The sequence below is a fragment of the Mesoplodon mirus genome (genome assembly GCF_964341445.2).
Source record: "Mesoplodon mirus genome assembly, chromosome: 19".
Taxonomy (NCBI): domain Eukaryota; kingdom Metazoa; phylum Chordata; class Mammalia; order Artiodactyla; family Ziphiidae; genus Mesoplodon; species Mesoplodon mirus.
This window is the reverse complement of record NC_138995.1, coordinates 61,564,077-61,844,612: the sequence shown is the minus strand read 5'-3', so window position 1 is coordinate 61,844,612 and position 280,536 is coordinate 61,564,077. Positions and strand designations below refer to the sequence as shown.

General features: G+C 50.8%; 14 protein-coding genes, 1 long non-coding RNA gene and 3 pseudogenes across 36 annotated transcripts; 10 read left to right on the top strand and 8 right to left on the bottom strand.

Moving 5' to 3' along the window:
- Positions 1–2,254: 2,254 nt before the first annotated feature.
- On the top strand, positions 2,255–13,696 carry LENG8 (leukocyte receptor cluster member 8). The gene is made up of 16 exons (XM_082607633.1): positions 2,255–2,369; positions 4,030–4,122; positions 4,740–4,914; positions 5,243–5,344; positions 6,057–6,167; positions 6,879–7,131; positions 7,369–7,510; positions 7,737–7,925; positions 8,308–8,586; positions 8,669–8,809; positions 8,950–9,235; positions 9,794–9,895; positions 9,976–10,044; positions 10,126–10,255; positions 10,335–10,542; positions 12,431–13,696. Exons 2-16 carry the CDS (start codon positions 4,085–4,087, stop codon positions 12,591–12,593), a joined length of 2,388 nt encoding a protein of 795 aa, XP_082463759.1. The 5' UTR covers positions 2,255–2,369; positions 4,030–4,084; the 3' UTR covers positions 12,594–13,696.
- A 1,772-nt stretch (positions 13,697–15,468) lies between these two features.
- Positions 15,469–21,807, bottom strand: CDC42EP5 (CDC42 effector protein 5). Of its 2 annotated transcripts, none has more exons than XM_082607635.1 (4): positions 21,518–21,807; positions 20,793–20,952; positions 16,454–16,978; positions 15,469–16,196 (listed from the first exon to the last, which is right to left on the bottom strand). In XM_082607635.1, the coding sequence occupies exon 3, from the start codon at positions 16,976–16,978 to the stop codon at positions 16,517–16,519; it is 462 nt and encodes a 153-aa protein (XP_082463761.1). In that variant the 5' UTR covers positions 20,793–20,952; positions 21,518–21,807; the 3' UTR covers positions 15,469–16,196; positions 16,454–16,516. The 2 variants fall into 2 exon arrangements, with proteins under 2 accessions (XP_082463761.1, XP_082463760.1); XM_082607634.1 differs by having other exon boundaries at positions 20,793–20,935; positions 21,518–21,801.
- Positions 21,808–31,950: 10,143 nt separating this feature from the next.
- LOC309794826 (leukocyte-associated immunoglobulin-like receptor 1) lies at positions 31,951–36,132 on the top strand (annotated as a pseudogene). The gene is made up of 7 exons: positions 31,951–32,281; positions 34,011–34,079; positions 34,813–34,923; positions 35,019–35,036; positions 35,145–35,182; positions 35,386–35,469; positions 35,999–36,132. The product of its transcript is annotated as a leukocyte-associated immunoglobulin-like receptor 1 (transcript).
- A 19,395-nt stretch (positions 36,133–55,527) lies between these two features.
- On the top strand, positions 55,528–73,254 carry LOC309794600 (leukocyte immunoglobulin-like receptor subfamily A member 6; the record flags this gene model as incomplete). Of its 10 annotated transcripts, none has more annotated exons than XM_082606282.1 (13): positions 55,528–55,566; positions 55,726–55,761; positions 55,943–56,227; positions 56,375–56,677; positions 56,904–57,200; positions 57,462–57,764; positions 58,430–58,480; positions 59,189–59,305; positions 59,651–59,693; positions 59,778–59,815; positions 60,036–60,088; positions 60,873–60,914; positions 61,108–62,033. In XM_082606282.1, 13 exons carry the CDS (start codon positions 55,533–55,535, stop codon positions 61,249–61,251), a joined length of 1,746 nt encoding a protein of 581 aa, XP_082462408.1. In that variant the 3' UTR covers positions 61,252–62,033. The 10 variants fall into 10 exon arrangements, with proteins under 10 accessions (XP_082462408.1, XP_082462407.1, XP_082462409.1 ...); XM_082606281.1 differs by having other exon boundaries at positions 60,870–60,914; XM_082606283.1 differs by lacking the exon at positions 60,873–60,914.
- Positions 73,255–83,418: 10,164 nt separating this feature from the next.
- LOC309794825 (leukocyte immunoglobulin-like receptor subfamily B member 2) lies at positions 83,419–91,646 on the top strand (annotated as a pseudogene). The gene is made up of 10 exons: positions 83,419–83,469; positions 84,835–85,128; positions 87,024–87,305; positions 87,517–87,797; positions 88,111–88,114; positions 88,266–88,409; positions 89,840–89,956; positions 90,456–90,490; positions 90,863–90,970; positions 91,503–91,646. The product of its transcript is annotated as a leukocyte immunoglobulin-like receptor subfamily B member 2 (transcript).
- A 901-nt stretch (positions 91,647–92,547) lies between these two features.
- On the bottom strand, positions 92,548–99,483 carry RPS9 (ribosomal protein S9). Of its 2 annotated transcripts, none has more exons than XM_082606210.1 (4): positions 99,333–99,482; positions 98,994–99,116; positions 93,863–94,049; positions 92,548–92,795 (listed from the first exon to the last, which is right to left on the bottom strand). In XM_082606210.1, the coding sequence occupies exons 1-4, from the start codon at positions 99,427–99,429 to the stop codon at positions 92,618–92,620; spliced, it is 585 nt and encodes a 194-aa protein (XP_082462336.1). In that variant the 5' UTR covers positions 99,430–99,482; the 3' UTR covers positions 92,548–92,617. The 2 variants fall into 2 exon arrangements, with proteins under 2 accessions (XP_082462336.1, XP_082462337.1); XM_082606211.1 differs by lacking the exon at positions 92,548–92,795 and adding an exon at positions 92,807–93,774 and having other exon boundaries at positions 99,333–99,483.
- A 7,308-nt stretch (positions 99,484–106,791) lies between these two features.
- On the bottom strand, positions 106,792–112,925 carry TSEN34 (tRNA splicing endonuclease subunit 34). Of its 3 annotated transcripts, none has more exons than XM_082607514.1 (5): positions 112,860–112,925; positions 111,715–111,961; positions 111,239–111,488; positions 110,835–111,092; positions 106,792–107,282 (listed from the first exon to the last, which is right to left on the bottom strand). In XM_082607514.1, exons 2-5 carry the CDS (start codon positions 111,955–111,957, stop codon positions 107,095–107,097), a joined length of 939 nt encoding a protein of 312 aa, XP_082463640.1. In that variant the 5' UTR covers positions 111,958–111,961; positions 112,860–112,925; the 3' UTR covers positions 106,792–107,094. The 3 variants fall into 3 exon arrangements, with proteins under 3 accessions (XP_082463640.1, XP_082463639.1, XP_082463638.1); XM_082607513.1 differs by having other exon boundaries at positions 112,799–112,884; XM_082607512.1 differs by lacking the exon at positions 112,860–112,925 and having other exon boundaries at positions 111,245–111,488.
- A 665-nt stretch (positions 112,926–113,590) lies between these two features.
- MBOAT7 (membrane bound acylglycerophosphatidylinositol O-acyltransferase MBOAT7) lies at positions 113,591–125,102 on the top strand. Its single transcript, XM_082607511.1, has 8 exons — positions 113,591–113,867; positions 114,560–114,638; positions 114,740–114,869; positions 115,475–115,601; positions 117,505–117,664; positions 118,972–119,332; positions 121,107–121,283; positions 124,576–125,102. Exons 2-8 carry the CDS (start codon positions 114,563–114,565, stop codon positions 124,961–124,963), a joined length of 1,419 nt encoding a protein of 472 aa, XP_082463637.1. The 5' UTR covers positions 113,591–113,867; positions 114,560–114,562; the 3' UTR covers positions 124,964–125,102.
- Positions 125,103–125,745: 643 nt separating this feature from the next.
- TMC4 (transmembrane channel like 4) lies at positions 125,746–139,906 on the top strand. 2 transcript variants are annotated; one of them, XM_082607509.1, is made up of 15 exons: positions 125,746–125,936; positions 126,431–126,644; positions 128,575–128,723; positions 128,931–129,163; positions 129,302–129,423; positions 135,927–136,074; positions 136,602–136,769; positions 137,002–137,165; positions 137,428–137,554; positions 137,829–137,926; positions 138,254–138,437; positions 138,809–138,939; positions 139,043–139,198; positions 139,437–139,515; positions 139,622–139,906. In XM_082607509.1, the coding sequence occupies exons 1-15, from the start codon at positions 125,873–125,875 to the stop codon at positions 139,688–139,690; spliced, it is 2,106 nt and encodes a 701-aa protein (XP_082463635.1). In that variant the 5' UTR covers positions 125,746–125,872; the 3' UTR covers positions 139,691–139,906. The 2 variants fall into 2 exon arrangements, with proteins under 2 accessions (XP_082463635.1, XP_082463636.1); XM_082607510.1 differs by lacking the exons at positions 138,809–138,939; positions 139,043–139,198.
- Positions 129,484–134,524, bottom strand: LOC309795287 (large ribosomal subunit protein uL22-like; annotated as a pseudogene). The gene is made up of 2 exons: positions 130,629–134,524; positions 129,484–130,515 (listed from the first exon to the last, which is right to left on the bottom strand). The product of its transcript is annotated as a large ribosomal subunit protein uL22-like (transcript).
- Positions 139,907–140,134: 228 nt separating the features above from the next.
- Positions 140,135–143,455, top strand: LENG1 (leukocyte receptor cluster member 1). The gene is given in 5 exon segments (XM_082607515.1): positions 140,135–140,419; positions 141,389–141,571; positions 142,231–142,490; positions 143,161–143,356; positions 143,358–143,455. Coding segments are annotated over 5 exon segments (834 nt in total). The 5' UTR covers positions 140,135–140,287; the 3' UTR covers positions 143,421–143,455.
- CNOT3 (CCR4-NOT transcription complex subunit 3) lies at positions 143,413–160,511 on the bottom strand. The gene is given in 18 exon segments (XM_082607508.1): positions 143,413–143,789; positions 145,165–145,290; positions 145,971–146,103; positions 146,303–146,501; positions 146,592–146,691; positions 148,561–148,759; positions 149,661–149,856; positions 149,859–150,192; positions 151,561–151,617; positions 152,092–152,225; positions 152,317–152,536; positions 153,728–153,823; positions 153,918–154,046; positions 154,259–154,348; positions 154,463–154,537; positions 154,788–154,855; positions 154,972–155,046; positions 160,251–160,511. Coding segments are annotated over 17 exon segments (2,280 nt in total). The 5' UTR covers positions 154,997–155,046; positions 160,251–160,511; the 3' UTR covers positions 143,413–143,690.
- Positions 160,512–164,058: 3,547 nt separating this feature from the next.
- On the bottom strand, positions 164,059–181,435 carry PRPF31 (pre-mRNA processing factor 31). The gene is made up of 14 exons (XM_082605744.1): positions 181,374–181,435; positions 178,262–178,446; positions 178,113–178,173; positions 174,977–175,060; positions 174,275–174,372; positions 173,574–173,680; positions 172,701–172,870; positions 170,300–170,457; positions 168,395–168,484; positions 166,700–166,827; positions 166,540–166,612; positions 165,786–165,914; positions 165,588–165,686; positions 164,059–164,467 (listed from the first exon to the last, which is right to left on the bottom strand). The coding sequence occupies exons 2-14, from the start codon at positions 178,436–178,438 to the stop codon at positions 164,342–164,344; spliced, it is 1,500 nt and encodes a 499-aa protein (XP_082461870.1). The 5' UTR covers positions 178,439–178,446; positions 181,374–181,435; the 3' UTR covers positions 164,059–164,341.
- Positions 181,436–181,531: 96 nt separating this feature from the next.
- On the top strand, positions 181,532–188,264 carry TFPT (TCF3 fusion partner). 3 transcript variants are annotated; one of them, XM_082606111.1, is made up of 6 exons: positions 181,532–181,950; positions 182,449–182,707; positions 185,775–185,845; positions 187,356–187,425; positions 187,510–187,728; positions 188,100–188,264. In XM_082606111.1, exons 1-6 carry the CDS (start codon positions 181,928–181,930, stop codon positions 188,217–188,219), a joined length of 762 nt encoding a protein of 253 aa, XP_082462237.1. In that variant the 5' UTR covers positions 181,532–181,927; the 3' UTR covers positions 188,220–188,264. The 3 variants fall into 3 exon arrangements, with proteins under 3 accessions (XP_082462237.1, XP_082462238.1, XP_082462239.1); XM_082606112.1 differs by having other exon boundaries at positions 182,074–182,707; XM_082606113.1 differs by having other exon boundaries at positions 181,532–182,155.
- Positions 188,265–188,319: 55 nt separating this feature from the next.
- NDUFA3 (NADH:ubiquinone oxidoreductase subunit A3) lies at positions 188,320–191,474 on the bottom strand. The gene is made up of 4 exons (XM_082606114.1): positions 191,364–191,474; positions 191,070–191,144; positions 188,974–189,051; positions 188,320–188,475 (listed from the first exon to the last, which is right to left on the bottom strand). Exons 1-4 carry the CDS (start codon positions 191,371–191,373, stop codon positions 188,384–188,386), a joined length of 255 nt encoding a protein of 84 aa, XP_082462240.1. The 5' UTR covers positions 191,374–191,474; the 3' UTR covers positions 188,320–188,383.
- An 844-nt stretch (positions 191,475–192,318) lies between these two features.
- On the top strand, positions 192,319–197,209 carry OSCAR (osteoclast associated Ig-like receptor; the record flags this gene model as incomplete). The annotated part of the gene is made up of 4 exons (XM_082607127.1): positions 192,319–192,355; positions 195,019–195,318; positions 196,179–196,460; positions 196,827–197,209. 4 exons carry the CDS (start codon positions 192,319–192,321, stop codon positions 196,961–196,963), a joined length of 756 nt encoding a protein of 251 aa, XP_082463253.1. The 3' UTR covers positions 196,964–197,209.
- An 8,418-nt stretch (positions 197,210–205,627) lies between these two features.
- LOC309794709 lies at positions 205,628–220,211 on the bottom strand. 2 transcript variants are annotated; one of them, XR_014292180.1, is made up of 5 exons: positions 220,002–220,211; positions 207,154–207,249; positions 206,701–206,817; positions 206,507–206,583; positions 205,628–206,186 (listed from the first exon to the last, which is right to left on the bottom strand). It is a non-coding gene; the product is annotated as an uncharacterized lncRNA (long non-coding RNA). The 2 variants fall into 2 exon arrangements; XR_014292181.1 differs by having other exon boundaries at positions 205,628–206,126.
- A 10,527-nt stretch (positions 220,212–230,738) lies between these two features.
- Positions 230,739–249,818, top strand: VSTM1 (V-set and transmembrane domain containing 1). Of its 2 annotated transcripts, XR_014292194.1 has the most exons (9): positions 230,739–230,873; positions 237,760–237,795; positions 241,834–241,881; positions 247,523–247,615; positions 247,714–247,741; positions 247,901–247,938; positions 248,046–248,077; positions 249,037–249,223; positions 249,636–249,664. XR_014292194.1 is itself a non-coding variant. In XM_082606771.1 (8 exons), exons 1-8 carry the CDS (start codon positions 230,840–230,842, stop codon positions 249,151–249,153), a joined length of 426 nt encoding a protein of 141 aa, XP_082462897.1. In that variant the 5' UTR covers positions 230,739–230,839; the 3' UTR covers positions 249,154–249,818. The 2 variants fall into 2 exon arrangements, 1 of the variants encoding a protein (XP_082462897.1); XM_082606771.1 differs by having other exon boundaries at positions 249,037–249,818.
- The last annotated feature ends 30,718 nt before the right edge of the window (positions 249,819–280,536 follow it).

Sequence of the window (280,536 nt, the reverse complement as noted above, 5' to 3'; positions counted from 1 at the left end):
TCTCTACAGAAACACTGATGGGGTTACTTCCAAGTGCTGGGCAGGGTACTGAGGGTACCGTGTCCTCTGTGGAATACACACCATGTTCCCTCTTGAAAGTCTGAAAAATCCTGAATCCCCAAACACGTAAACAGCCCCAAGGGTTTCAGGTCAGGGCTTGTTGGCCCAGAGTGCCGGAAGTCAGGTGTCCAGCGGGGGCCACCGTAGGGGGTAGCTCCATGCTTGCTAATCATTTCCATCTCGTACACCGAAAGGAATGTTCAAGGAAGCCTTCGATGTGTGGGCCTGAAGCTGGGAGAGAGAAATGGATCACAGTTTCCAGAGAGGGACATGGGGGGCCACCCTCATGGGCTCACTAATTCTCATGACTGGGTGAGCTGTCTGGCTCTGGGGTTGGCCCATCTGCACTTCTAGCCGCTTTGCTCTCAAATACTGCCCTCTAGTGACTCTGAGTCTGTGTCCGGAAGCTGGTGCTCCCTGAAGTGTAGGATGCTCACAAAGTACCCTGAGATTCAGGCTGCCTGATTTCCTGCCAAGGGGCCTGGGAGTGATCTTTAATCAGGAAGCCCTAACCAAGAAACAAAAGACCATTTTGGCCTAACCTTTACAAAAGGGAAATCTATTTTCATTTTTAAATGACACATATGAGGACTTCCACATCTGAACAAGATGGAGTAACAGGGACTGGATTTGCTGTCCTTCCTCAAATGACCAAAATGCCAGACAGAATATGTGAAACGACGGTGCTCAAGACTTGACATCAGGCAAAGAGGGAGGAGGGAGAGTGATCCCTGAGAATTGGAAAACACCTAGGTGACCCACAGCCTATGAGTTTCTGACCACAGGGCAGGGGACCTCCCTAAGGCCCCACCCCAAAGTGCTCTAAAAAATGAAGTCTATTTTTTAAAAATGCTCAAACCAAAAGAAGGCAGAAAAAGAGGAAAAGGGGAACAAAGAAAGATGGGACAAACGGAAGCCAAACAGCAAGACGATAGATTTCAGTGTAACCTTACCAGCGATCACATCACAATAGTTATAAACACCTCTTTTAAAAGGCAGAGGTTGTACGCTTGGGTAAAAAACAAAGATCGAACTATACGCTATGTAAAATAAGCACACCTTAAATATAAGGGCTAAAAGTAAAGGGACGCTAAACGCAATGGGGTACCCTGGATTGGGCTCTGGCACATGAAGGAGAAAGGCACGTAAAGGGGAAAGTGGTGAAATTCAAATACGGTCTGCAGTTAACAGTAGTGTGCCAGTGCTGGTGTCTTAGTTTTAACAAACATACTACAGCATTGGGGGAAACTGGGTGTAAGGGAGGCAGGACTTTGAATTATCTTTGAAACATTTTTGTAAGCCGAAAATTACTCTAAAACAAAAAGTTTAATTAAAAAAAAAGTAAAAGGATGGAAAAAAAGATGAACTGTGCTAACAGTAACAAAATTACACGCAGTTATCAACAAAAGTTTTTAATAACAGAAAATGGGAAGGAAATCGCTGCATCTTAAATACCACCTGCTATAACTACAGTGACCGGCGCGTGAACTGGACTGGATAATTTTCTCAATCAGAGCCCTGGGTGGAAACAGCTGGCATACTCAAAAGATTAGTTGCAAGGAGTTCAAAGAAGGGCCTTTTTATCTTGGGATGGTCCCAATTCCTCAGCCGGACATCGATGGCCTTTCAGGATCTGCTACCTGCCCACCTCCACAGATCTATCTCTTGACGCCTGGACCCCGCACACTTCTGTTCTACCACAGCCACCTGACCCCCGCCGTCTCCCCAAGGTACGCTCGTTTCCCGCCTCTGTGTGTTAGCACACGCCATTCCCTCTGCCAGGTACGCCATTCCAGTTTTATTTACTAGGGAAGCTCCCCTTTCCGGCTGGAGGCTGTTCTCGTGTTCTCTTGCCTTCTTTGGGTCCATCATTCTCTTCCCTCGTCTTGCACGTCATTACACGATGGGTAGTCTTAGAACTCTCATGACACTAATTTGTGTCTAGGAACAGTAATGGCTACCACCAACTGAACCAAAACAAGGATGCGTGGAAGGGCGCGGAACCTGCGAACTATGCCGCGCGTGTCCCCTCGGGGCCACCGTCCCCACCCCGGCTTCCGGCTTGCATTAAGAACGCCCACCGCGTGGTTGCGTAGGCGGAAGGGGGGGGCTCAAATCACGCTCGTGGCGTCTATTGGCTGCCTGGGGACGAGGGAGGCGGGGCGAGGCCTTCGCGTGACGTCAAGACGCCACGATCCGGGCGTCGAAGCCCAAGGAAGACAAGAGCCAGCCGGGTGGGGAGCAGTCCTGCGGCCGTGTTGCCATCATTTGGAGCCGCAGCTGACGAGTCCTGGGGGCATACGGACGAGGTGGGTGTACCGAGCGGCGGCGGGCGGGCGGGCGGGCGGGCAGGCCGGCCGAGGCGGCGTTTCCTTTCGGCCTTACGCCCCGCTGGCCCCGAGGCCTCGGCAGCGGTCGCACCAACGGACGCCGCGCGCGAGCGACGACAGGGTGTGGAGGAGCCCGGGCCACTGGGCCTGCGCACGAGTGGTGGGGAGTGCGGCTGCGCACCCTCGCGCCTGCGCCGTCGGTCTCTGCTCCCCACCCGCGCGCTCGGAATTCTTGGGCCCAGAGCACCCCTTTCTTCAACCCCCATTGACCCGGCAGTTCCTTCGGGAGGACCGCGTGCCCCTGGCGACGGGCGGCTGTTGCGCTGTCTTCTTCCCCCCACCCGGGGACGTGGTGCGCACGCGCGGCTTGGCCGGGGCGGTGGCTCCGGGGCCAGTGGCGAGGATCCGGGCGAGCTCTTCCTCCACCCGGAGCCCTCATGTGCCTTCCCCGAGCCTGCGGGACGGCCAGGTGCCCCCTTGCCTCCGGTTCTCGCCCCAGCCCAGAAACCTCTCTCCAGGCGCCCCCAGACCTTCCTTACCCCACTTTTCTTCCTGTCCCGGGGCTCCCCCCACTATCCCCACTCGTGACCCCCCTACCTCCCTGCCCCCCACCCTTCCGCCCAATTCCGTTCGGTCTCTTCTTTATGGCTTGTTTTTTTTAGGCTTTTTCCCAGTTCCAGACTCCTGTTCTTACATCTCCATTTCTTGTAGGATTTTCGGGTTCTCCAGCGGGACTCGCCTTTGAGCACCCCCATAGTTCTCAATTCCTCCCTCAAGTCTAGGCCCCGCAGTTCTTGCCCCCAGGACATTCCTTCATGTTCTGGCCGTTCTCTCCTCTCCACCCCACTCCAAGTCCCTAAAGGTGTTTTGGACCTCTTTGGGCGTCCCCAAAGCTTTCTCTCCGGACCCCCAACCAAGGGGCTCGCCTCTTCTCTTCTCCCAGGTCTGCTCGTGCTTCTAGGAACCTCCCATGTACGGTTTTCTCTATCCTTAGGGGGCCTTCCTGAACTCAGTCTTCTAAGAGCTTTCTCAGAACTCACTTCTTCACTCCCGGGGTTCCTCTCTTCCTGCTCCCGGAGTAACTTCCAGAAATCCGCTTGTCCTCCCAGGCTTCTGCATTCTCCAGTGTTCCGTTTTTTCAAGGCTTCCTCAAACGCTTCCCTCTTTACAGACTTTCTCTCATGGGTTTTTCCAGGTCTTTCAGCCTGGAGGTTCATTTAGCCCTTGTTTGTTAGAGCTTCTTTTCAGAAGCCGTCTTTCTCCTTGCTCCTTGCCTGAGGTCCCCCACCCTGCCCTCTGACCCTGTCCCTGTTGTGGGGTTTCCCTCGAACCCTTCCCTTTCTTCACATGGGCTTCCGATCCTTCTCCTTCTCTCTGGCAAACTCATTTGCACTTAACTGTTTTCAAGTCCTTTGTTTTCCACCTAGAGCCCTGCAGAGGGGCCAGGGTCTTTCCCTCAGGCTGTAGCCCTTTAATTCCACACCCAGAATTCTCTTGAGATTGTTTACCCCTTGGCTCTTTCTTTCTCAGACTCCCTTTTCTGTCTGGCTTCTCGTGAGCCCATTTGCTTCTCTTCTCTATTTGTTGACATGTTTCTTGCTCCTTCTGGAGTCTCCCTAATTCGTTCTTTTTCTTGCAGACAGTGAAAAAGCAGTCTGGCTCCCGAGGTCCACCCCGTACACCCCAGGGTCCAGATGGCGGCCAACGTGGGTGATCAGCGTAGCACGGATTGGTTAGTGAGGCTAGAGGGACGGGTCGGAGGGGAGGGCAAGAGGAAGCAAGACCCAGTGTTGTCTTCCGGATGGGCCCTCCCACAGCATGGGGGGCCACGATGCCACAGCCCCTGGGGTAGGGATGGGCCTGAGGCGCTCCTCTGAGCGTTCACCTTCCACAGTGCGGTGCTTGTTTCACAGAAGTGGGGTGATTCGTTCCGTGGACTGTGATTAAGAGGCAGCCTCCAACACTTAATACTCATTTATTTTTTTAATTCCTCGTTTTTTCCAAAACAGTGTGATGACTTTCTGACTGAGGTGGTATCAGACAGAATTTGTGGTTTCATAAAGCATTTAGATCTGCTAGGCATCAGGTCTTGTTTTAAGTCTTGTGGTTACCGGTAATCCTTCTGTTTGATTTTTAACATCTGTACGTAGCAGGCATCTGGAAAGTACCTTAGGGAGGTCCTGGCATCTGTTGCTCACTGAAGACTGTGAAGCAGAAACTGGCTGTCAAAAGTGTGTCACAGATTAGAAAATTGAGGCTCCGGGATTCAAGCCCCGCTGTTTGCCTGCTTCCATCCTGCCCACCGTCTGCAGTGGGAGAGTGGGCTGACTCGATGTCCCCTTTCTGCAGGTCCTCTCAGTACAGCATGGTGGCCGGGGCAGGCAGAGAGAGTGGCATGGAGACCCCCATGCACGAGAACCCCGAGTGGGAGAAGGCCCGCCAGGCCCTGGCCAGCATCAGCAAAGCAGGAGCTGCTGGCAGCTCTGCCAAGGCCAGCAGCGGCGGGCCCGTGGCCAGTGCACAGGTGAGCGGCGTCCCCTGAGCGGGCGCGGGGCACACGCACACGCTTGGCGTCCCCTCGTATCACCAGGGCAGGGTGCTCTGAAGCAGTCCTGGGAGCCCTCGAGTAGGGGAAGCAAGGTCTGTCTCCCTGAGTCTAGGGCACTACGCGGTGGCTGGGAATCCAGCCTGGGCAGGAGGGGTGCTCGTGTCCGGCCGTAGAGGCGGCGGCTCTGTGTGCAGGGATGCGGACCGCCTCCGTCCCTTGGCGGTTCACCAGCAGTGCACAGCCGTGCCGGGGCGGGGCCCGGGCTCCTGCTTCCGGCACTGACGGCACGTGGCCCCGCCCCCAGTACGCGTCCCCGGCGGCGGCCTCGGCTCTGCAGCAGCAGCAGTACTACCAGTGGTACCAGCAGTACAGCTACGCCTACCCGTACGGCTACTACTACCCTGCGGTGAGTGCAGGCGCGGGCGGGCGGGGGCGGGGCCCAGGGGCAGTGGGCGGGGCGGGGGCGGGGCCCAGGGGCAGTGGGCGGGGCGGGAGGGGGCGGGGCCACAGCAGCCGCAGCCGCTGGAAGAGCCTCCCTGGGCCCGCGCCCCACGAGGTAAACGCCCAGCTCCCGCCCTGTGCCCACGTTGCCACAGAGACTCCTCCCCCTCCGCACACGCCAAGTCCACGCCCGCTCCCGCCTCAGCCCCTTGCCTGTGTCCTCGCCTAGCAGAGGGCTGCCCGAGAGCGCCTTCAGGCGCGCGTCCCGGGACGGGCTTTACTTAGGGTGCCCTTCCCACCGCTCACCCCGCCGCTCGGCTTCTCTGCGTGGCTTTTCCTCTTCGCTTTCTGCTGGCTGTGTTGGGTGTCTACTGTGGCGTGTCTTTCGAGTGCAAAGTTCGTTTTGTCTTTACTTTTCATCGTATTGTGGTGTTCAGATGGGTTGGTACTCAGTACATAGTTGCTGGAGAGAGAGGACTGTGGGAGGCATGGAGGTGATCATTTTATTTGGTAATTTTTCAGCCTCAGGGAGTTGGGCGCTTTTATGCGGTGGAGAGAGGGAGGGTGAGAGGTCAGTGAAGGACCGCGAACCGAGCAGCTGGGGGAGAGGCGCGGGTCCAGGCCTCCAGGGGAGGAGTCGGCCCGCCGCTCACTCTCCCCCGCTGTGCCCTCGCCAGAGCATGTACCAGAGCTATGGGTCCCCCTCGCAGTACGGGATGGCCGGCTCCTACGGCTCAGCCGCACCGCAGCAGCCATCCGCAGCGCAGCACCAAGGGGCTCTGAACCAGGTAACGCCCTAGCCCGCCCCGGCTCACGTCCACGCACGGGGTGTGGTGCGCCAGCGGTGGGGACACCTGCGTTATTTCAGCTGCTCCTGCCCAGCAGTTCCTGATCTGAGAGCGAGAAGGCGAAGCTTAGTTTTTGAAACCAGGGTGGGTTTAGGGCTCGGGCACGGCCAGGGGCTGAGGCGTGCGGTGACGGTGGGAGCACTTCGTGGCGTGGCAGCCTTCTCCTGTGCTTCCCCCTCAGCACGTGCCCACACGCATACAGTGTCTCTCTCACACGCACGCACACACACTCTAGCCTTGCACTTCACGTGCAGCTGGGAGGCGCGGTGGAGCTCGTGCCTGGGACGTTGGCAGACCTGGGTGTGAATCCCAGCTCCCTGGTGGCGAAACTACAAGTCACGCTCTCTGCGCCTCAGGCGGTGCCGTCCGGTGGCGGGGCCTGGCGGGGGCGGGGAAGGATCGCGGCTTTATCGCGGGGCTCCCGTGAGCGTGTGCCACGCGTGTGTCTTGACCGCCGGGGCGGGGGTGCCGTCGGGGGCCGCCGCCGCTCAGCACGGGGAGAGTAGCGTAGGGGAGAGTAGCGTAGAGCCGTGCCTGAGCTGCTGGGCTGTGGGGGGGCGGGCGGCGAGGCAGGGGAGCGTCCGGCCGCGGAGTTGAGAGCTGACGTGGCCGAGGACCCCGCTCCCTCCTCAGCGGCCGCTCCGCCCACAGCCCCCGGTCCCGGGTATGGACGAAGGCCTGTCGTACCAGGCGCCCCCTCAGCAGCTGCCAGCGGCCCAGCCCCCTCAGCCTTCCAACCCCCCGCGGGGGGCTCACCCTTTGAGCAACGGCCCGCAGCCCGGGACAGCCCCTGCCACGCAGCACAGCCAGGCAGGATCCGCCTCGGGCCAGGCTTACGGGCAGCACGGCTACAGCGAGCCCGCCAAGCCCAAGAAGGGCCAGCAGCTGTGGAACCGCATGAAGCGTGAGTGGCCTTGGGCCGTGGAGGGAAGGGGGCCTCACGGGACTCCTGGCGCGAGGCACGTGGGGTGCTCGGCCCTTGCCTCCGGTCTCTGGATCTCCTGGGGCGGTGCGTGGGGGCCCCTCGGAACGCGCGCTCTTCTCTGGAGCTCACGGCTCCTGCCCCGGTGGTGGGGGTGGTGGCGGGGCCGCCCACGTGGGCCTGGGGGGGGCCTCACCCCAGCTTTCGCTGCCCTCACAGCGGCCCCTGGGACTGGTGGGCTCAAGTTCAACATTCAGAAACGGCCTTTCGCTGTCACAAGCCAGAGCTTTGGCTCCACCACGGAGGGCCAGCACGGCAGCTTCGGTCCCCAGCCCAACCCCGAGAAGGCCCAGAACCACAGGTGACAGCCACCCCCTTGCCTGGCCCCAGCCCCTGGGCACGGTGCTCGGCATCTGCGTGCGGCCCGCTGGCACGGCCTGCTCCTTAGAAAGCAGAGAGCGTCCCCCGCCACGGGCTCGCCCTGAGCGCCCGCCCGCCCGCCCAGGAGGGGTGGTGAGGACAGTCCTGGCTGGGTCGTGGGGTGCCGCTCCCCAACCGAGCGTCTGCACCCGCCCTCCCTCCGCCAGGGGCAGCCTGTCCGGGAAGCCCGACGACTGGCCGCAGGACATGAAGGAGTACGTGGAGCGCTGCTTCACCGCCTGCGAGTCGGAGGAGGACAAGGACCGGACGGAGAAGCTGCTCAAGGAGGTGCTGCAGGCGAGGCTCCAGGACGGCTCGGCCTACACCATCGACTGGAGCCGGGAGCCCCTGCCTGGGTGCGTGGGGCCGGGGGGCGCTCGGGAGGTGCCTGGTGCTGCAGTTGGAGACCTGCCTTCCTAGGTGCCCGGGGCCCCGAAGAGAAGGAGCGAGAGGATGGGGTCCTGGGGGCGGGAGGCTGCCAGGGTGGGGCCGAGGCCCAGGAGCTGCCGGGGTTGGAGTGCCGGGGGTGAGAGCGTGGAGGCGGGAGGTGTGCTCCTCAGCGGCTGCCCGCAGCCTCTAGACACAAAACCTTGGGATTGCCTCCCACCTGAGCGTCGTGTTAGTCGAGTTGCCTGGGTAAGTGCCCTTCCTTCTGAGATGGTGTGTCCAGGGACGGGTGGCAGGCGTTGGGGATGTCGGGGCGCCGGGTGGTGATGCCCTCCCCTGCTATATCCCCAGGCTGACTCGGGAGCCTGTGGCTGAGAGCCCCAAGAAGAAGCGGTGGGAGGCCCCTAGCAGCCTCCACCCTCCCCGGGGGGCAGGCTCAGCGACCAGGGGCGGGGGTGCCCAGTCCCAGCGAGGGACGCCCGGGGCTGGGGGTGCTGGCCGAGCCCGGGGCGGCAGCTTCGCCAAGTTCGGCAACCGCAATGTCTTCATGAAGGACCACAGCTCCTCCTCCAGCACCGACTCGCGCTCCCGCTCCTCCTCCCGCTCCCCGACCCGCCACTTCCGCCGCAGGTGCGAAGCCGCCGGGGGGCAGGGCTGGGGGGGGCGGGGGGAGGAGCCGTTTCAGGCCTCACCTTCGTGCTCCTCCGCGCAGTGACTCGCACTCGGATTCCGACAGCTCCTACTCAGGGAATGAGTGTCACCCTGTGGGTCGCAGGAACCCACCCCCCAAGGGCCGGGGAGGCCGGGGGGCCCACATGGACCGGGGCCGAGGCAGGGCGCAGCGTGGGAAGAGGTGAGGCTTTGGGGGGCTGGGGAGGAGGGGCCGGTTTGGGGGCTCCTGGGAGGGAGAGGGCTGTGTCTGGACAGCGCTGGAGAGGCAGGGGGTGGCGCCACGCCTGCCCCCTCAAGGCCCCCTCCTCCCTCCCTCCCCAGGCACGACCTAGCCCCCACCAAGCGCAGCCGCAAGAAGATGGCGGCCCTGGAGTGTGAGGATCCCGAGCGCGAGCTGAAGAAGCAGAAGCGGGCGGCGCGCTTCCAGCACGGACATTCCCGCCGCCTGCGCCTGGAGCCCCTGGTGCTGCAGATGGGCAGCCTGGAGAGCGGCGGGGCCGACCCCGACTGGCATGAGCTGCAAATCGTGGGCACCTGCCCTGACATCACCAAGCACTACTTGCGTCTCACCTGCGCCCCCGACCCGTCCACCGTGCGCCCCGTGGCGGTAAGTGCCCCCTGGTGGCGAGGGCAGGTCCTCCCTGCGAGGGTGGCAGAGGCAACATGGGAGGAGGCGGTGGGGTGGGCAGGGGTCTGGCTCGGGGAAGACCCTGGCCTGCCTGTGCACGGGGGGCCTGTGGCTGACCGGGCCCTGGAGGCCTGAGGCACCGAGAGGTGAACTGGACCCAGAGCTTGTGCTTCGGAGCCGAGTCCAGGGCCTGTGGCCTCATCGGAAGGCTGGGCCGGCCTCCGAGCCTCCGTCTCCTGCTTAGGAGACCAGGAGAAGGAAGCCGGTGTCCCCGGCCAGTGCCTGTGAGACACTGGGACATCCATGTCCCGACATCCCCTGAGGCCCGAGCTGGGAGCGGGGCTGATGTGTCCTCCCGGGGCGCTGACGCGGGAGACTGTGCGCGCTCTTACCGGTTTAGGTTCTCCTCCCTGTAATGTCGGGATCGAGCCCCTGCTTTAAGACCCCCGAGTTGGTGGAACCGTGGCAGGTTTTAGCACATCCTTCCTTGCTCGCCCTGCTCAGGTCACGCTGAGCCACAATTCACCTCCTTCCCAGGTTTTGAAGAAGTCGCTGTGCATGGTCAAGTCCCACTGGAAGGAGAAGCAGGACTACGCCTTCGCCTGCGAGCAGATGAAGTCCATCCGGCAGGACCTGACGGTGAGGCGGGGGCCGGGGAGGGGGCCGCACTGCTGGGTCCCACCCTGCTCCGGTGTGACATCCACTCTTCCGCTGCCCAGGTGCAAGGTGTGCGCACCGAGTTCACGGTCGAGGTGTACGAGACCCACGCCCGCATCGCCTTGGAGAAGGTGAGGGGCTGACGGGATTCCCTCGGCTTCCCCCCCACCCCCCGCCCGGCCTCACTCTGCCCCTCCCTGCGTGCCCCCCAGGGTGACCACGAAGAGTTCAACCAGTGCCAGACGCAGCTGAAGTCCCTGTACGCTGAGAACCTGCCCGGCAACGTGGGCGAGTTCACTGCCTACCGCATCCTCTACTACATCTTCACCAAGAACTCAGGAGGTGAGGTGCAGCCCGCAGAGCGGGGCAGCCACGGGCCCCCCGGTCCCGGCCCTGCTCACCTCCTCGTCTCCGGCCGCAGACATCACCACGGAGCTGGCGTACCTGACGCGGGAGCTGAAGGCGGACTCTTGTGTGGCCCACGCCTTGGCGCTCAGGGCAGCCTGGGCCCTGGGCAACTACCACCGCTTCTTCCGGCTGTACTCGCATGCGCCCTGCATGTCTGGCTACCTCGTGGACAAGTTTGCAGACCGGGAGCGCAAGGCTGCCCTCAAGGCAATGATCAAAACGTATGTGAAGCTGAGCTCTCCCCCTGGGCCTCTGCTCTGCGGCCTCAGCGCCGCCTCCCTCCTCCCCTCCGTTCCGCGCTCCGGAGGCACCTTCAGCTCCCCGGTCTCCCTCCTTCGGGTCCTGGTCTTCCCTCCGCTTCTCTCCTCTCCGCACTCGGCCCTCCCCTCTGGTCCCTCCCCCTTCCGCGGAGGGCCCTCCTCCTCCATCGTCCTGTCTCTCACCGCTCTGGGCTCCCCGCCCCTTTGGCCCCTTTGCCTCTCTTTGCCGTCTGCTCGCATCAGCCTGGACCCCACTTTGTCTTCTCCTTGCTCCGGGCTCCCCTTTTTCCACGGCCTCGGCCCACCTTCTTCAGCGCTCCTGTGGCTGAGCTCCCGCTCTGGGGACGCCCAGCAAAGGCGGCCGTGCCCTCGGCAGCCGCGGGCTCAGGGACAAGGCCCTGCCACTTGAGCTGTTCTGAGAGCCCCGGCGTGCTCAGGGACACCAGGTGTGAGGCAGGCTAGGCCGGGACGGGACCCAGAGAGCGCGCCCTGTGCTCACGTTCTCGGTCAGGCGGGAGACGCCCCCAGGCGAAGGCAGGACACTTCTTGTGTTGTCACAACCGGGGGTCCTCCCGGCCTCTGCTGGTGGAGGCCGGGGTGCTGCTCAGCGCCCTGCAGTGCACAGGGCGCCCCCAGCTGGGTCACCTGGCTGCAGTGTCAGTCTTGCTGAGGCTGGGAAGCCCTGGTCAGAGGACGCGGGGCCTTGAGTGCCACGTCAGTTTGTTGGGAGCCGTGGGGGTGGTTTGCAGCTGGGGAGGGACACTTACGCTGCAGGTTAGGAGACTCCGAGGATCCAGTTTGGGTCAGGCCGATATAAGGGCAAGGTGCGGGGCAGGGGCCGCGGGCAGAGAGGAGGGAGCGGGGCAGACAGGCGGCAGGGCCGCGGGACCCGCTCTCTGAGCCAGCAGGGGCGAAGAGGCCGTGTGCCTGAAGGACCCCGGGCTCCCCGGGTGTGTTCTCCGCGCCGCACAGGCTCTTCCTCCTGCAGTTTCCGAGCTTCTGTGCCGCCCCCGGGCTGTAGCGGGCAGGCCGCTGTCTCTTCCTCGGCACTTGCCGTTTCTGCCTCAGCCTGTGTGCGCTTGGCCAGTGGGCGGGCTCTGGCCTGTCGTTGGCCTCACGGTCTTGTGTCCCCCGGCTCCGGAGGGTGGCGCGGCTTCTCGCTGGCTCGGTGGGCCGGGGCCAGCCCCGTGTTGGGCAGCAGGCTCTCCTGTGCCCGCCCCCCCGGACTTCCAGGGCTGTGAGGAAGTGGGGGCTTCAGGCAGGACTGGTTTGAGCTTTTTCTGCCACTTACTTCCTAGGTGACAGTGGCCAAGTGGCTCTGCCGCTGCGCTGTCCTTGGTGTGTATCTGTAAAGGGTAGGGTGACAGCTTCTGGGAGGGAGCTCAGTGAGCTCGCGGGGCGGTACCTAGAAGAGCTGTTTCCCGGCACAGGCCAAGCCTTCTCTTAGTCCTCGGACCCAGCTCAGGGCAAGCGGGAGGGGTGGGGCCGAGTAGCCGCCAGCTGCGCCCCGCGCCCCGCCATGCGTGGCTCTGTGCGCCTGGGCCCTCTCCTGAGGGGCTGCTCAGGCCCCGGCCAGCAGAGGAGCCAGCTGGGCCCTTCCCTCCTGTCCCCTCTCCTCCTGTCCCCCGCACAGGTAAGTGAGGGGGAGGGGGGGCACAGCCGGGGTTGGGGCCCACCCCGCCCCGGGCCCCCCCGAGCCCCTGAGGGGGAGGCTGGGGCTGGGGAGGGGCCGGCAGGTGACGTGCTGAGGAGACCTTTGGGTGCCTGAAAGGGGGGCGCCCACTCCCCGCTCGTGGGGCCCCCCCGCGCCCGCCGCCCGCCTCATCGCGTTCTCCTCTTGTCTCCGTAGCTTCCGCCCTGCGCTGCCAGTCTCCTACCTGCAGGCCGAGCTGGCCTTCGAGGGCGAGGCCGCCTGCCGGGCCTTCCTGGAGCCCCTGGGCCTGGCCTACACGGGCCCGGACAACTCCAGCGTCGACTGCCGCCTCAGCCTGGCGCAGCTGCCGGCCTTCTGAGCACCAGCGCCGCCGGGGGGGGGGGGGCAGGGCTGCAGCCCCCCAGCGCCGCCTCGGCGGGTTTTGTGTTTGAGCCGTGGACTTGGGTTGTAAATTAGTTTGTGGGGAGTGGGCTCCAGGAAGAGCCACCGGCCCGGCCCCCGTTTTCCCACCGGGGAGTCTGTACAGAGAGTTTTCTACATTTTTATTTTGTGTCTCTGAGGGATGGGACTGGGGGGGACAGCGGAGGGTTGGGGGCGTGGTCTGTAGGGTCGTCTGTGTCCACCTTGCCCCTGCACTAATGCTGTCTCAGTGTTTTTTCTCTCTCTCTCTCGAGCTTGTACTCCGGTAGCGACCCGGCACGCTGGCCCATCCCATGCCGGGGGGGCCGGTGGAAGAAGACAGGCCGCTCCGCCCGCGCCCGCCTGCGGCAGGGGCGCCAGCACAGCAGCCCGCTGCCCGCCGCCGCACCAGCCTCACCACAGACTCTTGTTGCCCAGCCCTCTGGGGCCTCAGTGTTTGGGGCGAGGGGAGCCGCGTAGAGACTGTGCCCTGCCCGCGGCCCCCGACCGCAGAAACGCCAACGCCTCGCCACCGCCAGACCCACACTGCCACCCTGCACTGAGGACTCCGGAGGCCATCGCGGGACCTCGACAGCCGGGCCGCCTCGTCTGCAGTTGTATTAAGTTGTCTCCGTGTCCCTTCCTCCCTCCACCCCAATGTTTCTTCTGGTTTTTCCCCCTTTTTCCCTCCCGCCGCCGCCTGCTCCCGCTCTCCCTTGGTTCAGCACAGGTAAAACGGTTACCCTCCCTCCCCGCCTCATGGATCACCAGCTCACGTCATGTTTCCTTCTCTTTTCTTTCTGTGTGTGTTTATTTAAGTTATTTTTCTTCCTCCCCTTTTCTTTTCCGTCCTCCCTCCCTCTTCTGCCATGTAACTGGAGGATGTGCAATGAGTTTGCAAACAGCTGGACTGTCAGGCTGCTTTTTTTCCAGATGTTCCTCCTCTGCCTCCCCTCCCCCTCCTCTCCCCCTCCCCTTTCCTTCCTTCATTCTTTCCTTGGAGCACTGAGCACCATATGAAAGCTTGAGAGAAACCAAAATTAAAGAGAGAGAGAGAACACGCGTGCACGCTTTGTCCTTCTGCCTTGGGCTACATTTCCTCTGGGTGTCTGGGTCCTGGCCTTTATTTCTTTTGGGGTTGAGATACCAGGGGGATCTCTGCCACGGCCTGGTAGGTGCCCCCTGACCTCCCCACGCGGCACAGCCAGAGTTTCCCCAGAGGCTGGCTCCCCAGCTCCTGCCTTGGGCTGAACCCAGGCTTGGGGAGACCGACTTTGGAACCCTGGGGCACCTTGGCCAGGGTGAGGTGGGGGTGTAGCCCCCTGCAGGGCTGCAGCACTCTCAGCCCCTCGGCCTCCAGCCTCTGGCTGAGCACTTGGGCCATGTTCTCCAAAGGGGGTTGGGGGGGTGCACAGAGCACACGGGAGCCCAGGAACACCAGGCGCCTAAACCTCAGCCTCGGAGGAACCTGAAGCCCGGGGTCCGAGAGCACGCCTCTGAGTGCGTCGACTGCAGCCGCCATCTCCCCGGGGCCCGCCAGCCTCAGCAGGGCCACTGTCAGGTGCAGGGCCTGAGCAGGCACCGTGAACGCCGCGCAAGCTGGTGCATCTCGCACCAGTTCTTCTTGGACCTTGGCCACCCCGGCCTGCAGCTCAGCCTCTGTCACCATGAGGGCCACGAAGTGCGTGGGGCGGGGCTGGCGAAGGCCCGCGGCCCCGGCTGCTCCACCGTCCACGGGCCAGACCCCGGGACCCCACTCCACTTCCGTCTCAGAGAGGCCTTCCGAGGGCCTTCCCGGGGCTACCACAGCCGGCAGCTCCCCACCCGGGGGCTCCAGGTCCGCGGCGGCGGCTGGCTTCAGCGCCCTTCTTGGCTGCATCCACGGGGAACCTTGGCCTCCAGGGCCGCCCAACTCCCGCTCCTGGAGCCTCGACAACGTCCCCGCCAACGCCAGGCACCCAGCTTCGGGGCCTCCGCCATCCGGGGCCAAGGCGGCCCGGAGTCCCGTCCAAGCTGGCTGTACGCGCCCAACCGCACCGGTGCCAAGGCGGGTCGCAGCTACGCCGTCCAGTGCGCCTCCGGCCCCGGCCGTGTCCCCACCGCTGAGCGCACCTCCGGCCCCGTACGCGTCCTCGCCGTCACTCTCGTCCCCGGTCCCGGTCCCGTGCACGTCCCCGCCCCTGTCTCCGCCGTCGTGCGCGCCCCCGGTCCCGTGCGCGTCCACGCCGTCGCTCTCACCTCCGGCTCCGTGCACGTGCTCGCCGTCGCTCGCATGCCCGGTCTGGTGCGCGTCCTCGCCGTCGCCCTCCTCTCCGACACCGTGCGCGTCCCCGCCGTCGAGCGCGTCCAGGATGGTGGACCCGCGGCCCGCAGCCAAGCCTGAGCCGAAGACGAGGTCTGTACGCGAGGCGCGGTCCCACACCAGACGGCCGCGGAAGCGGAAGTAGCGCACCCGGTGCTGCGGCACGGCCAGAACGCCCGGCCCGAGCGCCGCCAGAGGCTCGTCCCAGCAGAAGGAAAGGAAGGGCTCCTCGCGCACGCCCAGGAAGCGGTCGACGTAGCCCACGGAGAAGTCGGCCGGGTCGAGGCGCGGGTCCCAGCGGATGCGCTGGATAACGGCCGCAGCAGTGCGCAGCGGCGGCTTCTTGGCTTTGGCCTCTGCTTCGGGCTCGCCTCTAGGCTGCGGCGGGGCCGGCGCCGGCGCCCCGGGGTGGGGCTGGCGGCAGCGGGCACCGAAGCGGCAGCGGCCCTCCAGGAAGAAGCGGCAGGCCGGCGGCGGCGCGGGCTCCGCGCCGGGGGCCCCCACGGGCGGCTCCTGCTCTCCGGCCGCCGCCATGGGAGTGGGGAGCGGCTGGCGCGCTCGCCCCGCTCAGGCCGTTCCGCACCTGTGTCAGTCCTGCCGGCACGGGCGCCAGGCACAGCTGTGACGTCACGGTCGAGGCTCAGGCCCCGCCCCGACCTGGAAAGCACCTCGCGCGTGAGACCGCCCTCCGCGGTGCCCTGGGGGCGCCTGACCCTTGCAGCCAAGCGGTTTTTATCTGTGGCCCCGAGCCCGGCCCCAATAATTTACATATGCGGCCCCGCCCCCGATCCAAATACCTTACAGGTCTTACAGGTGCGGCCCCGCCACTCTTGCTCCTTAGAGAACCTGGCCCCGTCCCTAGTCCAGTGCTTTAACGATACGGCCCCGCGCCCTCTTGGCCCCTGACAAGCCTGGCTCGCACACCCCGCACGCCTAATGATTTGCATGTGCTGTCACGCCCCTCCGGGCCCTCGTTGGGCCGCGACCTCCGCGGGACAACCGGACGCCTGTAGGCTCAGAACGAACTTCGTAGCCCGGATTTGGGACGCAACTGTCGCCCTCGGGATGACACATCTTTGGGGCGTCCCTTTTCTACGGGGACCACGCCTCTTCCCGGCCACTTTTCCTGTGCGGCCGCTGCCGGGGTAAAGGACAGCTCGCCTGGGCTGGGTCCACTGGAGACGCGGAGCTCACGGGGTCACAGCCGTGCCGGGCCCGAGGCCGCGTCCGGCAGGCGGCGGCGGCGGCGCGCAGCCAGCACTGCTGAAAAAACCAGGCTGTGGGAGCGGCCACATCGGGACCCCGCCTCTGGGAGGGGTACCGCCCAGCCACGCCCCTGGCTCTCTTAAAGAGGCCGCATCCCATTACACCAGGCTAATCCTGAGACCTCCACCCACCTGGCTGGGACCGGAACCCCACGTGACACACCTAGCTCTTAAAGGCGCCAGGACCCCATCACGCCTCCCCGTCCCCCCTTCCCACATGCAAAGTGAACAGACAAAACCCGGGGCACAGACCTTGTCGGTTTATGTATAAAGAAGTGGGGCGCTGGACGTTAAGGGCGCAGGGAATGGGGGTGCCTACAGGCCGATGACGTCGTCCAGCTCGAGGTCCGCGTTGGGGAGGCAACGGGCCCTAGGGTGCTGCGCCCCGGGGCCGGGGTCCACGTCGGGCTTGGCGGCGGCGGCGCCCGGGCTTTCCGCGTCCATGACGCCCAGCACTGCGTCCAGCATGGAGGGGCCCAAATCCAGGTGGAAGGACAGCAGCGGGTCGGCGGGCGCTGGCGCGCGGAGAGTGGGCGGCGGGGGCTGCGGCACGGCAGGCGGCGGCGCGGAGCGCGGGGCCCCCGCGGGCGGCGGCCGGGTCTCAGGGGGCGGCCCGCCGCCGTGGCGGCTCAGGAACGAAGTGTCTCCGAAGGCGTCGCCGCCGCGCCCCACGTGCAAAGTGTGCCGGAAGTCGCCGAGCGGCGCGGAGATGGACAGAGCGCCGCGCTCCGGCCGCTTCTTGGGCTGCGCGGGACCCAGCTGCTTCAGGACCGGCATCTGCGGGATAGGGACGGGTTAGCACGGCCTCCCCCGGGAGGACGCTACCGAGGCCTTCCGTGTTCCCAGCCCTGGGCCTAGCACGCCGTTCAGAGGATGCTCTCTATAAGTACAGGATGATGGTGGTGGAATTACTCCCATTTTACAAGTGGGGAAACTGAGGCTCCCAGAGGTCCGAGGTCACAGCTGCTTGATTCAAATCTCAGACTCAAATTTAGGTCTGCCCAGATGTTAATTCCACTAAGAACTAACGTTTGAGCTTTCTATAGGTCAGAGAACAAGCAACATGCTTCACCAAGCCTTTTGGACTGCTTCCCAAACTTGACAGAAACTCCAGCTTAAACACAGGGCCATCCACCCTGAAGACAGGGCGGACGCTGTCCTTTAGGTGCAGCAGACACAGTGCCCAGGGCCCGCCACACTTCTAGAGGCCCGCACACATGTTTAAACGTTTTATTATTATTTTTTTGAACCTCTTGTCCTTTATTGAGACCACTGGTCCCCAGCTCCCACAGGGCAGGGACACAGGCCCAGGTCTTCCTCTCCAGCCCCGCCTTTGGGGCCTGCAGAGCCCACAAAACCCCGGGGAGCGCAGATGAGACCCTCCCCCTCAACACATGGTGTACAGAAGCCCCTTCCCAGACGGGGCTGCCGTGTTTTATTTTAAAACGTCTGGATTATGTTTGTCTTTATACCAACGCAGTCGTAAAATATAATTTTATATATATATATATATATAAAATTATCTCCATGAAAGCTTTGCCTAGAACACACAAAAGTCATCATGTAGGCTGGCCTGAGGATTGTAATTTGGGAGGTTTAGGGTGGGCCTGGGAAATCTATATATTTGCACAGCATTTTATAATTTGAGTTATCTGGTTTTGAAAGAAACACGTAAGTCTTACTTCTTGGAAAACAAGAGTAACAATAATAATCATGCAAATTTTCCTATGTTAAAACATGGCAAGAATGGCATAAATTCCAAACCGGTGGCTCATGAACTGTAAACTGGGTGCCCTACAGCTGCATGATGGCATCAGACTCGACGGTAAATAGATATGCCTGCCAACCTTTGCCCATATCCTGGAACTTGGCTGTTTCTATGGAACTTCTGGGAGGGACTTTGATGACCTTGTACTTTTGTTTTAACAGTCACTGTTATTATAATAATAACAATTAAAAAAAAAAACCTTTCCATTTCAATTGAAGCCCCACCCTTTGCCAACTGTATGAATTGGGATAAATTATGTGATCGCTCTCTGTTTGTTTTCTATCTGGAAAATGGATAAAATAACACTACCTTCCTTGCAGGACACATAGAAATACTCAGTCAAAGAAAACTATATTTTTAACTGTTCCAGCCAATTGACAGTGACAGTGTTGGGGAAGGGCATGTGTTCCCAGACAAAACTGGGGAACAAAAGTTAGATCTAATCCTGCGAAGCAGGCAAAGCAGCCAGCCTTGTCCTTTCAGGGACCAGCACCCTGGGAAAGATCAGTGATAACGTGGAGAAAAATTAAAGCCAAAAGGATTTGAAATAATTATAGATGGATATGTTCTGAGAGCTGCCTTCTCCCCTACCCAAACACACACACACACACACACACACACACACACACACACATACACTTTACAGTTACTTCTCTGGGAAAACCAGTCTTGATTTACCACCTCTGTTGTGTTTCTCAAACTTCCCTGACCTCAACCTAGATGAATAAATATATTTTATTGCAATCTGGCACACAGTCACCATTCCTTCCCCACCGCCCCCCCCCAGCCCCACATAAGGGAAACAAACATTTTGTGAATTGAGACCTACTCTTACACATGCTAGGCACTCAGTTTCAATTCTATTTTATTATTTATTTAATAACTAACTAAATAAATAAATGCCTGCATGATGCATTTACCCTGCACCATGCAGGATCTTGTGGAAGCACGGAGTCTTAACCACTGGACCGCCAGAGAACTCCCTATTATTCTTTTTTAATGCTGACCTCTGCTCATTAATGAATCTCAATCCACAGTTAACAAAACAAAATCCTGTCTCAGAGCTAGCAGGCACCCCTTAGCCCCGGGCAGTGATTCATAGTTCAAAGGAGCAGAACTCAGAAAGCCAACTGCCCAGACTTGGATCTGACTGTGCCCACTGCTGTGTAACTTTGGGCAAATTACTTAACGTTTCTGACCTCACTTCCTCATCTCAAAAATGGAATGACGCTCATATAATAATCCAGTCTCTTTGCAAGAATTGCGGAGATGTTGTCCATGGAAAGTCTTAGCACCGTAGCCAGCGCACAGCAAATGCTCAGTAAATGCTCAGTGGAGTCCTACTTTGGATCATTCTCCCCTGTCCCAGAGAAGGAAATAGATGCTCAGAGATGGTACATGACTTGCCCAAGGTCACAAAGCCAGCTCTGTGGGACTCCAGAGCCCAGAGTTACTGCTTCCACTGCCTGCTGTCCCTTGAACTGGCTCCTCCCTGGACGGCCCTCAGCTATTGCCTCCTCTCCCTGCCCACCCCCTACCTTGCCCCTCGTCCCATCCTCCTATCACCCTGCAAGGTGACATCACTGATTTTCCAGCACTTAGCAACATATTAAGATCTTGGTTTCTGACACCAAACACAACAGGTTTGCCATTGCCTTTCTGTGGGACCCGGAACTAACTTCCTCAGCCTTAAGCCTTAGTTTACTCCTCTGAAAAATGGGAAATCAGAATGCCTGTTTGCAAGGGGCTGTCGTACAGTATACTCATGATGCTGACATTTTATTTCCCGAGCACTTATTCTGGGCCAGGCAGGGGTCTAAGTGCTTCACACAAATGAATGAACTCATTTAATCCTTGGAACAACCCAGTGAGGGGAGACCGTTGTTATTTTGTCCCTTTTACAGACGTGGGTGGCACCTGAGGCACAGAGAGGTGAAGTAACTTGCCCTGGATCACACAGTAGCAAATGTTGGGGGCTGAATTTGGAACCCAGGCAGACGAACTCCGGAGTCAAAGGATGATATGATATTGCTCACAGCCCCCAAAGGATAGGGTGTGCAGACCCATGGAAAAAATAATGTTTTGATATCAAGGCCAGGGATTTCCTACACCCTTGACTGTGTTTGTTTGTTTGCTTTGCTTTTTTCTTTTTCCCATTCTGGATAAGAACAATGAGTTCAAAATTGTTTTTGAAAGCTACCACTTCTCCTCACTAGCTCTGAGACCTCGGGGGCCAGTCACTCCACTTCTCCGAGCCTCGGTGTCCCCCTGAACACAAGGCTCTATCTCCCTTGTTGTGTGCTTGATGCAATGAGGTCATACTCGGAAAAAGGCCGTCACAGGCCCAAGCTCTGTACAGAGGGGCTGTTGTCGTGACAATCTTAAAGCAGGCAGAGAGCAGGAGCCGGGATGGGACCCTGGGACGCGGTGATCGCGCGCCCTCGGCTCAACCGCCTTCCTCCCGCCTCCCCCGCCCCCTCTCCTTCCGGGCCGAGGCTCCAGCTGCAGGGGTGGGGGGCACAGCTGGCTCACCTCTGTCCTCTCTGGGCCCCAGCCCCACCAAGAGGAAATAACAACTCGCCGCAGATCCAGCCCGACTGGTTCTCAGCCCTTTGGGAGAGGCAACAAGGAGGGTGGGACCCAGACGGGGCAGGGGGACCCGCGATTGGGAGCCCCCGACCCCCTCGGGGCTCCAGTGCGCGCTTCCTGAGGCCACGTGGCTGCGGCCCAGGATTTCAGCGGCCGCGGCCGCCGTCCCTTTGGCCGGCTGTCCGGCTTCCCTCCAGACCTGACCGGGGACCCTGGGCCACCACTGCCCCTTACCTCGTGGTCCCCGCTGAACTGGGCAGGCAAACTCTCAGGCTCCGGCTCAAGCTGGGAACCCCGTCTTCTTGGTTCGGAGCTCGCCTCCGCCTCCCAGTCCCAGGCCCGCGCCTTCTTCCTTCTTCCTCCGGGCGGGATCTCACCTGGCAAAGGAAGGGTCCTGCGGAACCTGGAGGGGCATCCCGGACCCAGGCGGCCGGGCGCAGAGTGCCACCTCCTTCTCTCTCAGGTTCCAGGAGTCCTGGCCCCTAGCTCTCTTGATCCTTAGCCTCAGGGGTCCAGGCCCCCAGCCCCTCCCCCCTCGGACCCAGGATCCAGGCCCCCGGCCCCTCCCCCCTCAGACCCAGGAGTCCAGGCCCCCGGCCCCTCCCCCCTCAGACCCAGGATCCAGGCCCCCGGCCCCTCCCCCCTCAGACCCAGGAGTCCAGGCCCCCAGCCCCTCCCCCCTCAGACCCAGGATCCAGGCCCCCGGCCCCTCCCCCCTCAGACCCAGGATCCAGGCCCCCGGCCCCTCCCCCCTCAGACCCAGGAGTCCAGGCCCCCGGCCCCTCCCCCCTCAGACCCAGGAGTCCAGGCCCCCAGCCCCTCCCCTGTCAAACCCAGGGGTCCAGGCCCCCAGCCCCCCCCCTCAGACCCAGGAGTCCAGGCCCCCAGCCCTTCCTCCCTCAGACCCAGGAGTCTGAGCCCCAACCCGGGCAGACCCTGACATGGAGTCCCTTCTTTACCTGCACCGGGATCTGAAGTGTCAGCCCCTCTCGGGGGCCATGGTAGGAGCCCAAAGGGGCACAGAGTCACGCCCAGTCCAGCTCAGTCTGTCTGGGGCAGAGAGGGTTAAGGCGTAGGTCCCTCCCAGCCTTCCTTATCCCCCAAAAGTTTGCCTCTAGGATTTAAAGGACTAGGACGTAGCGGTGGAAAAGCTGAGGCCCCGCCGGGCTGAGTGTGGGCCAGGGGAGGAGGCTGGCACTGGGTGTACGCCCGCCCGAGAACACAGCAGACGGGGCGGGGGATGGATGGATGGACAGGGCGGCCCCCAGCTCGGCCCCTCCCCCTGCCAGCCTGGAATTTCCTGAAACTGGGGAAGTCTGGCTGTGTAGAAGAATAATTTCTTCCAGATTGCAGCTGTTGAGGGAGTATGTGTGGGCCTGAAAGAGAGAGAGAGAAACAGACAAGGTCAGGCAGTGAGACCAGCAGGAGGATGGATGTGACCTCGGAGCAGCTCTCACCCTGCTCTGGAGAGCTCCCTGGATGAATATCCCTGCCTGGAGCTGCTCGTCCACAGAAAGGAGTGCCAGTGCCTAGCGGCGACAGGAAGAGTCAGATGTGGGTGTGAGGAAGATCGGTCAGGGGCCAGTGTGCCAGAGGGCCTGACCTGGGGGAGGTAGAGGCCCCGGGGAGGAGGCTGGCTCAGCTGTGCGCTGGGATGCTGGGGCTGGAGAGGGAGAGAGTTAGTTTCATAGATAACAAGGAGGTGTGGCTTGACCTGAAAAAATCTTGAAGGAGTGGGAGTTTACAGGGCTGGGGACAGGAGGGAGGGTATTCAGAGCAGGCTGGGCCGCCAGGTGGAGCAGCGGGCACTAAAGCACCGGCTGGAGTTTGGTTTGCCTGGAGAGATCAGCTCGAAAGCCACAGGGAGCCTACGCCTTGTCCTTTGTCCTGGGCAGGGTGCTGAGCAGGAAGAACAGGGTCAGATCCAGGTGGTAGAGGGTCCCCTCCACGATCCAGGAGGCGGAAGGAATGGAAGAGGGCTGGGACTCACACCCAAGGCAAAATTGAAGGTGGGGGTAGGAGAGTGGTCACCGGAACCTCGGTAACCAAGACAAATGTTTAAATAACAGAGACAAAAAGTGACAATCCAGGGACTTCCCTGGCGGTCCAGTGGTTAAAACTCTATGCTTCCACTGCAGGGGGCACGGGTTCCACCCCTGGTCTAGGAACTAAGATCCTGCATGCCACGTGGCGTGGCCACAAAATAAATAAACGAGTAAAAGTTTTAATTATTTTCTATTGACGTTAGCTTCACATAACATAAAATGACTCATTTTAAAGTGGTATTTAGGGGACTACCCTGGTGGCACAGTAGTTAAGAATCCCCCTGCCAATGCAGGGGACGCGGGTTCGAGCCCTGGTCCGGGAAGACCCCACATGCCGCGCAGCGTCTAAGCCTGTGTGCCACAACTACTGAGGCCGCGTGCCTAGACCCCGTGCTCCGCAACGAGAAGCCCACGCACCTCAACGAAGAGTGGCCCCTGCTCGCCGCAACTAGAGAAAGCCCGTGCGCAGCAACAAAGACCCAATGCAGCCAAAATTAAATTAATTAATAAAAAATAAAGGAGCATTTAGTACATTCACAATGTTGTGCAACCATCACCTCTATCTAGTCCCAAAACGCTTTCATCATGTCAAAGACAAAAACAAACAAAAACAAAACAAAAAACTCTTGTACCTGTTAAGCTGTCAGCTGGGGGCTGGTCTGCTCCAAGAGGCTGCCTGCATCCTTCTGGTGTTTTCCCCGTGTCTGTCCTCTGGCAACGGCAAGTTGAGCCCCTCTTATGCTTCAGGTGTCCCTGATTTGCAGGCCTGCCCCATCTCCCTCTTCCCTCCAGCCAGAAAAGGTCCTCTGCTTTTAGGGCTCATGTGATTTGGCTGGGCCCACCTGGAAAATACAGGCATCATACATATATCACCATCGGTAATGGCTATGTATTAATATATTACTTGGTAATCCGTACAATACAGAAGTATACATAATTTATGTCAAGGAATTGGAGTTTGCAGTGCTAAGGACTGGCGAGCCTGAATTCCACAAGACAGACTGGAAACTCTCAGGCCAGGAGCTGATGCCTCGGTCTTTGTTTCTGGTTTGGTTTGGTTGTTGTTTTGAGGCCCGCTGCGTAGCATGCAGAACCTTAGTTCCCCAACCAGGGATCAAACCCATGCCCCCTGCATTGGATAGGCAGAGCCTTAACCACTGGACTGCCAGGGAAGTCCCTGACTCTGTGCTCTTTAAGGCAGAATTTCTTCCCCATTTTGCAGTGAAGGCCTTTCAACTGATTGGGTGAGGCCCACCCACATTCTCGAGGGCCATCTCCTTTACCTAGAGTCAGCTGGGTATAGATGTTAGTCACACCTACATAACGCCTCCCCAGCCATACCTGGGTTGGTGTTTGGTTGAACAACCAGGTACTACAGCCTGGCCAAGCAGACAAGTAAAATGAACCGTCACACCAGGATAATCTCCCCGTCTTAAGGTTCCTAATTTTAATCTTGTGTGCAAAGTCCCTTTGCTACATGATACAACATATTCATAGGTTTCAGGGATTCATGCCTGGATATCCTTAGAGGTGCATTCTGTCTACCCCAAGGACCCTCATAGGGCAGATCCCGGGGGATGGTGGCGTGGCCACCAAGCTGGAGAGCCTGGGAGGAGGAGCAGGCATACAAGAGATGCTAGAGACCATGCCTGGAAGAGAAGGAAGCAGGATCAGCTTCATGGGCAAGCGACCTGTGCAGTCACTGGGGTCGCCACGCCTAGAAGGGCCCTCTGCACTTGGTTTCATGGTTTGCTCTATCTTCACATTATTAATCATTTTGAACAAGGGACCCCACATTTTCATTTGCAATGCACCCCACAAATTAGGTAGCTGGTTCTGGACTGAAGTGCGGGAAGAGCAGGGTTCTGGGATGAAGCAGCTGAGAAGGGTGACATTGAGAGATAAGAAAAGGGGGAAGGAACTTGGACCAGGGCCGGGCAGCAGCCAGAGAAAGAGAAGGAGGAGGAGAGAGATGGGCTGCAGAAGCCCTGGAGGACGCACAGGTCCCCTCTCTGCAGTCTCAGTCTGATTAAAAAAAAAAAAAAAGATCCACTGGATTTAATAGCAAGCCAGAGGTGACCGGTGGCCAGAGTGAGAACTGCCCACGGGGGCTGGGCGGGCGTAAGCCAGATTGTGGCTGCGGAGGCGAGGGAGAGAGGAGATGAAAACGTGCAGAGGACTTGGGAGTCCGCGCATCCGCTGTGAAAGGAAGGAGAGCAAGAAAGGCTGGATATCCGGAGGGAGAGGTAGGGGTCGGAGAAGGAGTTTTGTTTCTTTGCTTGGTTTGGATACCTTTGCTGCTATTTTGTTTCTTTTTTGAAAAAGTAATTTTTAGTTACATAAAGGATATCCTCCTTGTAAAGACAGCGAGGAAAATTACCCTAACTAATAAGGTTTTTTGTTTTTGTTTTTTACATAGACATTTTTTTAACATCTTTATTGGAGTATAATTGCTTTACTATGGTGTGTTAGTTTGTGCTTTATAACAGAGTGAATCAGCTATACATATACATATATCCCCATATCCCCTCCCTCTTGCGTCTCCCTCCCACCCTCCCTATCCCACCCCTCTAGGTGGTCACAAAGCACCGAGCTGATCTCCCTGTGCTATGCAGCTGCTTCCCACTAGCTATCTGTTTTACATTTGGTAGTGTGTATATGTCCATGCCACTCTCTCACTCCGTCCCAGCTTACCCTTCCCCCTCCCCGTGTCCTCAAGTCCATTCTCTGGTAGGTCTGTGTCTTTATTCCCCGTCCTGCCCCTACGTTCTTCATGAATATATATTTTTTTAGATTCCACATAAATATGTTTTAGCATACGGTATTTGTTTTTCTCTTTCTGACTTACTTTTGATCACCTTGTCCAATCCAAGCCCCATGAAATTAGTTTGCAGTATACACCTTCCAACTGGGCTGGGCTCTTACAAACACATAGCCCAGCGCTTCTGCACCTCGGAGCTATTGGCATTTGGGGCTGATCATTCTTTGTGGTGGGAGCATCCTGTGCACTGTGGGATGTTGAGCAGCGTTCCAAGGCTCCACCCACTAGATGCCAGTAGCTTCCCCCTCCCCACGATTTAGACGACCAGCATTGCTTCCAAATGGCCCCTGGAGGGGCGATATTGCCCCTGGTTGAGAACAGCTGATCAACATGGTGCTCTAAGAAAACACATATTAAACACACATTTTAAACTCACAAAGGAACTTATACTGGATGGTTTTGGGCTACCACTTTTTTCCCACTTAGCAGTTTCTTTTGGGACTCATTCATTGCTACTACATACAGGCTTAAAAAGGGGGCTTGAGCTTATTTCAGCATTTTGAAGAAAGTCTGTAACAACAGTCATAACAGCTAACATTTATCAAGGGCTCAGAATGTTTAGGAGCTGCTCTCAGCTCTTTCCATACGTAACCTTAATCTTTGCAAGAACTCTATGGGCGAGAGGAGGTTGGTATTAGTATTCCCATTTTACAAATGGAGAAACTGAGGCACAGAGAGGGTTTTTCTGGTTTGTTTGTCTCTTAATGTTTAGGTAACTTAGCTAATGCAGCCCTAAAGTTGCGCAGGCAGGATTTGAACTCAGGCAGGCTGACCCTGACTCAGAAGGAGAGATGGAAGATACAGGAGAGGTAGGTTCTATAAAGGACAGGACCCCCAGGAGCAGGGAAGAAAAGGATCTGTCCAACAGAACTTTCTGGAATGATGGGACTGTCCAGTACAGTAGTCACATGTGGCCGTTGGGCACTTGAGATGTAGCTAGTGGGGCTGAGAAAGTGAAATTTTAATTGTATTTAATTTTCATTGATTCTACATGGAAACAGCCACTGGGGGCCAGTGGTCCAGGTACTGGGTAGCCCATGTCTAGAGCACTTGAGGAGGGTTCAGCCCGGGGCAGCGGGGGCTGCCTCTTGAAGGAGCAGGAGGAAGGACAGAGGGGTGACTGCAGCCTGGGTCAGTGCACAGGTGGGGTGGTGCCTCGGGGGCTCGGCTCCACTGCCTGGATCTGGGTGAGGCAGAGGCAGGGGTGGAGGAGGTGAGGCGTCCGGCTGTGCTGGGAAGGGAGGGGAAGCTGGTTCAGGTCTGAGCCCCAGACGAACTGCAGGACAAGTCTACTGAACACTTGCTGTGTGCGGGCTCTGTTCGAAGCACTCCATCTTATTATCTCATTTAGTCCTCATATCAACCTATGAGGCAGGTGCTGTTATTATGTCCATTGAGCAGATGAGGAAACTGAGTCAGCAGGGCAGGGCCTCTACCAAAGGCCACGGAGAGCAGAGACCATAAGCAGGGTGACCTATGCGTGGAGTTGTGGGAATTTCCCCAGCTGCTCAGGAGTGAGCAGACGATGCTGACCCAGGGTTCGGGTTTTCCCATCAGGAAGTATTTCCAACAACCCAAAGGACTTTGAAAGAGCCTCAGCTAGATGCAGCAGGAGAGGGGAGGAAGCCAGAGAGGGTGGGGACAGACGGGGTGAGAGAGAAGCGAGGGAGGGAGGGAGACAGAGAGACAGAGACGGATGAGTTCCCTGGTGGTTCAGTGGTTAAGACTCCACACTTCCACTCCAGGGGGCGAGGGTTCGATCCTTGGTCAGGGAACTGAGATCCTGCAAGTCATGCAGTGCGGCCAAAAAAAAAAAAAAAGAAAGAAAGAAAAAAGAAGAAGAAGAGCTGGAGACAGGATCTGTGCCAACAGAGGGAGCCCTGGGACTGCAGCCAGTCTGGCCTGAGCTCTGTCTCTGGAGCTCCCTCCTCCTTCCAGCTGAGCTGGCTCCCAATGCATCCCCCCCCCACACCCCCCAATACACACACAGCTTGGAAAGAGTTTTATTTCTTTCCTTGGTTTGGATACATTTGCTGCTAATTTGTTTCTTCTTTTGAAAAGTAATTTTTAGTTACATAAATGATACCTGAATACATCCTCCTTGTAAAGAGAGAAAGGAAAGATTTTTTCTTCTTTTTTTTTCTTTTTTTTTTTTTTTGCCACACCTCACGGCTTGTGGAATCTTCGTCTCCAACCAGGGATTGAATCTGGGCCCTCAGCAGTGAGAGCGCGGAGTCCTAACCACTAGACCTCCAGGGAATTCTGCCCCCCCCAACACCTTGTAAAGAGAGAAAGGAAAATAACCCTAACTAATAAGGTTTTTTTTTTTTTTTTTTTTTTTTTTTTTGCGGTACGCGGGCCTCTCACTGCTGTGGCCTCTCCTGTTGCGGAGCACAGGCTCCGGACGCGCAGGCTCAGCGGCCACGGCTCATGGGCCCAGCCGCTCCACGGCATGTGGAATCTTCCCAGACCGGGGCACGAACCCGTGTCCCCTGCATCGGCAGGCAGACTCTCAACCACTGTGCCACCAGGGAAGCCCACTAATAAGGTTTTAATGACCTCATCCCATCCAAGCCCCATAAAATTAGTTTGCAGTATACACCTTCCAACTGGGCTGGGCTCTTACAAACACATAGACCAGCGGAGCTACTGGCGTTAAGGGCTGGATCATTCTTTGTGGTGGGAGGGTTGGGGGCCATCCTGTGCACTGTGGGATGTTCCCAAGGCCCCACCAACTAGATGCCAGTAGCTCCCCCCTCCCCGTGGTCTGGACAACCAACAATGTTTCCAAATGACCATCTGCAGTTCCCTCCCCCTCTGGTTACAACCCCAGCAGGAAAAGTTCCTGGGATCCTTTGCAGGTTCTGTGAAGGAAAGGAGTATCCTGGCACAACTGGCAAAGTTGAGGAAATAGGGAAGGGCCAGGAGATAATTGCTGCAAACTCCTGGCCAAAGTACCACGAGCCTCGGTCTTCCACCTGAAGGTGGGTCGGGGATTCCTAAGGTCCTTCCTGCCCTTCTGCTAAATGTGGGCAGGCGGGAATGTAGCCAAAGCCTGTGTGCTGGTGTCAGACAGCCTTGGCTTGGAGCTCTTGGCTGTGTGACCCCGGCAAGCCACTTTTCACCTTGTAGCTTTAGTTTCTTCATCCGTGTCAGAGATCCAAGGACCCTCACAGAAATCCTAACAATAATTCATAAAAGCAGCTATCATTACCAAACCCAAGCGGTTTGCCAGGCTGTGTCTAGGCACATGATGATGACGGCAACAGTCATGACAGCTCACAGCCTTGACTGAGTGCTAAGTAAATGCCAGGCATTCTACTCCACACACCTCGTGTATGAACTATTTCGTGTCTCACCAAAGCCCCACAAAGCAGGTCCTGGCATTATCCTCATTTGATAGATGACAAAGTAGAGGCAATCGGGTGACTTAACACTCAGTCACAAAGTTAAAGGCAGAGCTATGATCAAATCTCAGGATGCCTGGCTCAAGATCCTGCGCTCTTAGCCAAACTGCTTGCTTCCTATGAGAAACAGAATAGAATAATCTCTGATCACCTGCTTCCTCTGAAGCAGACACCATTATCATTGCCATTTTCCAGAAAAGCAAAGTGAGCCTCAGAGAGGGAGAATGACATTCCCAGGGACACAGAGCTAGCAAGAGGCAGATCTAGGTTTTGAAACCGGTTTGGTGTGAGCCCAGTCCTCTATCTTTTGGTCATACCCAGTATCTGGTATCCTGAACCTGGTCTGGTAAAGGACAGTTCTGAGGTGGATAGGGGAAAACGAACATTATATGACACGCTGGTCTGCTCCAGTGGCTGTGATGCTGAGTGTGGGACCAACATCCTGGGCTTCTGAGCTTTATCCATATTCAGGATGCACGGATTGTGAAGGGAGTTTGAATCATTGCCAACTACAGCCATCCCCCGTATTTTTCCAATTTACCCTCAAGCTCTGACTGAATATGTCTTACCTGAATCCTGCATGGAGTCTACACAACAGGACCAAAGATGGGGCTCAGCTGATGCCTACTTGACCACTGAGATATCAGAAAATGGGGGAGACTGTGTTGTCTTCCTAGACTCTGACCATGGTGCTGAAACTAGACTCCACAGTCAAATCCCCATCAGCACTGTGGACAGCAGCTGCAGAACCTACCTTCCTGGGGTTGGGTCCTGCTGGTGAAATAGGGAGAGTGTCCAGATACAGGTCCGGGGGTGTTGGGGCCACGCAGAGAAGGAGCCAGAATTGTTTCGGAGGCAGGGAAGCTCAATATGCAGATGAGGATCAGACTGACCACAGAATGACCATCAGGAGAAGACAACTTCCTTTCTACTCTACACTGGGGGAAGTAGACAGACAGCAAAACGGACGCACCCTAGACTTGGCTTGCTCATAAGGTTGTCTTTTATGGATGTGCTACGGGTGTATAGTAGGAGTGCAGTAAGAATGCACTCATGAAACGTCAGGGCTGTGCTGCCTGCTTTACAAACATCATCACCTTTTTCCCTATTGCAGTAAGGTTCACATAACATAGAAGTGACTGTTAACCATTGGAAAGTGTACAATTCCGTGGCATTTGGTGCAGTCACAATCTTGTGTGACCATCACTGCTAACTGGCTCCAAGACACTGTCATCACCCCAATAGGAAACCCTGTACCCCTCAGCCAGGGTTTGTCATAGAAACAAAACCAAAAGGATGCATGTGAATATATATATCTATATCATACCACACACACACACACACACACACAGATTTTATGGAATATCCTCACACGATTATGGAGGCTGGCAAGTCCAAAATCTGAAGGGTGGGCTGCAGGCTGGAGACCTAGGAGAGCTGATGCTGAGGTTCAAGTCCAAAGGCAGTCTGCTGGCAGAATCCCTTCAGGCTCAGGAGAGGTCATTCTTCTGTTCAATTCAGGCCATCAGCTGATTGCATGAGGCCCACCCACATTATGGAGGACAATTTGCTTTACTCAAGATCCAATGATTTAGGGGCTTCCCTGGTGGTGCACTGGTTAAGAATCTGCCTGCCAATGCAGAGGACACGGGTTCAAGCCCTGGTCCGGGAAGATCCCGCATGCCGCGGAGCCACGAAGCCCGTGCACCACAACTACTGAGCCTGCGCTCTAGAGCCCGCGAGCCACAACTACCGAAGCCCACGCGCCTAGAGCCCGTGCTCTGCAACAAGAGAAGCCACCACAATGAGAAGCCCGTGCACCTCAACGAAGAGTAGCCCCCGCTCGCCACACTAGAGAAAGCCAGCGCGAAGCAACGAAGACCCAGCGCAGTCAAAAATAAATAAAATTAATTAACTAAAAATAATTCTTTTAAATCCAGTGATTTAAATGTTAATATCATCCAAAAACACGCTTGCAGAAACATCCAGAATGTCTGACCACATAACTGATCATGGCCCAGCCAAGGTGACACACAAAATTAAACATCACAAATCCTCCCCTTGTCAACTTGACATCTATATGCATGTCCTTAAACCACACTTAACCTCCAGATAAAGACAATAACAACAATGAGTGAGTGACCTCTGCCAGCCCCCTGCCTCTATGGGGGATTTTGCTGAATGTGAGGCCAACTTCCTGTTTCAGGGCTACACACCCGCTCTTCCCCCTGCCCCCAGCCTAGTTGAGACATTTGGGGTTTCCAGAGCCTCAGGAACAGGGAAATGGAAATAAGCTGAGACGAAGGTAAAAATACAGAGAAACCCAGGGATGATTTCTGCACAGGGAACTTACACTGGACACAGGGGTCCTCACCTGCTGGGGAATGTGGGATCAGAGCTGTGCTCCAGCTCCCCCCCAACACACACACGCGCGCGCGCACACACACGCACGCGCACGCACACACACACACACACACACACACTTCCGCGCCGCCACGCTGTATACGACGTCCCTCACCCCACACGATCCCACCTGGGACTAGCAGCGGCCCTTCAGACCCAGCCCAGACCATTCCTACCGACTCCAGACTCCTGCTTTCCCCCTTGTCCCAGGAATGACGCGGTCATTCCCATCCTGTGCCACCCGCCCAGCTCTCTCTGTCCCCCTAGAGTGGCCGTGGGCAGGGAGGGAGCCGCCCCCTGCAGCAGACATGACCGGGGGCCCCCAGTCTGTTCTGATACCTCCCATGTCACGCTGAGCAAGATGTGACCAAGTCTCAGGGTCCTTAAGTCAAGTGGGGAAAATAACTCCGCAGTAACGAGAATTTAGAGGCTCATAGAATGGGCATGAGGGGGTCTTTTGGGGGAGGCTGATGGAAATGTTCTAAAATTGGATTGTGGGACTTCCCTGGTGGTCCAGTGGTCAAGACTGAACGCTTCCAATGCAGGCGGTGTGGGTTTGATCCCTGGTTGGGGAACTAAGATCCCACATGCAGTGCAGCCAAAAAACAAAATTGTATTGTGGTGATGGTTGCACAACTTTGCAAGTTTCAAAAAAAAAAAGTACTGAACTGAGCAACAAAAATGAGTGAATTATGTGATGTGATGATTTTCACATAATGGATGCTGAGATTCTGCTCTTACCCATCCTAGGGACCCTGCCCAGACGCTCCACCAGGGCTGAGCCAGACTCTGTAAGCCCCCAGGGGTGGCCTGTGACCATTGTGTGCAGGGGCCCTGCTGGGGCTGAGGAATTCCGTCTGGAGAGGAAGGAAAATAGGAGTGACTTCAAGAATGAGAATACTGTGTCTCAAATTGGTCCACACCAGACAGAGGCCAGATTCACCATCACCGCTGTGAGTGGAGACACTGCCCAGCATTATCAGTGCCTCTATCGAACAGGTAGTGACTGGTCTGAGCCCAGGGATGCCCTGGAGCCAGTGATGACAGGTGAGGAGGTCTCTGCTCTGCCCTCAGGTTTGCCCCAGGTCCCTGGACCCTGTCCCCAGCTGTGTCCTCCGTCCACAGGCTCCCCTGCCCCCTCCCGACCCCCAAGCCCTCTGGCTCCCTCTTCCCTCTGCACACACATCTCTCTGCCTTCACACCTGGCTCAGGTCCCTGGAGCCTTGTCTCACCGGGACACCACGGTGACCTGGGCACTCAGCCCCAGCATCAGGGTGGGCACAGAGCTGTCCCTGCTGGGCTGGCGGGGAGAGCGCTTCCAGAGACGGGGTGGGGACAGACCCCTTCAAGGGAACCTGTGTCTTTTCCCTCAGGATGGTGTTGACTGTCCTTTCTACTGGGTGAGAATCTGTGGGGCCCCTAGGCCACGTGTCCCCTGTGGTGTGGCCCACCCTCCATCGGGCACGTCACATGGTCCTAGACCCCTGACCAGGGCTGGATGGTGCTTTGGGGAACCTCTGGGATGAGGCCGTCCCTGTCCCTGTGTGCAGTCAGCCCCTAGGATGTCCTGGAGTCAGCGCCCACTGGGGACACTTTGACCCCCTTCACACCCTCCTGGGGCACCTACCCCGCCGTGCTGCTTTGGGGACACAGGACTTCACTTACACAGGACACCTGCTTAAATATGCTGCCAAATGGGACAACCTGGAGAAATGCTAATCTTATTAATACCGAGGAAATATTTTCTTCTCACCTTGTGTGCACCAGACACCCTCCTGCCGTGGGACTGATGCACATGGTGAATGAGGAGAAAGGGTCCCTGGCCTCCCAAACTTTAGCGGGAGAATTCAATAGAATGAATAATAGGGATGTATATAAGTATATATGGGCATATAAAAATATAAACATATAACATACAATGTAAAATTTCAGATCTATAATTTAAGTAAATTAGAACATAGTTACACTATTAAATATATAAGCAATACAATATAATATACATTACTATATTGTTACATGAGTAATGTGTGTTATATATTATGTTATCATGTATTATGTATTACTATAATTTGTATATGTAAATATTAAAATGTGTACCATAATATACATTAAATATGTAGAATTGATATAGTTTTTATGTATAGCATAATTATGTCTAATTTAAATTATTCATATAAATTAAATTATACATATGTAAGTTAAAAACACATAATTTAAAATATATTTATATTTATTATTTAAGCATTAAGCATATTTATATAATATGTAATATACGTTATAGATGTAAACATATTGCTATATATTATTTGTACGTGTATAACATATATGCCATTCTAAACCGTAGTAAATGTCATCAGGGGAAGCTCAGGCAGCAATGGTGTTAAAACGCAGGATGGGGTCGTGGATCCTGGACCAAGGACACAGTGTTGAGGAAAGGATGCTCCAAGAAATGCAATTTTCTATTTTAAAGGATGTTGAGGACTCAACCTCTGGAGCAGTGGGAGGGAGGGGCCGCTGACCAGAAGAGGGGATGAAGGGCTCCGACCTTGTGGGTGTACCAGCCCCCAAGACCTCAGCTGGACCACCTGTAAAATGAGCCACGCTGAGCGCAGCACTTAGGAGATGTAACGGAGGTGACGGACCAAAGGCGCATGCGTGGAGTGCAGCTCGTGGCTGGTGCTGCATCCTCTCACCTGCTAAAGGCTGGGCTTCAGGCAGCTCGAGGACATCGGGTCTTGGCTTCTTCACTCACAGAAGAGCAGTTCCGCCCCATCAGGGATTGCTGCGAAAAGCAGAAGAGATCAGAGATGCGGATTCTTGTGCTTGGGGTGGGAACCCAGAGGAGGTGAGCAGGCAGAGGGTCCCGCTCTCGTTCCTACTGGGTTTCCGTCTCTGTAAAGGTGCACAAAGCGCGGGGGGCAGCGCTGTCCCACACAGCCTCCTGCGGGAAGGAGATGCTGTGTATCTGCGTCATCCCGGGAGGGTGTCATTAGCCAGGGGTAGCGCAGTGGCTAGTGCAGCTGGCGATCTGACTTTTAACTTTAGTTAACCTAAATTTCAATGAAAATTGTCCCGCGTGACTACCGTGGTGGTAACCATCTGCACAGAAAGGTCCATGGGGCTGTTCTAGAGGGAGCAGGTCGGGGTCCGGGGAGGAGACCCCTTTGAGGTGGGGATGGGGGACTCAGAGGCTTCTCTGTCCAGATCAGGCCTCTGACCCAGACCCTCCTCACTCCTCGGAGACACAGACTCGTCCGCAGGACACGAACCGTCCTGATGGGCGAGGGGGACACAGAAGCACCACCCCGGCGCGGGCTCTTTGGGGAAAGGGGGAAAGAAGGGGCTTCGGCGCTGCTCATACTCCAGCTTGACCAGTGCCCTGTGGACAGAGGACCTCAGCGCTCAGACCCGCTTCTGTAAAGTGGGGATGGTGAGTCCCACGTCGCAGGACCACTGGGCACGAGCGATCCGTATGCAAGTGGGAACGCGACAGGCACCCAGCGCGTGGTGGGTGTGCTGCAGGCGCTCGATAAATGCATGCTGCTGGTCATCGGATTCCGGTCTCCCACCTCCCACAGGCCTGCCGACAGAGCATGCTTCTATTCTCATTGGGGTCCCTGTGGCCTTTCTCCTTTGTCTCCTCCTCCTGGGCCTTTGCCTCCTCCATCGTCAGCGCGAGAGAAAACGGGGTAGGTCTCAGGGACAGGGCGGGGTGACCCGGGCAGGCTGTCGGGGGTGTTGGGAAGAAGGCTTCTCTTCTCAATTCACACCCAACTGTCCTCAGGGCCCCCCAGAAGCGAAGGTGCGGAGCAGAGGCCGCAGGAGAGGCGAGGCTCCTGGGAAAGACCCCCAGGCCCCCAATCCCCTGCCCCCAGGCAGCCCTGAGGGCTCACGTGTCCTTTCTCCTCAGGCTCAGCCCGGCTGTGGACGTCCCAGATGGGACACCACGTAAAGACAAGGATGGGGGACAGGTCTGGGAGGGGGGAGGTGAGGATTCAGTGCCATCAGGAAGCAATGTGGTAGGGGGCGCCTGGGAGCATTCTAGGATGTTCCAGGTGGGGTGGGAGACCAAATATGAAGCTATGAGGTCAGGCGTATTTGCCTCCTAAGGTCCACCCCAGAGAACCGACCCCTTGTCCACTCCCTGCCAGATCTGGCCACCGTCGACAGACTTCCTGAGAAGAATGCCGAAGTGGACACCTCACTAAGTGCTTGCATTAGTCACCTCCTGCTGGGTACCAAAGTCCCCCACATTTAGCAGCTTAACAAAATCAGCTCAGTTTCCTGGGCCAGGAATTAGGAATCGGATCAGCTGGGTGGTGGTGGCTCATGGCCTGTCCTGATGTTGCTGTCAAGATGCCAACCAGGGCTGCATTCATCTGAGGCTCAACTGAGGCTGGAAGATCCACTTCCACGATGGCTCAGTCCCCTGGCTGTGGGCAGGAGCCCCATTTCCCCACCACACGGGCTTCCCCATGGCGGCCAGCCTCCCCCAGAGGGAGGGACCCCACAGAGGGAGGAACAGAAGGCACAACGTCTTCTGTGGCCTCCTCACTCAGGTGGCCCTCACTCTGCCATCTTCTATTGGTCACACAGACCAGCCCTGCTTCTCTGTGGGAGGGGACTGCACAGGGGCGATTCAGGAGGTGGGATGTGCAGGGGCACCTGGAGTCTGGCGACCAAAGTCTTCCCCTCCCACAGCCCCTCCCTCACCTCAGCCACCCATACTCACCCTGAGTCTCTCTCCTCAGGCCCCTGCTGCAGGAGGCCCCCAGGAGGTGATATATGCCCAGCTGGACCACCCGGCCCTCACACAGAGGGTGGCCAGAGCTGTGCCCCCACTGTCCACAGAGCCCACAGCCAAGTCCAGCACATATGCAGCCCTTGCCAGAAACTGACCCCAGGCCCACCTGGCCTCTGCACTAAAGACACAGGAGGACACTCTTGCGAAAGCCTGCAGTGGACATTTGGAGGGTTTCCCGGTGGAATCGTCCCTTCCTGAAGTCATCCAGTCAATTCTCCTGCAGGCAAGAGCTGGAGTCCTGAGACCCCCAATCAACTTCTAGGAGATACATTCACCATGCGGCCCCTCCCACAATCAACTAGCTCCTTGGAGAGAATGTGTTAGCACTTGTTTCAGAGACCCAGCTGTGGTCCCTTGGCTGTTTCCAGAGAACCAGCTATAGTGCTTGGCTGTTTCCAGAGACCCAGCTGCAGTCTCTTGGCTGTTTCTAGAGACCCAGCTATGGTCCTACAGTCGCCCAGCTGATTCCAGATATGTCCTGTGAATCCTCCACTGCCCCCAGAGATCTGTTTTGTTTTCTCAGCTGACTGTACAAACCTTCCTAGAGTTCAGTAGTTGATCTTGAATCTGGGCTATACTTATACAGCTTATCGCTGATACCCTGTTTTCTGGATCATGCTTCGCCTTGTTCATCAATATATGTCCTCACAGGCCCAACTGCATCAGTCCTGCGTGTGGCGCTGGGGTACACGGGTTCTAGGTCCCAGTCTCTGCCTCCACAGTCACTCAAAACTTAGTGAGGGAAACGACAAAAAGGGCATCCGTGTTTTCTGATTCCAGTGTGTGTCTCAGGGATGAGAGAGGGAGATGTCTGAGGGGACTTCTGTCTGGGTGAAGGCACAGGCCTGCCCCACCTGATACAGCTCCCATCCCCCCCGCCACGTGCACACCCACGAATGCACACATGCACTGTACAAATGCATATACTTATGCACACACCCACACGCACGGACACATGTGGACTGGTCGAGGGGGTTGATGAGACCACGACTGCAGGGGGAGGGTCCCTCAGGCTTTAGGTGCCCCAGAGGAACATGCAGGTCCCCGTTTCCCACCCCTACTCCAGTTCATCCCCACTGGACGCCATGCATTCTCCAAACACAAGAGGACCCATCAGCTGTAGGACACTGTCCTTGATCTGACCTTCACCCCCTCACCTGGCTAATGCCCTTCAGGTTTGGGGTTGGAGGCTGTTCATCCCAACAAGCTTGCAGTTGCTGCTGTAACGAACCACTCACATAGTGGCACCAAACAACACAACTTATTATCCTACAGTTCAGGAGCTCAGAAGGCTAACATCAGTTAAACGGGGCTAAAATCAGGGGTCAGCAGGGCTGCGTTCCTTCTGAAGGCTCCAGGGCAGAATCCATTCCTTTACCTTTAGCAGCGTCTAAAGGGGGCCGTCTGCATTCCTTGGCTCGGGGCCCCTTCCTCTGCCTTCAAGGAGAACTGGAGGGTTTCCCTGGTGGCACAGTGGTTGAAAGTCTGCCTGCTGATGCAGGGGACACGGGTTCGTGCTCCAGTCCAGGAAGATCCCACATGCTGTGGAGCGGCTGGGCCCGTGAGCCATGGCCGCTGAGCCTGCACGTCCGGAGCCTGTGCTCCGCAACGGGAGAGGCCACAACAGTGAGAGGCCCGTGTACCGCAAAAAAATAATAATAATAAATAAATAAAATTTAAAAAATAATAATAATAAGGAGAACTGTAGCCTCTTCAAATCCTCCCTCTGACCGGCCTCCTCCCTCTTACAAGGACCCTGGTGATTACATTGGGTCCACCTGGAACATCCAAGCTCATTTTCACCACCCCCTCAAGATCCTTAACTCAATCACACCTGCAAAGACCCTTTTTGCACCTAAGGTAACACAGCAGTTGGCTCCAGGGAGTCAGATGTGGACATCTTTGGGTCTGTTATTCTGTCTACCTGAGTGGATGTTGGTCCTCAGCACCACCTCCGCTTGTGGGCTCCTCTGGGCTTGAATGTCTCACTCTGAATTGGAAGTACCTCCTTGCAGGAATGTTTCCTTCTTCCACTAGCTTGTGAAATGATCAATGTTTGAGAGTCTATTTCTTGTGTCCCTAGAACCTCTACGTAAGAGGAGGTCGGGGAGGAAGCAGTGGAGACTGGAAACGCGCCCCACAACTTGTTAACCCCCCCTGCCCCGCCCAGTGCTCAAAGTGACAGGTGGTCCCTGTGTGACAGGACTGTGGCTGATCACCAGCACCGTGGCCTCCCTTCCTGGGCTCTCAGCGAGATGATCTCCCCGGCCTCCCTGCAGTTATGTGTGTCCTGGGATGAAGTTCACAGTGGCATGTGAGCTGGATGGACGGAGCTTCTTCCAGGCCTGGCCCGTGAACCTCCCACACAGGATCCTCACGGCTCTTCCCTTCTGCTGATGGATATGGATGCCCTGGGTGACCCTGGAACCACACGCTGAGTGTGGCACCTGCTTCCCAGGATGACCCTATAGAATAGAGCCTGCTGTACCCCTTGTATTGGTCATATTTCAGGTTTCTCCAAAGTTGATGCTTTAACATGTGTCATACATGCATATGCTAGTGTGAAAATTAATAAAGGGAAACCTAATTTAAAACGGAGCTGGGAAGCCCTAAAGGGGCGCTCTCTCACTCCTACCCTTTGCTGCAGCTTACTTTACATTCCTGGGCAGGAAGAAGCTTGATTTTCAGAAGGATGATTTTCTCCTTGCCCAGCAACAGCCCAGCCAATGAGAAACAGCAACAGCCCAGCTAAGGAAAAGAGCAACAGGCTAGCCAATGAGAAACAGTCACAACTTAGCCAATGAGAAACAGCACCAGCTCAGCCAATGAGAAACAGCAACAACTCAGCCAATGAGAAAACAGCCTCAGCCCAGCCAATGAGGAACAGTCACAACCTAGCCAAGGAGAAACAGCAACAGCCCAGCTAATGAGAAACCACCACCACCCTGACCTTTGGTTTTCTCCAAGGGACTTTCAGTCAAAGCAGCCCCTTCCAGCTTCCTCCTTTTTCTCTAAAAAGTAACATTCCTCTTCCTTGTTCTCTGGACTTGACTGTGGTTTGCCATAGTTTGAATGTCCTGAATCGCAATTCCTCTGCCATTCCTAAATAAACTCATTTTGCCAGTAAAATAACATTTAGTTTTAAGGTTGACACTGGACACACCTTTTCCTAGATGACCCGATAATATGCCTGAGTCACTTGCATTGTCCTCCCACCTCCTCCCTCACTTCCCCCAACCCTGCCCCAGCTCCTGAGCAAGAATCCTCTTCTTGGGGTGCATTTATCAAATACAAACCAGTCAATCCAGAGTCCACACCCGCACCCCCTCCTTTATGGGGATCCACAGTCTGGGTCGCGATCCACCTGCCCTTGTCACGCTAGGGCCAAGCACATGACAACTAGGGACGCCCCCTCCACCCCAGAACCCGCTGAAATCATTAATCCAGCCAATCCCATGCCTGCTTACCCTTTCCTGCCCATTCCTTCTTGTGGAAACCACAGTAAAGGCTCCCATTTCCCCTCACTCCATCTCCTTCTTTCTGTCTCTGGTGCTTCCCTACGTGGCCCTGGTGGGTGGCATGCATGCCCCCTCCTCCTGGGAACTGTGATGAAATATCTTTTCAATGGCAGGCGTCTCCTGATCTGCTCCCTCACATTTTAGAATTAATACACAGTATTTAAAGCACCTCCCTGCTGAGCTGGAATCAGCTTCACCTGTTTCCTGGAAGAGGAACTAATTCCTACCACGTGAATCGTTACACTTTTGGGTCTATTGGCTGTAATAGTTACACAGCTGAAACGCACAGTGAGACGGCCTCCGCCCGGGTAAGGGCTTACCCTGCCTTGGCTGCGCAGAAAGCAGATCTCCATATCTGCCGAAGTTTGCTCTTCATCTTCTGTTCCACGTGCACAATGTCAGTCCACCCAGCGCCCTCTGAATTCCACACCTGGGACACCTCATACCTCTCTCCCTGACCCCGCCCCGCTCCATCACTGACACGTGGGCGGGCCTCACGGACGTGTTACATGAACAGATATAACCAAATATATTCCTTCCTAATGTCAGTTCACACGGACTTAGATCCGTCCACAATTGCCCGCTTGATTACTTAGCCTTGTTGCTGAAGCTACAGGGCTTCTAAACAAGGCCACTCCGGGCTGTCTCAACATGAAACACTTGGGATCTGCACGACCACGTCTCCGGAGCGGGACCAGCTGCGCCGCCAAGGACGTGGGGTCACCGGGAGCCCCTCGCCCGGAGAGCCCCGATCCCGCTGTGAGTGGGACATGTAGGTGGTCACCGCCCTAGTTACAGGGTCTGACCTGCCGTTCCCACTCAGATTAAAACGAAACGTTACTCTGAAGACCCGCTAGGGGCCGCCAGCATCCAGTTTTCAATTTTTGCGTCTTGTATATTTTTTTTGATAGAAACAGAAGAAAACTGCATGCCTGGTACAGGCCTGGTATTTGAAATGTTCTTATATATCTTAAGAATATTTTTAAACTTCAGCCAGCTCTTACAATGGTGCAATGGCAATTTTAGTTCTATGCAAACATTAGCATGTTTAAACTTTGTACAAACCCTCGACAGAATGCCCTATGCCCTATTCTTTTCTTCTTCTTCTTCTTTTCTTTTTTTAAAAGAAACTAGGGACTAAAACATTAGTTAACCTGCCCAAGGTCGGCCAGCTCTGAGTGACGGGGGCTGCAGGCCCATGTGGGCACCTGACTCACTGCTCTGACCTCAGGACCAGCTGCATCTCACCAGCTGGGAGGTTTCTGTCCTGGCTCAGAGGGGGGCCCAGCCTTGCAACTCAGTTTTAATTAGTACTGATCTTTAATTTCCTATTTGTACTCAAGGTTAGTTTCCTCCAGAGATCTGTTTCCTAACTCAGGTCTTCATCATTGTTTCCTTGGTTCCATTCTGGGCTGAATTTCTGTTTCATTCTCTCTCTCTCTCTCTCTCTCTCTCTCTCTCTCTCATTTTCCCACTATTACTGTATTATTCAGGGTTCTCCAGATACATGGAACTGATAGGTTCTGTTACATAGGCTGTGTGGGTATCTGTAAGGGGAGATTTCTCATGTGAACAAGCTCACGGGGTTACGGAGGTGGAGAAGTCCCATGACCTGCCATCTGGAGGTGCAGACCCAGGACAGCGGTGATAGAATTCAGTGTGGGTGTGAAGGCTGAGACCTGGAGGGTGGCTGGTGTAAATCCCAACATCCGGAGGCCCGAGAACTAGGGGCTCTGAGGTCTGAGTGCAGATGCTGGACGTCCCAGCTCAAGAAGAGAAAGGGGATTTACCACCCTTCCCCTTCTTTTCTATTGGGGCCCCCAGGAAATTGGATGGAGCTGCCCACATTGTGAGGGTGGATCTCTTCACTTGGCCACTAAACCGAAGCTAATCTCTTCTAGAATCCCCTTCACGGACACGCCCAGAAATAGTGTTTTACCAGCTCTTGGGGGTCCCTTAGCCCAGGCAGGTTGACACAATTTCACCATCACAGTTAGAATGGTGCATTTCCCCTAAAATCTGGCCTGACTCTGACCCCAGGTAGACAGGTGGACAGGTGGGCACACAGCAAAAAGAAGTGTGGAGAGCTGGCACTCCTGGAGAGGATTCCTCATTATTCTAGCCCCTAGAGCATGGATGGCTGACCAGGTCCAGTGTCTGCTCCACTGAAAAGGATCCCTGTGAGTCCAGGCAGTAAGGCCACAGTGGGGAGCAGACAGGGTTTGGGGGCAATTAAAACAAAAAGAAAAGAAAAGAAAAGCCTTTCCCATCTCGGGTATTGGTGGGAAGAGGAGGAGGACCCAGGGAGAGGACAGGAAACAGGACGTCAGGACTAGTTTCTTCTTCCTGACCCTCGGACCCACCGGACACAGAGCACAAACTCAGGGCCCTGGGCTGTAGGGACTTTCCTGCATGGAAGGATATCCTCTCCTGCTCTGAGGTTCCCAAGTGCCACCTGGAGGATGAGCCACGTGGTGGTGCTGCGTGGCCAGGGAGGGAGGGTCTACCTTGCACTTGGACACCTCCCCCCGCAGGTGTGTCCAGGGGGGCGACCACCAGGGGGTCACAGTGGGTCCTGTCGTGGTGGGAGGAGAGAGCCCCCCCGGACCAGATGGGGCAGAAGCAGATGCTCAGACACTGAAGCCCTGGACAAAGGGGACATTGGGATGACCTGAAGGGTCCCCAAGCCCTTAGGGAGCAGAGTGAGGATGGACCCCCTGCCCACTGGGCCCAGACATCAGCAGGGTCTCCAGCCACCCAGGGAGCAAACCCCACAGACCCAGTCAGCTCCGACCTGGGGCCAGCAGGTACCCAGAGTCATCTCAACAGTGACATCAGACAATTGCTACCTCTACCCTGGACACCATCCTGGGAGGAGTGTGGAGAGGGGGACGCTGAGATGGAATAAATGCCATAGAGGTTGTTGATAATGATTGGGAGGGGCTAAGTATCAAACTCCAGTACTCTGTGTGTGGGTGTGGTGAGTGTGGGTGTGTATGTGTGTGTGGGGGGTGTGTGTGTGTGTGTGTGGTGTGTATGTGTGTGTGTCTTGCCATTAAGTGGGGGCAGCTCCTGAGAGCAGATCACTGATAGACAAAGACTTTTCTTCTGCTGAACTGCTGTGCATCATGATCTTCTACACACACACGCGTGCACACACGTACACACCCATGCACACAAATACATGCACACACATGTACATGTGCTTGCACACATACACACAAATCTAATTCATACCAATGACAGTATGTTCATTTATATGCAGCACTACCTAACTTCTCCACATTTTGATTTCCTAAGGAATGACATACACCATGTAGGGCTTTTAACGGTGCTTTGATAACACAAAGTAGAGTCCTGTCAATCAGAAATCATCAATTCCAAAAAGGTGGTACGTTGTTTCATAATATAATAAAAAAAAGATTAAATGATCAAACCAAATGATTTTTCTGAATTATAGAAAAGATTCAACAACAATATGAAATAGTATAAAACCCCTATTTCAGATGACTGTGCATTTTGTTCTGATGGCATCAAGTACCATCAGCACTCAGTAACAGAACCTCTTCCCCAAACCGGGAGCTTCTTTTTTTTTTTTTGCGGTACGCGGGCCTCTCACTGTTGTGGCCTCTCCCGTTGCGGAGCACAGGCTCCAGACGCGCAGGCTCAGCGGCCATGGCTCACGGGCCCAGCCGCTCCGCGGCATGTGGGATCCTCCCGGACCGGGGCACGAACCCGTGTCCCCTGCATCGGCAGGCAGACTCTCAACCACTGCGCCACCAGGGAAGCCCCGGGAGCTTCTTGATAAAGAGTTACTGATTAGGGGAAGGAGGGATAAATTAGGAGCTTGGGGTTAAAAGATACGCACTACTATATAAAAAATAGATAAACAATAAGGACCTGCTGTATAGCACAGGGAACTATATTCAATATCTTATAATAACCTATAATGGAAAAAATCTGAAAAAGAATATATATATATATATATATATATATAAAAACACACACACATCTGAATCACTTTGCTGTACACCTGAAACTAACACAACATTGTAAATCAACTATACTTCAATTAAAAAAATTGTTAAAGAGTTAGTGATTAATGGTTCGTTTAAATCAAATTATTCAAAATCTGAATAACTCAAATGAAAGATGCCCAGTTTGAATAATAAATTTGACACCACTGTTCTAACAGGGCTTGTTGAATAAGAGACCACGTTGTCTGAACTCTGAGGTCCTGGAGAAGAGAACCAATACTGAAGGTCCAGGGGCAGAACGTGAGTGAGAGTGAGGTTGGGTCGTTCTCTGAATCTGAAACCCAACTGGACAATAGAGTAAAGAAAACGATATTCAGACAAAAAAGAAAAAAAAAAGAGCTAGACAAATGCACACTCTTGTTATTATTTCTCCCAGTGTTTTTTTTTTTTGAGTGTATATATCATTGTTTTCTTTCCCACCAAGAAAAATAACTGAGGCCACTTTTACTGCTTTTTCACTTAAAAATCCGTCCACGGCGCGCTTGCCTGTGTGCTGCTTCCGTGACAGCACTCGTAGGTTTGTGGCAGGTTCCGTGGAGCACTGCCCTCTGTCAGTAACGTCCCCCTGCCCACTCTCCACCAGCCTTCCTACCTGGGGTGACATCATATAAAAATGAGTGACGGGTCTGGTTGGCAGTGAACAGTGCTGCAGAGCTGCTGTGTCTGAGTGTCTGTACAGGCACGAGTTTCAACAGAGAGTGTGTCGCCAGCCTTCTCATCCTGTTTTTTGGGGAAATGAGGGTGGTTGCTTTCACAAAGAAAGAGAAGTGCTTTCCAAAGGAGAGTGACTCTGAGCGCAGAGCCCACATTCCCGGCAGCATGTGGGGCAGGCCCTCCTGCTGCAGCCACACCACCCCCGAATCTGCAGGATGCCTTCCTGGGTTCTGTCTCAGGGCAGAGCCCAGGGCTCTGGACCTTCTGTTTCTTAGAGGCGCTGGTCAGCTGGGCTGGGGGAACTGGGGGTCTGGGCAGATATGGGGGTCTGGGCCAAGAATCATAAACCACATGGACCTCGATGCCCGGAAGGATTTCAGACCCCAAGAACCTGGTTCTCTTCTCCTTGAATGAAAGCGACCACTGGGGCTGGGTGTCCCCGGGGGTTGAATGTAAAGCCTGGGATCAGCCTCAGGTCTGAGCCCTTGGACGGGCTGAGCCCCACCAAGTCCCAGGAGGACATCACAGATGGCGCTGCAGACCCTTCTCCGTCTCTGTTAGACCTCACCTTGCTCACCCCAGGACACGGAGGTCCCTCCCTGAACAATCCAGCTCTGCCTGTGAACCCACCTGGTACCGCGGGCTCAACCAGCCCCTCCCTTGGGCTGTGACCCTGAGAAACCCCAGGTCCTTCCCTCCCTCCGTGTCCTGACCCCCTGATAGGCCTCCTCCTCACAGGGCCGGCCCCTCCCCTGGGTGTCATGACGGTAGGACTCAAAGTACTCAGGAGTGGGAGCCGCAAGGCTGCCCGGGCCCAGTCACAGCGCCCATGTCCTGTGAACCGCATCGGGGTCCAGACCAGGATCCAGCCACCATCCTGGACCCACCTGGTTCTTTGTACACATAACAGTCCAAGAAGCCCCGCCCACCCATGTTGGACAAACACAACTTTCTCTTCAGTGCATTCACACCCGTAGACTAAGAAACATTCAGTTTCGAAATGACCTGAGCCAGCTTGGAGGCAGGGGTGAGAGCGGAGAGCACAGCCTAGGGTCACAGGATACAGAGGGGCACAGAGACAAAGCACTGTACCTGACAGGGTGAAACCTGCTCTCGAGAACATGAGGGAGGCCTGGACTGAGTTTCTCCCAATGAGCCACGTACGTCTCTGCACTTCCCGATGTAACGACATGAAGTTGTCGGGAGAATTTTGTTTCTCCTTTTGCATGTGGGAAACCTGGGTGTGTGGGTGAGGAAACGTGTGCTTTGGGAACGGTCAGCCTGTAGGGACCAGAAGCTGAGCATGTTTCCCCACCGGTATTCTACACTGTGATCTGTTTATCTATGTAACTATGTATCCATGTATTTATCTATGTAGCTGTGTATGTATCTGTGTAGCTATCTATCTAGTGTCTATATATCTACCTATGTAACTATCTATATATCTAAGTATCTATGTATCATCTAGCTATTTATCAATCAACCTGTTTATCTACCTATGCTTCTATCTCTGATGAGTTAATACCATGCTTGTTTCATCTGGACTTGGGTTGAGTCTGGTTATGACACATCTAGCTAGAAACACCTTCCAAAAACCAAGGTCTTTGTGACCCAAATAGAGAAATCTAGAGTTGGGCCTGTGAGCACCCACTTCTCTCCTGTTAGACCAGTGATGTAGGCCCCATTGTGGCCCCTGGGAGCCTGTCCTGCTCACTTCCAGACCTGCCGGGCACTGTTCCCACCCCAGGACAAGTACGGAGAAAATGACAAGAGGCTGGCCATATCTCGATCCCGCCCCCTTCCTGGGCTCAGGCCTCCAGGGACAGAGGGGGCAGGAGATACTGGGTTGGGTCTAGGCCCTGCCTCTGTCCAGCCTCTACTCCAGGACCTGCTAGGCTCCTGGGGTGGGGGTGGGGGACGGTCACCCCTGCAGTCGCTTAGCTCTGTGTCACCTGGGCTGACCTAAGTTGGGAGGGTCAATCTCTGCATTATGTCCCTCCTGTCCCTCTAAGGGAAGGAAAGTCTGTTGTCACAGTGGACCCTGAGATCCTGTTGTGCTTCTCTCCTAGGGTCCCTGCCCAGACCCTCCATCTGGGCCGAGCCAGATTCTGTGATCCCCTGGGGGTGATGGCCTGTGACCAATGTGTGCAGGGGCCCTGCTGGGGTTAAGGTGTTCCACCTGGAGATGGAACAGGATAGAAATCCTTTCACATGAGACAGAGGCCAGATTCCCCATCTCTGTAGTGAGTGGAGGAGACACTGCCCAGCATTTTCACTGCCTCTATTAATAAAGGTCCACCTTGACTGAGCACAGAAACGCCCTGGAGCTGGTGGGCACAGATGAGGAGCTGTCCATGGTGCCTCCTTCCCTCTCCACCTATTCCAATCTATCACGGTGTCTGGAGGATCCTGCAGGCCTACCTCTCTGGATGCACCATGTCTTTCCCCACCTCTGCCCTCCTTGGAGTCCAGGTACCGCCACCTCCCACTGGGCTCCTGTTCCAACAGGTGGAGGGCGTCATCACCAAAAACCCCAAAGTCTTTCCAGCTCCCTCCTCTCCTCCCCCTTCCCTCCCCCCTCCCTTGATCCTCCCTCTCCTCTTATTTCTCTGTAGGAGCCATGTCTTGAGGAGTCCTGGATCCTACTCCGCAGAGGCAAGCAGCAGCAGTATGCTTTCCCTGTCACCTGTTTTCAAGCCCCTGTTTAGGTGCAGAGGGATTTTTACTCTTTGGATACATGCCTCTAATATCTGGCTGGTCCAATACTACTCCAGACATCTGATGGTTTGACCTCGATACTGTCTGGACTGACAGCAGAGTGACTGACAGGGTGTGGTGGTAGTACATCGAATGAGATGCACAGAAGAGAATGGAGATCAGGGGAGCCAACCCATCCTCTGAACACCTGGAGATACCGAGGGCTCTGGAAACACGGTGCGTGTGGTGTGGAAGTGACACAGTGTGAGAAAGATGGACACTGTTTTTATGTGTGCATAAATGAATCCCATTGCTCTCCTACACTCAAGAGATAGTCTAAAAACTTGGGGTATCTTGTTTTTTGAAAGCATGAGAAAGTTCTAGAGCCAATTCTTCCTCATATTGTCTTTTAGGCAATCCTACTGCAATGTCTGCTTGAACATCTGGTCAACCTAACCTATCTCTGGGCATGCAATGAGCACCTTGCAAATGAAGAAAAATAGGTTTAAGTCAGAGAATTTCCCTGTCCAAGTGCCAATAGCTTTCAACTGAAGGAATTTTAAGCACTCTGTGCTCCATTATTAAAAAGTCTACACACAATAAATGCTGGAGAGGGTGTGGAGAAAAGGGATGCCTCCTACACTGTTGGTGGGAATGAAAATTTGTGCAGCCACTATGGAAAACAGTATGGAGGCTTCTTAAAAAACTAAAAACAGAGCTACCGTATGACCCAGCAATCCTACTCCTGGGCATATATCCAGAGGAAACTCTAATTTGAAAAGGTACATGCACCCCAATTTTCACGGCAGCACGATTTACAATATCCAAGACATGGAAGCAACTTAAATGTCCACAGACAGAGGAATGGATAAAGAAGATGTGGCACATGTATACATTGGAATATTACTTAGCCATAAAAAAGAATGAAATAATGCCATTTGCAGCAACATGGATGGACCTAAAGATTATCATATTAAGTGAAGTAAGTCAGAGAAAGACAAATATCATATGCTATCACTTACATGTGGAATCTAAAAAAAATGATACAAATGAACTTACTTACAAAACAGAAATAGACTCACAGACCTAGAAAACAAACTTCTGGTTACCAAAGGGGAAAGTGGGGAAGGATAAATCAGGAGTTTGGGATTAACAGATACACAGTAATATATATATATATATATATATATATATATATATATATATAAAATATACATAAACAACAAGGATCTACTGTATAGCACAGGGAACTATTACTCAATATCTTGTAATAACCTGTAATGGAAAAGAATCTGAAAGAGTATATATATATATATATATATATATATATATATATATATATACACACACACACACACACATATATATATATATATAACTGAATCACTTTGCTGTACACCTGAAACTAACACAACATTGTAAATCAACCATACTTCAATAAAAACAAATAAAATAGTCTGTATAACAGCAAATCCAAGACTAAATGTACTCTTATGCTTTCAAAATGGGAGTAAGATAATCAATCTAGACTTTAGGGTCCCATTGTCCACTGGGTCCAGTTAAACAATGGGAATCAGGCACAGGATTTACTCTATTCTGAGACAAATCTCTTCTCAGCTCCACTCAATTGACAGTCTGAAGAAAGGAAATGAGGATGCTATGTAGAGAGTGGAGAAAGCCAGAGTCTGGAACATGCTCAGAATGACCCAACTGATGGGAGAGTTGACCTACCATAGAGAAGAATCCACATGTTGGAATTCTGGGGTTCCCCTCACATACCAATAAACTCTGCAACTGATCACCCTTAACTAAATCCAATCAGAACGTGAACCTCACCCTGGAGATACAACTTGGGGTTAGAGTTGGGACCATCCTTCCCAGTGTCACAGGACATGTAATTGACAATAAAACATGGGTTCCTATGGATCCCAGAACACCCATGCTCCCAAAGTAAATTGGAGGTTAACCATGCATCCCAGTTAGATAGTGTTTTGTGTATCTCGTAAAGGCTTGATTGTAGAGTGAAACACATTCAGGAATCAATTAGGGTTGAATACACCTGTGATATTTTTATTTCTTCTAATGTGTTAAGATGCACCCATTTGAAGACTTGCCCATGATAGTTTGTAATGTTTCCTTCTCTTTCCTTATAATTCACTTAATTTAGAAAATGCTGGGGCTTCCCTGGTGGCACAGTGGTTGAGAGTCCGCCTGCCGATGCAGGGGACACCGGTTCGTGTCCCGGTCTGGGAAGATCCCGCATGCCGCGGAGCGGCTAGGCCCGTGAGCCATGGCCGCTGAGCCTGTGCGTCCGGAGCCTGTGCTCCGCAATGGGAGAGGGCACAACAGCAAGAGGCCCGCGTACCGCAAAAAAAAAAAAAAAAAAAAAAAAAAGAAAATGCTGATTGATTCTGGGTATTTAGCTAAAATAATTAATTTTAGCTAAAAGCTAAAATAATTTAGCTTTCCCTTACCACCTTCAAATCCAAATTAATAAAATTGGTTATTTCTTTTTTTCTTTTTTTTTGCGGTACGCGGGCCTCTCACTGTTGTGGCCTCTCCCGTCGCGGAGCACAGGCTCCGGACATGCAGGCCCGGCGGCCATGGCTCACGGGCCCAGCCGCTCCACGGCATGCGGGATCCTCCCGTACCGGGGAACGAACCCGTGTCCCCTGCATCGGCAGGCGGACTCTCAACCACTGCGCCACCAGGGAAGCCCGGTTATTTCTTTATTTTTCTTATTGCTTTAAATTGTTCTCCCATAGGACTAATCCTTCTTCCCATTTTAGATTTGTGTAACTGTTTTGTTAATTTAGTTTTTCCTACTACACCAGACCTTCCATGAGGGCAGAGAATACATCTGTTTTGCTCAACTTTATCTCCTCATTTCCTGGGATGGCCATGGGTTGACATGCTTTAATATTTTTTTAGTGAACAGGGATAAGATTTGTGAAAGGTGAATGGATGAATACATGGGTAAAGTCCAAGAAGTCATGGAATGGTTAAGGTGAGTGATCTGAAGCAGTTAGACAAAAGATCATGTCATTGGAAAAAAACAAAAACAAAACACCTCATGGCATTTTCCCATCCTTGAATTACTGTGAGTTACTCTGAAAGCAGGACCTAAGACAGGGATGTAAGTGTGGGTAGTTTATTTGAGAAGCAAGGATGAGGGAGTGGGATAGGGAAAGCTTGAAGGAAAGGAATTCCTGAAATAGGGATGCATTACTGAGGTCCCTGCATGAGGTGATGTGAACAAGACTCCACCAGGATCTCTGAGAGTGTACAGAATACCCTGCAGAACCTTCCTTCCAAAGGAAGAGACACTTGGGAATGTATTCATTCATAGGAATGTACTCCTATTCCCCACTGCTTGGAATTTTCCCCAGGGATGGTTTCAATTCTTCATGGTTTGGGGCTGAAATTGTTTCAGATAAGGTCCTTCCCCCAAATGTGGAGAGCCATGTAGGCATCCTTGAGAAAGGATACTGTCCATGGGATGCTGAGACCTACAGAGCTGTCAACCAGATCGAACATGAAATCAGCAGGTCACCCAGAGGGATATGAAACAGAGGCTAAAAACGTGTGCTTGAAAACCTAAAGTCAATGGATTTAATGCAGTGTCTGTTCACTTGACTCCAGCCCTTCTGAAAGCCTCTGTGTCTTTGCCTTCTGGATCATATGACAATTTTTCTTTCAATCCCTGCTTCCTCTTTTCCCTCCCACCCAATGTGTCAGTTCTGAAGTTAGAAGGTCCTCTCACCCTTTTAAGGAGAACAGAGCTGAACAATGGTTAGTCACCTCCTAGATCAGACCACAACTCTAGGTCATTTCAGGCCACACCCGTTGGAAGTGCTGCACATCTAGCCTTGGACCCCAGCAGTACCTAACACGGCAGCTCTCTAACAAAGGAAACCACAGCCCGGCCACCGAAGGTTGCTGCCTGAGGGAGGGGGAGAAAGAAATGGGCGCTGGTTACAAGCCTGCACCTTTCTACACTGACTCAGGGGTAGCAGAGGCCAGATGAGAGTGGCCTGGAGTGGAGATGGCTGACTAGGATAAAGGGAGAAACATGCAAGAATGTTCTGGAAGGCCAACAGAAAGAAAGGCAATAACCAAAGGGTGTCCTGTCTTAGTTGTCATCTGGTTCCATCAGCTCTTAAGGAAAGTTCTGGAAATCCTGGCCTGGGAAAAAGAATTTATTCCTATTTTTTAAAAATTTATGTATTTATTTTTGGCTGCGTTGGGTTTTCATTGCTGTGTGCAGGCTTTCTCTAGTTGCGTGAGTAGGGGCTGCTCTTGGCTGCGGTGCGCGGGCTCCAGGCACGCAGGCTTCAGTAGTTGTGGCACGTGGCTCAGTAGTTGTGGCATGTGGGCTCAGTAGTAGTGGCACATGGCTCAGTAGTTGTGGCATGTGGGCTCAGTAGTTGTGGTGCACGGGCTTAGTTGCTCCACGGCATGTGGGAATCTTCCCAGACCAGGGCTCGAACCCACGTCCCCTGCATTGGCAGGTGGATTCTTAACCACTGCACCACCAGGGACGTCCTATTCCTATTGTTTTTATGAGGGTTTTACACTTTTAGATTCTTATTTTGTAGTATTATAGGCTTTCCAAATCAGACATATCTTTATAATTCTTGCATCTACACAAACTTTTCATTGTTCTCTAGGTGCTAGGAAACTAGGACAGTTGCCCCCCAAAAAGAGGGTGGAATATTAGAGGACTCAGAATGCACCATTGCCAACTTTTTTTTCACTGAATTTCTGGCAATGCAAGACCCTGCCCTCACATGGATTGTAGTTGTTCTGCTCTGATAGGGATATTGACCAGAAAACAGAGTTGGAGAGGCAGGATGAGCCAGTTCTTGGAAGACTATGAACACCAAGGAGAATACGCATGTGTAGAACTTGGGGAACTGGGCAAACAGAGGATGTGGTGAGGAGGGCTGTGCCATGCAGTGAGAGTGGAGGGTGTAGAAAGGAAGCAGACTGGAAAGCCCTAGAGACTCAATGATAAAAGTCACTCAACCATTAAAAAAATCAAATTAGTAGTCCCTATAAAATTAATTTCTAGGAACTAAGCATTTTCATATACACAAATAAATCCCAACTTCACCCTGAATGTCAACAACAACAAAGGAAAATTCTATGGAATAAATGTAATAAGAAATGTGCAAAACGTAACCCATGCAAATGTATATCTTTCAAACATTTCTGAATGGCGGAAAAATTAGATTTGAACAAATTAAGAAAATCACCTTATCCTTAGACAGAGTGACTCAGCATCACAAACATGTCAGTTCTTCGTAGGCTAATTTATAAATGTACCTCAGTCCTCCAAATACACCAACAAGCTTTTCTTCTTTTTATTTTATATTGGAGTATAGTCGATTAACAACGTTGTGATAGTTTCAGGTGCAAGGCAAAGGGACTCAGCCATACATATACATGTATCCATTCTCCCCCAAACTCCCCTCCCATCCAGGCTGCCATATGACATTGAGCAGGGTTCCCTGTGCTATACAGTAGGTCCTTGTTGGTTATCCATTTTAAATATAGCAGTGTGTACATGTCAATCCCAAACTCCCTGACTATCCCTTCCCTCCATCCTTCCCCCCAGTAACCATAAGTTCATTCTGCAAGTCTGTGAGTCTGTTTCTGTTTTGTTAATACGTTCATTTGTGTCATTTCTTTTTAGATTCCGCATATAAGGGATATCATACGATATTTCACTTTCTCTGTCTGACTTACTTCACTCAGTACGCCAATCTGTAGGTCCATCCATGTTGCTGCAAATGGCATTATTTCATTCTTTTTAATGGCTTAGCAATATTCCACTGTATATATGTACTACGTCACCTTTACCCATTCCTGTCGATGGACATTTAGGTTACTTCCAGGTCTTGGCTATTGTAAACAGTGCTGCAATGAACACTGGGGTGCAAGTATCCTTTTGGACCATGTTTTTCTCAGGGTATATGCCCAGGAGTGGGATTGCTGGATCAGATGGTAGCTCTATTTTTAGCTTTTTAAGGAACCTCTATACTGTTCTCCAGAGTGGCTGTACCAACTTACATTCCCACCAACAGTGCAGGAGGGTTCCCTTCTCTCCACACCCTCTCCAGCATTTATTGTTTGTAGATTTTTTGATGATGGCCATTTTGACTGGTGTGAGGTGATACCTCATTGTAATTTTGATTTGCATTTATCTAATAATTAGCGATGTTGAAAATCTTTTCATGTGCCTCTTGGCACATGTATATCTTCTTTGGAGAAATGTCTATTTAGGCTTCTGCCCATTTTTTGATTGGGTTGTTTGTTTTGATGATACTAAGCCTCATGTGCTGTTTGTAAATTTTGGACACTAATCCCTTGTCAGTCGCATCATCTGCAAATATTTTCTCCCAATCCGTTGGTTGTCTTTTTGTTTTGTTTATGGTTTCCTTTGCTGTGCAAAAGCTTTTGAGTTTAACAAGCTTTTCTTCTTGAACTAGACAAGTTGATACTAAGCTCCATTTGGAAAAATAGAAACGTAAGAATACTTAGGAAAACACAGAAAGAGAAGAGCTATGCGGGTAGTGGGGACGAGCTGAACCAGAAATTAAAACACACCACACAGCCTCTGAGTCGTGAGGAAATAAGAAAGCCTAGATGCGTCTGCTTATTATGACAGAAGAAACACAAGAAGGACTGGCCGTATTTTACAGGCATTTAAAAGTAGTGGGATATTATAAACAATGTGATTTCCATGTGAATGGGTGCATTTGGGAGAAGAGAAGCTTTTGCTATGGCATAGAGTCAGTAGCTGCTAAACTTATAAAGTGAAAATTTAATAAGCAGCATGACATGTACAAACTCTCAAAGTACCTCCCCACAGACCGATGATTAATTACAAAGGGCAAATAACAGCTTTACTCTGGAGAAACCTGGGGCATGCCGAATTTCCTAAGTTAGGAAAGAGCAAATCACCAGAAAGGAGAAACAAGGACAACATGGCTTGAGTGCTATTCCACCCCCAAATGCACAGCTGGCATCTAACCAGGAAGTGGTCTGGGCAAACCTCCTATTCTGTGTGCACCACGCTTCCTTTCTCTGCAGGGCCTCTCCTTCCTCAGGAGCCCTCAGTCACGTGTCTCATCAACCCCCGTATGAGCAAGGCTGTGAAGGAAAGAACCCAGCATCTCCACTCGTGAGCTTGTCTGAATCTCACTGATCCAAACAGGATTCCATGATCTGGGAGCATTTGCAGATGAACACAAACCACTGAAGTGTGGGCGGAGGAAGTACCTTGGGCAGGAACCACTGACCTTCTGACCGTCCAGCTCGAACCCAGCCCCGGGCTCTCGGCACTTGATGGCATATTTGGACCGTGTCCGGGGCGCACATCTGGGGTTTATGACGCGCAGAAACTGTTTTCTGAAAAAGGAGACGTCATCCGTCTTATCTGGGATGCTAACAGAGACTGCTGTGGAGGGAAGTAGCTGCTGTGCTTCCTGTGAAATCTTTAGTGTCGAAACCCTCGCTGGGGGTGACGGGCCCCTGCCCCAGGTATCCTCTTAGTCCGCGTGGCCTCCCAGGCTCTGTCCTCTTGTCCCTCTGCTCAGCCGGGGTGAGCAGGAAAGTCACCGTGATTTCCAAACTCACCACCTGCTCTACCTTACTCTGCACGGAAGGACACTGAGTTCTATTTGTATTATCATCATTTGTAATCTTAGGATGAGCCCTGAATTTCCCTTTAAGATCCCCCCAAGGCTCCTTCTCCGTGGTGGAGATGGGGAGACGGTCCTGGATTACCCGGGGGCGGGGGCCCCTGTTACCACCAAGGTCCTGATGAGAGAAGGAGCGAGGCAGCGGGGCCAGAGCCCAGGCCGATGGGACTCGGAGGCAGAAGCAGGAGAGGGGGCGCGCCTGCGGGCTTGGGAGGTGGGAGGGGATGAGGCAAGGGGCACGGCAGCCTGCAGAGGCTTGAAAACGTGGGGGAATGAAGTCCACCTCAGGGCCTCAGGAGCAACACAGCCTGACAACTTGATTTTAACACAGGGTTTCCATTTGGACTTCTGACCTCCAGAACGTAAAGTCATAAATCTGTGTTGCTTTAACCCATGGACTTGTGGTCGCCACAGCAGGAACAGGAAACATACACACTGAATATCTCTGGGGTTCTTTGGTGGTCGTTGTTCAGTTGTTTCTTTGTTTGCCAATCTGAGCTCTGCAAGCTCAGGGTTTGAATCTGTCATGTCCAAGGATGTACTTCTAAGCCAGGCACATTGCAAATACCCAATAAATACATTGATGCTTGGGTCAAAAAGGACTTCAGGCCACAAAGGCAGCAGCTTATGGGTCAAGTGAGGCCTCAGACGTGCTCAGGTATGTCTGCAGAAGCCCGCTGCCCACTCCAGCCTGAGCCCTGTGGAAATGAGCGCCAGGCTCCTGGGGAGGGGCAGTTCCCCTTCCTGTGGGGCTGCTGACGTGACACCCCGTGACGGGGAGGACCAGCCTCCCAGTGGACACACCCTGTGTGTCTGTCTGTCCTGTGAGCACCGTGGTCTCCTCCATCGGCACCGCCTGGACCACAGGGACGAGACGCCATGACCCCCAGCCTCACGGCCCTGCTCTGCCTTGGTGAGATGGAGGAGGGGGAGGGGAAGCCCTGGCCAGGGAGGGACCCCTGCCCACAGCCAGGCTGCTCCGTCAGGAGAGCCCAGGACTCAGGAGGCTCCCGGGGAGGAGAGGCGCTGCTCAGGGTTCAGGGCAAACCTCTCACAGGGGCCTCTCTTCCAGGGCTGAGTGTGGGCCTAAGGACCCCGGTGCAGCCAGGTGAGTCTGTCCCCAGGTGTCCCAGCTCCCTCCTGCTCATGGGGACAAGGGGCCACCCCCAGGCAATGGGGATGGGGAGCAGCAGTTCTGGGCTGAAGGGGGGGAGTCTGGGAGGTTGGGTGCTGAGAGCTGGGGACCTGGGGGTGAGGATGTCGTGACGCAGCCTCTGATGTCCTTCCAGGCACCCTCCCCAAACCCACCATCTGGGCTGAGCCAGGCTCTGTGATCCCCTGGGGGAGCCCCGTGACCATCTGGTGTCAGGGGACCCCGGGGGCCCAGGTGTTCCGTCTGAATAAACAGGGAAGCTCAGCTTTCTGGGACACACAGAGTCCACTGGAGCCCGAGGACAAGGGCAAGTTCTCCATCCCACACATGACACAGTCCGACGCAGGGAGGTATCACTGTTACTACCTCAGCCCCACTGGCTGGTCAGAGCACAGTGACTCCCTGGAGCTGGTGGTGACAGGTGAGAGGACACTCGGGGGTCCTGGCCACAGGCTCTGCCCTCAGGAAGGGGGTCTGCTCTCAGGGGTGTGTCCCTCTCACAGCCCAGCCCTGGGGGAGGGGAGGGGGGTGTGAGCCCCATTTCACAAGCTCCCTCCTTCTCTCCTAGGGGCCCACAGCAAACCCACCCTCTCAGCCCTGCCGAGCCCTGTGGTGACCTCGGGAGGGACCGTGACCCTCCAGTGTGACTCATGGCAGGGATGGGAAGGGTTCATTCTGACTAAGGAAGGAGAACCCAAGTCCTTCTGGATCCTGGATGCACAGCGACTCCCCGATGGGCAGGCCCGGGCCCTGCTCCCCGTGGGTCGCGTGACCCCCAGCCACAGGTGGACGTTCAGATGCCACGGCCTTTACAGGAACACCCCCCAGGTGTGGTCGGCCCCCAGTGACCCCCTGGAGCTCCTGGTCCCAGGTGAGGAGGTCCCACCCTGGCCTCACACACTTTTTGAGGCACGAGACAGATTATTAGGTGCTTTTCTCCCAGGATTGTCCCAGATGAGAGGGTGGGGTGAGGGGGGAGTGGGGCGCACAGGACAGAGACACAGAGTGTGAGCGACAGTGAGGCCTGGGGACCAGGACGGGAGAAGGGGCTTCATGGGAGGAAGCAGCCCCTACAGCCCAGGCTGGTCGTCCCCCAGGTGTGTCTGGGAAGCCCTCCCTCCTGACCCCGCAGGGCCCTGTTGTAGCCTTTGGACAGAGCCTGACCCTCCAGTGTCGCTCTGACGTCGGCTATGACAGATTCGCTCTGTCCCAGGAGGGGGGACAGGCCCTCCCCCAGCGCCCTGGCCGGCAGCCCCACGCTGGGCTCTCTCAGGCCGACTTCCCCCTGGGCCCGGTGACCAGCACCCACGGGGGCCGGTACAGATGCTACGGTGGACACAACCTCTCCTCCGAGTGGTCGGCCCCCAGTGACCCCCTGGACATCCTGGTGGCAGGTGAGGAGCCAGCGGGTCAGTCAGGGACCCAGACTCTGCACAGGCCCTGCCGGGGGAGCCCCAGGTGGTGATGCTGGGACCAGGCATGAGGGGTCCCCAGGGAGGGAGGGAGAGAGACAGAGAGAGACGAGGGTGGGCAGGGAGAGAGAGAGACTCACAGAAAACAGAGACAGACAGAGATGAGGGGCCTCAGGGAGGCCCTGCTGAGTCGCAGTTCAGAACCAGGGGGCGGGCAGCCCTCACCCCCCTTTTTCTCTCTAGGACGGTTCCCTGACACGCCCTCCCTCTCGGTGCAGCCGGGCCCCGTGGTGGCCTCAGGAGAGAACGTGACCCTGCTGTGTCAGTCAGGGAGCACAAGGGAAACTTTCCTTCTGTCCAAGGAGGGGGCAGCCCAGCCCCCACTGCGTCTTAGATCAAAGTACCGAGGTCGGCGTTTCCAGGCCGAATTCTCCCTGAGTCCTGTGACCTCAGCCCACAGCGGGACCTACAGGTGCTACAGCTCACTCAGCAGTAACCCCTACCTGCTGTCACACGCCAGTGCCCCCCTGGAGCTCGCGGTCTCAGGTGAGGGGCCCCAGCCCTGTCGCCTCTGTGTCCCTGTTGTCAGCTCTGAAGGTGACCCCCTTTCTAGGATAGGAGTGAGGGGTTCCAAAGGAGAGTTAAGGGAGGGTCATCCGGAGGGGGATCCAGCCTGCAGAGGGATGGAGGGAAACAAGGCCCTCCCGTCCCTGCTCCTTCTCAGTCCGGTCACCAGACTTCTCAGATGGGAGGAGGGGGAAAGCCAAGGGCAGCCCCAGAGCAGATACAGCACAAGAGTGTGAGCAGAGGTGGGGGGGCTCCCAGGGAAGCCGCAGTCCCTCACCCAACTACAGGCATTTTCCCAGGATCCTCTGGGGACACCACCACCCACACACAGGGCCCAATTCAAGAGCTGGTGAGCCACTGGGGCCTCTGTCCAGTACGTGGACACCTGGCCCCAGGCCTGTCCCTTGAGGTCCTCAGCTGCTCTAAATCCTGACCCAATCTCAGCACAGCTTGTGTCCCAGGGGTGCTGGGAGTTAGGTAGAGATGCTGGAGTGACCACAGGCTCCAGGGGCTCTGAGGCTGGTGGATGAAGGGTGGGGGTCATGGAGAGGGAATGACCCCTCGGGGCCCATCCTGGGGGAGGAGCGGTGGGCTGACATGGGGAGAAGCAGCCCCCGACCCTCACCTCCTGTCCTGACCCCCAGGAGGCTCTGAAGTTGGGATCCTTCCCCCGACGGAGCCAGGCCCGCAGACGGGTGAGTGAGAGTCTGTGGGAAATGGTGTTGGGTCCAGGGGTGCAGGGCTCAGTTATGCCCTTGGTTCAGGCACCTCTGGAGATGCTCACCTGGACCCCCTTCCCCTGCCTGGGCCTCAGTTTCTCCAAGTGTAAAAGCAGAGAATCGTGGCCCAGAGCTTAAATTTCCTTCAGTTCTGACTTCTGGCTGTGACACCCCAGGAGAGGAGGCCTCACAGGGAGGCCCCTGAGGATGTGACTGTATGGGGGCCGGTCCCCAGTGCCGCAGTGATGGTAGCATTGTACGGGGAGGGAGAGGGAAAGATGAAGAGTCCACCGCACACAACTGGCCCCTCCCCCAGTCCCTGCTGTGGTGGGGGAGGGGAGGGTAACAAGGAAGGACCCTCGGCTCCAGATGAGACCCTCGGACAGGCCCCCCTGCAGATGAGAAGCCCCCAGAGCACAAAGCTGGTGTCCACCTTGGGCGGGGCGCAGCAGGAAGACAGCTCAGGGAGCTCACAGCTCTGGGTTCTAATCCCAGCTCTGCCATGTCCAGGCTGGGTCACCTGGGGTTTGTGAATTCCCTCTCTGTGCCTCAGTTTCCTCGTCTGTAAAATGGGTGGGGCGGGTTAGAGGAGATGAATGCACAGACCCCAGCACGAGCCTGCACACAGTAGGCGCTCAATTGAATGGCATCTTGGGCTCACTCATGACATCACTGGTGCCCCAGGTCTCAAACGGTACCTGAACGTTCTGATCGGGGTCTCGGTGGCCTTCGTCCTGCTGCTCCTCGTCCTCCTCGTCCTCCTCATCCGACACCGGGGTCAGAGCAGACGCAGGAAGTCGGGTGAGCAGGGAACGGGGTGACCCAGGCCCCTGCAGGTGCTGGGCTTAGGGCACCAGCCAAAGGGAAACCAAGAGATGGGCAAGGTCAGCTTAGAAAAAGATGGTCCAGAGTCTGAAACTCAAAAATCTAGAAAGAAAACACGTACTGTCAGCTGCCATGTATAATTTAAGGTATTTTCCTCCTTTTCAACCTCATGAAGTGTTGAAACGTGTACGCGAGTGTGAGTTCAGGTCTCCTTCTTTCCTCCTGAATCCCGTGTGAGGGGCGGGGGTCCCAAGAGTCCCAGGGCCGATCCTCTGTCACCTGCCCCAGCCCAGGGCGAGGCTGATTTGCACCCTCCCGCAGGGGCTGCAGACCCAGAGCCCAAGGACAGAGGCCTGCAGAGCAGGTAACTCCCGCCCCGAAGACCCCCAGGCCCACCCCGCCCGCAGCTCCCCCTCATTCTCCCCTAACACGCCCGCCTCCTCCCCAGCTCCTGCCCAGCCGCCGCCGCCCAGGACCAGGCCCTCTGTGAGCAGAAGCGGACGGGGTGGGGGACACAGGGTTCTGGAGGCAGTGGGGGAGGGGAAGGCTGGGAAGGGGTGGGCTCAGGGGGTGCGGACGGAAACCCCACACTTCCCCCTCACCCCTGGGTCTCAGTGGCCCCTTCTGGGTGCACTGCGGGGGCTCCAGCCCTGAGGGATCTCGGGGAAGCCCGCCCAGCGGTACACACCCTGTTCCGCCCCAGCAGATGCTGCCGTGAAGGACACACAGCCTGAGGAGGGGGTGCAGCTGGACCATCCGGTGAGACCCCTGCTCCTGTCCAGGCCACCAAACACCTTCTTGTTGCCAAACTCAGTCCAATGGACACGTCTCTGTCCTAACATCCCAGCTCCAGCAGCGTCCCACACTGACCTCTCCTTCCGGGCTTCCTGGGTCCTCCTGCTGTGACTCCACCCCTCCTGCTTCCTTGTGACCTCATGGCCCCTCCTTCGGGGTCCCCTTTCCTGGCTCCTCGTCCTCTGTCTGACCTTCTGGCATTGCAGAGAAGCCCCACGTCTCAAGAGGATTTGTGAATAAGTGAATCACCTGAAAGTCCCCAGGCCCCCCTTCCTTCATTCACCCAAAAGTGGTGCACAAGGAGAGCGCATCCCCCCGGCTCCCTGTAGGTTCTGCAGGTGCAGCAGGGAGCTCACCTGGTGGGTGAGAGAGACTCTATGTAAAGAAGCAGGTAGTGTCCTAGAATGCAAGGTCCCGATAAGGAAAGTAAAGCAAGAGAAGGTGACAGAGTGCATGGGGGGGGGCAGCAAGTGCAAAGGTCCTGAGGCAGGGACCTGCTTTTGCAGGAAGATGGCTGTGCGGCTGGAGCCAAATGAGCAAGGGAGATAATGTGTTAATACAGAAATCAGAACCGTAGAAAGAATCCAGAGGCTCCAAGGTGTTAGGAGGTCCCTGGAGTTTCCATCAGGCAAGTGACCTGATCTTAGGTTTTAAAGCATCACTCTGGCAACACAGTGGAAAGCTGATGGGAGGAGATCACAGTGGATCCAGGAAGTCCCCTTTCTGTCTTACTCTCTCCCTCCAGCAGAACAGGCAGGATGCAGACCCCCAGGAGGGGATGTACGCCCAGGTGAACCACTCAAGATCAAGACTAAGGTGGGGGGTGGCCACCTCTCCTTCCTCCCTGTCGGGGAGATTGCTGGACACGAAGGACAGACAAGTGGAAGAGGATGGGCAGAGGGACAGTCAGGTGGGTCCCATCCTGTCTGGGCCCCCAGGCTTCCCCCACCCCAACCACCCTCCCTCCCTCTCCCTCACCACAGGCCGCCGCATCTGAAGCCCCCCAGGATGTGACCTATGCCCAGCTGAACCACTCGACCTTCAGACGGGAGACTGCACCCCCTGCCCCCCAGTCAGGGGAACCCCCAGAAGAGCCCAGCGTGTATGCTGCTCTCGCCATCCGCTAGCCCAGGAAGGACCCAGACCCCACGCTCCAGGGAGGAAGACTGCACGGACCCCGGAAGGCACAGGAGCTGCCTGCCCACAGTGGACACCACCTAACGACCATCAGACAGCCTGGACTCCCAACACAGACCACCAGGAGCCCCTGGGACCCTTCGCAGTCACCTGATTCCACCCTCAAAGATAACTAATATCCTTACATTTGGGAAATAATGCAACAGACTTTTCAAAAATCAATGTGTGAATTGAAAACCAAAATCAAAACAAAAAAAAACAAAACAGAAGTGGGAAAATGTTTTCAATGAGTGATATTGTAAATAATACACATCAAAGATATGAATTGAGAAAATTAAGAATCATGAATGAATATATTAGAAAAGCCTTTAAAAAAATCGATGACCTAACATATAATACCAAGACTTTAGGAAAAAATAGCAAATTATTTCAAATGAAGGTAGAAGGTGGGAATAATAATGACAAGGGTAGCTAATAATGAAGAGAACCAAAAAGTAGAGAAAATCAATTAAGGCAAAAAATAAACTCATTCTTGAAAACATTCATGAATCCTAGCCACCACGGCCGAGGGAAAAAGATAGAAGGCACACATTTCTAAAATCATGAAAGAAATTGCAGACAGCACTATGAATCCTACAAACTTTATAAAAATAGTAACAGAACATTATGAAAAATTTGATACCAACATACAGAAAATGTAGATGGAATGGAAATCTTCAAGTGTACAATTTACTAAATGGATATAAGAATAAATGGAAAATCTATCACCTTATACATTGATTCTGTAATCAAAACTTACCCACGACTGAACTATATAGAACCTAAAAAATTCAAAATGAAAGAAATAGTAGAATGGTGCTTACCGGGGTTGGAGCGAGGGGGAAATGGGAAGATATTGGTCAAAGGGCACAAGCTTCCAGTTATAAGATGAATAAATTCTGGGGATCTAATATACAGCATGGTGGTTATAGCTAATCACACTGTATCCCATTCTTGAGTGATCTGAAGAGAGTAGATCTTAAATGTTCTCACCAGAAAAAGAAATTGCAACTGTGTGATGGGATGCAGACAAATACTATGGTGGTCATCACTTTCCGATGTGTAAGTGTACAGTTCAGGAAGCTTCACTGGTGGTTTCTTCCAAGCACTCATGTACTCATGAAAGACGCACACACAAGCACACACACACACACCCCAAAATTGCACAAACATTTCCTGAGAACAGAAAAAGAAGAAACATACCTCAACACATCAGATCAGGAAAATATTTACACCAAAACCTGACAAGGGAATTATAAATGGGAAAGTCCCAGGAAGATCTTTCACATGAGCTTAGATGGAAATCCCTAAACAAAGTGTACACAAATAAGATTTAGTGATATATTAAAAGGACATTACGTCATGACCATACTTTGGGGTCTTTTTTTTTGAAGGATAGAGTAACTTAAAATTTTAAAAATCTATCACATAATGCAATACTTTAATAGAACAAATAAAAAATAATCATCTCAATAGATGCAGACAAAGCCTTTGATAAAATATACTAACAGTTCCTGGTGAAAATAAAATCGCATCAGAAATAAAAGGGAATTTCCTTTCATTGATGAAGGCATGTTTAACAATCAACACTAGACATCTTTTGTAAAGGTGAGAACCTGAGGTCCTTTCTTCTATGATGGGCAATCATCCAAGTATGTTCCCTATGACCACTTGTATTCACCAGGGCACTGGAGGCACCAACCAAGTAAGTAAAACAAAACAAAGTGAGAAGCTCTGAAGTGGATAAGAATAATATTGTACTATTAAGAGACTGCACAGTTGTGTTTGTAGAAAATCCAAAATAACGTAAAGATGTTCTACTCTAATTAAAAAGGAGTTTTCCAGCATCGCTGCATACATGGTCAATATATAGAATTCAAATGCGTTCAGGACTTCCGGTTCTTGATTGAGATGAAGTAAATGAATGTCTCCCTGTTCCATGACTTTATACCAGTGACCTGATTGTATACTCCTGAATTCCAAGAGCCATAAGATAATATATTTCGGCTGTTTTAATCCACCAAGTTTGTGGTAATTTGTGGTACAGGGAAGCAATACAACCACTTGAATTTTCTTCTGATTAGTGTTTGCATAGTACATTTTTCATCCTTCTACTTTTTTAATGTGGTAAAATATACACACCATGATATTTACCACCATTTAAACATTATTAAAGTGCGAAGTTAGTGGCCTTAAGTACATTTACCATGTTCGGCAATCATGACCACTGTCCATCTTCCAGAACATTTTCATAATCCCAAACAGAAACTCTGTACCCATTAAGCAAGAACTCCCCATGCCCCCTAAGAACCAGCCACCGGTCATCTCCATTCTAATTCCTGCCTTTAGGAATCTGGCTATTCTAGGCTGTTCGTGTAGGTGAAATCATACAAAACGCGACATTTTGTGTCAGCCTTATTTCACTTTGAATAATGTTTCCAACGTTCATTCATATTGTTCATTCTTTTACTTTTAACCTATTTACATGTTATATTAGAAGTGAGTTTCTGGGACTTCCCTGGTGGCGCAGTGGCTGGGAATCCTCCTGCCAATGGAGGGAACACAGGTTCGATCCCTGGTCTGGGAGGATCCCACGTGCAACTAGGCCCGTGTGCCACAACTATTGAGCCCTCACACCACAACTACTAAAGCCAGGGCAACTACAGCCCATGCTCCACAACAAGAGAAGCCACCGCAATAAGAGGCCCACGCACCACAATAAGAAGCCCGCGCACCACAACAGAGAGTAGGCCCCGCTCGCCGCAGCTAGAAAAAGCCCGTGCACAGTGATGAAGACCCAACACGGCCAAAAATAGATAAATAAATAAATTTATTTATTAAAAAAAAAATGAAGTGAGTTTCTTATGGACTTCATAGTGTAGGTGGTGGTTTTTTCTTAAACCGATCTTACAAGCTCTTTTAATTGCTGTGTTTAGCCCATTTACATATAATATTCTTACTGATAAAAGACTGTTACTTGGGTTTGTCGTTTTCTTTTTTTTTAAGTTTTGCCCCCCTCTTTCTTGTTCTTCTACTTACCCTTTCCTGGGATTGAAAAGTATTGTTAGCATACCGTTTTAACTTCTCTGTTGGCGCTGTAACTCCAAGTCTTTGACTGCTGTTGAAGTGGCTGTTCTAGAGATTATCAGGTACACACCTAACTTTACACAGTACAGGCAGAGTTAGTAGTTTACGTGTTCAAGGGAGACGGAGAAACCCTACAAATCTATACGTCTCTTTATTCTTACCCCTCTATGTCGTAGTTGTTGTCTGTGTGATCTCTGCATAGAAGCCCAGGGCTGTGTCGGGGCCTACGGAGCCAGGTCAGGGTGAGTGAGCTCTCCCCAGACCTCCTGCTGCAGCTCCACAACCGCCACCCCCCGTCACCTGAGGGGAGAAGAGCAGGTCTGGGCTGATGGCGCCCAGTCTGGGGACGGCCATGGAGTGACATCTTGGGAAACTGAGGCCATAAGGGCACCCCTGACACTTCAGGTCTGCATCCTTTCAGGACAAATTGAAACCCCACGTGTTCATCTTTGCCTCCTAATTAGATGCAAAGGAGACACTGGAGATGCTCACCTCCAGGTACCAGGACTGGCATGATTAGCTCCAGAGACTCATTCAAGATCAAAGAGATTACTTAAGCATTTCTGCATCTCCTCACCCATACCCTGTCTTTTTTGTTCTCAGGGGTAACTGACATTCTCAGTCCATCACAAAACAAGTCAGACGCCAACAGTGATGACTAGGAGAAATTCTTAATTTGGGGCTGGGCTCCGAGGGTCACAACCTGTTAATGGAATGCAGGTGACCTGAGAGGACATGTAGAGATCCTAGGGTGATTTGGGATCTGCTCTGACCTCTGTGACCTCTTTTTCCACAGTTCCTAGCCTCATACCCACAAGACTACACAGTGGAGAATCTCATCCAGACGGGCATGGCTGGCTCAATCCTGCTGGTCCTCAGGATTCTGCTCTTTCAGGCTCAACACGGCCACGGAGGAACCCAAGATGCAGCCAGGAGGTAAACACAGAGGGAACAAACCCACCATTCGGTGAGTTCGATCCTTGTATGACTAGGAGGTTTGGGAGGAAAATCTGCAGTATGAATTGAGGGAACTGTCTGCTGAGAATTTCAAGGGGGATAAATGCTGGCACGCAGGAAATGCCTGGGTTGTTGCCTGTAGAGACTCTTCTGGAACTAAAGTGTGGTAATTTCCCTCCTTACCATTATTGATTATTCTTGACCACTCCCCTTCTTGTTTTACTCCTGTGGTTTGAGGCCACATCCACACCACAGGTTTGGGTCCACACCACAGGTTTGGGTCCACACCTACAGCCACCTTCCTGCTCTGCCACTTTCCTGTAATACATTTTGCTTTATTTCTAATTTCCACACTCACTGGTGTGTGCTATTGACCTCTATCCCTTCAGCCTAGAACCAGAATATGTTTTAATCAACTGAGTAAATGGGTGAAATTCAGGTCTAGTTTAAAACACATAAATCCCAAACCATTTCCGAAAACCCTCTCTGGACCCCCTCAAGTCTTATTCTCTTCCAAAATCATACACGGAAGAGTTTCTGCCAAAATACCATCAGTTTGAATGAGCACAAGGTGGACTTCCCTGGTGGCGCAGTGGTTAAGAATCCACCTGCCAATGCAGGGGACAGGGGTTCAAGACCTGGTCCAGGAAGATCCCACATGCCATGGAGCAACTAAGCCCATGTGCCACAACTATGGAATCTGTGCTCTAGAGCCCGTGAGCCACAACTACTGAGCCTGCGTGCCACAGCTACTGAAGCCCACGCTCCTAGAGCCTGGGCTCCGCAACAAGAGAAACCACCACAATGAGAAGCCCACGCACCGCAACAAAGAGTAGCCCCCGCTTGCCGCAACTAGAGAGAGCCTGTGCACAGCAATGAAGACCCAACGCAGCCAAAAATAAATAAATAAATAGATTTATGAATGAGCGCAAGGTGTTTGAAGTGACAGCCAGGTGGTGTGCTGGCAAACCAGCTCTAGGAAAACATCACTTTTCCTCAGTGTTCTGATTTGTTTACATTATCTCTTTCTTTGGTAAATACTCCCTTCATGCCCAACTTCAAGATGCCAGTTTGAATGCACTGGATACACAGTTGGGAATAGAATCAACTTTCACAAGTGAGTATGAGCCAACTGTGGCACCTCACAGATGACCCTGAGGTCCTTCTATTCTGTAGGTCATAGTAAGTTCCACCTCAATCTTATGCCACAGTTTCAGTGAAATTGTGATGCCCAAATCCTAGTACATTTCACACTAGAGGTAAATAGAAAACAGGCATAATCAGTTGTGGGAGAAACGCTGAGCCTGACATGAAGGTTTAACATGGGAGATATGAGTCCAAGCAGGTTGGAAACGCCCAAGTCTCTCATATGTATGCATTTCTCCCCTGCTGACCCCTTCACCTTTGCCCCTTAATGATAATTTGGGTGAGTATAGAATTCCTCACTCACAGTTAATTCCTTGACTGTATTTTCCCCATATCTTTTGGCATTTTCTCTCTTCAATGTCCTTCCCTTTGCTGCGAAATAGCAAGACACACTTCATGTATAGACACACGCACCCTAGCAATTGTAAGTTCTCGCTAAATCTCTGTAAAAGACCAACAATTGGCCTTTCATGCTGTCGCAGACATTGTCCTCACTGATTTCATTCTGAAATTCACAATATCCATGGGCCCTTCTCTTTCCATTCCTCATCTACCTTAACTTTCTAATTCCGGTCTCTCTGTACTGCATCCTACACAATCTCCTCAATGTTGTATTCCAAGTTCATGATTGGCTCTTCAGCTGTATCTTCTCCTTGATGGAAAGAATATCTTGAGTGTATTAATGAAAGTATTACGTTTTACCTGTAAAGTGTTTGCCTAATTCATTGCTAAAATCCTATATACTTTTGCAATATAATCCCTTTTGCTGTTTCCAGAATTTATTTTCCTTCTTTAATTTTTCAGATGTGTAAACATGCTTAAATTAAAATGTTTCATATATTCCTAGTATTCTATCTCCTTGGATAGGATAATACAAGTTACTAGCTCTGTAGATAGTCTTCTTAGCACTTTTTCTCATTATTAGGATTTATCTTTTATGTTCATTCCTAATGCTCAGCTCCCAGACACGTGATTTTCTATAGAGAGTTTCTCCCAGGTCTGTCCTGACATTCAGAGCTGAAATGGGTGACTTCTTGCAGTTGCCCTGCCCCACAGCATCCGCTCTCTCAAACTTAGCATCTAACTAGGCATGTACCTGGCAGGGATGACCCCAAGGTGAGCCTCACACTCACAGGTGGGACAGATATCCATGTACAACTATAATGAATTGAACCTGTTTTACAACTGCACAGAGGACACGGCTCAGTGCTGACCTTGGGGCTGGGTCAGTGGGCAGAGATATCCCAGTGCCTGGCCACAAATGAGGTGGAGGGGCAACACCGATTCCAACCTTGACCTGAAGCCCTGACCCCTCCCTGCCTCTGAGGACCTGAGGTCCCTGTCCTTCCACACACAGGTGGAAACCTCTATTCTAATGACCACTTGCTGGACTCAGGCACTGGTAGTCACTAAGCTTTCACTTCTTTTTTTTTTTGTGGTCCCTTCTCTATTTAAGAAACTTTCATTTCTCTTCTCCTATAATAGACCATGCCTACGTATTTCACAAAAAAACATAAGTAGTGGGAATGCCCTGGTGGCGCAGTGGTTAAGAATCCGCCTGCCAATACAGGGGACACGGGTTCGAGCCCTGGTCTAGGGAGATCCCACGTGGTGTGGAGCAACTAAGCCCGTGCGCCACAACTACTGAGCCTGAGCTCTAGAGCCCACGAGCCACAACTACTGAAGCCCGCGTGCCCAGAGCCCGTGCTCTGCAATAAGAGAAGCCACCGCAATGAGAAGCCCATGCACCGCAACGAAGAGTAGCCCCCATTTGCCACAACCAGAGAAAGCCCGCACACAGCAACGAATACCCAATGCAGCCAAAAACAAACAAACAAACAAACAACAAAAACCCCACCATAAGTAGCATTTCTCAGTGTCAGGAGCAGACGGGGGTCGTGAGTGGACACATCGGTCGTCCACCCTGACTGTGGGGTCTGACACCTTGACCCTCTCATGTCTCATCCAGAATGTCTTAATCAGGTTTCAAAATTAACCAATATTGGGTCCCATCCATGTCCTGGCACCACTGAGCCCACAACCTGTCTGGAGTGGGGTTCAAACAACATGCTGCAGGCGAGGAAGCTGAGGCTCAGAGACATAACTTCAGGGCTCAAGGTACACGGGGGAGGATGACGAGGAATACTTAAATCAGCTTTGTCTGCAAAGTCAGAGCACTAACCTACTCTCTGTCCCATAAAAGTGAAGACTGGAGCATATAATAAGGAGACAATGCCCAAGGATCAAGGGCACCGAGGAGGAAGGGACGACTCAGAGGCTTGTTCCCAGGAAGGTGGGGTGGACGCTGTTTCAAGAAAAAGGGAGAGGTCCCTGAAGGGGGCTGAGACAGAGAGCAAACCCACACTCTGGGGCCAGGGGAGCAGGCATGTTTCCTTCCTTATTTCCCTGAACTTCTCCTCTGTGCTCATTGCCACGCTGACCTCCACGGAGCTGTAGGCAGATGTTACATGTGTGTCTCTGCTGATCTGGGCTCTGCGGTGCAGCAGGAACCTGCATCCTCCCTGAAGCATCGCCAGGGCCTGGGTGATCCCTGTCCATGGTGAGGACCCCACAGGGACCCGAGATGGACGGGTTGAGGACGAAGGACACCCAACGGGGAGGCTCTGAGAGGGAAGGACGTGCCCGGGTCACCCTCACCTGGAAGGGGCGTCTCAGGAAGACACCGGTTCTGTCATGGGAATGACAGCCAGGCTCCTGGGGAGGGGCAGTTCCCCTTCCTGTGGGGCTGCTGACGTGACGCCCCGTGACGGGGAGGACCAACCTCCCAGTGGACACACCCTGTGTGTCTGTCTGTCCTGTGAGCACCGTGGTCTCCTCCATCGGCACCGCCTGGACCACAGGGACGAGACGCCATGACCCCCAGCCTCAAGGCCCTGCTCTGCCTTGGTGAGATGGAGGAGGGGGAGGGGAAGCCCTGGCCAGGGAGGGACCCCTGCCCACAGCCAGGCTGCTCTGTCAGGAGAGCCCAGGACTCAGGAGGCTCCCGGGGAGGAGAGGCGCTGCTCAGGGTTCAGGGCAAACCTCTCACAAGGGCCTCTCTTCCAGGGCTGAGTGTGGGCCTGAGGACCCCGGTGCAGCCAGGTGAGTCTGTCCCCAGGTGTCCCAGCTCCCTCCTGCTCATGGGGACAAGGGGCCACCCCCAGGCAATGGGGATGGGGAGCAGCAGTTCTGGGCTGAAGGGGGGGAGTCTGGGAGGTTGGGGGCTGAGAGCTGGGGACCTGGGGGTGAGGATGTCTTGTGACGCAGCCTCTGATGTCCTTCCAGGCGCCCTCCCCAAACCCACCATCTGGGCTGAGCCAGGCTCTGTGATCCCCTGGGGGAGCCCCGTGACCATCTGGTGTCAGGGGACCCCGGGGGCCCAGGAGTTCCGTTTGGATAAAGAGGGAAGCTCAGCTTTCTGGGACGCACAGAGTCCACTGGAGCCCGAGGATAAGGGCAAGTTCTCCATCCCACACATGACACAGTCCTACGCAGGGAGGTATCACTGTTACTACCTCAGCCCCACTGGCTGGTCAGAGCACAGTGACCCCCTGGAGCTGGTGGTGACAGGTGAGAGGACACTCGGGGGTCCCGGCCTCAGGCTCTGCCCTCAGGAAGGGGGTCTGCTCTCAGGGGTGTGTCCCTCTCACAGCCCAGCCCTGGGGGAGGGGAGGGGGGTGTGAGCCCCATTTCACAAGCTCCCTCCTTCTCTCCTAGGGGCCCACAGCAAACCCACCCTCTCAGCCCTGCCGAGCCCTGTGGTGACCTTGGGAGGGAACGTGACCCTCCAGTGTGGCTCATGGCAGGGACTGGACAGGTTCATTCTGACTAGGGAAGGAGAACCCAACTCCTCCTGGACCCTGGATGCACAGCGACGCCCCAATGGGCAGGCCAGGGCCCTGCTCCCCGTGGGTCCCGTGACCCCCAGCCACAGGTGGACATTCAGATGCCACGGCTTTTACAGGAACACCCCCCAGGTGTGGTCGGCCCCCAGTGACCCCCTGGAGCTCCTGGTCCTAGGTGAGGAGGTCCCACCCTGGCCTCATGCACTTTTTGAGGCACGAGACAGATTATTAGATTCTTTTCTCCCAGGATTGTCCCAGATGAGAGGGTGGGTGAGGGGGGAGTGGGGCGCACAGGACAGAGACACAGAGTGTGAGCGACAGTGAGGCCTGGGGACCAGGACGGGAGAAGGGGCTTCATGGGAGGAAGCAGCCCCTACAGCCCAGGCTGGTCGTCCCCCAGGTGTGTCTGGGAAGCCCTCCCTCCTGACCCCGCAGGGCCCTGTCGTGGCCTCTGGACAGAGCCTGACCCTCCAGTGTCGCTCTGACGTCGGCTATGACAGATTCGCTCTGTCCCAGGAGGGGGGACAGGCCCTCCCCCAGCGCCCTGGCCGGCAGCCCCACGCTGGGCTCTCTCAGGCCGACTTCCCCCTGGGCCCGGTGACCAGCACCCACGGGGGCCGGTACAGATGCTACGGTGGACACAACCTCTCCTCCGAGTGGTCGGCCCCCAGTGACCCCCTGGACATCCTGGTGGCAGGTGAGGAGCCAGCGGGTCAGTCAGGGACCCAGACTCTGCACAGGCCCTGCCGGGGGAGCCCCAGGTGGTGATGCTGGGACCAGGCATGAGGGGTCCCCAGGGAGGGAGGGAGAGAGACAGAGAGAGATGAGGGTGGGCAGGGAGAGGGAGAGACTCACAGAAAACAGAGACAGACAGAGATGAGGGGCCTCAGGGAGGCCCTGCTGAGTCGCAGTTCAGAACCAGGGGGCGGGCAGCCCTCACCCCCCTTCCTCTCTCTAGGATGGTTCCCTGACACGCCCTCCCTCTCGGTGCAGCCGGGCCCCGTGGTGGCCTCAGGAGAGAACGTGACCCTGCTGTGTCAGTCAGGGAGCACAAGGGAAACTTTCCTTCTGTCCAAGGAGGGGGCAGCCCAGCCCCCACTGCGTCTTAGATCAAAGTACCGAGGTCGGCGTTTCCAGGCCGAATTCTCCCTGAGTCCTGTGACCTCAGCCCACAGCGGGACCTACAGGTGCTACAGCTCACTCAGCAGTAACCCCTACCTGCTGTCACACGCCAGTGCCCCCCTGGAGCTCGCGGTCTCAGGTGAGGGGCCCTGGCCCTGTCCTTTCTGACTCAGACAGCTCAGGGCTGTGTCCCCTGAGCACTCTGGGCTGAGGCTGAACGCGGGAGGGTCACCCAGAGGGGGCTGTGCCCCTCAGAGGCCCTCCCATCCCCTCCCACACCTTCTCACCTCACCTGGGATCCTGGAGGTGACAGGTGGGCAGTGGGAGGGTCTTGGGGAGGACACAGGGCAGGTGAGGGGGAGAGTTTAGTGAGGTGGGGACTCCGGGGTCAGCCTCATCCTCACCCCCTCCCGGTCCTCATCCCCAGGACCCGCAGGGGGCCCCAGCCCCCTGGTACAGGCCCCAATTCAACAACTGGGGAGTCACTGAGGCCTCTTTGCTCAGGGGGAACACTGGCCACCCCAGGGCAGTTGGAGCCTCTCTCAGAGGATCTAATGTCCCTCAGCTCCTCGGGGACAGGTTTGTCTCCCAAAGGGACTAGAATCCAGCAAAGATGCAGGGGGACCCCAGGGATCCAGGGGCTCTGAGGCTGGGTGGATGAAGGGTGGGGGGAAGAGGAAGATGTTGAGGAAGAGGAAGATGCTGGGGGCGAGCTCTGGGGAGAAGCAGCCCCCGCCCCTCAGCCCCCATCCTGACCCCCAGGAGGCTCGAAGGATCAGCTCCCCACCATTGCAGTCAGGCCCGCAGTGGGGTGAGGGAGGGTCCTCGGGACGTGGTGGTGGGTCCAGGGCGGGCAGGGCTGGGTCACACCTCAGTTACCAACTGAAGCGCCTGTTCAGGTGAAGGGCCCACACTCTGTACTGTGTGAGCTCAGTCAGCTCAGGGTCCTGTCCTCAGGAATGTCTGAGACAGTAAGATAAGAGGGGGCACGGGGGCTCCACAGAGGAGGACCCAGGACCCGGGAGAAGGGCTCGTGTCTCCCCAACTCCTCACTCACACCCTCACCTTATGATTCTCATGAGCAGGTGACACCATCCACCCACCACAAAACAAGTCAGACGCCAGCAGTGATTAGTAAAAGAAATCCTCAGTTATGGGGCTGGGTTCCGAGGGTCTGTCCTGTCGAGGACAGAACAGAAGGAACCAGTTCCCTGGGTGGACATCCAGGGTTCAGGAGTGATTGGGATCTGCTCTGACCTTGTGACCTCTTTGTCCAGAATTCCTACCCTCACACCCCCAACACTACACAGTGGAGAATCTCATCCGGCTGGGCATGGCTGGCTTGATCCTGCTGGGCCTCGGGATTCTGCTCTTTCAGGCTCGACACGGCCACGGAGGAACCCAAGATGCAGCCAGGAGCTGAACACAAGAGGAAACCATGCACCGTCCCGAGTGCTGGAGCCCTGGACATGACCTTACGTGCCCAGGAGGTTCTGGAAGAGAATCTGCAGCACGTGTTGTGTGAACTGTCTGACCAGGGAGAGAGAGACATGGTGTGGGTGCAGGAGAAGGTCTGGGAGCCCCTGTGGAGGACTGGGCCTCGGTTAACCATGCTGCCTTCCCTCCCCACCAGTGATGACTCTCCCTGACTGCCCCGTCCCCTCTCACCCCTGTGACGTGAGGCACACCCCACACGGCAGGTCTGTTTCCACACCTTACACACCTTCATGCTCTGGCCCACTTTCATGTAATACATTTGTTTATTTTTAATTTCCACATTGGCTGCTGTGTGCTACTGACCTCCATCCCTTCACTCAGAAACAGAATGTCGTTAAAGTAACTGAATAAATGGGTGAACTTGGGGTCCTGTTTCGAACAGATAAATCCAAAACTCTTCCCTAAAACTCTCTCTGGACCAGATGACACCTGGTATAGTTTCTCCAGAAACACCATTAGTGTGAAGGAACCACCCTGGCGTTTGAAGTGACAGCCAGCTGCTGTGCTGGTAAACGGGCTTAGGAATTTATCATTTTGTAAAAAGCCCAGATGTGTGGCATTTGTCTCTTTCTTTAGTGTAAATACTCTCTTCGTGGCCAATCTCATGGTACCTGTATGAATGCACTGAAGGCAGAGTGGGGAAGTAATGAGTAGAATTGTCGTTCCCAAAGAACTGAGTCTGATCCAGCTGGAGCACAGCTCAGTGATGACCCCAATACACACAGATGTGTCCTCTATATAAAGCATCATGATTAGATCATTTCCACTTCAGCTTTATGCCCTTGTTTCCGTGAAATTATCATGCCCAAATCCTAGTCCCAGTTCTTTGCATCCTAGTCCATCCCCATGAGAGGCAAAAGAGAAAACAATGGAAATATCAGCTGTGGGAGAAAACACTGAGCACTTTAAATCCCAATACATTATTGGTAGGTGTACTAATTGCCTCAGTCAATTTGGGGAATAAATAAGAATTATCGGTTAAAAGGAAGAGACACACAGCTCTGACCCAGAGTTATATAACTTAGAGGAAAATGTGTACATAACCATGAGTATACATTCAGGAGAACTTTGACAGAGGGGTCGTTCATATTAGACAAAATCATAGAAACAAATCTCACCAAAAATGAATGGATTGTTATACATATGCAACCGAATTTTACATGACAGAAAAATACACAAAGTTAAACTGCTACAATAATACAGATCAATTTTCAAGCATGATAGTCAATAAGTAAAGAAAAACTATAAGAGTATACTTCATTACATCAAATTCAAAAGTAGACAATGTGGGACCCAACTAAACAAAATAAGAATTTAAAGAGGAAAAATAACAATTGATACCAGAGAAATACAAAAAATCATAAAAGAATACTATAAACAATTCTTTGCTAACAAACTGCACCACCTAGAAGAAATGGACACGTTTTAGGAACATACAGCCCACCAAAACTGAATCGAGAAGAAATAGTTAACTTTGAATAGACTGATCACTGTGACTGAAATAGAATCTGGCACTGACATATATACATTACCATAGACATATATACACTACCAAATGTAAAACAGATAGCTAGTAGGAAGCAGCCACATAGCACAGGGAGCTCAACTTTGTGACCACCTAGAGGGGTGGGATAGGGAGGGTGGGAGGGAAACTCAAGAGGGAGGAGATGTGGGGATATATGTATATGTATGGCTGATTCACTTTGTTATACAGCAGAAACTAACACACCATTGTAAAGCAATTATACTCCAATAAAGATGTTAAAAAAAAAACACAAACCTCCCTGCAAACAAACATCCAGGACTGGATGACTTCATGAGAGAGTTCTGCCAAACATAAAAAGAAGATCTTATACTGATCCTTCTCAAACACTTCCAAAATATTGAAGAGGAGGAAACAGTCCCAAAGGCATTGTATGAAGCCACAATCACCCCGATACCCAAAACCAGACAAAGACACTGCCAAAAAAGAAAATTACAGACCAATAGTTCTGATGAATATAGATGCAAAAATGCTTAACAAAATATTAGCAAACCGAATCCAACAACACATAAAAAGAATCATATACCATGATCAACTTGGATTCATGCCAGGGTCACAAGGATGGTTCAACATACACAAATAAATCAGTGTGATACAACGTATCAACAAAAGAAAAGACAAAACCGATTCCACACTAGGAACTCCAGTTGGAAGAGCCAGGTGCGAGGCCTCTTCACGTGGCCCCCTGTGAGCAAGTGAAACCAGACTAAACACAAAGGAAAAAAAAAAAAGCCATCTCAGAGCTGTGACTATTTTTAAGGCTACTGTTTTTCTCTGTGAAACACACTGTCTTTGGGGCAAAACAAGGAAGAAGCTGGTGATTCTCATGTGCAGCACAGAAGGAGAGCCACTGCAGGCCAGCCTCCCCAACTCTGAAGGCACTCCAGCTGTGTGGCTGACAGGGTCTTGATGCTCCAGCCAAGTGTCAGGCCTGAGCCTCTGAGGTGGGAGAGCTGAGTTCAGAGACCACCAGAGACCTCCTGGCCCCGTGAAATATCAATCGGTGAGAGCTCTCCAAGAGATCTCCGTCTCAACGCTAAGACCCAGCTCCACTCAACGACCAGCAAGCTACAGTGCTGGACACCCCATGCCGAACAACTAGCAAGACAGGAACACAATCTCACCTATTAGCAGAGAGGCTGCCTGAAATCATACTAAGCTCACAGACACCCCAAAACACACCACCAGACACAGTCCTGCCCACCAGGAAGACAAGATCCAGCCTCATGCACCAGAACACAGGCACCAGTCCCCTCTACCAGGAAGCCTACGCAACTCACTTACCAACCTTACCCACTGGGGGCAGACACCAAAAACAATGGCAACTATGAACCTTCAGCCTGCAAAAAGGAGACCCCAAACACAGTAAGTTAAGCAAAATGAGAACACAGAGAAATACACAGCAGATGAAAGAGCAAGGTAAAAACCCACCAGACCAAACAAATGAAGAGGAAATAGGCAGTCTACCTGAAAAATAATTCAGAGTAATGACAGTAAAGATGATCCAAAATCTTGGAAATACAATGGAGAAAATAAAAGAAACGTTTAACAAGGATGTAGAAGAACTAAAAAGCAAACAAACAATGATAAACAACACAATAAATGAAATTAAAAATTCTCCAGAAGGAATCAATAGCAGAAAAACTGAGGCAGAAGAATGGATAAGTGACCTGGAAAATAAAATAGTGGAAATAACTACTGCAGAGCAGAATAAAGAAAAAAGAATGAAAAGAATTGAGGACAGTCTCAGAGACCTCTGGGACAACATTAAACGTACCAACATTCAAATTATAGGAATCCCAGAAGAAGAAGCACAAAAGAAAGGGACTGAGAAAATATGTGAAGAGATTATAGTTGAAAACTTCCCTAATATGGGAAAGGAAATAGTCAATCAAGTCCAGGAAGCACAGAGAGTCCCATACAGGATAAATCAAAGGAGAATCATGCCAAGACACGTATTATTCAAACTATCAAAAAATTAAATACAAAGAAAAAATACTAAAAGCAGCAATGGAAAAGCAACAAACAACATACAAGGGAATCCCCATAAGGTTAACAGCTGATCTTTCTGCAGGCCAGAAGGGAGTGGCGGGACATATTTAAAGTGATGAAAGGGAAAAACTTACAACCAAGATTACTCTACCCAGCAAGGATCTCATTCAGATTTCACAGAGAAATCAAAACCTTTACAGACAAGCAAAAGCTGAGAGAATTCAGCACCACCAAACCAGCTTCACAACAAATGCTAAAGGAACTTCTCTAGGCAGGAAACACAAGAGAAGGAAAAGAGCTATAATAACAAACCCAAAACAATTAAGAAAATGGTAATAGGAACATACATATCGAAAATTACTTTAAATGTAAATGGATTAAATGCTCCAACCAAAAGACATAGACTGGCTGAATGGATACAAAAACAAGACCCATATATGCTCTCAACAAGAGACCCACTTCAGACCTAGGGACACATACAGATGAAAGTGAGGGGATGGAAAAAGGTATTCCATATAAATGGAAATCAAAAGAAAGCTGGAGTAGCAATTCTCATATCAGACAAAATAGACTTTAAAACAAAGACTATTATGAGAGACAAAGAAGGACACTACATAATGATCAAGGGATGAATCCAAGAAGAAGATATAGCAATTATAAATATTTATGCACCCAACATAGGAGCACCTCAATACATAAGGCAAATGTTAACAGCCATAAAAGGGGAAAGCGACAATAACACAATAATAGCAGGGGACTTTAACACCCCACTTTCACCAATGGACACATCAACCAAAATGAAAATAAATAAGGAAACACAAGCTTTAAATGATACATTAAATAAGATGGACTTAATTGATATTTATAGGACATTCCATCCAAAAACAACAGAATACACTTTCTTCTCAAGTGCTCATGGAACATTCTCCAGGATAGATCATATCTTGGGTCACAAATCAAGCCCTGGTAAATTTAAGAAAATTGAAATTGTATCAAGTATCTTTTCTGACCACAATGCTATGAGACTAGATATGAATTACAGGAAAAAAACTGTAAAAATATACAAACACATGGAGGCTAAACAATACACTACTAAATAACCAAGAGATCACTGAGGAAATCAAAGAGGAAATCAAAAAACACCTAGAAACAAATGACAATGAAAACAAGATGGCCCATAACCTATGGGATGCGGCAAAAGCAGTTTTAAGAGGGAAATTTATAGCAATACAATCCTACCTCAAGAAACAAGAAAAATCTCAAATAAACAACCTAACCTTACACCTAAAGCAATTAGAAAAAGAACAAAAAACCCCCAAAGTTAGCAGAAGGAAAGAAATCATAAAGATCAGATCAGAAATAAATGAAAAAGGAATGAAGGAAATGATAGCAAAGATCAACAAAACTAAAAGCTGGTTCTTTGGGAAGATAAACAAAATTGATAAACCATTAGCCAGACTCATCAAGAAAAAAAGGGAGAAGACTCAAATCAATAGAATTAGAAATGAAAAAGGAGAAGTAACAACTGACACTGCAGAAATACAAAGGATCATGAGGGATTACTACAAGCAACTATATACCAATAAAATGGACAACCTGAAAGAAATGGACAATTTCTTATAAAAGCACAACCTTCCGAGACTGAACCAGGAAGAAACAGAAAATATAAACAGATCAATCACAAGCACTGAAACTGAAACTGTGATTTAAAATCTTCCAATAAACAAAAGCCCAGGACCAGATGGCTTCACAGGCGAATTCTATCAAACATTTAGAGAAGACCCAACACCTATCCTTCTCAAACTCTTCCAAAATATAGCAGAAGGAGGGACAATCCCAAACTCATTCTATGAGGCCACCATCACCGATACCAAAACCAGACAAAGATGTTACAAAAAAAGAAAACTACAGGCCAATATCATTGATGAACATAGATGCAAAAATCCTCAACAAAGTACTAGCAAACAGAATCCAACAGCACATTTAAAGGATCATTCACCATGATCAAGTGGGGTTTATCCCAGGAATGCAAGGATTCTTTAATATACGCAAATCAATCAATGTGATACACAATATTAACAAATTGAAGGATAAAAACCATATGATAATCTCAATAAATTCAGGAAAAGTTTTTGACAAAATTCAACACCAATTTATGATAAAAACTCTCCAGAAAGTAGGCATAAAGGGAACTTACCTCAACATAAGAAAGGCCATATATGACAAACCCACATTCTCAAGGATGAAAAACTGAAACCATTTCCACTAAGATCAGGAACAAGACAAGGCTGCCCACTCTCACCACATTTATTCAACATAGTTTTGGAAGTTTTAGCCACAGCAATCAGGGACAAAAAAGAAATAAAACAAATCCAAATTGGAAAAGAAGAAGTAAATCTGTCACTGTTTTCAGATGACATGATACTATACATAGAGAATCCTAAAGATGCTACCAGAAAACTATTAGAGCTAATCAATGAATTTGGTAAAGTAGCAGGATACAAAATTAATGCACAGAAATCTCTTGCATTCCTATACACTAATGATGAAACATCTGAAAGAGAAATTAAGGAAACACTCCCATTTACCACTGCAACAAAAAGAATAAAATACCTGAGAGTGAACCTACCTAAAGAGACAAAAGACCTGTATGCAGACAACTATAAGACACTGATGAAAGAGATTAAAGATGATACAAACAGATGGAGAGATATACCATATTCTTGGATTGGAAGAATCAACACTGTGAAAATGACGATACTACCCAAAGCAATCTACAGATTCAATGCAATCCCTATCAAACTACCAATGGCATTTTTCACAGAACTAGAACAAAAAATTCAACAATTTGTATGAAAAACAAAAGATACCGAATAGCCAAAGCAGTCTTGAGAAAGAAAAATGGAGCTGGAGGAATCAGACTCCTTGACTTCAGACTATACTACAAAGCTACAGTAATCAAGACAGTATGGTACCGGCTCAAAACCAGAAATATAGATCAATGGAACAGGATAGAAAGCCCAGAGATAAACTCACACACATATGGTCACCTTATCTTTGATAAAGGAGGCAAGAATATACAATGGAGAAAAGACAGCCTCTTCAATAAGTGGTGCTGGGAAAACTGGACAGCTACACGTAAAAGAATGAAATTAGAACACTTCCTAACACCATACACAAAAATAAACTCAGAATGGATTCAAGTCCTAAATGTAAGGCCAGACACTATAAAACTCTTAGAGGAAAACATAGGCAGAACACTCTATGACATAAATCACAGCAAGATCCTTTTTGATCCACCTCCTAGAGAAATGGAAATAAAAACAAAAATTAACAAATGGGACTTAGTGAAACTTAAAAGCTTTTGCACAGCAAAGGAAACCATAAACAAGATGAAAAGACAACCCTCAGAATGGGAGAAAATACTTGCAAATGAAGCAACTGACAAAGGATTAATCTCCAAAATATATAAGCAGCTCATGCAGCTCAATATCAAAAAAACAAACAACCCAATCCAAAAAAGGGCAGAAGACCTAAATAGACATTTCTCCAAAGAAGATATACACATTGCCAACAAACACAGGAAAGGATGCTCAACATCAGTAATCATTAGAGAAATGTAAATCAAAACTACAATGAGGTATCACCTCACACCAGTCAGAATGGCTATCATCAAAAAATCTACAAACAATAAATGCTGGAGAGGGTGTGGAGAAAAGGGAACCCTCTCGCACTGTTGGTGGGAATGTAAATTGATACAGCCACTATGGAGAACAGTATGGAGGTTCCTTAAAAAACTAAAACTAGAACTACCATATGACCCAGCAATCCCACTACTGGGCATATACCCTGAGAAAACCATAATTCAAAAAGAGTCGTGTACCACAATGTTCATTGCAGCTCTATTTACAATAGCCAGGACATGGAACCAACCTAAATGTCCATCGACAGATGAATGGATAAAGAAGATGTGGCACATATATACAATGAAATATTACTCAGCCATAAAAAGAAACGAAATTGAGTTATTTGTAGCGAGGTGGATGGACCTAGAGTCTGCCATACAGAGTGAAGTAAGTCAGAAAGAGAAAAACAAATACCATATGCTAACACATACATATGGAATCTAAAAAAAAAAAAAAAGAAGGTTCTGAAGAACCTAGGGGCAGGACAGGAATAAAGACGCAGACGTAGAGAATGGACTTGAGGACACGGGGAGGGGGTAGGGTAAGCTGAGACGAAGCGAGAGGATGGCATTGACATATATACACTATCAAATGTAAAATAGATGGCTAGTGGGAAGCAGCCGCATAGCACAGGGAGATCAGCTCATGCTTTGTGACCACATAGAGGGCTGGGATAGGGAGGGCGGGAGGGAGACGCAAGAGGGAGGGGATATGGGGATATATGTATACACACAGCTTATTCACTTTGTTATACAGCAGCAGCTAACACAACAATTTAAAGCAATTATACTCCAGTAAAGATGTTTTTAAAAAACCACATAAAACCACATGATCATCTCAATAGATGCAGAAAAAGCATTTGATCAAATTCAACACCCATTCATGATAAACACTCACCAAAGTGAGTACAAAGGGGACATATCTCAACATAATAAAAGCTATTTATGATAAACCCACAGGCAACATAATACTCAATGGTGAAAAGCTGAAAGCCTTCCAGCTGAATTGTGGAACAAGACAAGGATGCCCACTCTCACCACTCCTGTTCAACATAGTATTGCAAGTCCTAGCCACAGCAATCAGACAAAGAAAACGAAAAAGGTATTCAAATTGGAAGGAAAGAGGTAAAATTGTCTTTGCATGCAGATGGCATGATACTCCATATAGAAAACCCTAAAGACTCCACACAACAACTATTAGAAATGATAAGTGAATTCAGCAAGGTAGCAGAATACAAGATTAACACAGAGACATCTATTGCTTTTCATTACACTGACAGTGAAATATCAGAAAAAATGTAAAAACTCAATCTCTTAAAATTGCATCAAAAATAAAATACCTAGGAGTAAACCTGATGAAGGAGGTGAAAGACATATACTTTGAGAACTATAAAACATTGATAAAGGAAACTGAAAATAATTCAAAGAAATGGAAAGATATCCCATGCTCTTAGATTGGAATAATTGATATAGGTAAACTGGCCACACTACCCAAAGCAATCTACAGATTTAACACAATACCTATCAAATTACCCATGACATTCTTCACAGAACTAGAACAAATAATCCTAAAATTTATATGGAACCACAAAAGACCCAGAATTGCAAAAACAATCCTGAGGAAAAAGAACAAAGCTGGGGGCATAACCCTCCCAGACTTCAGACAATACTACAAAGCTACAGTAATCAAAAGAGAATAATATTGGCACAAAAACAGACCCAAGAATCAGTGGAACAGATGTGAGAGCCCAGAAATAAACCCACACACCTATGGTCAATTTTAGTATTCGACAAAGGAGGCAAGGATATACAATGGAGAAAAGACGGTCTCTTCAATAAGTGGTGCTGGGAAAACCAGACAGCTCCATGCAAAAGAATGAAGTTAGAACATTCTCTAACACCATATACAAAAATAAATTCAAAATCAAGTAAAGACCTAAATGTAAGATCAGATACTATAAAACTCCTAGGGAAAAACATAGGCAGAATACTCTTTGACGTAAATCACAGCAACATTTTTTTTGGATCCATCTCTTTAGAGTAATGGAAATAAAAATATATATATAAACAAATGGGGCCTAATTAAACTTAAAAGCTTTTGCCCAGCAAAGGAGACTGTAAACAAAATGAAAAGACAGCCTACTCACTGAGAGAAGTATCTGCAAATGATGGGACCAACAAGGGATTAATTTCCAAAATATACAAACAGCTCATGGAGCTAAATATCAAAAAAACAAACTACCAAGTTAAAATGGAGAGAAGACCTAAATAGACATTTCTCCAAGAAGACATACAGATGGCCAACAGGTACGTGAAAAGACGGTCTACATCACTAATTATTAGAGAAATGCAAACCAAAACCACAGTGAGGTTATCACCCCTACCGGTCAGAATGGCCATCATCAAAAAGTCTACAAATAATAAATGCTGGAGAGGGTGTGGCGAAAAGGGAACCCTCCTACACTGTTGGTGGGAATATAAACTGGTGCAGCCACTATGGAGAACAGTGTGGAGGTTTCTTTTAAAAACTAAAAATAGGGCTTCCCTGGTGGCACAGTGGTTAAGAATCTGCCTGCCAATGCAGGGGACACGGGTTCGATCCCTGGTCCAGGAAGATCCCACAGGCCGTGAAGCAACTAAGCCCACATGCCACAACTACTGAGCCTGCACTCTAGAGCCCGCGAGCCACAACTACTGAAGCCCGCACGCCTAGAGCCCGAGCTGCGCAACAAGAGAAGCCACCGCAATGAGAAGCCCACGCACTGCAATGAAGAGTAGCGCTGCTCGCCTCAACTAAAGTCCGCAGGGAGCAACGAAGACCCAACGCAGCCATAAATAAATAAATAAATTTATTTTAAAAAAAAAGTTACTGTCTTGGGGGGACAAGAGGTGGGGAGGAGCAGAAACGACTCAGAGGTCTGGATGGAGAGGAATGACCAGAAGGTGCTGCTGTGGATAGAAACAAGGAAGTCAGATAGAGGAAGGGTTTGGGAGAAACAAAACCACGTTCCCAGTGCAGGAGGAGTGCAGGAGGCAGGTGGTGGTTCCTCTGTGTGTCAGTTGACAGGATTAGAAATATCTCCCCGAGCCTCCTTCTCCCCTGGGGTCATCTGTTCTGTGACAGCCCCACCGGCTCTGCTAGACAAGCAAGGCAGACAGTGGAGGAGCCCTCAGTGCTTCACCCGCTTCCACCTCACATACAATGAGCCCATCCAACAGCCCTGGCCTGGAGCCCCGCGAACCCATGACCCTGGTCCAGCACCAGTCAAGCTCGGCAGCAGACTCAGGAGGACTGGTTGGTGCAACCCAGCACCTCCTTCCTGGCTCTTCCACCCCAGGGCCTCACTCCCAGCTGAGGAATTTGATTCTCATGGCCCCAACCTGATCTACTGCAGGACCCTCCCCTAAAAATAATTCTTCCAGGGTCTCCACCTGCCTTCAAGTAAATTCCAAGTATCTCCAGCTGACACTCCCTGAGGCTGATGATCAGAAGGGGCTGACCTCTCAGGACCAGCAAAGCTAACTCCTACCTCAAAGCAAGCTCATCCCAGTTAACCACCTCCCCTCCCCAGACGCACACCTGAGTTCTCACCACACTTGGGTCTTCTCAAGGGGTCATCTTTGAGCCAATTATGAAAACCATAGACCCCTTTCCAAACCACCTAGAAGTCTTCCTGATTCATCCCACTCAACTGCGAATGTATTTTGTGGTAGGGTTTGTGGGAGGGTTACATAAGAAAACCTCATAAACCACTTAGATACTGATCCACTCATCACCTAGTGGTCAAATTGGTGCTGGAGCCGTATCACTGTTTAGTACCAACACAGTCCTCCTACAGTCCAATCCCTACGGAGTGGCGACCATCTCAGCACAGCTGTGTGTTCATACCTCCCTTTCCTGAAAATTACCCTCTTGTCTTAAGGATAAAATCCAGGCACACTTGCAGGGTGCACTAGACCCTGTGTGACCAGGGCCCAGCATCCCCTGAACTCCAGTGCTCAGAACAGCTCCGCCTCTTCCCGGCCCAGGGTGCCGGCCCCTCACCACTCCTGTGCTAACCTCTATCAGCCAGGGTCTCTCCTTCTCCAGAAGGTCCCAGCACTCCCATCACAAGGTTGCTGGGCTTCCACCTGTCACTGTGCCTCACTGTTTTTCTCCTTCTGTACAGCTGAACAAAACTAGACCCAAATTATTTATTGTCTAAATATGTATTGTCTGCTGTCATCATCAGAGCTCCGTGAGTCCAGGGAAAGAATCAGTCACCTTCACCAATGAATCTCATGTCTGGATATAGTAACTGCTCAATAAACGTTGGAAGGAAGGAACAAATTTTGCATTTTCAGCGTCTCGGAAAAGGGAAGGGGCTTCTCCAAGGTCACACAGGTTCTATGAAAAGCAAAATCAGAACTGGAACCAAGCAGTGCGCTGGGCGGTGCCAAGCATGTGTCTCTTGCTTCCCCAGTGTTTGGACTGAACAGACCCAAGGGCGCCCCTTCCTCCAGACTCTGACCACCCTCCAAGCTTTTTTCCAGTCACAACCTTGGAATCACCCACTCAGCTCTCCTCGGCCTCCCGGACCAGCCAACACCATTTTCTGAGCTTAGCTCCTTGTTGCCGACCAAGCATGAGCTCCCAGATTCGTCACAATTACTCCGCCAGGTGGAGGCCACCGTCACCCGCCTGGTAACGGGCATCAGCCGCTCTCCCACACCTACCTGTCTCTGCGCTTCTCTTTCGACCCGACGCAGCAGCTCGCGAGGGCGTGAGACATCGTTTCGCGAACTGACCGAGGAGAAGCCGGAGGGCCCGAGCTCACTGGAAAAGGCAAGAGCAGCGCTGTGGCCGCGCCCTCTTCCAGGACGTGCCGAAGCCGTCCCAGGAGCCGTGGGTAAAGCCCAGGACGCCGTGGAAGCCGCCCGGCTGACGGAGAAGAACCTGCGCCAGGCCCTGTGGGTCCGCAGGCCCTCGGTTCTCCCCGCGCAGACTCCACCTCTGGACTTCCTGGAGCCACTTCCTGGATGAGCAGGTGAAGCTCATCAAGAAGACGGGCGGGCTTCCCTGGTGGCGCAGTGGTTGAGAGTCCGCCTGCCAATGCAGGGGACACGGGTTTGAGCCCTGGTCTGGGAGGATCCCACATGCCGCGGAGCGGCTGGGCCCATGTGCTACAACTACTGAAGCCCGCGCGCCTGGAGCCCGTGCTCTGCAACAAGAGAAGCCACCGCAGTGAGAAGCCAGCGCACCACAACAAAGACACAACACAGCCAAAAATAAATAAATTAAAAAAAAATAAAAAAAAAAATAAAAAATAAAAAAAAAAAGAAGATGGGCGACCGCCTGACCAACCTCCGCAGGCTGCTCGGCCCCCAGGCTGGGCTGGGCGAGTGTCTCTTCCAAAGGCTCAGCCCCAGGCACCACTAGGAGCCCCTGGAGCCCAGCGGCCTGTGAGGAGCCCCTCTGGGGTCAGGGCTTCTGCCTGCAGCCTGTCCCTGCAGCCACTGGGCAGCTTGTTAACCGCCCTGGAGCCCTCTCCGAGCCCTGGGCCAAAGGGAAACAATAAAGCTTTCTGCAGCAAAAAAAAAAAAAAAAAAAGAATCGGAGCCCAAACTGGGCTGCTCCTAGGCCCTGCCCTGCATCCTCCACTTCCTGTCCTGGGACGAGTGTCACTGTCTGTCTTTGGGTTTGGCCCGAGAGGCAGAGTGCGTGGGGTCTGGTGAGACCCAGATGTGGTCTGGAAGGTCCCAGAGCCGGCTGTCTCCTGGGCCCCATCCTGCAGGTAGAGCAGCGTGAGGCCCTGGGGGGGCTATTCCTCTTCCTGAGAGGCTGCTATGAAGGACCCGGTGACGTGTAGCACAGAGCCTGCACCTTGTCACCCGCCGCGTGTCTGTCTGTCCTGCTGGCTCGGTGGACTTTGTAAGACACCAGCACAGCTGGGGGCCACGGGAGGCCCAGCCACGACCCCGACCCTCACTGCCCTTCTCTGCCTCGGTGGGCTTTGGGGAAGGGAGGGGGGAAGGGGCCCCGCTCCTCCCAGGTCTGAAGCTGAGAGACCCCAGGTCTAAGGCGGCTCAGGGGCGGCAGAACCTGGTGGGGGAGGGCGGAAGTGCTCAGCCTCAGGTCTGACCCCAGCACTCAGGGCCCAGACCAGGCCTGGAGCATCTATGTGTTCTGGAGGGCGGGCGCTCACAGGGAACTCTCTTCTAGGGCTGTGCCCAGACCCATGGGACCAGGTCCAGGCAGGTGAGCGCCCCCAAGACCTGCTTCAATCCCACAAGCCCCTGGTCATCTGGGGCGAGCACAGCAGGTCTGGGATGATGGTGACCTGTCTGGAAGGGGTCTGGCGGTGACAGCTGGGGAAACTGAGGGGAGAAAGGCACCCCTGACACTTCAGGTCTGATTCCTTTCCAGGAATCCACCTGAAACCCTCCATCTGGGCTGACCTACGCCCCATGGTCACCAAGGGAAGCCCTGCGACCATCTGGTGTCCGGGGTCTCTGAGGGCTGATGTCTACCGTCTGTATAGAGAGAGGCCCTCTGGACTCTGGGAGGCTGAGGCCCCACAGGACTCCAGTAACAAGGCCAGTTTCCCCTTTCAATCCTCAAGCTCAAGCACTGCAGGGCAGTATCAGTGTGTCTATCGCAGCAGGAAAGACAGGTCAGAGTGGAGTGACCCCCTGCTCCTGGTGGGGACAGGTAGGAGGGAGGACCCGGGTCCCCTCCCACTGCGGCGTCGTCCTTACAGGCAGAGGGAGCAGAGTGTGGGCTCAGGGGGACGGACGTCTCCCCTCGCAGCCCACAGGGGTGAAGGTCCCCCTTTAACCCAGCCCCTTCCCCTCCCTCGGGGTGCGCAGAGCCCCTCCTTCTCAGCCCAGCCACGCCCTGTGGTGGCCTCAGGAGGGAGCGTGTCCCTGGCATGCAGCTCACAGTTTGCAGCGGGCACTTTGCACCTGCTGAAGGAGGGAGGTGCTGACCCGCCCGACACCGGACATCGAGGACCCATGGGAGGGGACAGGCCATGTGCCCTGTGGGCCCCCTCAACTCCTCCCGTGGGGGGACCTGCAGACGCTATGATTCTCCCAGCTCCCTCCACGTGTGGTCACACCCCAGTGACCCTCTGCATCGCCAGGTCACAGGTGAGGGCCCCCAGCCCCATCGTTTCCTGGACCCCTGACCTGAGCCTTGTGCCCAGTGAGCCCTGGGGTGATGGAGGGTCAGGGGCAGTGGCCTCCTGGGGCAGAACCACTGGCGGGAGGCCTGGGAGGGACCAGGGAGAACTCTCACTGCAGCCCCAGTGAGCAATGTGGGGTGTGCGTCCCCCTCGGTGCCACTGTCCCTTCTCTGCAGGCATGTACAGGGAGCCCTCCCTCTCAGCCCAGCCGGACTCACTCGTGCTCTGTGGAGACAGCCTGACCCTCCGGTGTCACTCAAAGGCCGGCTCTGGCAGATTTGCTCTGACCAAGGACGAGGAGGTCACACCTCCCCTGTGTCTTGAGGCCCAGCACAGCCCTGACTTCCCCCTGGGCCATGTGAGCCGCACCCATGGGGGCCAGTACAGATGCTACGGTGGACACAGCCTCTTCTAAGTGTGGTCGGCCGCCAGCGCCCCCCTGCACAGCCTGGTCGTGGTGAGGAGCCCCTGTCCTGCCCCATGTCCTGACTGTGTTCTCAGGGTGCTGGGCCCAGAGTCACCCCTGGTGGTGATGGGGTCCTGGGAGGAGTCCTACAGCAGACATTGAGATAGGGCAGTGGTCCACGGAGAGTGAGTGAGAAAAATGGAGCGGGTGCCAGGAGATAAGAGAGACCCACACAGAGGGGCTGAGAGCAGCTGAGAGGGGGTCACAGATAGGGTCCCTGGAGAGAGGATGGTGGTCCCTCAGCTCAGGGTCAAGGGTGTGTAGGGGGTGGCTCTGTACACATCACGACCTTCCTCGCCCCCAGGAAGGTACGGGAAACCCTCCCTCTCAGCCCAGCCGGGACCTTCAGTGCCCTGGGGAGAGAACACGACCCTGCAGTGTGGCTCTGAGGTCTGGTCCGATCCCCTCCATCTGTCCAAGGAGGGGTCACTCACTCCTCCCCAGCACCTTCGTCTGCAGGACACGGCTCCACCCTTTCAGAACAAGTTCACCTTGAGTCCTGTGACCTCAGCCCACAGTGGGATCTACACGTGCTACAGCTCACTGAGCACCTCCCCCTCCCTGAGGTCACAGCCCAGCGACCCCTGGAGCTCTTGCTCTCAGGTGGGGGACCCCAGCCCTGGCCCTGTGTGTCTTCCTGGTCAGTTCAGGGTCCTGTCCCCAGCTCTAGGCTGGGCTGGGAGTGAGGGGGTCACAGAAGGAGGGGAATCAACAGTAAAGGGATGGACAAAGCCAGAGCAACTCCCTTCCCTGCACCATCCTCATCCTCATCCCTGGGGTCCAGACATGTTGCAGGTGATAGAGAAGACTCGGGGCTGACCAGAAGGGGAAAAGACCAGAGCCCCCCCATCTCCATCCTCCTCTGGTCCCCAATCCTCGTAGCCCCTCACCCTGAGAGAACAACACAAGAGCGGGTGGCTAGCAGAGGCCTCAATCCTCACGGGACCAAGATCACAGGCCCTGGCACAGCTTGTGTCCCAGCAGGGCTGGGAGTCGAGCAGAGATGTGGGGAGACCAAAGGGCTCCCGGGGCTGAGGCTGGTGGATGAAGGGTGGGGGATCATGGAGAGGGAGATGTCAGGGCCCATCCTGGGGCAGGAGCAGTGGGCTGTGTGGGGAGAAGCAGCCCCCCGCCCTCCCCTCCTGTCCGGACCCCCAGGAGGCTCTGAGGATCAGCTTCTCCCCCACACAGAGTCAGGCGTGTAGACGGGTGAGTGAGGGTCTCTGTGAGGAGGTGGTGGTGGGAGGAGCTCAGTCTGGTCTTGGCTCAGCCCACTTCCTGAGTTAATGACCTGAGGAAAGTTCTTTCTTCTCACTGGGATCCACTTCCCCGACTGCAAAGGGCAAGAAGTCTGCTCCGACACTGTGCGTGGGGATGGTGTCTGAGCCCTCCTCCTTAAAGCCAGGGGCTTCAGCCCTCCAAGGAGCAGCCGTGGGGTCAGGGAAAGAACAGGGCTTGGAAGTCACACCGCTCTGCTACTTCCCAAGCTTGGGATCTTGGCTGAGTCATGTTCCTCGCAGAGTCCGAGGCTCACCCTGCGTGGAGGAGCCCTCCTGCTTCCTCCCTCAACGGGGAGCCCTCAGCACAGGCCCTGTTTAGAGCTCAGGAAGGCCAGAGCCTCCCGCCTGCCCCTCCCAGACACACACTCCCTTGTCCACACAGGCCCTGTGGGGGGATGCCAGGCCTCTGCAGAGTGGGGACAGATCTGGGCTGGGCTGGCAGAGGAGTAGGGGTTGGGTTTGAGGGACACGTCTCTGCACTGGTGTTCTGCCTGGAGGCGACAGCATTAAAAAATAATTTTAAAAAAATACGAGGGAGCCCACAGTCCTGGGTTCCAACCCCAGCTCTGCCATGTCCAGACTGGGTCACCTGGGGTTTGTGAATTCCCTCTCTGTGCCTCAGTTTCCTCGTCTGTAAAATGGGTGGGGCGGGTTAGAGGAGATGAATGCACAGACCCCAGCACGAGCCTGCACACAGTAGGCGCTCAACTGAATGGCATCTTAGGCTCACTCATGACATCACTGGTGCCCCAGGTCTCAAACGGTACCTGAACGTTCTGATCGGGGTCTCGGTGGCCTTTGTCCTGCTGCTCCTCGTCCTCCTCGTCCTCCTCGTCCGACACCGGGGTCAGAGCAGACGCAGGAAGTCGGGTGAGCAGGGAACGGGGTGACCCAGGCCCCTGCAGGTGCTGGGCTTAGGGCACCAGCCAAAGGGAAACCTAAGAGACGGGTGAAGTCAGGTTAGAAAACCCCTCCAGCATCTCCGAATGAGAAAATCTAAAAAGAAGAGATTAAATATGAGCGTACACGTATTTTAAAGTATTCTTTTGATTTTTTTAAACTTACGAAATGTTTGAAAACACATGCAAGTTTTATATTTTATGGTTTAGATTTTTCTCTTGACTTCTTTATGGAGGTGGGAGGGGATTATAATCTTATCAGTTCGTAGGCCCTCGCAGATCTTACTGTAACCCTAGAGAAGGGTTCTGGGGTGGGTTGGAGGCCGATTCCCAACTTCCTGCAGTGGCCGCAGCATCAGTGCCCGAGGACAGAGGCCGGCAGAAGAGGCAAGACCTCTCCCAGAGACTCCCACCCCGCCCAGCCTGCGTGCAGCTCCCGCACCGCCCCTCACACTCCTCTCCTCCCCCAGCTCCAGCCCAGCTGCGGACGTCGAGGAGAGCTTGTGTTAGGGGAAGAGGGGCCGTCCTGGGGGCAGGAGACAGGGCCAGACAATGTGGGTGGGCAGTGGACACCAGGCAGTGGTTGGAAAGGGTTCTGGGCTTGGGGATGTGAGAGGTCGAATCTGATCCTGTGTGGCCTTGGCCACGTCGCTGACCCTCTCTGGACATCTGCTGTGAGATGTCAGGGAATCTCGGCAAGAGATGGCACCCCCTTCTTCTGTCCCCACCGGATGCTGTCGTGGAAGACACACAGCCAGAGGACGGCAGGCAGCTGGTCAGGTCAGCTCCCCCAATCCTGACCAGGGCACCCGCACCTCCTTGTTCAGACGTCAAATCCAGCTGACACTGAACGCTGACGCCACTCAACTCCTGGCAGCCTCTCCCTTCTGGAAGCACCTGCCCTGTGGGCCTGCTGCAACCCCACACCTGGTCTCCTCTGACCTTCAAGGTGTTGAATGCTCAGGTGGAGCTGGCAGGGCTGAAGGTTAGGGCTAAGAGTCTGTGCCCCCCACAAAGGAGCTAAGTCCAATCCTGGGGCTGCAGAGAGGCCCAGAGGGGATGCCTTCTCAACTCCAGAGGGTTCTAAAATACTCGCTCAGCCCTCGGCTGTTCCGGGTTGGGTGAACCCCAGCAACGTACCTCGGGCGTTGGTTAACTGGGGTGAGGGTCAGCTCCTGCTCACACTCTGGCGAACCCCAGCTCCTCCCAGGCTGCGGTGGGGTCTGACCGTCCCTCCATGGTGACGGCGCCACACCCAATTCCTACCTCCAGTCCTACCCTCTCCCCTGCACCAAATTTACACAACCAGCCACCAGTCACAGGAATTTCCACTTCCTTCACTTCCCTCCTCCCTGAGGCTCCAAGCTACAGGGACTCAAAGAAGGATAAAGATTCAGAGACCAGCCCTCAGTGTCTCCAGCAGAGCCTTGATGACTAAGACCACCAAGGAGTGCCTCCTTTCCTCCCGGAGCCCCAGGCCCCCCGCAACCAACCTCCCTCCCTCTCCCCCACGCCAGGCTGCCGCATCTGAAGCCCCCCAGGATGTGACCTATGCCCAGCTGAACCACTCGACCCTCAGACGGGAGACTGCACCCCCTGCCCCCCAGTCAGGGGAGTCCCCAGAAGAGCCCAGCGTGTATGCTGCTCTCGCCATCCGCTAGCCCAGGAAGGACCCAGACCCCACGCCCCAGGGACCGGATTTCAGGGACCCCCAGGAGCTGCCCCCATAAATGCTTATACTGAACTCCAGCCAGCCTGGAGTCCTGACACGAACCACCAGGAGCTTGAGACCTCCTGGAAGCCAACTGCTTCCACAACTCCATGGTCATCACAGCTGACTTTATGGTCCCTACCAAGGGTCCTGACCTCAAGGACCCTACAGAACCGCCATCAACACCTTGGGGTGAGGGAGGCCTACCACCCAGCCCAAGTAGGCTGCAAGGACTTCGATTCTTCTGCAGGCTTCAGACTTCGCAGAGAACCCTGAGCCCTCACTGTGAAGCTGGCCACTTACATCACAGCCCCAAATCCCCCAGACCAGGACTAGTGTGCCCTGTGGCTGCAGCTGCTCAGAGGCTGCTCAATTCCAAGTGTTCCTCATTTCCTGAGACCAAGCCCCTTCCTTCCCTGCCTGAGGCAGCTTCTCAAACAGAGAAAAGGGAAGCCTGCCTCCCTTGGGACCAAGAATATCATCAGAAACTCCAAATGCAGGGGGAGGGGCAGGGTTCCCCTGCATCCTCTGCCTGGAAATGACTCCTCGCCCCACATGCAAATGGGGGGCTGAGAATTTCCTTCTGGTTTTGTCTCAAAGAACCTTCCTCATAATACTACTGGTCTCCCTGCTGTGATAAGTTATGTGCAGAGATGTTTGTCAGGACACCGCAGCCCAGCCCTAAGGCGAAAAGGACCACCATCTTGCAGGTGGTCCCAAGCACCTGAACAAAGCAGACCAGGGCCCTCTGTGCATGTGTGGAAACCCGCTGAAGGACGCAGCCTGCACTTCCCACTACAGAAGGCCTGTGTTCAGAGCGCGGAGGAAAGAGGCACACCAATAAACACCAGTTCTGAAACGTTGTTTTATTATCTGACTGGAAAACTAGATGCTCCATCAGCCCAGGCGGGATGGGTGGGCTTAATCCTCCTCCTCGTCGTCGCCAGCGCCAGCCCCGCCCTGGCCCTTCTTGGCGTTCTTCCTCTTCACGCGGCCGGGGCGGCCGCCCCCATATGGAGAACGGAGGGAGAAGTCGATGTGCTTCTGGGAGTCCAGGCGGACAATGAAGGATGGGATGTTCACCACCTGCTTGCGGACCCTGGAGGGGGCGGCAGGTGAAGAGGACGGGGAACAGGACGCTGCTCCCCTCTGCCTGTGCTCTGCAGCTGACAGGGCCGGTGCTACAGAGCTGCACTGACTCTGAAGCAATAACCAGGAAGGGCTCCTGATCTTAAGGAACTGCTGTGTGTTCCGGAGAGCTTTCAGGCATCACCTAATTCACACAAATGCATCCACCTTTACATTCACACCTCACAGAAGGGAGAGAGCAATTCAGAAGTAACCCACAGAGACCAGAGTGAATGAGGTGAGGTGGCAACATACAAACCCAAGACCTGCTTTTCAAATACACAACTGTGCCAGACACTTCAAATATTCTCAACTGTGTGTGTCACACACTGAGCTCTATGAGCAGGTGTAGTTTCATTGTCTTCGAAGCAGCAACCCGAAAGGATAGGGGTTGTTTCATTTCAGACAAGCAACGTGAGAGGCTCCTGCCCATGGGTCACAGGGCTAACGAAAGGCTGCGGCAGAAATCCAGTATGCATGTATCCCAACCACTTACTACACAGCTCAACTGGGCCTCATGAACGGGGCCCAATTTACAAAGGGTAAACTGAGTACTCAGATAAAGACCCTTCTGGCCTCTGGTCTTCACTGTGGCAGCTGCCACCATGAGCATCAGACCTTGGCCTGTGGTGAACTCACCAAATTAAGGCCGACAGGAGAGTGCACTGTGATCAGGGCCTGCAGTGGCTTCACAAGGGCCCACTACACAGCCAAAGCCACCCAAGTCAGTTAGCCCCAGTGACTCCTCTCAACCGGACACCGAGGGCTGTTACCTGTCCAGCTACCCGCACGCCTCGTAGAAGCCTTCGCAAGGTGTACGGCTCCAGCCGCAGTGACCCTTGCGCTGGGCTACGGGGGGGATGAGGCTGCCCCCAGCTCCCCCATGAGCTGTTTGTAGGGGGTCAATCTGTACCCTCAAGGGGAGCTCACACCTTCATCACCTCCAAGGGCTGCACAGGAGATAGCGACAGCGGCTTAGTGAGGGCAACCATCAGAGGGGATGGGGTGGGGAAGGCTCAGGGAGCCCAGAGGTGGTACCTGATATGGCGCTGGCGGATCAGCACACGGGCGTGGTGGATGGACTTGGCCAGGCCCAGCTTGAAGACCTGGGTCTGCAGGCGTCTCTCCAAGAAATCCTCAATCTTCAGGCCCAAGATGTAATCCAGTTTCATCTTGCCCTCGTCCAGCACCCCGATACGGACGAGTCGCCGCAGCAGGGCATTGCCTGGTAAGAGGGGAAGGAGGGGAAGGAAGGCCTGCCTCAGCATTCTGGCCGACCTCAGACTTCTGGGTTCAAATCCTCCACCTCCAAATCATGGTGGTGGGACGAAGTAGGAAGTAGAGCTAATTCTGATACAGGACTCAACATGCTACTATGTGAGCCACTGTGACTAACGGAGTCTTCACACTACCCGAAGGCAGGTGGCTACACACAAGTCTGCTCATCTGAAAAAGGAAGAACCTTCCAGAGTTGCTGGGAAGAGTAAATGAGACAACCCCCTTGAAAGGCTTAGCATTCATCTGCAAAAGTCTAAGTGCTGCTGTTCCTAAACTACTCCTCCCATAACACAGCAGAGCAGCTAAGGGCTAATATTCTAGAGTCAAGAAAGCCCTACTAATCAAATGAGGTTAAACCACCTTCCGTATCTATAGTATTGGAACAGTATCAGAACCAATCTTATAGGCCTGAAAAAGACTGGGCATACATTTAAGCTGAGTGCATGTCATCCATTTTATCATTGAGATTGTCTACTAAAAAGATGGTGTGGACCTAACAATGCCTGGCATAAAGTAATCCAGCAGAGGTCAGCTTCTACCTTTTACACAACTCTACTTTCAGGAGGCTTCGCTACTTCTTGTCCATGGGCATCCAAAGCTCCACTCAGGACAGCTCTTGGGATGCTGTGGGCAAAACCTTCCCCCAGGCTCACACTCACTGAGCTCCTTATCATCACACAGGATTATCACTAACACACTGACACTGGGGTAAAAGCACCATTACCACCCATCCCCTCCCTTGCCCCCAGGCAAAGCTTGAAGGAAAGATGGCTCACTGTGATGACAAAGTCTTCCTAGCAGACCAGAATCTAAATGGAGAAACATACTATACATACTACATACCTTTCCCAACACCCCAGGTCATAATATGCACTGAATAAATGCTGAATACAAAACAAGGATATTCTCCCATTTATAACCGCATAAAAGATGAAAAGCCTACACAATGAAAAATATAAGACACTGATGAAAAAAATTAGACACAAACAAATGGAAAGATAGTTAAAATGCCCATACTATCTAAAAGCAATATACAGATTCAATGCAATCCCTATCAAAATTCCAATGCCATTTTTCACAGAAAAAGAAGAATCTAAATTTTTATGGTACCACAAGACCCTGGATAGCTAAAGCCAATCTTAAGAACAAAGCTGTATACATTACAAAGCTATAGGAATCAAAACAGTATGATATTGGCATAAAAAACACATCAAGGGAACAGAATAAACATCCCAGAAATAAACCCACACAAATTAATGGTCAATTTACAACAAGGGAGCCAGGAATTTATAACAGGGAAAGAAAAGTCTCGTCAATAAATGGTGTCGGGAGAACAGGACAGTCACATACAAGAATGAAACTGGACCCCTACCTTATCCTGTACACAAAAATTAACTCAAAATCGGGAATTCCCAGGCAGTCCAGTGGTTAGGACTGGGTGCTTTCACTGGCGTGGCCCAGGTTCCTCAATCCCTGGTTGGGGAACTAAGATCCCGAAAGCTGTGTGGCAGGGGGTGGAAAAAGAAACTCAAAATGGATTAAAGACTTGAATGTAAGACCTGAAACCATGAAACTCCTAGAAGAAAACATAGGCAGTAAGGTCCTTGACATATCTTGGAGATGATTTTTTTGGATTTGACCCTAAAGCAAAGGCTACAAAAGCAAAAATCAACAAGTGGGACCACACCAAAAAAGCTTCTGCACAGCAAAAGAAATTAACGAAATGGAAAGGCAACATACAGAATGAGAGAAAATATTTGCAAATCATGTATCTAATAAGGGGTTAATACCCAAAATATGTAATGAACTCATCCAACTTAAGAGCAGAAATGGACTTCCCTGGTGGTGCAGTGGTTAAGAATCCACCTGCCAATGCAGGGGACACAAGTTCGAGCCCTGGTCCAGGAAGATCCCACATGCCACGGAGCAACTAAGGCTGTGTGCCACAACTACTGAAGCCCAAGTGCCTAGAGCCCATGCTCCACAACAAGAGAGGCCACCGCGATGAGAAGTTTGCGCCCCGCGATGAAGAGTAGCCCCCACTCGCTGCAACTAGAGAAAGCCCACGAGCAGCAATGAAGACCCGACACAACCAAAAATAAATAAAAATAAATAAATCCATAAAAAATTATTTAAAAAAAACCAAAAAACAAACACCTCAATTAAAAAATGGGAAGATGATCTGAATAGACATTTTCCCAAAGACATACAGGTGGCCAAAAAGCACAAGAAAAGGTGCTCAACATCATTAATCCATCAGGAAAATGCAACTCAAACCCACAATGAGACCTTAAAACTTCTCATCACAAGAAAAAGTTTTATAACTATAAAACTATGTGCACCTGAAACTAATATAATAATGAATTATAAATTATACAATTTAAAACACAGACATGATATTCAAATAGTAATATAAAAACATATTCAAAGGTAAACAAAAGTGAGTTTGGGATTATCTACCAGTTTGGACACTTCATGCCTTTTTGTCCTTACATTAGAAAATAGAAACTTGACAATAATTCAACCTGTATTACTTCAAAAATATATTCCATATTTACTATTAAAACACCTACATCCTTAAACAATGGGGAGGGTCATCAATACAGGAAAAACCTTATTTGGTATGAAGACAAAAATAACACCGATAAACTGTGCATCTTCAACAGGATCATGCCCAACTACTAAAAATTGTTACATGGGCTCCATTTGGCCAAAGCATTAACAATCAATCAGTTTTCCTTTTTTTAAGACTAGTTTTATCTATCTGTTTATCTATCTATCCATCTATTTACTTTTATTTGGTTGTGCCAGGTCTTAGTTGAGGCAGGCCAGCTCCTTAGCTGCAGCTCGAGGGCTCCTTAGTTGTGGCATGTGAACTCAGTCGCGGCATGAATGTGGGATCTAGTTCCCTGACCAGGGGTTGAACCCAGGGCCCTGCATTGGGAGCGTGGCGTCTCAACCACTGGAAGCCCCCCAGAATCAGTTTTTAAAATGTAAAAGCCAAACCAATAAATTTTTTAAAAATGTAAGCCAGTGGGCACCTCAGTGGCAAAGGGGCCCTTGTCACTATAGCATGCGGCCAGCCTGTAAATGCCTTAGTTTCTAATGTGAAAAATGGATGTAATACCTGTCCTCCTTAAGCTGGTGTAAGGAAGGAGTTCATACCTGTAACTGACTGAATGAACCAGTAAGTCTTTTTATCAGATGAGACTCTCACACCTCAGTGGGAAAGGCTGCATCTGAAGCAAGGCAAGGCTGTAACAGCGAACAAGAGCTTGCAGGCTCCTCCTCCCCATCCCAGGAATCTAAAGAGCTTCATTCACTAGAAAGTGTACTACCTGATGCCTCCCTCTTGCAACTTCCACTTCCACCCCGGAAAACCAAATAATCCCTGGACACTGGCCTCTCACCCTGCCCTATGCCATCTCTTTGTCACATGACTGCTTATCACCTAAGTTTCTCTGTGATTATCTCTATCTTCAGCAAGTTCCTCAGAACCAGCTGCAGTCTGTCCCCCAGACTCAGGGATAAAGTCCCACCCGATACCAGTGTCTATGGGGGAGATTCCTCAATTATCATGAGACTGCAAAGGAGTTTATGAACTAACAAAAGTTCAAGAATGAAAACCTCTCACATCCTTGGGTATAGGACAGATAAAAGTGATAAATGTGCGGTAGTTAGTTAAACACGCTCCAAGCCTTTCTCAACCTCTAATATGGATGACTACTTATGCTTAACAGCGAGGAGTGTAACAGCACTTCCTTCCTTAGCCACAGTTTGGGAGAAAAATCAGACTAGCAACCCTGATTGAGAATAAAAAGCGAGGTGCCCAAGGAAGCCTGGCGGGTTTCCCAGCCCCTCCTGCTTTTCACCAGAAATCAAGATTTCCCAGGGACAGGCCAAAAGCAAGTTATCAAGATGACACCTAGGCAGTGGCCAATTTTAGAGGCAACTAAAAACAAGTTGTGGACACTTTGAGTAAACGTCATGTTGTGTAAGTTTTATACCAATAAAAACTGTTACAAAAAAAAACAAGAAAAAAAAAACCCAAGATACAGAACCACCTACAGCCAAACTCACATCTGTTAGAATCACAAACTGTATGTATGTATGTATGTGTGTACATGTATCTCCCACACCAGGATACAATGTAAAACACACTAACCAAGTCTATTGATTACTTCTTACACTTAGACACTGTTTCAACTTTTGGTGATGTTCTCTAAGCTTCCCCTGGAATCCTCATTCCATCCCCATTGCTGAACTCACCTGAACTCTGGAGCCTGCCCTCCAGTCCCACCTATGGTGGGAGGCCTCTGACCATTTGCTCATTTGAAGAAGAGTATTATCAGTACCTGCTATGAGGTTACTTGTGCAGATTAAATAATGTACACAAAGAGCTTAGAAAATGGCATTCAGTGAGCCTTATAAAATACCAGCTATTTTAATGCCAATCATTCCTTCCAAAAGCCCTCCATTAACGCCCCATCTCAAAGTAGAAATTTACAACTTTAAGAGTCTAAAAGATGATAAATTCTGTCACGTGTACCTTACCACAATTTTTTTAGTCACTGTAATTACTATGATCTGTACCCTCTCCAGAATCACCTGGAATGTTCTTCCCTGTGATATCCACAGGTCCTCTCCTGTTCAGACCTCGAGTAAATGTCCTCGACCACGTTAAAGCAGGCAAATGCACACAGTAAAGCTCCCTCCCTGCTAGAACCAACCAACATTTCAGAAGTTTCAGTCTATTCCCACCCCCAGTGAACAAGACACATAAGCAGTACTGTTTTGCTACACTGTGTACAGCTACAGCCAGGCGGCCAAGCTTGCTGAGCACTTAGTTCTAATCAAGCGGAAACTGAAGCCCAATGTTTCCCATACACACCTTCAAACAGACGCCGCGGGTCTTTCTCATCCAGCGTCAGCAGCTCCCGGGCAGCCTTGCGGATCTTGGCCAGGGTAAACTTGACCCTCCAGACCTCACGTTTGTTCCGGAGCCCATACTCGCCTGCAAAGAATGGACGAACAAGTTCAGTCCCACGGACTAGTGAAAAGGATTGGTGGTTTCGGGGTACAGAAAATCTAAACAACGAACGATCCCGAATTCGGGGAAGAGGGAGGGGGACACACCGGAGGGATTCCAGCAGAATGAGCACGTGGGCGGCCTCACCCACGTGTTAGCTTCCCCGGCCCGGGAAGCAGAAACCTTGCATTAGTCACTCACCGATCAGCTTCAGCTCTTGGTCGAGGCGGGACTTCTCGAAAGGTCTCCGCGGGGTCACATACGTTTTGCGACAAACCCAGCTCCGGGCCACCGGCATGCTGGCTCTACTTGCCCGTCTGTGCGGAAAGAAGAGTGGACAGTGAGGACTCGGAGCAGCGCTTGCGCAGTCCCACAACGCAGCTAGAACCTCGCGGCGCCCCGGGAAAATATCGCGAGAACGTCCCTCAAGCTTTTATAACCGATACCATTCCCACTACTCTTCAACCACCTTCATCTCACCTGCACCTTCTTTAGCGAACTCATTAAAGCTCGGATGGTCCGCAAGACCCTACAACCCACACCCAGAATAAAAAGCACAGCAGTACGCCTTTCCTACTCACCCCCTCCGGTAACCGAGAAAAAGGCGCACGCGTCCCCCGGCCGCGCTCTTATAGCAGCGCCGCCGACTTGTGACGTCAGCACGCGCAGCGCCCGCCTGCACCAATCAGAAAAGACGTTGGCGGGCGGAAAAGCAATGGAGACGAGAGGTTGGGCCAGAGCGGCGTGCTCAGTTGGGAGGACCCCGTCTCTAGCTGGCAAGGTGTCGGAGCATCGTCCGGTGAGAAGTGAGGACTCCTCTCCGCCCTCGGTGGTTACTTAAGTGCCGTCAGCTGGCCTCTGAGTCGCGGTATAAAGTTGGAGTATTCACCGCCACCACCACTAGACTTCAGCCGGCTCCGTCTCTGTGAAAAGATCCCCAGACGGTTGGAGCTGTGCGAAATGAAAGCTCCTTCCAGAAGATAATGTTATATCCATGAATAATCAAAAAAATCATTTTTCATATCAGAATGTCAACCCGAAGCACAGCCAGAAGCCAGTCTGCCCTTTTGAACCCTAAAACAAATCCTCTACTCGTGAAGCTTTGAGCCTTAGGGGAACAGGGGAAAAAAAATAATAAAGTAGATCATTTCAGAGTGGTGCTCCGAAGAAAATAAATTACTGATAATGACGGAGGGAAAATGGTACTCCAGATAGGATGGTCAGGGAAGCCTCTTTAAGAAGGTGACTGACTTTTTTTTTAACTTGAGACCCAATGATTAAAAGGCTTTGTGCCTGTTTATCAAAGACAGCAGTTTACATCCTGAGGTTTTCCTTTGGGTTTCCAGAACAGGGAAAATGTTCTGACACCTCTTGTTATAAACCTGGAGGAATTTATACATTGTTTTTTGATCTCCTCGGCCAACATCTTCCTCTCAGACAGGATTATTTCCTCTAGTCCTTTTCTCTCTGGGATAATCCCATTCACACCAATGACTTTCTTTATCGCTGTTAGATAATATTTAATAAGCACTCTAAATGTGCTAGGCCTTGGGCTAAACACCTTATGGGTTTTTTTTTGGTTTTTTGTTTTTGTTTGTTTTTGTTTTGTTTTGTTTTTAATTCGTGTGACCCATGATTTCCATCACTAAAAATAGTAACAGGTGACATTCTGGAATATTTACTATGTATCAGGCCCTGTTCTCAGAACTTTACATATGTTAATTTACTTAATACATATTTAAGGAGGACTCTCAGAGAAGTTGCCCTCCCTCATAGTAATAGTTTTATAGATGCTTGCTTAAGGGGCACTAATACTATTATCCTATTTTATAGAGGCAGATACTGAGGCACCAAAAAGTGGTTACAGAACTTATCCAAGACTGCACAAAGTGGAAATAAATTAAGACTGACCGGATGAGAACAAGCAAAGGCTATCTATTCAGCGTAAGGGAGTCAGTCACCATCACTCATGTTTTGGCAGAGACTCAAAGGCAGGCAGAGGTGTGGGAAAGATATATAGCAGAAAAAAGGAAAGGCTTCAGGTGTCCCAGATTGGAGGCTGTCGTCATGGAGAAGCTAGACGTGGGCAGACTAGAAGTTAGGTACCCTATGCAATTGGTTGGGGTACATATTTGGCTTTCTTTTCTTGGTCCTAAATTGGAAGTGGGGACAAAAATGAGTAGAGTTGTGAATTACTAATCAAGTCCTGGCCCTTTTGGACCTATTGTTGTAGGGGTTATTATTTGGTTCCTTGGATTGTTACTTCCTACAAGCCTGCCTTATAGTAGGCTGGCTTACTGAGCTGTTTTTGTTTGTTTATTGAAGTATAGTTGATTTACAATATTGTGTTAGTTTCACTTGTACAGCAAAGTGATTGAGTTATAAATATATATATTTTTCAGATTCTTTTCCATTATAGGTTATTACAAGATATTGAATATATTTCCCTGTGCTATACAGTAAATCCTTGTTTTTTATCTATTTTACATATAGTAGTGTGTATATGTTAATCCCAAACTCCTAATTTATCATTCCTCCCCCACATTGTCCCCTTTGGTGACCGTAAGTTTGTTTTCTGTGTCTGTGAATCTGTTTCTGTTTTGCAAATAAGTTCATTTGTATCATTTTTTTAGATTCCACATATAAGTGATATCATAGAATACTTGTCTTTCTCTGTCTGACTTACTTCACTTAGTATGAAAATCTCTATGTCTATGTTGCTGCAAATGGCAATATTTCATTTTTTTATGGCTGAGTAACATTCCATTGTATATATACACCACATCTTTATCCATTCATCTGTTGATGGACATTTAGGTTGCTTCCATGTCCTGGCTATTGTAAATAGTGCTGCAAGGGATATTGGGGTGCGTGCATCTTTTCGAAGTATGGTTTTCCCTGGATATATGCCCAGGAGTGGGATTGCTGGATCATATGATAATTCTATTTTTAGTTTTTGAAGGAACCTCCATACTGTTCTTCATAGTGGCTGCACCAATTTACATTCCCACCAAGAGTGTAGGAGGGTTCCCTTTTCTTCACACCCTCTCCAGCATGTATTATTTGTAGACTTTTTGATGATGGCCATTCTGACCAGTGCTGAGCTGTTTATTATAGATAAGTGGTCTGGTTTTCTGGGCAGGCTGCTGCAGGCTGTGGATCAGAGTTCTGTTTTCATATATGATCTGTCCGTTGTCTGTTTGTATATTCAGTCTCACAGCAACTAGAAGTCAGGCCCGCATTGCAGCTGGGACAGTCTGGCTCCATAGCCCATGCTCTTCACTGCTGTTTTATACAGCTGCTGTCCAGCGGACTCGGAAGTCAGTATTCCCTCCTCAGAGCAACAGTCCCACTCAGTCCTTTCCTTTATGACATCACCCTGCTCTATCCACATGCTTGGGTTCAAATTCAGCAATCCTCAATTACTAGCTCTAATACCTCAGACAAGTTTCTCAATCATTCTGTGCCTCAGCTTCCTCATCTATAAAATGGGGGTGACGACCACACCCACCTCATAGGGTTATCGTAAGGATGAAATGATGCAATCTATGCAAATTGCTTAGGATAGTGCTTGGCACCGAGAAAGCACTCAGCGTTAGCTACCATTATCATTATTATTCTCTCATTGTATTTCTGTATCTGTCAAACTACCTTGTTCTTTTTTGTTTTCTTGTTTACAAGTTAGCTCCCAGACAAAAAAGTTATAGGAGGGCAGGCACTTCCCTGGTAGTGCAGTGGTTAAGACTCCACACTCCCAATGCAGGGGGCCTGGGTTTGATACCTGGTCAGGGAACTAGATCCCACATGCATGACGCAACTAAGAGTTCGCATGCCACAACTAAGGAGCCCACCCAATGCAACCAAATAAATAATAAAAAAAATTTTTTTTAATAATTTTTTTAAAGTCTATAGGAGGGCAGAGACCTCATCTTTCCTGTTTATCAGTGTCTTAGCACAGGCTTAACATATAAGCTGACAGTCAAAACATTGTTAAATGTATGAATAACTTAACTATACTTTCATCATTGGTGTTTCAGAGTTTCCAACGACCCCCTCCTCAGGTTCAATTCATTTGCTAGAGCAGCTTACAGAACTGAGAAACATCTTACTTACTAAAATTAGAGGTTTATTATGAAAGGATATAACCCAGGAACATCCAGAAGGAAGAGATGCACAGGGCAATGTATAGGGAAAGGGTGATGACCTTCCCCACTCATCATTGCTTTAATTTGCATTTCCTTGATGACAGATGATGTGGAACATCTTTTCACGTGCATATTGGCATCTTTTTATATTCTTTGGTGAGGTATCTGTTAAGGTCTCTGGTCCATTTTTTTAATCAGGTTGTTTTCTTATTGTTGACTTTTAAGAGTTCTTTGTATATTTTGGATAACAATCCTGTATCAGATGTGTCTTTTGCAATATTTTCTCACAGAAGTTTTTAATTTTAACAAAGTCCAGCATATCTATTTTTTCTTTCACAGATCATGCCTTTTAGTGCCATATCTAAAATGTCATCGATGGTACTTCCCTGGTGGCACAGTGGTAAAGAATCTGCCTGCCAATGCAGGGGACACCGGTTCCAGCCCTGGTCTGGGAAGATCCCACATGCTGCGGAGCAACTAAGCCCTTGTGCCACAACTACCGAGCCTGTGCTCTAGAACCTGTGAGCCACAACTACTGAGCCTGCATGCCACAACTACTGAAGCCCCCCCGCCTAGAGCTCGTCTCTGCAACGAGAAGCCACCGCAATGAGAAGCCCGCTCGCCGCAACTAGAGAAAGCCCATACGCAGCAACGAAGACCCAACGCAGCCAAAAATAAAAATAAATGTATAAAAAAAGTAATAAATAAATAAAGTAAAATGTCATCGCCATACCCAAGGTCATCTAGGTTTTCTCCTATGTTATCTACCAGGAGTTCTATAGTTTTGCATTTTTACATTTAGGTCGATGATCCATTCTGAGTTAATTTTTGTAAAGGGTGTAAAGACTGTATCTGGATTTTTTCTTTTTTGCATGTGGAGGCCCTCAGAATAGTTTTTAATGAGGAACTTCTGAGAGGGAAGACTCAGGACGCAGGTACTTAGTCATCAAAGTACCTTGTTGTAGAGAGAAGAGAGGTATTGGAGAAATTACAAAACAGGCAAAAGTATAGAGTGTTAGCCAGGCAGGAGTTAGTATACTAGTTTAAATTAATCTAAGCTTAGGGAATTCCCTAGAGGTCCAGTGGTTAAAACTCTGTGCTTCCACTGCAGGGGGTGCGGGTTCTATCCCTGTTTGGGGAACTAAGATCCCACATGCCACATGGTGTGGCCAAAAAAATAAATAAATAATCTAAGGCTGCAGGACATCAAGAGTCTATCAAGTTCATTCACCAAATAGGGCAAGAAAGAAAGAAGAAATTGGGGGGGGGTAGAAATTGAGAACCAGAGGTGGAGATTTTCAGCCCCAGAATTTTCACCATGTGACTGTATTACAGTAACGAAATCTATGTGACCAAACAAAGCTACACATTTAAAAAATCAAGATATAGGAACTTCCCTGGTGGTGCAGTGGTTAAGAATCCGCCTGCCAATGCAGGGGACACGGGTTTGAGCCCTGGTCTGGGAAGATCCCACATGCCGCGGAGCAACTAAACCCATGCGTCACAACTACTGAAGCCCGCGCCCCTAGAGCCCGCACTCCACAATAAGAGAAGCCACTGCAATGAGAAGCCCACGCACCGCAACGAAGAGTAGCCCCCGCTCTCCGCAACTAGAGAAAAGCCCACGCACAGCAACAAAGACCCAATGCAGCCAAACATAAATAAATAAATTTATTAAAAAAAAAAAAAAAAAGACTTTGCCTTCCAATGCAGGGGGCACGGGTTTGATCCCTGGTTGGGGAGCTAAGATCCCACATGACTCACGGCCAAAAAACCAACACATAAAACAGAAGCAGTATTATAGCAAATTTAATAAAGACTTTAAAAATGGTTCCCCTGGTCCAGGAACTAAGATCCCACATGCTGTGGGGCTAACTAAACCCGTGTGCCGCAACTACTGAGTCCATGGGCCACCACTAGAGGGCCAGAGCGCCGCAACTACAGAGCCCCTGCGCTCTGGAGCCCACGTGCCACAACAAAAGGATCCCGCATGCCGCAACGAAGACCCAACGCAACCAAAAATAAATAAATATTAAAGATAATGTTTTAAAAAATTGTTTTAAATAAATAAAAATGGTCCACGTCTAGAAAGTCTAAAAAAAAATCAATGTATAAATATTGGAAGCTGGTACTGGTAACGTTCTAGTGATTTCTTAAGCAGAATGGCGCTATATAGATCGTTTTGCAAATGCATATTTCATACGTATGTGTTTTAGCTTTTGTAAAAAACTGTGGAATAGGGCTTCCCTGGTGGCGCAGTGGTTGAGAGTCCGCCTGCCGATTCAGGGGACACGGGTTCTTGCCCCGGTCTGGGAGGATCCCACATGCCGCGGAGCGGCTGGGCCCGTGAGCCATGGCCGCTGAGCCTGTGCGTCCGGAGCCTGTGCTCCACAACGGGAGAGGCCACAACAGTGAGAGGCCTGCGTACTGCCAAAAAAAAAAAAAAAAAATTGTGGAATAGAACATACACTTAAAGGAGGATCTAGAATACAAATGTATGGTATAAAAAGTAACTCTCGGGCCTCCCTGGTGGCGCAGTGGTTGAGAGTCCGCCTGCCGATGCAGGGGATACGGGTTCGTGCCCCGGTCTGGGAGGATCCCATATGCCGCGGAGCGGCTGGGCCCGTGAGCCGTGGCCGCTGGGCCTGCGCATCCGGAGCCTGTGCTCCGCAGCGGGAGAGGCCGCAGCAGTGAGAGGCCCGCATACCGCAAAAAAAAAAAAAAAAAAAAAAAAAAAAAAAAAAAAAAAAAAAAAAAGTAACTCTCGGGGCTTCCCTGGTGGCGCAGTGGTTGAGAGTCCGCCTGCCGATGCAGGGGACACGGGTTCGTGCCCCAGTCTGGGAAGATCCCACATGCCGTGGAGCGGCTGGGCCCATGAGCCATGGCCGCTGAGCCTACACGTCCGGAGTCTGTGCTCCGCAACGGGAGAGGCCACAACAGTGAGAGGGCCACGTATCGCAAAAAAAAAAAAAAAAAGTAATTCTCCAAACACCTGAATAAACACCACCCAAGGCAAAAAAAGACCACCCCTGACGTTCCCTTCCCTACCCCAAATGGCTATCCTAAAACTGCAACACTCGCTTCCTTCTTTTCTTCATGTGTTATTTTTATTTATGCCTTTGTATGCATCTGAAATGTCTTGTAAAAATGTTTTCAAAAGGAAGTTTAGTGCAGTGGAAGAGCTCAAAATTCGGTGTCACAAAGACCAGGTCTGGGAATTCCCTGGCGGTCCAGTAGTTAGGACTCTGCGCTTTCACTGCTGAGGGCCCAGGGTTCAATCCCTGGTCAGGGAACTAGGATCCCACAAGACGCACAGTACAGCCAAATAAATAAATTAATCAATCAATTAAAAAAAAAAAAGACCAGGTTTTAAATCCCAGCCCTGCTCCCTAATAGATGTGTGACCTCAGACAAGTCATTTCCCCTCCTCCAGGCCTTTTCCTCATCTGTACAAGCAGACACAAATGGCCACATTTCCCAGGACTGTCATAAGGATTCAAATCACAAACTCCACATTTATTCAACAAGTTTATTGAGACCTCTTGGGACCTAAGCCTTGTAGGAAACAGAGGTGAATCAGCTTTCACACTCAAGAAACTCACAGTTGGAAATAGGTAACTATAAAAACAACACAGCCACTAAGTGCTTTGAATCAGGGAGGGACATGAGAAGGATGTAGTGTTTATAAATCTGGAATCAAAAACTAACTGCCGAGAGAGGCAGGAGGGTGGTCGAGCCTCCCACTCGGAGATGAGCTTGGGACCATCTAGAAAGGCTCTTGCCAAGGACACAGCCACGTGCCCACAGGTCTCTGGAGTTCACTGCAGGCTGGCCCACTGCAGGGATGTGTAGACCACCTTACCATCAGGCTGCGGAGAGCAAAGCAGCAGTGTCTTTCTGACACTGGTGCCGAGGCGGCCAGCAGAAACCAGGTCCTGGAGTGGGATGGGGTCCCCGGGAGCCCAGCACTGAGCGATGTAGTGAGCATGGAAACGGAGCGGGTCGCCTGGGTGAAGGAGAGAGGCAGGTAGCAGTTTCCAGTGGCAGGGAGCTGGAAGACACTGGGACGTCCACACGGAGGACATGGGGATGGCTCCAGCTATCACTACCAGTATTTTAAAAGACACCCTTGGACCTTGGAGGTGGGGCAAGTTGACACACATGTATAGCATAATCTTATTTTAAAAACAAAAATGAAAACAAATAATTGAATATATCGTTGTCAGTCAAAGCCATGAGGAACTCAAAAGGGTATCATGTAAATATCCAATGAGAAGTGACTCTAACAGACTAAAAGAAGTAAGAAAACAATTTACAATAGGATGGCATCATAAAATAGATAGAAGAAAGGAGTCAACAAACTTTTTCTGAAAAGGGTCAGAGAGTTTTTGTGGGCCATTTTCAGTTTTTGTGGGCCATGCTGCCAACATTCAAATCTGCCACTCTAGCACAATAGCAGCCACAGACCATATGTAAACAAATGGACAAGGCTGTGTTCCAATAAAACTTTGTTTAAAAAAAACCAGTCAGTGGGCCGGATTTGACCCGGGGCTATAGTTTGCCCCCGGATTAGATGAATGCTTTCAAGTAAAGTAGGACCATGAGTAGGTCACTTTCCAGAAAACTAAGTAACAGGTAATGTAAATCTAAAAGAGAAAGGCTTCCAGCAATTCTACTCCTGGGTATTTATCTGAAAAAAATGAAAACACTAATTTGAAAAGATACACACACCTCTATGTTTACTGCAGCATTATTTACAATAGTCAAGATATGGAAGCAACCTAAATGCCCATCAATAGATGAATGAATAAAGAAGATGTGGTATTATATACATATATACATAGACACACACACACACACACACACACACACACATACATACATACAACGGAATACTACTCAGCCATAAAAAAGAATGAAATCTTGGGATTTTTGACAACATGGATGGACCTCTATTAGCATAATAGAAGGTATTATGCTAAGTGAAATAAACTAGAAAAAGACAAATACTGTATGATTTTATTTATATGTGGAATCTAAAAAACAAAACAAATGAACAAACATAACTAAACAAAAACAGAGTCATAGATACAGAGAAGAAACAGGTGGTTGTCAGAGTGGAGGAGGGCTGGGGGAGGAAATAGGTAGGAAGATTAAGGAGTTCAAACTTTCAGTTACAGAATAAATGACTCACAGGTAAGAAATGTACAGTGTGGGAAATATAGTTAATAATTATGTAATGTCTTTGTATGGTGACAAATGGTAACTAGACTTATGGTGCTCATTTTGAAATATATAGAAATATAAAATCACTATACTGCATACCAGGAACTTACACAGTACTATAGGTCAATTATACTTCAAAAGTAAACAAAGACATGGAAAAAGAGATCAGATTTGTGGTTACCAGCAGCAGAGGATGGAGGGAGGGGGAATTGGATGAAGGTAGTCAAAAGGTACAAACTTGCAGTTATAAGACAAATAAGTACTAGGGACGTAATGTACAACAGGATAAATATAATTAACACTGCTGTTCATTATATATAAACATTGTTAAGAGAGCAAATAAATCCTAAGACTTCTCATCAGAAGGAAAAACATTTTTTTTCGATATCTTTAATTTTGTGTCTGTATGAAATGATGGATGTTCACTAAACTTATTGCGGTCATCATTTCATGATGTGTATAAGTCAAATCATTATGCTGTACCCCTTAAACTTATAGAGTGCTGTATGTCAATTATGTCTCAATAAAACGGAGGGGAAAAATAAATAAATAAAAGAGCAAGGCTATAAGACCTTCCATCTGAGGGGATGTCGTAGCAACTATAAATCAAGGCCCTCCCTGGCAGCTGGGTTTCTAGCAAGAACCTCTCCAGGAGCCAGGCACCTCTCTGGTTGTTAAGATACCTCAGTCAGCTGAGAAAGGAGCATCAAAATGCTTGAGAAGTTACCCCAAAATTGTTTTCCAAGAAACTTAGCATCTTTTAACCTCAGGAAGATTTAGAGTTAGACTTAGAAATATGTATTTAAGAGATTCAGACCTTGAATAATAATATTCAGGGGACAAAGATTTTATGTATATTTGATACATTGAGTATTGTTTTAGAAATATTGACCTATTACAAGTAACAGGTCAGCCTTGTGGTTTAGTTTCAAATGTGTGATTGAGTGATTGATTTAAACTTATTTTAATCTGAAGTTTTAGTAAGTCTATTAACAGTGTAAGAATATAAACTTAAAAATCACCCCATTTATAACTTATTAGAGTTAAGTTATTGGCAAGGTTCATAACCAGAAAGCTGCAGAATTTAAAAAAGAAAATAAAAATATTAAATTTTAAAATGCAGTTTATAATGTTTGAAACTACTTAATTCCTTTTGTAAATGGGATCAAACATGAATTAATGGTCCCCTTAAAATCTGGTAGATTGAAAAAATTAAGTTTTATAAATTGAAGAAAGCTTAGAAAAAACCTAGAAATTAACATTTGTATGTTTAGTAAGTTGAAGATTCATTTGCAAAACCAAAATAATCTTTCTTTTTTTTTTTTAACATACAAAAATCACCCAAAAAAAAAACAGTAGCAAAGTAATTGAACCATGGTTACTTATAGAGAATGGGGCAGGGAAACTGTTCTCAGCTCCTAAATCAGTCAGTTAAATTTTAGTCTGAGAAGAGAATAAGCCTGTCAACTCATCTGCAGGGAACTTAGCGGACAGTCTCCAATGAATGGCTAAGATCTGACTACTTCTCAGGCAGTTCTATCTATGTTCTTAAGGAGAACAAACAGAGTGATTTTCTGCACTTTTTTTTTAACCTTTAAGTTACACAATAAATTCAAAAATTAACTGATTCATCAAAAGTCCCCTTTACCTATTCCTGATGCAAATTCCCTCCCAGAACTATTAACTATTTGTCGTTGGGCTGGAGCAAATCCTTTCAAGCTTTTTTCCCACTTGCTTGATAGGATTCTCTGGCTACTTAGTACTCCACTTTAAGTTCTTTTCATATTCTTTCACTAGAGCCATTTTTAATTTTTTTTTTGTTTGTTTGTTTGTTTGTTTCTTTTTGCGGTACGCGGGCCTCTCCCTGCTGCGGAGCACAGGCTCCGGACGCGCAGGCTCAGCGGCCATGGCTCACGGGCCCAGCCGCTCCGCGGCATGTGGGATCCTCCCGGACCGGGACCGGGGCACAAACCTGTGTCCCCTGCATCGGCAGGCGGACTCTTAAGCACTGCGCCACCAGGGAAGCCCCTAGAGCCATTTTTAATTTTTAAGACTACTTAAATAATTTGTCTATAACTGCATAACAGAATAAAATAGGATTTACTTTTTACTATACATGTTTTTTATGAGCTGTTCTTTTTTTTTTTTTTTTTTGCCCCCTTTTCTCATTTACTAAACTGCCCTTCAAATGAGCACGGGCTCCCAAGTGTTTCCTGTCCTTCCATGGTTTCAGAGGCTGAGAAAATGAGACCAAAAAAAGAAAAGAAAAATGCAGAATGTAGTGGGATTGTGAAGAAATGAGTGGCAATCAGAGGTCCCAACACAGACTCACCGGGATAGACCAGGAAGTCGCCCCCGAACTTGCCGGCCGCACTGAGGAAGAAGCCTCGCTCCCACAGGTCTCTGTAGATGCTGTAGCGAAGCTCATGGGCAGGACGGCCAGCGTGGGGCCAGTCTTTGGACTGGACACGCCAGTCCAGGGGCCTAGCCTTGATGGGCCGAGGCCTAGCAGTGGCCAGCTGGATGAGCAGAGCAGACCTGGGCAAAGGAGCCGCCCCATTTGAAGGCCCTGGCTGGGGAGGGGAGGAGCCTGGTGGGGGTGTGAATCCAAGAGAGTTTGGTGAATCCAAGGGGCAAGGTTTTCCCAGCCCCAGGGAGAACCAGCCCTAGATTCCCTGCCAAAATTCCCCCAAATCTCTTCCCTCCTTCCCCTGGTCCCTGGACTCCAACTCCCACCTTCACCTGCTTCCTCATGCTCTCCAGCAGCCTGGCCAGCACTGGCCTCATTCTCTTCTGTAGCTTGGTTCCCACCGGCATCCTGGCTCCCGCTGGTCCCTGATTTCTGTTCCAGCTTCTGCTTCTTCGCAGCCTGGCCCTCTGCAATCTTCTCTAGGAGCTCCTGACGACGGGTCTCACGGGCCTCAGCTGCCAGAGCACTTTGCTCCTGGAAGCCCTGTTCTTGCTGGCGCTTGAAGGATGCCAATGCCTGAGAAGTAAACTTAGCTGTAATCTCAGGATTCAGGCATGCCCTGCCTTAGAAAGCTAGGAATCCTGACTCCCTGGCGCCTCACAACCTCGGGGCGCGAACCCGGGGATCCCAGTATCCTACTCTCACAGTATTCCAGAATCCAGGACTCCCAGACCCCTCCCACCTCAGGGACCTGTTGTCCCCAGCCTCTTCTCCCGCAGGCGCCCCCAACCTGCCCCCTTACCAGGCTGTGTTGGCGGGGATCCGGGCGCGGGGCGCTGACTAGGGTCACCGCGCCGATCTCTGCCAGCAGCCGCGCCTCTTCGGGCATCAGCAGCAGCGGGAGGCCCAGGCGCGAGTTCTGGCGGGGTCCGCGGGGCAGGGCGCCCACCGTGCGGCCCCCTACTCCCAGGCGCTCCCGCAGCGCCTGCACCGCCTCGGCCCCCCACACCAGGGAGCGGCCGTTCGCCACCTCCACCACCAGCATCCTCCTGCGGGAGGCCAGGGGCACAGGAGTCACCCACAGACCTGCACGCCTCTCGCCACCCGATTCGCGCCGCGGGGAGGCCTCCCACCGCCTGGGGGGGGTGGTCTCGGCGAAGCCCCGCCCCTGAGTCTCGGGGGTCGGAGCCTCGCTCAGTGCCGCGTTCGCCACCTGCTGAGCGGGAGGGCCAGGCTCCGCCGCCTGGGCGCCAGACTCCGCCCTCGGGCGATCCCGCCAGGCCCCGGGGCTGACAGAGACGAGGCCCCGCCCCGAACCGAGCCGCGGGGCCCCGCTGGGGTGTCTCGGACCCCGCGGTCAACATTCTGGTCTGGGCCAACACTGCCATGCCGGCCCACGCGCCTCGGAGCAAAGCCTGCCCCAGCACGGGCCACGCCCCCTTCGAAAGATCCATTTCGGCGTCGCCCTTCGGGTGTCCCCGTCAGGTGTCGGGACCTCCAGAGGCCAAAGCCCCGCTGAGGCCACGCCCCCTTCGGGTTGCTCGGGACTTGGCTCCTCCCCTTTCCGAACCCCCGAGGTTCGGCCTCAGGTCCCCTTGCTCTGAGTCGGGCTCCTAGAATACGAAGCCCCGCCCCCGCCCGAGCGTGACCGGTCCGTAAGTTCGGGAGTCCTCGGCTCAGCCGAACCGCAGCACCGCCCTCTCCCGAACATAAGGGGTTCAGCGTTCGGGCGTCCTCGGCTCCCGTCAATCACATAGACTGAGGCCCCGCCCCCTCCGGCCGCCTGAGCTCCCCGAGTTGGAGCTCCTGCCCTACGTTCGAACCCCACAGCCGGAAGCCTGGTCCCCTGAGCACCCGTCGTCTGTTCTCCGCTCGGGCGGGCTCACCCCACTCGTGAGCTCTCCCTTCAGAATGTGGCACCGTCCTCTGATAGAACCAGCTAGTCACCTCGTAAACACCAGCTCGCAGTCCCGGCGGAGCCACCCCCTTACGTAGCGCGCCACGCGCTGCTTCCTCCACCCACCCCCCCCATGCCGACCCCCTGCGTCGATTTCGTCACGCCGCCACCTCAGCGGAGCGGGAAGTCTGGGACCCGCCCCTCAGGGCCATATCTTTGCCTTCCCCCTAAAGTGAAACCCCCTTGAGCCCGCCCCTCGAAGCGCACCTCCCTCCTCGGTTCCGTGACTTGGAAATGGGAGGCTCCTTACGCTGGATCCGACCCCTTGGCACCACGGCCCGGGGCCCCGCCCCCTTTAGGCCGGGACTCTGTTTGCCCCGCCCCCTTGGAATACTCCTGAGCCCCGCCTCTTTCGTGTTACCTAAACCCGTGGCTCCGCCTCCCTCCTAAACATGAGACTCCGCCTATCAGCCACCCAGAGTCACTTATACCCGACTACCTCCGAAGGGAACCGACGCTGTGGCCCCTCCACATCCGGCCGAAGCTCTTGGCTCCGCCTACATCCGAACAGAGACCTTCAGTACTCGACTACCTCCGAAGAAAACCGAAGCTTGTGGCCCCGCCTCCAAACCACCTCCCAACTCTGTCCCAAGGAACCTGAAGCGGAGGCTCCACTTCATTCCGAACGCTGAGCTCCAGGCCCCGCCTCTTTCCCAGGTTCGGTCGCTTCCCTCCGTGCCCGAAGCTTCTGGCCCCACCCCTTTCCGAGCCCGAAGCCCCGCCCCTTTGCGTGCTCGCAGCTCGGTAGAACGGAGTCCGTGTCCAGCTGCGGACTCGTGCTCCCTGCGCCCAGTCTGGGCTCCTTCCCTGCTCAGCCCGGAGCCTGCCGGGCGCTGCAACCCGGCCCCGGACCGCGCAGCCCAGCCGGCGCCCCCGGAAGAGGCTGGGGACGCGGGGGCGTGCTGGGCGGGGTAGGCGTGGCGGACCCGCGGTGGCCCGCGGGCCGGGACTGCTCGGCTGCTTCCTGCCCTGCGGGCGGCGCGTAGCCGCGGGCCCAGGTGGGTCCGCCACGCCTGGGCAGGGGTGCGGTGGGCGCGGAGTGCGGAGGCGCCCCGGAGATCGGGAGGGGTTTGGACAGTGTGGGGTCGCTGCGGATCGGCGGGCTGATGAGGTGCGGGGGCGGTGCCGGGAGCGCGGCCGAGCTCCCGGGTGGCGTAACCGCCTGTGGCTTTGCCCGGAGCGGATCTGACCCGCTCTTGGTGCGCCCAACAGGAGTGGGGCCCGCTCTCTGGGTTTCAAACGGGAGAAGGAACCGGAGCTCCGAAAGAGGTGGAGGCTGGAGGCCTGGGCTCCTCTGAGGCCCTCTCGGAGAAGGGCAGGGGCTCTGGAGAGCAGGGTTCTCAAAGAGGGAGAGGCTGGGGGATAAGAAGAGAGGAGCTGGATTGCTGGATACTCGAAGGAGGAGGGGGCCGGGAGGTTTGGATTCCTGGGTTCTCAAAGGAGAAGAGAGCTGGGGGCCTGCGTTCTCAAAAGAGGGGTTATGTGGGTGGCTTCCTCTATCCTCGAAGGAGGAAGGGCCTGGAGGTCGGGGTTCCTGTGTTGTCAGAGGAGAGGGGCTGAGGGTAGGACTCCTGGATCCTCGACAACTGGGGACTGGGTCGGGGGGGTGGATCCTTGAGTCCTCTTAAGGGGGAGGCGCTGGGGGCCCGGACTCCTGTGTTCTCACTGGGAACCTCTGCCCCTCCCCCAGAACATGTCACCCGAAGAATGGACATATCTAGTGGTTCTTCTTATCTCTGTCCCCATCGGCTTCCTCTTTAAGAAAGCTGGTGAGTCAGGTTCCCTCCCTAGTGGAAAATAAAGTGGGGGGTGTGCCCGGGCTGGGGACCCCTGGAAGGTTCCACGCTTATGCTGTGCCTTCTCCCTGCAGGACCTGGGCTGAAGAGATGGGGGGCAGCAGCTGTGGGCCTAGGGCTCACCTTGTTCACCTGCGGCCCCCACACTTTGCATTCTCTGATCACCATCCTTGGGACCTGGGCGCTCATTCAGGCCCAGCCCTGGTGAGGATTTGGTGGGGGGAGGAGGGGGAGATGGAGGGGGTGGAGGAAGCGACCTGTTTCCTCTTGGGGTCTTTTTCTGTTTCTGTCTCCATCTCCGGATGTCTCTTGTTTATCTCTAGATTCTCTGTCATTTGTCTGGTCTGTTTTTCTTCCTCTCCTGCCTTTTTCTGGGTCTTTGTCCCTGTGTGTTTGTCCTGGGCCTTTACATCCATGTCGTGGATTCAGGAGAGAGGAGGGCGTTACTAGTCTGCTGGCCCTGCCACCGTTGGTATTGGTTTTCTCTCTCTCTCTCTGTTTCTCCCTCCCTCTTTCTCCCTCCACCTCCCCTCTCTCCCTCTCCCTTCCTCCTCCCTCCCTCCCTCCCAGAAAAAATGGAGGATTGAAGGGTCTTCACCCTGAAGCCTCTCTTAACCCCCTTCTCATTTTCTTCTCTGTTGCTGTGCATTTCTGTGTGGCTGTTTCAGTCGTGCTCATTCCATACCCCCCGCCCCTCATTTTCTGTCTCTGAAGGTGGGGAGGTGGGGAAGGATTTGTAGCTGGAACCTAGGGGTGGCTGAGGCAAGATGTCCTGCACCCAGCACAGCACGCCTCTTGCCTTTGCCCAGCTCCTGCCACGCCCTGGCCCTAGCCTGGACCTTCTCATACCTGCTCTTCTTCCGCGCGCTCAGCCTACTGGGCCTGCCCACTCCCACACCCTTCACCAATGCCGTCCAGCTGCTGCTGACACTGAAGGTCAGACTCCCCTCCAGCCCTCGCTGTGTGCCAGTTAACCACCCGCGACTTTACCTTCTCCTCCCAGCCACTCCCGTGGGAGGCAGAGGAAGGGGGCTGGTCTCTCCCACACACCCCGCCGGGGGCGGGGCTTCACCTCTCAGCTCTTCCTGGGGTAAAGAAGTATCCAAAGTTATGTAACTGTGGGTGCCATGTGGTGGCTGAGCTAAAGTGCATCTTTGTAGCAAGCCATTTTGCAGAGGAGGACAACCAGCTCTGGGGAGGTAGCACTTAGTTAAGGACACAAAACCAGGACACCACGTCCTCCTCTCCATGACCTGGGAAGATGGGTGAAAACAGATTCCCAGGCCCCACCCCCGGGAACGTAAAGTCGTGCGTTCCTACTATGTGCTACGTATTAGTGAACAGAACGGTCATGTGAGGTGGTGAACGAGGTCTCCTCAGCATCCTGTGTTCCCAGCGGGAGCTGGAGAAAGAGGCTTTCAGGACATAGGGGCCAGCGTGTGTAGAAGGGAGCAGGCTGAGTCCCATCAGCAGTGGACCAGCCACATGGACCGTCCATCAGGAGAGGAAAAGAGCGCAGGCAGCCCAGGCCAAACCATGCAGGATCTTGTTGGCTAAGGTGAGGGGGTCCCGACTTCTTTCTGTGGGGGCCCAAGACCCACTGCAAGAGGTGTTTTGATTTGTTGCCAGAAGAGGCAGTGTGACCAGATTTACAGGTTTAAACATGCTTCCTCCTGATGCTGAGCGAGTTGAAGCAGAAAGGGCAAGATGGGGTGACGTGGGACTCTTTTATCAAAGTCCAGCTGACAAACAGTGGCGGCTTGATGCAGGCCTGTGGGGAGGTCAGTCAGGGCCCCACCAGGAAGCCCAGCATTTATGAGAAATTGAGGGCAGGATGGGGAGAGGTCCTGGGCCCCAGGGCACGAGAGGAGGGGCAGGTAGTGAAGCCGGGAAGGAACAAGACTTGGGTAGAGCCCCCCAGTTCAAGAAGACCATCAAGGGTCATGGCCAGCCCAAGGTGGTCTTATCAATACAAGGGAATAAAAACCCAAGCCTCACTCCTGCCTTCCTCCATCTCTGCCTGGGGCTCTGTGCCAACTAAACCCAGGGGGAAGCTGGAAGACACAGGCCTGTGGATGTTGAGCCGGCCTGGGGTCTGTGCGGAGAAGGGTAGAGAGCAGATCTGAAGAAGGAGCCCGAACATATTCAGCCCAGTGGTGGAGGCAAAGCGAGAGGGACAGATTCCAGAGACTTAGGGATTCGATTCGGGGAGGGAGGAAGGTTTCCAGCCTAAGCAATTAATTGGATGGTGGTGGTATTTGCTGACGGCAGAGACTAGAAGACGACCCAGTTTGGGGAGAGGCTAATACCGTGTTCCACCTTGGATGTGTTCAATTCGAGGTGCCTGGAAGATACCAAGTATTAATGACAAAAGGTAGCTTTTTTTTTTTTTTTTTTGATCTCGCCACACGGCTTGTGGGATCTTAGTTCCCCGACCAGGGATCATCAAACCTGGGCCCCAGCAGTGAAAGCGCCAAGTCCTAACCACTGGACCGCCAGGGAATTCCCTAGAGGCAGCTTGATGAACAGGCTTGGGGCTTGGAGGAGAAGTCCCACCGGGTTACACTGTGGGTGGTATCTAAAGTCACGAACTGCAGGAGAACCCAGAAAGATGGAACGCAGAGGAAAAGGACAGAGGGGCCCAGGAGTGAGCCCTGCGAGAGTCACCAAGGAGCCCTTACTCACGACTAGATGCCCAGAGCTGCCCGTGGAGTAGAGACTCAGCGCCCAGCTGCACGGGGCTGCAGCAGCTGTTGGCTGCCCAGAGAGGTAGTGAAAGGGAGGTGGGTGAGAGGAAGCCCGTGTCTGACCTGTCCTTCCCTACACCCCTTCCTCCCAGCTGGTGAGTCTGGCCAGTGAAGTACAGGACCTGCACGTGGCCCAGAGGAAGGAAATGGCCTCAGGCTTCAGCAAGGGGCCCAGCCTGGGGCTGCTGCCTGACGTTCCCTCTCTGATGGAGACGCTCAGCTACAGCTACTGCTACGTGGGAATCATGACAGGTGAGCGTGCCTGCCCCGCAGGCCTGCCTCCGCAGCTCCTCAACCTCTGTCTGGAGTTTGGTGCCTGTTCCATGTTCCCACATTCCATTCCAGCATCTGCTGCTCTGAGGGTGAGCATCTATGCCCGAGTCCACGTCTGACTCTCCCCCTGGTCCCAGGGCCCCTCCAGAGTAGAGACAGACTGTTCTCAGCCTCAGTGACTCCTTGTAACTTTTTGGGAGCAAACAGGAGATAAAGGAGAAAGATCTACGTCACCCTAACGTTTCTGCTGCCCGGGCGACAAGCATTCACAGCTTATGATCCCATTTTTAGTTTCAGAAAATATTTTTCACTCATGTTGACCTCTTAGAAGGTGTTCATTTTCATAGCAGCTGTATTGAGCTATGATTACCATATTCACCCACTGGTAACCACATCCAGCTTGCTGGGTTTTAGTCTGTTCACAGAGTTGTGCAACCGTCACTACCATGTACTTTCGTCACCTCGAAAAGAAACCCTGCACCCTTTAGCCGTCGTCTCCCAAACCTCCGTCTGCCCCCATTCCCTGGAAACCACTAATTGACTTTCTATCTCTCTATATTTGCCTATCCTGAACATTGATAAGTGGAATCATACAGTGTGTGGTCTTCTGTGACGTGTAAGACGTTTCACACTTCTGTTAACCCCATTCTGCTCCCTCCCTAGGCCAAGAACATTCTCCTCTTTTCCATCACTGTCCTTCTGCAGCCCCTCCCTGCTCAGTGGCCAGAGGGGTCTCGTGAAAAGGCAGAACGATAATCCAGCACTTCCCTGGTGGGAGAGCCTATACTGGTTTCCTAGCGCTTAGAACAAAGCTCAAAGTCCTCATCAGGTCCCCCAGGGGTCCCGCCCCTGCCACCCTCTCATTTCTTCTCAGTCCACTCTTCCTCTGCACATGCACTGCTGCACTTCCTGTCACTTTATACCCAGCTCAGCCCCAACCCCATCCCTCCAGGTCCGGTCTGTCTGTCTCCATCTGTCTCCGTGTCTCCATCCCCTCATTCTCAGGCTCTGTGTCCCTTTCCATAAGTGTCTGTCCCTCTTTATTTCCTGCCGAGTCCCTTGTCCTCCCCTTTCTCCGCTTCCTTGTCCCTTTCTCTCTGGGTTTCATACCCCCACTCTCCTCTCTGCTTCCCTCTCTCTTCTCTCTCTCCTTCCTCTCTTGCTGGTCCACCTCAGCTCCCGAATCTCTGGTCCATCTCCCCCTCCCCCAACCCCGCCCCGAGACTGGAGCTCGCCCCCCCACCAGGTGTACCCTGTCTGACCAGCTACCCTCCCTCCCGCCGCAGGCCCGTTCTTCCGCTACCGCACGTACCTGGACTGGCTGGAGCAGCCCTTCCCCGGGGCCGTGCCCAGCCTGCGGCCCCTGCTGCGGCGCGCCTGGCCGGCCCCGCTCTTCGGCCTGCTCTTCCTGCTCTCCTCCCACCTGTTCCCGCTGGAGGCCGTGCGTGAGGACGCCTTCTACGCCCGCCCGCTGCCCGCCCGCCTCTTCTACATGATCCCCGTCTTCTTCGCCTTCCGCATGCGCTTCTACGTGGCCTGGATTGCCGCCGAGTGCGGCTGCATTGCCGCCGGCTTCGGGGCCTACCCCGTGGCCGCCAAAGCCCGGGCCGGGGGCGGCCCCACCCTCCAATGCCCACCCCCCAGCAGGTCAGGCGGCGGGAGGGAGGTGTCCCAAGACCCAGCAGGCCCAATCACTGCGGGCTGGCCCTGCCCCTAGCAGGGAGGATAGCGGGGAGCAGGGGGGGGCAGGTCTCCCACCTGTTGTCAGCAGAGTGTCACCCTCAGCCACCACAGCCCGCCTTCCCCTGTCCTAAGGAAACAGTAGTCCTGATACGTACGGATTGCCCCCTGTTGCTAGCGCTTGTCCCCCCTTGGGATGGTGAATTGCTCTCTGTTGCTAGGAAAAGGAAGGTGTTACAGCAATCACACGCTGTCCCTCTGTTGCCGTGGAACCGACACCCCAGTAACCCAGTTGTCCCTGGTTGCTCAGGGTGCCATCGTTGGGCAGTGAGGAGTAGCCCTTTGTTGCTAGGGAGAACATTCCCTAGCAACAGCACTGCTGCTTCCTGCCAGAAAGCTGCTCTTTGTTGCTATGGAAACGGCACCCCCTAAACTGCCCCTTTGTTGGCTGGGAGCGAGCACGCCCCTCCCCATGGGATGTCGTCACATAACAGCCTGCTGTTGCCCTCTTCTTCTACGGAAATGGCATCCTTGACCATGCTGTCCTCTAGCAGAGGGGACACCATTCCTAGCAACGCAGCTCGCCTTCCTACTGTTGCCCAGGAAATCCCCTGGTAACTGTCAATTAACCTTGTTGCTGGCGAAACTAGCCCCCTAGCTCCTTCATCACTAGATAAATCACACAGCTAGTAACTACAGACTCTCTTGTTGCTAAGGATATGTTGCTCCTGTGTTGCTAGGGAAATGGCACCCCTAGCAACCAGGAATGGCCTGTCCCTCTGTCCCCAGCGGTCATGGTCAGCTTTCAGGCTGGGGCTGGGAAAGCAGCCCTTTGATGTAAATTCTGAACTACTCCTTACAAGGGTTGGGCAATCCCCTAATAGTCACAAACTGCCATTCCATTGCGGGGGAAGTGGCAACCCCCTGCAAATTTCTTGCCACTGCCATAGTAGAGGGTATCCCCCAGAAGATGTCAAGCAGGAATTGAAGGCTTTTCTAAACCTCTGGACCCCGCCCCTAATGGATGCCCCCCTTCCATTATCAGAAGCTGCCAACGGTTCAGGTGGGCCAAGGATATCCCCCACTGCTGGGGGGTGGTGTTGGCACCAGTGACCCAGGAACCACTGTATTACTGGAGATGACCCTTTAGAACAATCCTGGGGACCAAGAGTCAGGAAAGGCCCTTTCAGGAAGCTTTTCTAAACATCCTAGGCCTTGTTGCTAAGGAATGCCCTTTCCATAGCAACAGAGACCATCAAGGTGTCAGGCGGGCCTAAAACATCTCCCTAGCAACCACGGACCACCTCATTGTTAGGGATGCTGCTTCCGTAACAACCGAAGTGTCCAGCAATTTAGAATGGACTACTTGGAGGCTTCTCTGAAGATGCTGAGCTTGGTTGCTAAGGAATGGCCTTTCCCTAGCATCTGAGACCATTGGCAGGTCAGGTTGCTAAGGACTCATAGCTTAGCAACCGTGGCCCTTCCAGACTTTTCCTGGCTGTTACAGGGCCCCTTACCAAAGAGGAGAACCCTATTGCTGATGAACTGTGCACTTCCCAAAAATGCTCAGTCTGGGCTACCCTCCCCTGTTGCCCTAGCAAACGTGACAGCCAGAGAACTGTTGCCTGGCCAGGATCCCCTCCTTAGCATCCGGGGCTGGGACAGTAGCCAGAGTCAGGAGGGGGCCTGGCTGAGCTGCATGTCTGTCCCCCACCCTCATCCTCCACCCCCCCCCCACCAGTCCGGAGAAAGCGGCTTCCACGGAGTACGACTATGAGACCATCCGCAACATCGATTGCTATGGCACAGACTTCTGCGTGCGCGTGCGGGATGGCATGCGGTACTGGAACATGACGGTGCAGTGGTGGCTGGCGCAGTACATCTACAAGAGCGCGCCCGCGCGCTCCTACGTCTTCAGGTAAGCCCAACCGTCTCGGAGGACGGCAGGGAAGTACATCTCCCAGCTGCCCCTGGGGCCGCCTTCGGCTTCCCCCGCTGGGCCTCCACCCCTGAGGGTCATGGGAGTTGTAGTTTCTTGAGCCTTGCGCTGGCTGTTTTGCGTTATTCTGGGGTCAATTCTTCCTCCTCACTGGGCCTCCGTTTCTACCTCCTTAAAGTCAGCCCCGCTCCACAAACGCAGTGTACTGAGTCCTGTGGACTCAGTAGCTAGACCTTCCGGAATCTTAACACTGCCAGTTACTAAGAAACCTTAAGGAGTTAGTTGACCCCTGTTTCCTCAACTCTTAAATGGGGGTAATGCTGTTACCTGTTTCATAGGTTGATGTGAGGAATCAATGAGATAAAGTGTGAAATGCACTTAGTGTGAGGCCTGATTGGCTTGTATTATCCTTCACTCATCTGATATTTCTTGAGTGGAGACCTTCTGTAAAGATAAGATAAACTTAACCTTTACAACCTTGGGAAGTAGGAGCTCTCATCAGCCCCATTTTAAAGATGAAGAGACCCAGGACCAGAGGTCTGATCTTAGAAAACCTGCCGAGTGTCACCAGATGAGGTCAGGACACATCATGACACGTTCTTATAATGAAGAAGTCAATCATGGTGCCTCTGGAGCTAGACTTCCCTGGGTGTGTGATCTGATTCATGATTTAAAGATCTGCTCCGACCTTGTGTGGGAATGGGCTAAGGTGGGGGAGGGGAGCAGGCCATAAAGCAGGGACTGGCCCGGTGGGCACTGATGGTATCCTAGAGTAGGGACCAGTGGCCTAGAAGTGGATGCATTTGAGAGGTGGAGGTGGGAAGCAGCTCGATGCCCAGGTGATGGGTTGTGCGTGATGGCAGGGCGCAGAAGGGCTGTTTCCTGAGGAGGGGAAACTGGGCAGAAGGAAGTTTCAGGAGTGGGAAGGATGAGGAAGCTAGACTTGGGTTTAGTCTCCCTGACCTTGAGGTGACTTAGATTCCCAGCTGGGGTGGTTGGCTAGGCAGTTAGTTGTGTGACTCTGGTGCGTAATGCAAGGGTTGGTGTAAGAAGTGGACACTTGAGCGTCCGCAGGTGTGGATGATACTTAAAGCTCTGGGGCTGAGCATCAGGTCAGAGCACAGAGCGCGCCAACGTTTAGACCAGGGATTCTCAACGGGGGGGGAGCAATTGTGCGGCACCCCCAGGGGGCATTGGCAATGTCTGGAGAGGCTTTTGTCATAATGGGGATGTGCTACTGGCATCTAGTGGGTGGAGGCCAGAGATGCTCCTAAACAATCTGCGCTGCATAGGACAGCACTCCACCTCCCCCCACCCCCCCCACCCCGAAAAATGATCCTGCCCCAGGTGTCTGTAGTGCCAAGATTGAGAAACCCTGGTGTAGACTAGGCACCAGGAGGAAGAGCCAGCACAGATGCAGCCAGTGACGTAGGAGGACAATCAGCAAAGTATTCATTCCCGGAAGGAAGCCAAGAGAAGTACGTGTTCCAAGGAGGAGCGAGGAGGGGATTGTGTGTCTTCCGGGGCCAGGAGCTTCAGTGAGCAGAGTGGAGGGCTGAGGTGAGAGCTGGCTTGGATCGGCTTCAGGAGAGGACGGAAGGGGGAGCCTAGACGATTCTTTGGAGAGTGTTCACTGTGGGGGGCAGGGGGGCAGCGAAGCAGGGAGAGAAGAGTAGGTGGCGGAACGGCCAAGAGCTCAGGTGTGCACACGTGGAGGTTACAGATGCCGGGCTTGCGCTGATGTGTGTCCTACCGTCAACTGCTTTCAGTTCTGCCGACCCAGAGCATTCTCTCTCCACCAGAGGTAGAAAAGGAAGAAAACAGTTTTGTGGACTTCCCCAGCGCTCCAGCGGTGAAGACTCCGCGTTTCCATTGCCGGGGGCGTGGGTTCGATCCCTGCTCTGGGAACTATTATCCTGCATGCCTTGCGGCGTGGCCAAAAAATAGGAAAAAAAAACCCAGTTATTGAATAAGCATTAAACCAGATTTCGAGGCGTGGCGCCAGTAACCCACTGCTGAGATTACCAAGATGGAAAGAAAGCTCAGCTTTTTTTTTTTTTTTTTTAACAGTTCATCCATCCATCCATTTTATTTTTATTTTTTTTTAATTGGGGTATAATTGATCTACAATGTTGTGTTAGTTTCAGGTGTACCGCAAAGTGAATCTGTTATACATACACATATATCCACTCTTTTTTAGCTTCTTTTCCCAAATAGGCCATTACAGAGTACTGAGTAGACTCCCCCATGCTATACAGTAGGTCCTTAGTAGTCGTCTGGAAATCTCACCCCTTTTGTCTTCTCCATCGCCACTTAGAGCCCTTTACGTAGCGTGTTCTCAAGAGACACCATAACTGGTCCTCACGTCGGAGGACTCCACAAGCACTGTGCCTGCTCTCATGTTCATCCCAGGTTCACCTGGTGATTGGGGTAGCCACCTGTGCTAGTTAAGTGTCTATGTAAAGGAAGAATAAAACTCCTATCTCTATGACCAGCAGGTGTTTACAGCTGGGAGCTGGCACCTAGGGTAAACCCTCAGAGCTGCAGGGAGACAGGCTCTATCTCCCTCCACACCTAGGCTTCAGAAAGATGAACAACATTCCTGGACTGTAACACTTTCTAGAGGCCTGTTTTACCATTTCAAAGATTTCCATCTGTATCCAAAGGATAACGGAAAGATGCTCAAACAGGTTTTTCAAGGAAATGGCCTAAGAAAAGAGAAGGAGGAAAAGATCTTCCCTGTTGGCAACAGGGACAATTCAACCTTTTTATGGACCCTTACACCCTCCGCCCTCCCCCCCTCCCCCCCAGGAAAGGGTGGTCAGTGTCATTCTGTCATTAGGTTATCTTTGCACTTTTAACACCCTGATGTGCCAGAGGGAAAACTTGATGCCCATGGGCAGGAACTCAGGCCACAGTCCTTGGCAAAGCCTGCTCTGATTTGTGGGTTCTCTGTGGAAGTGGGGATCAGAGCCTCAATTTGTGGGTCTTCAAGGGATAGCATTTGGAGTCCTTAAGGAGAAGAGACCATGGCTGGAGATTTCTGAGTCTTCATGGATCATGATTTATATTCCTGGATCCTCAAAGAGGAAGTGGCTGGGGACTTGACTCCTGGGTCCTGAGGGAAAATAGTGTTGGGAGGGGGTTTCTGAGAAGAGAGTAGAGAGTACCGGGTCTGAGGGAGGAGGGGCTGGGGGCCTGGACCCCCGGGTCTCAGGGAAGAGGGCAGGGGGCCTGCACTCCGGGTCCTGATTCCTAGCCCCTCCCCCAGGAGCGCCTGGACCATGTTACTGAGCGCCTACTGGCACGGCCTGCACCCTGGCTACTACCTGAGCTTCCTGACCATCCCGCTGTGCCTGGCAGCTGAGGGCCGGTTGGAGTCGGCCTTTCGGGGGCGGCTCAGCCCCAGGGGCCAGAAGGCCTGGGACTGGGTGCACTGGTTCCTGAAGATGCGGGCCTATGACTACATGTGCATGGGCTTTGTGCTGCTTTCGCTGGGCGAAACCCTGCGCTACTGGGCCTCCATCTACTTCTGCATCCACATCCTGGCCCTGGTGGCCCTCGGGCTGGGGCTGGCTCTAGGTGGGGGCAGCCCCAGCCGGCGGAAGACAGCGTCCCCCGCCACCAGCCTTGCCTCAGGAAAGCTTCGGGAGGAGTAAGCGGTCACGACACTCCCTCTGCCGTCGGTCCAGCTACCAAGCTTTTGCCTGGGAATTCTGTGAAGCATGCTCCTGTCTCCCTTCCCAGAAAGAGTCCTGAATGTGGCAAGGGCCCTGGAGAGGATTCCCGCTTCCCCAGCTCAGCACCGTGCCTGGAAAAGCCTCCGCCCTGAGGGCCCCAGATGATCAGTTTTCCCTCCTGTAAAAATCAAGATATGGTCCAGACAAGAATCTCCCTTTGTCCCTGCCCAGCGCCAGGTATTCAGAGAGAGCTGCGTTTTACCCCCAACAGCAGGGGCCAATGGGCGACATGGCTTCTTGGGCAAATTTCCCTTCTTTGGCTCCACAGTGTGGGGTTAGGAGCTTCAGGGCAGGCTCTGGGAGTGGGGGACCTCTTTCTGGTCGCTTCCACTCTTGTCTCATTAGACCAGTACGGAGTATAACCCTCCTGGAACTGAGAAGCTGAGGCGCAGATGAGCAGGCCTTTGGACTATGGTTCTCGTAGGTTCCATCTGAGCCACCTAAGGGTCCCAGCACTCCTGTCACCCTCTTGTCATCCTTTGACCTAAGAGGCTCAGAATGTGTAAATCTCTCCTAATAAAGTGTCACACCAAGACTCTATGTGGGAATGTCTGTGGGTGATCAATGTGGGGGTACCTGTACCACTGCATCCCTCTGTGATGTGCTACCACGCAGCCCCCACCCCCCGGGAGCCACGCAGGCATCTGTGGACTTCAGCTCCCAGCAGAGGCTCTGATAGTTTACGGGAAGTGCCGGCTATTTCCTCCGGGCCACCTGGCGGCCAGGTATGCCCCTGTCTCAGGCTCCTCCCTCACCTGGGGCAGTCCCTGCTCTGCTGGCCCTAGAGACGGAAACAGATCCGCGGCTGGGGCCATTGAAGAGAGCCCGATGTCGGAACCGGAGGCCTGGGCCTCCTCTGGGGGATGGCCGGCACCCCGGGAGGCCAGAACAGGTGGGGGAGCCCGAGGAAGGTCAGGTCCCACTCCCCTGCTTGGCAAAGTCCTGAGGGAGGCGGAGAACGGAGGTCCGCCTCCTGGGACCCCAGGGCCGAAGGGGGAGGGGCTTCAGCTCCCGGGTCTCTGGGGGAGAGGGGACCCAGAGGCTGGGACTTCTGGGTTCTGGGGAGGAGTCTGGAGACCCGGAGTCTTGGAGGAGGAGAGGGCTAGGGGCTGGAATATCTGAGGAATGGGAGGGGCCAGGATCACAACCTGAGTTAGACGGAAAAGGAGGTTGAGGAGCGGACTCCTCAGCCCTGGGGTAGGAGGGGCCTGGAGGGGCCACACTTGGGTGCTTGGCAGGGCTATGGGGCTGGTGTCTGGGACCGGGGATTCCAAACTTCCGGATCTGACGGGGGAGGGGCTGGGGGCCCGGACCCCTGGGTCTGAGGGAGGTGGGCTGGGGGCCTGGACGCCTGGACTCTCCCAGCCGCCTGTCCTCCTGCCCCAGGTCCATCGCTGTCCTCTGTGCTTAATGAGCTCCCCAGTGCTGCTACGCTTCGGTACCGAGGCCCTGGGGTGCTGCCCTGGGGGGCCCTGGAGGAGGAGGAGGAGGACGGACAGAGGAGTATCCAGTCCCTTGCAGAAGCCACACAAAAGGAACTGCAGGAGCCTGGCCCCTCCCGGGAACTGCCGTGGCCCATGCAGGCCCGACGGGCACACAGGTGAGGCCCACCTCCCACCTCCCAGCCAGGTGTGGCCCATCCTCCTACTTGCTGGAGGCTCCGTCTCCATTCCACTCTGTCCTTCTGTCGGTCCCTGCCTCTCTCAGAGCTGCCTCTGGGTTCCTTTCTCTCCTGTCTGTGTTTGTGCTTCTCTGATTCCAAGGGGTTCTGTCTCCGGGATTCTTTCTCCTCTCTCTCTCTCCCAAGTTCTCGTCTCTTGTGTCTGCTGTCCCTCCAAGGCTGTCTGCCTCTATTTCTCTGGGTGTCTGAGATCTGTCCGTTTTCTTTCCTCTCTGCTTTCTGTCTGTCTCTGCCTCCCCCTCTTCAAAGCCTATCACTCTTTCATTTCTTTCTTGCCTCTCTCCCGCTACATAATTTACAGGACCCAGTGAAAGCTGAAGATGCTGGGTCTGCTGTTCAACAATTATTACTCCTTTTAAGACGGCAACAGCACAGCATTCAAACGGCACAGCAAGTGGGACGCCCTTCCGAGAACGGGGTCCTGTGTGACTCTTCAGGGAGCCCTTGAAAACGGACCCTTTTCCTTACATAATCCTGACACCGATTCCGATATGTGGGGAATTTTCCCCACACCAAGCAACACTCTGACACTAGCTTGGTGTCCAACAATTCAACTCAATTCTGACGCTGTCTACCTGGAGATAGAACCTCATTAACATAAAAGAAGGCACTGTCACCACTTGGGAAATTCGAGGGTTTAGGAACTGTGTGCCAGAAACAGGACAAAGACCGAATATATACTTCTTTTTTTAAAAGTTTTTTCCAGTTTTAGATACAGTTGACATACAGCATCGTGCAAGTTTAAGGTGTACAATGTGTTGATTTGATATACTTTTTTTTTTTTTTTGCGGTACGCGGGCCTCTCACTGCTGTGGCCTCTTCCATTGCGGAGCACAGGCTCCGGACGCGCAGGCTCAGCGGCCATGGCTCACGGGCCCAGCCGCTCCGCGGCATGTGGGGTCTTCCCGGACCGGGGCACGAACCCGCGTCCCCTGCATCGGCAGGCGGACGCCCAACCACTGCGCCACCAGGGAAGCCTGTACTTATATTGATATATTGCAAAACGATTACCCCAGTAGTGGTAGCTAACATCTCCATCGTGTCACATAATTACTCTTTCTTTGCAGTGGTCAGAACATTGAATATCTACTCTCCTAGCAAGCTTCAAGTATACAACACAGTATTATGAGCTACAATCACCATGCTATACCTTAAATCCCCGGCATTCACTCATCTTATAATTGGAAGTTTGACCAACATCTCCATTTCCCTACCCCCAGCCCCTGGTAAACACCATCCTACGCTCTTTTGAGTTTGGTTTTTTTCTTTTTTTTAAATTTTTATTTATTTTTCTGAGTTCGGTTTCTTTAGATTCCACATGTGAGATCATCATACACTACCAAATATATATTTCTTATTATAAATCACAATATCACACCTACCTTCCTTTTTTCTTTTCTTTTTTTCATTTTTTACTTTATGATGGTATTTGCTGACAGAAAAGTGCATGAAACATCATGTAGAAACTTAAAGAGTTTTCCCAAAGTGAGGGTCCAGGTAAACGCCACCTAGGGCACCCCCCTTTCTTCTTCCCAGACTTTCACTGAGGATCATTCCTTGCTTTTCTTCATAGCTTTGCTACCTGTGTGTGTGGCCCTGAAGAGAAGAGTTTGACTGTGTTTGCTCTGTGCCTCTGTGTAAATCGAACCCTGCAGTCTGTATTTTCTGTCTGTCTTCCTATGCTGAGCGTTAGGTGTGTTTCTTTTCATTGCTATGGAGTATCCCGTGTTAGGAATATATTTCAACTAACTTCCTGGTTCAAGGATTGGGTTGTTTCTACATGTGGGTGGTTTCCATTTGGGGCCACTAGGCCCCTCCTTTTCTGTGTCTGACTCTGTTTCGCTCCCAGACAGAAGAGCCTTGCCAGGAACCAAGTGGCTCAGGGCTCGGGGTCCAGGGCCGCCCACTGGACTCTTCTGCTTCGGAGGTCCAAGGAGAAGGTGCGGGAAGGCCTGCGCTCCGTGCAGCCCTGGGAGTGGACGCTGAAGAGGATTGGGGGTACGGTGGGCTTTGGTCTGGCATCTTGGGATGGGACTGGACTCCTGGGTCTGAGAGGTGAGGGGCTGGGGGCCTGGACCCCTGGGTCTGAGGGCCTGGACCTCTGGGTCTGAGGGAGGAGGGGTCTGCGGGCTGGACTCCCGGGTCTGTGGGAGGAGGGGTCTGGGACCAGAAAGGAGCCCGCGGCCTCTCTGCTGCCCCCTGCAGGCCAGTTTGGCGCTGGCACCGAGTCCTACTTCTCCCTGCTGCGCTTCCTGCTGCTTCTCAGCGTGCTGGCCTCCGTGCTTACAGCCTGCATGATTCTGCTGCCCACCTGGTTGGAAGGGACTCCCCCTGGTCCCCCTGCTCCTAACGCCTCCTCACCCTGCGGCTCCTACAGGCCCATCTCTCAGGGCCTGGTCTCCTTCTCCACCGATCTCTTCAATTTGCTCTCCGGACAGGTGCGTGCCTGGGTCCCTGGGAAGCCCCTGCTCTGAGCCCTAGTGCCCTCGGTGACCCCCGACCCTGATGGCCCAGCTCCCTGAACCCTGCCTCTACCCAGCCCCGTGGTGACCCCTGCCCTGTCTTTCCTTCCCCAGGGTTTTCTAGAATGGTCTCCTCTCTTCTATGGGTTCTACCCGCCCCGCCCGCACCTGGCCATCACCTACCTGTGCTCCACCTTTGCCATTTACCTCCTCTACCTGCTTCTCATCCTGCACCGGTCAGTGACACCCCTACACCCAGGCCCCCCACACCATAGGGGAGTAGCAGTGATAGACCCCCCTCCTCCAGAATCCCGAGTCTTGCTCTGTGGTCCCTTTCTCTCCATTTGAGTTGCAATCGAATTTTAAAATGCTTCATGATTGCTGCAGGCCAGGGATAAAGATGAGAAGTTTCTCCCTCCTGTGACTTACAGTCTAGTGGGGAAGGTAAGGTATTAAGCAAGCAAATTAATTACATCTTTTCTGGAGGGGACAATGCTAAACAAATGGAGGTGATTCATTCACTCATGCAACAGATATTTATTGAGCAGATACTATGGGCCGGGCATTGTTCTAGGCAGCTGGCAAAAAAGAACGAACAAACAAAAACCCAACCGAGTCTGGTCCTGGGGGAGCTGACATTGTAACAGGAGAGACGAGTGATAAGCAATAAGCCCTAATAAGTGGATTGCATGGCTTGTTAGAGGGTAATCCGGTACAAGCAGAGCAGGTGAGGGGGACTGACAGTGATACCGGGCCAGGTTGCTGCTGTTTTGTTTTGTTTTGTTTTCCCCGCACCACACAGCTTGTGGGATCTTAGTTCCCTGACCAGGGATTGAACCCGGGCCCCAGCAGTGAAAGTATTGAGTCCTAACCACTGGACTGCCAGGGAACTCCCCAGGCTGCTGGGGGTCTTTTGTTTTTACTTTTTTGTGTGTTTATTTTTTGCAGCATTTATTCCAGACCATAAGTTTTTGTTTCTTCAGTGTCTTCTGGGACAGCTTTTTCTTCTGGGCAACCTCCTCTTCTGGTTTAGGAACAATTTTCAGTAAGGATCATCTCAATGTGGCAGGGAGAACTCATATATGGGTTGATCCGACCCTGAGCTCTGTAAGTTCTGCGCCGCATCTTGGGGGCTTTGTTCACCTGGATGTGCTCAGTGACCAGAGAATCTACATCTAAGCCCTTAAGTTCAGCATTACTCTCTGCATTTTTGAGCGTGTGCAGTGAAAATTCAGCACTCTTTTTGGGTCACCGACCCTGCGTCCAGCCCCACTGTTTGGACTGGGCACACCTACCAACTCCACCATTGTAACGACGGAATGGCACACGTTGCTTTTTTTGTGTTTTTCTTTAAACATCTTTATTGGAGTATAATTGCTTTACAATGTTGTGTTAGTTTCTGTTGTATAACAAAGTGAATCAGCATCATCCAAAAATCCACATAGCTTCTTTAAAGTGACATCCTTCAGATACTTGGCGGCTTTTCGGATATGCATACCCTTAATGGCCTGGGCAGTTTCACGAGTGTTCTTAAAGTGAACACAAAGATTTGAACCTCTTGACTTGCATGCTTTTGTGGCGTTTTCTGGGTCAAGTGAATAGCGAACCATTTTTAGAGGTCACCTCAGGCCACTTACCGGGGAAAGGCCAGGCTGCTGTTTTTTGTGTGTGTGTTTTGTCGTTGTTTTTATTTATTTTTGGCTGCGTTGGGTCTTCGCTGCTGCGCGCCGGCTCCCTCTAGCTGCGGCGAGCGGGGGCTACTCTTTGTTGTTGTGCGCAGGCTTCTCATTGCGGTGCTTCTCTTGTTGCAGGGCACGGGCTCTAGGCACGCGGGCTTCAGTAGTTGTGGCTCATGGGCTGAGTAGTTGTGGCTTGTGGGCTAAGTAGTTGTGGCGCACGGGCTTAGTTGCTCCGCAGCATGTGGGATCTTCCCGGACCAGGGCTTGAACCCGTGTCCCCTGCATTGGCAGGCGGATTCTTAACCACTGCACCACCAGGGAAGCCCCCAGGCTGCCGTTTTAATGGGGCGTCTGGGAAGCTTCATTGAGGACATGGTGTTTAAGCAAAGACATTGAGAAAGTGAGGGATTTGGTCACTCAGATACCTGGGGAAAGTTATTCCAGGCAGAGGGCGCAGCTGGAGCGAGGCAGGAGCAGGGCTGGCGTGTTTCAAGGTGCACAAGGAGGCCTGTGGGGCTGGATCAGAGAGAGGCGGGGGGCGAGCAGAGAGCCGGGAGCAGTAGGGGATGGGCCCACATTCCGTAAAGAATTGGGATTGTTTCTGAGATGGGACTCATTGCAGGTGCCTGAGCGGATCACCCTGATCTGATTTAGGTTTTAAAAGAAAAGAATCTGTGGCTCTATGGAAGACAGGGGAGCTGGGGAGAGGGAAAGGGAGGGAGAGAGCTTAAGGGCAAGGCAGCAGCAAGTAGAATAGTTACGAGATTATTGCAATCAATTGCAAAAATCACCAAGAGAGGTGGCTTGGACCAGGGTGGTGACAAGTGGTCAGTTTTGGGTTTAGTTTTTTTTTTCCCCCCCCGGCTTTATTGAGATACAATTGACACATAACATTGTGTAGGTTGATGGCATACACTGTGTTGATTTGATGCCTTTATATATTGCAATATGATTACCACCATAGGTTAGCTAACACCTCCATCAAGTCAGTTACCATTTCTTTTTTTGGCGAGAACACTTAAGATCTACTTTCTTAGCAACTTTCAAGTATATAATGCAGCACTGTTAACAACAGGCAGAATATTGTACATTAGATCCCCAGAACTTACTCATTTTATAACTGGATGTTGGTACCCTTTGACCCACATCTCCCCAGTTCCTGCACCCCCCGCCCCAGCCCTGGTAACTACTGTTCTAATCTGTTTCTATGTGTTTGGCTTTTTTAGGTTCCACATATAAGTGATATCTCATACAGTATTTGTCTTTCTCTGTCTGACTTATCTCACTTAGCATAATGCCCTCAAGGTCCATCCCTGTTGTCTCAAATGGCAAGATTTCCTTCTTTTTTCATGGCTGAGTAATATTCCATTGTGTATATATATAAAATATATCATCTGTTGACAGACACTTAGGTTGTTCCATATCTTGACTACTGTGAATGATGCTGCAGTGAACGTGCAGGGGCAGATACCACTTTGAGATCGTTTTCATTCTCTTTGGATAAATACCCAGAAGTGGGATTTCTGGATCACATGGAGGTTGTTTTGAATTTTTTTGAGGAAACTCCATACTGTTTTCCTTAGTGTCTGAATCAATTTACATTCCCGTTATCAGTGCACAAGGCACAAGGGTTCCTGTTTTTCCACATCCTCTCCAACATCTGCTATCTCTTACCTTCTTGGTGACAGCCTTTCTTTCTTTTTTTAAAAAACATTAATTAATTAATTAATGTTTTATTTTTGGTTGTGTTGGGTCTTCGTTGCTGCATGCGGGCTTTCTCTAGCTGCGGTGAGCGGGGGCTATTCTTCGTTGCGGTGCGCAGGCTTCTCATTGCGGTGGTTTCTCTTGTTGCGGAGCACGGGCTCTAGGCACGCAAGCTTCAGTAGTTGTGGCGCACGGGCTCAGCAGTTGTGGTGCGCAGGCTTAGTTGCTCCATGGGATCTTCCTGGACCAGGGCTCAAACCCGTGTCCCCTGCATTGGTAGGCGGATTCTTAAGCACTACGCCACCAGGGAAGTCCGGCAACAGTCTTTCTGTCGGGTGTGAGGTGATAGCTCATGATTTTGATTTGCATTTCCCGGATGATTAGTGACATTGAGCACCTTTTTGTATACCTGTCGGCCATCTGCTTGTCTTTGAAACAATGTCTATTCAATTGCTCCGCCCATTTTTTAATTGGGTTGTTTGGGTTGTTTGGTTGGTTGGTGTTTTGGTTTTTTGCTATTAAGCTCTATGAATTCTTTCTGTATTTTGGATATTAACCCTTTATCAGACGGATGATCTGCAAGTATTTTCTCTCATTCTGTAGGTTGCCTCTCCCTGTTTTGGACTGTTCCTTTTGCTGTGTATAAGCTTTGTAGTAGCCCCATTTATTAATGTTTCCTTTGGTTACTTGTGCTTTTGGTATCACATCCAAAAGAACGTTGCTCAGACCAACGTCAAGGAGACTTTCTTCTGTTTTCTTCTAGGAGTTTTTCAGTTTCAGGTCTTATGCTTCAGTATTAAATCCATTTAGAGTTAATTTTTGTGAATGGTTTAAGGTTGGGGTCTAATGTCAGTCTTCTGCATGTGGATATCCAGTTTTCCCAACACCATTTACTGAAGAGACGATCCTTTCCCCACTGAGTATGTGGGCTTCCTTGTCAAATATTAGTTGACCATATATATTTCTCATTAAAAATAAAAAGTCACAGGGAATTCCTTGGTGGTCCAGTGGTTAGGACGCTGTGCTTTCACTGCTGGGGCCTGGGTTCAATCCCTGGTTGGGGAACTAAGATCCTGAAAGCTGCGTGGCACGACAAAACACACACACACACACACACACACACACACACAGAAAAATGGACAAACCAAACTATAGATCTTGGTACATTTCCCATCCACATCAAGAAACAGAACATGACTAGCTTCCAGAAGTTCCTCAATATCTCTTCAGCTTACTACATACCCCCCTGCCCAACCACCATTGTTTCTATTGACACTATAGCTTGCTTTTGGCCCGTTTGTTCTTTATATAAAGGGAGACTGTATATATGTTGAGAGGAAAGCCCACAGGATTCTCTAATAATTGCACGTGGGGTGTGGTGAATGATGGAGAATGACTCCAGGTGTTTGCTGTCGGTGGAGATGGGGAGGGCTGTAGAAAGAACAGGTTTTGTCAGGGAATATCCGGGGTGCAGTTCTGGACCAGTTGATTCTGGGATGCCTTTTGGACTGGTGAGGGAATATTGAGTAGGCAGTTCATACGTGGGTTCTGCAGAGGAGTCTGGACTGAAGTTACAAACCTGAGACTCACTGGCATTCAGGCAAGCCTGGGAGATCCCCAAGGGAAGGGACTAGGATCAAGAAAGAAACCAAGAACTTAAAAAAAAAAAAAAAAAAGGAGTGTTTCCTAAATGCCAGGCACCTTGACAGGGCCCAGGAACACCAGATGGGGGTCCCCCTACCTTTGTACAGCTTACAGTCGAGTAGGGGAGATAAATTTCGAGATAAGACTGTTAAATAAACAAGCAAGTCAGAAATTTGAGTTTGGGAGCTGTACTATATAGAAAACAAATGGGATAGAGCGTAGAGCAGGGATCAGCACAATTTTTTTTTTCTGTTAAAAAAAAATGAAGGCCAGGGCTTCCCTGGTGGCGCAGTGGTTGAGAGTCCGCCTGCCGATGCAGGGGACACGGGTTCGTGCCCCGGTCCGGGAAGATCCCACATGCCGCGGAGCAGCTGGGCCCGTGAGCCATGGCCGCTGAGCCTGTGCGTCTGGAGCCTGTGCTCCGTAACGGGAGAGGCCACAACAGTGAGACGCCCTCAAAAAAAAAAAAAAAGAAAAAATGAAGGCCAGGTAGGAAATATTTTCATCTTTGCAGGCCATGTGGTCTCTGTCTCAACTAGAGTCTGCTGGGCAAAAGCAGCTGTGGACAGTAAGAAAATGAGTGGGTGTGGCTGTGTGCCAAACAAACTTTATTTACAAAAACAGGATTTGGTCCCAGGGCCGTAGTTTGCTGCCCCCGTGTGATAGAGAATAATGGGTGGGGACCCTCATTAGATGGAGTGGTCAGTAAAGAACTCTCTGAGGAAGTGACCTGTAGAGGAAGACAGGAATGGTGGGAGGGAGCCAGCCAGGTGAACAGCCAAGACACCAGCATTGCAGACAGAGGGGACTGTGAGTGCAAAGGCCCTGTGGTGGAAAGAGGTTGGGAAATGAAAGGCGAGGAGGAGGCGGGCGGGGGGGACAGGATTTGAGCTTGGAGAAGTAGGTGGGGGCCAGATCAGGGGGGCTATGCTATGAAGGAGCCTAGGACTCAAGAACAAAGAGAAGCTGTGACTTCCCTAGTGGTCCAGTGGTTAAGACTCTGCGCTTCCACCGCAGGGGGCGCGGGTTCCATCCCTGGCTGGGGAACTAAGATCCCACATGCTGCAGGGCACAGCCGAAAGACTTAAAAAAAACAACCAAAAAACAAAAAGAAGCTGCGGACTAGGTTTTAAGTGGGAATGCCATCGGAGCGGAGACCGGGCCCAGGTGTTAGCAGGGAGAGCGGGTGGGAGGCGAAGGTGGATGTGGAGTCTTCCTGCTCAGTTTTCTGTTTCTTTCCTTTTCTCTGGTTTTCTATCCCTCCCTGGGTCTTTGTCCCCCTCTCTCCAGTCTCTTTACCTGCCCCCTCCTTTTCTGAGTCTCTGACCACCCCACCCCCCCGCCTTTCTCCATCTCTTTTTCTCTGAGTCTTTGTCCCCTTTTCTTGGAATCTCTGCCCCCCTTTGGGGGTCTCAGTCTTCCCTCTAAATCTCTCTCTCCCCAGGGTCTCTGTTCTCTTCTCTCTGGAGAGCTGTCCTTATCTTAGGTTTCTGTCTTTTCTTTTTGGGTGTCTGGCCTCCTCTGGGCCTCTCTGAATCTCTTTCTTGGGCTTTGGCAACAATGACTGTATGTGTCTCCACCAGGTAGCAGCTCTCCAAATGCCCAAGGTCTTAGAGTTCATTTTCCCTGTTGGCCCCAGAAGGGGAGAGGGGTATCCCCCCTGCTTGTGGCTGTCCTGCTACGCCCCGTCTCTCGGATCTCCCCTCTCTTAGCTCGGTGTCTGGGCTGAAGCAGACGCTGCTGGCTGAGTCAGGGGCCATGACCAGCTACAGCCACCGGGTGTTCGCTGCCTGGGACTTTGGCCTCAGCGGGGAGGTCCACGTGCGGCTGCGCCAGCGCAACATCCTATTTGAGTTGCAGGTGCGCTTAGGGGTGGGGGGCCTACAACCACATGTCACCCGAGGGGGCGGGGTTGAGAGAATGGGCGGGGCCTAGACCAGGGACCGGGCCTCCAGAGAGATGCTGGGCGGAGCTTTCTTCTAAGGAGGCGGGCCTTGGGGATAGGGGCCAAGGCCACTACAGGGATGCCTGAAGTCAAAGGGTACAGGAAAAAGCTAGCAGCAGGAAAGGGGCGGTACCTGAAGCTCCTCGGTTCAAAGTTAAGAGAAGGGTGTGGCCAGAAAGGGCTTGATAAAGTAGAACTGTAACTCCAAAACACCAGGCATGAGTGCTGGGCGGGTCCTGGGAGGAGCTGGACGTGTTGGGCGGGGCCTTGGGGGCGGAGCCAGATCTCAATTGTCACCTGGAGGGCCCTGGATGGGCTGAGATAAGGATTATAGATGGTCTTGGAGGGGCGGTGCTGCATCGGTTCACGTTGAGCCTGGGCTCTGGACCACAGGCTGCACCTAGGGTAATGGAACCCAAGTGGACGTCTCTTCCGGCCTTAGGTGGAGCTGGAGGAAGCAGCGGTGCGGCGCCAGGCTGCGGTGCGGACGCTGGGCCAACAAGCCAGGGTGTGGTCGGTGCGGGTGCTGCTCCACGTGGTGGTGTTGGCACTCCTGGGGGCAGCCTCCTACGGCGTCTACTGGGCTACAGGGGCCACTGTGAAGCTGCAGGTGTGGAGGACCCCGGGGGAGGAAAGGGCCTGGAACCTACATTTCCAGGGGTGGAGGAGGCTGAGGCCTATGATTCCTGGAATCTCAGAGAGGAGGGGTTGGTGTGTGTGGGGGGATTATGTTTGGACTTTGGACTTCACGGTGATGAAGGAGGAAGAGGCTGGGGGAGGATGTTAAGCAGGGCTCCTGCAGGACCCCAGAGCCTCTTCTCTTGGTCCACCCTCCCTCCTAGGAGGATTCTAATGTCCAGAGAATGCCACTGCTGAAGCTCCTGGTGGATTACCTTCCGTCCATCTTCATCTCCGGGGTCAACTTCGTGCTGCCACTGGTGTTCAAGCTCATTGCCCCACTGGAGGGCTACACCAGGAGCCACCAGATCGTTCTTATCCTGTTCAGGTTCTGGACTCCTGGGGTGGGCCGGGGATGATGGTGGGGCTGGTCGGGGGACATTGGTTGTAGCAAATAAGAGACTGAAATCGTCAGGATATGGGATCCAGTGGGATCTGGATTCAAATCCCGACTCTTCCTGTCACTGAGCCTCAGTTTTCTTCATCTGGGAAATGGGGAGAATTGTGAGCACGCTCCACACAGGACGGTCCAGGCACGTGTCGGGCACTCGGTCAGTGCTGATTCCCTTTCTCTCTCTCCCCCTTGCCAGGACAATGATTCTCCGCCTGGCCTCCCTGCCGCTCCTGCTCATCTCTCTCTGGAATCAGATCACTTGCGGGGGAGATGCGGACGCTGAGGAGTGCAAAACCTGTGGCTACAATTACAAAGAACTTCCGGTGAGGATGAGGGGTTGGGGGGGACGGACTCCTGGGTCCTTGAAGGAAAGGAGGAGCCCGGTGGGTCCGGACCCCTGGCTTGGGAGGAAAGGGGAGCTTGGGGTGCTAGAATACCTTCCCCTTGAGGACAGGGCTATGGATTAAAAAAAAAAACTAAAGACCCCCAGAGAAAGTATTGATAGAATCTCATATGCTTGCAGTTTGGAGACTCAGACGTTCGGGTCTACAGGTGTCTGGGTCCTGAGGTCTTTATGACCTGTTCTTCCTTCCTCAGTGCTGGGAGACTCGCCTGGGACAGGAGATGTACAAACTCCTGCTGTTTGATCTCCTGACCGGCCTGGCAGTCACGCTGCTCATCCAGTTTCCTCGGAAGTGAGAGTCCCGCCCCTTGCTGTGGCCCCGCCCCGCACCCAGTTTTCTCGTTCCCCCCGCCCCTTTCTAGCCCTGCCTCTGGCTGCCCTGTCCGCAGACCCCGCCCCTCCACGAGTTTGGTAGTCACTTCCCTGTGGCCCTGTCCCTACTGCCATGATTACCTCTACGCCTCAAGCCCCGCTCTCTAGACACACCCCCTCCAGAACCTTGAAGGCTCCGCCCCACCCCCAGATATGCTCACTTCCGATTGGTGGGCGGGACGGTGAAGGCGGGGAAACCCGTGGCCGGCCTGCCTCTGATTCGGCCCGGCCTCACCCCGCCCCTCAGGCTGCTCTGTGGCCTCTGTCCCGGGGCGCTGGGTCGTTTTGCGGGGACCCTGGAGTTCCGGGTGCCTGACGAAGTGCTGCGGCTCATCTACGCACAGACAGTGGTCTGGGTGGGGAGTTTTTTCTGCCCTTTACTGCCTTTGCTCAACACGGCCAAGTTCCTGCTGCTTTTCTATTTGAAGAAGGTGAGGGGTGGGGAGCACCCTTGGGTCTGAAGCGGGAGGTATTGGGGCTTGGGCTTCTGGGTCCTGGGGGGAGGAGGGGACTGAGGGATGTGACTACTGGGTCCTGGCGGGGAAGGATGCCAGGGTCGTGGACTACTAGATCCTGACGGAGGATGGTTCTGGAGGACAGACTCCTGGATGTGGGAGAAGGAGGGGTCCAGAGCATCCCAACCTTTAGGTCTGAGGGAAGGGGGACCCGGACTCCTGTGTCTGATAGTGGAAAAGAACTGGGGCTCCTGGATCCTGACTGAGGAGTGGAGGCCAGGGACCAGGGCTCCTGGATGGTGGAGAAGGAGAGTCTGGGGCTCAGATTCCCTCATCCCCCCCACCAGATCACCCTCTTCTCCACCTGCTCCCCGGCCTCCCGCACCTTTCGGGCCTCCACTGTGAACTTCTTCTTCCCCCTGGTCCTTCTCCTGAGTCTGGCCATCTCCACCGTTCCTGTGCTTTACAGCATCTTCCTGTAAGTGTGAGAGGCACCTGCCTCTCTCTCCCTCCCTCCTTCCTCCTTTCTCCAGGGTTCTGACTTTTGGCCATCCTTGAGCTCTGCCTGTCTCTGACTTCAGGATCCCACCTTCTAAGCTGTGTGGTCCATTCCGGGGGCAGTCGTCCATCTGGGCCGAGATCCCCAAGTCTATTTCCAAGCTCCCTCAGACTGCCCAGAAATTTCTCTTCTTCCTGGGGACCCAGGCTTTTGCTGTGCCCCTTCTGCTGATCTCCAGGTGAGAGCCCTAGACTCCTGGGTCTGAGTTTGAATGTCTGACCTGGGGTCCCGCTGCCTGCTTCCAAGAGAGAAGGGGGCTGGGGGCCCAGACTCTTGGGTCTGAGGAAAGGAGGGGGCTGGGATAGTAGACTTCTTGAGTCTGAAGGAGGAGGTCCAGACTCCTGATTACTAAAGAGCCCTACGTTGAAGATATCCTAAGGGCGTTTGAGGAGTAGCTTCCACTCCGTCTCTTCTAGCATCCTGATGACGTATACCGTGGCCCTGGCTAACTCATATGGACGCCTCATCTCTGAACTCAAACGCCAGAGAGAGACGGTGAGCCAGGCCGGGTCCCTGGGAAGGGGTCCTGGGGAATATGGAAAGGACCACGGGTGGAGAGAAGATCTGTCTCATCTCCACCTCTCTTTACCCTTTACCTCAGGAGGCGCAGAATAAAGTCTTCCTGGCACAGCGCGCTGTGGCGCTGAGCTCGGCCAACAGAGCTCTTTGACCTGTCCAGCCTGGCTCAGTGTGACGTCCCACTTTCAGACCCAGACCTGCCCTCAGATCCTTTGTAAGCCTCGGCCACATCATTTGGAAAATAAGCGAACTGGAGAAGACCCCATGTTTTTCCAGCCCTGGGATTCACTTTTAAGTCCCTGACTCTCCAGTGAACCTCTTTCTAGTACCAATAAACACAGCGGAGGCTGCTAAGCACTTTTTGAAACTCGCGTCCAGAAGGCGGGGCAAGGCATCAGCGGGACATAAGCCAATCAAATGTGTGTACCTGTGGGTCGGCCCGGCGGGCTCATCCGCGAGAGGACCTGGCGGGAGTGCCAGCCAATCAGAGGCCGCGTTCAGTAGCGTCCGGGCGGGGACACTTGTGATTGACTCAGAATCTTGATAAGAGGCGGTCGCTAGGCGACCCCACGCGCAATTCCGGGCGATGGGAGGTGGGCGTCTCAGCCAATCAACTTTCGCTACAGACCCAGAGGGGCGTGCCAAATAGTCCAGGACCAATCCATGGCCGAGACAGGGAGGGGCCATCCTCTCGCCAATCTGAAGTGCTAGAAGGCGGGCCTGCCAGTCCGTGGACAGCTACGGCGCCATGAATATCTTACCCAAGAAGAGCTGGCACGTCCGGAACAAGGACAATGTCGCCCGCGTGCGGCGTGACGAGGCCCAAGCCCGGAAGGAGGAGAAAGGGCGTGAGCGGAGGGTGCTGCTCGCTCAGCAAGAGGTAAGCTCCCAGTCCGGCCGGGCGAGGCTCTGGGGCGGAGCGCCCAGGCGCCTCGGGAGGGACCGGAAGTGGGGCGGCGCGCGTGCGCAATGCACACCGTGCGGAATTAGGGGCCGGGCTCCCTGGAAGCGTGTGCGGTCTTTTGCGGGGCCCACCTCGAGGTCTCCCAGGTCTTGGTTCTCCCCACTCCTAGAGTAGGAGCTCATGAATAAAAGAAGCCCTGGACAATTCAAGGAAACGCGGACCACTTTTTAGTTTACCTGCACAAACTCCCTATTTAGTAAGCGCCTACTGTATGCTCGCCCCGTGCAGAGCGCTTGACTTGCCAAATCTCTTATGCACTATTCGTTCTTAGAGAGGCTGTCATTTCCATTGTGCAGAGAGGTGAGATGGCTTCAGAGAGGAAGACACAGCGAAATGACAGTGGAACAAGCCAGTTCCGCTCTGTCGGGCGAGCCTTTTGCCTGCACCGCTGCCCACACGCAAACACTAGAGGCTCTCTTTATAACTACTAACCTGTTTGGTTTACACCTAGCTTCCTGTCCTTTGGCTTATCTGATTGTCAACACTGGCTGGGAGGTAGTCAGGGTTTTTAAAATTCACATTTATCAGTAGAAATTGCAAATCAACTGGGGATAGCGACATGGAGCCCTGCCTGGAATTCAGATCACCTGTCCTAATACACGAATTGGCTGCCTTCGTAGCTGTTTTTACTGTGTCACTCGAGATTGGGAACCCCCCTGGTTTACTGTTCGAAAGGTAGCTTACAAACCCAGGCGTCGCCTCATTCCCCCACCCTCTCCGCAGGCTGGGATAGGTGCCTCTTCCGGGCTCCCAGCGCCCCTGCTCCCTTCCTTTACAGCCCCCAGCACCACGGCCTGCGGTTTTCTGGGGTCGGCACCAGGCTCACAGTTCCTGGAGTCACATCTAGGTTCTGAACGTTCTGCCTATACCTTCCTTTTCCCCCAGGCCCGCACAGAGTTCCTACGGAAGAAAGCCAGGCATCAGAACTCACTACCTGCGGCTGAAGCAGCAGCAGCAGGAGCCCCAAGCAGTTCTGGCCCTGTGGATCTGTTTCGAGAGCTGCTGGAAGAAGGGAAGGGGGTGAGCAGAGGCAATAAAGAGTACGAGGAAGAGAAGCGACGAGAGAAAGTAAGTCGGTCTTACCCTCTTCGTCAGAGTCATGGATGGACCTGGGGGAAGGGGAGCACCTTGCCCGTCAGGTGTGACTAAGGAGTGTTTAGGGATATGGTGGGGATTAAACAAGCTAATGTAGGGAACTCAGAACAGTACCAAAACATAGCACTTAAGAGGTGTTGGTTATTGCCGGCAGCTAGGTACAGACCTCTCAGGTCTCTAACTTGCTGTCCAGAGCCTATAGATATTTGGGAAGTGTTAAGGGGCTTTTAAATGTAAATCAGATCCTGTCACTCACCTGCTCTCAGGGATTTCCCATCAAACTCTGAACTTGCCTCCTCCCCCCACCTCGGTCACTCCTCTTCCTTGCTTGCTTCTCTCAGGTTTTTCTTCAGTCGTCTCCCCAAAGATGCCTGCCTTTGAACCCTAACCTAAAGCAGCTCCACCCTGTCCCCTCCTTCCTGTGCTTTTTGTTTCTGAAGCTGCCATTGTGCCCCCGGAGCAGGAGCCCCACACGTACTGGTCTGTTGTGTCCCCAGCACCTGGCAGAGTTGGCTCATGACAGGCCTGTTGGCTCAATGTCTGGTTCTGCCTCAGGAACCTTGGGTGTCCCTGGGTTCCCCAAGAGGAGACACACTTGACAGTCTCACTTCCACATTTTCTGTCTTCCTCAGGAGAGGCAAGAGAAGGCTCTGGGCATCCTGACGTACCTGGGCCAGAGTGCAGCAGAAGCCCAGACTCAGCTCCCTTGGTACCAGCTCCCCCCAAGGCGGGGCGGCCCCCCGTCTGGTCCAGGACCAGATGAGAAGGTCAAGAACCGCCTGGACCCTCTGTGGGAGATGCAGAAACATTTGGGGAAGAAGAGAAAGCACAGTGGTGACAATGGCAGTCACAGCAGAAAGGAAAAGGAGGGACCTGAGAAACGACCCAAAGAGTAAGGAGCCTGGGCCTTGGGGGTTGGCCATGGCCACGTGGGCACCATGGAAGCTCTCTCTGGTTGGGATGGGAGGGCTCTGGGGTCTAGATACGCATTCTCAACACGTGGTCCAGGGACCCCGGGGGTCCTGGCACCCCTTCATGGGGTCTGAGAAGTCAAGCCTATTTTCATAACATCATTTAAATTTTTCACTCTTGTTCTCGGGGTTCCCAGAGGCTACATGATATGAGACGACACCACTGATGTGGCTGGTGGAACATTCGCCTGTGTTAAGATTTCTCAGTTTTTATATGCAAGAAGATAAAATCCACTGAAACAAAGCTCTCTGAGGTTCAGTTTTTGAGACCAGAGTGTGAGAACCACGGGGCTAGAGTAAAAGCAGGTTTGTGTCCCTAGGATGCAGACCCCTGAGTGTAGATCGGGTATACCGACCCGTCTCTCCTTTCTCCCACAGATGAGGGAATGGGGAGGGCCAGGCTGTGCTCAGTGCCATACAGCCGCTTAGTGGTGGAGGGGCACCCACCTGTAGAGGTGGTGAGGCCAGCTTCAGGGTCCCAGCACCAGTCTGCTTCCCTCCCAGGTGGCAGCTCCCTCCCAGAGGACAGTGGGGGAGGGCGGGGCCTCCTGGGGCTACCAGCTTCCTGAACCAACTCTCGTCTCCTCCCAGACCCCCATCCCTGGACCGGCTTCGAGCTGAACGTCTCCAGCGGGAGGCGGCTGAGAGGGCTCGGGCAGAGGCCCTGCTGGCCCGGATTGGAGGCACGGCAGCCCAGGAGGATCAGCCAGAAGAGGTGGACGATCGGCGGAGGCGGTACAACTCCCAGTTCAACCCCCAGCTGGCCCGGCGCCCCCGCCAGCAGGAACACCCCCTGGCTCACTGACTCTGAGGGGGTACAGGAGAGGCTGCTGCTGCCAGCCGTCATATAAAACTATTTATTCATAAATATTTTCCAAAATGAAAATAGGTTTACCAAAAAATGTCCCTCACTGGGGAGGGGAGGAGGGGGCAGCCCTCGCCCCCGGGCCCCCAGGGTGGGGCTGAGAGGAAGAGAAAGCCTCCCGGCCCCCTCCCTGCTTCCTGGGGGAGGGGGCTGCCCTATGGCCTGGGGCCTCCCCCCAGTGTTCCAGGGCAGGGCCCTCACCTGGGCAGGGGGATCAGCATGCGGGGGGAGGGAAGGGTGGAGGGAGGGGCCGGTGTCACTGGAGGTCCCGGTCCTCCAGGTAGCGGTACTCAAAGGTGAAGCCTTCCTTCTTCCGCTGGCCCCACTTCTCGTAGTCAAAGTAGATGTAGGTGCCCTGGCCGGGGGAGAAGGCGGTCAGTGAGTGGACGAGGTGGTCGGGCATCTGGGTCAGACCGACAGAGGGACAGGTCTCAGGGCCATGGAGCCAGGCACCAGGCCAACTGCCCTGCATGCACACGTCTCACTCCACCCTCACAAGGCTCTTCTCAGGTGGGAAATGTTATCCCTCCCGCTTCAGAGGAAGCAGAGGGAGGTGCAGGGAGGTCACGTGCCAGAGGTGGCCTCGACCCCGGCCGGGTACGTGTGCCAAACATCCTATTGCTTCTCTCGATGGCTGTGGCTTTTCGAGCACTGATCACGTGCCGAGTACGTGATGTATGTCCTAGGGTGGGTTTAGTCTTCACAAAACCCCTGAGGCCATGGAACAGGCTTGGAGTCTACATACATCCAGGCACGCTGCCAGGACAGACATTTTACTGGCAACAGCGGTGGTGTGGGAACTTCTGAAGGATTGATGCCTGGAAATACACTAACTTAGAGGATTACTTTGGACCAAACCGGGAGGGGACAGGATCTGTAGTTAGTTAGTGTCCAAGAAGACAGGGTGGGAATGGGGCCGGGTTCTGAACGAAGGGTGGAAATGCTTCAAAGAACCTGAAGGAATGGAGGAGAGGAGACTGGGTTCCCCGAGGACAAGGCCCTTGTTCAGTGCTTGGCATCAGGTAAAGATTTGGTGGAAAAAAACCACTGTGGAACATACCAACTAAGAGTTGAAATAAAGTACAGCACGCCCGTGACACTACGTAGCAGGCACCGTTTAGCACTTACACGTTATCAACTCATTTAATCCTCATAACAACTGCATAAAGGTAGGTGCTGTTACCCCGTGTTTACAGATAAGGAAAGAGAGACAGATGTTCAAGTGAATTGTCCACGGTCACCAGCTAGAGCTGGGTTCCAAACCAGGTAGTCTGGCTCCAGTGTTTGGCAAGAAGTGGGAGGTCCCAATCAATCAATTATGAGAACAAAAGAGCTTCCCCATCCGTGTTTGCTGAGTCCCTCTCTGCTGGGTGCTGGGGACTGTCAAGGTCCCCGTGCAGTGCAGCCCATGGTCTTGGGTGGGTGGGAGACACCACATCCTCCCACCGTGCCAGAGGAGGGGCAGAGGCACAGGCTGTGTGTGCGCCTGGGGAAGGCTCCTCTGAGGAAGGACATGGAGGCTGGGGCCTCTGGGGTGACCGCAAGCTAGCCAGTGAGAAAGGAAGAGGACGGCGTCCCAGGCAGGGCAGACGGCCTGAGGGACCGAGCTGGCTGGAGGTGGTGGCGAAGGGAGCGGGCAGCAGGGCTGCCAGTCTGCGTGTGGAGTGGGGACTCTACCCGGACTCAGCCAGCGGGACCAGAGTGGACGGGGCACAGGGAGGGGCCCTCACCTGCTCGAACTCGTCAGTGATGGTCTTGGGCTCCTCGTGCCTCTGGAACCACATCATGTACTTGGTGTGGAATCGCCACGACTGCTTCTTTAGGGCCTTGGCTGCCAGGTACTGTGCCTTAGTGCCCTGGGGAAGGAAGGATGGAACAGGGGATCAGGGGGCCTTGCAACTGGGTGGGGGCCAGGTGGACGGGGCAGGGCGACAGGGCTGACCTTAGGCCCCGCCACAGACCGAGGTTGGGCCGGACAATCCAAGTACGGATGGGCTGGGGCACAAAGCGTACCAATGCTGGTCAGGAGAAGGAAAATGAGACAGGAGGTGGACAGGAGGTGGAAATTGCTTTCAGAGAAGCTTTGAGAAGGAAGAGAAACTAATCGTGATGAGAGCTGAGAGGAGGCAGTTTAGAAACTTTCTCAAGGCTGGATGAGGGAGGGGGTCACCAGTGACTCACTGGGTCACACAGAAGTTGGACAGTTCCCTAGCGGTCCCCAGGGAGGCCCGAGTACGTGCCAGCGAGCAGCGTGCTGGCACAGTGAGAGTCACTGGGACAGGCACCGTGGGGCTGGGCTCCCTGGGTGCTGCGCTAGACCAACCCAGCCCTCAGCCTCAACTGACCTGACACCTCAGCACTGGAGTGGGGACAGGGAGGGGTCTGGTTTGGGGGGGGGCCAGGATGGGGGGAGGGGAGGGGTGCGGTCCCGGTGGCCGCAGTGGGGCACCCACCTCACCCCTCCAGCCCGAGGGGGGACGGCGGCGGTGGCGGCGAAGCCGGGGGGCCCGAGGCTGCCCCGGGGGCCCTGCTGTACCTCCAGATAGTAGAAGATGAAGAAGAGCGTCTCAGTCGACAGCCGCTGGTAGAACTCCACAGTGTCCGAGTGCGGGGGCGGCATCTGGTGGTGGTAGGGGGGCGTCGGGCAGGGGTTCCGGGGGAGGTACTGCCTGTGGGGGGACGGACGGTCAGTGCTGGTGCGCGGCAGCCCCCGGCCTCCCTGCCGCCTTCTCTCCTCTCGTGGATCAAAGGGAGCGCCTCAGGCACCACATCACCCAGCATTACCGCCTCAGTCCCTGTGTCCTGTGGGGAGCCCAGGTCAAGGCTCCCTCAGACACGGGCCCGTACCCACCCCGCGTGGCCCCTCACCGGATACGCTCAGAGTCTGAGGGGTGGGGCATGTGGTGCCAGGCGGCCTCTTCCATGGCCTGCTGGTAGAGCTGCTCCTTGGTGAGGGGCACAGGCCCCAGGGGACACACACCCAGCGACAGCGGTATGTTCACCTCCGACAGCTGCAGGGCCGGCTGGGCCGAGGCCGGGGGAGCTGATGTGCTGCTCAGGATGATGTCTGCGGGGAGGGCAGAGGTGGGGCCGGCAAGCGGTGAGGCTGGTGCGTCCGGCCCCTCCTGGATGGCCCGCCACACCCCCGGACGCTCACCTCGCTCAGTCAGGTGCAGCGTGGGGACGGGGTCCTCGATGCCGGAGCTGATGGCTGCCCGCTCTGCCATGGACTTCAAAGAGCTCAGAGGCTCAGGGGCCTGGGGAGGGAAGAGGTGCCTGGCCTGAGGTCCAGGGCCGAGGGCTGGCACTGGGTCCTCGTGGGCCCCGGCACCCTCGCCTGCTCTGGTGGCGCTTCACCTAAGCCAAGGCCGTTAGTGTAAGAGTACATCCACTGCAGCACCTAACAGTGGGGAGAAAACCTGGACACGACCAAGTGTCCACCGACAGAGGGGCGCCTGGCACGTGTGGACCCTGCTGTGCAGCCCCGCGACAGTAACACACCAGCGGAGAGCCCGAGCACCACCGCCATCACAGAACCCGCAGCAGCTCCCACTTGTCTGCACGCCTACACGCTGGGAGGAGCCCACCCACTGCCGGCTGCCCCACGTGCGTCACTAAGACCCCCTGCCCCTCTCCGCGGCAGCCAGCCCCCCGCTGGCCACTGGCAGTCGCCTTCCACTCCTCTCGCCACCCCAGTCCCCACACCCTTCAGTCGCCGAGGCCTTTCCTCCCTCGGAGGCACCTGTACTGCGGGCCTACCCTCTGCCGCCCAGACCTTCACACCCCACGCTCTCCTGGTCTCACAGGCCCCCGAGGGACCTTTCCAGCCATGTCTTTCTCTGTCATTTTTCTACTCAAAACCTTTCCACCACTCACCCACTAATTAAAAAAAAAAAAAAATGTCGTGGACCTGTTTTGAGAATCTCAAGGCTCATTTTTTCCCCCAGAAAAATGCACACACTGAATTTCCTGTCTGTTGTATTTCTAAACTTTCGGTGCTCACTCTGAGGCAGAAGCTCTCCTGAGAGCCTTATGAGGACTATTCCCAAGCATCCTATTGTAGTTGAGGAGTGACTGTGATTACTTCCATTTTCCAGATGAAGGCAGGTACAGGAGGCAACGCAGGGCTTGGACCCTGACAGTGGGGCCCTTGTCATCCTGCCTCCTGTGGAAGTGAAGTTAAAACACACTGGCCCAGGGACTTCCCTGGCGGTCCAGTGGTTAGGACTCCGCACTTTCACTGCGGAGGGCCTGGGTTCAATCCCTGGTCAGGGAACTAAGACCCTGCAAGCCACGTGGTGTGGCCAAAAAAACAAAAAACCCCAAATAAACCCCAAAACACACTGCCCCAGATGGTCACCCCACGTCCTGCTGCTGCCCTTTCAGACTCTGGCCCTGCAGCCAGCCTGCACCCCGTTCCTCTCGCCTCTGCTGAACCCTGCTTCCCAGCCTTCTAACTACAGCTCTGGCATCAGCCCCTCGTAGAACTCCAGCCCGGGAGAGCCACTTCTCCCTGTCAGCCCCGCCTGCCACTGTGACCCCACACGACCTGGCCCCGGTTCCACCTCAGAAACCTTGCTGGACTGCCTCCCCAGGTTAAGTCAGATGCACGCACGTGGGTCCACAGCACCCCAGCCCCCACCCCACCCAGACACGCCCGCCATACAGTCCCACTCTGCTCCCTGTACGGAAGGTGGGAAGTGGCTACGTTTACCCAGCACAAAGTGGCTCAGAGCAGACGTCAAGTATTTTCTGGACTTAAATTTGTAGAAGGCAAGAGGGCGGTGAGCTCTGGATGGTGGGTCATGTGAAGTAATACGTCTTATGGGGAGAAATGACCGAGGGCTGGAAAGAGGGCAATGACAGTGGACACCCGGGGACCGAGCAAGCCAGGAGCAAGGAAAGTGCCCAGAGGGACAGAGACCCAGGTGGGGGGTGGCAGAGAAGCCCGGAGATGATGTGAGCACGCAGGTGTGCCAGGGGAGAGAAGCCAGAGCGACACAGCGAGGGCTGGAGGTGGAGATGGCAGGTAGAGACCTGCAGCCAGGGGACAGCAACCATCTGCAGTGGAGAGACAGGGCCAGGACAGAGAGGCTCGGGGCCCGCTGGGGATGTGCGGGGCCCACCTTGATCTCCGGGGCAGCGCTGAACTGTGGAGGTCCATTGAGCAGGGCGCCGGCCGCCTTGGCCTCGCTGAAGCTGGGTGTCGGGGAGCTGGGAGGGTTCACAGGTAGTGGCACCAGGAGACTGGGTCCCCCCGAGTTGTTCCCTGAGCCTGAGGCCACGCCCCCAGCCCCCGTTGGGGCTGTCGCATTGGGTTCCTTCCTGGGGAGGGGTACAAAGGGTTGGAGGCTCAGAGGAGGGTCCCCAACAGCGGGACGGACAGGAAGACTTGGGTGATCGGGGGAAGGAGTCAAAAAGGGAGAATGCACAGAACATGGGGCCAGCTGAGGGGCGCAGACAGGAGAGAAGCTCTCTGGGCGAAGGGAGAGCCGCCCCTCGCCATCACTTCCCAGTAAAGGGCTGTGGAGGTGGGAACAAGCATTCTCAGGACGCTCCCAGAGACCACACGGCTAAACGTTCTCTAGGAAACAGGTGGGACCACTTCTTACGCGGAGTGGCCCGTGTAGGAGGGGGTGGGAAACAACCACACAACAGAGCAGCCCACCTAGAGCCCAGGGGTGAGGCACCCGGGGAGGAGGAGGGAGGGAGGGTCCGGGGAGGTCTTCCCCGTGTCCCACACAGGACACTGAGCTCTCTCTTGGGCCACTCTTCTGGGAAATGGTCTGACCTACAATCTGGAGGGGTGGCTGGGGAGAGGACGGACGACTGGGATCCTTCACTGTGAGAAGTGGACACTGAGCCCCTGATGGAGTGAGGAAGGCCCCGGGGCAGGACACAGAAAAGGGAGGAGGCGGAAGGGTACAAGACTCCTGCAGGAAAGGGAGAGCCAGAGCGTTCCAACGGGTCACCGGGGGGCTCTGAGAACAATCCCACTCAGGCGAGGAATGTTCTAGGGCAGAGCTGGGGGACACACGTATACGATACCCCAGCTGGAAAGAAGTCGGGACCCAGCACCTAAGCGGGTGGGAGAGAGCTCTGGGCGGGTCCCCACTGGCAAGGGCAGGGCGCGTGTCTGCACCGTGTGGCGACCGTGAGGGCGGCCCCGTGCCTCCTTGCACCAAAGGCTGCCTGTCCCCAGCCCTGCCCGAGGCCGGACACTCACGAGGTGCTGGGAGGTGGGTTGTGGGGGCCAGACGGGGGGCCCAGGGCCTGGCTGTTGGCACTGCTGCCCCCGCCGCTGCTGAGAGCCACCTCTGCCGGGCTGTCTGCCACTACTGAGCTGTAACCTGGGGGAAGGAAGAGGGGCTGAAAGGGGCCTGCGGCAGCCACCCCAGGACCCCCCGCCCGGCCGCCTCCCACTTACTGGTGGCGCCGTTCTGCTTGCCTCCGCCTCCGCCTCCGCCGGGCTGCACGCTGGGGGGCCGGGGCTGCGCGGGGCTGGGCCCACTGGGAGCTGGCGGGGCCACAGCCTGGGCGTAGGGGGCGGGCGTGCCCGAGTTGTGGCTGGGAGCTGGGCTGGCCTTGGCGCCCAGGGCGCCTGGGGGTGCTGCCGGGGCAGGGGCCCCGTTGTTGCCAGGGGCGGTGCTCAGGGCAGAGGCGGCGGGCGGGGGGCCGGAGGGGTAGCTTGGCGGCACAGCTGGGGACTGAGGGTGCTGGCTGCTGTGGACAGGCTTGGAGCCGTTTTTGGCTGGAGACTGCAGGTGGGAGGGAGGAGAGGGTCAGGACCCAGTGGGCCGCAGGTCTCACCAGCCTCCCGCACACCCCTCCCCGGAACAAGGCTCCATCCTCGGTGCTGGCCTTGCTGCCCCTCCCTGGGGACCCAGATGACCCCCATTCGCCCTCATGGCTTCAACCTCCACCTTCATGCGCACAACACTCGTGCACTTCTAGCCTGCATCCAGCTTGCCATGTCCTGCCTGGACATCCCCACGATATCCCACAGGGATCTGAGACACCACTTGGGTGTAAGAGAAACCCATCCACCTGATGACAGGGGAGTAGTGGGAAACACATCAATGGCCTCACTAAGAGGTTAGCTGGACCCAGCCAGAAGTCCAAGGGGAGAAGAGAGAACAGCTAAAAATAGGATAGTAATTCTGAATGTCACTTAAAGGGTCCCCAAAGCAACTCAAGGGGCCGTTAATGACCAATACCCCACAAAGCACGTGGGGTAACGTGCCCACGACAGCCCGCGGCTGAGCTGCTGACCATCTCTCTCAAGCCTACCCAGCTGCCGTCCTCACCGCTTCCTGGACCCACCCTGAGGCCCCACGGGCACCTCACGCTCACTCCGCACCAAGCAGGACTTGCAACCAACTCCTTCCCAACACCACGCATGGTCACCCGGGTCCCACACCAGCCTGATCAATTCTGCCCTCAGGGTCTCCCTCAGGACCAGCCCTCCGATGAGCCCCCAGAGGGGTTTCAGGCTCACTTTCCTCCTGCCTGAAGACAGCATTCTGGTGCAACAGCATTTCCTAAAGCGTGCTGCTGCCCTGGGAGACGTGAGCAGAATCCACAAGGCTCACTAAGGAGAAAAAACTCTCAGAGGCACTTCCCCTCTTGGAAACTTGTGATGTGCACCATCTGCACAGCCAAGGCCCAGAGCACGCCCAAGAAAAGAAACCTGTGTGGTTTTTGACCTATCACTTCTGGGGCTTGCTGGGCCCTTTCAGAGCTGGTCCACCTGGTGTGGGCCCCCCAGCCCGACAATCTAAGGTCCTGCGCTCGCGGTCAGCCCAGCGGACCTGGCTGGGCTCACCTCTGCACACTTCCACGTCCACCACGACTGGCCTCTGTCTCCTGCTGCGGCCCCACACGGGAGTGTATCTTCCTCTAATGCCCAGGGCAGACGCCCTTCCCAAGAAGCTCCTCCCGACCACAGCACCAGCCACGCACCTGTCTGCCTTCCCATCAGTACTGCAGGCCTCCCTCAGGGCAGCGTGACCCACCGCGTCCCCAAAGCCCAGCACGGGGGCCATACTCAGACCTCAGTAAGCCTCTGGAAACCAGCGAATGAGCGAGTGCTGGGCCCATCAACGTCCGACGCCCATCGGACCCACCTGGCTGATTTCACTATCCGTCGAGCGTCCCCTTTTCTTGTCATCTTCAGAGTTTTCCTGAGGTTTGAAAGGTGCAGTCAGAAACCTGTGTGTCTCTAGGAACCTGACAGAGACTCCAATCTCCGAACCCCTGGACCTGAACCCAGCTGACCTACCTTCCAGCCCCAGAGCTGTTCAAGCCCCTATGACCTTCATCTCACTAGGGAACCTACCTAAACCCTGCCCCTTAGGGTGCTTGTCTTCTGGGGGCCAGCACCACGTGCCAGGCTCTTAAGGGTCCAGGAACCTGCTCTCCTTCGAGAATCCAACCCTCCATCCCTTCCCAGGTGTCCAGTGCCCAGGCTCCTCGGCACCCCAGGCACCAGCCTCCTTCCTCCACACCCAGGACCCACGTGTGGCCCTAACCGCCCTATCGCTAATCTACAGCCCTTGGGGCCCAGACCCTGGATACTGAGGTTCCCCTCCTGCAGGACATTTCCTCAGCCCCCAGCCCCCGTGTCCTCCTTGGAGACTCAGACCCACAGGCCTCACCGTGGTGCAGTTGGCTGGGCTGGGTGGGATGGGCGAGCTGGAGGTGGTCGAGGTGGGCGTGCTGCTTGACTGGTTGAAGATCTCATCCTCCATGTGACTGTGGCTGGGCGGGGAGGTGGCGACCAGCGCCTGTGCTGTGGGGGCGTGGAGGCTGTGTGAGCTGGGGGGGACGCCTTCCCCCAGGCCTCCACCACCCTTCACCCGCAGGCCAACCCCGGGCCTCACGAATGTCCTCGAGGTCCAGGTCGTCGTAGAGGAACTCGTTCTCCTCGAAGTCGGGGTCCTGGGATGAGTCCACGTAGTACTCAACGTCGTCCTTGATCTTGCGGATGGCATCCACGAGAATGGAGTCGTTGTCCAGCATGCGCAGGATGGTCTCCAGCATGCGCACGTGGTAGCGGTGCTTCTCGATATGCCGCTTCAGGCCCTCGATCCGGTCCTGCTTCTGCTGGCGAGCCCAGGGCCAGGCTCAGGGGCTGCAGGGCCTGCCCTGCCCCTCCTGCCCCCACAGAACCCGTCCTCAGTCCCTGACCCTGGTGGAGACCCAGAGGCCCCACTCCAGCCCCTCCGGGGTCTGCCCGCCTTGACCCCTCAGGGATCCCGCAGCTCCTCCCACCCTGACATCCCTGAAAACTGCTGAAGGAGCCAGGGATCCCAGCGTCTCCCCTACAACGTGGCCCAATCTGCACCCCGCCTGACCATCCAGCCCATCCACCAACTCCGACCACCTTCTGGGATACAGGAGCACAGCCGCCCCTGTCTTGCTCTAACAGTAATAATGGCAATCCCCGTTTGGGGGAAGCTTGTTGTTTACAACTCTGAGCATCTGTCACCACCATGACCCCCATCCCCATCCACGTGTCCCTAAGAGGAAGCCCAGATTCAGAGGCCTGTCTCCTAGGCTCCCTCCCGAGGTCCCCCCTCCCTTTAGGATTTGACATCCTAGCCCCAGTTCCAAATCCCTCCTGTCTGCAAGGACCTCCCTCCAAGCCCACGCTTCCAGACTCCTCAGTCTCAGACCCCCAACTCTGGCACATCGCCGCCCCCGGCTTCCCGAGGAGCCAGCTCTGTCCCCCGTACTTCCTGGGTCAATACGCAGAGACAGCCTGCAGCCCCAGGAACTCGGACCCTACAACCCTGGCTTTCTGGAATCTGGGTCCTGAGCCCTGGCTTTGTCTCAGACCACTCTTCTCCTCAGGCGCAATGAGACGCTCCTCCATGCCCCGCCTTGTCCACACCCACTGTCCTCTCCTTAGCACCCGGGCCCTCTAGGTGCTGTGAGGCCGCAGCCGCAGCTCCTCAACCTCCCCGCCCTGGGCGGCCCTCGGGTCTCACACTTAACTCTGTGACCCAAGCAGAGCTCAGCATCTTCCCCCAAAGGGCTCCTCTTCTTGTCTGCCCCAATGTTTACCCAGACACCCAGGTGGGACCCTGGAGTCTGCCTCACCTGTTCCCTGCACGCCACACCCTCCAGTCCGCTGCTAAGCCCTCCCCATCCCACCCCCCGACCCCCTAATCCCAGCTGCCGGCCCTGTCTGCCTCAGGAGCCCGGGCCCTGGCTCCCGCAGCCCAGAGAGCCGGCCTCCCCTGACCGCCAGCCCACCTCTGTTCTCTGGGCACAGGGCCCCCCACTCACGTCCTTGTCGCCCTTCTTCTTGCGTGTCTGCACCGACAGCGACTCCACTTCGCTCTCAAACTGGTCCACCTGCATGTTTAGGGTGTCGATGGTACTCTGGGGGCGGGAGGGCAGAGGCAAGCGGTCAGCCAGACTCCGCCCCTACCGCCAGGGCCCGGGCCCCAGGTCACCTCCGCCTCCCCCGACTCACCGTGAGCCACTGGCCGACCTCCTCCTTCTCCTTCTGGGCAGGGTCCACCTTCTGTGCCAGGCCCAGGCCCTCCTTGCTGTAGGCTTTGGTCTTGGTCTCTCGCTCCACAACTTTGAACCGCTCCATTTGCTGTGGAGAGCACAGTCGGAAGGGCGATCCCGGAGGTGGGAGAGCAGCTGACTCAGGGCCAGTGGACACTCAAACCGGAGCCCCACTCTCAGGTTCCCAGCCCTTCGCCTCCCACCTGCCCCAGGTGCAGAGACCTCACTCTTCTCGGGACCTCTGGGGACCCAGGCATCCGACCCCCCACACCTCTCAGGTAGCAGACTCTGGGCTCCTACCGTCTCAATGAGCTTGCGGTTGTCTATAAGCTGCCTCTTGTCCTTGATCTCATTGGATGCTACCCAAGTCTTGATCTGGTCCCTCAGCCGCTGGAGGTGGGAACAGCAAGACACTCAGGACCCAGGCGCCGAGGCCCCCGCCCCCTCCTCTCCCTGTTCCCCCCGCCCTCAGGACACAGGAGTGCGGGCCCCCAGCCCCCTCACTTGAAGCTTCTTAATCTCCTTCTTTAGATCAGCCTCATACTTTTCTTTCTGGTTCGCGTTGGCTGCATTGTGGAGCTGAGGGATGGAGAGAATCCAGGAGTTTGTGTGGTTGTGGCTGTCCTACTGCCCACTCCAGTCTCTCTCTGCAGGCCGGGGACTCTGGGGACAAGCCCCCCAGGACCCATCCACCTCAGAGCTGCTTCCCTGAGGTCCCTGGCACCTGGACACGCAGCCCTCTCCCTGGCTGGCACTCAGGACTCCTCAGCTGTGTCCCGCTCTCTCCTCCCCAGAGGCCCACCCGGAGCTTCAGGCCCAGCCCCCGTACCTTCTGCCAAATATCTTCAAACTGCTCCACGCCCTCGGACACCTTCTTGAGGCAGCGATCAATCTCACCTGGCCAGAGAGGAAGGCAGGCCGTTAGCATCCTGCCAAGGCAGCAGGGATCCAAAGAGGAGTTCCGAGGAGCGTGAGCACGTGGCCACACAGGCAGCAGGCAGTGGACCTAGTACCTTGGAGTTTGCGCTTGTCCGCCATCTTCCCTGCCCTACAGACGCACTCTCTTCATACTCTCTTGGAGAAGGACGCTGCTGGGAGAGATTGGGAAGGAATACACATTTACTCCCTGGCTGGTCCAAACCCAGAGACGTGAACGAGGTTGGGAATAGGGTGCATGGGATAGAAAGGGGAAGATGCATTTACTATCTGATGACAGAGACTGGGCCCAGTTCTCCTTTTGCTGCCTTGACTGCCCGGCACAGGGTCTGGTCCAGAAAAGGACTCTGGAAGTTTGCTGAAAGAAGGAAATAGATATACTTTTTGGGGCTTCCCTGGTGACGCAGTGGTTGAGAACCCGCCTGCCAATGCAGGGGACACAGCTTCGAGCCCTGGTCCAGGAAGATCCCACATGCCGCAGAGCAACTAAGCCCGCGCACAACTACTGAGCCTGAGCTCTAGAGCCCGCGAGCCACAACTACCGAAGCCCACGCGCCTAGAGCCCGTGCTCTGCAACAAGAGAAGCCACCGCAGTGAGAAGCCCGTGCACCACAACGAAGAGTAGCCCCTGTTCGCCACAACTAGAGAAAAAGCCCGCGCACAGCAACAAAGACCCAACGCGGCCAAAAATAAATAAATACGTAAATAAATAAGATATATTTTTGTATGCCTCTGACCCAGGAAGTGGAAAACTCCTATAGCATGGAGCACTTTCTCCCCAGATGATACTCAAAAGGATTTTTTAGAGCAGGAAAATGTCATGCAGCACACAGCTGCCTGCTAGGGACAAAGGCCTTAGACCTGGAGACCACAATTCCCATAGAGAAGTCAAGCACACAGGTGACCAGAATCCTAACACAGGGAGAGGTTACTCCTCAGACAAGTCAGGAGACAAAGAATTTTGCATCCCATGGAGAAGGGCCCAATACCATTTATACGTGTATCAGTTGTAAGGAACAAAGGGGAAGTGCAGTGGGGGGACATGGAAGATGCCTACAACTGTGAAAGCTAAACCCACCCACACAGACATGGCTGGCTCCCAAGTAGAAGAGGGCTTTAGACCTCTGACAAGTTTATTCCAGAGAAGGATTCTTAAATCAAAGGAGATAATGCTCCTAACCCAAAGAGGGTGACACCAAAAAGGGTTAGAGGTTTGGGGGCAGAAAGCATCACTCGAAAGAAGAGCAGGAGCAAAGAGAACTCTTACAAAGATGAGAGGATGAAAGGGAACCTGAACTGCGAGGGAGGTATCGGCACACACGAAGGAATTACATGTCAAGTGCACTAGCGGTAATGTAGCCTCAGGGAAACACAAACCCTCAGACAAGCACCCAATACCTAGAGACATGGGCACCTCCGTCCTAAAGGAAGTTACATGCAACCCAGAGGGGACTGAGGTCAAAGGGGAGTCACCAGAAGCTCTCGCCCAGGGGGAAGCGGCACCTTAGGGCCTGACGCCAAGACCAGGAGAGATGGGGAGCCTCGGGGAGGGAAGGCTATGCCGTGCTGCAGGAGGTCCCCGCTCCCAGCGAGGGGGCCTCTACTGAAAAGCATGGCTTCCTGAGATCTGGGGAGTGCCCACTCTACAGGCCTAGGGCAGGGTGCCCCAGAGCAGCCCCAACTGCCCAGGCAGAAAGAGCCCTACACGGAGGACTCAGAGCCTTAAGCCAGAGGGAAGTCACAGCAAGAGGGCCCCCACCCACTGGGAAGGGAACGCAAAGAAGAGTCCGGCCCAACAGAACCTTCCACAGTGACAGAAACATTCTCTATCTGTGCCACTGAACGCTCGACAGCTCCAAATGTGGCTAGTGCAACACAGAACGGAATGAAAAATTTTTCTGCTAACTAGTTAAAATTTAAATCACACGTGGCGAGCAGCTACCAGTGGCACAGGGTATCAGAGAGCACGCCTTAGAACCAGAAGCCCATGTGACGGGGCTGGCCCTCAACCTCAGAGCAGCATCCTCCACAGGGACCCACTTGGCATGACGGCAGACCTTTGACTCGGGGGAGCGTGGATCTCCCCCGTAAAGGAGCAAGCAAGAGGAATGGCAGCACCCTTGGCCCAGGGCTGGCTGACATGCCAAGGTGGGGTCCAATCCCAACACGGGAAATTCCAGCTCCAGGAAGGCGAAGCAGCCAGAAAAAGGATTCAGGAGAGAGTTGCACAGAAGGGACTCAAACTGAGGTGGGGCAAGCGCCTTTGATCTGGGAGCTCACACAGGGGCCTGGACCCCAACACTGAGGTGTGCAGGGGACAGTCTTCACTCCAACACCCCAACGCTGAAAAGCCTCTTACTGCCCAGGGGTGTGGGGGGGGTACAGGAAGCTAAGACAGGCGCTTATACTCCCAGCCTCCGTCCCAGGAGCCCAATGCTGGGGGGCATGGCCGGGTGCTCCAGCCCAGAGGGACAGGACGCCCAGTTTACACCCTTAAACAAGGCACTGCACGCTTTAGGGAGGGGCGGCTTTCTCCAAGTCCCCACACTGAGTGGGCTGGGACACCCAGCCCAGTTGAGGAGTTGATACCTTCCAGAGGGGGCAACAGACGGTGGAAGCAGGAAGTCCTGAAGGAGCCAGAAGCAAGGTGCCAAGGGAACAAGAGCCCCGGCCGGGGGAGTGGCGTTTCAGACAGAAGCTCAAAGTGGGCGACAGCTGAGACCGGGAGGCCTGCCCCGAGGAAGGCAGCTCCTCCAGAGGAGGGCAAGTACGCCGGGCCCAGGTGCTCGCACCCCTAGACAGACCGGGCACTGCAGCGCGCAAGGGCCTTAGCGGCAGAGACAACAGCCCCCTCCACAGGAAAACCCCACCGCCAGAGGGTGCCTGTACCTTAGATCCCCAGCAAAGGACCAGAAAGGACGCTGGAGCCTGAGTCCTGAAGTAGAGATGCCCTCACAGAAGAGTGCCATGCTTGGAGGGCTGGGAGCCCCACCGCTCTGGGAGGGTCCACCAAGATGCTCCAGGGAAGGTAACCACGGCAGGCCCACTCTGAGACAGGCAGGCATCTCAGGGAGAGCGGACCTGGTGTCCTCACCGCGTGGAACCTCAAACGGCACCGGGGAAGCTGGGAACCTTGGCCCCGGAGACGTAACCAAAAGACCCTGTCCGAGAAGAAGGCACATCCCCACGAGTAAGGAGCCTGCACTGAGGGGGTGGGCAGGGTGAGCAGCGTGCCAGAGCCACCAGAGCCAAGGGCACAAAGGGAGCGGCTGAAAGTAACAAAGAGCCCCCAACGTCACCTCAGGGGAGATGACACTGCCACACAGAGAGGCCTCATGAGAAGGAGGGCAGGAGGAGCAGAAAGCTTAGTCCTGGGGAACCACGCCAAGCGGTCCCTGATCCCGGGGCTGTCACGTGCCGATATGCAGCAGCCTTGAACCATGGGGAGAGATCGGGCCTGCCGGGAAGTGATGCTGGAAGGCCCTCCTGAACTTGGGGGGCTGCTGACGCTGTCACACGGAGATCTGAGAGGCCGGAAGGTGGATGTATTAGGTCCTGGGGCAGAGGGAGTTATCTCCCCACTGCGAGGCCCAGTACCAAGGGTGGGGGACTGGAAATCCCCCCTGGGAAAGGTTACGCCAGAGGAATCTTTAGTCCTGGGGAAGGTGACAACAGTGGGGTCGCCCCCTCAAGTCTCGGGGATCTCACACCCCCACGTCAAGGAACCTGTGCCTCAGGAGACGGCAGAAGCCTAGTCCCACCCAGTGGGACATCACAAGCAGGGGCTGAAGCATTAGCCCTAGGCACCAACACCTGAGAGGGTCCTTAGTCCCACAGGAGGGGACACACAGAAAGGCAGAGACACCTCAAATCCAAGAGTGGCCAATACAGGCAGGAACCTTACCCCTGGAGGAGGCAACACTGGGAGGCTCCTCGTCCTGGAAAAAGGCACCACTCCAGCCCCCAAACCCCACACCTCACAGGACAAGAACCTCAGCTCTAAGAAGCCTTACACTCCTAGGGGGTTCTAGCAGGGTAGGCATGGGTAGGGATGAGCCCTGGTTCTACGACTGTTACACCAAGAGGGTTCTCCAGTGCCGGGAAGCTCACACACCCGCAACCCTAGAGGAGCACCGAGGGGGTGGGATCCTTGACCCCTGGAAAGACGACACCCCAGTGGAGCGACTGATGTGGATGCAGATAGAAGCCTCAGACTGAGGGAAGCGACAGCCTACATGGTGAGGGCAGTGGCGGAAGGTGTCAAAAAGAAACAGTACCGAAAGGACAGGAGCATCAACCTCGGGGGAGGTGACAGCCCCTGAACTAACAGGCAGGTCCTGCTTAGACACAAGGGTGCTGGCGCTGCCCACAACAACAGGTCATTAACAACGTGGAGAAAGCGGGAACCTGGGAGGTGCCACCAAGAGAGAACCAGGTACCTGAGACCCAGGGGAGCTCAACAGCCCCACCAAAAGGACCCCGAGGCGGGAGTGACATCGAGAGGAAGCCCACACCGGGAGGGGGTTGGGCAGAGTCTGGATCCAGGCAGAGCTCGCATCCAACAAGCCAGAGGCCGATACCCAGACCCAAGGAGTAAGAGCTGAGGCCTGAGCGGGTAACGCCGAGGACAATCCTGACTCTCCAAGGGGTAAGGCCTGGGCTGTGGGATGTGGAAGCCTTAGACCTGGGGAACTTTTCACTACAGAGGCGGAAACTTGGGCTGAGGCTCCAACTCCTGGAGGTGGCATCTTCACTCCAGAGGAGTTCATCCCCCACCCCATCCCCAAAGAGGAGAGTGGCGCCCACGGTTGGAGGGGAGCGGAGAGAGGAGCGCTGGCCCCGGGAAGGCTGACCCCCTCTCGCCACGGGGGTCCTCAACCAGGGGACTCGCAGCCCCACACCCACGCGGAGGGGGCAGCCTCGCCCGGAGACCGCCCCCCAGCACAGGGACTGCTGCCGAGGGGGGCAGGCACCTGAGCCCCGAGAGGGCGGGCACCTGCGGCCAAGACGCCTCCATCCTTCCAGCGAGGAGCCAATACCGACGCGGAGAGGGGCGGGCACCTCGCACCCTCACACCCCACGGGGGCCCGACGCGGACGCCGCGCGGGGCCGGGGTCGCGGGAGGACCCCCGGGTGCCGCCGACGGGCGTGGAGGAGGGAGCGGGGGCGGGGGAGCCGCGCACCGCCGGGCCGACGGCGAGCACCGGGGCCGCGCGGTGGCGGGGGCGCCGCGCCGGGGGCGGCCATATCGCGACAGGCGGAGGGGTCGCAGGGGCGGGAGGCGGCGGGGAAGGCGGCCGACGGCGCCGGGGGAGGAAGGGAAGGGGTCCGGCCCAGTCGAGCCTGACGCTCTCACCACAGGAGCTGGCGCCGCCGCTGAGGAGCGTATCGCGACAGGCGGGGGAGGCGAGCGCCCGCCGCCTTTTTCTCGCGCCCCGGGCCCGGGCGCTATCGCGATAGCGGCGCGAAGCGGAAGTGGGGTGGGGGGAAGTGGGCCCGGGGTTGTTCTGACGACGGGGGTCGGGGCTCAAGGGAGGCCGCGGCGTCTGCCGATGGCTCCGCGGAAGCTGACCGGGCCCGGTCCAAGATGGCGGCGGAGGAGGAGGCCTCCCCTCCTCTCTTCTCGTCTCTGGCGCCGACCCGCCCCCGAGCCCCGAATATAGGCCTGTCATTGCTCCGGCCGCACGTCGCTCTTGCCCCTCGTACGCGCCCTATTGGTTCTTGGCGGGGATGCGGCCGGCCCCCTCTCGTCGATTGGGCAATGTCTCCAAGGCGCGGCGTTCGATTGGTCTCCTGCGCGGGCTGCTAGGATTGGCTCAGGTTTTCTTCCCCGCTCCTCCACCTCCTCCCGCCTCGGGGCACAACACGCCAGCGCGAGGACTCGTGCGTCAATCCAGAGACCTGTGTCGTGTTGATTGGATACACCCGCCCCCTTCTCGTAAGCCAATTGGTCGGGGGGAGGAGCTAGGCTGATCAGGGGCGGGAAGTCGTCCGTCAAGTTTGGAGCCGTTTTCAATTGGTCGTGGGGGTACATTCTGCCCTGAAGTCATTGGCTGCTCCAGGAAGTGGGTGGGGAAAGCGGAGGAAGGCATGGAGAGTGGGCGATAGAGGCCGCGTACCTAATGGGAGAGAGACAGGTGCCTTCAAAGCGGGGGCCGGGCTGAAGTCATCTGCCAATGAAGACAGCCCCTGGGCTGGTAGGGAGGAGCCGGGAAAGAGGGTCCACCCCTCTTCTTCGTTGGCCCTGTTATCGTTCCTCCCAGAGTGTCCAATAGTTTGGCGAGTGGGCGGTAACCGCTCCTAAGGCGTGTGAAACGGGGCGTAGCAGGCAGGCTTGGAACCTGGGTGCATCCTTCCACCTCCCTCGGGTCCTGGCCGGGCAGGCCGGTCCCTGTCTGTGAGCTACACAGTCTTCAGGTGCCTGTATTTGGCATATCTTTGAGACACAGAGGAAGGGAGAAAAGGAAGGAAGCAAGAGACGATGCCCCAAGTCACTGGCATCACGCATAGCTGAATTGGTTGGGAAGCGCCATGGAGGCATGGAGTATTTGTCCTGCTTCTGTGTGGTTACGTGACCGTGGGACAGTAATTCTCCTCTGCGCCTCCATTTCCCTGGTGTTGTGAGGACGCCGAAGAAGGTACAGATGAGAGTCCCTGTTCCCTTTCCGCGGCTGCCTCCTAACGCCTACTGGTCCTTCAGATCTCAGCTCAGTGGTCTTTTCTAGCGGGAAAACTTCCCTGACCTCCTGTGCTGAGTGCTCACGTGAGCCCTGTTCGTTCGGATTTACTTTTGCACGTATACTGTCATTTTCTTAATTGTTTGAATCCCCCCCCCCCGGATTTTTGCATCCCCAGCGCTTAGCAGCAAGAAGCACTCAGTAACCGTTTGCTGAATGAATACCTGGGTGAATACGGGGAATGACTTGTGGTTAAAACTTGCTAGGCACTGGTGCTCTGGCAAACCAGGAGGCATTTGCCCTGGGTCACACAGTCAAGATGGGAAGTCGTTTCTGCCCATCTCCTCTAGGCGGAGGAAAGTAAGATAAATCCAAGGGAAATGCAAGTGAGAACTGCATCAGAATCGCCCGTGGCAAGTCAGGCAATGCTTATAAAAACGCAGTGCTCTTAGGCCCACACAGATCTGGGGAGTGAAGCCTAGGGATCTGTATTTTTACAAACTTCCTGGGTGATCATTAGAGGTCTTTTTTAAAAAATATTTATTTGGTTGCGCCAGGTCTTAGTTGCGGCAGGCGGTCTCCTTAGTTGCGGCTCGCCAGCTGCTTAGTTGTGGCATGTGAACTCTTGCGGCAGGCACGTGGAATCTAGTTCCCTGACAAGGGATCGAACTCAGGCCCCCTGCATTAGGAGCACGGAGTCTTATCCACTGGACCACCAGGGAAGTCCCTCGTTAGAGTTTAAGAAATATTGATCCAGAAGACCCTTGTTATTTAAAGTGTGGTCCCTGTTGTAAATCAACTATACTTCACCTAAAACAAACAAACAAACAAAAACAACAAAGTGTGGTCCCTGGATGGAGCAGGGCCTTTTAGGTTTCTCAGGAATCACCTGGGGATTTGTCAAATGCAGATTCTGGTTCAGGAGGTCCCAGATCCTGCTTTTCTAACAGATTACCAGGTGGTGCCGACAGTCCACAGTCCACACTTTTGAGTAGCAAGGGTCCAGAGCAGTGGTTCTCAAATTTGACTGCACGTGAGTATCACCTGGGGGCTTAAAAAAAATCCAGATACCCAGGCCTTGCCCTAGACGGATTAAATAAGGGGTTCTCAGGATGGGAACCAGACATTAGAAATGAAAATTCCTGAGATGATTCCAACATGCCACTAATCTGATAAGAGGATTTTCTAGAGCAGTGGTTTTCAAAGTGTGGTCCCTGCATCAGCAGCATAAACACCACCTGGGAAGTTGTTAGAAAGTCACGTTTTTGAGCCCCACCGTAGACCAACTGAATTGGAAACCTGGGCCCTCTAACCCGTTTTAACAGTCCTTCTAGGCAATTCTGAGGCATATGAAACTTGGAGAAACTCTAAGAGTACTCGGGACTGCAGGGCCAGGTGACTCAGATTCCTTCTTGAGATTCACACCTCCTTGCCCCCTCCACCATTCGATTCAGTCTGGCCAGGGGAGATGGGGACTCTGAAGAGTGGTGGACAGACGGCCCTTCCCTGGCACCCCCAGAGACAGAGATCAGCAAAGGTCATCACTTTTAAGCAAGGATGATCTAAAGTTCAGGGATAAATCTGGGGAAACAGTTATGTGACCTGGGGTAATCTGGCCTTTGGAAAGAACCTCCCCGGTGTGCAGACTCTTTCATGTGAGGGAGGGGAGAGATTCAGAGAGGGCCTCTGAGGTCCAGAGACAGAGCCCTGGACTGAGGGAGGGACTGGGGACCGGAGACACACACAGAGCCCCTAGTGGTGATGGGGGAGTCCCAGAGAGAGGAACAGAAAGAGAGAGATCTCAGACAGAACCCAGTGAGCCAGAAAGAGACCCAGGGAGAAAGCTCGAGCGAGAGAGGCATCGCTCCCCCGGGGGCTGGTCCTCCTGGGTAATTAAGAGAAGTGCTGACCGTGCAGGTAAGTGAGCAGCTGTGAAGCCCATCTCCCAGCATGGGGTCGGCTACCCCTGGCGGCATGGCGCTCTCTTTACCTGGCAGGAACTTTCATAGCACTGAGTCCCTGCCAGGGCTGGGCACCTGTCTGCTCCACCCCGCCAGGGCTTGGCACACCAGGGTGGGAGGGGGAGTCCTCAGCAAACACTGGACAGAATAACAAAAGTGCCCCGTCGTGGGGGCCTGACGGTGAGCCCAGTGCTAAGTGCTTCCTGAGCATCTCTTACGTCTTCACGGGTGCGCCTGGTGGTTGAAATGTGGAGGCTTGGAAGGCGGCAGAGGCCAACTGCATGAGATGCCACGACCACCCAGGGCGGCCTGTATTGAAAGCTGGGGCGTCAGAACGACCGGGGTTCTCTAAGGGGCCTGGAGGTGGAGAGGGCTCTTCTCTTCACGGGGCTGCACGATGAGGAGGTGACAGGCCCGGGGTTGGATCCAGATTCCAGGGAGCCCAAGCTCTGTCCCCCAGAACCCCGTAGCCCTGACTCCTCAAATCGCCCAGGTGTTCGACAAACGATCACTCGCCAAGGACAGGTCCTGATAACGTGCTTTTAATCGCACTTATTCCAAAGGTATTTGCTTTCCCGGTTAAAATAAAAAAGACGCGTGATGAAGGCTGGCTGTGTGTTTGAGTGGGGCGGCGATCTCTGTGCTCCGGGGCTGGGCCTTCTCCCGCGCCTCACCGGACAGTCCCAGCACCGGCTGGCACGGGGCGGCTCTCCTTGCCGGAACCTCCCAGCCCCATCCTGACCCCCATCCCTTCAGAGAGGTGGGGCCTCTGTGTCCCTTCAGCGGGAGAAGGCCCGGGGCGCCACCCCTCAGGTGGACATGATGCCGCTCTTCTCACCCTTGACCTTGAGGAACTCGGCCATGCTGGAGAAATACTTCTGGTTGGCCTCAGCCACCTTCTTCTCCGCTGCTTGTGGGTTCACAATCTCCAGGCCCTGGGCAGGTGAGGGAGATGGGATGGGGTGGGGAGATGGGCCTGGGCCCTAACAATGCCCCCCGCCCAGCTCCCCCAGCTCCCAGCGAAGGAATCATGAAATGTCAGGGGCCCACGGGCTCTTCCCAGTGGTCCCTGGGCTCTGGGCAAACAGCCCCCAAACCTCCCCCACCTTGGGAGATTCTGACTCTGGGGGCCGGGGGGTGGGGGAGGAGGGGAGGATCTGGGCGTCTGAATTTTTAGCAGGTTCCCCAGGAGATCTTAAAAACACCACTGTTGGAGAGCAGCTGATCCTGTTCGGTTCCTGAATGAGGAAACCGAGTCCCAGCAGTAAGTGGCTTGCCTGCGGTCCCAGCACAAGTTGCACCAGCCCCGCCGAGGATGTGACGACCAGCTCTGGGGACCCGACGCGCGGCAGGCCTTGTCGTGAATGCTTTACACTCGGCGATTCCCATCCCGCTGAGGCCTCCCCTGGAGGCTCCCCATCTCCCTTAGTCCTTTCGGTCTCCAGCACTTTCCACCTTCCAACGCACTACGTATCTTAGTTATCCGTCCCCCTGCCACCCCCCGAGCTCTGGGAGGGCAACACTTCCTGTCTCTACTTTGTGGCTTTGTCCCGGCACCTGCAACAGCGCTCGGAATGTAGCAGACACCTGCTGATGGGGGGAATGAGCTGGTACTCCTCAGATCCCAAGGGCCACACCAGCGCTGTTTGCTGGGTGAATAAACCGAGGCACAGACCCGACAGGTGAGTGACCTGCCCTGGCTCCATCCTGTGCTCTGGTGCTTGGCTGGGGTCCCGACTGCCCAGCCCACCTACCTAGGACCTTTCCTGTGTGGGGCCCTGAGGTGGCCCCAGCCACCCGGCTCTTGGAAGGTGGGGACCCAGAGCCTCAGGGAGGGACTGAGCCTGCTCAAGGTCATACAGACCAACTGGTCCCTGGTAACTTCACCGAGTGCAGGGAACCCAGATACACCCTTCAGGGGCTTCATCGGTGCCCACTCCCCCCACGGCAGCCCTGAGAGGGGCCCTGTCATGTGCTCATTCCGCAGGCGAGGCAGCTGAAGCCCAGGAGGGGAAGGGGTTTCCCTGGGCCTCCTGAGCCCAGGGGGGCCGGTACCTGGAGCGGGGTGAAGGCCACGCTGGAAGCAGTCCCCGAGGAGCGGTCGCGGATGGTGGACTTCCCGCCGTACACCACGCTCTGCTTCTGCAGGGTCCGCTGTGGGGAGGGCCGGGGAGGCACAGACTGTGGCTGGGGCCCACACGCCCAAGCCCACAGCCCCTCACTCTCAGCCCCCGCCCCTGCCCGCGGCCGTACCTGCAGCGTCTTGGAGATCCTGGCCTTGGTGGCCTCATTCACCTGTGTCTGCCGCACACGCCCGCTGCCCGACTTGCCCAGGTGGCCCAGGCTGAAGCCCAGGTCCTCCTGGTAGGCGTCCTCCTCGATCTGGTCGGGGGGGAAGGCGTCGGTGCCAGCGGCCTCCTCAGTCAGCCAGAGGCCCAGGCACCCACCCCATCGGCCGGCCCTATTCAGGCGCCTACTGGGCCCCGAGTGCAGTGAGCCTTGCTGGGGCCCCAGCAAGGAAGTCAGGTCCCGTTACTGCTCCCTGAGCTCACGGCCGAGAGGGGCCGTGCGTGTGCGTGTGTGTGCATGTGCGTGTGCGTGTGTGTGGTGTAAGAACTGAAACGGGTTTCACTGATGAAAGGGCATCTGAGCTAGTTCTTGCAGGATCAGTAGGGTGATGCTCGGGTAACAAGAGCCTGGCAGGGGTGGAGCCTGGGGAAGGGCATGTACAGCGGGGCGGGGCGGGGGGGGGAGGTGGGGGACGAGACTGGGAGGCCTGCAGGGGTCTGATACTGAACAGCCTCCAGTGCCTGGGTGGATGGGAAGCCTCGGGGCGAGGGGGGCCGGTGCCGGGTGGATGGGGCAGGGAGAGACTGGAGGCTGGGGTCGGGGGGACCAGGGAGGAGGCTAAGGCGTTGTCCCGGATCTGAGGGGGTGTGGGACATGGCCACAGGTGGACAGGCAGGAATGCAGCAGGGGGCGGGGGCACAGCGGGGTGGGGTCTGACCTCCCCGAAGCTCATGCGGTTGGCCTGCTTCCGGATCTCAGTCAGCCCCAGCCGCTCCTTCATCTTGCGGTACCTGGGGACAGGGCAGGGGGTCAGCTGTGAGGGTGCAAGCCTCTTCCCTTCCCGTTCCGGCCTGGCCCGACTGGTCCCCGGGCCCCACCTGCGGCCGCCTCGCTTCTTACGCTGCCCGTCGAGGGGCGCGGGCAGCGGCTTCACCTGCTTCACGGGCGGCGGCTCCTGCCACTTGTCGAACTTGCGCTCGATCTCATCCTTCAGCTCGTAGCCCACCTGGGGAGGACGGGGTGGGGGTCCTGCAGCTGCTCCCTCGGGCCTGGCCTGTCCGCCCGGCCCCCTCGTTCCCACGCGGCCCTGGAGGACCTCGACCCTCTGGGCTCTGCAGGTTTAAGTTGCACCTACCACGCGATGCTCCCACACTGTATTGCAGGCTCAGCCCTCTCCTCTCAACGCTGTGCCCCACAGGCAACGGCCCAGACAGAGCTCCGCGCCCGCTCCCCACCCTCTGCCCCAGCTCTGCTCAGGTCAGTAAGTGGCGATGCCCTGGAGTCGGTCACACCCCGAGAACCCCGCCAGGCTCTTCGTTCAGGAAGGACCCCAAATCGGCCCCCTTTCAGCACCCCCACTGAGGCCAAGCTCTCCCCAGGGTGCGAGAGGCTGCACGTGATCTGCCCCCATCCCGCCAGCCTCAGGGCCTGCGCACCGACTGTCCCCTCTGCTTGAGACACCCTTCCCCCCAGCATCCATGGGACTCGCATGCTAACTGCACTCAGGTCTATGTTAAACCCTCACCTCCTCGGAGAAGCCCTCCCTGAGTTCCAGGTTAATCCGTCTCACCTCCCTCGCCACCCCCAATGCCCCGCATCTGTCTTCCCGGCCTTTACTCAGCACCCCTGGACACACCGCAGATCTACCGCTTGTGTCTTCTCGGCCTGCCCCCAGTCAGAATGGAGACGGCACGGAGGCAGGGCTCTCGTCTGTGCGGTTCACTGCGGTACCCCCAGCGTCCAGGCCAGGGGTCAGAGAGAGGCTGAACCCCGGAACCCATGGCGCCCGGGTGGGTGCTTGGAAAACAATAACGCACAAGACAGAAGACACCTACTCTGCCAGAACAAGTCCGCCAAGGCACACGGGTTGATGGAACAATTACGTGCACGACGACGGCTCTGGCAGAGGGGTCAGATCCCGGTGTAGTAGGCAGGTAAATACCTCCCCCTCCCCCAAAGGTATCCACAACCAGCTCTCTGGTCCCTGTGAATGTGTCACTTTACCTGACAAAAGGGACTTTGCAGACGTGACTGGGTTAAGGATGTGGAAACGGGGAGAGGGTGCCTTAGATGATCAGTGTGGACCCAGTGTAATCACTGGGTCCTTAAAAGATCAGAGGAGATGTGAAGACAGAAGCAGAGTCAGAGAGAGCTGGGAAGATGCTACGCTGGCTTCGAAGATGGAGGAAGAGGCCACAAGCCATGGGACGCGGGCGGCCTGTGGAAGCTGCAAGAGGCAGCGGAGCCATCCTCCCCTTGAGCCTCCGGAAGGAATGAACCCTGCCAACACCTTGATTTCAGGCCAGGGAACCCGCCGTGGTCTTCTGAGCTACAGAACTCGAAGACAGTAACCCTGTGTTGCTTTAGGCCACTAAACTTGCGGTAATCTGTCACAGCAGCAGCAACGGGAAACTCGTACAGCGGCGGGAGGGGACGCTGACCTCAGTAGGGGCCACGACAAACACCCCCGCCTCTGCCGCGTTAGGACAGCGCTCGCTGTGCAGGGTCCTCTACTGACAGCTCTCCCTGGGACAGACCACATACCACCCGGACAGACGCCGCCCGCGCCTCACCTTCCCCTCCGTGCTCTCATGGAAACTGTCCACTCGGGCTGCCAGCGTGCACTTGGCAGCCACCAGCCGGGCCGCCTTCCGCCGGAGATCCTGGAGCAATGGACAGGAAGGCAGAGTCAGTGTGAGGATGCAATCAGATCCCAGCGTTTCCACAGCTCTGGCCACCGTCACCATTTCTGCGTGTCAGCATTCCACCCGTACCGCCACCGCCTTTACCGTAATAACGCGTTACAGTGACAAGTTACCACCACCACCGCCTTTACCGTAATAACGCGTTACAGTGACAGGTTACCACCGCCACCGCCTTTACCGTAATAACGCGTTACAGTGACAGGTTACCACCGCCACCGCCTTTACCGTAATAACGCGTTACAGTGACAGGTTACCACCGCCACCGCCTTTACCGTAATAACGCGTTACAGTGACAGGTTACCACCGCCACCGCCTTTACCGTAATAACGCGTTACAGTGACAGGTTACCACCGCCACCGCCTTTACCGTAATAACGCGTTACAGTGACAGGTTACCACCGCCACCGCCTTTACCGTAATAACGCGTTACAGTGACAGGTTACCACCGCCACCGCCTTTACCGTAATAACGCGTTACAGTGACAGGTTACCACCGCCACCGCCTTTACCGTAATAACGCGTTACAGTGACAGGTTACCACCGCCACCGCCTTTACCGTAATAACGCGTTACAGTGACAGGTTACCACCGCCACCGCCTTTACCGTAATAACGCGTTACAGTGACAGGTTACCACCGCCACCGCCTTTACCGTAATAACGCGTTACAGTGACAGGTTACCACCGCCACCGCCTTTACCGTAATAACGCGTTACAGTGACAAGTTACCACCGCCACCGCCTTTACCGTAATAACGCGTTACAGTGACAAGTTACCACCGCCACCGCCTTTACCGTAATAACGCGTTACAGTTACAGACTGAACTGCGTTACTACACATGGAGGATTATCAAATACGGAGAGAATGCCTACATTATGATTAAAATTTACAAGATCCGTGCATCACCAAAAATCGTGTCACGTGCCACGAAAGGTAGGGGCCGAGTTCTGAGAAACGCCCAGACGGTACCTGTAACGCCCACAGCCCCAGGTCTCGGTGACTAGTAGTAATGGTAGTGGCGGCAATAATCACAACAAAGAGAAGAATAACAGTAATAATCGTAACGTAGAAAGCCAGCAGCAGCTAGGCGTAGAGGAGCATTTAACCCTGTCCTAAGAAGTCTGGCCTTGGCCCTGGCTCCTGGGTGGTGATCTGCGCTGGCAGGGGCCTGGGTAAACCAGAGAACAGCGCTGTGACCTAGGGTGGGGTCTCTGAGTCACGGGGTCCCAGCCATGTCTGTGCCCCCGAGCCTCGGCAGAGACTGAGCCCCGAGGCCCCGCTGGGCTTCCCGGTGGCGCTGCGTTCGGGACTTCTGGACCCTGCCCTCGTGCCCTCCCCTCGGCTAGCATTACTCTGGGTGCACTCACTGTGATAAACCGTAACCCTGGGTGGATCAGCTCGAGGTGAGCTCCGTGAGTCCTTCTAGCGGCCACTGAACCTGACCGTGGTCTTGGGAACCCCGAACTCATGAGCTTAACGCTTCCGTTGCTTTTTACGTGCGAGGCCTGATGTCAAGGTGTTTCGTACGGGTGAGTCCTCGTCTCGACCCCATGAAGCAGGTTCAGTTCACCCCACTTAAAGACGGGGAGCCTGAGGGGGGGCCCGAATTCCAACCTGGCCTATCAGCTCCAGCGTCCTTGTTCGTACACCCTGTGTGGCCCATCCTCCAGGGTCCTGACCCTTGTCATCAGCAGAGACCCTTGGGACCCAAGGCGCAGCAGGGGGCGGGGGGTGCCCTTTGGGGCACAGCATAAGGTTCCAGGGTGGGTGGGACTCACCGGGGGCAGGGACTGCACGATGTCACTGTGGTAGATGTAGCCGGTGTGGGGCAGCACTGAGGTGGATGAGAAGCCGGACAGCGTCTTGCGCTGGGCCCCGAGCAGCATGATGTTGCAGGCTGGCATCTTGGAGAGGTTGGTCAGGCCGCCGGCCACCCCTGCAGCAGGACGGAGGGAGGGAGGGGCTCAGAAGGAGCGAGGGGGTTTGTCTGGGGGCTCGCTATGTGCTGCACCTTCACGGGAGTTTCTGGTTGGAGCCCCGAGGCGGCCCCGCCAAGGAGGGCCGACGTGTCCCACCTCCAAGAGGGGTTTGGAGGAGGCTCAGAGAGGTGAAGCAACTTTGCTAAAGGCGCACAGCAAGCAGACTGGCCCAACGGGAACCTGACCCAAGTCCACGAAGCCACACAGGCCCTGCTCTGTGCCTTAGAGTGGTGTTCACCACGCTGTGGGCTCGTGACAACAGGGCCCGGGTGTGAATCACCTCTGGGTTCCCTTGAGCGTGTCTGCGGGCATGGGGGAGGGAAGAGGAGCTGCAGGTAAACACTGTAAGTAGTTCTACCTCTGAGGTGGGATTGCTGTGTGCAGGGCCCTGTGCTGGGCGCTTTTAAGGATTAGGTAAATGGTCTCATCACACACACGAGTCCTTGAAACAAGCCTCCAACACCTGTGCGGGAGCAGAACAGCCCCCATGGTCACTTGACAGCACCATCCCCGGAACCTGCGACCGCAATGCCACATGCAGTCAAAGGGACTGTGCAGATACGAGCAAGTTAAGGACCCCGAGGAGGGGAGGTCATCCTGGAGGGTCCTGGTGGGCTCAGTGTAATCACAAGGGTCCTTAAAAGTGGGAGAGAAAAGCAGAGCCAGAGTGGCACGAGAGGAGACTTTCAAGACAGAGGAAGGGGCCACGAGCCAAGGGATGCAGGTGCCCCTGGAAACTGGAAAAGGCAGGGAAACGGTTTCCTCCCCTGACCCACCGTAGAGGACCGCAGCCCTGCCGACACTTTCATCTTAGCCCCGTGAGGCCCACGGTGGACTTCTGACCTCCACAACTGTCAGATGATAAACTGCGTCATTCAAGCCTCTTGGTTCGTGGTCATTTGTTACAGCAGTCACAGGAAACTAGCACAACCCCCAATCGCCACTGGGGAAACTGAGGCACGTGACACTGTTTGCCCAAAGACGTGAGGTCAGCGAGGGGGGAAGCAGGATCCACACCTGAGCTTATCCTTCCCCGACACCACTGCTTCTACCTGCGACTCTGCACACACCTGCCCCCAAGACTGTGTTACGCGCTGAACTGTGTCCCCCCCCCAAATTCACACACTGAAGTCCTAGCCCTCCCATCCCCACACCTCAGACCGTGACTGTATTTGGAGACAGGGTCTTTAAAGAGGTGATCAGGGACCTCCCTGGTGGCACAGTGGTTAAGACTCAGCGCTCCCAATGCAGGGGGCCCAGGTTTGATCCCTGGTCAGGGAACTAGATCCCACATGCGAGCTGCAAATAAGGAGCTGGTGAGCCGCAACTAAGGAGCTGGCGAGCCGCAATTAAGGAGCCCGCCTGCCACAACTAAGACCCAGCGTGACCAAATTAAAAAAACAAACAGGTGATCAAGGTGAAATGATGTCACAGGATGGGCCCTAATCCAATAGGACTGGTGCCCTTACGAGAGGAGACTAGGACACAGTCACACGTGGAAGGAAGACCACATGAGGATGCAGTGAAAAGGTGGCCGTCTACACACCAAGGAGAGAGGCCCCAGAAGGAACCAGCCGTGCTGACACCTGATCTCAGTCTCCCAGCCTCCAGACTGTGAGAGGATAAACCTCCGTTGTCGAAGCCGCCCCCCCGAGTCTATGGTACTTTGTTACAGCAGCCTGAACTGACTAATACGGCTGCTTTATCAAACTCCCCCGGGAAGTGTTTCTCGGTTGAAGGGGCCAGGTGCCTGAGGGGGCACTCTGAGGCCGCAGAGAGCCCCCGAGGACGAAGGGACCCACTGCCAGGACCAGTGCCCCCATCTTGTGGAGAATACTGAGGCTCAGAGAGCTGACTTTACAACTACCAGGTGGCCCCGTGGGCCCATGGCAGAGCTGGGAGCTGCTGGGATGCCCAGCATTTCCACCAGCCACGCCGCCTCTCCCCTTTGCGGCTTGTCTGGCCCCAGCTCTGCCGGGGATGCGGGTACTGACCAGGCTCAGGGCCCCCATCCTTTCTCCGTGTCTGTGTGAAGAGCAAGCTGGCCGACCTCTGTGGTCTCCAGGAGAGATGAGAGGGTGGGGGCGAGGGGACACGGTCCTGGGACCCCAGGGCCAAATCCCCAGTTTACAGAAGAGGAACAGACTTCCCCAAGGTCACATGGCCCGCGGGGCCATCACTGCGTGGGGGTGGGCCTCACCCATGATCTTGGCGGCGGTGGACGCCCCGATGATGATGGAGAGGTTGGGCGCGATGAAGGACATGCGCGACTCCACGTACTCGTAGATTCGGTGCTTGGAGGCGTTGAGCTCCAGCGCCATGTCGCAGGCCTCCTCCAGCCGTTCCAGCTCCTCCTCTGACAGCTGCTGCCTGCGGGGTGAGGGCGGGGTGGGGGTGAGGCTGGGACGGACCCGACCTGCGAGCTTCAGCATGTCCCGTCTGAGCGGCCCAGGAGCCCGCGTCCTCCCAGCTGTGTGTGTGTGTGCACACGTGTGTGCAGCCTCACCACAGGTACCGCTCCTGCCAGCCCTGAGGCCTGGAAGCCAGGGCTGCCGGGAACCAGTCCTCGGTGGCACCTCACTGCCCAGTCCTGTCTCCACCTGGGGGAGGCGCCCCTGCCCAGGCCATGCCAGAGCCGGGCCTCTGCAGGCGCTCCCTCTTCCTGAAACGCTCTCCCGCCGAGGCCCCCAACACTCCATGGGCCACCCCGGCCCACCACCCTGCCGCTTCCCTCGGAGCACGGTCACCGCTGCGATCAACCGTTCCAGAGCTCTGCTCTGGGGTGACAGGTGTCCCCTTCTCCTAGGTGCAGCATGGACGCCAGAGGGGCAGGTGGAGAGCCAGCATTCACCCTAGTGAGGGGATGACACGCCAGAGACGGACACTTCTAATTACAGGCCTGCCCCTTGCCTCACCCTCGAAACCCCGGGCGAGGCTGGCTTCTCATGCCTGGGTAGCCCCGAGCCCAGCATGGTGCCTGGCTTGCGAGCTGAAGTGCCCTATCCTCCTGAGACTGACAGCCATGCCGCTGGCCCAGACCGCCGCGCGCCGTCAGAGGGGCCCCTGCGCGCACCCCTGGGTGGTGGAGGCAGTGACGCTGACGACCATGATGGTGGCGTTGGTCAGGATCTGCTGCAGGTTCTCGTTGTTCTTGCACTTGTCCAGGCTGTTGCCCAGCTCCTAGGGGGCGAGAGGGTGGGACAGGGGCCTGGGACTCAGGAAGCTCTAGAACCTCTCGTGCTCCTGCACCCACCCGACCTGTCCCCAGGGTACTCCCCTGCCTCCCCCCACTCCCGGCAACTCCGCTGCTCAAAGGATCCGCACCGTCTGCCCCATGTGGGCTGACCCGGAAGCAGCGCCGAGCAAACGGGCCACCCAGGGAAGACCCGCTGCCGCCACAGGCCTGCAGCCCATGGCCGCTCAGAGCGCGGGTCTGACCGCATCACTTCCCTGGGTGGGCATCCCCTGCCACCGGCTCCATCTGCCCCTGGACTCATGGGGGGCCCTGCGCACTGGTGAGCCCGCCTTCACTTTCCCTTAAGACCCAGAGCCTCTGCAGCTCGCCTCCTCGCCGCCTCTCGTTCCCTGAATGCTCCAGGGCCTGTGGCCATCTCGGGGTCTTGGCACTTAGGACTGCTTCCCCGATCCTCATCCCGTCTCCAGCCAAAGGCTGAGCGAGGGGAGCCTTCCCCTTAGACCTGGGGGGTCTGAGAGTAGGGCCCCGCCGCCCCTTCCCATTAGTGGCAGTCGGGGAGCCCCCTCCTTCCCATTTACCTTGACGGTGCGGATGTAATCCAGTGCATTGGGGACCAGAGACTCCAGTTCGGGGAATCGCTTCGAGTACTTATCCCGGATGAACTTATGGATGATGTCTAAGGGTGACAGGGTGGAGAGGAGCCCGATGAGGGGCAGGCAGACTCTGCTGGCTCTCCCAGTACCTGTTTCCCCTTCCTCCTTCAGTAGCAAAACCCCTAATTATAGCTGGGCTCACGGACACGCAGCACAAAGCTACATTTCCCAGCTGCCCTTATGGCTGGACGCAGCCATGGGAGTTAGTTCTGATCTACAAGATGTGAGCTGAAGTCACATGTGCAACTTCCAGGCCACTCCCTCAAAGGAAAAAAATGTGCCTTCCTCTTCTCTCCCGTCTTTTTGCTGATGAGGATGTGGAGGTGATGGCTGGAGGTGGGCAGTCACCTTGTACCATGAAACAGGTGGCAGATACATGAGACAGAAAGAGCCTGGACTCCTCATCCAGACTTTCATATGAGAGGAAAATATGCTTCCTTCTCACGTAACCACTTGTTACAGCAGCTGAACCTGGATTCCAGCTAATACAGGGGCTTGGGGGCAGGACCCCGGGAAAGGCCAGCAGGGAAGACAGCCTGCGAGCCTGCCTGCCCCTCCCTTGGGGATGGGAGGAGGCTGTGGGGGACACCGGGCAGGGCTCTCTCTGCTTGCCCTTCTGGCACTCACTCAGCTCATTCTCGATCTCCACCGTCAGGTTGTTGGCGTCCACGATGACCCGGTACTCGGGGGCCGCCTCCACCGGTCCCATCACTGTGAGGAAGAGAAAGAGCCTGGTTTGGGTGTGTGTCTATGCACCCACCCCGTCCCAGATCCCACAGCTCAGGGAGACTGGGGATGCAGCTGGAGGGGAGCAGGGAGGGGCTGAAGAGGAAACTGGGGGGCAGGTCTGCATATCTGCAAACCTCCCATCTCTCCCCCCAGGCCAGTCTAGACTTGACCCCATCTTGCCCTGGACCTAAACCCTCCTGGGCTCACCACACCCTTAGACTAACAGCGCAGTTACCCAGAGTGATGTTTGAGGCCTCCCAAAAGGCTGGGAGCTCTGCGAGGACAAGCACGGGGTCTGTTTCCTGTGGCTGCACCCCGGTGCGCCTGGCCCGTTGCAGTCGCTCCGGGGACACTTGCTGACTCAGTGGCTCCAGTCTGCTCTCTGCACCTTCCTGGCCCCATCCTCTCATCACACCCCTGCTTTGTTTCATTCCAGCCATTAAAGGACTGAATACAGTGCCCTGTACACTTGGCCTGCGTCACTCTTCTTGTGGCCTTTGAGTATGCTGTTCCCTCTCCCTGGCACATCCCTTCCTCGTGTCTGTTTCTGGAAAACCCTTCAAGCTCTAATAATCACGACGATAATGACAATGATGACAGTATTATCACGAGCAACTGACACACACAGGACTTACTGGGCATACGACACTGTTCTAAGTGCCTTACGGGCATTAACTTCTTTTATCCACAACCAGCCAGGGAGGTTGGTGTTAAATCAGGCCAATGTTGCAGAGAAAGAAACGGAGGGACACGGCCTGATGTCACAAAGCCAGCAGATGGAAGAGCTGAGATCTGACTCCTGAGTCTGCGCTCTGAATCCTGATGCTCAAATGCCTCTATGTCCTTAAGACTCACAAGGCGCTTAAGAATCCCTCCCTTACCTTTCAGGAGGGGTCAGCCGTCTCCTCTGTGCTCCGGCCACACTCCCGCCACATCCATTAGACACCATCACCACCCAGTTTGAGGTGTTTCATGTCCACCTTCCCCACCAGACACGGGGTGTGACTGGGTCTGACTTAAAATCCCCGAGCCTGGCCCACACCAGGAAATGTCACTTTTATGATTCTCCACGACTCCCTGGCCTGGCATTTGAAACCCTGCAGGGTCTGGTGCCTTGCCAGCCTCCCCACCACTATGGACGTCCAAGGTTTTGCAGGTGCAGCTCTCTTTCCCTGGGCGCACCCCCCCTTCCCTGGGCACACCCCCCCGCCACCCCGTTCGTGGCCTGTCATGTGTATTCATGCTTCAAAGTCCAGCTGAGACATCAGTGCTCCCCTGACCGCGGCAGGGTCAGCCGGCTCCTCCTGTGGCTCCCGCGTGCCCTGGGCTCCCTCCATCCCAGCAGGCGCCGCCAACCAGTAACTGCTCCGCCAGCCCCTGAGCGTCCTGAGAGCAGAGGCCCACACAGCCCTGGCCCCCAGGGCACCTCAGGAAAACTTTAAAGAAAGTTTTAAAGGTTTAAAGTTTAACCCTGGTGGTTCAGTGGTTAAGAATCCGCCTGCCGATGCAGGGGACACGGGTTCGAGCCCTGGTCCGGGAAGATCCCTCATGCTGCGGAGCAGCTAAGCCCGCGAGCTACAACTACTGAGCCCAGAAGCCACAACTACTGAAGCCCGAAGGCCTAGAGCCCGTGCTCCACAACAAGAGAACCCACCACAATGAGAAGCCTGTGCACCGCAACTAGAGAGAAGGCCCGCGCGCAACAACGAAGACCGAACGCAGCCAAGTTAATTAATTAATTTTTTAAAAAAGAAAGGATGGAACAAGTGAGTCTCCCTGAAACTCTGCTCTGACTACACCACTCCTGTGCCAAAAAGCTTCCCTTGGCTTCCCGCTGCCCAGGAATTCCACTCGAGAGCCACAGCTTTCCAAGAAAAACGGGGGTGATGACAGCATTGTCCTCTTAGAGCTGGTCTGAACACTCAAGAGACAACCCAGCTTTGCCCAGAGTTAGAAGTGAGGAGAGATTTTAATAATTTTTATGGATACTTTTTTATATTTTCATGGTTACTTTCTATTTACCAAATGATACCAGTTTTCCATCCACAGTGGCAGTATCTTTCCTTCTTGGGTAAACTGAAGGAAAAAAGTATGTGGATTTAAAAATGTGAAATAGGGCTTCCCTGGTGGCGCAGTGGTTGAGAGTCCGCCTGCCGATGCAGGGGACACGGGTTTGTGCCCCGGTCCAGGAAGATCCCACATCCCGCGGAGCGGCTGGGCCCGTGAGCCATGGCCGCTGAGCCTGCGCGTCCGGAGCCTGTGCTCCGCAACAGGAGAGGCCACAACGGTGAGAGGCCCATGTACCGAAAAAAAAAAAAAAAAAAAAAAAAAAAAGTGAAATAAGTGTTTTACAGGTGTGGCAAAACTCTCTAACTGATCAGGTTATCAATAAAGTTTGGGAAGCCTTGAGATAAATCCTATCACAATTAGGCAGCGCTCAGCACAGAACAAGGACTTAAGAAGTGTCAGCTTGGGCCTCCCTGGTGGCACAGTGGTTGAGAGTCCGCCTGCCGATGCAGGGGACACGGGTTCATGCCCCGGTCCGGGAAGATCCCACATGCCGCGGAGCGTCTGGGCCCGTGAGCCATGGCCGCTGAGCCTGCGCATCCGGAGCCTGTGCTCCACAGCGGGAGAGGCCACAACAGTGAGAGGCCCGCGTACCGCAAAAAAAAAAAAAAAAAAAAAAGAAGTGTCAGCTTTAGGGACTTCCCTGGCGGTCCAGTGGGTAGGACTCTGCGCTTCCACTGCAGGGGGCCCGGGTCTGATCCCTGGCCGGGGAATTAAGATCTCGCATGCTGCGCAGCATGGCCAAAAAAGAAAAAAGAAAACTTCGAAAGAAGTGATCAGCTTTAGAATGCAGTACACTCTTAGGAGAGAAGGGGACTGGGCTGGGATGGAAGAGAAGAGGAGGGCTCTGGCAAAGGGTGAGAGGAAGAGCCAACTTCCAAAGTCAGCAGCAGCGAAAGAGCCAAGGGGCCTGGCCGGAGACGAGCCGGGGTGGGCGTGGTGAGGGCGCCGGGCGGGGAGAAGGTACCTTCCGAAGCGCTGGCCTGCTTGCTGATATACTCCTCAATCTTCATCATGATTTCTGCAAACTGTTCGGGGAGGAGCGGACAGTCAGAACCCGGGACTCTCCAGGCAAAGGAGCTGCTGCCCGTGTCCTCCCCCAGGAGCTGCTCTCACCATCTTGCTGTCCCACAGCTTGGCGATGCTCTTGACCGAATCTCCGGAAAGATCCAGCTGGGTCTCCTCCTGCACATCCTCGATCGCCGGCTCCTCCTCTTCCTCCCCGTAGCTTCCTCCTTCCTCCTCTTCTGCCGCCTCCTCGAGGTCAGCTAGCAGCTCGTCGGCCAGAGACATCCCGAGGCCTGCAGGGAGGGCGGGCGGGGTTCCCACTCATCACTGGGACAGGCCTCCCCTGCCCGATGGCCCTGGCCCTTCTGCATCAACCTCACCAGCATGCAGGCGCCATGAGCACAGGTACACTCTTCTGCTTTTCTCTCTAGCTCGTAACTGTGCCTGGCACATAACAGTTGCTCAGTAAACACCTGCTGAATGAATCCATGAACCCGCTTCCCAGAACCAGATGGTCTCCAGTCATAACTCACACTACCCACCCTTCTCACCTTCACTTCACTGGACAAGACACTGCACACCCCTCACATCACCACTTCGCTCAGACTTAAAAGATACATCCCCTCCCTTGATAAGACCTCTCCTCACATCCTTTCCTTCCCCCCCACAGCAGAGGCCCCTCCCCACCAACTGTTGGGCCCCAAGTGGGTGACAGACATCCTGATCTCCTCAGCCATCAGGACAACCAGGCGGGGCCTAAAATGTCTAGAGCCTCCAGGCCAATCACCTCGTGCTATGAGCAGCTCCTACCCCCAGGTGCTGTACAAATATTAGTATTTTCGGTGAATCCCACGCAGTGGAAAAGGCTGCGAAGGCTGCGAAGCACGACTCTACAAGGTACAATCCCCACCACCCTGTCCTCCCCGGTGCTTTTTTTTTTTTTAATAAGAAACGCTCCCTCTTCCTGTTCTTCTCCTCTTTCAATAAGACAAATGTAGGGGGAAGGGGGGAGGAATAAATGTGAGACTGGGATGGACACGTACACACGACTATGTATAAAACAGATAACTAGTAAGAACCTGCTGTAGAGCACAGGGAACTCTACCCGATACTCTGTAAGGACCTGTATGGGAAAACAATCTAAAAAAGAGCGAATATATGTATATGTATAACTGATTCACTTTGCCATACGGCAGAAAGTAACACAGCATTGAAGACCAACTATACGCCAATAAAAAATTTTTTAAAAAGACAAATGCAACATGTACACACTACTATATAAAAAACAGATAACCAACAAGTACCTACTGTACAGCACAGGGAACTATACTCAGTATTTTGTAATAACCTCTAAGGTAAAAGAGTCTGAAAAAGAATAGATAGATATATATGTGTATGTATAACTGAATCACTTTGCTGTGCACCTGAAACTAACACAACATTGTAAATCAACTATACTTCAATAAAAAAATGAAATTAAAAAAGAAATTAAAAAACAGGGGAATTCCCTGATGGTCCAGTGGTTAGGACTTGGTGCTTTCACTACTGTGGCCCCGGGTTCAATCCCTTGCTGGGGAATTAAGATCCTGCAAGCTGCGTGGTGCAGCCAAAAGAATAAAGAAATAAAATAAAATCTACAGAAAGACAAACGGAGGCTGCAAACTTCCATGTCCGCAGAGGCTAAGTGGGTGACATAAGTGAGTGAAGCAGGCTGGGGGTTGGGCAACTGGAGTCTGGAGAGCTAGGGAATCATGCCTGATGTGAAAGCTCAGCTGACACGACACTTCAGACACGCCCTGCCAGTGGGAACACGGGCTCCATGTTGCCAGGTTTTCTAATTTTTTTCAAGAAAAGTAAGAGAGTCAGAATTTTTATGTGTAACCTCCCAGTTTGAAAAGTTTCTTTTTAAGTGGCTAATTTAAACAGACCACCATGGCACAGGCCAAACTAAAACGATTACAGGAAAGATTTGGTCCTTGAGCTGCCGGTTTAGGACCCCTGGATGTTTGGTTGTCTCTGAGCTCAGTCTCCCCTCATACCCTCCTTTCTCCCTAAGATGCAATGTCCCCTTTATACTCACTTCTCTTTATAAGACACAGCTTTTCCTTGTAAACGCACCCACGTTACCTCACACACACCTTTCTCCAAAACTCTCGCTTTCTCTGAATAAGAGGAACTCGTCCTTTATTGGACATGATCTGCTCTCCATATGTAAGACTCAAGTATCTCTTCTTATCCTCTCTTCTCTGTTTCCCCACTAAACTGTAAGCAAAACCAGGGGTGGTTATCTGTCTGTTCACTGTTATATCTCTACCATCTAGCAGAATCTCTAGCACGTTGTAGGTATTCAAGAAATATTGGGCAAATGAATGAATGAACTTTATTTAATCCTTATACCAACCACATTATGGTTTCCTTTCTCCGGCTCTCTAGATATATTATTTGTTCATCCCAAAAGTAAGGGCACAAACATTATTTCTTGCAGCGTGGATTATCTCTGACCCTGAGACTAGATGCTATCCTGCTGTTATACATCCTATGAACCCTTTAGTTCACTTCAACACTTGAGATTCTCTAAATTTCTAACATTTTGTTTAATGTCCATCTTCCCCATTAAGCTTAAGTTTGTAAGGAAAGAGGGACTGTGTCCATTTTGTTCATTGCACAATATTTCCATCGCCCAGCGCAGCACGTGGCACGGAGTAGGTACCACGACCTCGCTTGATGCCAGCCAACCTCTCCAGCCTCAGCCCCCGCCACTATCCCCCATGCCCCTGAATCCTTCTCACACTTTTTTCGCTTACCAACTTCTTCCCCTCACTTTAGGTCTTCCTTCCCTCCCTTTTTACCAGCTCAACACCTCTTCAGCCTTCAGTTCTCATATTCCAGCTCCCTGACCCACGCACCCCACTCTAGTGTAGATAGATTGCTTGGTGATATACACCCCGCACGCCCTGTGTGTACCCTAAGGCACTTCACACATTTGTGATTATTTAAGTAATTACTTGATTAAGCCTGTCTCCCAAGGCACCATGCAAAGCGCTAACAGGGCCGGGAACGATTTTTTGCTGCCGCTATATCCCCAGAGCCGTGACAATGTAGGAGCATTTGAGACCTTTGGGTAGTCGGTCTACGAAGGCCCGCCTTTCTCCTTACACACTTCCTCCCCCAGACCCAGGAAGCCAACCTCCCGCCCTTCCCTCGTCTCCATCACACTCACCCCTTCTCTTCTCGCACGACGGTTTCTAGGAAATCAGCTTCCCAACAGCGGTCGACGCTCACTGATGACGTTTCAACCTTGAGCCGTCGTAGAAGCAAAGCTGCGCTCTGATTGGCCCCTGCACCGCGTCTTTCCTGGCTGCGTTTGGAACAACAACTTTATTAGCACCTGCCGCTAGGCGGAGAAGGGATGAGCCGGAGAGAAGAGGGGCTTTATCCGGCACACGCCCGCTGTGGACTGAGCCTGATAAGCCGAGAATCGCCATAGTCTGACGACAGGGTGTCAAGACAAGAATAAAGTCGAGGGCAACTCAGACCACTGGTGGAGGCGTTCGACGAGAAAGCAAGGCTTTCAGCCGGGAGTCGAGGTGGAGGTGGAGGGGTTGGGGAGCGGAGCCGGAAATAGGAAACTACAGCTCCCAGAAGGCGTAGCGGCAAGGTCCCGCATGCTGGAGTCGTGAAGCCTGATGGGAAAGGTAGTTTTGCGAACGACTTAACCTAGAGGTTAGCGAGGTTGGAAGTTCTGAGGCCCGGGGCTCCCGGAGTCGGAGAGAGATGGAACTGGAGCAGAGAGAAGGGTGAGTGGCTTTGGGGAAGACTACGAATCCCAAAAGACATTGCGGCTGCATAAGAGCGGTCTTCTGCGCTGAGGACTGACGGGGATTGCAGTTCCTACAACTCCTTTGGCTTATAACTTGTAGGGACTGGGGTCCGTACTCGAGCATCCTGGGGGAAAAGGCTACGGGTCTAGACTCCTGGATCTGACAGGCGAGGCGGTTGGAGGTCAGGACTCCTGGGTCTGAGTGAGGGCTTGGGAGACTCGAACTCCCCGTGGGACTCGGGAAGAAGGGGTCTGGACTCCTCGATACTGGGAAGCGGGTGCTGGGGCCCTGGACTCCTGGATCCTGGGAGGAAGGGGTCGGGGCTCGAACTCTTCTGGATCCTGGGAATGGTGGGCTGGGGGCCTCGGACTCCTGCATCAGAGAGAGGAGGAGTCTGGGAGTTGGGCTCCTGGTCTGTGGGAGGAGGGACTAAGGGCTAGGTATTCAGGGTCCCTGAGCCCACTGACTCTACAGGACCATGGCATCCGTGGGCTTTGAAGAGTTCTCAGCGCCGCCAGGCTCAGAGTTGGCGCTGCCTCCTTTGTTCGGTGGTCACATCCTGGAGAGCGAGCTTGAGACAGAAGTGGAGTTTGTGTCTGGGGGTCTGGGTGGCTCCGGGCTCCGGGAGCGAGATGAAGAGGAAGAGGCAGCCCGGGGCCGGCGGCGGCGCCAGCGGGAACTAAACCGCAGGAAGTACCAGGCGCTAGGTCGACGCTGCCGGGAGATCGAGCAGGTAGGTGAGTGTGGATTCCCCTGTTTTGGGGTCCCCTGGCCTCCATTACCAATCCTTCCCAGTCTCTATCTAGATGCCCAGCCTCCCTTGCCCGGCTGAATGAATTTTCCATTCACTTATTCATTCATTATTAATTTATTTAGCACCTATTATGTGTCAGGCAGTGTGCAAGGCACCTTGGAGAGATGTCTCCTCTAGGAGCATCACCTGACAGCCCAGACCAGCTCACTGATGTTTCACAGGTGCCTCTCTAGCTCCCCACCGATCAAACTTTTCAAATCTCCCATACCCTTGACATCATTCGCTCCTCATGTCCTGTCTGTTCTGCCTCTCAGATCTCTCTGGGGTCCTTCTCCTCCCCTCCATCCCCACGCCTCTGCCCAGCCTCAGGTTCTTTCTGCTGAATCACTGCATTAGCCTCCTTGGTGAGAATGAGGATGGAGCAGTAAGCAGGGCCCAGATCTTGAAAGGCCACCAGAGCAAGAGGTTTGGATTTTTTTTTTTTTTTTTTTTTTTGAGAGTGATGGGGAGCTATCAAAAGGTTTCAAACAGGGGAGGGACAGGGTCAGTGTTTGAAAGACTCTGAATTTGGTTGGACTCTTTTGCTAGGGCCGCTGTATTAAGAACCACAAACGGATGGCTAAGTAATAGAAATGTACTGCCTTACGGTTCTGGAGACTAGAAGTCTGGGATCAAGGTGTCAGCAGGGTTGGTTCATCCTGAGGGCTGCGAGGGAGAATGTTATCTGTTCTAGGCATCCTCCCTAGCTTCTGGTGGTTTGCTGGACATCTTTTGTGTTCCTTGCTTGTAGATCTCTGCTTTCATCTTCCCATGCTTGTGTGTGTGTGTGTATCCCAATTTCTTTTTTTTTTTGCGGTACGCGGGCCTCTCACTGTTGTGGCCTCTCCCATTGCGGAGCACAGGCTCCGGACGCGCAGGCTCAGCGGCCATGACTCATGGGCCCAGCTGCTCAGCAGCATGTGGGATCTTCCCAGACCGGGGCACGAACCCATGTCCCCTGCATCGGCAGGCGGACTCTCAACCACTGCGCCACCAGGGAAGCCCCCCAATTTCTTTTAATATGGATGCCACCAGTCATATTGGGTTAAGGCCAATCACCTCATTTAACCTGATTCCCTTTGTGAAGACCCTGTGTCCAAATACGGTCACATTCTGAGGCACCGGGAGTTAGGACTCCAGCACACCTTTTTTGGGGGGGCACCATCCAACCCGTAACGACGGTGTTGGGGGAGTTCTGGAAGGGGGCTGGTGTAGTGGCCCAGGCAGGAGAGGAGGAGGCTTGAGCTGGGGTAGGAGTCAAGGAGAGGGAGAGAGAGAGACGACTTAGAGAACTAATAAGGAGGTGAGGTTTGAGTCAAGTCTTAGATTAAGTAGGAACACGTCAAGCTGAAGGGAAAGGTACACTGAGGACTCTGTGTGGCATAGGGCTTACTCAGGATTGGAGAGGTGTTTGGTTTGATGGGGGTGCTGGGGAGGGGATTTGAATGCCAGGCTGAGGGCGGTGGACTTGGAGCAGGATCAGCTCCAGGTATTAAAGTATATTCCCCTGAAGCTGCACAAAGGCTGAGCCTATGCATACCCTGTGGCCAGCTGTCCCAGTCCTCCCTACGTACCCAGCAGACATACATACAAACACACACCTGATGACAGTTAACCTGATGACGTTCCTAGCAGTACTGTTTTTTTGTTTTTTGTTTTTTTTTGGTTTGTTTGTGTGGCCTGTGGGATCTTAGTTCCCCAACCAGGGATCAAACTTGCGTCCCCTGCAGTGGAAGCGCAGAGTCTTAACGGCTGGACCACCAGGGAAGTCCCTGCAGCACTCTGTAATATGGTTTTATGTACGTGTTAATATAAACTTACGTAACATACATAAACCATATACCGTGTATCTTTTACCAGGTAGCCTTTGCCTCCGCTTCATCCTTCAGCTCACCCCAACCTCTCTTCTCTCCACGACCACTCCTCTCTCTTCTTCCCCCCCGCCCCACCCCGTGATTTCACGACTCCTCATGTCACTGTGTGTTCACAGGGTCTGACAGCAAGGGTGGTGCTGTCAGAGTGAGCCCTCTCACCTGTGAGTACCCACTGCGTGCCAGGCCTGCTCTGGGGGCTTTACGCAGGGACATCTGGGAACTCAGCGCCCCCCAAGCAGCAGGTATCCTGAGCCCTGTTTAACAGATGGATGCTGGGGTCCAAAGAGACTCAACCATTTGCTCAAATGGAGTTGCATTTGAGCCTCTGCTCTTAGCTCCCCCGTCCCCCGCCAGGAATAAGTTATTATTCTCCTTTTACCAGTGCAGAAACCTGAGGCTCAGAGAAGTTAAGTAACTTGCCCAAGGTCCCAGAGCTGAGAAGTGGCAGGCTGGGATTCAAACCCAGGTCTTTCTGACGCAGGAGCAGAACATACTCTTTCACGCTTGGGCACACGTCTCTTCTGATGACCTTAACTAAAGCGGCCACCTCCTGCCCTAATCTCCAGCATATCTACCAGTTTGGTGTCCTTCAAGCACTTAATCACTAGGTGAAGTCATTTGTTTAGCAGTATTCAGGGAGCACTCCCTCTGCCAGGGTCTGCTCAAGGCACCGGGGACAGAGGCACAAATCCTGGTCCTTTGGGGCTTCTGTTCTGGTGGGGGAGATGGAGAGTGAGGACACTGCATAGAGAGAGAGGCTATAAGGCGATGGAAAAGTGGAGCTGAGAAAGGGGGGACGCTCTGGCGTGGGAAGTGGGGGAGGGGCTGCTGCAATTAACGGGAGGTCTGAGCAGGTAGCCTTTGAGTGCAGCCTTTGAGGGAGCTAGGCAGGCACCTGGGGAAGAGCACGTGGAAAGCACTCAGGACAGGACAGTGTCAGGGGACTCAAGCGTGAGCCACGTGGATGAGGGAGAGGAGCAAGAGAGGCAGCGAGGCGGGGGAAGGAGCAGACACAGCGGGCCCTGGAGGCCCCGGGATGGCCCTGGGCCAGTCGCCCTCCAGCGGGGCCCCATGCACCACGTGTTGAGCACGCGGAGTCCGGCTGACCTGTGTTTTCTCCCACCTCCCCGCAGGTGAACGAGCGGGTCCTGAACAGGCTCCATCAGGTACAGAGGATAACTCGGAGACTCCAGCAGGAGCGGAGGTAACCCCTTGCACACCTGCTCTGGGCCTGCATTGCTTGTCTCTGCTCCCCCCAACCCCTGTCACCACCACCTTGGGCCTTGGAAGAAAGCCGAGCCCTGGGCCTTGGGGGAGAGGTGTGCTCCCTTTGAATGGAGTGTAACACAATGCAGGAGGCCAGACTCAGGGTCACAGACTCAGCTTCAAGCGCCGTTCTGCTGTGTGACTCAGGGCAAGCCGCATCCCCTCTCTGAGCCCCAGTTCCCCATCAACTAAGGGTTAACACTAAGATCACGAGGCTGCTGAAGATTAAATGGGAGCCCACAGGAGATGAGCTCAGCTGAGCCTCCCGCCTCGGGTCACCGTGACCAGGACGGGGAGTGAGCTCTGGGGCCAGCCCACCACTCCACTGGGTCCCCATCTCCATGAAATGTGGAGAACAGGCCTTATTACAGAGTCTCCATGATGCCGAGACCCCCGGTCAGTCCTCAGCCCTCTACTTACCTGACCCAGTGGATATACCCTCTTCTTTGAAGCACTTTCTTGGCCAGGTCACTCTCCTGTCTCAGTTTCCCCTCCTCCCAGCCGTTGATTCTTGCCTCTTTGCTGGTTCATTCTCACTTCCCCAAACCCTGAACCTGCAGTAGCCAGGGCTCAGCTCCTGGGTCCTCCTCTTGTCCACATCTGTGCTGTCCAGGATGCTAGCTGCAGGTGGTGACTTTATTTTACACTGAAGTTGAATTTTAACATTCATTAAATAAATTTCAATTCATTCAAATGAAACTGAAAATTCAGTTCCTCAGTGGTCACAGTCCCAGTTTATTAAGACGAAGTGAAATTGGAAATTCACTCCCTCAGTTGCACGAGCCTCATTTCATGTGCTTGGTAGCCACGTGGTTCCGATTTTCATCTGAATTAACTAAAATCAAGCGAAATTTAAAATTTCCATTCCTGAGTCACTCTCGCCACGTGGCAGGCGCTCAAGGATGGTGACAGGTGATCGGTGGCTTCTGTGGTGGATAGCACAGAGAGGACACCTGATACCTACTTGTAGAATAAGAGACTGCACGTAAAACGCTCCACCCAGGCGCTGGCTTATGGGGACCATCTAATCAGAGCTTAAAACAAACAAAAAACCAAAAAGCTTTTGGAAGCAGGAGTGGGGAAGAGAAGGCAGCGTCACCCGTGAGAGCGCTCTGGGCCCGCCTCCCAGGGATTAATGAAAATAATAACTTACGTTTGACTGTTTACAAGCCGAGTACTGCAGAGCTGTCGTCAAGCTGCAGTGTCGTGGTCAGCGGGCCGCCCAGTTGGGGTTGTCACCTCCAGATTACAGAGCAGGAGTAGAGGTGCAGGTCACCTGGTCCTGCCCAGAGCCCCACTGGCTGCTCAAGTGCTTGCTACCCGGGTGACTCAGACCTTCTGGGTCCAGGACAGCCTTGGCTTCAGAGTCAGAGCTGGGCTGTCGTGGGCCCCCTTCCCAACCACCAGAAGGTAAAGCTGCCCCCCCGGCGGCTTATCTCCGGCCGCAGGTTCCTCATGAGGGTGCTGGACTCCTACGGTGATGACTACCGCGCCAGCCAGTTCACCATCGTGCTGGAGGTGAGTGCGACGCGGTCACGGGTGGGCTGGGGGAACCGGGGGCCCAGGACACAGCCCTCACGTGCCCACCTCCCTGTCTGCCAGGATGAGGGCAGCCAGGGCACAGACGCCCCCACCCCAGGCAACGCTGAGAACGAGCCTCCAGAGAAAGAGGGCCTGTCCCCGCCTAGAAGGACGCCCGCACCCCCAGAACCTGGCAGCCCGGCCCCTGGCGAGGGGCCCAGCGGGCGGAAGAGGCGGCGAGCACCCCGGGACGGCCGCCGAGTGGGAGCTGCGCTGACTCCAGAACTGGCCCCGGTGCAGGTGGGGGCGGCCTGGAGTCCAGGGGTCCGCCGGGTGGGACTGGGGCTCCTGGGCTTCCCTGCTGCACTGCGGGGGGGTGGGGCTGGGCCCTGCAAGGCGGGGAGGGCTGGAAGGGTTGGACGGGGCTGGCGTTGGCCGGGGAAGGAGAAAGAGTTGGAAGATGCCAGGCAAGGGGCTTTCGTGGAGAAGGAAGATGTGGAGGCGGCTCTGGGGAGAAGAAAAGATAACCGGGGAGGGTGGGCAGAGGAGGGAGAGGAGGCGGGGGAGGGTGGTGACGCTGGAGGGGATGCCGGGACTTCTGGTGAGGAGCACAGAGGACGCCGCCCCGGGAGGCCGGGGCGCTTCTCACGCCTTGTTCTCACCTCCCCCAGATCAAGGTCGAGGAAGACTTCGGCTTTGAAGCGGACGAGGCCCTAGACTCCAGCTGGGTTTCTCGGGGGCCGGACAAACTGCTGCCCTACCCCACCCTAGCCAGCCCCGCCTTTGACTGACACCCCCCCCCCCCCGCCCACCGCAGTAAACCAACCCCTACACTCGCCTCGGCCGCTGTCCACTGCTTCCACCTGCAGCCGCACACACTCAGACACCGGGTGTGGTTTTCACATTTTTATTGGGGGCCGTCAGGGAGGGGGCCTCTCCCTGTCAATGGAGAAGCTCACAGTTTCTTCAGCCACTCCAAGCTTGGGCCCTGGGGGTCCTGGGGGTGGCTGGGCACATCAGGCATGTTCCCATCGTCTCGGAGGGGCACTGTGGGACAGGAGGGTGGGCCACTGAGACGAGCAGATCGCTGGGGGCCCACAGAGAAGGGCTGGCCTGTCAGCTTACTTTCAAAGAGGGAAACGGGACCCCGGGGAGAGATAAGAAAGAGAGTAAGGGTCAGAAAATCAGAGATGCAGGGAAGTGGGGAAATAGAGACCTAGAGACATGGGAGACCCAGAGAAAGACCCAACAGATACAAGGAAGCAGAACAGAGACCTGGAGAGGTGGAGACCCAGGAAGACAAAACACCAGAAAGCAACAGAGATTGGGAAGCCGGACAAGGACAGAAATCTGGAACCATGACAGAAACTCAAAGTGCAAAAACAGAGCGAATTGTACGGCACGTGGATTATATCTACTGAAGGAAAAAACGAGAGTCCAGACTGCACTGCGGAATCTGGGATCCCTGCAGAGGCAAGACCTGCCCATCGTCATCCCACCCCCAGCTCGGCAGGGTCCACGGCCGCTGCCCCGGCTCCCACTCACCTGGGTAGTTGTAGGGTGTGGCCTCATTGATCATGATGGAGTACTTGGCGTAGGGGCTGAGTGCAGGCAGGATTATAGCTGCGGAGAGACACAGGGGTGAGGCCCAGGGGAAGGAGGTGGCGGCGGGGACAGCAGCTGAGCCTTTTCAAGATGGGGGTCAAGTGCATGCGGGGAGGGGAGGAGGTGGATCCAGCACCTCCAGGAGGCCCCTGGGCACCCTGGGAGCCCCGTACATCAGCAGAAGGGTTTATAAGACTTTTGTTTGTTTGTTTGTTTTTGTTTTTTGCGGTACACGGGCCTCTCACTGTTGTGGCCTTTCCCGTTGCGGAGCACAGGCTCCGGACGCGCAGGCTCAGCGGCCATGGCTCACGGGCCCAGCCGCTCCGCGGCATGTGGGATCTTCCCGGACCGGGGCACGAACCCGTGTCCCCTGCATCGGCAGGCGGACTCTCAACCACTGCACCACCAGGGAAGCCCAAGACTTTTTTTTTTTTGGAAGTGAGGGTGGAAGCCAAGCATCCACAGACTTGTGGGACCTAGAAGACACAGGAAGGAAGAAAGGGTTGGTCACAGAATGAGCGCATTTGAGTCATGGAGCATATTAAGGGGTGTGGGTCGGGGGTGTTTTGGGAACGTTCCAGAGAAATCATGAACTGTTACAAACTGAGGAGAAGGTTTTGTACAAAGAACAGTCATTGAGAAATTACAGTCCACCTGGGGTAGGAGCAGGGAGTCATGGTGGGTGGGGCAGGGCATGTAAAGGAATATTCTGGGTCAGTGCTGTCCGACATAAATATAAGAGCCATGTATGTAGTTTTACATTTTCTAATAGCCACATAAAAGTTAAAACATACAGGGCTTCCCTGGTGGCGCAGTGGTTAAGAAGCCCCCTGCCAATGCAGGGGACATGGGTTCAAGCCCTGTTCCGGGAAGATCCCACATGCTGCGGAGCAACTAAGCCCGTGTGCCACAACTACTGAGCCTGCGCTCTAGAGCCTGCGAGCCACAACTACTGAGCCCTCATGCCATAACTACTGAAGCCCGTGCGCCTAGAGCCCATGCTCTGCAACAAGAGAAGCCACTGCAGTGAGAAGCCCATGCACCACAACAAAGAGTAGCCCCCGCTTGCCGCAACTAGAGAAGAGCTGCGTGCAGCAACAAAGACCCAAGGCAGCCAAAAGTAAATAAATAAAATAAATAAATTTATAGAAAAAAAAGTTAAAACATACAAATTTAAAAATAAATTTAACCTGGTATACCCAAGACATTTCAACATATCCTCGGCATAAAAGACATTGATATTTTATATACTCTTTGTTATACAAAGTCTTTGAAATCCGGTGTATGCTTTACATCAGGGTAACATGTACCATCTCAATTCATATTGGCCCCATTTCAAGTGGCCCATGTGACCCGTGGCTGCCGTGTGGGACAACTGTGTTCTAGAACCTCACTCAGTGTGTGGCCTGCCAACCAGCAGTATTGACAAGACCTGGGAACGTGTTAGAAATGCAGCATCCCCAGACCCACGCCAGACCCACTGAATCAGAACCTGTATTTCACCAAGACCCACAGCATCACCTTGAAATCTGAGTAGCCCAGTTCTACAGCTGAGGTTCTCAATCGCAGAAGCACATTAGAAGCACTGGGGGATTTTCACAAGACACAAGATTCCCTAGCCCCACCTCCACCCCACCCAATTCAATTCAGAACCTGGGGTGGGGGTGGGGGATGAGGGTGAAAGGGGAGGATAAGGACATTACTTTTCATTTATTATTATTTTTTTAATCTATTATGCACAGCTAGGGTTGACAACCTCTTATTTTAAGGGATTCTGTACTTCTTGGGTGGGTGCGTACGGGGTGGGGAGCGATGGGGTGGTGGAGGAGTCATAATACTAGGGGTGGGTGTTGGCATACAAGTGGGGACACGGAACGTTGAGGGCGGCGGTCAGGCCTCGGGGGTACAGGATGGAACGATGGTGGGGGGGCGATGGAGCACTGGTGGGGGGCAGTGGGACCTCTAGGGGGTGGAGGAGATAAAGCCGGGACGCCGATTGGGGGTGATGCACTTTCGCGCCTGGGGCACTCACGCACCGAGACCCCCGATGGTGAAGGATGCCACTAGCACCGGCTCCTTGGCCCAGACATTCCTGAGAAAGGCGGCGATTCCTGGAAGGGTGGGCGAGGAGGGTCACCCCTGCAGGTGATGCCCCCAGTGACCTCTACCCCTCTCGCGCCACCCCCGCCCTGGAGAAGCTACCTCGTGACCTCTGCGTCCCCCTCCGGCCCAGACCCTACCGCCTCTACGGGGGCTCCGTCTTGTCCTACCCCTGGCACCACCCGGGGTTCCCGGTACCATCCCCGCGCGCTGACGGAACCCGCACTCACTCCCAGCCATCTTGGTCTCGGCAACAGCGGCGGCGGCTCCGGCAGCGAGGGCGCTGAGCACTCTGGGAGTTGTGGTCCCTGGGCACGGCCTCCGCAGTCGGAGTCCGCGCGTGCTCATTGGCGCAGAACAGCAATCCCAGGCGGTGGCGGGGGTGCGGAGCACTCTGGGAGTTGTGGTCCTGGCCCGCTAGCCTCCACGGGCTGAATCCGCGCGTGCGTACTGGCGCAGAACAGCGGTCCTAGACGACGGCTGCGGGGAGAAGAGGCGGTGCTGCAGATTTAAGCGCAAACTTGTCTTGGCGGACCTGCCGCCGCTCTCTTTTTTTCTCTCCGCCTAGAAAGTCGTTCCAGAGGAGTAACTTTCAGTCCTCCTACTGCGGCCCAGCTAAGGCGGAATGCATCAGTCCTCACTTTATAGTTTACTCATGAGAGCCCATTTTACAGATGGACAAACGGAGGCTGGGAGAGGACGAATCACCAATTTGAGGTCTCAGCTTAAAATCAGTTCGTCCTGCAAGCCCTAAGTCTCATCCCAGAAGGGTTAGGGGCCTTCTGTATACTCTCACAGTGCTCTATGTGACCTCCATTATAGCTCCATTAACTAACCTGGTCGGAATCTGCCTTTCCATCACGCTGGGAGCTACTTGAGCACAGTAATGGGGTCTGACTCCCTTCTGTGCCCCTTTCCCCCAACCGTGTAGCACAGGGTCTGGCACATAATAGATGCTAATTTTTTTTTTTTAAGTTTAATGAACACAACAGTTATGACTGCTCCCTCTCCCAACTTTTTCCACAGCACCATGGGGCTGTGACACAATCACCCAGGGGCCCCCACCTCGCTCCTTCCTTCCCTAAATAGGGCTCCGGCTTCCTGATGTTGCCTCATTTCCTGGTAGGGGAGAGGGCACAGCCGAGCCCTGGCTCCTGTTCCTGCTCCAGCCGAGAACTGCCCACCATGGCCCTGGTGATGAATCTGCAGCTGCTGACTCTCTGTGAGACACCCCACCCCCTTCTCCCTGGGCCCCTGGCTGGGCTGGGGTCTCCCTGAGGGCAGGTGCAGGGTGATCAGGAGGCACGAGCTGAGAGTTTGGAATCCTAGGCCAGAATAACAGGACTGGGGCTCAGACCCCTGGGTCCTAAGGCAAGAGGACCCAGGGGTCCTGAATTCCTGGAAGAGGAGGAAGTTGGGGGCAGGATTCTCTACATCTTGAAGCAGGAGAGGGCTAGAGATCTGAATTCCTGGAGACAGAGAACCTATAGTTCTAGATCTTGATGTGGGAGGGAGATGGAGAAGCCAAGACACCTGGGAAAGAAGGAAACTGGGGGCCCAGACTCCTGCAGCCCAGAGAGGAGAAACTGTGGGCTCAGATTATTGTCTCCTGGAAACAGTGGAATCCAAGGGCCTGAACTCTTGGGTGTAGAGGCAAGAGGGGCTTGGGTCCAGACTTTTGGGCTCTTAAATAAGTGGGGACTGGAAGCCTGAATTTATGGCTACTGAGGAGGAAGTATGGGCAAGATTTCTGTTTCCCAGAGGATAGAGGGCCTGGGGACTTAGATTCCTGGGTGCCCAATGAGGTGGGGCCGGGAGCAGCCGAAGGCTTTGAGAAGACCAAGCCCCTTCGACCTTCTATAGGGCTGGTGTGTCACGCAGACATCACTCCAACTGGTGAGTCACACTCCACACCCATTCTCCTGTGTGTTGCTGACACCCCATTTCCAACTACTCAGATTTTATTTTGGTGCCTCCCCTCCCCCCAGATTTCCTTACTTCCCTCCCCCTTCCTTTATTTCTTTCCCTCCTTCCTTCCTCATTCATTTCAGTGACCAGTATAGGTAAGTAGTGAAGATCATGAACTTTGGAGTTAAAGAGACCTAAGCTGGAACCCCAGTTTCGCCATCGTATTCATTTATGACCTTGAACAAACCACTGAATGCTAAGACTCAGTTTATTTCTCTGTAAAATGGGCTGTTGTGAGGATTTAATAAAATCACATGCATAAAACCCTCGGCTCAGAGCTTGGCAAAGTGCAGGGCTCAAGAAATAGGATCTCTGGCAATGCCTATTATTCCCCTTTGGAAAGTAGGGTCCTCCAGCCCTGGGTTTCTTTCCAGGGTTTCTGATGGGTGAGACCTCTTCCTCCTCTCAATTTCCCTCCATTACACTCCAACTTCAAATAAGAATCACCTGGAGAACCATTAATACCTTAGCTATCAATTTATTTTAATTATTTTTTAAATGTTAAAGCTAACATATATTCATGGTTTTAAAAATTATTATCAAGGGACATATGACAACCTTCTTCTTCCCCTGGCTCATCTTCCTTAAATAATCTCTGAATCCTTAGAAAAAATTTCCATGCTTTCAAACACACGCATGTATTTTTGTACTTCTTTTTCTCCCAAAGCAAAATTGATATTTCGTGACTCACATTGTTCTGCATCTTACATTTTTCACTTTGCAATCTCTCTTGGAGACATTTCCATGTCATTATAGCTAGCTCTACCTTTTTCTCTCTTTTTTAAAAATGCTGTCTAGCATTTGCCATTGTACGGCTGGATTCTAGTTTACTTGGCCCTCTTGATGCATATTTAGGTTGTTTCCAACTTTTCCCCTCACAATCATTGCTGCAGTGAGCATTTCTGTATAAGCTTTTTGTGCCCATGTAAGTGCATTTGTCTAGGGTGGACTTATTGGGTGGTTGGTCATGCCCTTTGTGTGTCTTGATAGAAACTGACAAAATGACTTCTCAAAAGGTGCACCTAAGTGCCTCTTTTACTACATATTCACCCAAACACAATGTTAACCATTATTTAAATTTTTGACAACCTGAGAGGCAAAAATGTCTTACTATTGTTTTAGTTTTAAAAAATAATATCACTAAGGTTAGACAACTTTCACATAACCCCCAAATGTGTTTTGGTCAGTTGGACTTCCTCTTCTGTGAATTGCCTATTCATATGTTTTGCCCAACTTTCAGTTGAACTGGCTGTAGGATTTCTTTCTACACTCGTAACCTATGTGATTTATGAATAAGCCATTTCTGCCAGTGCTGTCACTTGTCTTCTAGCTTCATTTATATGTCTTTTCTCATACATAGCTTTAAAATGTTGAAGCTGTCAACTTAATTACCCTTGTCCATTCTGAATTTTTCATTTTATATTTTAAGACAGCCTTCTCTACCCCCAACACAAATATATTTTCCTATATTTTCTGCTAATACTTTTTATATTTTTTAAACACATGTAGTTCCTTACATTAATCTGCAATTAGTTTTGGGGAATGGTGTGAGGTAGGGATCCAACAGTTTTTCCCCAAAATAGATAGCAAGTTTGGGCAACTATTGAAATATGTCAAATATGGTACAAATATTCTGGAGGGCAATTTGAAATCACAGATTTCTGGGACCCAATCCCTTGAAGTGATGTTTAAAAACCATGGAGTAAAGGTCAGGAGTTGATGCCCTGCTCCTCTGATTTGCAGCTAATTTTGACAAGCCTTGGTTGGGGTCCAACGTCTCCCCTATTTTACAAGCAGGGAACTGAGGCTGAGAAAGGGCCAGTGATTCTCAAGGAGATTCTCCTCCTACCCCAGCTGCCCCCTCATTTCCTTGGGCTCCTAGGAAGCCTGAGGACCCAGGCAGCCCCGTTTGTTCAGTCCCCCCAGCCTCATACCCTAAGCCGCGGCTGGGGGCTCAGCCAGCTGCAGTTGTGACACCCGGGGTCAACGTCACTTTGAGGTGCCGGGCACCCCAGCCCACCTGGAGGTTTGCGCTCTTCAAGTCTGGAGAGGTTGCTCCTGTGCTGTACCGGGATGTATCTGCGGAGCTGGCGGAGTTCTTCCTGGAGGAGGTGACCCCAGACCAGGGTGGCAATTATCGCTGCTGCTACCAGAAGCTAGACTGGGGACCAGGCGTCTGGTCCCACCCCAGTGATGCCCTGGAACTCCTGGTGACAGGTGAGAGCCTGGGGGAGGGGGCTGTGGAGAGGGGGCACAGGTGGGATGAGGGAGGGGAAGGAGAGACAGAGAGAGAGAAAAAACACACCAGGGAAACAGCGGGGATCCTCAACCAGGGGCGATTTTACCTCCCCCACCCCCACCCCCAGTTTGGCACCCTCTGGAGACATTTTTGCTTGTCACGACCGGGGAAGGGTTTGCTACTGCCATCCCATGGGTAGCCATCCTGCAGTGTACAGGGCAGCACAGCCCCTAACACCCCACGCCCAAAGAATCATCCGGATGTATCCAAAAATGTCACTAGTGGAAATTCCCTGGCCGTCCAGTGGTTAGGACTCCGCGCTTCCACTGCCAAGGGCGCGGGTTCAATCCTTGGTCGGGGAACTAAGATCTAAAATAAAAAGTCACTAGTGCTAAGGTTGAGAAACCCTGGGAGAGGCGCAACCTCTGTGACCCGGGGGAGTGAAACACTAACGAGTGGGACGTTAAAAACAGAGAATTTTAGTGAGGCACCGGCACAGTGGGAAAAAGCGACATACAGGGAGGGAGACAGAGACGCAGAGGCACAAGGGCACAGAGAAGCTGAGGGAGACCCACAGAGAAGGGAGAGACGTCGAGACACTGGCCAGGACAAGAGGAGAGAGAAGTGCAGAGGGAGACAGAGGCTGAGAGACTAGGAGCGGGGGAGAGGGAGGCAGGAAAGGTGAGCGGAAAAGAGGAAGGAGGGAGGAGGAAGGGAGAGAAAACGGGGGGTAGGAAGAGTGGGGAGGAGGGGAGAGAGGATGAAGCGGAAGAGTGGCGGGGGAGCGGGGAGGGGAGAGAGAGCCTAGCCCCCCTGTCCCGGTCCTCCTCCCCCGCAGACGAGCTGCCGCGCCCGTCGCTGGTGGCGCTGCCCGGGCCGGTGGTGGCACCGGGGGCCAACGTGAGCCTGCGCTGCGCCGGCCGCCTGGGGGGCATGAGCTTCGCGCTGTACCGCGAGGGCGTGGCGGCCCCGCTGCAGTACCGCGACTCGGCGCAGCCCTGGGCGGACTTCCCGCTGCTCGGCGCCCGCGCGCCCGGCACATACAGCTGCTACTACCACACGCCCTCCGCCCCCTACGTGCTGTCCCAGCGCAGCGAGCCGCTGGTCATCAGCGCGGCCGGTGAGGGGCCCCAGCCCTCTGCCCCCAGACGCAGGGGTCCAGACCCCCAGCCCCTCCTCCCTCAGACCCAGGGGTCCGGGCCCCCAGCCCCTCCTCCCTCAGACCCAGGGGTCCGGGCCCCCAGCCGCTCCTCCCTCAGACCCAGGGGTCCAGGCCCCCAGCCCCTCCTCCCTCAGACCCAGGGGTCCGGGGCCCCGGCCCATCCCCCCTCATACCCAGGGGTCCGGGGCCCCTGCTCCCATCGACCCCCTCAAGTTTGAGACTGGGATTTGCGTCCCAACTCCACTCTGGAGGTTAGGGAGCCAGAGGGTGGGCCGAACCTGTGGCTCGGAAGCTCACCGCCTCTCTCCCTTGCTGGCCCCGCAGGCTCGGGCTCCTTGGACTACACCCAGGGCAACCTCGTCCGCCTGGGGCTGGCAGGCCTGGTCCTCATGTCTCTGGGCACGCTGGTCGTTCTCGACCGGCGCAGCCAGAATCGCGCCCCTTGTATCATCTGGGCCTGAGCCTCAGAGGACAGAGAAAACTTCCCAGAGAGGATGGTGAAGAAGCTGGAATCCCTTGGGTTGGACCGCCCTTCCAGGAGACCCACAGCCCTCCTCGCTGAGCCCAGCTTCCCGAGTAACAACAACCTTTGCACCACGCCCTGGATCTTCTTTGGGGTCATTTCTCCAGGACCTCCCGGATCAGCGGGAGGCACCATCAGTGTGGTTAAGCCTTCCTCGCCAGCAAGACCTGAGTTGGAATCCCAGTGCCGCTGCTAATATCCTAATATCCCTGTGGGATATTAGGAAAGCGACCCTTCCCCAGCCTCGGTTGCCCTGGCTGTAAGATGGGAGCACTGGAAATACCCACTTCATTAGGGTTAAGTGGACAATGCATACGAAGGGTTTAAAACAGTGACTGGCTCACAGAAAATGTTCATTAAATGTTAGCTACTGTATAAAAGCTATTTCTATCCGACTCACAGAACCCAAGTGAAATTCTAGTTGTAGTTTTCCAGTTGTTCATGCTCCAGCTCACCTTGTACGCAACTCACCGTCATTCCCTTCATGACACCACTCTTGGTTGCCAAACAAACCTCTTCCGAAGTCCTACTCAGACCCTCCCCAAAGGCAGACCAAGATAAGACCACCATAGAATTTCTTCTCCAATTACAGCTTCATTTGCTCACAGCTGTTTTCCTTGAACCGCCATTATCTTTTTTTTTTTTTTTTTTTTGCGATACACGGGGCCTCTCACTGTTGTGGCCTCTCCCGTTGCAGAGCACAGGCTCCGGACGTGCAGGCTCAGAGGCCATGGCTCACGGGCCCAGCCGCTCCGCGGCATGTGGGATCTTCCCGGACCGGGGCACGAACCCGTGTCCCCTGCATCGGCAGGCGGACTCTCAACCACTGCGCCACCAGGGAAGCCCCAGAACCGCCATTATCTTTAAGGGGGGGTCTGTTGCCAAGGCAACAGCAAGTGGAGTGTGTGCAGCAGACCTTTGACCAAGACCCTAAAATCTTCCTTCTGGAAGCCCTGGCTACTTGCACAATTTTCTCTTGAATTTATTAGTTTAACTTCTAATTTTATCTGGCTAATCTTGATGCCTTTCTCATGCTCATACACACATTTTCCGTCTCTAAGCAAGTCTTACCACTCACTCATGTGTTCTTGATTTATGCCTAATTTTGGTGGAGCACACGTCCTCTTCTGTTTTTATTAAAATCTTCAACTTCTCCTTCCTCTCTTCCCAGTTTATGGAGAAGAGGATGACTTGTTTTTTTTGTTTTTTTGTTTTTGGACAGTCCCAGCCCCACCACTCATTAGGTGGGTAGCCTTGAGCAACCTACAGATTCTTCTGAGTTTTCACCTTTGAAAGGAGAACCTAAAAATATCTACCATCTTGGGACTTCCCTGGTGGTCCAGTGATTAAGAATCCTCCTTCCAATGGCAGGTGCGCGGGTTGGATTCCTGATCAGGGAACTAAGATCCCACGTGCCCCAGGGCACTAAGCCCACACCACAGCTGAAGAAGAGCCTGCACGCCGCAATGAAAGATCCTGCGTGCCGCATCTAAGACCCAATGCAGCCAAAAATAATTAATAAATAAATAAATATTTTTTTAAAATCCACCATCTCAGTTCTAGAGAGAATTAAAGAGATAACTTGTCCCCAACACATGGAGAAAGATGGCAAAACCTCAGATCAGCTGCTTTAACTCCCCTCATCCCCCCCCTTTTGGGGAGAGGACATAGATTAAGAAGCAAAGTTTGTATCTCAACCCTGTACACTTATCCATTTTTATATCTATAAACTAAAACTCAAGTTCCACGAAGCAATATTTACTTCTATTGCATGGATGCACTGACATATCCTAGTTTATTAAAAATGCTGGCCATGATTCCCTTCATTGATGTAAGGATCCCCATGCCTAACACACACACACACACACACACACACACACACACACGATTTGAGGAAAGATAAGAAGTATTTCTTTTTTAAAATAAATTTATTTATTTTACTTATTTATTTTTGGCTGCGTTGGGTCTTTGTTGCTGCATGCGGGCTTTCTCTAGTTGGTGCAAGCGGGGGCTACTCTTCGTTGCGGTATGCGGGCTTCTCACTGTGGTGGCTTCTCTTGTTACGGAGCACGGGGTCTGTGCACGAGGGCTTCAGTAATTGTGGCACGTGGGCTCAGTAGTTGTGGCTCGCGGGCTCTAGAGCGCAGGCTCAGTAGTTGTGGTGTACGGGCTTTGTTGCTCCGTGGCATGTCCAGGATCTTCCCGGACCAGGGATCAAACCCATGTCCCCTGAATTGGCAGGTGGACTCTTAACCACTGTGCCACCAGGGAAGCCCATAAGCAGTATTTCTTGATGTGTTCTTTTGTTTCAGAAACTGACCTAAACCAGATCCTGTAGAAAGACTGGGAAATTTAAGTTGTGGGTAAACAATATAAAACGGCGTTATTTCAACACCCAATTCTCTTAGGGGGTGTCATTAGGGTACTTCACTGTGAGATGAAGCAGAACTGAGTTGTGAAGTCAAATTAGCTGCCTGCATGCATTGACTTGCTGAAGAGCTAGGAGGAGAGACTCTGAGTGGAACTTTCTGGGTTTGTTCTTAGTAGCAATGTGGGACCCTAGCAGAGCATTTCCAGGGCAATCCCCCTGGCACATGGGGCATCGAGGTTGTGGGAGATCAAGGTTTGAAGGAGAGAACTAGACCTGGATGGGGCTGCAAAGTCATCAGATCCAATCTGCCCGTTTTACAGAGAGGAAAAAGGTGGAATAGATATAGGTAACGTGAAGGTCCCCCTAAGTCATACGGAGAGTCAGTGGATCACCAGGGAGGCTCATGGTGAGTTTGCTCTTCAACTGGGCTCCGTCGATTCACTCATCCAACCATTCAGCTACCTACTCATGCATTCGCTCTGTCATCCACCCATTCGTTCACTGATTCTTTCTTTTTCTAATGGCACATATAATTTTATTTTTAAATATTTATTTATTTGGCTGCTCCAGGTCTTAGTTGTGGCATGTGGGGATCTTTAGTTGTGGCATGCAAACTCTTAGTTGCGGCATGTGGGATCTAGTTCCCTGGCCAGGGATTGAACCCGGGCCCCCTGCTTTGGGAGTGTGGAGTCTTAGCCACTGGACCACCAGGGAAGCCCCGTTCGTTGATTCTTATCCTTATTTCCATCTCTTCCTCCATCCTCTGTTCACTGGTTCTCGTTTGCACATATCTGTTCTTTCACTTGCCCTTATCATCACGCATTCTTACATCCATTCATTCATTCCTCCCTTCATTAATCAATCAATTTATTAATCCACTCACCCACTTACTTACTCCACATCCACCAACCTACTCATGCATTTATCTATCCAGTATACCCAAAAGTAGTAGATAACCCAGCGACTAGCACAAGGCTTCACAGACACCAAGTATTCAATAAAAGGTTATTGAGGGCAGAGACCTAAATAGACATTTCTCCAGAGAAGACATACAGATGGCCAACAGGCACATGAAAAGATGTTCAACATCACTAATTATTAGAGAAACGCAAATCAATGCCACAGTGAGGTATCGCCTCACACTGGTCAGAATGGCCATCGTCAAAAAAATCTACAAAGAATAAATGCTGGAGAGGGTATGGAGAAAAGGGAACCCTCCTACCCTGTTGGTGGGAAAGTAAATTGGTGCAGCCACTATGGAGAATGGTATGGAGGTTCCTTTAAAAAACTAAAAAATAGAGTTACCATATAATCCTGCAATCCCACTCCTGGGCATATATCCAGAGAAAACTCTAATTTGAAAAGATCCTTGCAACCCAATGTTCATAGCAGCATTATTTACAATAGCCAATAGCCATTATTTACAATAGCCATGGAAGCAACCTAAATGTCCATTGACAGATGAATGGATCAAGAAGATGTGGTGTATATATACAATGGAATATTACTCAGCCATAAAAAAGAATGAAATAATGCCATTTGATGCAACATAGATGGACCTAGAGATTACTATACTAAGTGAAATAAGTCAGACAAAGACAAATATTTATGATATCACTTATATGTGGAATCTAAAATATGATACAAATGAACTTACTTACAAAACAGAAATAGACTCACAGACATAGAAGACAAACTTATGGTTGCCAAAGAGGACAGCAGTGGTGAGTAGGGGAGATAAATTAGGAGTTTGGGATTAACATATACGCACTGCTATATATAAAGTAGGTAAACAACAGGAACCTACTGTATTGCACAGGGAACTATACTCAATATCAATAATAACCTATAAGGGAAAAGAATCTGAAAAAGAATATATATATATGTATTCAGATATATATATCTGAATCGCTTTGCTGTACACCTGAAACTAACACAACATTGTAAATTAACTATACTTCAGTTAAAATAATAAATGCTTATTGAGTGAATAATAGTCACAACACTAATTTCCGTTTCTACTATTAACTTCTTTCTACCAGATGATCCACATATGTTATTCCTCATCATCACCAACAGCCCTCCGAGACACATACAGGTATTTAACCTGGAACTTCAGAGTCTGTGGTTAGACTGCCCTCCCCCTCCCCTGCGGCTGTCTCCTAAAACCAACAACAATCTCTTCCAGTTTGTTGAGTCAAGACTTCTAAGCCCACGCACCACAACAAAGAGTAGCCACACCTAGAGAAAATCTGCACGCAGCAATGAAGACCCAAGACAGCCAAAAATAGATAAAATTAAAATTAAAAAGAAGACTTCTAGATTTTATTGGCTTTAGTCTCCTCCCCCACTTTCACTTTTTTTTTTTTTTTTTGCGGTACACGGGCCCCTCACTGCTGTGGCCTCTCCCGTTGCGGAGCACAGGCTCCGGACGCGCAGGCTCAGCGGCCATGGCTCACGGGCCCAGCCGCTCCGCGGCATGTGGGATCTTCCTAGACCGGGGCACGAACCCGTGTCCCCTGCATTGGCAGGCGGACTCTCAACCACTGCGCCACCAGGGAAGCCCATATACTGTGATTATTTATCATGTTATGTATTAACTCTCTCTCCCAGACTAGACCACACGCTCCTGCCAAGAGGGACCAGGTCATTTTATCTCCACATCTCCAGGGCCTGGCACATAGGCGGTCTCAGGAAACGCACGTTCTGACTGGATGACTCTCCACGCTGAGGGCTACACAAGCAGGCTCCATATGTGTACCCTTTTATGGTGGGCATAATAATGGTCCCCCAAACATCTGGTATCCCGGTTCCCGGAACCTGTGAATATGGTACACATGGCAAACGGGACTTAACAGGTGTGATTTAATTAGGGATCATGATATGGGGAGATTATCCTGGATAATTTGGGTGGGTTCAACAATCATTTTAAGGCAAGGGGGTCAGAGTCTGACAAGGCGACGTGAAGATGGAAGCAGAGGTCAGCGTGATGCAGGACCACAAGCCAGGGGATGCAGGCCCCTCTAGAAGCTGGAAAAGACAGGGAATTGGATTCTCTGCTAGAGACTCCAGAAGCAACACAGCCTGCCGACCTGTTTTGGACTTCTGACCTCCTGAACGGAAAAATAAAACATTTATGTTGCCTTAACGCCACTTAGTTTGTGAGAGTTTGTTGCCACAGCAATAGAAAAATGAACGTTATTAGCTACTTTTGTCTACTTTTGTCCCGCGCTCGCTTCCCCCAAGATCTCATTCATCTGCTTATTGCACATTTATCTAATGGCCACCATGGGCAAGGCACTGTGCTGGGTGCTGGAATTACATGGGGAGGAATAGCAGACATGAACTCTACTCTCTGGAAGCTCACAGAGAAATTTATACTCACCGTCTTGATTAGGGGGCACTTTAAGCTGCCGTGACAAACCCCCAAGAAAAAACTACCTATAATTTTATTTCTCTCTCGCTTAACAGTATATAACTGAACAGTCTAGAGCTGTTTATCAACAGCTTTGCTTTTATCAACATGTAGCTTTCATATGTGGTTCAGAGCCAGCAGGAAAGGAAGAGGGAGGGAGGGAGGGAAGGAAAGAGAGAGAGAGAGAGAGAGAGAGAGAGAGAGAGAGAGAGAGAGAGAGAGAGAGAAAGAGAGAGGGCTCATACAATTATTTTTAAGAGCAGCACCCAGATTTTGAACATGTCTCTGACCAGAACTTACAGGCCAGGTCTAGCTGCAAAAGTGTCTGGCGGGGGGGGCATACAGGCTCTAGAGAGTGCCCTTCTAAAAATGGGAGGGGGTTTCTGTTACTTAAAGGAGGAAGGGAAATTTGGCTGCTGGGAAACCGTTAGCCATCTCCACCATTACAACTATAGCAAAAAGAAGAGGGAGTTTCGAAAGGAAGATTTGATCCCATCATTGAGATCTCTGAAGAAGGGATGTGAGATCTGAAAGACGAGCAGATGTTAACTAGGGGTCTGGAAGGGTGTTCTAAGCAGAGGGAACAGCATGTGCAAAGGTCCTGTGGAGGAAGCCAGGGGAGTGTGGTGAGGGACTGAAAGTCCTGTCCTACAGCCACCTTGTGGTCACATCTATTTCCTTGATCAGCACTGAAATCCCTGAACTCACTACAGGCACATAATAGGGCTGCACCAGAAAGATGGTCAATGTGGCTGAAACAGATAGCATAAGGATGAGAGAAAATGTAGTAGAGGTAAAGCTGGAGTGTCAAGCTGACCTATGCTCGACTTTGTAAGTTATAATAATAAGTTTGTTATTCAAAGGGAGATCTGACAAACATGGCCCTGGCTGTCATGGAGATTAGAATCTAGGAAGGATTTTCTAGAAAAGTTCTTCGATGAACTTCTCTTTCTAAGCCTGCATCTTCCTTATCATGCATTAAATATTTATTTATTTTCCTTCTCTCCAAGGGAAATATGGGAATAAAACATTGTGAACACTTCCCAAATAAGTCCCATTAAAATCAGCATGCCCCTCCCTTATGTTCACAGCAGCACTATTTACATTAGCCACAGATGAATGGGTAAAGAAGATGTGGTGTATGTATACAATGGAATATTACTCAGCCATTAAAAAGAATGAAATAATGCCATTTTCGGCAACATGAATGGACCTAGAGATTATCATACTAAGTGAAGTAAGTTAGAAAGAGAAAGACAAATACCTTATGATATCACTTATATGGAATCTAAAATATGATACAAATGAACTTATTTACAAAACAGAAACAGGTTCACAGACATAGAGAACAGACTTGCAGTTGCCACGGGGAAGGGGGTGGGGGAGGGATAGACTGGGAGTTTGGGATTAGCAGATGCAAACTATTATATATAGAATGGATAAACAACAAGGTCCTACTGTATAGCATTAGGGAACTATATTCAATACCCTATGATAAACCATAATGGAAAAGAATATGACAAAGAATGTATATATATGTATAACTGAGTCACTTTGCTGTACAGCAGAAATGGACATGACATGATAAATCAACTATACTTCAGTTAAAAAAAAATCAGCATGCTCCTTTCTTAGAAAGACAACATGGTAGTCACTTCTGTCGTTTGCCAGTGCTGGGGAGGGGGAAACTTCCCCCTCTACCCCTTGAGTTCTTGTGGCTGGACTAATAATAACATTGACACAATGACAGAAAAACAGTAAGACAGGTAACCAACTAGGACCTACTGTATAGCACAGGGAACTCAATATTCTGTAACAACATATATGGGAAAAGAATCAGAAAAAGAATGGATATATGTATATGTATAACTGAATCACTTTGCTGTATACCTGAAACTAACACAACATTGTAAATCAACTATACTTAAAAACAAAAACAAAAAAACCCAAGGACTTCCCTGGTGGTCCAGTGGTTAAGACTCCTCGATCCCAATGCAGGGAGCCCGGGTTCGATCCCTGGTCAGGGAACTAGATCCCACATGCATGCCGCAACGAAGATCCTGCATGCTGCAACTAAGACCCCGTGTAGCCAAATAAATAAATTTAAAAAATTAAAATAAAATGATGCTCAGAGAGTGAACAAAAGCAGGCAGCTTTTATACAGTTTTACACAAACAATAAATTTATGGGGATTTGACAGGACAAAAAACTTAGATGTGGATGCTTAATTAGTAAGGAATTTAATGTAAAGTTTGGGCTTGGGTAGTAACTTTAATTCACAACAATCAATATGCCATTGAAGCACATTTTGGGGTGGCCTGCCTTTTGACCCAACACCAAGGATCTCCAAATGATCCCCACTTGGGGCACTTAGTATATAAATGAGCCAAAGAAGGCCTCTGTATATGCGTGTACTTCCTCACAGCAGGCTGAGATCCATGAGCTCAAAAGCCCATGGGCGCCAAACTCAAATTTTTACACATGTAATTGTTTAAACTATAGACCCAATAAGCAGATTTTTTTAAAAAATTTTATTTATTTATTTATTTATGGCTTTGTTGGGTCTTCGTTTCTGTGCGACGGCTTTCTCTAGTTGCGGCAAGTGGGGGCCACTCCTCATCGCGGTGCGCGGGCCTCTCATTATCGCGGCCTCTCTTGTTGCGGAGCACAGGCTCCAGACGCGCAGGTTCAGTAATTGTGGCTCACGGGGCTAGCTGCTCCGCGGCATGCGGGATCTTCCCAGACCAGGGCTCGAACCCATGTCCCCTTAATCGGCAGGCAGACTCCCAACCACTGCACCACCAGGGAAGCCCAATAAGCAGATTTCTAACCAGTTAGAGCCTGCCTGCTTTGCGTACCCCAAGAAATTGCAGCCAGCATCTGCCAGCCATAGGTAAACCCTGTACCACCACAAGACCCCAAACTGCTGCTGTGGGCTGGAGCTCTCCGACCCGAGGCTCCCTGCCTGTGCAGGGGAACAACAGCGCCTAGACCCAGAAGCCTCCTCTTCAATAGCCCTCTTCCTCCCTAGCCCACCTCCCCTTCTGGGTAGCAGCCCCCAGCCCTTTGCCTTTCGCAGGTTCCAAGCAGCGAGGACCCTTCTCACATGCAAACCTGTCAAAACAGCCTCCGAAGAAAATCCCTTGTGTGTTACTGCCACCTTGTGGTCGTACCGTTTTCCTTGCTCAGCGCCCAAATCCCGGACCTCATTAGGGGCCCAATACGACGGCACTCGCGGGCTTTATTGTCTGTCCTGGACGATGGGTCGTGGATGGCAGTGGCGAGTGTCACTCTGTTCCCAGCTCTCTGTTCCACCTGACACAGTGACCAGCAATGCTTGAGAAGAGATTCTGGTCTCTCCATCAGTCTGGGTACCTGAGCGAGAGAATGAACAGCGGCCCCTGCCGGCTGACTCCACGATTGGCTCCCTGCCCCGCCTGGCTCCAGGCACTTCTAAGAGCCAATCAACGTTACCGTCTTTTTTTTTCTTTTTCTTTTTTTTTTTTTTTTTGCCTTGCTGCGTGGCTAGGGATTGAACCTGGACCATGGCAGTGAAATCCCCGAGTCCTAAGCACTGGACCGCTAGGGAATTCCCAACGTTACCGTCTTTTTGTGCACCTGTTTCAGTCAATTAGGACTTTTATAACAAAATACCCTAGACTGGGTGGCTTGAACAACAGAAACGTATTACTCACAGTCTGGAGGCTGTGAAGTCTGAGACCAGAGTGCAAAGAATGGTTTTGGTGACAGCCCTCCCCTGGCTTGCAGACAGCTGCAGAGAGGGGGAGAGAGAGAAAGAGAGAGAGAGAGAGAGATATCTCACCACTCTCATTAAAAGGGCACTAATCCCATCATGGGGGCTCCACCCTCATGACCTCATCCTAATTACCTCCTAAAGGCCCCACAATACCAGCACATCTAGAGTTAGGGCTTCAACATAAGAATTCAGGGTAGACACAGCCTCATAACAGCATGCTTCTGGAGATCTTGTATCCATTGCTTATATCTAAAGAAGTATGGAAAGTTCATGCCATGGTAAGGGGGTGGTTCTGCTATGGCATCCTGGAAACTTTTCACACATTCATTTAGTCAGAGGCTTGAACTGTAGCCAATCTGAGTCTTGGCAGAAAGCTTAAAAAAAAAAAAAAACAAAGCTTATGATCCTCCTGGAACATGAGAAAATGAGAGGCTTGTGAGCAGCTGCTATCTCCCATCTCCCACTCACTTTTTTTTTTGGCTGCACTGCGTGGCTCAGTTCCCCAACCAGGGATTGACGCAGGCCACAGCAGTGAAAGCCCAGAATCCTAACCACTAGGCCACCAGGGAACTCCCTCCTACTCACCTTTTTATCTTCCCTGGAGTCTTTCATGAGACAGTTTCTCATTGCTTCCTGGGTTCTGATGAGGTGTCTTTCTGCCCAGTCCCCGTCAGACTGGAGCTGCAGAATATAAAAGTGCTTAGCTGTAGTCTAGATTTGACTCTTATACTATACTAAAAAGGTATTTGGTCTTTGTTCCTGGCTGCTGGCACAGAGCTCCTACAACCCTTGTAATTTCCTGAGTGAGGGTGGTGGGAGTGCCTTGTGTTCTAATGAGGTCACTCTTGGTGGGTCTCTAGGGGCTGGTCATCAGAAAGACCAAGTCTTGATTAGAAGTGTGGAACTTTCATCACCACCCCCAACTTCCAGAGAGGGGAGAGGGGCTGGAGATTGAGTTAATCACCAATGGCCAATAGTTTAATCAATCATGTCTATGTAATGGAACCTTCATAAAAACCCCTAAAGAAAGGATGAAGATCTTTCTGCGTCATAAAACTGATTTAAGGAATCTGGTTAGATAAAGTGCCGAGTTGAAAGCATTCCCAAGAACATTAATCTTGTTTTCTGGCGGAATATGGAGAATTACATGAGTATTCATAACTCTTACCAAATTGTCCTCTTCTCTGTTGAAATAAGTTCACACACAGAAGTGGTATTTGAACAAAAGGGTCTCATAAGAATCTCAAGACTTAAAAAAATCATTGCCACATCTTTTGAAAATAACTTTCCAAGAAACACCTGTAATTATAATTGGTTTTTCTCCTTGATAATTTGTTGCCTTGTTGATTTTTCTATGTTCCTAAATGGTAAGACAAGTAAGACCTATCAAGACAACAGAGCCTCAGGACTATTTTTGCTCTTCTTCCAAAAGAAGGATGGAAAAAACAATAAAAACCTGTGATTTGCTTGGTTTCTCATTTTAACAAAAGATTGAGAATTTCTTTTTATTTAAATTAGCATATCTATCAAATGTAGTTTGTAAACTTGTAGTTTAAAGACTTGGATCCTGATTTTTTTAAAAAACTGGACATTTCTGAGATCACTGGGGAAATTTGAATACTATCTGAATACCAGATAGTATCAAGGAAGTACTGTTGGTTTTCCTAGTGGGATACTGCTGTGGTGGTTATATATTTTCTAAAAAGATTCTAATCTAATAAAGACATCTGTGTACTAAAATATTTTGGGATTAAAAAGATGAGTTTAAAAAAAAAAAGCTCTTCCACTGGAGGAAAAAGAAAAAAGGATGAGTTCACAAGAAAAATCACTCAATAAAATTTACCTATTATCCTTAATAACTACTATTATAATTATAGCATATCAGGCATAAGCACAATCCTGGTCCACGTCCCTCCACCCTCGAAGGCAACCACAGCTTGGTCCATTTCTGAACATAAAGCTGCAAAACTGGATCTGGGATCATTTTCCCAGACACTTTTGGGGTTTTAGTTTGAGGTCCCCAATCATTCAAAGTCTACACCCCTGTCTTTTCTCCATTATCAGGAGATCTATGGTTGTCAATTTATGGTAAAGAAGGAAGGAATAAAACACTGGTCAGGGGCTTCCCTGGTGGTGCAGTGGTTGAGAATCCATCTGCCAATGCAGGGGACACGGGTTCGAGCCCTGGTCTAGGAAGATCCCACATGCCACGGAGCAACTAAGCCTGTGCGCCACAACTACTGAGCCCGCATGCCATAACTGGTCAGGGATACAGATTCAAGGTTTCTAATCTCATGTCACTGTACGAACCTAAAGTCATTTTCCATCTCTTAGAAAAATCCTGCAGAAGTAGTTCTTGTCCTCGTTCTGCATTTGAGGAGCCTGAGATGGACAGCTGACATGACGCGCCAAGCCCACTCAGCTACTCAGTGGAGAAGCGGAATTCAAATTCTGGTCTGTGCGCTTCCCAAGACCCTGATTTTCCACTGAGCCATACTAGGAAATTTAAAAGGTCTTAGTTTGGGGTAGAAAAGTGTGGAGTGTGAATGAAGGGTGTAGGGGTTGGGAAAACCTCAAGAAGATAAGTGAACAGTGAATCCAGTGATCTTTGTAGGTGTTGGCAATCTTTTTACGTAAAGGGCCAGAAAGTCAGAGAGGCTCAGCGGGCCACAGGGTCTCTGTTGCAACTTCTCAACGCCTGTTAGAATTGGGAGGGCGGGTGAGGTGGAGGGGCATCAAAAAGACATGAGAGGGGAATTCCCTGGTGGTACAGTGGTTAGGGCTCCGAGCTTCCACTGCAGGGGGCATGGGTCATGGGTTCCATCCCTGGTTGGGAAACTAAGATCCCTCAAGCCAAGCAGTGTGGCAAAAAAAAAAAAAAAAAAAAAACAACAAAGATAAGAGATATAATGTTGGTGGAGGTGCAGAAAAGGGAACCCTCATGCACCGCTGGTGGGCATGTAAACTGGGGCAACTGTTATCAGAAACAGTATGGAGGTTCCTCAAAAAATTAAAACTAGAACTACCACAGGATCCAGCAACCCTACTGCTGGGCTTGTATGTGTCAACCCTACTTCTGGCTTCAATAGTGTATATGTGTCAATCCCAGTCTCCCAATTCCTCCCTTGGTATCCATACATTTGTTCTCTATGTCTGTGTCTCTATTTCTGCTTTGCAAATAAAGTCATCTATACCGTTTTTCTAGATTCCATATACATGTGTTAATATATGATATTTGTTTTTCTCTTTCTCTGTATGACACTCTCTAGGTCCATCCACGTCTCTACAAATAACCCGGTTTTGTTCCTTTTATGGCTGAGTAATATTCCATTGTATGTATGTACCACACCTTCTTTATCCATTCCTCTGTTGATGGACGTTTAGGTTGCTTCCATGTCCTGGCTATTGTAAATAGTAATTTCAATTTTAGATTTTTGAGATTTACTTTGGGGCACCAAGGAGATTACTCCTGGCCAGTTGTAATGTCAGAGATACATTTAGACCATCCTATGAGAGCAGAAAGAAGTATCTCAGGGCAGAAGACTACGTTTACAGCAGCTAGATGCCCTTTCACAGGGTGAGGGTCTCCCCACCTCTTTCCCCCACTCTTCAGTTGATGTGGGTAGTTATGGTCTTGGAAGGAGACTGCAACACATGGCAAGGAATTGGGGGAATCACTGTGATTCCTGGAGCTTCAATAATCTTTGCAAACGACTCTCTTCACATACGGCTTCAACTCAGTCAGTCAACACGTATTTACTGAACATTTGCCAAAATCTAGGCACTTTCTAAATACTGAGGATGTAGTCCCTGCCCTCAAGGGGCTTAATTTCCAGACTCCAGATATCTTTTTTTTAAATTGGAGAATAGTTGATTTATAATGTTGTTAGTTTCTGCTGTTCAGCAAAGTGAATCAGCTGTATGTGTACATATCCCCTCCTTTTTGGATTTCCTTCCCATTTAGGTCACCACAGAGTATTGAGTAGAGTTCTCTGTGCTATACAGTAGTTTCTCATTAGTTCTCTATTTTATACATAGTAGTGTATACAGGTGAATTCCAATCTCCCAATTCATCCCACCACCCTCCTTCTCCCCTTGGTGTCCATACATTTGTTCTCTATGTCTGTGTCTCTATTTTTACTTTGCAAATAGGTTCATCTGTACCATTTTTCTAGATTCCACCTATATGTGTTAATATATTTGTTTTTCTCTTTCTGACTTACTTCACTCTGTATGACAGTCTCTAGGTCCATCCATGTCTCTGCAAATGGCATGATTTCATTCCTTCTTATGGCTGAGTAATATTCCATTGCATATATGTACCACATCTTCTTTATCCATTCCTCTGTTGATGGACACTTAGGTTGCTTCCATGTCCTGGCTATTGTAAATAATACTGCAGTGAACACTGGGGTGATGCATCTTTTGGAATTCCAGTTTGTAAACAGTGCTGCAGTGGACACTGGGGTGATGCGTCTTTTGGAATTCTGGTTTTCCCTGGGTGTGTGCCCAGGAGTGGCTCCAGATATCTTATGATTTCAAGAGCATCAGGAATAATAGGTGTCATCAAACCCTAAGGGCTTTTTCCCCAACCAAGTGGTTTTTGTCATCACTGATGTCTCTAGAAGCCATGGCACCAGGGGAGGGGAGAGGAACTATACTTTCTACTGTGTTGACACACTCAGGACACACCCTGGGTGACACACTTGGGTGACAAAGAAGATCAGGAGTGAAGTCTAGTGTCTCTTGTCCTCTCCCTGACCATGAAATCTAGAGATGACATCACAGGATAGTATAGAAGAATAAGATGGATAAAGATGGGTGGTGGGGAGAAATGGGTGGGTTCTGGGGCAAAACGGCAGGACCATTCAACATCCAGGGGCATTGCGCTGTGTGTACTACCAGACAAGAGCCCCCTTCTTGGCCTCACAACCCAGTGATCACCTTGAGATTTGGGTGGCGGGCAAGGTTTTGCATGATTTGAGGACTTTTTTTTTTTTTTATGTGATTGACTAGTCATCCCCTGACTCGCATTTCTACATCACTTGCACTATCTCCTCCTTTTAACATCTTTGCTTTCTTAACTTTCTATTCCTTTTTAAAAAATATAAATTTATTTATTTTATTTATTTTTGGCTGCATTGGGTCTTCGTTGCTGCGCGCGGGCTTTCCCTAGTTGCAGTGAGCAGGGGCTACTCTTCGTTGCAGTGCACAGGCTTCTCACTGCGGTGGCTTCTCTTGTTGCAGAGCACGGGCTGTAGGCGCACGCGCTCAGCAGTTGTGGCTCGTGGGCTCTAGAGTGCAGGCTCAGTAGTTGTGGTGCACGGGCTTAGTTGCTCCACAGCATGTGGGATCTTCCTGGAACAGGGCTTGAACCCATGTCCCCTGCAGTGGCAGGCGGATTCTTAACCACTGAGCCACCATGGAAGTCCCCCCATGTCTATTTTAGATTGCATTTTTTTCTCTTCAATTATATCCCCCTTTTAACATGTATTTGAAATCATTATAGATTCACAGGAAGCTGGAAAAAATAGTTCAGATACTTAATGGTCCATTATTAACCCATAGCAATAAAAAATCCAAGAAGTTGATGTTAGGCAGATGACATGATACTCTATATAGAAAACCCTAAAGACTCCACACAAAAACTATTAGAACTAATAAATGAATTCACCAAAGAGGTGAAAGAATCAATGAATTAGCCAAAGAGGTGAAAGACCTATACTCTGAAAACTATAAAACGCTGATGAAGGAAACTGAAGATGCTTCGAAAGAATGGAAAGATATCACATGCTCTTGGATTAGAAGTATTAGTAGTCAAAATGGCCATACTACCCAAAGCAATCTACAGATTTAATGCAATCCCTATCAAAATACCCATGACATTTCTCAGGATCTAGAACAAACATCCCTAAAATTCATATGGAACCACAAAAGACCCCGAATTTGTAAAGCAAGCTTGAAAAAAAAGAACTAAGCTGGAGAAAAAAGAACAAACCCTTGCAGACTTCAGACTATATGACAAAGCAACAGTAATCAAAAGAGCATGGTACCTGCACAAAAACAGACACATAGATTAATGTAACAGAATAGAGAGCCCAGAAATAAACCTGCACATTTATGGTCAATTAAATTATGACAAAGGAGGCCATATACAACGGAAAAAAGACAGTTTCTTCAATAAGTGGTGCTGGGAAAACTGGACAGCTACATGTAAAATAATGAGATTAGAACATTTCTAGGGAACTATATTCCACATCTTGTGATAAACCATAATGGAAAAGAATATAAAAAAACAATGTATATAGGTATATAACTGAGTCACTTTCCTGCACAGCAGAGATTGGCATAACATTGTAAACCAACTAGACTTCAATAGGGACTTCCCCAGTGACACGGTGGATAAGAATCCACCTGCCAATGCAGGGGACATGGGTTTGAGCCCTGGTCCAGGAAGATCCCACATGCCACAGAGCAACTAAGCCCATGCGCCACAACTACTGAGCCTGCCCTCTAGAGCTCACAAGCCACAACTACTGAGCCCATGAGACACAACTACTTAAGTCTGTGCGCCTAGAGCCCGTGCTCCGCAACAAGAGAAGCCACTGCGATGAGAAGCCCGCTTGCCGCAGGTAGAGAAAAGCCTGCACGCAGCAATGAAGACCCAACGCAGCCAAAGATAAATAAATAAAATTTTTTAAAAAAAGACTCTGCAAAAAGAAATCCTTGGGGCTGGATTTGTCGATTCTGTGCACTGGAGTTCTTAACTGTGAGAAATAAATATTTGTTGGTCAAGCCACCCTGTCTATGGTATTCTTTTAGAGCAACCTGAGCTGACAAAGACACATACAAATGCAGCTGTACATGGGACAGGGGAGGAATGTGTGTTTTCCCTTTTCCATTGGATTTTTAAAAAAAATTAAAGTGGATCCCCACTTGAGGATTCCCCTTACTGGGCTGTGGGAACCCCCAAAGGCTTAAGTGCTAAGCATACTCCTACCCCGCTCTGCTGCCATCCCCCCACCTTTTTTTCTCTGCCAACTCTTTTTTATGCACACGCTCCCAACCTTAGCAGCAGGTCAGGTCTGCTAAGAGAAACCAAAAACTTGTGCTACAGCGCCACCTTCTGGAAAATGAAAGAAAGGCTCCCCAATATCAATCTCTTGAACTGTTAGAATCAAAGTAAACAAAGCCTTGGAGGTGACGTCAGCATCATGGTGGTGTGAGATGCTCCCTTTGTCTCTCCCCTTCAACCTCAACCAGTAAAACATCCGTAACTCAATAAGGGTTCCTCTGCTTAACACACCAGGATGCTGGAGAGTTTCACACATCTGTCTATCTAAAGGTGGGGGGAATGGAAGATGTAGAAGAGGTGAAACCAGGTGAACAGTGGAGGTGGTGCCCACAATCCAGGTGACCCTGGACACAGCAGAGGCACCTGCTATCCCAACATCCCAGGGCGTGATGCCAGTGACAGCAGTGACATCAGCAGCAGCAAGGCACCAGTGACCACGTAGCCACAAGCAGTGACAACAAGGGCACCAGGCAACACCTCTGGCAAAGGCTGCTGGGGGGCAATTCTCAAATATAGCCAGAGGCAGCTCAAGCAAGACAAACAAAAACTTGCACGATAGCACCACCTACCGAAAAAAGAAAGTCCTCTAATTACTAACCTGTTGAATCGTTAGAATCAAGTAAAAAAAAAAAAAAAAAAAAAAAAGCTTTACCTAAAAAAGAAAGGTGTTTGCTACTTCAAATGCACCAGCAGAGGACCAACTCATCAAGCAACATGAAAAACCACAGTAAAACAGTATTACGAAAAGAAAATGACAATTCTCCAGAAACAAACTTAAAGTCATGGAATATTGTGATCTAACTGATAGAGAATTCAAAATAGCTGTCATGAAGAAACTTAACAAGCTACAAGAAAACTCAGAAAGGCAGTTCAATGAGCTCAGGAATAAAATTAATGAACAATGGATGGGCTGAGAGGTTGTCCTACCAAGTGACCTGAGTCAGACAGAGAAAGACACATATCATGTGATATCACTTATATGTGGAATCTAGAAAAATGATACAAATGAACTTATTTACAAAACAGAAACAGACTCACAGACTTAGAAAATAAACTCATGGTTACCAAAGGGGTAAGGGGGGAGGGATAAATTAGGAGTTTGGGATTAACATATACATACTACTATATACAAAACAGATAATCAACAAGGACCTACTGTATAGCACAGGGAACTCTACTCAATACTCTTAATGACCTATATGGGAAAAGAATCTGAAGAAGAATAGATACATGTATATGTATAACTGAATTGCTTTGTTGTACACCTGAAACTAACACAACATTGTAAATCATCTATACTCCAATAATAATAAAAGAAAAAAGACTGAGTACTAAGTGCTGGCAAAAAAAATAAAAATAAAAATAATGAACAGAAGGAATACTTTTATTTTAATATTTATTTTTATTTGGTTGCACTGGGTCTTAGTTGCAGCTTGCCGGCTCCTTAGTTGTGGCATGCAAACTCTTAGTTGCGGCATGCATGTGGGATCTAGTTCCCTGACCAGGGATCAAACCCGGGCCTCCTGCATTGGGAGCACAGAGAATTAACCACTACGCCACCAGGGAAGTCCCCAGAAGGAATACTTTAGCAAAGAGATTAAAACACTAAAAAAGAACCAAACAAATTCTGGAGCTGAAACACTCAATAAAGGAGATGAAAAATGCATTAGAAAGCACTAGAAATTGATCAGACTATATGGAAGACAGAATTAGCAAGATCAAAGAAATCTAGAAATGATACAGGTAGAAGAGGAGAAAGAACTAAGATCTTAAAAAATGAGGAAATTCTACAATAGCTATCTGACTTCATTATGAAGGGCAACATTAGGATAATGGGTATCCCAGAAGAAGAGAGGGAGAAGGGAACAGAGAGTTTATTTAAAGAAATAATAGCTGAGAACTTCCCAGATTTGGGGAAGGGACTGTATGTCCTTGAAGCTAAGAGAACACCTTATTAACTCAACGCAAAAAGACCTTCTCCAAGGGGGCTTCCCTGGTGGCGCAGTGGTTAAGAATCTGCCTGCCAATGCAGGGGACAGGGGTTCAAGCCCTGGTCTGGGAAGATCCCACATGCCACGGAGCAACTAAGGCCGTGCACCACAACTACTGAGCCTGTGCTCTAGAGCCCAAGAGCCACAACTACTGAGCCCACGTGCCACAACTACTGAAGCCCGTGCACCTAGAGCCTATGCTCCACAACAAGAGAAGCCACCGCAATGAGCAGCCCAAGCACCTCAACGAAGAGCAGCTCTGGCTTGCCGCAACTAGAGAAAAGCCTGCGTGCAGCAAGACCCAATGCAGCCAAAAATTAAAAAAAAAAAAAAGACCTCCATTATATTAAAATTGTCAAAAGTCAATGACAAAGAATTTTAAAGGCAGTCAGGGAATAAGGATGGTAATCTACAAAGGAACTGGGCTATCTGTAGCAGCAGCTACAGGCCAGGAGACAGTGGAATGACAGTCTCAAAATACTGAAAGATTAAAAAATGTGTCAAATGTGCCCAAGAATACTCTAACCAGCAGAGTTATCTTTCCAATATGAATTAGAAATAAAGGGGGACACAGAGTTTTGAGGGCATTAGCCCACTGTGGCCACCTTTGCTTGGCAAAGCAATAAAGCTATTCTTCCTGTCAAAAAAAAAAAAAGAAATAAGCCTTTCCCAGACAGACAAAAGCTGACAGAGTTCAACACCAGACCTTCCTTACAAAAAATGTTGAAAGGAGCTCTTCTACTTGAAACAAAAAGGCAAAAGTACACAAAATGTTGAGGAAGGTGATAAACAGATGGATATATCAGAAAATTGCAACTCTATATCACAATAGGTTTTTAAACACTTAATTACAGCATAAAGGTTAAAAAGGAAAAAGTAGTACAAATAACTGTAGCCACTTCAACTTGGCAACAAGCTCATGACATAAAAAGGGATAATTTGAAGACAACAAAAACAGAAAAGGGAAAGAGGAAAAGGATAGAACCCATATAGGCAAATGAAGATAAGATGGTATCAGCAGGAAAAGGACTATTTCATCTATGGGATGTTTTACACAAACCTCATGGGAACCACAGCACATAAATCTAGAGCAGAGACATGAAATATAAAAAAAAGAGGAAACTAAGAAAAATATCATAGAAAAGCACTAAACTAAAATGGTAGTTAGAAACCCACACAAAAATAAACAATAGAGATACAGAGCAACCAGGAAACAAAAGATAAAGCGGCAGGACGAAGTCCTCCTCTATCAATAATTACCCTAAATGTAAATGAATTGAATTCACCTATCAAAAGACACAGAGTGGCTGGATGTATTAAACAAAAACCCAAGACCCAACTATATGCTTTCTCCAAAAGACTCATCTCTGGGTTTCTAAAAACAAATGCTGGCTCAAAGTAAGGGATGAAAGATGATACTCTAAGCAAATGTCAGCCAGAAGAAAGTGGGTGTAGCCATACTCATATCAGACAAAATAGACTTCAAGCCAAAAAAGGTAACAAGAGACAATAATGGACGTTATATAATCACAGAGGGAACAATTCATCAAGAAAACATAACAGTTATCAATACAAATGCACCTAACATACGACGACCAAAATATATAAAGCAATTATTTTTAAAAAATAAATTTATTTATTTATTTATTTATTTTTGGCTGTGTTGGGTCTTTGTTGCTGCACGTGGACTTTCTCTACTTGCGGCGAGTGGGGGCTACTCTTCGTTGCGGTGCGTGGGCTTCTCATTGCGGTGGCTTCTCTTGTTGCGGAGCACGGGCTCTAGGTGCACAGGCTCAGTAGTTGTGGCACATGAGCTCAGTAGTTGCGGCTCGTGGACTCTAGAGTGCAAGCTCGGTAGTTGTGGCGCACGGGGTTTAGTTGCTCCGTGGCATGTGGGATCTTCCCAGACCAGGGCTCGAACCCGTGTCCCCTGCGTTGGCAGGCGGATGCTTAACTACTCTGCCACCAAGGAAGTCCCATTTATTTTTTTTAAATAAAGCAATTATTAACAGACCTAAAGGGAGTACATGACAGCAACACATTAATAGTAGGGGACGTTAACACCCCACTTACATCAGTGGATAGATCATCCAGACAGAAAGTCAACATGGAAACTATAGCCTTAAACAAAATATTAGAACAAATGAATTTGACAGATCTGTACAGAACATTCCATTCAAATGCAGCAGAATATACATTCTTCTCAAGTGAACATGGAACATTCTCAAGCATAGCCCATAGGTTGGGACACAAAACAAATCTCAATAAATTTAAGAAGACTGAAATCATATCAAGCATCTTTTCCGACCACAGTGGTATGTAGCTAGGAATCAACTAAAGAAGAAAGTTGGAAAAATCACAAATATATGGAGACTGAACAACATGCTACTGAACAACTATTGGGTCAGTAAAGAAACCAAAGGAGAAATTTTTAAATACCTGAAGATAAATGAAAATGAAAATATAACATACAAAACTATGAGATGAAGCAAAAGCTAAACTTCTAAAAGTGAAATTTATAGCAATACAGGATTACCTCAAGAAACAAGAAAAACCTCAAAAAACAATCTAACTTTACACTTAAAGTAATTAAAAAAAGAACGAACAAAGTCCAAAGTCAGTAGAAGGAAGGAAATAATAAAGATAAGAAAAAATAGAACTTAAATAGAAACTAAAAAGACAATAGAAAAGACCAATGAAACTAAGAGCTAGTTCTTTAAAAAGATACACAAAACTGACAAACCTTTAGCCAGACGCACTAAGAAAAAAAGAGAGAGGGCTCGTAAATAAAATCAGAAACTAAAGAGGAGAAATTACAATGGATACCACAGAAATACATTTTTCCAAAGAGGACATCCAAATAGCCAACGGGCACATGAAAAGATGCTCAACATCACTATTAGAGAAATGCAAATTCAAACCACAATGAGCTATCACCTCACACCTGTTAGAACTGCTATCATCACGAAGACAGGAGACAACAGGTGCTGGTGAGGATGTGGTGAAAAGGGAACCCTATACAGTGTTGGAGGGGATCTAAATTGGTCCAACCACTATGGAAAACAATATGGAGGTTTCCTCCCAAATTAAAAATAGACCTACCAGGGCTTCCCTGGTGGCGCAGTGGATGAGAGTCCGCCTGCCAGTGCAGGGGACATGGGTTTGTGCCCCGGTCTGGGAAGATCCCACATGCCGCAGAGCGGCTGGGCCTGTGAGCCATGGCCGCTGAGCCTGCGTGTCCGGAGCCTGTGCTCCGCAATGGGAGAGGCCACAGCAGTGAGAGGCCCGCATACCACAAAAAAAAAAAAAAAAAAATAGACCTACCATATGATCCAGCAATTCCACTCCTGGGTATATACCCAAAGGAAACAAAAACAGGATTTTGAGGAGATATCTGCACTCCCATGTTTATCACAGCATTATTCACAATAGCCAACATAATGGAAACAACCCAAATTGATCAACAAGAGGTGAACGGGTAAAAAGATGTGGTATATATATACAATGGAATATTATGCAGCCATGAGAAAGGAGGACATACTGCCATTTGCGATGACATGGGTGGACCGTGAACTCATTAAGCTAAGTGAGATAAGTCAGACAGAGAAAGTAAGTACTCTATGAAATCACTCACTTATAAGTGGAATCTAAAAAAAGTCAAACCTGTAGAAAATAGAGAGTAAAATTGTGTTACCAGGGGCTGGGGGGTAAGATTGATGGTGTTTAAGGGTACACATTTGTACCCATAGAGATCTAATGCACAGTAAAACAAACATAAATAGTAACACTATCGTATAATTATGTCATGTGATAAATATTGTTACAACATATATAAATGTATCAAAGTAACAGCTGTACACCTTAAATTTACACAATATTACATGCGAAATTTATTCAATTAAAAAAATTGACATGACAGGGTGAGCACGCCTAGCATGTCCTATTTGAAGACTTAAAAGTATCAAATTGTGTACAGTAACAGCGACCTCTCGAGAGAAAAAGAACCCCTTGCATATTTAGGGAGCTCTTTGGGATGCCACACCCAAAGCACCTGAAATCAAAGAACCCCCTCTCCTCCGGGCAAGCCGGAGGCAGTGGAAGAGGGAAGGCATGTCTCCTGGCCCTCCCCCACCCCCAGCGCCGTGAAGGGCGCCGCCAGCCCCACCTGCTGGGCCCCCCGCCCCCCCCCCCAATGCCACCTGCTCGCCCCTCCGCGCCCAGGCCCGACAGAGGCGATGGGGTGCACCTCGAGGGCGCGCGCGGCCACTTCCGACGGCGGGGCTCGAGAGCATCCCGCCCCCTCCCCGGGAACGGCCGCTCATCTAGCGACTCCGGTTGTCACCAGGGAGCTCGCGGCGGATACTCACCCGTTGGGGATACTGTTCTTCCTCACCATGATGCGAGAGGTGTGAAGCTCCTAATCCCCAGGAATCCCACTCTTAGGCTTCTTCTAGAACATACAGCGGATCAGCTGCGGCCGCGGGCGTGCACACGCGGGAGGCTGGTGCGCAGACGTGCTCACAGGTTACAGAAGGCGCACGCGTTGCGCGCGCTCGGACCAGGCGGCGGAAGGGCGCACAGCGCATGCTCCAAGGCCGCCCTGCCTGGCGCGCCCTGAAGAGCAAGCGCGAGGCTGAGGGCGTGAGGCTGCGGGTGTTGGGTGGGCGCGTAGGGAGCGGTGAGGGTGGGTTGGTGACCTCTCCTAGTCCGCGGTAGATGGTGCGTCCTGCATTCGCTGCCCAGAGAGAGCAAAAGCGCACTGTCCACCCAGATGAACGTCATACTGCCCGTTAGAGTCCCCCACCGCCGCCACCCGCCGACCATCCCTGTTAAATACTCCAGTATTTGTCTGGTGGGAGCTCTGCTCAACGGAAAGACCCAGCTCCGTGTCCCTCCCCCACCCACCCCCACCCACCCCCAGCTCCCGGTAACCAGGGCCAGTCCCGCACGGGTCGCTGGGACTTGTAGTCCTCAGGGCCTGGCCCACCCACTGTGCAACTCCTTTGGGAATTAGCCGTGCTTGATATGCATCAAATCCGGGTCCGTATGATTTAACGAGGGCCTACGGTGTACTGCACACCTTGCTAGGATTGGTGGGAAGTAGATGAGTTCGTGCCCCGGCTCTCGTCCTCACATTAGGTTAAGCAGAAAGGTGAACTTGCGAAGTACAATGTAATGACGAAAAATTACGAATTATAGTGCTGTTGGCGGTCCCGGAAGGGCCAGGGTCAAAAAGAACTTCCTGGAAGATGTGGGGTTTCAATCAGGCTTTGAAACCTGTACCGATCTAGGTTAGGCAGAAATTGCAAAAACCAGAGGATGGAGGTGGCAGGGGGTATAAAGGAGAGTTTGATCTGGTTATCTGGAACGCTTAAAGGGGAGAGTGGTGAGCAGGGCTCAGTTGGGGAAGTGGACACTTTCAGAAAGGGCCTCCGTTTTGAGTTCCTCTGCAGTGGAGACTTATAACTACGGGCACTTATAGGCTTAAATAAAAACACCATCACGGGATTTACTTGTGTGTTTCCGGACTTCATGGCTCCTGTTTAGGTAAATCTGTAAGAGAAGGGAGGGCTTTGAGGTCACGGGGAGAAGCCTTGGGTCCCCCACTCCCCCTGTTCTCCTGGCAGGGGGTTCTCATGGGGTGTGGGAATGACAGATACCTGATCTCACCCGCTTTCTTCTCTGATTCCAGGAAGGAGATTTTGCCTCCTACAAGCCCTGGATAAAACCAAGGTATCAATTCTGTCCCTGTCTTTCTCCATCTCCCCCTCCCCAACTACACTGGAGAGGAGCTCCCCTCTCCTCCTTCCTCTGGTTGCTCCCTCATTCCCTGTCCCTAGGGAGACCGTTTGTCATTCTGAGGCACCCCCTCCTCACCTGTCACCAGTAGAAGCAGGACATCACTGAGCTATGAACCTATGTGGGGGGTGGCCTTTTCTGTAGCATTCACGGTGTACTCTCCAACATGACTGGATTTTAGATGAGTCAGATGAAGTTCAGCCAGGCCCTCTGTAGAGTCAGGTGATTGCAAGAACTACAAGATTTCTCCTCCCGTTCTGAGAGCAAAGTTTACATCCTTGGTGGGAGTCCAGCATCGCAGGGTCACGTTCCTCTGGGCAGGTACCACCGAGCTGGGCCAGGCACTGAGGGAGGGTTTCAGAAGTGCCTGGAAGGAAGTAGATCTCAGGACTGGATGTGATCCACTCACCTGCTCTCAGGAAGCCCATTTAAAGAAGGGAGAGGGGAAAGTGGAACCTTTGTGGGGGTGAAGGGTCAAGGAGGGTTTATGAAGAAACACTCACCATCTCTTCTTATGTCTCCTTGGGCAACACACAGCCCTGCAAAGAATCGTCCCTGAGACACAGGCACCTGCATGGAGCCCGCGTCCTCACCTCCTGGTCCCTGAGGGGCCGTCTCAGGGCTCATACGTGTGGGAGCTCTCACTTCCCCACGCTGGACTCTGGCTCCTGCTCTGCTCTCAGCTCCTCCACCATGTCCCATGAAGGTGGACATGTGCTGCCGTCACCTCCCAAGGCTCCAGGGCCTTTCTCGTTTCCACAAAAATTCCACCAATCCTCTTATTTTCTCTTTCTACCTGAACCACTCTTGGTGCAAAATCTATGTCTGAACACAGTCAAATTCAGACCTCAAATTCTAACACATCTAGATAAGCCAGGAATGCTGAAAGCCGGGATGCTGTTGGGGAGATGGAAAAAGTTGATACAGAGAAGTAGAGAATTTCCTGGCCAATAGGAAAGATGCTGGACCTTAGAACCGAGTGAAGGGGTCAATGTTAGTGAACATTTTTGAATGACTGTGATTTGAGGTCCATGTGCAGAGAAGGAGCAAGACCATGGTTCATGCATTTAAAAACAAATTCAGGACTTCCCTGGTGGCGCAGTGGTTAGGAATCCACCTGCCAAGGCAGGGGACATGTGTTCAAGCCCCAGTCCGGGAAGATCCCACATGCCGCGGAGCAACTGAGCCTGTGTGCCACAACGACTGAGCCTGTGCTCTAGAGCCCACGGGCCACAACTACTGAAGCCCGTGCGCCTAGAGCCCATGCTCCGCAACAAGAGAAGCCACTGCAATGAGAAGCCTGCTCACTGCAACCAAGAGTAGCCCCTGCTCGCCACAACTAGAGAAAGCCTGCACGCAGCAACAAAGACCCGATGCAGCCAAAAAATAATTAATTAATTAATTTTTAAAAATTCAGTCTGAAGTTACACTAGTGTCAAGTTTTAAGTGAGAAAATGTGACATAGCCATTAGTAAGTCAAGCCTATGTTGTTGTGATCAATAATCTCGAAAAGAATTGCACAAAAAGTAACGTAGATAGAAACGTTAAAAATAAAATAAAATAGAGACAAACAACCCCCTGAAAAAAAAAAAAGTAATGTAGAGGTAAAGAAAGTTGAAGATTTAAAATGGCATATTATTGGTGAAGCTGAAAAAAATTAAAATAGCACAGTAAAAAATAATTTTTAAAACAAAGGAATTGGAAATGAGGAAACATAAAAGAGATGGGCAAATAGAAAGATTAGAAGATTATAAACTTTCATCCTATAAATAAGTAATTACATAGAACATCAATTGGCCCTGAAATTCAATGAAAAGATCTAATGGATGTTTATTAAAAGGCCTAAATAAATGCCGGGTTTTTTTTTTTTCAAGAGAAACACTTAAGTATTGATATATACAGAGGTGCCTTGAAAGCAAAAAGATACAAAAAGATATACTATGCAAACACCATCAAAACAAAGGTGGTATGGCTATATTAACATCACATAAAGTAGATTTTAAGGCAAGAAATAGTATTTAGATATGAAAGGGAACGTTTCCTAATGATAAAATAGGTCAAGAAAATTATGTAATAACCCCAACTCTGTAGGCACCTCATAGATACAAAATCCAATAATATAGATACAAAATCTATAAAAGAATTGTTGACAGTATTAAAGAAGCTAAGCCTATAATCATATTTTGTATTTTGACATGCCTCTCTCGTTAACTGCATTGCACATGAAAAAGTCCCCCCCAAAAAAAATAAAGAAAGAAAAGAAAGACATTTGCAGACATTTGCTATTCCAAGAAATCAAACCCGGAAAAAGTAAATAAAATGTCATTTTGCATTATTAATTTGACAGTTTTTAATGCTAAAATCTAATGTTAAATAGAATTTGGAAAAATGACACATCATCAGTTTTTAGAATGATAAAGCAATACTAGTTACTAAGGGAAACTGGGTTATGAAGCTCATCCCCGTCCCCCAACATTTATAGCCTTCCACCTGAGAATTTAAATCCCAGTGGTTTACCCTAAGGAATAATTAAGGCTGTCCAAAAGAATTACAAGTTGTTAATTTTTATTATGATTATAGTAGCAAATGAGTTGGAAGTAATATAAATGTACAGGAGTAGGAGGTTGGTTAGTTACAAGTTTTTACTTTTATAGAGTGGAGGATGATTCAGCAATTTAAATCATGTTATAGAACATAAAAATAAAATTTCAATGTTCCAAGAAGATATGATAATGTATAAACTAATAAAAGAACCAAAATAAAAATTAAATCATGTTGTGGAAGCAACTTATAACCATGTGTGGGGAAGCATTCATTGGCATGAAACACTTTAAGTTTTATAGGTTTATGACAAAATAAGATAACAGTTTAGGAGATATAGATATAGATATTTCTTGGGAATTTTTTTCCTTATCACTCCCAAATATTTCTAAAGAAGGTAAGCCTTTTTTTTTGGCTGTGTTGGTCTTCGTTGCTACGTGTGGGCTTTCTCTAGTTATGGCGAGCAGGGGCTACTCTTCATGGGCTTCTCACTGAGGTGGCTTCTCTTGTTGCAGGGCATGGGCTTTTAGGCATGTGGGCTTCAGTAATTGTGGCCCACAGCCTCAGTAGTTGTGGCCCGCGGTCTCTAGAGCGCAGGCTCAGTAGTTGTGGTGCACGGGCTTAGTTGCTCCACAGCATGTGGGATCTTCCCGGACCAGGCCTCAAACCCATGTCTCCTGCATTGGCAGGTGGCTTCTTAACCACTGCGCCACCAGGGAAGCCCTGGCAGGTGGATTCTTAACCACTGAGCCACCAGGGAAGCCCAACGGTGAGTCTTTTAAAATGAAGACCCTTTGTTTTGCTGAGCACAGTGGTGGGCTTGGGTATAAACGTTAAGGAGTCAATTGCTAGATAATCTGAATTGTTCTGCATAAAACTGAGTTAAGAAATTTAGGGTGGGGATTTTAAAAAAAAGAATCTAGATGAATGACATCAAGGAAACCAGAAACATGTGCACCGCACTGGGAAAAAGAGAAGGGAAATCAGCAGTGGGTGTGTGATATGAAACTCCTCTATCTCCCGTCACATAGTGGACAAAAATCTACATTGCCCACTCATGACTTTTGTGGAAGCAGTGAATAGCTGGGAGGAAAGATAAATGGATATAGTTTTAGAGAGGAATCAACTCCTTTAATTCATTAATGTTTCCTCCTTAGCTCCTAGGAAATGGGATTATGCTCTTCCCATTTGGGAAAATAATTGAATGGACACTTTCCAATTTCCCTTGATTACTTTCTCTTCTGTAAAAGAAAGCACATTAAAAACCTAACTGTTGGGCTTCCCTGGTGGCGCAGTGGTTGAGAGTCTGCCTGCCGATGCAGGGGACACGGGTTCGTGCCCCGGTCCTGGAAGATCCCACCTGCCACGGAGCGGCTGGGCCCGTGAGCCATGGCCACTGAGCCTGCGCGTCCGGAGCCTATGCTCTGCAACGGGAGAGGCCACAACAGTGAGAGGCTCGCGTACCGCAAAAAAAAAACAAAAAAAAAAACCCTAACTGTTTCCAGCAATCCCACTCATTGGCATATATCCAGAAAAAACTCTAAGTCAAAAAGATACATGCACCCCAATGTTCATAGCAGCCCTATTTACAATAACCAAGACATGGAAGCAACCTAAATGTCCATCGACAGATGAATGGATAAAGAATATGTGGTATACATATATGTGTGGTATGTATATACACAATGGAATACTACTCAGCCATAAAAAAGAATGAAATAATGTCATTTGCAGCAACATGGATGGACCTAGAGATGATCACACTAAGTGAAGTAAGTCAGACAAGACAAATATTATGGTATCACTTATATGTGGAATCTAAAAAAATAATACAAATCAACTTATTTACCAAACAGAACAGACTCACAGACATAGAAAACAAACTTATAGTTACCAAAGTGGGGAGGGAGGAGGGATAAATTAGGAGTTTGGGATTAGCAGATACAGACTATATAAAATAGATAAACAATAAGGTCCTACTGTACAGCACAGAGAACTGTACTCAGTATCTTGTAATAAAGCAACAGGAAAAATTACATATATATAATATACATATATATCTGAAGCACTTTGCTGTACACCTGAAACTAACACAACACTGAAAAGCAACTATACTTCAATAAAAACATACATGAAAAACCTGACTTGCATGACCCATTTGTCAAGGCTTACTAGGGAACAAGTTTACTCTGTCTCCAAGGCAGAAACATCCATTTCTGTTTTCTTGTTGACCTGCCTGCTCTCAGGGCCAGTGCGTGTCCAGCTATTACCGGAGATCGCTACATTTTAGGTGTTAGTATGTGCTTGCCCAGCCAGTGTATTTTGTTAATGCCGATTTCCTGGTTTTGATAATGTACTGTAGTTATATCACCATCAGAGGAGCTGACTGATGGGGTACTGAGAACTCTGTACTATTTTTTTGTGACTCTAAAGCTATCAATATTTAAGACAGAGAAAGACTAATACTGTATGATATCACTTATATGTGGAGTCTGAAAAATAATACAAACGAATGTGTATAGCAAAACAGACTCACCGATAGAGAAAACAAACTAGTGGTTACCAGTGGGGAGAGGGAAGCGGGGAGGGGCAACATCGGGGTGGGGAATTAACAGATACAAACTACTGTGTATAAAATAGATAGGGCTTCCCTTGTGGTGCAGTGGTTAAGGATCCGCCTGCCAATGCAGGGGACACAGGTTCAAGCCCTGCTCTGGGAAGATCCCACATGCCGCAGAGCAACTAAGCCCATGCACCACAACTACTGAGCCTGTGCTCTAGAGCCCGTAAGCCACAACTACTGAGCCCATGTGCCGCAACTACTGAAGCCTGCACGCCTAGAGCCCGGGCTCCACAACAAGAGAAGCCACCGTAGTGAGAAGCCCACTCACCGCAACGAGTAGTAGCCCTCCTCACCACAACTAGAGAAAGCCTGCGTGCAGCAACAAAGACCCAACTCAGCCAAAAATAAATAAATAAATACATACATACATACATTTATTTTTTTAAAAAAAGATAAGCAGGACTTCCTTGGTGGCCCAGTGGTTAAGAATCTACCTGCCAGGGGCTCCCCTGGTGGCGCAGTGGTTGAGAGTCCGCCTGCCGATGCAGGGGACACGGGTTCGTGCCCCAGTCCCGGAAGATCCCACATGCTGCATAGCGGCTAGGCCTGTGAGCCATGGCCACTGAGCCTGCGTGTCCGGAGCCTGTGCTCCGCAATGGGAGAGGCCACAACAGTGAGAGGCCCACATACCGCAAAACAAACAAACAAACAAAAATCTTCTAACGGGAGGGGGAGGGGTAAGCAGGGACAAAGTGAGAGAGTGGCATGGACATATATACACTACCAACTGTAAAATCGATAGCTAGTGGGAAGCAGCCGCATAGCACAGGGAGATCAGCTCGGTGCTTTGTGACCACCTAGAGGGGTGGGATAGGGAGGGTGGGAGGGAGGGAGATGCAAGAGGGAAGAGATATGGGGATATATGTATATGTATAGCTGATTCACTTTGTTATAAAGCAGAAACTAACACACCATTGTAAAGCAATTATACTCCAATAAAGATGTTAAAAAAAAAATCTTCCAACAAACAAAAGTCCAGGACCAGATGGCTTCACAGGTGAATTCTATCAGATATTTAGAGAAGAGTTAACACCTATCCTTCTCAAACTCTTCCAAAACATTGCAGAGGGAGGAACACTCCCAAACCCATTCTATGGAGCCACCATCACCCTGATACCAAAACCAGACAAAGATATCACAAAAAAAGAAAATTACAGACCAATATCACTGATGAACATAGACGTAAAAATCGTCAACAAAATACTAGCAAACAGAATCCAACAACACATTAAAAAGGTCATACACCATGATCAAGTGGGATTTATCCCAGGGATGCAAGGATTCTTCGATATACATAAAACAATCAATGTGTACACCATATTAACAAATTGAAGAAAAACCATATGATCATCTCAATAGTTGCAGAAAAAGCTTTTGACAAAATTCAACACCCATTTACGATAAAAACTCTCCAGAAAGTGGGCATAGAGGGAAACTACCTCAACATAATAAAAGCCATACATGACAAACTCACAGCAAACATCATTCTCAATGGTGAAAAACTGAAAGCATTTCTTCTAAGATCAGGAACAAGACAAGGATGTCCACTCTTGCCACTATTATTCAACATAGTATTGGAAGTCCTAGCCACGGCAATCAGAGAAGAAAAAGAAATAAAAGGAATACAAATTGGAAAAGAAGAAGTAAAACTGTCACTGTTTGCTGATGACATGATACTATACATAGAAAATCCTAGAGATGCCACCAGAAAACTACTAGAACTAATCAATGAATTTTGTAAGTTTGCAGGATACAAAATTAATGCATAGAAATCTCTTGCATTCCTATACACTAACAACAAAAGATCAGAAAGAGAAATTAAGGAAACAATCCCATTTACCATTGCAACAAAAAGAATAAAATACCTAGGAATAAACCTACCTAAGGAAGCAAAAGACCTGTACTCAGAAAACTATAAAACACCGATGAAAGAAATCAAAGATGACATAAACAGATGGATAGATACACCATGCTCCTGGATTGGAAGAATCAATATAGTGAAAATGACTATTCTACCCAAAGCAATCTACAGGTTCAATGCAATCGCTATCAAATTACCAATGGCATTTTCCACAGAACTAAAACAAGAAATTTTACAATCTGCATGGAAACACAAAAGACCCCGAATAGCCAAAGCAATCTTGAGAAAGAAAAACGGAGATGGAGGAATCAGGCTCCCTGGCTTCAGACTATATTACAAAGCTACAGTAATCAAGGCAGTGTGGTACTGGCACTAAAACAGAAATATAGATCAATGGAACAGGATAGAAAGCCCAGAGATAAACCCACGCACATATGGTCACCTTATCTTTGACAAACGAGGCAAGAATATACAATGGAGAAAAGACAGGCTCTTCAATAAGTGGTGCTGGGAAAACTGGACAACTGCATGTAAAAGAATGAAATTTGAACACTCCCTAACACTACACACAAAAATAAACTCAAAATGGATTAAAGACCTAAATGTAAGGCCAGACAATATAAAACTCTTAGAGGAAAACATAGGCAGAACACTCTGTGACATGAATCACAGCAAGATCCTTTTTGACCCACCTGCTAGAGAAATGGAAATTAAAAAAAATAAACTAATGGGACCTAATGAAACTTAAAAGCTTTTGCATAGCAAAGGAAACCAAAATTGAGACAAAAAGACAACACTCAGAATGGGAGAAAATATTTGCAAATGAAGAAACTGACAAAGGATTAATCTCCAAAATGTACAAGCAGTTCATGCAGCTCAATATCAAAAAAACCCCAAACAACCCAACCCAAAAATGGGCAGAAGCGGTAAATAGACATTTCTCCAAAGAAGACATTCAGATTGCCAACAAAAACATGAAGATGCTCAACATCACTAATTATCAGAGACATGCAAATCAAAACCACAATGAGGTATCACCTCACACTGGTCAGAATGGCCATGATCAAAAAATCTAGAAACAATAAATCCTGGAGAGGGTGTGGAGAAAACAGAACCCTCCTGCACTGTTGGTGGGAATGTAAATTGATACAGCCACTATGGAGAACAGTAGGGAGGTTCCTTAAACAACTATATATATAGAACTAACATATGACCCAGCAATCCCACTACTGGGCATATACCCTGAGAAAACCATAATTCAAAAAGATACATGTACCACAATAGCCAGGACATGGAAGCAACCTAAATGTCCATCAACAGATGAATGTATAAGGAAGATGTGGCACATTTATACAATGGAATATTACTCAGTCATAAAGAGGAATGAAACTGAGTTATTTGTAGTGATGTGGATGGACTTAGAGTATGTCATACAGAGTGAAGTAAGTCAGAAAGAGAAAAGCAAATACCATATGCTAACACATGTATATGGAATCTAAAAAAGCGGTACTGATGAACCTAGTGGCAGGGCAGGAATAAAGACGCAGACGTAGAGAATGGACTTGAGGACACAGGGGGGAAGGGGAAGCTGGGATGAAGTGAGAGTAGCATTGACTTATATACACTACCAATGTAAAATGGATGGCTAGTGGGAAGCAGCTGCATAGCACAGGGAGATCAGCTCGGTGTGTTGTGACGACATAGAGGGGTGGGATAGGGAGGATGGGAGGGAGACGCAAGAGGGAGGAGATATGGGGATAGATGTATATGTACGGCGGATTCTATTTGTTGTACAGCAGAAATTAACACACTTTAAACAACTACTGAGCCTGCTCTCTAGAGCCCTTGAGCCACAACTACTGAGCCAGCGTGCCACAACTCCTGAAGCCTGCGTGCCTAGAGCCCATGCTCCACAACAAGAGAAGCCACCGCAATAAGAATTCCACGCACCAGAATGAAGAGTAGCCCCTGCACATCGCAACTAGAGAAAACCCACATGCAGCAACGAAGGCCGAACGCAGCCATAAATAAATAAATAAAATTTAAAAATAAACATAAGACTATTTAAAAGACAAATTATTTTTAAAGAAAATGTCTTGGGCAGGACTTCAGATGAGACAGGAGAGATCTCAGGGTGGGTAGAGCAACATACACCAGACTTATGAGAAAGATGTTGTCATTGGTGGCTTCTGGTTTCCTGAGTCAGTTGTGAGAAGGAAGCTGTACCCCAGGTAGTGGAGAGGCAAAGTGTCAGAGCAAAACCTCTCGTCCCACATCCTCTGGACAAAGAGGGCAGGAGGGAGTTGCAATTGCCCAGTCCAGTTTCTTCCTTTGAACTGTAAGACTGAACACGGCATCTTGGTCCGGGCAGAAGGGACGCTATGATCACAGAATTCCTGTCCCTGCTTTACCTTGGTGAGTCTCCAGGATGGGGACAGATGGGTTTGGATGGGTGAGAGCATTCACGGTGGAGTGGAGGCTAACATGGGGGATGTGACAAGTACAGAAATTATGGCTTCTGTGTGTTGGGTACAATCTACCGGCTGTGGTACCCACATGCCCTCGTTTGGGGCTCACACATAAGGGATGAGGGAGCAGAGATGCAGAGACGTGTGGTAATACCCTTGGTTTAATTGGCTGAGATATGCACAGCTCCGATGGGACCTCCATGTGTGTATCATCTACGTACCACCGTCTTGCCTTGAACGTTCCACTGGCATATAGGAGGGCAGGGTCTACAGGGTGTGAAAAGCTGTGAGTTTGGTTATGAACGAGGAATACAGAAAAGACCTACTGTTACCGAGTCCAAACTTGTACTGCTTGCTACATGACAGACCAATAATTCAAGAGAGACAAGTTGTTGGGGCAAGGAATAGTGCCAGCAGACCAAGAAGATGGTGGACTAGTGTCCCCAAAAAAACATCTTGCCGGGGGTCTGGATGCTAGTTTCTTTTATAGAACCAAGAGGGAGAGGTGAGGAGGTAAAGTAAAAAAGAAGGCAACAAGTTGTTACAAATATTTCCTTGTTCCCACCAGACATTGGAGGGGGTACATTAACTTCTTCATTCCTGCAGCCATTCATGGGTGGGCCTGGTCAGGATGTTTCCTGTGAGCTGAACAAAGGTATTTTAGCTTAAGGCTCAGGCATGGGAGGCAAGGTTCCTAGAAATAGGCCATTATGTCTACTTTAAGTTTATAGGCAACATCCCTTTAGTGATTTACTTGTAGCAAAAGCAATAGAATACAAAGGTTAAAGTAAAAGAAACAGATCCAATATGGAGTCAGATTTGTTCTTCCCTATGACCCTAAGGCAGGGAACAGTGGATACGAAGAACATTTTCTTTTTTTTTTTTTTTTTTTTTTTTTTTTTTTGCTGTACGCGGGCCTCTCACTGCTGTGGCCTCTCCCGTTGCGGAGCCGAGGCTCCGGACACACAGGCTCCGCGGCCATGGCTCGCGGGCCCAGCCGCTCCACGGCATGTGGGATCTTCCGGGATCGGGGCACGAACCCGTGTCCCCTGCATCGGCAGGCGGACTCTCAACCACTGCGCCACCAGGGAAGCCCCGAAGAACATTTTCTGACCAGCCCTATCCTTAGCCTGATTTCAACCATCCTCAACTTGAACATAAGGTGATCAAACAGACCTCAGCTTCTAGGATGGAAGACCTGGAATATAATCTTGGTTTGGTCTCACGGGAGCCCCAGAATTTGAAACAGGAGTTCCACTAGACTGAGTGCCTGGTTCCTCCTTCGTGAGTGGGGCGGCAGGGGGTGGGGTGGGGTGGGGGACATTAGGACTCATTATCTGCTCTAGTTCCTTCTTCCTTCTTCTGGGTTCAGCCCTTCCCTTTGAGGTCATGCTTCTGCCACGCACACATTTGAGCTTGAGAGGCCGGTCACCATATCCCAAACCTCCAGCTGCAGGGCAGAATAAACGGGGCGGTCACCGACCTCGTCCTCCTCACATTTATTTCCTGGGGCTGCCGTAACGAATTACTGCCAATCGGGTGGCTTAAAACAACAGACATCTATTCTCTCACCGTTCTGGAGGCCAGAAGTCCAAAATCAAGGTGTCAGCAGGGTTGATTCCTTCTCGGGGGGGAGGGGGGTGCTCTGAGGGAGAGTCTATTCCATGCCTCCCTCCTCGATTCTGGTTGGGAGATGGCTGGCAACCCTTGGCATCCCTTGGTGTGTAGACGCATTACTCCAAAGCCTCACATGGTCACATGGCCATCTTCCCTCCGTGTGTTCTGTCTCCTGTTGGGTTAGGGTCCCCGCCTACTCCAGTATGACCTCATGTGAACTGTTGACTGAAAAATGAATCCCACAACCTAAAAGCAGAGAGTTATGTTTTATTCAGTGGATATTCTTAGGACTTCTAACCCAGGAGACAGCATCTCAAGTAACCCTGCAGGATATGTAGAAGGTTTGCAACAAAGGGCAGGTACTTTGAGTGTCAGAAGATTATTGTTAATGAAAGAAAACCAGATATCTCAAGTTAAGGCATTTAGCGCTTTTCTGTATATGGGAAGATGCAAGAGTCTGGGCTCACTGAAACCATTCCTTTGACAGGCACCTCGGCTATCTGGGGTCAGTATCCTGTGTTTTCTCATCCTGAGTTCCCTCAGGGCTCACCGTGGGGACTGGCTGCAGTCTGATGGCTGCTAGATGGCGGGTATTCTTTTTTTTTTTTTTTTGCTGTACGCGGGCCTCTCACTGTTGTGGCCTCTCCCATTGCGGAGCACAGGCTCCGGACGCGCAGGCTCAGCGGCCATGGCTCACGGGCCCAGCCGCTTCGCGGCATGTGGGATCTTCCCGGACCAGGGCACGAACCCGTGTCCCCTGCATCGGCAGGCGGACTCTCAACCACTGCGCCACCAGGGAAGCCCGCTTTGTTTCCTTCCTGAGTTCCCTCAGGGCTCACCAGCTCACTGGTGGCTATAATCGCTGATGACTGTGACATCCTTTGTTTACTGATATGGCAGGGAATATTTTATTTCTCAGACTTCAGTTAGGATTCTGCATCCAATTCCAGTGTGTGCATGTTGGGGGCATCGTCTCCCCCAGCACTGAGCAACTCTCTGACACCAGTTGGGTGTCCCACAATTCAACTCCATTGTGACACTATCTACCTGGAGATACTTTCCGATCCCACAGATTAAGGGCTCTGTCCTAAAAGACGACCTCCCTCCCACTTCAGATGCCACTCACAAGCCCTGGTGGCCACCTGTGTTTCTGTCCAACTGGGTATAGATTGAAGGTTCCAAAAACCCCCTCCTTGGATTCCATTAATTTGCTAGAACTCAAATTTGCTAGAACACAGAACTCAGAGAAACATTTGACTCACTAGATTACTGATTTACTATAGAAGAATTGAACTCAGGAACGGCCACATGGAAGAGATGCACAGGGCAAGGTACGAGGAAAGACCTTCTGAGCGCGCCACACTCAAAAGATCTCCACATGTCCAACAAAGAAGCTCTCTGAACCCCACCCATCCTTTTGGGTTTTTATGAAGGCTTTACTACATAGGCATGATTGATTAAAGCCTTGGCAATTGATGACCTCCCCAGAGGTCAGGGGGTGGGGGAGAGTGAGACTGACGGTTCCAACCCTTTAATCACGTGGTTGTTTCTGTGGCAACCAGCTCCCATCCTTAGGCTACAGAGAGACTTTCCAAAAGTTACATTAACATAGGAAAAGACACCTTTACGTCTCTCAACACTTAGGGAATTCCAAGGGTTTTAGGAGCTCTGTGCCAGGACCAGGGACAAAGACCCAATATGTGTTTCTTTTTCTTTCTTTTTTTTTGTTTTGTTTCTGTTTTTGGCTGTGTCGGGTCTTAGTTGCGGCAGGCGGGATATTCGTTGAGGCATGTGGGATCTTTCATTGAGGCGCGTGGGCTTCTCTCTAGTTGTGGCGCGCAGGCTCCAGGTTGCTGGCATGTTGCCCGTGGCACGTGGGATCTTAGTTCCCCAACCAGGGATCGAACCCGCGTCCCCTGCATTGGAAGGCAGATTCTTTATCACTGGACCACCAGGGAAGTCCCTATGTTTCTTGTTATAAGTCACAACATCATAGTAATTTTCCCCTTCTCTAGAGAGCTATGGTTTCTAGTGTCACCCACTCCTCCCTTTCTAGCATGGAAATTGTACAGCTCTCCATGTGGTGTATGTAAAGACCATACTAAATGTTAAATGTGTGATGTGTGGCTGAGTCAGGCAGAGAGGGTGGCTGTATGGTAAAAGACAGTTATCTGTAAAGGACCTGCTAAATAATGTAAGTATGTAAATGGTTGATGTATGTAAAGAGTCTACCAAATGATAAATACTCGCTGATTGGTAGTTATTTATTGTAATTATTTCCAGTGAAATATGCTTACTTATGTTGCCCACTGCTCCCTACCTCAGAATTCTACTAAACTCCAAGGAGCTATCCCTTTTTTTTTTTTTTTTTTTTTTGGTGGTACGCGGGCCTCTCACTGCTGTGGCCTCTCCCGTTGCGGAGCACAGGCTCCAGACGCGCAGGCTCAGTGGCCATGGCTCATGGGCCCAGCCGCTCCGCGGCATGTGGGAGCTTCCCAGACCGGGGCACGAACCCGTGTCCCCTGCATCGGCAGGCGGACTCTCAACCACTGCGCCACCAGGGAAGCCCGGAGCTATCCCTTTATTCTTTGCTTTTTCAAGCTACCCTACATGCCCCTTAGTAACAAGTGTCTTCATTGCAGCCAGTTCTCTGCCTAAGTCAACTGTGGTCCTTTATTAAGAAAGAAATAAGGACTTCCCTGGTGGTGCAGTGGTTAAGAATCCGCCTGCCAATGCAGGGGACACGGGTTTGATCCCTGGTCTGGGAAGATCCCACATGCCGCGGAGCAACTAAGCCCGTGCGCCACAACTACTGAAGCCCGCGCACTCTAGAGCCCACGGGTCACAACTACTGAGCCCACGGGCCACAACTACTGAGCCCATGCACCTAGAGCCTGTGCTCCACAACAAGAGAAGCCACCGCAATGAGAAGCCCATGCACCACAACAAAGAGTAGCCCCCACTCGCCGCAACTAGAGAAAGCCAGCAACAAAGACCCAACACAGACAAAAATAAATTAAAGAAAAAAATAAGTTCTGAGGATCTAATGAACAGCATAGTGACTATAGTTAATAATATCGAAATTGGCTAAGAGAATGGATCATAAACATTCTCACACACACAAAAAAGGTAACTTTCTGAGGTGAGAGATGTGTTAACTAGCTTGAATGTGATCATTTTACAATGTATACGTACATCAAATCATCACGTTGTACACTTTGAATACATTACAGTTTTATTTGTCAAAAACAGAGAACCCCTCTCCCAATGTTTACCTACTCCTTAGTAGGGTTTCTTGATGTAAAGTGAACCTAAGGCAATTGTGTGCTTATTAAAAAAAAAAAAAGGAAGAATGGGAATCACCACTTGAGCAGCAGACTGGCTGATAACACAGCTGAGGTGACGTGAGACTAAAAGCAGAACATGCAGAGGACCTAAACAGAGACCATGAGACCTGGGACCCCCTGGACCACCCAGAAGCTGATTTCCTACCTATCAGTGTAGCCATTCTCACTGCTAATGCAGCCTCGGTCCACTGTCACTCTCCCACCTCCCTGCTTCCTGGTGAAGCTTGGGGGCTTGTGTTTTGAGTCCATCCCTGAGTGGAAACAAGGGCCAGATGTCCTGAGGCACTCTCTCATGTCTACAGAAATTCTAGCTTCACCCATTAACAGAGGCCCAAGACTGGCATCCATTTCCCCCACAATATGGGACTGGGGTCCCTTATTTCCATCCGTGGGTTAACGTCCCCATCCCAGAATGAAATATAAAGAATAGAGCACAGGGCTTCCCTGGTGGCGCAGTGGTTGAGAGTCCGCCTGCCGATGCAGGGGACACGGGTTCGTGCCCCGGTCCGGGAAGATCCTACATGCCTCGGAGTGGCTGGGCCCGTGAGCCATGGCCGCTGAGCCTGTGCATCCGGAGCCTGTGCTCCGCAGCGGGAGAGGCCACAGCAGTGAGAGGCCCACGTACCGCAAAAAAAAAAAAAAAAAAAGAATAGAGCACAGAAGAGATAGGGGCTAAAGTACGTAAAGATCAAAGCTGCAAGTAAGGGGAGCATTTGGGACCAGAAAACATCTTCAATTCTTTGTGAAAAGAATGACCCCATTCATGCCCCGGTCCAGGAAGATCCCACATGCCGCGGAGCGGCTGGGCCCGTGAGCCATGGCCGCTGAGCCTGTGCGTCCAGAGCCTATGCTCCGCAACAGGAGAGGCCATAACAGTGAGAGGCCCGCGTACAACAACAACAAAAAAAGAATGACCCCGTCATGAAGAGCAAATTCTCCCCATTTAAATGTGGGTGGAAACCCACATGGACACTCCACAGTAAATAACTATTGCATTCTTTAAATGGAAAGCATAAAAATTGCAGTCACAGAAAATACAGGTAAATGTTCAGTGATTTCCGGATGGTAAAAGAAGGACTAATGATGAAAGGAATGCGATATATCAGAAAAAGTTGCTGGCATTTTGTACATAAACATATCTTTTTTTTTTGAGATGGTGCCTGGGAAATAACTTTTATGTACTTATTTATTTTTAATTGAAGTATAATTGACTTACAATGTTATATTAGTTTCAGGTATACAACATAGTGACTCGGTATTTTTATACATTACACAATGATCACCGCTGTAAACATAACTTCCGAATGACAAACAATGGGACAAAAGTAAAAGGTGAAAAAATAAACCCAGGGAAGTACCTGCAAGGAATAAGGCAGATCTTTAACAGATGAGTCACACAGTCTCTGCCTGATTTTTACTCAAAGACAAGCATATAGAGATTATCATACTCAGTGAAGTAAGTCAGAGAAAGAGAAATATCATATGATATCACTTATATGTGGAATCTAAAAAAAGATAGGAAAGAAATTATTTACAAAACATAAATAGAATCACAGACATAGAAAAAAAACTTACGGTTACCAAAGGGGAAAGGGCAGGGAGGGATAAATTAGGAGTTTGGGATTAACATATACACACTACTATGTACAAAATAGATAACCAACAAGGACCTATTATATAGCACAGAGAACTATACTCAATATTTTGTAATGACCTATAAGGGAAAAGAATCTGAAAAAGAATATTATATAACTGAATCACTTTGCTGTACACCTGAAACTAACACAACATTGTAAATCAAAACTCTACTTCAATAAAAAAAAAAAAGACAAACATATAATTCATCTCTCATGAGAGTTTCTCTTCCAGGGCTTTGTCTGGGCAATGAAGATGAGAAAAATAATGGTAAGTTTTCTCCCACTTAGACTCTGTTCCTGCGCCCCAAGTTTCATGACCTTTTCTCTTTCATCCTCTGAATTCTAGGAGGGTTTTGGTGATCACCAAGATGAAGAGTCAAACTAACTCCAAATTCTTTCCAGAGAAATTTTCCAAATCCCTCCTCCATGCCTTGCCCAGCTCAGAGGTTGAACACAGCAGAAATGTGACCCTCAAGTGCCAGTCTGACGTCCAGAATGTGACATTCATGCTGGGGAAGTTGCAGGACTCTGGGTACAAGCAAGAATGCAACTCAACAGGACAGGACACTAAATTCCTCGTCACTGACCTGAAGCCTAAAGATGCTGGACAGTACTTTTGTACCTACAAGACAGTGGCTGTAGAGAAATGGGAACTCAGTGTGAGAATAAGGCTCTTATCAGGGATTCTGAGTGGGTCTCAAGGATGTGAATGTGGGCGAGTGTTTTAGAATAGAGTTTGTTAAAAAAACAAAATTCAACTGAGTACATGTTAAAGATCTAATTGGCTTTCTCAAATAATTCATGAAGGAGGAAGCATCCCTTCTAGCAAGTAGAGAGGAGTTCCACAGGGCTATAGAAAAGGAGAGGTTTTTTAAAAACAGACATAGAAGTCATAAATAAAAAAGATCATTTCAGCTTTAGGTTAACCTACCTATGGAGTACAGAAGAGATCTATGTGGCAGATTACCTCATGGTCCTCTGGGGGATGGAGGAGGTCCCTGTGATGACCTCATTGGTGTGACCAGAAAATCCCCGACTGACCACCTAAGACAACATTTTTGGGGGCGGGGTGGGAGGGATGAGGGTTTGAAGCTTCAGTTAGGTTAGGTAGTAAGCCCCAGCATGGTCTACATAAATGATTCTATTTGGGGCCTGTGGTTTGCTTTTTAACAAGGTATTAATAGAAAATTTGAGGTACAGTAAGGCCAAAGATACGGATACGATGGTCACTGAAAAGATAGCTTGTTACAGTTCCTAAGAAAAGGGGACACGTCAGGCCACGCCATGCAGGACCACATGGGGAAGCACCCAGTCAGGACGTGGAGACAAGGGGAGGCATGTTGGCAAGAGCCTTTACTGTGGTTTCTGTGGGAAACAACAGGCTGAGGATTGGATCTGGGGTATAGACACTGTCCCTGGTTGTCTGGGACCTGGGCCTGAGGTGATTAGGGCAGAGAAACAGTGTCCCTGAGTATAAGAGAACAATAAGCGAGGTGGCTGGAAGTGTGGGCTTTGGATAGGTTGGTTTGCATTTGAGAGGTGTGCTTGAGAGAAAGTTTTTTCCTATCCCTAGAATTTGGGTAACCATGGGAGGAGAATCCCTCTAGGGTCAGCAAGGTCCCAAGATGTCAAAGCATCAAATGCAGAAAATAAAAGACATGGTTAATACAGAGAGATGGGTGAGAATGCCCCCAGGTGCAGTGGAAAATGGGAAACCCTGGCCCTTCCCTTCACCCCCAATGCCTTGTCCTCTTCAGGATTCATCCTACAACCTTCCCTCTCAGCCAACATAGGCCCTGAGATGACTCCAGGTCACAGTATGACACTCTTATGTCTGATTCCTCACAACAGAATGGAATGTAGTATTCTTGCTCTGCTGAAACTGGGGATCTCAGAATGATTACAAGTTGAGAAAGTAGGAAAAGACCAAACTGAGCATCATGGCAGCATAAGGCATCCCTTGTTTTTGTATCTCCATTTCAACAACTAAAATTTAGCATCCATCCATGAACAAAAGTGCCTCTATGGGAGTTGTGGGATCCAGCACCATATACCAGGAGGAATCTCACCCACCTATGCATTGGGTAATAGGCAGACACACCTCAGTACCAGCTGTGGAACCTGCAGGAGACTGTGACCTGATTCCAGCCCCTCTTGATCATGGTCTGGGAGAACATGGACATGGGTAGTTACCTATGGACGAGAGAACCTTTGTGAAGTTTACAAACCAAGACTGAATAATGAAGAAATAGAAAACTGGAACAGACCAATAATGGATAAACAGATTGAATCAGTAATCAAAAACCTCCCAATGAAGAAAAGCCCAGGACCATATGGTTTCACTGGTGAATTCTACCAAACATTTAAAGAGGAAATAACACCAATCATTCCCAAACTCTTCCAAAAAATTGCAGAGGAAGGAACACTCCCATGCTCATTTTACAAGGCCTGCATTACCTTGATATCGAAACCAGATAAGGACACTAAAAGAAGAGAAAACTACAGACCAATATCCCTGATGAATATAGATGCAAAAATGTTAGCAAACCAATTTTAAAAGTGCATTAAAACCTCATACACCATGATCAAGCAAGATTTATCCCTTGAATGCAAGGATGGTTTAACATAGACAAATCAATAAATGTGATACATACGTTAATAGAAAGAAGGATAAAAATCATACGATTATCTCAATAGATGCAGGAAAAACCTTTGACAAAGTACAACATCAAGATAAAAACTCTTAATAAACTGGGTGTGGAAGGAATGAACTTCAACACAATAAAGGCCAACAAGCCCACAACCAAGGTCATACTCAATGATGAAAGGTTGAAAGCTTTTCCTCTAATATCAGGAACAAGAATACCCACTCTCACCACTTCAATTCAACATAATACTGGAAGTCCTAGCTAGAGCAATCAGACAAGACAAAAAAAAAAAAAAAAAAGCACCCAAATTGGAAAGGAAGAAGAAAAATTGTCTTCATCTGCAGATGACATGATCTTATATATAGAAAACCCTAAAGACTCAACCCCAAAACCATTAAACTAATCAACAAATTCAGTAAAGTTGCAGGATATAAAATCAACACACAAAAATCAGTTCTGTTTCTATATACTAACAACACAATATCTTGAAAAGAATAAAGGAAAAATCTTATTCATGATAGCATCAAAACCAATAAAATATCAATACTTAGGAATAAATATAACCAAGGAAGTGAAAGATCTGTATGCTGAAAACTACAGGACTCTGATGAAAGAAATTGAAGAAGACAATGGAAACAGAAAGCTATCCCATGTTCACAGATCAGAAGAATTAATATTGTTAAAATGTCCATATTACCCAAAACCTTACATAGATTTGATGCAAATCTCTATCAAAATTCCAACGGCATTTTTCACAGAAATAGAACAAACAATCCTAAAATTTGTAGGGAACCACAAAAGACTCCAAATAGCCAAAACAATCCTGAGAAAGAAGAACAAAGCCATAGGCATCACACTTCTTGATTTCAAACTATACTGCAAAGCTATAGTAATCAAAACAGTATGAAACTGGAATAAAAATAGACACACAGATCAATGGAACAGAACTGGGAACCCAGAAATAAACCCTTGTATATACAATCAACTAAATTTGACAGGGAAGCCAAGAATGCTCAATGGGGAAAAGATAGTCTCTTCAATAAATTGTGTTGGAAAAACTAGACAACCACTTGCACAAGAATGAAATGGGACCTCTACCTTCAACCACTTACAAAAATTTAACTTGAAATGGATAAAAGACTTAAACAAGACTACAAACAATAAAACTCCTAGAAGAACACAAAGGGAAGAAGATCCTTGACACTGTTCTTGGCAACAATTTTTTTGGATATGACACCAAAAGTACAAGAAACAAAAGCAAAAAAAAATTAGTGGGACTACATCAAACTAAAAAGCTGCACAGCAAAAGAAACAATCAATGAAATGAAAAGGCAACCTACCAAATGGGAGAAAATACTTGCAAACTGTTGGTGCTCTTTCCTGGGATAGGATTGGAAGGTGGGGTTAGGATTGAAAGTAGTGTCATTCATAAATATTTTTGTTCTTAAAATAATAGCAAACTTCAGCAGTATTAAGAAGAGTAGTCTAGTGCTCTGGCCCTGGTTTGGGAACCTAGTGAGCACCTGGAGAATGGAAAAGACATTCTCTTCCCTGCTCCCCAAAGAGGGCATAGAGTCCATAGACAGAACTTGAGGATTTATGTCCCCAAGGTTCCCATATAAACATCGTGATTCCTTTTCTTGCATCCTGTTTTCTAGGTGAAGATGAAGGTGAAGGTGAAAGTGGACCTGACCCTGCAAAAACAGGTAATATAATTAGAGAGGACCTGTTTTTCCCAGTTGTATCCACCTCATGAGGCAGAGGATCCCCTTCTGATTAAAAGGCACAAGGAGAATCTTAATGCCCCTTCTCTCCATGTTGGGAAGATGCTCTCTAAGGCACTCCCAGGTTCTGAAAACACTGGTGAATAAAACAGCACAAGATGCATCATCTGCCATTTTACATAATGAAAAACTACAGTGGAGTTTCGTGAAGAATGAGGGTGAGTTAGTGTGACTGGTTTGGGGAATGGGACTGGGACCTGTGGAGTCCAGGTACTTTGGGAATATATATGATCAAAGACTTGTTAAAACTTTAAAGTTCTCAAAAAATGGTGAATATTAAATATTTTTTTTTGATATTGCTTTTCCGTGAAGAACTGACTAAGATTCTACCCTCAGAGATTCATAAAAACTAGGGCTTTCTTCAGGTTTAGACTGAAATGGGCTTATCCATAAAAGGATTTATTTTTGCCATGCCCTGCGGCTTGTGGGATCTTAGTTCCCTGACCAGGGATCAAACCTGGGCCCCTGGCAGTGGGAGCAAGGAGTCCTAACCATGGGGACCACGGGGGAATTTACATAGATGCTTAATCGTTTTTTCTTTCAGCAACTCATAACCTTCCTGTAATCTACTCCAATGAGCCAAAATTGTTCAAGGTTGTCATTAGTATAATAGAATTTTTTTTAAAAGATATCCTTGGGACTTCCCTGGTGGTCCAGTGGTTAGGATTCCGTGCTTCTACTGCAGGGAGCATGGGTTGGATCCCTGGTAGGGGAATTAAGATCCCACATGCCACCCCACCCCACACATCCCTGGCATGGCCAAGAAAAAAAGATATCCTCCATTGTATTCCTCTTTCAAAATGTTCTTATTCAGTATTAGCAGGCTTGGGAAAATGACTGCTACACCATCCAAAATGACTGCTACTCCATCCGGTAGAGTCAAAGAACTTGGAAGTATCAGAAGTGAGATGGAAAGTCAAAGCTTTCACATTTTTAGCTCTTCTATAATTTATTTTCTTTCTTTTTTTATTGATATATCACTCCCATTCCATAAATTCACCCTTTTAAAGTGGACAAGGCAGTGGCCTTTGGTATATTCACAAGGTTGTACAATCATCACCACTATAATTCCCCAAATGAAGTCCCATTAAGCAGTCACTCTTCATTCCCCCCTCTCCTGACAGGCCCTGTCAACCATTAATCTGCTTTCTGACTCTATGGTTTTGCCTTTTCTGGACATTTCATGTAAATGCATTCACAAAATATGTGGCCTTTTGAGACTGGCTCCTTTCACTTGGCATAATGTCTTCAAGGTTCATCCAGGTTGTAGCAGGTATCAGTACTTCATTCCTTTTCACGGCTGAATAATATTCCATCATATGGATAGACCACATTTTGTTTATCCACTCCTCAGTGGATGGACATTTGAGTTGTTTGTACCTTTTGGCTATCGCAAGTAATGCTGTTGTGAATTTAGGTGTACCTGAGTCCCCGCTTTCCATTATGTATCTACCTAGGAGTAGAACTGCTGGGACACGTGGTAACACTATGTTTAACTTTTTGAGCAACTGTCAAATTGTTTTCCAATGTGACTGTACCCTTTTACCTGCCCACTAGTAATTTATGTGGGTTTCAATATCTCCACATCCTTTCCAACACTTGTTTTTCTTTCTTTTAATTTTATTATAGCCAACCTAGTGGGTATGTATATCACTTCTTAAAATGTACTTTCAGAGTTCACATTTTTTTAAAAATTTATTTATTTTTGGCTGCATTGGGTCTTTGTTGCTGCACGCAGGCTTTCTCTAGTTGAGGCGAGCGGGGGCTACTCTTCACTGTGGTGCGCGGGCTTCTTTTGTTGTGGAGCACAGGCTCTAGGCGCGGGGGCTCAGTAGCTGTGGTTCACGGGCTTAGTTGCTCCACGACATGGGGGATCTTCCCGGACCAGGGCTCGAACCCATGTCCCCTGCATTGGCAGGTGGATTCTTAACCACTATGCCAAAAGGGAAGTCCCAGAGTTCACATTTACACCACCACAATTCTAAACAGAGTAAAATATCTGTATGCACAGATATGCTGTCCCCAGCCTGTATGCACAGATATGCTGTCCCCAGCCTGTATGCACAGATATGCTGTCCCCAGCCTGTATACACATGCCTCCAAGGTACTAGAAAGGGACCTTCTACTCCAGTTCTGTGCAGAGACCAATGATCAATTTCATCACCTAACTTTGCCACAAATCCAGGCTTTCTTTCTGGTGCCTGTGACTTCATTTATGCCCTGTATAAAGCTGTATCCCTTTGCTCTGTCAGATGCCTTAGACCAATAGCATAGACCTTCTGCAAATTTATTTTTGTAATTTGTAAATAGTGATGCGAAGTCTAACCAGGATATGTGGACATCTCAGGGTAAACCCAGTTTAGTGGGTGGTGGACAATTTTGCAATAATTTACTTCTCATTTCTAGTGAACTGCTATGTGAGAGAAACTGTAGGGTAGTCAAGGGGAGGATTGAAAGCATAAGGCAAGGCTGATGTTTCTGTGCTTTCAACCAGGAACAGCTGTTCCTGTCCCATTTTTACATGTCCATGGGGATGCACTGCTCCCACAAATGGCAGCAGTTGGTAAAGGGGTGCTCTGGGCCACATAAATCCCAAGGCATCCTCCCAGGCAACCCCCCAACGAAGACATCAAAGTGCTCACATTGGAAAGGGGAAAAAGCCATGATCTAGCACGCATAAAAATGGCAAAGGAATCTGGGGGAACACGGGTGGAGGAACGTTGACAGCATCTGTTACAGAGGGAGATAGGTGTGGGTAGAATATTGGGTGGGAAAATAATCATGATCACTGCAATTTCATTATCTTCCACATTGAGTCAGATTCTAGACTGAGTGCTTTAGAGCCAGTATTTTTCATCATCACCTCTCTCTTCAAGTGAGGTATTCATTTTTTTTGGAGGGTGGGGGCATGCCAGAAGGCATGTGGGATCTTCCCCAACCAGGGGTCAAACCCGAGGCCCCTGCAGTGGGAGCGCAGAGTCTTAACCACTGGACCTCCAGGGAAGTCCCAAGTGAGGTATTCTTACCTCCTTTTCCCCCACCTCCTTTCCCGCCGCTTCCTGGAGGTATAATTGACCAATAAAGCGGTAAGATATTTAAAGTGTACAACACGCTGATGATTTGATACATGTATATACATTGTAGAAAGATTCTCCCCATAGAGTTAATTAACACATCCCTCAACTCATCTCATAGATTTACTTTTTTTTTTTTTTTTGGTTCAGCATGCTTAAGATCTACTCTCTTAGTAAATTTCCATTATATGATACAGTGCCATCAACTACGGTTCATGCGGTCTGTTAGATCCTCAGACCTTATTCCTCTGAAACTGACAGTTTGTACTCTTTGACCAACCTCTCCCCACTTCCCCCACCCGCAAGCCCCTAGCAACCACGGTTCCACTCTCTGTTTCTATGAGTTTATTTTTGAGATTCCACATATAAGTGATACCATGCAGTATCTGTCTTTGTCTGGCTTATCTCACTTGCATAATACCCTCAAGGTTCATCCATATTATTGCACAGGGCAGGATGTCCTTCTTTCTCTTGGCTGAATAACATTCCGTTGTATATATACACCACACGGAAAATTCTTCTTCTTTTTCTTTTTTGTTTAGAATGCCCTAAGGTTATTCACCATCCTTTTTTGGGGGGTATTTTTTATTTGAAATAGAGTTGACATACAATATTAATTTCAGGTGTACAACACAGTGACTCAATATTTTTTATACATGACAAAATGGTCACCACAATAAGTCTAGTAACCATCTGTCACCATACAAAGTTACTAGAATACTGTTGATTATATTCCCTATGTGTATATTACATTCCCCATGACTTATTTATTTTGCGACTGGGAGTTTGCACCTCTTAATCCCCTTCACCTATTTCATCCTTCCCCCCAACCCCTCTCCTCTGGCAACCACCAGTTTGCTCTCTGTATCTATGAGTCTGTTTTCAGTTTGTTTGTTCATTTGTTTTGTTTTTCAGATTCCACATATAAGTAAAATCATATGGTATTTGTTTTTCTCTGTCTGACTTATTTCACTGAGCATAATACCCTCTAGGTCCATCCACATTGTTGCAAATGGCAATTTTGCATCCTTTTTTACGGTGAGTAGTATTCCCTTCTTTATCTATTCATCTATCGATGGACACTTAGGTTGCTTCAATATCTTTAGAAAATGATTCTTGGACTTTGATTCGTCTGTTGTTAGACTTGTCATCACTTCTATAGGAACACAGTTAGTTTGGGAAAATGTGTTTCTCACCAGATTTTGAATTCTCTGGAACAGGTTCAGAATATCACTTCTCTTTTTTTTTTTTTTTTGCGGTACGCGGGCCTCTCACTGTTGTGGCCTCTCCCGTTGTGGAGCACGGGCTCCAGACACGCAGGCTCAGCGGCCATGGCTCACGGGCCCAGCCGCTCCACGGCATGTGGGATCTTCCCGGACTGGGGCACGAACCTGCGTCCCCTGCATCGGCAGGCGGACTCTCAACCACTGCGCCACCAGGGAAGCCCAGAATATCACTTCTCTTGAATGTCCACACCCAGTGGTCAGCACAGAACAACCCTGACCTTGTGGCAGACTGGCCTAAAATGGTTAGACATACCAGAGTCCAAAGCCCATCCTGTCCGTGTGACTTTGGGGAACTCGATTTACTTTCTGGTACTTGATTTACGTATGAACAAAATGGGGACTGTAAACCTATCTTGCGTGCTTATTGTCAAGATGATAAAGAACAGGGAATCCCCTGGCGGTCCAGTGGTTAGGACTCTGGGCTTTCACTGCCGAGGGCCCGGGTTCAAACGCTGGTTGGGGAACCAAGATCCTGCAAGCCGAGTGGCAAAAAAAAAAAAAAAAAAAAAAAAAAAGATGAGAAAGAATGCACGTGAGTGCTAAGTGGCTCACAGTAAATAAATATTATTCCTGGGATGAACCACTTACTGGGTATTTCCCATCTGCAAGGCACTGTGCTAGTCCTCTCTGTATGTACTGACCACTCAAGCTCCCTACCATCCAGTAAAGTAGCCACAATTGCTATCCTCACTTTGTATAACTTTATTTATTTATTTATTTTTGGCTGCCCCCACAAGGGGCTACTCTCTGTTGCGGTGCGCGGGCTTCTCATTGTGGTGGCTTCTCTCGTTGTGGAGCACCAGGTCTAGGCGTGCGGGCACAGTAGTTGTGGCTCGTGGGCTCAGTAGTTGTGGCTCGCGGGCTCTAGAGCGCAGGCTCAGTACTTGTGGCGCACGGGCTTAGTTGCTCCGCAGCATGTGGGATCTTCCCGGACCAGAGGTCGAACCCGTGTCCCCTGCATTGGTAGGCGGATTCTTAACCACCGCACCACCAGGGAAGTCCCGCTATCCTCACTTTGAATGGGAAAACAAAAGCTCAGGGAGATGAAGAATCTCCCTAAAGCACAATTGGATGTTACAGCTCTGAAGTGGCCACTCCAAGTTTTGAAGCCAGGCTGTCTGACTCCTTGAAACTGTTCAGCTAAAGCTGAACAGTGTGTTTCAGGAGCCAGTCTTACTCTCTAACCCACCCTTCTCCCACCAGACACCAAAGTCATCTTTGTCGCTACCTTCAGCTGCCTCTCTCTCTTTCTCCTCTTCATTGCCATCTTCTTCATCTACAGATGCACTCAGCACGGTAAGTTCAGAGACGAACACGTTTAAAACTCTGAGGAAGGGAGTAAAGTGAAGGATTCTTTCAAGAGATAAATTCCTCCCTGTATTTTTTTTAAATAGATTCATCACATGAAGAATCCACCAAGAGGTAGATATACTTGACAGATCTCATGCCCTAACTCCCACTCCTTTCTTCAGAGACCCCATTTGTACATCAGTGACTCGTATGCCCAGCCCCGCTACTTGCAGCCCTATCTTCTCCCCCACATCTTCAGATCCCATACTTTCATATGTTTCTCTCTCTCAGAACCAGCCATTCCAAATGTCCCAAGCAGGGAGCTGCAGGTAAGTGATCAGGGAAGAAACCATAAGGAATCTTGGGTCAGAAAGACGAAGACCGGACTCCTGCAATCTGAGAACTGATTTTTGTTTTTTCTTTTACTCACATGCAGGTGTATCCAAACTGGAAAGAATATCTGAATCGGTGAGTTCTCCCCTTTGGAATAACCCAAGAGCTCACTTCCACCACAGGCGGGTCTGTCTAGCTCATACGCTGGTTATATAGATGAGGCCAATTAATATGGAGTTGAAAAACATGTACTTTGATGGAACTCGTAAAAAGAGATTAGAATGGTGGTTACCAGGGGCTGGGTGGGGGGCGGATATGACATTTAAGGGAACGAACTTGCAACTTGTACAGGAATAAGTCGTGGGAATCTAATGCACAGCATGGGGATTATAGTCAACAACACTGTATCATACACTTCAGAGTTGCTAGGAGGCTAAATCATAATTGTTCTCACCACAAAAAGAAACGATCATTATGTGACAGGGTGGAGGTGTTAGCAATGTGATAGCCATAGTGCAATATGTCAATGTATCACATCGACACGTGTACACCTTAAACTTGCACAATGTTATATGTCAATTATATCTCAAACAAACAAAAAACCCCACATGCTTTGAATTCCAGAGTAGCTGGATTCCAGCTCCCAATGTCTACAATTTATCACCAGTGTGGTCTGAGACAAATCACAAAACCCCCATGATTCGGAACCTTCCTTTCCTTCCATATCTAAGGGGAATCAAAATCCCCATCTAAAAGGCTTGTGAGAGTCTAGTGATGTCATAAACATAAAGGGTTTATTGGAGTTTCTGGCGAATTTTAAGGGTCCGATGGATGGCAGGAAAGCATCATTTAACAAATATTAACCAATGTACATCCATCCATTTTTTCTATTTAAAATACTGCTTATTTGCGATTTAACATTAACGAGCATTATAACACCTAAGAGCAGTTGCACGTCTGAAATGCATCTGGTGAGCCTGAGGACCTCAGTTTTTAATTTAATTTAAATTCGTTTGAATTTAAGTAACCGTGCGTGGTTCGTGGCTACTGTATTTGGCATCTTAGCTCCCCGTGCACATCTCTTTTCCTCAAAGCCTGAAGAATCCCAGGGAGTGACCTATGCACAGCTAAACATCAACGCACTGTCTGAGGCAGCTTCTGTCCCCGAGGAGCCCCCAGGGTCGTGTGACTACGCAACACTGAAGGTATAGAACTGAAGGAAGAGCTTCTTCCCCGGGAAGGAGAGAACAGATTGAGATGACGGAACTTGTGAAAGCCCAGGTGACTCTGTGTCTTTGGCTCATTATCCATAATAATACAATATGTTCCCTTCTTGCTTCCCCTCCTCTCAACAATTACTGGGTGGGTTTTCACAAAACCGGAGCGTAACCTTTGTATGGTTCGACTTAAAACATGGGCTAAGAATACGTATTGTATCTATGGGCTGGTGGTCCTCATAATAGTTACCTAGGGAGTTCAGGACGCTACCATGTAAATAGAAAATGGTTCCTCGAGAAGACTATGTGATTGGTCTCTGGTGAGTCATCCCACAGACGCAGAGATTTCAAAAAGGAGCACAAAAAATACAAGCCATGAAGGGAGACACTCAGCTGTGAATTAACAAATTCCTAAGTAGCATGCACCAAGGTAAGCAGCTAAAAGGCTAAAAGTATTTGGTTCATGATTCTTTCAGGCCGTGCTGGGCAGCCCTCAAGTCAAGACCAGTTTCCTCTTTGACATGAATGAAAGAGTTTTCTTACTGCCATCATATTTCTGTTCATATTCTTTCTTTCTTATTATTAAAGTCAAAGGCTGCAATAAAGTTAGACTTACAGAATCTATGTGGATTTTGTCACTTGGTGCCCATAACTTAACTCATGTTAATACAGCATTGTAAGGATTTTTCTGAGTGTGGACTTTTTTGTGTATGTGACAGTGGTACTGACCACTTATATATTGATACAAGTACAAATATATGAGCTTTGCTTCCAAAGTTATGTCACTCAATCAGGTTTCAAAGCCATTCTACAATATATGAATGAAGTGTAAATATTTGGAACGTATATATATAAATATTCTTAACTCAGTAGCATATGCTGGATAACTTTTTTTTTTTTTTTTGGCCGTGCTGTGCAGCTTGTAGGATCTCAGTTCCCCAACCAGGGATTGAACCCAGACCCTCGGCAGTCAGAGCAGGGAGTCCTAACCACTGGATCACCAGGGAATTCCCTGGATAACCTTATTAAAGTTTTTAATTATGAAACAATTCTATCATAGAGAAAAACACCCAATAATATAAGTGGAAATATGCACACTGACCTTATTTTCAAAACATTAACACTTTGCTGTGTTTTCATTCTAGCACTCCCAATCCATTTTCCTTCCTCTCTTCCTAAGAGGTCAACATTACCCAAAGTAGTATATATTATACCGATGCATGTTTTTCATACTTTTACTCCTCAGGCATCTATCAATAGTCAATATATGGTAATATTTTGTGTGTTATTACAACATTATACATATATATGGAATCATTACTACAGTTCCGTCACCTTTTTTATTGCCATCGACATTATGCTTTTGAAATTCACCTAGGTGACTTTTGTGTCTCTATCTCATTGCCTGCTGTACAGAATTCAGTTGTTAACCATACCATGGAATATTATTCAGTCACAAAAAAGAATGAAGCACTTCTACATGCCACAACCTGGATGAGCCCTGGGAACATTATGCTAGGTGAAAGGAGCCTGGCACAAAAAGCTTCATATTGTAGGATTCCATGTATAGGAAATATCCAGAATGGACAAATCCTTAGAGATGGAAAGCAGATTACTGGTTGCCAGGGGCTAGGGGAGGGGAGGAATTTGGAGTGACTGCAAACAGGCATGGGGTGTCTTTTTGGGGTGATGACAATGTTGTAGAATTAGACAGTGGTGATGGTTGCACAACCTTGTGAATAAACTAAAGACCATTGAATTGTACACTTCAGAAGCATAGATTTTATGGCATGTGAATTATATCTCAATAAAAGAAAATTTTTAAAAGGACTTGGTTGTATGCAAAAACCATGGTTTCTCTTTGTTCTTTCCTGGACTGCTAGATGTTTGGGTTGTTTCCACTGCTATGCTGTCAGCAAAATGCTGCAATAAATATCCTTGGAGCTACCGTCTCGCTCACATGTAGTGATCTCTTGACGGTTTATATTTAGAAGTAAAATCCATCTTCTATGATGTCCACACCTTTTAACCCACTAGAAGAGGCAAATTGATAACTAAGGTAGTTTCCCTTATTTATTCTTCCACCAAGGATGTATGTTTCCAATTCCCTGCATCCTTACCAATTCATAAGTGTATTAAACTTTGTAATTTTTGCTGACAAAATATGTGAACTCATAACCTGTTTTAAGCTGCTTATATAAAGATACCTCATTGTTGCTTTAATTTGCATTTTCCTGATTATGAATGAGGAGTATTGACCATTCGGGGTTTCTTTTCTGTGAATTGATGGTTTCTAGCCATTGTTCACTTTTCTGTTGAATTGTTGGTGTTTTCTGTACTGATTTAAAGGGCATAATTATATAGTAGGCACACCTTTCCTTTGTAAGCTCTATGTTGCAAATATCTCCAGTAAACCTGTGACTCATATTTTCATTCTTCTTTGTATCTTTTAATATTAGCTACTCTAAGTAATTCATCTTTCTATTTCTATTTTGAGAGATTTCTTTGTGTCTGGAAGCTTACCATGAGAAATAGACTCTCCTATGTGTTCTTTGAAACTTAAAATTTTAAAAATTTTGTTTTAAAAAAATTTTTTTTTAATTTGTTTTTCATATTTAATCCATCTGAAATTAACTTTTGTCAAGGAATGAGGTAAAGATCTAATTTTTCCATTTGGATAATCAATTGTCCCAGTGCCCCTTATTGAAAAGCTTGTTCTTTTTCATTTGAGTCGTGCCTTCAATTTGATGAAATATGATCATTTCTATTTCATCTGCACCACCTTTCATTGCCAGCATAGTTCAGACACTTGGATGGAAATGACAAAAGGAAAAACTTAACTTGAAAAGACTTTAAAAGAATAAAGAGGGACTTCCCTGGTGGCACAGTGGTTAAGAATCTGCCTGCCAACACAGGGGTCATGGGTTCGATCCCTGGTCCGGGAAGATCCCACATGCCGCAGAACAACTTAGCCCGTGTACCACAACTACTGAGTCCGTGTGTCACAGCTACTGAAGCCCGCACACCTAGAGCCCGTGCTCCACAGCAAGAGAAGCCACTGCAATGAGAAGCCCACGCACCACAACAAAGAGTAGCCCCCGCTTGCTGCAACTACAGAAAGCCCGCGCACAGCAAGGAAGACAAACGCAGCCAAACAAAACAAAACAAAAAAACAGTAAAGAAAGAAGGAAAGAAGGAAGAAAGGAAGGAAGGGAGGGTGGGAGGGAAGAAGAAACTGAATCATGTAACCAGACAAAGGAAAAGACAGCTAGAGATAGCCTCAGACAACAGTCAATACATCCACATACTCCAATGCCTTTTTTTCTTTATGTCTCTCGCCTATTTCTATTTCTATTTCTGTGTTATCATTATTATTCAGACCAGCTGTCCCTATGAGTCTGGAACTGATAGTGACAAGTCTAGGCTCACAGCCTCACAGACTTTCATCCAAAGAGGTGAGGGGGGCCTCCTACTTACTGGATCAATTTAGAAAAAGATATTATTGGCTACCTTTGGAAGATGCTAGAAACACAACTCACAAAATTTTAAAACGCAGAGGAAAGAAATCAAGTGTTTCTCCTGCCTTTCATTTATAACCTGTACCTCAGGACAACCAAATAAATGAATAAGCCAAGTTTCTACTCATACAAGTACTACAACTAATAGGCAAAGAAGAAAACCTCCAAGTCTTATCTTTGGTTGATGCATGCCCACGTTATCAGGAATAACAACAGAGGGTCTAGTTAGTGTCTTTTCCTCCAGAAACTGTATCTACATGATAGACAGAACATCCAGAGACAAAGCAGAAGGGACCTCAGATGGTCAGAATCAAAGGGATTTATTTTTTTCAAAGAAGTACTGAAAGAAGTGGCAGATCTCATCTAAAATCCAGGCCAGAGGTCAGCAAACTTTCTGAAAAGGACCAGAGGGCAATATTTTCAGCATCTGTGGGCCATAGGACCTCTGTTGAGACTATGCTTCTCTGCTGTTGCAGCATGAAGGCAGCCATAGATGATACACAAACAGGGGCGGCTGTGTTCTAATAAACCTTTATTTATAAACCTAAGTTGTGGGTCATAGTTTGCCAACCCCTGTCCTAGACCCATGCTTTCTGAAATCTGAATGAATCATCAGAAGAACTGAATTAAGCCAGGAAAGGCGTATTCTAATGTGCAAGGAAAGGCATTTTTTAAACCCCTTTCTCAGTTTTCAGATCTTTAAAAGTGAGAGACAAGCAGGATAGGATGGTTTCTGCAGTCCTTTCCATCTTTGATGTGCTAAGTCTCTGGGGCCATATATCCTACAGTGGCCGTGGGTTTGTCCAAGGGAGGGGACCCAGCCAGCATCTCTTTGGAAAAGAGTCCCAGCTGTTCTGCAACTTGGATGGGGCCAGTTTCCTAGGAAGCTTTGTTGTTTGCACCTTTGCCATTGCTGACTGTAAAATACAGTGAAGAAAAGTGGGTGGAGCAGGGGGGAAAGGGGCCCAAGAGCAGAGAGGCCTCCCGACTCTCGGGTCCCTGGCCTATCCCTGATTCCCCCACCTCCTTTGTTTCTCCCTAGGGTGTGTCTGTCTCTTTGCTCTCATGCCGTGTGTGGGTTTATGTGTCCATATATGTATGTATGTGTGTGCATGCATGTGTGTGCATGCACACGTGTATGTGTGTATGTGTTGGGGGAGGCTCAAGGAGAATACAGAAGGTGGAGGAGAGTGAGGGGTCAGGATGCTTGGAGGCAAGGAAAGAGAAGACACACTCTGGATTTACATGGAAGGCGAACAATAAATAGGGGTGGGGGGCTCTGCTATACAGACTCTCTTTGTCTGTCTCACACACACACACACACACATACACACACACACAGACTATACTAGTCTCCTCCACCTGCCACAATAAAATACCATAGATTGGATGATTTAAACAACAGACATTTGTTTTCTCAGTTCTGGAGGCTGGAAGACCAAGTTCAAGGTGTTGGTCAATTCAGTTTCTGCTGAGAGCCCTCTTCCTGGCTTGCAGACAGACACCTTCTCACTGTGTCCTCATGTGACCTTTCCTCCCCTTGATACTAATCCTATTGATGAAGGCCCCACCCTTATGACCTAATTTAACCTTTAATTACTTCCTTAGAGGCCCCATTTCCAAATACAACTGGACTGGAGTTTAGAGATTCAACACAATGAATTTCACGGTGGGGGGGGCACAAACATTTGGTCCATAAGACACACACACACACACACACACACACACTGTTCTGTACAGACATCCACAGAGCGAGCTACACAGAGCCTCTACACATACACAGTCACACACCAGCACACACTCCTATGGGCTGAATTTTGTCTACCCCCGAAATCCACATCTTTAAGTCCTAAACCCCCAGTACCTCAGAATGTTGCCTTATTTGCAGAGGGGTCATTGCAGATTAATTAAAAGGATGAGGTCATACTGGAATAGGGTGAGCCCTCAACCAATATGACTGTATCCCTGTAAAAAGGGGAAATTTGGACACAGGGAGAGCACCACGTGAAGATGAAGGCAGAGGTCGGGATGATATGTCTACAAGCCAAGAAACACCAAAGCTTCCCCAGAGACCCACCAGACACCAGGAGAGCGGTGTGGAACGCAAGGAACCAGCCCTGAGCACAACTTGACTTTGGACTTCTGTCCTCCAGAACTGTGAGAGAACAGATTTTGGTTGTTTCAGCCACCCGGTCTGTGGTGTTCTGTGAAAGCAGCCTGAACAGATTAAGACAGGAAAGCAGGGAGGCGGCAGGAATGCCAGGAGAAGCAGGAGCCTCGCCTCCAAACTCTCAGCACATGCTCCATTGTCCCATCGGAAGTCACCAACAAAACACAAAGGTGCGCGATGAAGAACTTCACGATGGGGCTTCCCTGGTGGCGCAGTGGTTGAGAGTCCGCCTGCCGATGCAGGGGACACGGGTTCGTGCCCCGGTCCGGGAAGATCCCACATGCCGTGGAGCGGCTGGGCCCGTGAGCCATGGCCACTGAGCCTGTGCGTCCGGAGTCTGTGCTCCGCAACGGGAGAGGCCACAACAGTGAGAGGCCTGCGTACCGCAAAAAAAAAAAAAAAAAAGAACTTCAGGATGGTGACCGCAGAGCGTTAGAACCCAAGCGTGGGTCTCCTTCTGAATGTGAGGTCCCCTTTGCCCCGGTTGCACGCCCTTGAAGCTGGCCCTGCCTTCATCCCAGCTTCAACTAGAAGCTGAGGCAGGAGATAGATGGGCCCCAGGCGGAACAGCTGGAGTTTGTCCCCTGTGGACAGATACTCCAAGATGAAGAGAAGGAGCTGAGCCCTACCCAGATATTTCTCATTCTCATTCTCAAGGTCAAGGAAAGCTTCCTGACTACACATGCACAAAAAGGTTCCTTGGAGGTCAAAAAGGGAGTGATGTCAGCCTACCCACAGGCCTCTTCGCAAGAATCCACCTTGGCTGAGAGATGCATGCGCACACAGGGGAGGACCCTGAGATAAACCAAGTACGGACTCAGAACCAGGCAAAGCAAGATGACTGGCCAGAGGAAACCCGGAAGAAATGCCCCATATAAGTGATTCAAGCTACCACAAGGGCGCGACTCTCTCTGGGAGCCCACCCGTGTGTGCCTATTCACATGTACTCTTTTTCCTCCTAATAAACACTTTACTTGCTTCACTACTTTCTGTCTTTGTGGGAATTCATTTCTACAAAGCCAAAGGGCCAGGGGCCTTGTCACTGGCCACTGGTCTAGTGGTCAGAATTCAGCGCCCTCACTGCTGCGGTCTGACCTCAATCTCTGGCCGGGAACTGAAATCCTGCTTCAAGCCTCTACAGGCCAAGGCCGTCCGAGATCATATTCTCTAGGGATGGTGCATCTGAAGGAGAATTCACTTTGCTCCCCTCCCCACTGAGCCACCCAGCCTGGCTGACAAGGTGCTTAAGTCACAGCATCTTGTCAGGATGGGGAGATCAGGATGGGGAAGCGGAGGAGTGTCTCTCTGTTCCTCTTGCCCTAGAAGTCATTCTCTTTAAAACTTGGGAGCTCTCAGGGACCATCTGTCTCACCATGTGGAGGAAACTCGTCTTTACTGAGAAACACGAAGATGACTCAGAGAGCATCGGAAAAAGGAGACGGAGGGATCGTGCCTTCAGCTTTGATTTTTGGCTTCTGATTGCTTCCAAAACTCAGCATTTCTTCCCTTCTTACAGCTTTCTTGTTCAATCATTCTGGGAACCTTCTGAGCCAAAGCCAAAACAAAAAAACCCCAAACAACCCAGAAATTCCTTTGCGTCTAAGCTAGTCTGAGAAGGAATTTTGTTCTGATCAAAGCATCTTGACGAATATTATTAAAATCAATGACCCTAATCGATACCTTTTATGGACATCCGCTCTGGTATTTCTCCTCCTTACATTACTATAGTAAGTCTTTAATGTTAATGGAGTGATTCCTGACCTCTTATTTTCTAAAATCACAAATGCGGTAGCAAGTGTAGTCCAGTTTTGTTTTCTTAACTTATGTCTTCCACATGGGATATGCCATAGAAGCAGCTAAGAACTGTGGAAACAGGACAGTCCTTTGTTTTCAGACAGGGTTGGATACAAGCTTGGGGTTACATGAACTTGGGAAGATTTCTGTAAAATCTCCAGGGCTCGGGAGGTGGATGAAGATGGCAGAGTAAGAGGACGTGAAGCTCACCTCCCTGCCACAAACACATCAAATATACATTTAAGGGGACTTCCCTGGCGGTCCAGTGGTTAGGACTCCACGCTTCCACTGTAGAGGGTCCAGGTTCTGTCCCTGGTCAGGGAGCTAAGATCCTGCAAGCCCTGTGGGATGAAGCCAAAAAAAATAAAACTAAAAAATACATCTACATGTGGAACAGTTCTCATGGAAAACTAACTGGAAACTGGCAGAAGACCTCCTATACAACCAAAGCTGCCAGAAAGATCTCCAGGTAACCGGGTAGGATGGAAAAAAACGGCCTTCGGTTAGCATCTGTGCCCCTGGGAGGGATCTATAAGGAGGAGAAGGTCCACACAGGAGGACCCTCACCCTGGGAAGTGAGAGGTTGAGCCACAACCTGGGCATACCAGTCCTGGGGTCCTTCAGGGAGGAGACAAGCCCCCTGGCCTACCAGGAAATCTGCAGAAACAGATAGAAGGGCTGGAGAAGCCTGGACTCTACTCACAATGCGTGCATGTGTGCTGGTTTGCTGATAATCAGGGCAGAGAGAGCCCTGCATTGGCAGCTGTTGCAGAGCTGCACTTCCCAACCCAAAGGGGCCAACACTGGCCCTGCTCACTCCACGCCACAGTCACGCATGAGATCTGGGCAGAGACTTGGTCTAACTCTGCAGAGACAGACAAGGGCACCGGGGATGTGAGCCAGACAGAGCTGCGAAGGCCATTGTCAGCGTGCACACAGGGTGGCAGGTGTAGCTGAGCAGACGTTGTCAGTGTGTGCAGGTTATCACCACAGGAGCACGCAGCAGCTAAGCACTGGATCTCAGGCAGAAAGGCCCTGAGAGAGGATTCATATAGCTGCACAGAGACAGCCCAGAGGCCCTGGGGTGTGATCCAGGTGGGATGGCCATGGTCTGTTGGGTGTACTCAGCAGTACACAGCCGTCTGTCTCCCAGCAGAAGTGGGCTCCGTCTGCTCCACAGTGCAGCTTAGCACTAGACCAGGGGTGGGCAGGTCCTGGGAGAAGTCTGCCCCAGAGGCAGCCCAGATCCCAGGCAGCAGTGCAGCCACTTCCATTCCTGCAGCCACAGTGCCCTGACGAGCAGCCCCAGCCTACTCTACATCATAGCCTTTTTATGTATTCATTTATTTGACCTCACCATGTGGCATGCACGATCTTAGTTCCCCGACCAGGGATCAAACTCATGGCCCCTGCAGTGGAAGCGCAGAGTCTTAACCACTGGACTGCCAGGGAAGTCCCTACACCATAGCTTTGCACTAGATCTGAGATGAACACAAGAGAGAAAGGGGTGCGACCTTGGGCTGCCTCTGAGCAGAGCCGTGAACATCTACACAGGTGGTGCATAGGTCCTCTGTGACCACACATGACTCACTTGCTTCACCAGTCACCTCCCCTGGGGCAGGGCACCCACTCAAGGGCAAGAGAGCCTGATTGAAACCGACCCTCAGGGCTGCTACTCCAACAACTGGGGAGCAGACCTGGCCCGCGACAGGGCTGTGACAACCACAGAGCAAAGAGGAGGCCCCGCCTCACATCCAGCACAAGCTCTAGATACTATAACGCCAACAACATCCCTATCAAGGGGATAATGGCCAGCACATCCTGAGGAAAGGTGTGGCTGGTGCCCATACCAAAGCCAGCCCTCGCAGCAAAATATTGGATGCACACAGTCTACACAGGGACATTCCCAATAAAAACATCCCTTCAAAGCCACAGTAGATAACTGTTTCTCCTAAATTCATAGAGACAGAGAAAGTTAAGTAAAATGAAAAGGCATAGGAACTATTCCCAATTATAAGAACAAGAGAAATCTGAAAGAACAAATAATGAAATACCAGTCTACTAGACCCTGAGTTCAAAAAAAGATAATAAAAATGCTAACTGAATTAAGAAATATTATCGATAGAAATATAGGTCATTGTAACAAGGAACTATTGGGTTGGCCAAAATGAGTGAATTTTTTGGCCAACCCAATAGAAACTATAAAGATGAACCAATTAAAAATAGATAATTCAATTGCCCAGATAAAAACCAATCTAGAAGCAATGAATAGCAGACTAAATGACACAGAATGAATAAGTAATATGGAAGATAGAATAATGGAAATCACCCAATCAGAAAAGCAGACAGAAACACAAATAAAAAAAAAAAAATGAAAGCAACATATGAGGTCTATGGGATAATATAAAACATGCCAACCAACACATAATAGGGGTTTCAGAAGGAGTAGTGAGAGAGAAAGGGATCGAAAATGTATTTGAAGAAATTATGGCTGAAAAGTTCCCAAACCTAAAGAAGGAAACAGATATCCAAGCACAGGAAACACAGAGGGTCCCAAAGAAGATGAACCCAAATGGACCCATACCAAGACATATCATAATTAAGATGCCAAAAGTTAGAGATAAAGAGAGGATTCTAAAGACAGCAAGAGAAAAACAAAGAGTCAGTTACAAGGGAACCCCCAGAAGGCTATCAGCTGAATTCTCTGCAGAAACTTTGCAGGCCAGAAGGGAGTGGCATGATATATTCAAAGTCCTGAAAGGGAAAAACCTGCAACCTAGAATACTCTACCCAGCAGCATAATCATTTAGAATAGACGGAGAGATAAAAAAAAAAAAAAACTTCTCAGACAAGAAAAACTAAAAGGATTCAGCAATACTAAACCTACCCTGAAAGAAATATTGGAGGATCTTCTCTAAATAGAAAAGAAGCAAGAATATACAGGAAAGGGAAAATCACAAAAAGAAAGGCAAATATATAAAAAGATTGAAGATCACTTAAATAAGCCAGTATATATATTTTTAAAAATCCAAAAATTCTGCGAAAGCAATTATAACTACAATGAACAGCAAAAACATGAAGATGGAAAATAGGACATCAAAAATCACAAAATGGGGCCTCCCTGGTGGCGCAGTGGTTGAGAGTCTGCCTGCCGATGCAGGGGATATGGGTTCGTGCCCCAGTCTGGGAGGATCCCATATGCCGCGGAGCGGCTGGGCCCGTGAGCCATGGCCGCTGGGCCTGCGCATCCGGAGCCTGTGCTCCGCAACGGGAGAGGCCACAACAGTGAGAGGCCCGCATACCGCAAAAAAAAAAAAAAAAAAAAAAGAAAAAAAAAATCACAAAATGTCAGGGAGGGGAGTATAAAAATGTAGGTCTTTTAGAATGTGTTTGAACTTGAATGACTATCACTTTAAAACAAGTAGATATAGTTATGGGTCAGCACACTTGAACTCCATGGTAACCACAAATCAGAAAAATACGGTTGGGAATTTCCTGGTGGCCCAGTGGTTAGGACTCGGTGCTTTCACTGATGAGGCCCAGGTTCAATCTCTGGTTGGGGAACTAAGATCCCACAAGCCTCAGGGTATGGCCCCCTCCAAACAAAAAAATTAAAAGTATACAATAGATCTACAAAAATCAAAAAGAAAGAAACTCATGCATACTACAAAAGAAAACCATCAAACCACAAAAGAAAAAGAAGAAAGGATCAAAGAAGAACTACAAGAATAACTGGAAAACAAGGATTACAATGGCAATAAGTACACACCTGTATACCTATCAATAATTACTTTAAGTGTCAATGGACTACATGCTCTGATCAAGAAACAAAAGGTATCCAAATTGGAAGGGAAGAGGTAAAATTGTCATTATATGCAGATGGTACTCTATACAGAACACCCTAAAGACTTCACACAAAAACTATTAGAACTGATAAATGAATTTAGCACAGTAGCAGGATACAAAATTAACTTATAGAAATCTGTTGTATTTCTTTACACTAATAATGAGATACCAGAAAGAGAAAATAAAAAAACAATCCCATTTAAAATCATGTCAAAAAAGTTAAAATACCTAAAAATAAACTTAACCAAGGAGGTGGAAGACATATAATGCTGAAAACTATAAAACGTTGATAAAGGAAAATGAAGATGATTCAAAGCAATGAAAAGATATTCTATGCTCTTGGATTGGAAGGATTAATATTGTTAAAATGGCCATACTCCCCAAAGCAATCTACAGATTTAATGTGATCCCTATCAAAATACTAATGGCATTTTTCACAGAACTAGAACAAATAATCCTAAAATGCATGTGGAACCACAAAATGTCCAGAACTGCCAAAGCAATCCTGAGGAAAAAGAACAGTGCTGGAGGCATAACCCTTCCAGACTTCAGACTATACTACAAAGCTACAGTAATCAAAATCGCATGGTATTGGCACAAAAACAAACACATAGATCAATGGAACAAAATAGAGAGCCCAGAACGAAATCCACATACCTACAGTCAATTAATCTTTAACAAGGAGGCAAGAATATACAATGGAGAAAAGACAGTCTCTTCAACAAGTTGTGTTGGGAAAGCTGGACAGCTGCATGGAAAAGCAATGAAGTTAGAACACTCCCTCATACCATACACAAAAATAAACTCAAAATGGCTTAAAGACATAAATATAAGACAGGATACCATAAAACTCTCAGAAGAGAACATAGGCAAAACATTTTCTGACATAAATTACAGCAGTATTTTCTTAGATCAGTCTCCCAAGGCAAAAGAAATAAAGCAAAAATAAACAAATGGGACCTAATGAAACTTAAAAGCTTTTGCACATCAAAGGAAATCACCAACAAAACAAAAAGACAACCTGCAGATTGGGAGAAAATATTTGCAAACAATGAGACCAACAAGGGGTTAATATTCAAAATAAACAAATACTCATGCAACTCAATAAAAACAAAAACAAAAAAACAACCTGATCAAAAAATGGGCAGAAGACCTATACAGATGTTTTTCCAAAGAAGATATACAGATGGCCAACAGGCATGTGGAAAGATGCTCAACATGGCTAATTATTAGAGAAATGCAAATATAAACCACAACGAGATATTACCTCACACCAGTCAGAATGGCTATCATCAGAAAGTCTACAAATAATAAATGCTGGAGAGGGTGTGGAGAAAAGGGAACCCTAGTACACTCTTGGTGGAAATGCATAAATTGGTACAGCCACTATGGAAAACAATATGGAGGTTCCTTAAGATTAACTAAAAATAGAGGTACCGTATGATCCAGCAATCCCATACTGGGTAAATATCTGGGAAAAAGGAAGACTCTCATTCATAAAGATACATGTACCCCAATATTCATAGCAGCACTATTTATAATAGCCAAGATTTGGAAACCACCCAATTGCCATCAACAGATGACTGGCTTAAGAAGATATATATATATTTTTTTATATAGTGGAGTATTAGTCATAAAAAAGAATGAAATATTGCCATTTGTAGCAACATGGATGGACGCAGAGAATATAATAATTAGTAAAGTAAATCAGATGGAGAAAGACATATACTATATGATATCACTTATATGTAGAATCTTAAAAATAATACAAATGAATCTATATATAAAACAGGAACAGAAGCACAGACATAGAAAACAAACTTATGGTTACCAAGTGGAGAGCAAGGGAGTGAGAGAATAATTAGGAATATGGGATTAATGGATAAAAACTACTATATGTAAAATAGATCAGCAACAAGGGTTACTGTTTAGCACAGGGAATTATACTCAATACTTGTAATAAACTATAATGGAATATAATCCGAAAAAAATAACTGAATCACTTTGCTGTACACCTGAAACTAACACAATATTGTAAATCAACTATACTTCAATTTTTTTAAAAAGCTGAGTCGGAATTAAAAAAAAAGAAACCTCCTGGGCTCTGTGTCCTCATCATAAAGAGACATATCCAACAGGGGTGTAAGCAGCAGGACCAACTATCCTAGTTTTCCTGGGACTGGGGTTGGGGGTGGGACGGTTCTCAGGATGTGGGAATGAGGAGTTTCCCAGGACATGAAAATTTCAGGGCTAAAACTGAGAAAGTCCCAGGCAAATCAGAATTGGTCACCCTAGTCGAAAGCATATGCATTGTAAAAGATATAGGTGTGATAATTACATTGATTCTATTTATTTATTTATTTATTTATGGCTGCGTTGGGGCTTCGTTGCTGCGCGTGCGCTTTCTCTAGTTGAGGTGAGAGGGGGCTACTCTTCGTTGCGGTGCCCGGCCTTCTCATTGCCGTGGCTTCCCTTGTTGCGGACCAGGGCTGAACCCGTGTCCCCTGCCTTGGCAGATGGATTCTTAACCACTGCGCCACCAGGGAAGTCCCACACAGATTCAGAGAACAACTGTTTTCTCATCCCCCTTCCCCTATCATACCCACCTCATAGGTCTAGTTTTTTACCTGTGCCCTTGGGGACATCTAAGGCAAATCTCATGGTTTTTATAGTCATCTCAGATAATGGAGACTTTCAGTCCCAATTTTTTTTTCTTTTTAAGTCACATGCAAGGAAAAAAATTGTGTCAGTTCGGTAATTGCAATGCTTTTGGCAAGTTGCCTGCAGCTGCAGCGGTCATAGTCAGTTTTTTATTTACGTTCCTACCTGGCGCTTCTGTTCCTCCTCCTCCCTCTCTCAAGGCTGCAGTTTTCTCACGTGTTGTCTGTAGATGCTTCCCCTCCAACAGGTCCTGTGAGGAAACCCTCAAGTCCATGGTTACATTTCCAGCTTCTCCCCGCAGGGTTCATCTCCCACCTCCAGGTGGCGCTCCTGGAAAGGATATAAGACCCCTGATTCCTATTCTGTCTCTCCCTCTCCCTCTCTTCCCCTCTCCCCGCCCCCCACCCTCTTCTCCAGGCTGTCCCAGAACATCTTCAGAGCTGTCAGCACAATCCTGAGCCCTTGAGATGTTCCAAACGTGAACGAGATCCCATTCTTCTCTGGGTCGTGCCCCTCCCCCCATACTAAGTGCTCTGAGTGGCTCAGCTGAAGCTTTTCCCCCTTGAAGCTTGAAGTGTGAAAACATCATCCTCCCCACGTTCCTATGTTGAAGAGAGACTGGGACCCACAGCGCACCAAGTGCTCTTGTAAACAAACATATGAAGACAAAACAAAACAGCTCTTCAGCACCAGGTGGAAAACGGACCTGGGGTGGAGGAGTTGGGTTTCTGGCTTAAGTCACGCGTGGATGGTCCCACTTTCGAGTCTGGCCTCATTGGCACCTATAGTCAGTGGGTCTGGGCAGAAACTGAGCTTACAATGATCCTACTTTAATGTTCTGTTATATATGTGTGCAGACACCTTGCAAATATCGCACAAGGGCAAGTTTTGAAGACAAATGGACGGTAGGAGTCCATTTTCACCAAAAAGCAAACACAAACAAGTAAACAAACAAAAAACCCACAAGAATTCATGAATAGATGCACACAAAAATGAAAGGTGAGGGCTTCCCTGGTGGCGCAGTGGTTGAGAGTCCGCCTGCCGATGCAGGGGACACGGGTTCGTGCCCCGGTCCGGGAAGATCCCACATGCCGCGGAGCGGCTGGGCCCGTGAGCCATGGCCGCTGAGCCTGCGCGTCCGGAGTCTGTGCTCCGCAGCGGGAGAGGCCACAGCAGTGAGAGGCCCGTGTAACGCAAAAAAGGAAAAGAAAAAAAAAAAAAAAAAAGAAAGGTGACATTCACCAAAACGTTAACAAGGGATGGGAACTTGAGTAATTTCTTCTTTTAAGTATGTGGATGTGCTATTTCTTACATGAAAATAGTAACTGTATAATAAAATGTACTGCAATGTGTTGATGGGTGATGTGTGTAAATGGCCTGCATACCATTCATTCCTCAGAAGGTCACTTTATTTTGGTTGTTTTGCAGCTGTCGGTTCATTGCCTCCGGGCAAGGCACGGAAACAGCTGAGTCTTTTCTGTATCCATCGCTTGAACCACAGTTAAAGAAGATTCCTTTTGGAAAGGGAACAGAAAGTTGGAGGCTAGAGCTGTGGAATCTGGGAGAGAGCCGTGGGCGTCTGCAGAACCATTTCCTCTGCACCACGAGTGTCATAAGCAAGAACAAATCTGACTCCATATTAAATCTGTTTCTTGTACTTTAACCTGTACTGTCTGTGGCTTTTGTTACAAGTTATTCACTAACAGGATGTTGCCTATGCTAAAAGCATACATAATGGCCTGGCTCAGGGGACCCTGCCGTCTCTGCCTGAATGTTAAACTAAAATACCTTTGTTCAGCTCCCGGGGAAATATCCCGACCCAGCCCACCTGTGAAAGGCTGCGGGAAAGAAGAAATTAACACATCCCCTCCCCAGTCTGGCCAAACCAGGAGATATCTGCAAAACGCTCCGGCCTTTTTTACTTTATCTCCTCACCTGCCCCTCTCGGTTCTGTAAAAGAAGCTAGCAGCCAGACTCCGGTAAGATAGCAGCTCTCTGGGACTCTAGCCCACCGGTTTCTTGAACTCCTGTCTTACCAAGTAAAGTTCTTATTCCTTGCTCCAACACCTCCCGATGTATTGGCCTGTCGTGCGTGGAAGAGAACAAGCTTGGACGCGGTAACACGAGGAAATGCCAGAGGGCTTGCCTCCAGTTGAGAATGATGATTAAAAAGCTTCAGCTGAACCCCCATGGCACACATGCTCTGAAACAAGAGGGATGACATGTTTTTAAAGGACGCACCTGCCAACTACAAACTGGCACTTGCCATCTACCTCTACACGGATTAAATCATGAGCTGCAGCCCCTGCTGACCTTCCACATGCCCTGAAAGGAGCTCAGGGTGGAGATCAGGAATGAGGCACTCTGTGCTCTGGGAAAAACTGGCAGAACGGGTCTTCAGAGAGTTCGATGTTTTCAGGAGAAGATTTTAGGAGCCCAATTCTTGCACTAAAATCCTTCATGGTGACGTCTGCTCCTCGTGACTAGCAGAAACCTTCTGCAAAAATGTGTGCTTGATTGCATGTACCCACCCACCCTTCGCCAAAATCCATATATACTGACCTTCCCCCTGCCTCTTCGGAGCAGTTTCTCAGAATTCTCTGAAATGCTATCTCCCGGGCTACAGTCCTCATTTTGCCCCAAATAAAACTCGACTCACAGTTCTCACGTTGTGCATTGTTTTTTCAGTCGACACACTCTAAAGTGACTACTCAACTGAGGGACCTGACCAGTAATCCTCAAGGTCATTCAAAACAAGGAGAGTCTGAGAAATCGTTGCAGTCAAGAGGAGACACATTGTATAAATGCAATATATCCTGGAAAGGAACAAAGGACATTAAGTAAAAACTAAGGAAATCTGAATAAATTATGGGCGTTCCTTAACAATAATGTATCTATACTGGTTCATTATTTGTGACAAATGTATCATACTAAGAGTAAGATATTAATAGGGGAAACCGGTAATAGGTAATGAAGTAAATAGGAATCTCTGCAGTACCTTTGCAATTTTCTGTCAATCTAAAATTATTCTAAAATTTTTTTAAATTTTAGGGAATTCCCTGGCAGTCCAGTGCTTTAGGACTCAGCGCTTCCACTGCGGGGTGCCCAGGTTCCATCCCTGGTCAGGGAACTAAGATCCCACAAGCTGCACGGTGCGGCCATAAATAAGTAAATAAATAAAAGTTTTTAAAAATTTTAAAGGATGAGGGCTTCCCTGGTGGCGCAGTGGTTGAGAGTCCACCTGCCGATGCAGGGGACACAGGTTCGTGCCCCGGTCCAGGAGGATACCACATGCCGCAGAACGGCTGGGCCCGTGAGCCATGGCTGCTGAGCCTGCGCGTCCGGAGCCTGTGCTCCGCAACGGGAGAGGCCACAACAGTGAGAGGCCCGCGTACCGGGGAAAAAAAAAAAAAAAGAAAATTTAAAGGATGAGACAAAGAAGCATATGAGGAGTACATTGCAACCCTTTCTAACATGATGACGTCTTCACGAGATCTCTGCTCATATCTCATAAAGCACAATCACACCCAGCCCGCTCCTCAGTTAACCATTAGCAGAGGGTATGGGATTACCATGATGAGCTAGGAGCAGTGTATAGTTTCACACGCAACAGAATCACCTGGAGCAATTGTTATATCATAGATCGTTGAAGCTCACGCTCAGAGTTTCTGATTCAGTAGGTCCGTTTAGGACCCAATTATCTGTATTTCTGACCAGTTCCCAGGCAGTGCTGTTGTTTCTGCCCTGGAGACCACACTTTGAGAACCACTGGCTTGCTAAGCCTTAGACTAATCAAGATTCGCATCTGGGACCAGAAAAGGCCAAATATCACCAAGACTTAAGGATGGTTACTGGATACCTGAACAAGATCAGGATTCTCTTAGCAAAGCAGCCTGTGAGAAGTGGCTGTCTCCTATATGTTACAATGGCTTTTATCATTTCCCCCCCTTCTATTAGTATCATTACACTGGCTTTTTGGAAAAATTCCTCAATCAGATCTTCTCAGTAATTTGTTCTTCAGCTGTATCCATTCTACTGTTTATCCTGTTATAGGCTAATATTAAATTCTTTATTTACCGTCATATGTTTTCATACCAAGTATTACCACAAAACCCTTGCTTTATGGATTATTGTTCTTTTTTTCACATTGCTAACATCTTTCTTTATCTCTTTGCCGTATATTTCTTCTTTAAAAAACATTTTTTAAAACTATTTATTTATTTATTTAGGCTGCGACTGGTCTTAGTTGTGGCATGTGGGGTCTTTTAGTTGCAGCATGCAAACTCTTAGTTGCGGCATCTAGTTCCCCCACCAGGGATCGAACCTGGGCCCCCTGCACTGGGAGTGTGGAGTCTTACCCACTGGACCACTGGACCACCAGGGAAGTCCCTGTTTGTAGTATATTTCTTATACTTATTTAAATTCTTGGTCCACCTAACACCCTTCCCCCAATAATCATGGCTTCACCCCAACAATCAACTCTTTAGGGACAGAGCTTTATAGTCAAACCCTTGGGGAGAATGTGACAGTTTTATGACACAGCTGTACATTATTTGGCACTCCTTCCTTCAAGAGATGGGGTCTATGACCCTGTCCCCTCAAATATTAGTGGGTCTGTGACTGCTCTCGTCAACAGTTTGGCAGATCTGACCCCAGGCAACTTCCATATCTAGGTCATAAAACGTGATTCAACGGCTGCCTTGTTTACTGAGCTGCCATGCAAGGAGTTCAACTACCCTGATGTCACCATGCCATGAGGAAGCCTAAGACACACAGAGAGGCCATGTGTACACACTCCAGTCACCTGTCCCCTAGCCGAGCCCAACGTTGAAGTCATCCCAGCCTGGCACCAGATATGTAAGTAAAGAAGCTTCCAGGTGATTCTAGTTCATCCCGGTACCCCACCCCTCATGCCACCCTCAGCTGGTCAAGCCTTCCCAGCTGGAGCTGCAGATATGGTGCAGCAGACACAGCCATCCTCCCTATGCTCTGTCCAAACGCCTGACCTGTAGCATCTGTGAGCATGAGACAGTGAAGGTTGTTTTATGACACTAAGTTTGGGATGGTTTGGTATAAATCAATAGATACCCAGAGCAGAGAAACAGCATTGAGAAGAGGCGAGGGTCCCAATTTGAAGGGATGAAGTGGTGAAAGCCTTTTTTCCTGTGGCCCCTGCTGTAGGTCATTGCTGCCATTTTTTGTCGCTAGGAGGAAGCCAGCGATTGTCTTCAGCGCAAGGGGGATGCAGAAGGGGCGGCAAGACTCACCAGCTCCTCCTGCCCTAAGCCTCGTGTCTAATAACACTGACAACTGTGTAAGTGAGATCTCCTTACAGAAACTCAACCTCATCTTTTTTTTTTTTTTTTTTTTTTTGCGGTACGCGGGCCTCTCCCTGTTGTGGCCTCTCCCGTTGCGGAGCACAGGCTCCGCGGCCATGGCTCACAGGCCCAGCCGCTCCGCGGCACGTGGGATCTTCCCGGACCAGGGCACGAACCCGTGTCCCCTGCATCGGCAGGCGGACTCTCAACCACTGCACCACCAGGGAAGCCCTCAACCTCATCTTACATGAAATACACTCAGACCTCCATATCCATGGTTTCTGCGTCTGCGGAGTCAGCCAACCGTGAATGCAGAATGCGCCAGTGGGAAGGGCCGGCTGTACTACACCATTTTATATAGACGACTTGAGAATCCGTGGGATCTTGGTGTCTGTGGGGATCCTGGAACCAACCCCCACAGATACCGAGGGGTGACGTACTCCCATTTCCAGCCTCAAGCCGCCTGCCCAACCCCATAAGACTCCCCAAAGCAGAGAAGGGTTTGGACACATGGGGTCCCTTTGTCCTGTTCCAAAGACCCTTGCTCAGTTCGGCAGTTTGAGAAAGGGAGCAAAGCTGGGAGGTCACACCCTCTCCCCAGCTTCTGTCTTCTGACCCACGGTTTGGCTTGTCTTCTGCTGACCCTACAGGAAATGAGATGTGGTTTATTTCTACATCGTACTCTTAAAAGCCATCCCCTACTGAGCTTCTCTCGGCATGAGTGCTCCACCGACACAATAACAATTCACTATCAGATTCTAACTCATAAAATAGAATTACCGTACGATTCAGCAATTCCACTTTTGGGTATATACCCAAAAGAATTGGAAGCAGGGATTCGGATATGTATATTTGCATCAGATATCTATACACCTGTGTTCAAAGCAGCGTTATTCACAATAACCAAAAGGTAGCTTAAACAGCAGAAATGTATTTCCCATAATTCTGGAAGCTAGAAATCCAAGATCAAGGTGCTGGTAGGTTGGTTTCTTGTGAGAGTTCGCTTGCTCGCTTGCAGATGACTGCGTTCTCAGTGTGTCCTCACGTGGCCTTTTCTCTGTAGGAGGGGGTGTGGTGGAGGGAGAAAGAGAGAGAGAAAGAGACAAAGGGAGGGAGGGAGGGAGAGAGAGAGAAAACAGAGAGAGAGAGGGAAAGAGATCACTCTCTGGTTTCTCTTCCTATAAGGACACCAGTCCTATGGGATTAGGGTCCATCCTTAGGACCTCATTAAATCTTATTTACCTCCTTAAAGGCCCTATCTCCAAATATAGTCACATTGGAGGTTAGGGCTTCAACATATGAATTTTGGGGAGATTCCATTCAGTCCATAACACCATACAATGAACTATTATTCAGTCCTAAAAAGGAAGGAAATTCTGATGCACGTTACAACACGGATGAAACTTGAAGACATTATGCTAAGTGGAAGAGGCCAGTCACAGAGAGACAAGTACTGTATAATGATTCCACTTATATGAAGTACCCAGAGTAGTCAAATTTATACAGAAAATAGTTGCCAGGGGCTGGAGGGAGAAGGGAATGGGAGTTATTGTTTAGTAGATACAGAGTTTCAGTTTGGGAAGATGAGAAAAGTGCTGGAGACTAATGACAACATGAATGGACTTAAAGCCACTGAAATGTACCCTTAAAATGATTAACATGGTAAAAAAAATTCTAACTCATATGGATTAGCCAGAAAATTCCTAGGCACTGCAGCAGACAGAATAAGATGGAGGAAGTTATGGGCACCCTGGTGATATGAATATTGAACACTCCAAAGCAGGGACTCCGCAGGGAGCTCAGGTTCAATCTCCGGTCAGGGAACTAAGATCCCACAAGTCACGGGGTGTGGCCAAAAACAAAACAAAACAAAACAAAACGAAAAACAAAAAAACTGCACAGCAAATCTACAGGAGAGCAAAACTTCTAACCAAGTGAGGTGGTTGGTCAAGGCACCTTGAGTGACTACCCTGGGATGAACCCCAGCTTTGGGGCTTTCATTGCACTTTATGAGAATTGAATCTGTAGGGATTAGACCCTGGGTGGGGAAACAGGAGACTGAATACTGGTGCACCAGAATGCTGTGAAGCAAGTCCTGCTCATTTCTGGAACTATTTCATTTATCCAGTTATTTAAGAAATATTTACTGAGCATGTATGCTGTGCCGGGCATTTTGGGGGAAGTAATCAGAATCCCTACCTTCGTGGAGCTTATATTCTACTTGGAAAGATGGGCACAAACAAGCAAATAATATTTATAGATTGTGATGAGCGTTATGCTACATATAAACAGGGTGGTGCTATATAACATAATTGTGTGGAGGGTAGGTCTTACCTTTAGGAGTCAAGGAGCACTGTGAAGGAAATGTGTTTCAGCTGAGAATTAAAGGCTGCGAATTATCCAGCCGTGAGAAACATAAAGGGGATGACATTTCAGGCAGAAGATAGAGGCAGTGAAAAGGCCCTGAGGCAGGAGTGAGCTTGGCATGTTCTAGTTCTAAAAAGGGACACTCAGCCAGTGTGGCTGGAGCAGAGAAGGCTGTTCAGAACTTAGCACGAGGGCTTCCCTGGTGGCGCAGTGGTTAAGAATCCACCTGCCAATTCAGGGGACACGGGTTCCAGCCCTGGTCTGGGAAGATCCCACATGCCGCGGAGCAACTAAGCCTGTGCGCCACAACTACTGAGCCTGTGCTCTAGAGCCACAAGCCACAACTACTGAGCCCATGTGCCACAACTACTGCAGCCCGTGTGCCTAGAGCCCGTGCTCCACAACAAGGGAAGCCACCTCAATGAGAAGCCCGCCCACCACAACGAAGAGCAGCCCCACTCGCCACCACTAGAGAAAAGCCCGCACGCAGCAATGAAGACCCAACGCAGCCAAAAATAAAATAAATTTAAAAAAAATAATGATAATAACTTAGCATGAAAAGAGAGGCCAGGCCTCACAGAACTTTGCAAGCCACAATAAGAAATCTGAAGTTTTGTCTAAGCGGGAAAAAAGAAGTGCAGTGTGAAAAACGCACTCATTAACACTGATAAGGGAGCCACGCAAATTCCTAAGCCCGTCTTATCTTGTGGCTTTTCACATCTCGTATTTCAGTGTTTTTCCTTGCACGTGGAAAACGAGTAGGCAAGGAATATTTTTTACAGCTGCTGTTGTCAGATTCTGCAGTGTTTCCCCTCCTCTTCACAAAGATTGTGCAACATCCGTTAAAGCAAGGAAGAGGGGCAGGGCTGAGGTGGGGGCGGCCCTCAGCCTCCACAGGTATCCCCCAGCCTGAGCCACCAAAATTCCTCACCCAGCTTATCACAATCACCCCCTAAATGATGACCCTGCTTCTGGCTCATGTACCACATCAACCATGTGGTCTCAACACGGCAGACAGAGGGATCCTTTAAAAAATAGAATTGCCGGGGCTTCCCTGGTGGCACAGTGGTTGAGAGTCCGCCTGCCGATGCAGGGGACACGGGTTCGTGCCCCGGTCCGGGAAGATCCCACATGCTGCGGAGTGGCTGGGCCCGTGAGCCATGGCCGCTGAGCCTGCGCGTCCAGAGCCTGTGCTCCGCAACGGGAGAGGCCACAACAGTGAGAGGCCCACGTACCGGAAAAAAAAAAAAAAAAAATAGAATTGCCAGATTTAGCACATTAAAATCCAGAATGCCCAGTTAAACTTACATTTCAGATCAACAACAACAAAATTTTGGTATGAGTACGTCCCTTGTAGTTTTAGGGAGATATTTATACTAAATAATATTCACTGTTTACCTGAAATTCAAAATTAACTGGGGGGGGGGTCTTCCCTGGTGGCGCAGTTCCTCCAGCAAGGAACACAGCCCTGCCACACTGTGCTTTTAGCCCAGTGAGACCCACTTTGGACTTCTGCCCTCCAGAAGGCAGAATGACTTAAGGAATGCTTTAAGTCATTAAGTTTGTGGCCATTTGTTACAGCAGCAGTCGGAAGCTTATACACTATCCTACTGAAGTTTGCAACACCCTCCAGCCATTCTGATCCTCCCTTCCTTGCATCTTTTCTGATCTGTTTCTTACCTTGCACCTTCTCATCTTTCTAGTCTTCCACTTTCCAGCTTCTACAATAGAGAAATATAAAGGAGGTAAGAGTTATGGCTGGGGTCGAGTGAACCAACCTACAGGTTCTGCTAAACATGATGGTGCGGATCCTTGGTACCACTATCCTTCCTCTAGCTGCTGAGAAAGGGAGTATGTTCCCTGAGGAACTACGGTCAATCAGGCAATAAAGAGGAAGAATATTCACTTGCTCTTATGGCACCATCTCGGGGCTCCTCCAGGGAGACAAAGAGAGGCTGGTGAGGAATGCTGGAATGCTGGAAGGAAATTGGCACCTGGGGGGATAAAGTGGATATCAAAGCATCTACCTTCTTCCAAGGTAATTGATGAGATATATGGTCTCTCCAGCTGCAGAGCCCTAGAGAAGACCATAGTCCCCCAGTCAACTTGGGCCCCTTCACGTGCCCTGTACTGAAATGAGACATCTCGTGCTTTTTTCTTTCCCCTGATTCTCTCTTCTCCTCTAATAAGACTCTAAGCTATCAAAAGGTAAGTGTGGCAAATTAAAGAGCATTCTCAGAGGCATCCTCTTTATCTGTGCCCATGGGCTTTGGTGCCTTACCACGCTCTGTCCCTTGGCAGGGAAGTTCTATCAGCTAGGCTGAGCTCAGCTGCAAGGAACTGATTACCTAAGTCTGGCTTAAGCAATAAAGATAATTAATCATCTTGCCCAACAGGAAGGTTTTATACACACACTCAAGGCATGCCAATAAGGACCAAGCCCCTTCTATTTTACCACCTTGACATCTTTACTGTTTGGCTTGTTGCCTCCAGATCCTATTATAGCTGGGGCAGCTCCAAGCATCTTGTCCTGGCACAAACATGTTCGAGCGTAAAAGACCATCCCTCCTGGCCTTCTGTGTTCTTATCAGGGAGAAATATCCACCCCAGAATCCCAGCTGGCTTCTTTTTATTTCCTCATCTGTTAGGGGGAATAATAGTAGGAGCATCTCCTCGGGTTGTGAGGCTTAAGTGTGTTCATGCAGAACACTTAGGACAGTGCCTGGCACTGATGAGGCACTGAACAAATGTTAGCTGTCATTATTATCAGTAATAATAGTAATAGTAAAAGAAGAGGAAGGAGGAGGAAGAGGGAAGGAGGAAAAGGAGAAGAAGGAAGAGAAGGTGAGAAGCAGAAGAGAAAAGAAAGACATGGACTATGTCCAGAAGCTTTGGGGAGCAGGACTGAGAATTTCCTCAATCTGACTCTCAGGGTGGCCCTTGTCAGTCTCCTCCTATTTTGCCTCAAATAGGTCCAATCCTGCCTACATTCTTCCTCTTAGGGAACCACTGAGGGATTTGCTCCTTTCTACCCTAACACCTCTGTTGCTAGGCAACCTTCTACTACATCTCCGGCACTCAACTTTCATGGAGCATTGGGCCTTTGTCCAATCGTGGCTAAAGTCAGAGTCTGGTGCCTGTCGGAGGACAAGGTGAGGAAAGAGAGATTATATGAGAGATCGTAACATTAAAACAGCTACTGCTTAAGCACTTATTATATAACATTAAAATAGCTACTGCTTAAACAATTATATACTTATTATATAAACACATTATATAGCGCTATGCATTATTATCATCAATAGTTAACATTTACAGAACACTTACTATTTAGAGGTCTTCTACTGAAAACTTTACATGGATTAACTCATGAATCCTCCCAACAACCCTATAAAGGAGGTAACATTATTATCCCTACTTAAGAGATGAGAAAACTGAGGCACGGTGAGGTGAAGCAACTTGCCCAAGAACACACAGCAGGAAGCGTGACTCCTTCATGAGGCCGGGACCAATTCCTCTTGTTTCCCCACCGCAAGCCTGACCAAGTCTCTCTGCAAGAGAGGGTAACTCCTCTCTCCCAATCCCCCTCTGTGAAGAAACACAAAGCCATGCATAAATTGACATGCAAAAAAAGAAGCAGAAAGACACCACACAAATCATTTAGATGCAAACCCGTAGACAGGCAGCAATACACAGAGATACACCAAAGCACAGATGGACACAACTGCATAGACACAAACAGAAACCCATAGAGAAACAGCTACACAAAAACATGATGAGTCTTCACCACAAACACAGCTAGACACACACACAGAAAAATACAGAAACAGAGATGCACATGCACAGAGGTTTACACACACAACACCGCGCACATGTGCACACACAAACAGCATGTACACACAACAGAAACAAAAGCGCAACCCAAGACAACCGCAGAGGTGACAGAGACAGAGCCAGGCATGAGCCAAGAAAGGCTGGAACTAGAACGAGCCCCTCAGAGCCACTGTCTCCGGGGCCAATCTCCCTAAACAAGACCAGAGGTCAAAACCTCACCCGGATGCAGCCTGCAGATTGTTTTCATAGAGCCACAAGCTAAGACTGGTTTGTACAAGTTTACATGGGGTTTCGCTGGGTGGTGCTGGTGCAGGGACACCCGTGAGTTTTCATACAGGCTGTTTCTTGGTCAGGGATGCGGGGCCCAAAGGTCTGATGCGAGCCACCAAAGGAGCTACTCCCACAGCTGCTAGCAGGAGGCCTTGGTCCCCAGCCCTGTGGGCTCACCATGGGGCTGCCCATGACATGTTTTCCCCCAGAGTCCAAGAGAGAGAGAGAAAATAAAAGAGCAACCAAGATAAGACCCACAGTGTCCCGTATAACCGAATCTTGGAAGTGACATACCATCACTTCTGCCATATACTATGGGTCCCACAGATCAATCCTAGTGCAGTGTAGGAGGGCACTACACAGGGTGTTCTGTTAGTCAGGGTTCTTCAGGGAAATAGAACCAATAAGATGTGTAACATACACAGAAAAAGATTTATTATAAGGAATCAGCTCACGTGATTACGGAGTCTGGCAAGTCCAAGATTTCTAGGCTGTGCCAGCTGAGTAGGGACCCAGGAGATCTGATGTTGCAGTTCCAGGGTGAAGGCAGTCTGCTGGGGAATTATCTCTTGCCCAGGGGAGGCTGGGCTTTTTCTTCTATTTTTGTCCTTCAACTGATTAGATGAGGCCCATCCATCATATAGAAAGCAATCTGCTTAACACAAAGTGCATCCTTCTTTTTTTTTTTTTTTTCCTGCCACGCCGCTCGGCATGCAGAATCTTAGTCTCCCAAATAGGGATCAAACCCGCACCCCCTGCAGTGGAAGCACAGAGTCTTAATCAATGGACCACCAGGGAAGTCCTCAAAGTGCATCCATTTAAACATTAATTTCTTTTAGAAACACCCTCACAGAAACACCCAGAATAACGTTTGACCAAATATCTGGGCACAGGGACTTAGAACTAGGTAGAGGCGATGGTTGCATAACTTTGGGAATGTATTGAATGCCACTGAATTGTTCACTTAAAAATGGTTAATGGTTGGGACTTCCCTGGTGGTCCAGTGGTAAAGAATCCACCTTCCAATGCAGGGGATGCAGGTTCGATCCCTGGGAGGGGAACTAAGATCCCACATGCCACGGGGCAACTAAGCCTGCATACCACAACTACTGAGCCCACATGCCTCAACTAGAGCGCCCGCCTGCCACAAACTACAGAGCCCATGCTCTCTGGAGCCTGCCGGCCACAACTAGAGAGAGAACACCTGCATGCCACAACTAGAGAGAAGCCCAGGTGCCACAAGGAAAGATCCCACGTGCCACAACTAAGACCCGACACAGCCAAAAATAAAAATAAAGTAAAAAAAATTTTTTTTAATGTATGACTTTAAAAAAAATGGTTGATAGTTAATTGTATGTTATGTGAATTTTACCTCAGTTAAATACAGTTGTCCCTCAATATATGAGAGAAATTCATTCCAGGACCCGCTGCGGATACCAAAATTCAAGGATGCTCAAGTCCCTTATTTAAATGGCATAGTATTTGCACATAACCTACACGTATCCTCTCCTATACTTTAAATAATCCCTAGATTACCTATATTACCTGACACAATGTGAATGCTATGTAAATAGTTGTAAATACAATGTAAATGTTATGTAAATAGTTGTTTTCCTTGGCAAATTCAAGTTTTGCTTTTTGGAACTCTGGAATTTTTTCCCCAAGTATTTTAGATCCCCACTTGGTTGTAAATAAATACCTTAGTAAACATTCTGAAGGCTAAATAAAATGTGCCTGTAGGTCTTATCCAGCCTTCTGGCCATGAGCTTTGGACTTTAAAAAAAAAGAAAAGACAATTACACAGAAAAGTACGTACAATAGGATTCCATTTACATGAAGTTCAAACCTAAGCAAAATGAAACAAGCTTTTTTAAAAAAGAACAGAATTTTAGTTTGTAAAACTATGAAGAAGATATAAGGAATGATTTAGTCAAAATTCAGGGTGTGGCTGTTTATCTGTGAGAGTTGTGCCTTAAGGTGGGGATATTAGTAAGGAAATACCAGCAGTTTCCAAGATACTAGTTATTTTCCTTAGCCTGGGTTCTAAGATTAGTGGGTGTTTTTACTTTTAATTCTTTCAATGGGATGTTGAGTCTGCATTTAAGAGAATCAAACCCAGACTATTCATACAGTTGTATCCATAAGTCAGCACATACATGGTGCACTTCACATTTAAAAATAAATGTTTGCTGAATAAAAAAACCTACACATTTGGGTGTAGGGTGAAATGTTAGCAATAGGTGAATCTGAATAGAGTATGTGGGTCTTCTATACGCAGTTTTGGTTCTTGCAACTTCTCTGTAAGTTTGAAATTTTGTTCAAAAAAGTAAATGTAAACAACAAGGACAGAAAAGGTGGTAGATTTTAAGAAGCTTCTATTTTCCTTCACTTCAAAAAATATGAGGTGGGGGCTTCCCTGGTGGCGCAGTGGTTGGGAGTCCGCCTGCCGATGCAGGGGACAGGGGTTCATGCCCCGGTCCGGGAGGATCCCACATGCCGCAGAGCGGCTGGGCCCGTGAGCCATGGCCGCTGAGCCTGCGCGTCCGGAGCCTGTGCTCCGCAACGGGAGAGGCCACAACAGTGAGAGGCCCGCGTATCGCAAAAAAAAAAAAAATATATGAGGTGACCAGATGCAAGTTAATGCTTTGATAAATTATCCCATAGTATGATGTGATTCCAGTTATTTGTCTCAGAGGGGTCTCTATTTCCTTCTCCCACTTTTGGAAAATCCACAAATACCCCAAGTGGGAAAGAGGGTGCAGAGTGAAGACCCCACTGGACAAAGAGTCATTCCCCCAAGACCAGAGGACCCCAACCCCAAGGCAGACATCTCGGGGCTTCCCTGAGTCCACTGGGCACAAAGTCAAGTAGAAAAGAAAAATTGTTCGTGATCCCTTTTCCTAGCACTTATCTCACTTTATAATTACACATTCATTAGTGTGATTATGTGATTAATATCTGTTTCCATCACCAGACTGTCAGCCCAGCAGGGGTCCCTATACACTCTACTGTATGCCCAGCCCAAAGTGCCACTCAATAAATAATAGTGCCAGCAAGACTGATGGAGTTAGGACCCTGTGCCAGACAGTCCTCCAGGGGCTTTGCAGGGATTATTGCAGCGTTCACTCCTCACAGGGACTCTAGGAGGTAAGCGCTGCAATGAGCATGAGGAAACAGAGAGGGTAAGCAAGTTGTTCAAGCTGTGAAAGGGGGGGGCCAGGGTTTCATACCAGACAGTCCGGGTCCAGAGCCCACATTCTCAACCACAGCCGGACACTTCTCCTGCCCCTTGAATCAGAAGCAAATGCACAACCCCAGCTCTCCGCTCAGTATCCTTAGCATGATGCTGAGTTCAGTGCATAAAGAAGTAAAGAGAATGTCCTGCCAGAGTGTCCCACTGAATCTAAGATGGGGTGCAGCCTCAGCTAATCAAGAAAGGGTTACCCCACACCTCCTGGATGACAAATGATCTCCTCGTGGAGGAAGCTGCTTCCAACCCTGGGACAAGTCATAATTACGTTATAAATGTTATAAGACTTATGTAGTATAATATGCTGTATAAATATCATGTTTTATATATATAAGTATTATATTTACATAACAGGTTATATTGTATAAATATCATGTTACATATATATTTATATAATAAGTTATATAAATATCATGTTATATATGTATTATATTATTTATATGTTATATTGTATAAATATTATATTACACCAGTGTAATCCTATGAATGCTCTATTTATATAATATGACAGAATATTAATATATTTTATATAAAGATTATAATATATGTTATGATTATATAATATATAGTTGTATTTATAATTAGAGAAACATGTGAATATATTAATATATTATAATATCCATAATATCAATATAATAATCTGTTTATTATGATGTAATCATGTATTATATATAATATTGGTATAATATTATATAGAATTTTATATTAAAATATAGTATATTCTGTTAGAATTTTATAATATAAATCTTCTATTTTATTAAATATATTAATTTTACAATATTACATATATTAATTTAATTTATAGTAAATATTTAAAATTATATATATTTTATATAATATATATTAATTATATATATTATATATGTAATATATAATATATATAATCACACATATATAATATATAATATATATAATTAATATATATATTAATTATATATGATATATATAATTACACATATAATTTATAATTAAATACAGAAGCATTTAAGAGAATCACACTCACAATATTTGCATTCATAAGATGGCACATGTTCCATATTTTAAATATTTTTAAATGTTTAAGAGACTTTGGCCTTTGAGATCAGCTTCAGCAATTCCTATCTAATTGAAGAATTCATTCGAGTTGTGATTTTTGAGGTGAAATACATACACTGGTCTTCATGAGAGGAGGCTGGGCCCTTGGGCTGAAGGATTTCAACCCTTGACACCAGGTCTGCATGGCCTGGTCACTGTTAGTTATGGTTGAACAGCTTCTACCAATATTCTGTTCATAATGATCCATATATCCTCTAAGATGATGTACACTTCCTCTATGGCAAGTCCTGAGTCCTCCTCAGAATTTCCTTTCACTTACATATTCCTACCAACAGTCTTGTCGAGGCAATCATGGCTGTTTCTAGCATGCACCTCAAAACACCTCCAGCTTCTAACCATTCCCTAATTCCAAAGCCACTTCTACATTTTTAGGTATTTGTTACAGCAGAAGCCCACTTCCAGGGACTAACAGGTGTATCAGCTTGCTAGGGCTTCCCTAACAAAGTACCACAGACTGGGGGACTTAAACAACAGAAATGCACTGTCTCACGGTTCTGGAGGCTGGAAGTCCAAGATCACGGTGTCTGCAGGGCTGGTTCCTTCTGGGGGCTGCAAGGGAGAATCTGTTCTAGGCACCTCTCCTTGGCTTGTAGATGGTCATCTTCTCCCTGCGTCTCTTCACCTCATCTTCCCTCTGCATGTATCAGTGTCCTAATCTCTCCATATAAGGACACCAGTCCTACTGGATTAGGGCCCACCCTAATGGCCTCATTTTCACTTGGTCACATCTGCAAAGACCCTATCTGCAAATGAAGTCAATTATGAGGTCCTGGTGGTTAGGACCCCAACATATACTTTCAGGAGGGACCCCTCCAACCCATAACACTGTTGAGTTTTTTGTCACTCTCTATGGGTTCATTGACATGTGACTTTGGGGCTGACAAGTAGCATGCAGTGGGCTTCTGGAGAGCACAAGTGACCCCTTTTCTCTACCCTGGAGTGCACAAATCACATCACAACGGACTCCAAATCAAAGTTGTTAAATTTCCAAACCTTTAATCCCAAATCAGATCACAGTGAGGTCAGACCTAGAGATTCTCTCCTCCCCCATTCCCCTGTTTCCCTGGAGGAAGTCTCTCCCACAAGCGAATACATGCAAATCTGTGGAACAAATAGATCCAACTCCCTCCCAAGACCCCCTGACCTCACCCCCCCACCCCCTAATTACCCCATCAGGTCCACACCAGCCTTCCCTGGGGACCCTCATTTGCAAAAATCCTCTCCCCATCCCACTCCTAAGCAACCCAAATTCAG

Coding starts and splice junctions, on each gene's coding strand:
- LENG8 (XM_082607633.1), top strand. CDS start 4,085: ATGGCGGCCAACGTGGGTGATCAGCGTAGCACGGATTG. Junction 7,511..7,736: donor GAGAAGGCCCAGAACCACAG/GTGACAGCCACC, acceptor TCCCTCCGCCAG/GGGCAGCCTGTCCGGGAAGC. Junction 10,045..10,125: donor CCCGCATCGCCTTGGAGAAG/GTGAGGGGCTGA, acceptor CGTGCCCCCCAG/GGTGACCACGAAGAGTTCAA.
- CDC42EP5 (XM_082607635.1), bottom strand. CDS start 16,978: ATGCCGGTCCTGAAGCAGCTGGGTCCCGCGCAGCCCAAGAAGCGGCCG.
- RPS9 (XM_082606210.1), bottom strand. CDS start 99,429: ATGCCGGTGGCCCGGAGCTGGGTTTGTCGCAAAACGTATGTGACCCCG. Junction 94,050..98,993: donor CCCGCGGCGTCTGTTTGAAG/GTGTGTATGGGA, acceptor CCCTCTTACCAG/GCAATGCCCTGCTGCGGCGA. Junction 92,796..93,862: donor ATCCGCCAGCGCCATATCAG/GTACCACCTCTG, acceptor CGCCCCCTCCAG/GGTCCGCAAGCAGGTGGTGA.
- TSEN34 (XM_082607514.1), bottom strand. CDS start 111,957: ATGCTGGTGGTGGAGGTGGCGAACGGCCGCTCCCTGGTGTGGGGGGCC. Junction 111,489..111,714: donor ATCCCCGCCAACACAGCCTG/GTAAGGGGGCAG, acceptor TTTACTTCTCAG/GCATTGGCATCCTTCAAGCG. Junction 111,093..111,238: donor GCATGAGGAAGCAGGTGAAG/GTGGGAGTTGGA, acceptor CACCCCCACCAG/GCTCCTCCCCTCCCCAGCCA.
- MBOAT7 (XM_082607511.1), top strand. CDS start 114,563: ATGTCACCCGAAGAATGGACATATCTAGTGGTTCTTCTTATCTCTGTC. Junction 114,639..114,739: donor CTTCCTCTTTAAGAAAGCTG/GTGAGTCAGGTT, acceptor TTCTCCCTGCAG/GACCTGGGCTGAAGAGATGG. Junction 119,333..121,106: donor CAATGCCCACCCCCCAGCAG/GTCAGGCGGCGG, acceptor CCCCCCCACCAG/TCCGGAGAAAGCGGCTTCCA.
- TMC4 (XM_082607509.1), top strand. CDS start 125,873: ATGTCGGAACCGGAGGCCTGGGCCTCCTCTGGGGGATGGCCGGCACCC. Junction 129,164..129,301: donor TCAATTTGCTCTCCGGACAG/GTGCGTGCCTGG, acceptor TTCCTTCCCCAG/GGTTTTCTAGAATGGTCTCC. Junction 139,516..139,621: donor TCAAACGCCAGAGAGAGACG/GTGAGCCAGGCC, acceptor CCTTTACCTCAG/GAGGCGCAGAATAAAGTCTT.
- PRPF31 (XM_082605744.1), bottom strand. CDS start 178,438: ATGTCTCTGGCCGACGAGCTGCTAGCTGACCTCGAGGAGGCGGCAGAA. Junction 178,174..178,261: donor AGCTGTGGGACAGCAAGATG/GTGAGAGCAGCT, acceptor CTCCCCGAACAG/TTTGCAGAAATCATGATGAA. Junction 173,681..174,274: donor ATTACATCCGCACCGTCAAG/GTAAATGGGAAG, acceptor CTCGCCCCCTAG/GAGCTGGGCAACAGCCTGGA.
- TFPT (XM_082606111.1), top strand. CDS start 181,928: ATGGAACTGGAGCAGAGAGAAGG. Junction 185,846..187,355: donor AGACTCCAGCAGGAGCGGAG/GTAACCCCTTGC, acceptor CTCCGGCCGCAG/GTTCCTCATGAGGGTGCTGG. Junction 187,426..187,509: donor AGTTCACCATCGTGCTGGAG/GTGAGTGCGACG, acceptor CCTGTCTGCCAG/GATGAGGGCAGCCAGGGCAC.
- NDUFA3 (XM_082606114.1), bottom strand. Junction 189,052..191,069: donor CTTCACCATCGGGGGTCTCG/GTGCGTGAGTGC, acceptor GTCTCTCCGCAG/CTATAATCCTGCCTGCACTC. Junction 188,476..188,973: donor CACACCCTACAACTACCCAG/GTGAGTGGGAGC, acceptor CCTGTCCCACAG/TGCCCCTCCGAGACGATGGG.
- VSTM1 (XM_082606771.1), top strand. CDS start 230,840: ATGATCACAGAATTCCTGTCCCTGCTTTACCTTG. Junction 230,874..237,759: donor CCTGTCCCTGCTTTACCTTG/GTGAGTCTCCAG, acceptor TTTCTCTTCCAG/GGCTTTGTCTGGGCAATGAA. Junction 248,078..249,036: donor TGGAAAGAATATCTGAATCG/GTGAGTTCTCCC, acceptor TTTTCCTCAAAG/CCTGAAGAATCCCAGGGAGT.